We start from the raw sequence: 272,580 nt of genomic DNA, 5'->3' as shown, positions 1-272,580 counted from the left end.
ACTTAGGCAACGAACTTTTACAACTCGTTGCCTAAAAGTATGCAACACCTTTGCATACCACCATTTATGGCACAGGACTGACATGCAGGGAATTATTGCATCGCTCCACTCTTCCCATTTGTCTACAATCACAACTTGTGTACCCTGTACCCAAAAGCGTAGAAGGGTATTCTAGTTTAGTGTGCTTGTACAAGTATGATGAAGGAGAACTGGGACACCCCACAAAGTATACGAGTATGCAGTATATTTTGCGTATTATTTATTTTATTTATTTATTTATTTACCTTATCCTAGCGTTACAAGTATCAGGCTACTTTTAAATTATTACACTAGTCCTTACAGTTTTAATTATATCAAGTTTATTGTTAAGTTATTTTCATATTATTAATTTTAGTTGTAACATTGAACATTTTTATTATTCTTTATAATTGTATATATTTTTTAGGATTGTTTGATTAGTTTTATACTCAATCTATTTGGCCTACTGAACTAAGACGAACAGCGAAGTTAAAGAAACGCATTTCCGAGCTTGCTAATTTAAATTTTGTACAAACTATGTTAGTCGTTCTTCTTGATGTGGTGAAAGCAATTTTGTCGTGTAAATAATTCGGTTCCTTAAGTGTAATAAGAAGAAGATTAGGGTTCTAAGTTTAATTCATGCGTCAAGGACAGATTGTATATTTTGTTGGCGTACGTCGTTATTGAATCTCTTCTTTGAATGTTGAAAATATACTGTGCTATGCTATTAAAAGCTACTTTTATTTTGTTTTGGCTTACAGCATCGCAATTTCCGAAAATTTCTATTCCATAAAATAGCAAGGGTTTCAGGCATGTCTTGGCTATAAGGAGCTTTAGTTTTACAGGAACAAAATTATGCGTCGAAGGCAGACGCCTTAGTGCGCTATATAGTTTTCCAACTTGCTTATTGACATGGTCGCACCAAGATAATGATTGATTGATAGTTATTCCCAGGTTTATTGCCTGCTCTACGTACTCAATGCGCTCGTTGTTAGGGCGTACTTGCTCAAAATTGAGTGTGTTAATTTTGTTTATATACTTGTATTATTAAGCATTGCTACTTGCCGTTAATACTTGCCACTTTTGCTTACTTATATACTTATGTATATATTTTATTTTATTAAGTAAATTAAATTAATTTATATTTAGAAAAGGTCGTTAATATAAGACACGAATCCATGCAGCTATGCATGAATTATTATTACTTTGTTAAGTATCTGAAGGGGTGGACACAGGTATCTGTGTGTAGTAATGTGTGAATAATTATGTGTGTGGGGTAATGCTAAAAAATAATGTAGTGCTTGCTTACTTCTGTTGACACAAAGCGGGGAGAAAGTTTTCGGATAATGAGCTGTTGGTGCGGCTTTTTGTTTGCCTGTAATTTCTTCCTTTGGTTGCTGTTATTTATTCTTTAACTATTATTCGTAACTAGGCAGTAGGCCTTTATCTATTTAATTTCATGTTGAAGAAGGACATTTTTTTCACAGGGAATTGTCTAGATGTAACTATAATTCTCCAGTGAATTTTGGTTTGTTATTTTGGTTTATTAGACATCCTTTTTTCTGGTCGCAATTCTATCTTGTCAGTCTATATACAAGTGTCGAAATATATAAAGTAAATCAGCTAATTTTATATTTTTGGTTGTTCTTATGTGTAATAATACTCGATGCAAGGTCCTGTAGGTCAATATTTTATGTCATTTTCTTTTGGATCACAAACCATTGTTCGTAATTTCTCATACAGCTTAATGCGGTATTTATTATAATGATATCGGTGTTTTTAATGGATGCTTGGTAATATTCCGGATGGGCACGTAATCGTTTCGAGTCAATTGCTAGAATAACTTATATTCCCTGTACATAGGCAATGTGTACCAACTGATTGGCTTTATTTTTTACCTAAAAAAATAGGATTTCTAGATTGTTTTATATTATTCGTGAATTCTTTATTATTTGCTGGCTTCAGAGCTTAAGACATTGATCTGGAAATTAAAAGATTTGAAGCTTCTAGCGACCATAACCATAGCGGCCATAGCCACGGCCATATCCACCAAATCCGCGTCCGTAGCCACCAAATCCACGTCCGTAGCCGCCAAATCCACGTCCATAGCCACCAAATCCTCGTCCATAGCCGCCATAACCGCCATAGCCAAAACCACGAGCCTCGCGTTCTCCAACATTCTCGTGCTGTGAAGATGCTGCATCAGCCGCCAATAGGGCCTCTGCCTGGCCATTCTCTGCTTCTTCAGCGTTAGCTGCGTAGGCCAGGAGAATGCACGCGGCAATAATGAGGAAGCCACAGGTGAGTATACGCATCTTTGGAGTCGATTTTAAGGTAGTGAGTACTTGTACTTAGAATGCAAAGTTCCTACTGTGCCCATTTGAAGCAATGCCGGGCCTTTTTATAGGCACTAGCGTTGCCAAAATCACATTCATTGTTGTTCCACTCGTATAGAAAAGTAATTATACAATTAATTATACTGTTTTTGTTTTTTTCTTTTTAATTCGGTTTATGAGTTTGACGCTATGGGATAGATGGGAACAATTTCTCAAGAGAACATTGCATGTCATTCCCCTAAGCTTCAGTCCTAGCGGCTCTGATGTTTCTCATTTGTTTACTCTTTTGAGTTTATTGATTGAGTTAACCGCAAAGCCTTAAGTTCATTGCATAGCTATCAGAGACGGGAAGTCAACAAAAAATGACCATTGTTGCCCCATTCTGAATTTTTATTTGTTCTTTCAACGTCATCAACTTCAATTAAATTCGACTTAAATGTTAGATGTCGGTAATTGTTGAAAAGACAAAATCGATTTAGAGTAAAGTAAAATAAAAGGGAACTTTGACAAATATTTGCAACGTTGTAATAAAAATTTCCTTTCATGTAATAAACTAACTAAAGTCGTTGACGTCATTACCTGATACAGATACAATTTGTACAATCATTATTGACACGCTTTTTTTGTTGAAATGCATGCTAATTGATTGCATAAAGAAACGATTAATCATGCCGATGCTAATAGTACATATAGAAATATCAACGAGCGTACGTAATTTTAACAAATATTTTGTAATTTGCAATGGAAAGTGAAATTGTGAAATTGTTGAGAACGCTACAGTCGAGCAAGCCCGACAGTGTAATACCCTGTACCCATGTAAACTTCCGTCACTGAGTTATATTCGTCCATAGCAGCAGCAAAAAGAGGAAGAAGAAGAGCGAACTTGTTGCTGCAGTTTGGGAAGGTTGTACTGGCGAGAATTTGTTTTGCTAATAACCTTTCTTAGAATTGACCGAATTGAATAAAATTTTATGCAACAGTAGACAATTATATATAAATTATGTGTGCAAACTTTGGTTTAGGTAGCATTTGAAATGTGGCCGCTATTGACGAAATTCTGTAGCGGGGGAAAATTCCAAAAAATAAAATAAACTCGTCCTTACTCGGACCTAGGAGAATCTGGATGCCAACTTTGGTTATTCTAGCTTTTAAAGTTTCTGAGATCCTCGCGTTCATCCAGACGGACAGACGGACGGACAGACGGACGGACATGTCTAGATCGATTTCTCTGGTCATGCTGATCAAGAATATATACACTTTATGGGGTCGGAGATGCTTCCTTCTGTATGTTACATACTTTGCACAAACCTAATATACCCTTTTTACCCTACGGGTACAGGGTATAAAAAACTAATGAATATATATACGTGAATAGTATTTCGGATTGCGTTGCCCTGTCGCTAAAATAAGATATTTTACACATTATTTGACTTTTGCTTAATGCTAAAAATAGCCAGTTACGTTTTCCTGATCGGTCCTACATACACACACACACAAAACTACACTCGTTATACCCTGTACCCGTAGGGTAAAAAGGGTATATTAGGTTTGTGCAAAGTATGTAACATGCAGAAGGAAGCATCTTCGACCCCATAAAGTATATATATTCTGAATCAGCATGACGAGAGAAATCGATCTAGACATGTCCGTCCGTCCGTCCGTCTGGATGAACGCAAGGATCTCAGAAACTATACAAGCTAGAATAACCAAAGTTGGCATCCAGATTCTCCTAGGTCCGAGAAAGGACGAGTTTATTTTATTTTTTGGAATTTTCCCCCCTTCCCCCGCTACAGAATTTCGTCAATAGCGTCCACATTTCAAATGCTACCTAAACCAAACTTAATATATATATAATTTTCTACTGTTGTTCAACATTTTATTCAATTCGGTCAATTCTAAGAAAAGTTATTAGCTAAACAAATTCTCGTCAGTACAACCCCCCCAAACTGCAGCAACAAGTTCGCTCTTCTTCTTCCTCTTTTTGCTGCTGCTATGGGCGAATATAACTCAGTGACGGAAGTTTACCTGGGTACAGGGTATTACACTGTCGGGCTTGCCCGACTGTAGCGTTCTCTCTTGTTTTAATTAAAAAGTTGCGATAATACATATGTAGATGTCAAAATTCACACGTGTGCGTCAAATAACTGATGTTAATGACCAATTTTGATTTTTTTCCTATATGAAAAGGCGTGTTATCGCCCACTTTTTCCAAAAAATATGTAGTCAATTTTGCTTTCATCAATGAAAAACATTTTGTTCGTTACCGACAAATAATTCCTGGGTAATGAATAATAATGTATGGGGCGGAATACCGACCATTTCAGTGCCAAATTATTATTTCATAACAATATAAGCGATGCTAATACAATCACAAACATTTTAATAGTATACTCGTGTATATTAAATGTTTACAAATCTACAAATTTATTTTCAATGTAAATAAAGCTAGTTTCCAAGCGTGCTTTGCAATTATTATAAGTATTTATAGCATCTTGAGGAAATGGGTATAGTTAAACAGTCATTTGTGCCTTTGTGAAAAGTAAAGGATATGATAATCATATATGTATGTATATTTGGTAATTTTGTGTTTTTATTCAAGTACCTGATGGGTAAAAAGGGTGTTTTTTAAAAGTTGTTTGCGAAATACTTTTACTTCAGTAGTATTCCCCCAACTGCAGCACCGAAGGCTATTAATGCTAACAATATTTCAATTTCATGTACACCTAATTCCGTTTTTACACGGTCTTTTTTACATGGCTTTCAATTAACACGGTTTGAAAATTAAAAATTTTATATATGGTTACACGATTTTATTCCATTTATCACGATTCATTTTGCATAGGAAATTGATCGTCGTTTTTTACACGGTTTTTTAGGAACGAATCTACCGTGTACAATTAGAAATAGGCGTAAGTGCTATAAAAACTTTGATTAAAATCGGTGTACTTAATCATACAAAATATATTGGAATGATCTGTTGAAAAATCAGTTTTAGAACTAACAACGTTTTTTTGTTTATTACTACAAAAAATTTGATTAGTAATATATCACTATATATAATTTAATGTTCCATTGAAAATATCAAAAATTACATAATTTCAGTTACACCTTAGACGGATGGTTCGATTTTGCAGTGAAATCAGCAGTGGATATTTAAATGTCAGCTACAAAGAACCCTCCCTAAAATAAAATTACAGAAAAGGCACTCAAATTGCGATCATGCTAAACTTATTTAACACCTCTATAAAGAGACAATTCGATTGACGTATCGATCATTTCGATCGGTGCAGCCGAAAGCTGTAATACTTATTAGTGTAGTGTGCTGGTGATTTCGCCACTACATGGACTGCGGCTTATGGTGATATTTGCTCATGTACGAGTATTTTAAAAAATCAAAAATATGTTTGTTTTTTTTCTCTAAAATATTTAATAAATATACATAAATGTTTTTGGTACAATTCTTAAAGCTACACCTGTCTTTGTGTGTATGTGTGTGTACACATATATATCTTCTAATATATACAAAATATGTCTCTAATAGGGTGTCTATTTTCCATAGCTGTCAGTATAAGCCGCTCGTTCCCTATCTGCGCGTGCTATTCTCTCCTCGAGGGTACTGATTACGCCGGAGCGACGTACTTGCGGAAACTCGCCGGAGCGCCGGTGTTGGCCACCGCTGTTGTTGTTGCCATAGACTGCACTGCTGGGATAGCAAATGAAATAGTCGCCTTGGTAGTACTCCTGACTGGCACGTTTCTGGCGTAGTTGCTGACCAGTGATGTCTTTGTCAGATACGAATGCAAATCCCTGGTTCATCGGCGGAGTAGGCGCGGGGGCGGCATGGCAGAGAGTGAACGCGGTCAAGGCAATGGCGATGGCGATTGTGTACTGCATTTTGGTTTTTGGTTTGTGTATTTGTGTATTTTGGCGTTGAAACAATTAAAATTCAAGATATGGCTCGTTTTTGCGATTATTTAAAGTCCTTGTAGTTGTGGTGTAGATGCGTTGTCTTTGAAGCTTCTTTAAGTTCTGTGTCTCTGCTTGGAACTGTCATTGGTTTTATATGCTGTCTGGACCACAAAAAATTTCACACTGTACGTTAATTGTTACGACAGGCACACTGCTGATGATAATAATAGCAACAGCAACAACAACAACAACAACAACAGGAGTAGTGAGACACTAATTCAATTTGCCGTACATATTTCAGTTTGATTAGCGCCCAAACGCGCAATATTTCCGTCAATCGTTATCTGTTGGGTCGTAGCAGTCGATCTTTGTTTTTTGAGTATTATTTTGAATTTCGTATTTTTGTTTTTGGCATAATTTTTACTCTGACGTCAATGGCCTATGCCGCTAATGACTGATAGGGGGAGGGATTTGTGAATGTTTAATTTGTGGTTTTCTGTTGTGGTAGGTGCTGTGGCACGCATCCAATGAATCACAGCTCCAACTTTGGCTCCCGTCCAAAGTTTATTAACCAAGGCAAGCCACAAGTAACTGCTGTCATTGTGAAGCCGAGATGACAATTGACATTGCTCCACTTCACTGGAGCAGCTGATCGGAACTATTTCACAAGCGTGCCAAAGTGCTAAAATTGGCAAAGCAGCTCACATGGTTGGCATTGATCAAGCTTAGCTTAAATGGTTCATTATAGCTACTGAACTCACCTTAAAATGAACTCTACGATTTAAAAAATACAAATACAAAATACATACAAGTATACGATATTGAATGGGGGCTTGTTTTTCGTTTGCATTGAGAATCCATGCTAATTTTAGGTAAGTTTGTGCGCAGACAACGACTTCACTTTGTTTAGTTCGCTGACACGAGTATTTCGCAATATTTTGCATTTCACATCTATGAGTCGTCATGAAAATGCGAAGTCACTTTAAAACTTTCCTGGAAAATTTGTGACTAATCTAGAGGTTGCATTGTTTTTTCTGCTTGACCGAAATGTTGTAGTTATTGCTGTTGTTTCTGCTTTTTACGATGCGGCCAAGTTTTATAGAATTATTGAGATGTCAGACATGTCGAGTCAGATGTGCTAGACATTCCAACAACTAGTACTGCTCGTATATTGTTTTTGCTCAAAAGCATGCATTCGAGTACCTTGCATATCTCCATGGGCACTGACGTCACAAGATCAAAGAGGCTGGAACTGATGACTGCTGATGATTTGCAATTAGTGCCAATATGTGCACAAAAAATGAAAAAATGAGTAAATGGGTAAATTTATGAATCTATCACTGAGCCACTTCCACAATGAAACCGGTCCTATTGTTATATTTTTTTTGATAGCCTTTGCCCATTAAAATGTTACCTCCATATACTTTAATATAAAATTTTGTATTGTTGTTTGTGCTTTTATATATACTTGTAGATGTAAACAAAATGGTATATGAAATGAAATAATTGCCTGAAATTTCTAGAAAAATGAATCACTTGTAAAGCTATTTTCTGCGAAATGCATTGAATCACTAGTAAATGAAATCCATCATCAAATATGTATCTTTGAAAATACAAGTATAAACCAGAGAAAACACTACCTTTGCGAAGTTGATGAAAATTAAAGTACTTATTGTACTAATACCAATTTCAGCCGTGTCAGCATAGTGCCGATGAATATCAGCTTTACCACATTGGACTAAAAGGGGTTCCTAGCCAAATCAATAAATTAATTATTTAGACAATTGTCCTGTAGAGATATAACCTAAGGACACCAGACACGCATGATGCTGTAAAAGCTGATTTTGGCTTAACTGCTCCCGTTGACAACATTCAGAAAAAAACAAGAAAGGAATGCTCAAGTAGAGCGAGCTCAACTCTTAAATACCCTGTACCTCCCACCAAAAAGGAAAAAACCAAAAAAAAGTAATTATAAAATTATATTAATTAAATTATTTAATTAAATTAAATACAAATTATTCAATACATACAAGTATATACAAAAGTGGAGACATGTTCATGTACAGTTTCTACCACATACATTTACATCAGAATCGTGTCTCTGCGTGTTTATACGCGTGTATGTATGTAGCACAAAGATGAAAGCGGTGAATCAGAATAAAAAAAAAAACTTGACCTGTCTAGGGCTCAGGGGAACCTGGACACCAAGTTTGGTCATTCTAGCTCTTGTACCTTCTGCAATCCTTGCGCTCATACAGACGGGCGGACAGACGGACAAATGGACATGGCTATATCGGCTCGGCTTGTCACCCTGATCTCCAAATTAGTAGCATTATTAATACGACTCAGTGTTTCTAAAACTTTGTTGTCTCCCTATTTTTGGCATTATTTGGTGCGAATTACAAGCGGAATATTTTGGGTTCTAGAGATTCCATTCAATTTGTTTTCATATTATTATTGCTGTTTTTCAACGCTGAACAGCCCTAATTAATCGAAATCGTGCACAGCCACCTTGCTATTTATTTAACTTGATTAGCGTTGGGCTAATCTTTGATAAGAATGTTTGCCAATACTATACAAGTATAAGAACGTCTTCGTGGGCCAGATGCCTCTACTCCTAATTTTGTTGTTTGAGCACCAGTTCCATTAATTGATATGATTGGCGTGGAATATTATTATTAGCATGTGCGCCAGTCTGCCCCAAAGAAATGTTTTTTTTTTTCGTTTTTACTTTCATTTATTTTCTTCGAATCTATTTTCCGTAGCCAAATCCACCCGCTGATGCTGATGCGGAGGCCGATGCACTACTGTACCCGCCTCCAAATGATGGGGAGCCACCTCCAAAGCCTCCTGGATAGCCACCTCCAAAGCCTCCTGGGTAGCCGCCACCGTAACCACCGCCGTAACCGCCACGCCTGCCGCCAAAACCACCGAATCCTCCTCCACCGAATCCACCTCCACCGAATCCTCTTCCACCGTATCCTCCTCCACAACAGAAACCTCCACCACCAAAGCCGCGTGCTGCACGTGTCCCGGCGCCATCATCGCCTGAATTCAGACCACTGTCGACGTCCTCCAACGTCACACGCTGTTGCTCCAGCGGATGGCCATAGACCATGACCAAACTAATGAGAAGAGACGCCACTATGAGTTGTTTCATGCTGAAGACTTTGGCTGCTACTGGTTGAAGATTCTTAAAAGCGCTTTCAATTTATAGTTGAATTAATTGTAGAACATCCACAAAAAACTCAACAATAGACGCTGTGTGGCTATCCTGTGACCAGTTTTCGGGTACGTCGCACCATTAGATCCGCTATAAAGAGCCAAATATATTCATTAAACTTTTTTGGCTAATAATTCATTGTTTAATGCTTATAATTTACAAAAGCTTTGACTAATTTCATCATAGAGAACAAAGTAAGTATCGACGGAAATACCAGGTCCCCTCAAAAGCTAGCCAGACAACTTGTTGGCCAGTCCTGCCGTGCCGCACCGCCCCACCCCGCCAATGGAGATCGCTCCATACTCATTAGTCAATTTAACGTCTGACCAAAAACAGACTCAACAAGATTACTTGTATATCTTAAACATACGAGTATATGTATGTAGTACTTATGCACCAAGGTAAACAAAGCAAATAATAACATCTCATACTTTCTCAACACGAGCCTCTTCGCCACCCAGCTTTGTTGCGTCGGGGGTTCACATTTTGATGTGCTTTTGGGCATCATTAATTTGCATACCATTTTGGCCGTCTATAGGAGGTAGTAGCACGCAATTCAAAAATTGCAAAGTTCTGCTCAATGAACCCTCCAAGCTCTAAGTGATGGCGCTTTTGTGCTGATTTGTTATGAAGAGGCGTAAATAGGTATTGTGTTAGGCAGTAAACAGGCTGAAATTGGTTAAGTCATTAAGGTATGAGTAATCAGGGATGCAGAATCAACTGAAAAATCGTGCGAACTTGCGTGTACATTGAACCGGAAAAATATTTTTATACTCTGTACAAAAGTACAAGTACAAGAGTATAGTATATTAGGTTTGCGGGAGCTTAAAAAAGTAACAGGCAGAAGGAGGTGTGGCAGACCCCACAAAGTATATATATTCTTGATCAGCGTGACAAGACGAGTCGATCTAGCCCTGTCTGTCCGTCCGCATGGACACCTGGATCTTAGAGACTATAAGAGATAGAGACACCAAATTTTGCACAAAGATGCCTTATGTGTGTATTCTATACGAGTTTGTTTTATTTTTTGGATTTTCCCCACTTCCCCGCTATGGGGGTTTCACCCATTTTCCATTCGTATAATCGCCTATATATCGGAGACTATAGGACCACTAATTCCACCACCCGTAATTCTTGGAATTCAAATTTCAAATTATGTGTCCGTATGCCAAGTTTCACTATGATAGACGCAATTGCTTTGTATAAGTATAAGTGCAATTATACACCCTTTACCGCGAGAGGTCAAATAAATCCACATTTTTTAAATTTTCTTAATTTTTTTATCTTCTATAATTATTTTAAACATATGTACAGAGTATTTCAAAGTCGGGACACCCGACTTTAGCTTTTTTACTTGTTATACACTGTACTCAATGGGTACATCTTATTATTATTATTTTGATCAGTACAACGAGACAAGTCCATCACCATTTCTACGTCTGTATGGATCTCTGGAAGACTAAAAGCTAAAATACAATAAAATAATCAAACTCTGTAGGTCTCCTTAGTCTGTGAAAGGACAAGTTTTTGTTTTTGTTTTCGATACATTATTCACTTCCACATTATTAATAAATAAAGAGAGGCATATATTAAGTGCTTGTTACTAGATTTGTTTTATTAACCATAATCGAATTACTTTTAAATGTGATTTTGCGACCATCAATACTTTTACCAATTAGATTTATTAGGATAGCAATGCTACTAAAATATCTGGCAGATTTTACTAATAATAACAAAAATTATGTTAAAATATTGCTTGTTTACCAGAAGTTTAAGATAAATCGATTTTTCACCATGTATTTTTTAAAATAAAATAAAATAAATAAACTTCCCTTAATTTATGAATTAAAACATTTCAGTGACGTTTATTTGTTTTCTCATTATTTGTTTCTGTCTCATTAACAAAAAATCAGCGCCAGGATTAACAGGGAGTTCAACATCGTTGGTATAATTCAATTAAGTAGCTTTAAATTTGTTGTTAAATGAACAAGCTCTGGAAAATTTCCAAAACGTGTATCATATGTAAGCCTAATGGGAAGTTTTGTACGTTTTGTCAAAAAATGTTAAAATACAATAAATCATATCTAAAATGCATACACTCTATAGAACGGTGAATAGTGTTTCTGCTTACATTTTATAAAAAAAAGAAAATATATTTAATTTTAATTAATATTTCGTTTGGTTTAATTACACATAAACAATTTTCGCTATAGATTTTTGGTGCTACTGAGCTCATTAGAAAATCATTTAATTGAAAACATTACAGTTATTCAAATATTTAATTTATAAAAAATTTTTATAGCACAATGAGCTGCCAAGACGAGAATAATTTATTATCTTTATTAATGATCTGCGAATTTATTTTAAAGTCTCACCCCAAATTGGGATAATTTGAAACGAGTTTGACGGACTGCTATTATTTGGATACGTATTCCGTTGCAAGGTCGATTGTGTCCCAATACAGCGCTGCATTACAAATACATATACTCGTATGTAACATATATAGCAATGTAGTAATAGTTTAAAAAAACCGATGTGAATTGCTTATAGAAAAAATGATACGAGACTCAAATGATAGACGCTGTCACAACAGACCTTAAGTCATGTTAATAATCCAAACCGGTTCGGCTCGGTTTGGTGTTAGTCAACCGATTGCAACTGCGTTTTAATTACCCATTCGATAGAGGGGATCTTTAAACTTTATGGCTCAAAAGCACTAAGTGCAAATCAACGATGGATAAGCCTCTATAATTGGAGCTACGCTATATCAACGCGTAGTGTTTAATGATTTTAAAGCTACCATTTAATAATCAATTCAAGCCATTCAATTCTACAACGGTTGGCGGTAAATTTACGATTAAACTTTTGTTATTAATATAAATTTCCTAAATGATCTACAATTTGACAAATGAATCACAAATTTTCGTTAGTTTCAAGTCCTAAAAGTGAGCGGTGATGACAATGAAAAAGAATATACAAGTATCTGAAGAAGTTGTGTTGCACTATTCTAGTTTGCAAAAGCGTTATGTTACGTACTTATATCTATATATACAATGTAAAAGCTCACTATCCATTTTTCTTGAAAACTTTATATGTACAAGTATTTCCTTAAAATGTTTCTATTATATATACAAGTATATTATATATATTACAATAACAGATGTAATAACAGTTACTGTGCAGTCGGAAAGAAAATTGTTATTAGTGCAGACATATCCGTATATATGCAGATAACTTAACCACAATTAATTGGTACGGCTAGGTTTTTATACTCTGTACATGAAATGTACAAGAGTATATTAGGTTTGCGGGAGCTGAAAAATGTAACAGGCAGAAGGAGGCGTGGCAGACCCCACAAAGTATATATATTCTTGATCAGCATGACGAGACGAGTCGATCTAGCCCTGTCTGTCTGTCTGTCCGTCTGTCCGTCCGTATGAACACCTGGATCTCAGAGACTATAAGAGATAGAGACACCAAATTTTGCACGAAGATGCGTTATGTGTGTATTCTATACGAGTTTGTTTTATTTTTTTGATTTTCCCCCCCACTTCCCCCCTATGGGGGTTTTCCCGATTTTCCATTCGTATAATCGCCTATATCTCGGAGACTATAAGACCTAGGAACACCAAATTTTAGTCCCAGATGCCTTATGTGAATACGCAGAAAATGTATATTTTGGAATTCCCCTCCCTCCCCCCTCTACCCCGCAAATCGTAACTCCCGTAATTCTTGGAATTTCGAACTAAAATTTTGGAAATACCCCCAGTTAGTTATTATGTGTCCGTATGCCAAATTTCATTATGATAGACCGATTTAACAAGAAGTTATAGCCATAAATATATTTGCTGATGCAGCGCTGCTGCAGCGCTGCTCAAGCGCTGCCCGCGGCTGTTGTTGATGTTGCTGTTTGGTTGACTGCGAAAATGCTTACACAGACACGAATTGATGCGCATAGGCATACATACACTCACACAGACGCAATTGCTATGTAAATGTGCAATTATACACCCTTTACGTGAGTTCGAATACCGAGAGATGTAAAATCGATCAAATTTTTTTTTTTATTTTCTTAATTTTTTTTTATTTTCTATAATTATTGTAAACATATGTACAGAGTATTTCAAAGTCGGGACACCCGACTTTAGCTTTTTTACTTGTTTTAGATAGTGCCATTATCTTTCAATGACTTCAATTCATGATTGCACAAACATATTTAGACTTTTCAAAAAAGTAATTTAATTACCTATAATTTAATATCAAAATATATTTCACATAACAGCAATGCAAAACAATAAGACAACTTTTTTAATAAACGAAATATTTTTGACCAATATTAATTGATACGCCAATAATAATACATACTGTGAAAAGTAAAATAACAAGAAAACTTTTAAAACTAACTTTATATAAAAAACATATGCATTTGAGTTGTAATTTTAGATAAGTTTTCCAATTTTTGAGCAGGGTGGCACGTGGTAAGCCAGTTTGTGAGGAAGGTCCCCTTACAAACAATTTTTCCATATAAAGTCGACCACACATTCATTATTATGGCTCATTATTTTGCCTTAAAATGGAACTGAGCTGGATTTCTTGAAGTTTTTTATTGATCATATACATGAATTATTATTTAAACGCATCGTGCATTATTTAATCAAAATTTTAATTTTTTAGTCACCTGCTAAAAGCTGCGTAAGTCTTTGTATATAAATAATTAATAAATATGTAAACGTAATAATACAATTTCATGCATACGAGCAAGTATATTTTGGTGTTGAAGACCACGACAGTTTCGCGATCTCCAATTTCTTCAATTTCTTCTTTCTTGTCGGCTATCCACAGATGCTGCTCTAATTCGTGGACGCTGTCTCCCAAGTCGCATGTTCTTGTGCTCGTTTGTCTTAACTTTCACTCGACTAATATTAGAACGTCTTGTCGTGACATGTTCTAATAATTTATTCAATTACGAGTGCAACAGTGCTCATGGAGATTTTGGTTAATGCAGTACCATACAGCGAGAACATGTCCTGCAAAAACGCCTGGCATAGTGAAAATACTTGCATCAGAATCTCTAGCAGACCGATTGCATTCATTGCTCGATGGACGAGTACCAACGTCTCGGATAACAACACAACCTTTTTTCCATGTAAGAAAAAAATAATAATAAATACAAATAATGTATACGGCACACCAGGGGACTGCTAGTTTGCTATTAATATTAAACAACGATTCTATTCTGATAGCTGTGCTGTACAAAACGTGTATAATAAACGATAAAATAGAAGAAATCATTGTGCAAAAACACGAAGAACCATTTTTAATTTATCATTTTCTATATACACATATATTATATATCTTCTTTACTAAATGTTGCGGCGTCAAACAGACGGTAAACAAAATTCAAAACCTGCGCATCTGTAAATCGTCACGGGTCAACTACCTCGTAAACTCGAATTTGCTGCTTATTCTTAATAAATTTTGCCATTGAGATTTTATTAAAAGCAAACGTAAGCAATATTCAAACTAAATTAGCCTTTAAGCTAGCAAAGCCCCGATGACACAGTCAACAACGCCCCCAATACAAAAACAACTGCAAACACAAAACCAGCAACTATAAATGGTCATTCACAAATAAATAAAAAAAATCGGCGGAAGTAAAAAAAAAGCAAAAATAGTCTGCGGTGTGAAACTCAACTTGTTTTCTTTGTTTTTTATTGTTGTTGTTATCGCATATATTATAGCAAGATTTAATTGTGGCAAAATGTTGAGCAAGGTCAATGTCGTGGCTACGGCTTCGCAGACATCTGCAAAACTAAAGCGGCACAACTCGAAACGCGTGAAAGTCCGCAAACCAGTCCATGACGTTGTGGGGCGCGATCTGTGCGCGATTTGTGCGCGTTTTAGGCGCGATCTCAGAACGAACGACTCGGGGGCGATTGTGGCGCCAATGCAAAGGTATTCTGTATATTCGTTAGCGTGGCGGGGTCGTTACTACATTGGCGAAAATGCGTGAGTGTATGTGTGTTTCCGCACAGCAGTTTTCGGTCTTAGCGACTTAATGGGATTTGCGAAGACGTTGAAGGTCTGCAAGTTTGACAAAATTTTTGGAAATTTTCTGAAGAACTTCTATGCGGATTGGCTTGACTGGGTCTGTTCGTATATTTTTGCATGGGCATGGCTTGTCAGTTTGAATATAAAACATATTTTAATTTTTTGCACTGCCTTCAGTTGCGACCAACAGTTGTGTGTGATTAGTTCGTTATGAATCTTCTGGCAAGTTTTTGGGTGCTGATTTTGCTCATTTCATGGGCTGCCTGTCAGAGAAGCAAATCGAAAAGTGACAGCAGCTCTGGGAAGGCACAAGGACGGACCTTGGGACTATTGACGCCATTGCTGTTCGGCACTGGATCGCTCTTTGATGCGCCAGTGGATGGCTCGGGAAGCGGTGTGAGCAACGGCGTTCAGTCCGACTCATATAATGGAGTTGGCGGATATCCAAATTATGGAAACTACGGAAACTATGGCAACAGACCTTATTATGGTGGATCTGGCTACGCCGGCTTTGGTATTCCAGGCTACCTTGGCTTTGGAACCAACTATGGTGGCTACTATAGACCGTTCTACGGGTTTGGCTATCAGCGGCCGCAACCTGTAAACTATCCAGGCAACTATTTTGGCGGTTATAGACCCAATTATGGGGGTTATGCTGGTTACGCTCGTCCCTCCAATAACTACGCTAGTGCTGGAGCATCCCCTGCTGCAGCTCCTAGTCAAGGTCAGTCACCGGCACTTGGGGGCGGAAACTCCCAGCTCAGTACTGCGCAGGCGGCCCAACTGGCAGGGCTCCTGGGGCAAGCCCTCGGCAGCAGTCTGCGACCTTTGCTGGCCAATGGGGGTGCAAATGGTGGGGCGGCCGCTGGCGTGGGAGGGGCTGGTGGCAATGCACAGGCGCTGAGTGGTCTTCTGGGTCTGCTCGGCTAGACAGAAAGCGTCAGTATTATTATATTATATATATAAGTATTATATATATTAGTCATATCATGTGTAGTTTGTGCACAGTTTATTGTTGTTTATTTTATTTTTAATGCAAATCGATGTAAATAAGGCGGCTTTATGGACCAAGTTGAGCTAAGCCTACTGATGTGTTCATTATCACCAATGGCAAAAGGTAAATGCAAATTCCCCTTTTGAGAGTAAATACATACATACATATGTACATATGAGTACACACTTGTACATGCATCCAATTAGAAACTTGAAAAATGTGAGAGTGTGTTTTTGTGTGGAGTCTATAAAAGCACACGTGGGTGTGAAATAATCAACAGTTTAGCTTCAAGACATCAACCTTAACATGCAGATCTGCGCATTTCTTGCAATTGCCTTGTGCGCCTTCATCAGCTCGGCGAAGTCGCTTCCAGCCACCATGGACCGCGAGGAGATCCAGCAGCAGCCAAGCATGGAGACGACAGACAGCCAGAGTCTAATGGACTTGGCCGATCTGGGTGCAGAGCATGCGGATGAGAGTGCACGCAAAGCCCGTTGGCTGTGGGGCGGCGGTTGGGGCGGAGGCTGGGGAGGCGGCTGGGGTGGCGGCTTGGGAGGCACTTGGGGAGGCTTCGGATACGGCTATCGACCATTTGGCTATTATCGACCGTATGCCTATTACCGACCATGGGGCTATGGCTATCATCATCATTGGTGGTAAAAAAAATGTCAACCGAAGGGATTCACAGTCGTCGCGTTTAATACTTGTATATAACGGCCATCACAAAATTCAACTGATTGTGAAATATGCGCGAATAAAACCGAAAAAAATGTTATTGTAGAATTTAATAATTCTAAACTATGCATAAAATATTAGTGCATTAATTTAGCAATTTAATAAGAATTTAATCAGTTCCTGTTGCCTGGGACTAGGAGAGCATACATACCAAGTTTAGTCCATGGCGGTTCAGCCGACAGGCGTGTACGCAGACGGACCGCCACGACCGATCAATAATATTTATACTATATTTATACTATACTATGTATATACTTTATGGAGTCGGAGATTCTTCCGTTTGTTGCCTTTGTTTGCAGAAGCCTAATAATAAAAAAATTCTTTATAAAATGCTTCTATAGCTTTTGCTTATCTAAAGCCCAAGGATATTTTGACCCCCCAGGTAAAATATTATACTTGTATGTTCTTTAGAGTTACTGACCTAATCTGACCTAATCCCTTCTTCTATTTACTCACTGCAATTCACTGTGAAACTGGCTACTTGTATTTCACAATGAATTCACAAAATTAGTGCCCCGGCAAGGTTCGACTCATTTCCACCGAAGGTGCATAGCTGAGGGGACTACCTCGAAGCAAGGGCCTAATTGCTGCACTCAGGTGTTAATCAGTTCGCGTTTGTTTTCTTGCATGTCGACTACTAGCCTTGATATTCAATACACATAGTAAGTATTAAATAAATAAAAAACGATTTGGCGATGTTATAAACGATAGCTTATAGTAAAACTACAGCTCACAAAATTCCTGTTGTCAATTCCTGTCCGAAGCAATAAGACTGCCTGCCACCCACAAATTTATAAAATTTAAAAATGTTATATAAAATTGAAGCCTGTTTAGTTATATTAATATTAAAGCGGCTTCAAGCAGACTGGGAAACATGCAGTTATGTATTTCTTTATTTGTTTATGCCACAGTTCACAATGCTTAAGACATTAATAAGGCCGAAAGCGTGCGGGCCCGACTCTTCTAAGCAAACAAATAAATTATGACTTAATTTAAATTTAAATATACTTCACTAAAAAATGAAAGGGTATGTTGAATTTTGTGTGAAAGCTTGTAACACCCATAATAAATAGTCGCAGCCCACATGTTAACCACATGTATCATATCATTCCCGTTTCAGATCGAACTATTTCCAAATATTTGAATCGCCGAGGTTTGTTTTTGAAGGACACATAGATGATTATATACGAATGAAATTAAATAAATATAGCTTTTTTTTATAAAAAACCTTAGAACCAAACTCCATTTTGAGAATGTTTTTGTCATTCTTGTGACGCGAACGAAAGACCATTTGCAAAATATGTCAAACATGTTTTTTGATTAATGAAAAGATTCAGATACAGACAAAGATAAAGTTAGGATACAATTAAAATTATAGCATTATATATTTCGCGAAGTCTGTAGATTTCGCGCAGACACAGATACTTAGCTTGTTTTTAATAAAAAATAATTAAATGAATTTAAGAAAACAATAAAATGCTGAATATGTTTATATACATTTTAAACTTTGGGTTTTAATAGGGTTTGTTCTATATTAATGTGTCTAGTACGGATTTAAAGCAAATCAGGAAATGGACTATGACTATATGTTCTTTTAGAAGTGAACGATCATGATGAAACCTATCAGGAGGAAGCAAAAGCGCTTGCAAGATGTAAAATTTAGATACATGCGAGTTATATAAAATTTCTTATAGCAAGGAGTGGAGAGTGCATCAGAGAAAACACAAAATGGTCGTGCTGGGGCCTTGAATACTAAGATTGGTTATTCTAACCAGAGTTTGTGAAAAGTGCCCATAGCCTTAAAAGCATGCCTGCTATAAAAATCGTGGCTTATTCTATAATAATAGTTACGTATTCAGATTTTCTACTCATCAAATAATAACTTGGTGCCAAATTTAACACATGTTTCTAATGTCCAATTTTGATTTTAGGGCAAAGCCCTCTATTGCAAATAATATATAAATATTTCTATCATTCTCAGTTCTTTCATAATTGTTCACAAATTCCCAATTTATTCATGCTAATATAATGAGGGGTGTAGGGGTGTTAGGTTGGGTAGATGCGGTCCTGTCTTATTTAGGCCTTAAATTCCCTAATTGTGTATCCTCTTGGACTTTTCCACTTCCCGTTTGCCCACGGCTTACTGTGTGTCTACGCATATGTCGTTACCATCCAGATGCCTGGATGAACTTGAAAATGTTCCTCGGCTTCCTTTTGGATAGTACCGATAGGTTGAGGGTGTACAAGCGCCAGAAGTGACTAAGTTCCGACTTTCTCTTACATTGGCAACAGTTGCCAACTGCGTACGGTTGGGTATTAAATTTCTCAATCAAAAAAAGTATTCATGTCATCATATGTAAATTGAAAAGTTGTTCATAAATATGTATTCTTTTTACTTTCCATTATGGCTATGTGGTCTGCCTTGATCAGTTTGGATGAATTATGAAAGATTGCAGCAGCACTAAGTTAATTTTTACATTCTGAGCAAATGAATTAACAGTATTTTAGGTCCTCAATCAAAAAATGTTCTAAAAACAATTCTCTCTACAGATGAGCAAACCCGACAGCGCAATACCTTGTACCCCGACAAACTTCCGTCACTGAGTTATATGTGCCCCTAGTAGAAGCAAAAAGTAGAAGAAGAGCGAACTTGATGCTACAGCTTTTGGACGTAGTACTAGACTGAAATTATTTTGCAAATAACCTTTCTTGTAATATACCGATTTGGATGTAGCCTGTGGAGGGTAGGTAAAATCAAAAAATTAAAAAAAAGTGTAGCTTTGGGAATTGGAGATCAATTTTTTTCGTCATGCTGATTCAGAATATATGTAATTGTATACCTAATGGGGTCGGAGATGCTTTATGCTGCCTGTTACATACTTTGCCCAAACCTAATATACTCTTTATACCCTACGGGTACTGGGTATAAAAAGTGTAAAAACTGGTCCAAATTCATTGCATCTTCATTGACTCATGCTACATCTGAACGAGACCGGCCTTTTCATGTGCTAACTTGTTTTGGCTTATTCTATGTGTTCAATTCCAAATTTGACGTATGCAAATAAATAAATTGTATTACTTTTGGAGTAATGATAAATAAGGTAACACAAATTGCTCCTAAAACCAGGTTGGTGAAAACAACATCAGTCAAAACAATAATATACATACATATATTGTGTAAATATCGCAAGCTGCTATATTTTTTAAGGCTTTTGCGTATTCGTTCGGTGATTTTTGAATGGGCGGACAAATTTTCTGAACTTTCCAAATAAAAGGCCGTTCACTGGCTTAGACGACAGCAGTTGCGTGGAGAACTTCAAGCTTTGTACGAATATTCCAAACCCAGAACAAAAGCGACAACAAATAAAAATATTAAAATGCGATTTACACTTTGGGCGCTAATTGGCGTGCTCTGCCTTGCCTACAGCTACGCCGCTGCAGTGGATAAGAGCACGGACGATACTCCAGTTAGTTTGCTTGATGTAGATTCCGACAAGGACACGCCAACGAAGGATCTCGTGAAGCTCGCCAATGGGGAGGCTGGGGACCATATGGCGGTGGTTATGGCGGGGGTTGGGGCCGTGGATGGGGTGGTGGTTGGGGCGGAGGTTGGGGTGGAGGCTGGGGTCGTCGTTGGGGCGGTGGTTGGGGTGGTCCTTGGGGCTGGGGCCGCTAAGTTTCATACTTAATATTGCTTGATTGATATACTTGTATTGTGCGTTTTAATGATAATAAAGAACGTTAAAAAAAATTCCAAATGACTTTTTTCTCATGATATACATATGTATGTACATATGTATGTATGTAAGTATGTAGATAGAACATATAGTACTCCAACTTTGGCGCTAATAAGTGTGAAAAACGCAAATTATTTATAGCAATAATACGTTTATTAAGAACCACTTTTTATTAACTTTAATAAAGTTGTTGGTCAATTTTATAGAATAGCCGACCACACGTTCATTATTGGATTTGTTGAAGTTTTTTCATTGATCATATGCATAAGTTATTTTTTAAATGCATTGTACATTATTTAATCAAAATTTCAATTTTTTGGGCTGCCTACGCCCTTGTATGTACATACATATGTGGCGACAGATATTATAGACCTCACAAACTAATTAGAAAAATGAAGACGTAGAAAGTGGAAAAGAGAAAGGCGAATAGAGAAAGAGGGAAACCACCAACCCGGTGGGGAAAATTTGAGTGCCAGCCCGGCAAGCTATACCATAGACAAGCAAATATAAAATATAATATAATATAAAATATAGAATTTAACTCTCACGACAAATTTAATTATAAAATGTTATTATCAAATATACATATTTCGTTGTATTAATAAGTTAATTTATATATGCCGACAACAAGGAACAGCTGATTAGGCTTCAGACGATACGGCAGCATCGATAAATACTAAAGCTAAATGCGGTATTAATTTCAGGTGCGAAAAAGTCTTAAAATTGCCAAAAACCTACTGCGTATTTTTTTAATGAGCCAGCAACAAGTGCTCTGCTCCTTGTTAGTTTGTAGCCTAAATATTATACATATGTATATAATTACATAGTCTTTGGGCATAAAGAGAAAACAGCTGATTTATAGTTATGTAAAACTCACAGTACGCCATGAGCAATGCTCAAACGACATCAGCGACAATTTGAATTTTGTATGTAGAATTTGTTTTCGATGTACATACGTAAATCAGAATGTTTTCAAGTAGCAGCTTGCTAAATTTAGCAAGACATTGGGCTTGTTCTTATCGTTCTTTGCACATGAAACGTAGCGAGGTTTATCAGGTGAGTGTTTTACAAATAGATAGATAGATATCAACAAGCGAAATACATACTTGGCTCATTGCAGCACTGCTTTCGGATTCTCGGCGTTCACGAATCAGCAGATCAAGATACAGTTCGCCTTGCATACTTGGATTTGGTGAAACGTGTGCATCCAGATGCACGTACCCCGGAAGCCTCAAGCGAGCGTTTCAAAGAAGTGGACGAAGCGTTCAAGCTGCTGCAGGAGAAGTTTGCCAAAAATCGACGCAACATTCACGAAAATGACGAAGAGCCCATTGAGTTTGATATTAAACATACGGCTCCGCAGCATCGCCAGTACCTGTCCAACGAAGGCATAGGAACAGGCACACCCTACCAGCGTCAGAAACAATACCAACAGGTGCGAGCAATGAAAGCACAGGAACGTGTGCTTGAACATAGAATTGGAAAGACCGGCTACTTCAGCAAGCACGCGATTAAGACCAAGTACGGTATTGAGCGTATAGTTGAGGATCTGATTCAGGAAGCCATGTCTAAAGGCGACTTTAATAATTTGAGCGGTGCTGGCAAACCGCTATCTTCTGCACAGTCTCAGAATCCCTACCTAGACTTTACAACTCACAAACTTAACAAGATTATGATAGATAACGGCTTCACGCCCGAATGGATAACGCTAAGTCGGGACATACGCGACGCAATTACAAAACTAAAACAATCATTGCGCTCTGAGCGCATATACTATGGGGAATGGCCATTACAGCGGGCGGAACAGCAGGCTTGGCAACACTACGTTCAGAATGAGGAGCTGGAAAAGGAGGTGGTAAAGCTAAATCGCCTGATCGACAAGTATAACCTCATAGTTCCCATACTGGAGAATCAATTCTTTCGCATACATCTGGATAAGCTCGTCGAAAGCATATTCCGGGAGCCCGACTTGTCTAGAAATGTGGAGCGGAACCATAAGCCGTCTAAAGGAGCCGCTTCGGATAACAAATACAAAGTGAACCTGTTTTCCTTCATAGAAAGCTTTCTGTAAAAAACGAAAAAATCAATTCCTCTGAGACTTAGAACAATCAGTGATATTAGTTTATAGAGCTTTTTTTTTAAATATTGCAATAAACGATTGTATTAGACAAAAAGTGCTACCTGATTTATTTATAATTGTAATTTAAATTTATTTCAACCTTTTAAGGCCAACTGTCCCCATAATGTCCATTATGAGTACAAATATGCGAAATTCTCTTGTAGTCTTACAAACATCTGCCTGATAGGCATGCATTTATGTTTGCAGTTTCCAACTCTGTCGCAGCGTAACTAACAGATCAATAGCGGGGAAAGCACCAGCAAATGGTGTCGTTTGAAATTGTCGATATGGCAATCGGAATTAGGATTCAGATTTGACCATAACTTGTTGCAGAAACTGAGTACTTAATATTTACATAATGATAAACTTTATTTAAGAACGAACTGGTATCGTCTACATGTACATTACAAAGCGAATATTTGTGTTAAAATACAATTCTGCAAACAAGAGTCTGTTTGCGAAAATGCGGTGTTGCCAGACCGGCCTGTGGGACCGTTGAGACTGAGTCACCTCATCTACTCCTCCCCTCAGTGACGCCATCGGTAGGAAAAGGTAACGGAATATCACAAGAAGCGCACAGGGCGGCAGACATCATAGAGGTTCACTTCTCCAGTCCCGAATTGTTTACGTTAGTTGTTCTACAAGTAAGTTGTGCTTTTAAGATAGACGGTAAGCGGAAAAATCTGCGCAATTCCCTAATGGATTTGGGAAACTCGTTGGTTGCCTGGCTTCGGTCAAAATTATTAACTTGAGAAGTAACTGTGAAGTCTAAGAATTTAGCTTTACTTTTACCAAAATGGCATTTTTGTGTTTTTGCGTTGAACGGCAAATGTATTTGGGCAACTGGGACTACTTACGTAGTCGCTGGAGAGTGTCCTCACAGTGCGGAACAGGATAGCGATCTGAAATCTTTGGAAAGTTCAGTTTTGTACAACCACCTGTTGTAAGCCACCTGTGGTAAGGTTTTCTAGGAACTAGATGTATTCAACTAGGCCATTGGTTATTTAAACGTCGAATAACCCCAGATAGTATTATCAAATCAAAGTGGCGATGCTCTGTGTTCAGTTTTTCACTAGTAAATGTGGATTTGATTGTTGAAAAATTTTAAAGCTGTGGTAAATTAAGCCTTGGAGAGTTACAGTCTTTCTTTTTCCACAAAGTTTTTTTCTTGCCCAGAGGTTTTTTAAATTAATATATTTTTACTGTAGGCGAATATATGAAGGCATGTTCGTTTCTTTGTAGGAACTATGTATAACAAATAGGGCCAACTGGTTATCACTTATTTTGAAGTAAGTACATATTTTTATCCGAGTGTTCTCAACAAATTTAAACCTCATTAAACAACAAATTCAATTGGATTGTTGTTTTTAATAACAATAACACACAAATCGCAACTGGTTTTAAATTCAGCCCAAAAGGCACCTGTCAACTTGCAGGCCAACTTTCTAAGTAAATGCACCAATAATAATAAACAATTTTTAATTTAATTTAAATGACAAAAATTACACGATTAAATGCAACGAAATCAATACCCTAACCCTACTATGCTAATTTAATTAATAGGGTTCAAATGCTGAGATACATCAATAGAGATACTTCTTTATGAGGCACAGTGGTAAGCAACTTCTTAACTCATTTACTTGTCAATAATTATTTGCTGTTAGATTCTCTGATATAGTAAGCCAATTTAATGATTTTGAAGCTCTTATGTGTATATATGTATATGAAGTATTTATAATATTAACAATCGTCAAATTCAAATCAGCAGTAAATTTACAAATTATATTAATAGTGCATTATGTGGCCAAAAAACAAAGTCTACAAAAAAAAAAAAAAAAAAAAAGAAACGGACTTACGCAATTATATATCTTCTACAATAGTTTCTTTATTCTTAAAAATTAAAATTATCTCCTGAATGTATTCATTAAAACAAACTTTTATGTCTTACTCAAGCACCTAGTACAAGTAGTTTGATATTAATACTAATATATACATACATAATTGGAAATTCATTCCTGAATTTTTTTCCAACTTGTATAAATCCTGGGACTGTTTATAAATAATTTAAAGTAAAATTATTTCTTATTTCGTAACGAAAAATATAATTATTTTCCGTTCAACCTTTAGAATGTTGCCCATTATATTGCAATCATTAAAACTACAAGTAAAACAATTAATGATAGCTACAAACGAAAAAAAATTTATGATCAAAAGCTTATTTTCAGTTTCTAGTTTATGGGACCATCATTAAAAACAGAGAGTCAATAAATATTGAGTGCGCATTTTTGTTGTTCCTCTGTTTTACTTTCTTCACAATTTCAGTTTCTACTTAAAGCCACAACAAATAATATTGATTTAAAAATAATGCGGTTTTAACAACTGCTTATACGCAATTTAAGTATCTTAGTGTCACTTTCGTATCGACGGCTAACTTGTTTTTGAATGGTGAACGCCTTTTTCGAATGACAGATTTAAGCATTGAATTCCCAAATGCAATATCAGCAGTAGCCAATATTGAATGATCATATGTAAATTAAGATGTAATAATTCAATAAATTGAATCAAAATGTAGTATAATAGCTTAATTAAATTCTGTGTGTTAGGCATTGGGATGCTCTTTGCGATTATTAAAGCTAAGTAATTGTACGATGAAGAAGTATTATTTTATCAAATCAACCTGTCTGCAATATAACAAAATAGCGACCTTTTGAAATAATTAAACAATTAACAAGAAAACAATATTTCTTCTGCCGAGACGTTAAGTATGTGCTAAACTTAAAACCGTATAATTACGAATATAGTAAGGTACTGACACTCTATAGCGTTTCTGGGAGTAAAGGAAGATATAATTTAGTTGGATATTACATACATATAATATGTACATACATACATAATTGCATATAATAAATAAATAATAAATAATAATAATTCTCCCATATAAAAATACTTTGATTTATCTTAGTCGTATGCCTTCCCTTAAGCTAAGAATACTGCCTAAAGGATAAGCCACACTTTTCCAAGCTTTTAATTACAGGGTATACATTCCCCAAGACGAACAACTCTAACAACGTCAACAAAAAATAATATACTATACAATGCCGTTTAATGTGCAAATATAACAAGCTGTTAGAATTCGTATGAGAACTTGTCTGGGGATTTTTGATTTGGAGAGAATTATCGCAAATAAAAGGCCGCTGCAGTGCACAAGACGGCAGCAGTTGCACAAACAGTTCCGAGCTTTGCACAATTCACAGAATTTATTAATAACAACAAGGAGAAGATCAATAATTCGAAGATGCGTTTAACACTTTTGGCAATCATCGGCGTCCTCTGCCTGGCTTACAGCTATGCGACCCCTGTGGATGACAGCGTTGACAACGACTTCGTCGGATTGTTGGACGTTGACACCGATACTCAAGGACATGCAAATGAAGGACCTCGGGAGGCACGTCAATGGGGAGGTGGCTACGGAGGCGGCTGGGGCCGTGGAGGAGGCTGGGGTCGCGGCGGCGGCGGCTGGGGCCGTGGAGGAGGCTGGGGTCGCGGCGGCGGCGGCTGGGGCCGTGGAGGCGGTTGGGGCCGTGGAGGCGGTTGGTAAAACTCCAACAAGAACCTCCATTGCACGCTAGTCCATTTGTAAAGGTCCTCCTTTCAGTTGTTTGTAATTTATGTGCGCGTGTAAATAAAGAGCATTTTGTGAAAACTAATTCTGAGTCCTTTCATTAGCATGTTTTTCTCAGACTACCGCAATTACGCAGGTGTCAATGGAAATTGCTTTTCAATGTCGGCTGGTATTGATTATTATCGGCCGATATGTGTAGGCTTTACAATCAATCATCGTTCGTTGTCATTTTCATTTGTTATTCACAAAGGAGTGTGAAATTCTATATAATTTGGCGCCGACTCATTTGATGCTAAGCAGGTTAGCAAGGTGTCTATAAATGCACGAATCCACAATAAGAGACCCACAAGCTGATCAGCCATGCCAACGGACAATTTTCTGAAACTGCAGCGCCTCTACTTCAAGCTGCTAGGCTTTGATATTTTCGCATCACAACAAAGCTGGCAACAGCCATACAAAGTTGTCTGCAGCATGTTGGCGCTGGCCTTATTCATGCCGCTCACCATAGTCTTTGGCATACAGAATATGGACGATGTGGACAGGCTGACAGACATGTTGTGTTCACTATTTGTGGACATACTCGCCCTATACAAATTTGGTGTAATCATAAGAATGCGCGGAAAATTCGGGATGCTGATTGAAAAATTTAAACGAATTTTATCGAATGGTAAGCGGAGACATAAAATAAGTTCGTTAGCATTATAAATTGTTTTATATATATGAGTAGAAGTAAATTGAGAGATTTAAGATTTTATTTGGATTTGTATACGCTGTATATTGTATATTGTGCAAAGTATGGACCATTGCCCTCCCCCCCTTAAATCTTTAGAATCATTATTATGACTCACTATTTCGCCTCAAGATGGAACTGAGCTTAATTTTGTGAAGTTATTCTGTTGATCATATGCATAAATTATTATTCTAACGCACCGTACATTATTTATTTAAGCAACATTTTAAAACGCTGTGAGTGGCTATTACGGTGCTTTAACTTTACCTGACTGTTGGTTCTAATGATGAATATAGCTGGTATTGTTTCTGGGCAAGACGTAATACATCGCGATGCTTTAAGCAATAAATAAATACAATTAATTAATAATTATGCAAAACGATTTTGTTGAATTGGAAAAACTAATCATGGAAGAAAATACCTACAAGATTTTGAAAAAGGCGGAATTAGAAGAGTTAAGTTTGTTAAGTTGGATAAGTTTTCTAAAAACCCAAGAAGGTTAATAATTGAATTTCACATTTCTAAATGTACGTAGTACGTACATATACAAATTACTTAATAAATTGCAAAAAAAAAGTTGTATAGCAAAAGCTGCGTACGCCATATATTCTTAATAAGCATGACGAGACGAATCGATCTAAACATGTTTGTCCGTCTGGATGCACCAAACTTGGTAGGTAGACGCTTCTAGTCCCAAGGCAACACGTGCTTATTTTATTTTCTGATCACCCCCCTCCCTCTCTGCGCTTCAGAATTTATAATTATATTTATAAAATAATTTAATTTATTTATATACAATTATCTATTTTTGTTTCAAATTTCATCAAATCGGTTCATTTAAAAAAGCTAGCGAAACAATTTCACTCCAGTACTACGCCTACAAACTGCAGGAATAAGATCGCTTTTCTTCTTCTTTTCTATACTGCAAGTATATATCCAACAAAGCCAAAAATCAGAAAATGTAAAAAGAAGAAAAGTTATTACAACATCATAAACAAATATGAGAAAAAATTAGAATTAAAAGGCTATGGGAGATGGAATACTAATCTTATAATTGTAATTAATAACTTCAAAGATTTACTGAACAGTTCATAAATGTGCGAAATATTTCTAATTGAAAATTGGCTGACTGGTCGGCTATTAATTGGTCATTATTTTTCAGAGTGTTATGAAGGAGACGTCTATGCCACTATCATCGCTCAGGAAAATAGGCGCGAGCAACTCATTAGCCGATTGTATAGAAACTGTTTTCTCCTCGGCGGCTTTCTGGCCACACTCCTGCCTATCGTACATATGCTGAGCTCGTATTGGCAGTCGGAGAATGTGAAACGGGAGCTGCCTTTCCCCAGCGTGTAAGCTATAGATTATGTTTTAAGATACAGAATTTCAGCTGCAATTTCAGCTATCCTTGGGACAACGATTACATACACAACTACTTGTTGTCCTATTTCTGGAATATATGTGCCGCCCTGAGCGTCGTCGTCTCTTCGGTCTGTGTGGATACTCTCTTTTGTTCTCTAGCACACAATCTCTGCGCGCTTTACAAAATTGCGCAACATAAAATGCAGAATGGTAACCAAACACCTAATAAATCTCGAGCTGATCTTCGGAATGTGATTCGTCTATATCAGACCACACTGGATATGTCGCGTGAATTGAACGATTGCTTCAGACCGCTCATCTGTACCCAATTCTTTGTGGGTTCCCTTCATCTGGGAGTCTTAAGCTTTCAAATGTCCTCCAACTTAACAGAGCCGGAGCTTTTGTTCTTTGCCGCCTTTACAGCCTCTATACTGGTACAAGTATACATCTATTGCTACTGCGGCGAGTGCATCATGGAGCAGAGCAGACGCTTTAGCGAGACCATCTATGAGAGTCCCTGGCATCTGTACGCAATAGCATCCCCGAGCATTCGACGTTCGCTGATCATTTCCATGATGCGTTCGCAGAGAGGTATTGTTATTGACGGATACTTCTTCGAGGCTAACATGGCTACGTTTCTTTCGGTACGTAAACGTAAAGCTACGAATTGAGCTCTGCATGACTAAAATGATTATATTTAATGAAAATGATTATAAATGGGGCTGCTCTTCTAATAGAGAAAATAATAAATGGTGGCAGACGTTAAAGATGCAGATCTATCTGCGAGCTATATAGTAATCGGTAAACTGTACAAGTCAGATGCAAATTTTCTTTAATTTAAAATTCATGCAGAGCTCCTTTTTGCCCGTAACAACAACAACATTAATTTATCATTCTCCAGATTGTCCAGAAGGCCATGTCCTATATTGCGTTGCTACAATCCTTTTCTTAAACTTTCAACGTCCGGTGAACTTGTTTCGGGCAATATTCATTTTATTGCTGAGCTTGCGTGTCGTATGTTTAACAAACGATTGTATATTATTTACAAAACATATTTTACATAACTATTGTACAATACGCACTAAGTGAGTTAATGCTTTGTTTAAATGAGAAATGCACAAATACACACGAAAATGTTGCAAACAGTGGACAGGGGGTGTGTGGCTGATGACGGGAAACGAAAAGGAAAGGCAAAGAAAATAGTTGTCAGGTGCAAATGCATTTTGTAAATATAGTAATGATCTGTGTGATCAAGTGGACACAGCTGATCCTGTCTATCATGTCCCATTGCCGCAACCACAAGTTGTTGTTGTTGCTGTTGCTTTTGCTGCTCCCCTTGCTGCCCATCCTTCGGCAGCACACGAAACGATTGCCAACTTCGTCCTTATCATAAAATTAAAAATCAGTTAGCCTAAAACATAAACGTCACAGTGCAATTATGTGTATGGTCCATTTATTTGAAGAATCTTCCAGCGGGCGCGCGCACTGGAGGGGGTGTGGGTATGTGAGCACCTTCGGCGCGATATCCGTTCTCATCGGCGATGTACGTGATGGTGTAGATGACGCCATCGGGTCCGGTGTAGGAGTATGAACCTTGCATTACCTGAAAAGTGGACACAATTCCGATATACACATTAATAGTTCAAAAATAGGCATATGAATAGAGGACGATAAATAGAGCGGAGATATAAGCTGCTACCATCAGAGATTTACGCACATTCCGATTAATCCGCAAACAGAATGCTGGAGTCGAGCGGACCAAGCATTTACATGCTATTAGTAATATTATTTTGCTTTCAATTAAACTAACTAAAATAATAATTATGTATGGGTATGTCATTGCCAAATTTGGTGAAACAGATTCTGGGATTACGGAATATATGAAAAATCGCTAAGAGTGGAGGAGTGGAAGGGTAGAAAGGAAAAGAACACTTGTTCTGATTCGGTTTTGAAAGGAATATGAATAATAAGTTTGGTTATTCTAGCTATTTTACTTGAAAAGATCATTGCATTCATACTGCTTTATCGACGCGTATTATTATATTGATCGAGAATATAAAGTATGTATATATTCCTTTTATATATGTAACAGTTCGCAATAACTTAATCTCACATAGTTTTGGGTGTAATGCCAAATGATCCTGTGAACTGCTTGATAGTCTATCAAAAAAAAAAGTCCTGCAAAATGTTTCAAAAATACTAAACGTGTAGCTGAAACAATAAAACCCGCCATTGATGGATTTCCTTTGGTCGATTGGACAAACGTTTCCATTATTATTTTGTAAGCAAGGCAAGTGCTAATTAAAACCAATTTGAAGTGCAGTAAAACCTTCGAAAAGGTAGGGGGTTTTTTTTTTGAAGCTCCTGTATAATGCAATCTTTCAAACTTTCCTTATCAACAACAATAACAAAAAGCTGTGTATTTACGGGAATGTTTAGATGTTTGGATCTAATTTGTGGCCGCCCATAAGTCTGCTATAGAATTCGGGTAACATGTGATGATGGCGCACAAAGAAGCGCTACCATTTCTAACTCTGTTCACTCACCTGTGCCTCCACCTGTGTGCCTGGATTCTTCAAGTAGCCGGCTTCATCGGCACGAATGCCGTTGCTAGTCTCGTAGCTGCCGGGAAATTGGAATTTTAAAAATATTTTATCACCCAATATTTCCTAATTTCGCCTCATTTGCACACTCACTTGTACTGGTAGGAGCCATCCGGATTCAGATCGAAGTTCTGCTTTAGTATCACAGCATTCGCGTCGAACGAGCTGGAGCGAGGTGGGGGGAGGCCGCGCTGCGGCTGCGCAGTCACTGCGCTCAGACAGCAGAGCGCGATGGTGGCAGCGGCGTAGGTGAGCGTCTGCATGACCTTTTTGTTGGGCGCCACCGATGTGGAAAATGGATGGCCAGATAGGTGAGTAGAAGTATAACTTAAATGCTTGTACAAGTGGGCTTTAATGTGAGCTGAGGCTTGGCTATGCATAATTTATAAAGCGGCAAGGCGAACAAATATTGGATTTGTTGTTGCGGGAGCAGAATCGACTTTGTTGGCGCTGCCGACAACGCTTTAGTGTTTTTAATGTCAAACTCGTTCGATGTAATTAGTATTTGGCAGTTGCTTTGATTGCTTTCGAAGCTTATGCTTTTGAAAGTTGGCACAAGAGATTTATGCTGAGAAACAAATGGACTTTAAGATGAGAGTGCAGAATAAGTTCAAACATAAGCCATCGATAATAACCGTGTGAACGTATGTTGTCCTTAAGCTGTCGTAGTTTTTGTCTCTTTTCAGAATCGAAATTGTAACGCCTTAGCATCCATTTGGAGAAAGTGCAAGTAATTAGTCCTAAAACTTAAATGCATATCAGTATAACAAAACTTCTCAAAATCAGGTTTACAAATACTATCTATTTTTTTAGATATATATTTAAAAAAACTGTTTATTTCGATCCCCAACAATTAGAAAGTGGAAGCGATTGCTTGCTTTAAATTTAAATAGATTCCACTTAGAAATTAATTGAGGGTGAATTCATTTAGCCTCAAAAAAGTGAATGGAAACAAAGCAGGAATTTAAAATATTTGGTAGGAATTGTCTATAAATAAAGTATTTATCAACAGTTTGAGAAATTTAAATTTACTTTTTCGCACTTATTGCAAGCATTTAATAAATAATATTTGACCGTAATCCTTGCGTAGACAGACAAATACTTCGTAGTCCTTATGTAAACAGAGGATACTAAGGAGCACTTGGTAAATGTGCAGAACTACTCAAAACGTGCAGTTCTACGAAATTCAGCAATAAAAGCTACGTATTAAATTCTTTAGTTTGCTCCTTGCCGCAGGATATATATATACACACACACACACACACACACACTGCAGCATCAGCAACACTTGTAAGAACAACAAAACTCACTTCGCGTGTTTGAGGTTCAGAGGCACTTGGTACAATTGGTTGGAACAACAGCGCACGTCTATGCTTGCAAGGCTCGTCAAAAGTGTTTTGACTTGCATCCAGTTGGCTGGAACGCTTTTATACCAAAAATGCACCGTGAGCCACTGCTCTGCCCGCGACAGTGGCGTCTGCGCGGCCAGCGACGCCGACGAACGAGAACGACAGCATCCGCCACAAGAGCGTTGCAACAACAACAACAACAACAACAGCACTGTGGAGAAGCGGCAGCAAACTTTGTTTGTCTGTTTGACAGCAACAGAATCGGAAGAGCTTCAGTTGCTGTTTCTGCCGTTGATGTTGATGTTGTTGTTGTTGTTGCAGTCGTTGGCGTAGTATGCGGCGTATGCGCAACTTGTTTCAAATGCAAATGGGCGTTGCGCATACGCCGCGTGTACAAGCCAACTAAGCTGTCGCGTTCTGTGCATATGTGTGTCTGGGTCTGCGTCTGTGTGTCTCTATATTTATTTCCATTTATTGTATGTGTCTGCTTTGTGTATGTGTGTTTGCACGCCACGTTGTCTGCTATTAATTTATGTGAATTAGCAATACGAACTTCATTTGAATGGGAAGCCCATGACGAAGCCGCAGCCAGCACGTTGGCGTCTCTTGCTCCTTGTGTGTGTGTATGTGTGTGTGTGTTTGTGATAGTGCGATTCAATTTGCGGCGACCCATGCTGGGCTGTGTGCAATAATTTGTTAACTCAAATATTAATTAAAAGATTAATACCAGGCAGAGCTCATTGCAAATATTTTGCAATTCCACACACACGCACACATCAAACAGATAAATTTTGATGAATTGGACATTTGGCTGCAAGGCTTTAGCATTTTTATTGACATTTGAAAAGCGCAACCAGCCGCAGGCGACTGTTCAAGCAACAATGAAATGTTTACTGCCAATGGCCGTTCGAACTATTTTCCATGAAGTCATACATTTGGCGTGGTAAACACTTTATTAACAGTGTCATTCAGTCAAGTGGGTACAGGCATTGTAGCTGCGGGAGAAGAGCACATTACTTTTTGCAAAACAAAAGCAAAAATGTGTATTGATTTAAACAAGGCCTTCTAAACTAGGCTTGATACTCAACTGAGAACCTTTCACTGAAGAAATCCAAGGGACATTCAAAAGTCGTTCAAGATTTTATCGAATTGTGGCTTCATAAGCTGTATAGGAAGAAAGTGGAATTAGTCCAGTCCAGTCCGGTCTAAGATAGCATTCAGCAAATTATTTTTTAGTTCAACCTTTTGGGTACAGAGCATACAAAGATTATAAGATTATATTCCTTAACTATACACAATTTGTGACTGCAAACAAAATATTTGATTAAGATTATTATTTCCGAAGCAAGCAATTTATCAAAGCCAATTAGCTATGCCAGGACGCATTGATTGATCGATTTACTGAACTTTAATTTTATTATTAAGTTAGGAAATATTGTATGTCAGATTAATATTAATTTTTCAAACCATCCATATTTGAGATTAGTTTATGACAGATCATGACAAGAATTCCAGTCTAAAGTTGATTGCATATGGAACCGAACGAAATCCGCTTATCATACCAAGCTAATATTCTTTCAAGGCAATCAAGTTTTTTATTGCAGCTTTAGCTATGTATTTGGGGTTGTGGCTACAATTTTCTCTTAAAAAAAATAAATAAAAAAGTAGTTTACTTATTTAAAGACAAACAGGTGGCAATACTCTCAGCAATGAGGCTTCTAGTAGCTGTTGTTGGGTTTATTGTCAGCAATAAGGTCTGCATCAGAAAGCCCTTTATATTATAAAATTTAAATAGAAAGAATATGCGTATGTGCCTTTTAAAACTTCTTTTAAGAGTTAATTAGTTATAGAGAAGTTCTTCTGAACATTTACTTGTACTTTAATATTTGTACTACTTCCTAAGCTCATGCTCTGAAAATTCAGTAAAGTTCCCAAAGTTCTTTGATCCCTTACTTTTCAAGAATAACTGTTATGCCTATTTAAATGGGCGGCACTGTGTAAGGCTATATGTATATGTGATCGGACTGCATCAAGTCGTTAACTTTGATGCGCCATTGTTTGTGTTCGGAGTTGTCTGATGAATGATTCGCGGCCCATTTGGTTTTGGAAGATACATCGCTGCCGATTGCAACTGCTATGGGAGTATCGATATAGACATTACTAGTACAATGCATTGTGATGATGTTGCACCTACTGCTAAATAGTTTGCTGACCATAGTTGCACCACCACTCCTTGCACCAGTTCCCAGTAAATAAAGGTGAACCACAAGCCATGCGACGGGCGGCTGACGGGCGGTTCCAGTTTTCTGGAGCCGGCGTTAATACGACTGGCTGGCCAGCGCATAAAAATTGTAATTTTCGGCTTAAACTTTAAACTTTCGATGCCACAGCGCCAACGTGTAGGAAATGTCAGTTGCAATTCATAAAAATTACGGCAATAACTGCAGTGGCAACAACAACAAAGAGCACAGCACTTGATGATCGCGAGCATGATGAACATCGCGCGAGATTAACGCGCCACCGCCACCGCTAGCACCACCACCACAATCACCGTAACCTCCACCAACAACAAGAAAACCCAACGCCAACGTAATTTCTAGTTTATGTTGTTGTTATTGTTGTTTTCCATTTCTGTACGTTTTCTGTGTTACTTGGCCAATTCCGCGCTTGAAACGTTTGAGCGCGCGTACTGCCCGCGTTTCCATGGCCTTCGTCTTTTGCCACAAACAGCAACAACAGTTGGTGCAACAACAACAACAGCAGCCGCAACAAAAAGAGCAGCCGAAGCGGTCTCTTCCTAAGCATCTTTCGCTCTTGCCACAGCTTATTTAAGTGCATTTTTCACATTTGACATACAATTCGGATTGCCAGCCTGCCTCTTTTTTATGATTGACAATTTTGGGCTTGTACACTTACTGGCGAATGATGCACCCAAGCACTCGTACCCCTTATTGTTTATTGCCCATACTAGTATATTAACGTCTTCGCTTATGTGTTTATTAGTATTCACACCGATCATTGCGAGTTTCCCATGTGCCCTGCCCAGAGCTGAATCTCAACTTTGCTTTTGATGAATGAATTGCATGCCTCGGTCTGTGACTCAGATTGCAGTTCAGTCTTTTGATTCAATCTCCGCATATTAAGTGCAGCTAATATGCGGCTTAATTTATGCTGCTTTGTTTTGTCCAAAGTGAGTTTGAGTTGCAGTTGCTCGCTCAGCCCTGATTAATGAGGCAGCCACTCGAACTATTGGTGCAACAGTAGACGGAGCTTTTACTAATTTTCCGGCGAATAGACTCTTGTCTCTAACCATTCACATCTGATACAAGTAGTAAGATGCACCATTACACATTATTTAGGGCTAAAAGGGTGTACTTGTTTAGTACGAATGTGTGTAATACACGGAAGGATGCGTGGCATCTTCCCACAAAGTGAAGATACACTTTTGATCAGTAGGACGAAAAGAGTCAATAAAGCAATGTCCGTCGATCAGTATATATGGACACTAGAATATCATGAATTATTAGAAATACCAAACTTTTATATATATTTCGGATACATCTTCCACTCCTATATTATTTGTAGAAATTTGACATCCATGTAATATTGTTGGGATAAGTCCGTTGTATAAAAAGTATGCTATTAAGTACATACATTTGAACTTAGTGTATTTCTTAGATTTGTAAACATTTGGAGAAATCAACTATATGAATTGACTGTAGGTTCTTATTGCTATGAGAATAAATAGCTTGTAATGCCCCTCATCACAGCATTACCTCGGTTTGCAACTTCACCGATCCCTGTTCTTGTACGCAAAACCCGGATGGCTTCTCTTAAGTTGATGAATAAATCTTTCTACTTTTATTAAAAATTCAATTGGAGAACTGAGTCTTAAATAATGTTATTCTATGCCTTTCTGAAAGGTTGTACAAAACCTGTAAATAAAGTACTTATATACACGCGCACATTCCTCCCTACTATATACACCTGCAATCATACTATCGTACAAAATTCCTACATCACATATATCTATCACATACGAGTATAAGCGAACTAGTACTAGTACTGTGTGCATGCGCAAAAAAATTTGCAGAATGCGGGCCCGGACACAAACAAGACGTTAAATTTATGCAATTGAAAAATATACTGATAAATATTGATACAAATATGACCTGAAAATATGACCCCAAATTCGAGAAGACGTTTCAAAGAGGACGAATCTTTTTTAAGTTTGCAGCGCTGTTTTAAATTTAGCATCAATTTCTTTATTGCATATAAATTCATAATATATATTGTATGAGGGCTTGTGTTTTGTAAACATCTAATAGAGATTTCTTCGATTTTAGTTATGTCCGAAATTATTCAACAAAAAAGTTCGGTTAGGTTTTATATAAGGAATCAAATTTCTTCTGCCGAAACGTTAAGAATATTCAACGATTCTTCTAGCTTTGTCAAAAAAACAAGTTTATGAATGGCATAAAATGTTGAAGGAGTGTGGAAAACGCCCAAGCACAGCAAATCAGAATTGCTCCAGAATTGTCGATTGATAGCAGGAGACATTGCTTATGATGTTGCCATTCATAATAGACCATTTAACACGATTTTAAGGTAAGTGTTGTGCCTCGTAGAAGTCAAATGTCGTTATTCAAAAACATCGCATCCCTGCACCCGTTCTTCGTGGCAATTTTCGAAAAACCAGACTCATGTCGTTGCACAACCACCTCATTCGCCTGATTTACGTCCCTGAACTTCTGGCTAATAAATAATTTAAGAACCCACTCCAGGGATACCGTTTTGGCACTATTGTGAAGAGTCAAGCCTATTCGAAGAATGCACTGAAGGTTATTCCAGAAAAGCATGTTTGGACTACTTCAAAGAATGGAAAAAGCTCTGGCATATGTGCATTGCATCCGGAGGGGATTACTTTGAAGGAGATAAAATAGATTTTGTGTGATGAATAAATACAGATTTTGATTTTGAATTTATATAAATTTCCTTGCCATAAATGAGTGTATTTTATTTTTATTTGTAGTTATTTATTGAAATACAATTTTTAAATAATGTTTGCAGAGAGTACAGGTTTTTTAGAGTCGTGCTTGCATGACACTAGCATTCCAATATTGTTTATTCATTTGTTTTTGTTGCTGCGACTCTTCATGGCTCGGCATTCCCAAATTAAAGTGATTAAATGAACTTATATGTATTTCAGACGAAGCGCAGAGATTTCGAGCAGCACCGCTGTGTGAATTTTTGTTTTTGACAGAAGCAAACGAGTTTATGACGTAGATAAATAAAATAATAAATCAACATATTTAAGAAAAAAGAGCTAAAAAGGTGTCTTAGTCTGCAATGAAGCTAAATACGCTTTATTTTTGCTCATAAAATCACCTTGTTTATATGAAAGCTATGTATTTGACATATGGATCTGAAATAAAAGTGCTGTCATCTGCGCCTTTCAAAAAGAAGCTACAACTCGATATCTCACAAACTGTTGGAGGTATGATTATAATTCATGGAACGGACATACGGACATCGTGCTTTTGATTTAATTTGTTGGTATTGCAACCTATCTTAGCCGAACCTAATCTATTCTGGGTTAGGCCCACATTGCTGTGATATTTTAATGCAGCTGAAAATAATATACGCGTATTCACATAGAAATGGCCGATTGAGTAAGATGTGAGCATTTTATTTCTAGTTTACAAACTAAATAGTAAGTTACTTCAGTAAACAAGAGAGAACGCTACAGTCGAGCAAGCCCGACAGTGTAATACCCTGTACCCAGGTAAACTTCCGTCACTGAGTTATATGCGCCCATAGCAGCAGCAAAAAGAGGAAGAAGAAGAGCGAACTTGTTGCTGCAGTTTGTGGGGGTTGTACTGGCGAGAATTTGTTTTGCTAATAACTTTTCTTAGAATTGACCGAATTGAATAGTAGACAATTATATATAAATTATGTGTGCAAAGTTTGGTTTAGGTAGCATTTGAAATGTGGACGCTATTGACGAAATTCTGTAGCGGGGGAAGGGGGGGAAAATTAAAAAAAAAAAAATAAACTCGTCCTTACTCGGACCTAGGAAAATCTGGATGCCAACTTTGGTTATTCTAGCTTTTATAGTTTCTGAGATCCTCGCGTTCATCCAGACGGACGGACAGACGGACAGACGGACGGACATGTCTAGATCGATTTCTCTCGTCATGCTGATCAAGAATATATATACTTTATGGGGTCGGAGATGCTTCCTTCTGTATGTTACATACTTTGCACAAACCTAATATACCCTTTTTACCCTACGGGTACAGGGTATAACAAGAAACTGATTAATAACTATTATATACAGGAACAATTAGTGGTTATTTATTCGATTTGATAGAATACAATTGAAAAAATTGATAAAACTCTTGATAAAGCCAAAGCCATAAAATCTTACCTATATGCATATACACAAATGTGAACGGAAACATTAAATAAGTCTCGAGTTCATTCATATCCGCAAAATGTAATACACTCCTTTTATCTTTTGGGCACAGAGTATAACAATCAATGGCATAACAATCCATAGAGTCTGGCAGTTTCCAAACAAACTTAATATGCGATACCTGAGAGCTGAAGAGACTTACTTTAATGTGAATAACACTCTTTAATAGTTCTGCTATGCCTTTTAGCAACGTAAATAAATGGCGAATAAATCTCAGCTAAGTTTTTTCCAAACGCTGAATCATAAATATGCAAATGCTGTACGAATATTTTAGAGAAACGCATTTAATAAGTTTCTATAGAATTTCTTTGCTCTCTGCATTTTGTTTGGGTTTTGTTTTATATTCTGCGTATAATAACCCAAGTGATGCTAATTTGTGGTGGCTGCGCAGACAAAACTTCACTATAAAAGGCCCAGACGACTGTGTCGTGGCCAAGTGAGCTGACAACATCCATTGGGAACGCACGCAAAATGTTCAAATTCGTAAGTTATTAAATCAATTAATGCTGATCTAAGAGTTACTAAGCTACCGTTTGCCAACAGATCTGTCTATTGGCTTTTGCAACCGGCACTTATGCTGCCAGCATTGGAGCGGACGTCAAAGCGACCACGGAGAGACAGATTGTAGAGCTGCTGAGATACGAGGTGGATAAGCAGCCCGACGGCTCATACCACTACTCCTACGAGGGCGCAGACAAAAGCTTCCGTGAGGAGACAGGTGTGGCCAACAACGTTGGCACGGACGAGGAAGCCCTCGAAATTAGCGGATCGTACCGTTACATCGATGCTGATGGAGTGCTCATCGAGGTGCACTATACGGCCGGCAAGAATGGTTTTGTACCCGTGGGAACCAACATTCCCGGCGAAATCTCCGCTGCAGCAAAGGCAGCTGCTGAACTCCCCAATGTAGTCGATGAACAGGAGTACAGACGCAAGGCACGCTCCCAGGCTGAGGAGCCCACAGTCGCTGAATCGGAAAATGTGCCAGCCCAGGTGGTTGTGGACAAAACTGAGGTCAGCAGCGATGTCAAAAGCATTGCTGAGAAAAGCGCTGAATCGGAAAATGTGCCAGTCCAGGTGGTTGTGGAGAAAACTGAGGTCAGCAGCGATGTCAAGAGCGTTGCTGAGGAAAGCCACCAAGCCCCCGTCGTTCCTGAGACCACGTCCACGTGAGATTCCAGAGCAATAATTGTTTCGAGCTTGAGAATTTATTGGATAGTTGATTTAGGTATTATGATTAAAATGTAAGCTGCGTGTGTTCGAAATTTAAATTGTTAACTTCTGTTAGCGTCAATAAAGAATTCTTTATCTGAACGGCAACAAGTGCATCATGCTGTTTCGTTAAATTGTGAGCTTCCGAGTATATTTTATTTTCTTATGCGAAACACGCAGCAAAAGCTCAATTGTTGTTGAATATAAATTTGAGCGTTTTACATAGTTCTGCTTAAAAATGATGTCAAAAATACAGCTGAGCGAAGCTTGGCAAGAGAATGGAAGAATTGAAGGCAGAATATCGCTGAAGGCGGCAGCTTGAATCTTCCCAGATAAATAAATAAACTAAGATACGGGGTATAATTAGTGTTTCCGATTTATGTTTTGCATGGAAAAAAAAGCAAATGGAATTTTTTAAGCCATAAGCCACACAACTTTGTTTTTAAAACACCCATGGCATCATTAGTCAGTTTTATCTTTTTGTTATTCCCAAGTCTATTTCTGTATCAATTGCTAATTCTCTCAATGAAGAAATCAATCAACGTTCTCGAAGGAAGGGGCAAAGCAAACGGTTAAGCCCCCTTTACAGGCCGTCTTCATAACATATTCGGCAGTTAGAAGTCACTTAGCCATCTTCAAAGTGCGCTAAAAAGAAAATTTTTGCTGGATTTCTTTGGCAGAATTTAGAATTTATCTACGATTTTTATAAAGATATCAAAACTATGATTATGTAAAGTTTTAATTTGTTTATAAATGGATTAAGTATGCTACTTATCGCAAATGGCAAACATGGATGATAAAAAAACTCTGCATAAATAATAGCCATTGAGAAGAGTATTTAACTTTGGCGCTGACGAAGATAACTTCTTAGCTCGTTTAGTATAACAGAGTTCGTTTTTTATAATTTAATTTGTATTAATAACTTGGCTTATTGATTGTGATTGATTTTCTGATTCGAATTGATTGATGGTAATGATGCTTGGAATCTGAATTGACTTATGATAGTGATATTTCAGAGCAATAGAAAATAAGTTTGAACAGTGGACACAGACCGATAAATATTCAGTTTTATTGGCTTTTTAAAACAGCACAGAACTAGAACACAGATCCTTGTAGACCCTACATGCAATTTTTCCAAGAATCTACTTTTTGGTGTGTGCAAACGAATTAATTATTTGAAAGTAAAATAATTTGATGAGTGCAATAAAAATTGAGCAAATAACCAAAAACTTTGAGTAAAAATATGGGAACGGATGAGATATTCATATCCACGAACATCGCATATTTATCGTAAAATTTAATAATTTCCGGGGCCTCAAAAACCAATATCAGTTTAAGCCCATAATAACACAATTGCTTGAAAGATTATTTCACAAGTATTTAGTTCTTAGACAAAACGAGTTTTGGGTTTTCTTATCTGCAGTCCACTGTACACGTACATACAGTCTCGAATAGCTGAAGCATCGCTTAATCATGTCAAATTTCTATTGAGACACACCAAGATGTGGGCAAATGTGTTTTGGTGTTGGCTTTTCAAGGTCTTTTGGCTTGGCAATTTCTTTTTGTCTACAAATAACACGTCAATAGTCATAAGAAATGACGACCGAAGAAGAAAGAGTGGTGGACGAGCTTAGATCGTAGTAATGACTTACTCAACTATTAGTATCTGTTGGATTAAGGTGGCTTTATGTTGTTTTCTAAACTTTTATTACACGCTGGCTCTTGAATTAATATTGCATAACTATACACATACTTAGGATACTAGCTAAGATCACTAGTTGATAGGCTTAATGCGAAGGAACTTATGCACCCAACTGCACTTTCTCCTTGTCGTCTGTGTACTTGGGCAGATCCTTGGCTGCCTCGGCAACGGCCGTAATTTCGGGATTTATTATTGAACCATAGGGAACGAAGCCGTTTTTGCCCGCGGTGTAGAATACCTCGACCTCCTGGCCTTCGTCGTTAATGTACTTGTAGGAGCCCTTCACCTCGAGAGCCTGCTCATCGGTGCCGGCGTCAACCACGACAGCTTCCTCGTGGCGCATGGTTCCATCGCTGCCCTCGTAGGTTGTCTTGTAGGAGCCGTCGTCGTTCTTGTTGATCTCCGACCTTAGTATAGAGACGACCTCACGCTCGGCCTCGATGGGCAGTGCATTGGCATAGCTGGCGAGTGCGCAGGCGGCGGCGAGCAACGCGATCTGTAAAAATGAAGTGATGGCACTTCTACTTGTATACTAATTCTTGGAGGAACACTTCAGATCGGTGTCTTACGAATTTGAACATTTTGCTGCGATTTGTGCGAACTTGACCGTAGAAAGCGAAAGTTTGAACGCGTGTGAACATGAGATGTGTTCGCCCGACTGCCTTTTATAGTATACGCATACCCGACGAAATGCGTCGAAAATGCGACGAGGCGTGTGCCGAAATATCTCACTAAACCGTTTGCTTAAACATGCAAAACATGTTTGCATCCCATTCCCATCCAGTTTTATGGCTACGGGCACGAAATGCAAACGCCGATCAAATTACCTCACTCTAAATGTCAGGGTCGTCGGCGGGCTGCGGAGCGGCTAGTTGAAACGAATTGTGTCAACGAGTTGACCGGCAACCAGCATCTGTCTGCTTTCGTGAATCAAATTTCTCTGCCCTCCACATCTTGGCGCATCTTGGCGCTTAGTCACTGGAGATGCTGGGACACAATTAATTGCTCCGATCAACGGATGCGCCTCTGTCGCATTAGCAGCCTCGTTAGTGTCATGCCGAGTCTGTCTGCAAGTGTATAAATTACGAGTACCTGCCTTCACCTACTGCTCTACACCTGGTTGGTTGTACGAGCATGGCTGTGCTTTGTAGAATTCCGCGCTCGATTAATCGCACTGCCGACACCTTGAACAGCATTACGAGTGAAGCGCACCAAGCCTAGAAATGTTTTCATTTGTCGTGTAAAATGTCAGCGTTTTCTGTTATTGTGGCTGCAATTTATTAATTTGTATCTCTATAGCATGCTCGAGTGTGAATGTACTTGTATATATTCATATTCAGTACATCATACTTGTATATTTGCAAGGGTGTAGTTGAAATTAAGCAAGAATTGTGGCTCGTCTTTACAAAAATATTCGCCAGAGGCATTTCCATAAACTTCATATGGCCTACAATAGACTATTTATGAATTGAAGAATCATTAAATCTTAGACAATCCCAGAGGTTACTGGCTGTCTGCATTCGTTTTTAATAAAAACGATAAAGATAATCTTAAAATTATTTAAATACTTCTACATACATACAAGTATAACAAATTGTTTGAAGCATTTCGCGGTACGCCACTGTGTGGAAGCATCTTCGCTTATGGGCGAGTCTTTGGGTGATAAATGTTATAAATTAGAATTTTAATGCTGCGCGTTAATTATTGTAAGTGCTTGATGAACATTAAAATTATTGATTTAATTAGCAATAAATTGGGAATAAATAAGGTATGGTGAATGAATTGGAGAACCTACATAGCAATTTATTGTTAGTTGGCCGATTGTTCACAATAAATGGCAAATATATCGTCCATATTATCATTTCCTAATAAATCTCTTGATGGGTATTCTCATTACACCCTGAGGCCGAATAAAGAGCTGAATATCCTATATTTATTTATTTTTATCTTTAAGGTGAAAGAAAGAAAGGTGAAAGTTACAATTCATTTTTCAGTACCATCTCCATATTTGATAAATATTTGTATTTTATTTAAGACATAACATACACTCTGAATTCATTTCCTGATCCTTATAGTAGTAGTAGTTTTATACAAGTATATTAATTTTTTCATTTTATAAGCTAATCTTAAACATTGGTACATAATCAAGAGTAGCTGTTTGGGAGAAGTCATAAAAAAAGCTAAAAAAATGTACATGTTGTAAAAACTATGATATTATGACACTACCACTATTTGCGGAGAAATATCGTACTGTGTTTGGATATAAATATAGAAACAAAATTAAATATGAATTCATCAATTGTAGGTATATACTTTTATGCACAACAATATTATTATTTTTAATATTTTTGTATCCTATTCAAGTGGCCAAGGATCATCAATTACAATTAGAATATAATACAACAAATCAGCCAGATATGTTTCAAGAGTGTGCGATTTAAACATCAAATTTCCAATAAGAAGTGATATTCAGAAATTACGAAAGATTGCCAATTATAGTGGACCCTTTCATAGTTTTTTGGGGACAATGAAGGATCAGAAAGTAGGCAGGATTCAGACAAGTCGTGCTTGAAATATTGCCAAAATTCTTCTTCTTTTGAGGGTGCTTACATCTGTCAGTTGCTTACATGTCGCATTTGCAACAATCTATCGAAAAGTTTGTTTGTATAGTAATATCTTTAAAAACAAATTATTTTTTTTTTGTATTCTGCGAGCACTCTTTCTTTTCCAAAAGAAACGTGCCAAAGGCATTATTTATGAAAGAGATTCTACAATCGGCCTATAAAACGTGTTTTAAAGATGAAAGACGAGGGGGAATATGATTCAAGCCAAGCTCCATAGCTTACACTGAATGGAATAAAATGAATAACAATGAATAATCGAACCAATTTTGTTTTATTGATAAAATCCGGGTTAAGTAAGAATTAATAATTGTCGAGATTTTATACCTATTTCCAGTACACGAAAAGAGTGCGCTCTTTAACTATTAAGTGTCCATTTAATGGTCGCGATTAATTTAAATTAATTTAATGCCATCACTTAAGTGCCAACCCTTGTGCCCCAGCTCGACGACATTTGGCAAAGGGCAAAAAGGCCTAAACCCGTATCAGGAGCAAAGCCGGCCCAGAGGCATTTGAGAAGCCAGCACAAGAAAAGGCAACTGACGTGGCGGCTTCAACAACAGCAACTGACTAGGCAGCGACAAGAATGGCAATAAAAATTGCAACAATTTATAATTTTGACAGCTTAACTAATTTACAAAATCTCGCTTTGCGGCTGCTCAGTAAATTAAATATTTTTTAGTGAGCTGCTCATCCATTGGCAGCAGTCATTGGCAGAGAGGGTAACATCCTCCCCCGGGGAAAGAAGAATTTGTGGAAGGTGCTAGGTGTTGGAGATACCCGTACTAGCGGTTGCCAGTCACTGCCTTCTCTCTGTCCCGCACCCCAAGCCCGGCGGCTTATGCGTTGCCAGCATTTGCGGCGCTCCTTATTGGCATAGTTTTCCATTGAGTTGTCGAGTGAGCAGCGCGCAAAATTGGCCAGAATTTGATTTGAATTTATTTAAAAAAGTCTGCGGATTCGGTGTCGAGTTCGAATTGTTTATGCTGCTGCTCTTTGGTGTACAGGCCATTTGTTCCGATAATTGTTTGAGTAACATTTGAAAACGTAGCCATTGGCAATTGATAGTTGATAGTTGATGGAGATGATGGGCTATTTGGCTGTCTAGCAGGCTCTATTTTATTCATTGTTCATACTCAAACAACAAACAGTGCTGGATTATTATTTTGTGGTAGTATTTTGTACAGGACTACGTGCCGCCTCAGATATTTCCTTGGGTATGCTTGTGCCTTGTGGCACAAAGCCGTTCTTATCGGCCACATAGCTAACTTCTACCTTGTCACCATTGGCATCGTAGTAGTGATAGGTGCCCGATATTTCCAGCTCCTCATTTTCTGTGCCTGCATTTTTAATAATGCCCACCTCCTCGCGAAAGCTGCCATCGGCGCCCTCGTACGCAAAGAAGTAGGAACCGTCGCTTTTCTGTTCGCCCACAGACTTGACGATCGGCACGAACTGCTCCTGATCCGGCCTCTCCTCTCCTATGGGCTGCCTAGAAAGGCTAGCCCCAGCACAAAAGCCACAGAGAGCCACGCACAAAAGCTGAAAATTAACACGTTGGCACAGACATACTACATATATACGTATTCAGAAGAATGGATTGTGGTTGCTTACAAATTTGAGCATGTTGTTGTTTATGTTTATAAATTTATGCTAATACTGCGCCCGAACAATAGAGCTGTGCGCTTTTTATACCCGTATTAAGTATTCGCCAACTGCGCAGCATTTCTTCAGCCAAGCATAGTTCTTGGTCTCGGCTGTTATGCAATACCCGGCTTTGGGGTCAATAGAAAGTTGCTAGACCAGCCGAGAAATGGCCTGCCCTTGAACGCAAAGTTTGTTGAACTGGCAACGGTTTGTGCAGATTTGCAAGTTAAATGCCACTGAGCGGCTATTTACGGCTCTCTACCAAATATTCAACTTTATTATGTAACCTTAGCTAATGGTCTACTTGAGTTAATTATGCTGTTGCCCCTTCAACTGCCTCGTGGCCACATGTGGCGCTCTTTACAATGCAGCAGCCCATTAAATGAAGTCAATGTAGCAGCAGGCTCGTGCGCATACTTACTTCCCGCACTGTTATGCATGCGTGGGACGAGGCGCACCTTTGCCACATCAATTACTGTTAATAAAACATTTGTCGAAATGTTCAGTAAACAGCTTGTACATACAACATTCCTCCCGCGATGTGGGTGTTAAGTGGCGTTTAGACAGCTAATTTCGAGTACTCGAGTGCCAGATACTTAAATCATACTTATTTTTATATTTTATTATAATCGACAGTGCTTTCGGTTCGTGCCCTTTTTGTGAATAGCGAAGAGAAACATTTCGTAATTAATGAGCGAAACCTGAAAAATGTCAGCAAGAAATGATTTCTAAGACTTAATTGTGGATTTATTAATAATACCTCTTTTAATACGAAATAAAAATGTCCTACCTTTTCTCTTTAAACACGCTGAAAAGCTCGTTCATAAAAGATAGAAGTTGAAAATATTAGAAAAATATGCGAATTACTTTAACTAACTTTTGTTGTTGAAATATGCCCCAGTAATACAATTAAAACTAGCTAAATCGGAATGCTATAATACAAGTTCGCACTTTCAAAACATATTACTACAAGTATATCAGGCGCCCTATGCTCAGAATTTCGGATACAACTGAAACTGACTCCATCGATGTAATCAGTACTCGGAAGAAATTTCCTATTGCCTTGAATTGTTTATTTTCGCTCTAAAAGAGCTTAAGGAGAATACATTGAATGGATATTAGAAGAAATTATGACCAGCGGTTGCTCACAATTGCAAAACCCTTTATTTTCCAAGCAAGATTAAGATTAGATTAAAAGCCAATGCCACCAAAAGGTTCTTAAATTTTATAATAAGCTGCTTTAGCATTTTTGTACGCCTAAAAATAATTTCCTTTTTATTAAGATTAATCTGCTAATGATAAAAATTAAACAGTTGGAGTAACTTTTTGTTCATTTTATTAACAATTAAAATAAGTTAACTTTTTGTTAATTTAATTATAGCATTTTCGCATGTAGAACTTTACTTCATTGCAGTCGAGATAAGTCACAGCTATAATGTATGAATAAATTTAGACGTTTCTGGAAAGCACTTGCTCTTTCAATTTTAGTGTGTAGAGAAGACTCTGTATTTTGGTCAGGGCGGAAGTATTTCCTCAGTTTCTCTGCTCACTTTCTGTGCTGGCAGAATACAAAACTTTCTTTTATGTTTGGGACAGAGAAAAATATTCTCAAAATAGCAATGTCCAAATTTGTCAAATCGCGCACAATTGGTTATAACAAATAATGAAATTAGCTCGTTCATCGACAAACTATTCTTGCCACATCCCATGAGAGGCCCTATTACGGGATCCGTGTAAACCGGGCCTTGCCCAAATGAAAGGCGCAGAAAATGGCAACGACTGACTGACTGACAAAACTATCAGTTTCCACTTGGCTGGCAAACAAATTCCAAGCTATTGCCATGTTGGTGGTGTTTGTTTTCCCTCTCGGTTGTTCTGGTTTTCTTGTGTCTGCATTTTGCATATATTTCGGCCATTTGACTTTGCCACTTGTCGCGGTTGAAGCTGCCACTGCCGTGGCAGCTAGACTCGCTGTTGCAGTTACACTTGCCACCGACGTTGCCGTCGCTGCCAATGCTGCCATTGCTGCCACCGTTGTTTCAATTGTCTGTTACAGTGGGTGGGTACTGAGACGCGACTAACATTTATGGCCGAAGAATTTAATAATAATTTTAGCAATTTCGCAATAGCATTGCAGGCCGCGCTTCCCATTTTGTACTTGCTCGCATCGCTTGATTTTTGGCATTTACCTTGGCGGCTGTGCCATGGGCGTAACGCCCAGTTGCCAGTGCCTGGTGTTAATAAATTGATTCTAATGCCTGGTTTCATGTTCGCAATACTAAGTAAGTATTTCGCGAATGCAGCTTGCTGACTGACATTACAAAAATGTTGTCGTCGTTCGCAGGCAGTTTATGCGCCAACTGTTACATTTGTTAATGCAAAAACACATTAAAGTTGAGCAGCAATGCCAACGCGTGCATAACTTAAAGACGACACATTAACCTTTTCCAATCGGCAAAAAGCATGTAACCACTCTGCAACCGGAACAGAAGCTTGGGTACGCATATACAAGTATGTACGTATTGAATCAATTAGTGCGGCCAGATTGAACACTGCTCTGATATTGCTGGCGATGGCCTCTCGGCTCCGGTTACCTGCCATAATTTCAATCGGCAATGCAAATGCAATTGCAGATCTACCCATAATCCAAATGAATTATGTATTTCATTGCGCTAGGCGTGCGAAATGTCAAATGGGCACTTGCCGAGCCATGATTTCATTTCCATCACAAGTCGTGTCATCCATCAAAAAGGGTGTTGCAATGTTGGACGCACTTGCCACCCGCTTCGCGACTCTGTATTTGTACAATCGAGCGATTAATTAAAACCGCACCCGCATCTTCGTCTAAAAGTTGCCGGCGGGCATATGTTGTTTAGGTGCTGCTTTTTTTGAATTTTTTTCGCATTAATTTGCAATAGATTTTCATTTTTCACTGTTCTGGTCATAGGGGCTTCGCGAACAATTAAAATTGCAAATTGAATTCATTTTAATTTGAATTGCCAAAGTTGTAATTATTGGCTCAATCCCTATCAATTTGCAATGCATAATTTATAATCGCATCGAATACAATCATAGAGACTGCGGACAATAAAAATTGAAAACGGCAGTATATAGAAAAGGATCTAGGGGTGCAGAAAGTTGGTGACGTGCTAAATAAGCAGGCTGCTCAATACATGGAGCGCCTGCGAATGTATAAGCAAAGCGCCTGCTGAAACGGCGAAGAAAAGGAAGAAGAGTAGTAAGAAGGAGGCTGAAGAGGTCACATCCCGCTGATCTTGCCAATAGATTTATATAAATCATAAATAATTAAATAAGACTAAACTCCTAGTTTAAGCTGTATTTGTATTTTTCTATAAGTTTAATTTAAGTTATTGTAAGTAATAACAGTATAATTACAGTATTACATTTATAAACAAAAAAGACAATAAAAATACGTCATAAATTTATTAATTAACTCTAACCGGAACCTCTTGGTTTTTCTGCTTTCGCTAATGTGTATTTTTATTGTGGGAAGTCCACTTTCATACTTTTAGCACTATTTGCAAGTGTATTTAAAAGTCCATAGGATGCCACAATATTTTAAAACAAACAAAAGTTGCGTAAAGTTCTTCGTAGCACACTTTTAGGCTCGTTAGATAAATTCAAAGAACAAATTGAATTTAAATCTGGATCTGGATCTGGCAAAGATGTAATCGCCGGCAAAGATACTTACCGGTTTTATTTTTATTTCTGCGCGCCACTGGAATAAATACAGGTCAATGGAATTCAAGTACGGTTGCTCTAGTGTCTGGTGGCACAAAATGGGGTGGGGATGTCCCCTGACCACCTGGACAGCATTGTACATTATAGTTATATACTTTTTGGTGGTCAAAAACCATAAAAGGTTATATGATCTTCTATATTTAGATGCAAATCATATTCGTTATATGAGTATTTATTTAAGTTGCGATGCTTTTAAAAAGTGTAGGGGAAATATGAACAAACAAAAGAGATTGAAGATGGCATTTAATTATGTTAATGCAACACATGTGCCAATTACAAGTAATACTCATACACTCATCCTCAGAAATCAATCGAAGCTCTAAAGTTGGAATTGCCAAATGACTTATTGTCCTAGTTCATTCGGGAATGGAATAATAATGTTGCCATTGAGCCTGGTGAATTAAATATAACAATTCACGAAACGTTTATTTATTTTATTTATTTATTTATTATTATTATTATTTCCTAGTGCGACAAGATAAATTCTTATAAATTACTGCACTAGTCACAAAAACCAACAATTTTAATGGAGAAACATTTAAGACGATTTCATTAACCTACTTAACCTAATTTATTAAATTTAGGGATTATTTAATGTATGATTTATTATTACGAACATTTTATATTGTTGGTTACTTATTTTTTAAGAACAAATTTAATTTATCCTTGAATTGCGATGCACTACTAATTATACTCTGTACATGAAATGTACAGAAGTATATTAGGTTTGCGGGAGCTGAAAAATGTAACAGACCCCACAAAGTATATATATTCTTGATCAGCATGACGAAACGAGTCGATCTAACCCTGTCTGTCTGTCTGTCCGTCCGTATGAACACCTGGATCTCAGAGACTATAAGAGATAGAGACACCAAATTTTGCACAAAGATGCGTTATGTGTGTATTCTATACGAATTTGTTTTATTTTTTTGATTTTCCCCCCACTTCCCCCCTATGGGGGTTTTCCCGATTTTCCATTCGTATAATCGCCTATATCTCGGAGACTATAAAACCTAGGAACACCAAATTTTAGTCCCAGATGCCTTATGTGAATACGCAGAAAATGTATATTTTGGAATTTCCCTCCCTCCCCCTCTACCACGCAAATCGTAACTCCCGTAATTCTTGGAATTTCGAACTAAAATTATTATGTGTCCGTATGCCAAGTTTCACTATGATAGACCGATTTAACAAGAAGTTATTGCCCGCGGCTGTTGTTGATGTTGCTGTTTGGTTGACTGCGAAAATGCACACACACGAATAGATGCGCATAGGCATACATACACTCACACAGGCGCAATTGCTATGTAAATGTGCAATTATAAACCCTTTACGTGAGTTCGAATACCGAGAGAGGTAAAATCGATCAATTTTTTTTTTTTCTTAATTTTCTTTATTTTCTATAATTATTGTAAACATATATACAGAGTATTTTACTTGTTTTATTTTAATGTTGAGGTTGTTGATTCCACAGGCGAATAGCATTAATAAAGAATTGCCGCTCAGAACGGCCAAGCTGTTGTCGTATATTATTTATATTATTGGTTCTTGTGGAAGCACTAAAAAGTAGTTTTTCATATAGGTAGCACCGTTCTCTAGTATATGTATATATTTTATGCAACATAATTAAGATTCTTGAATTTACCCAGTAGATAAGAGAAATTTCAAAAATATACCATAAAATCGCTTATTTAAAGTGTCATTAAAAGACAAACGTTTTATAAATAACACAAAAGTAAGTCTGCAGATGTGAGAAATTCATTCATTCATCCAGAAAAGCGATCTTCTTGCAATTATAACGAAGACTGTACCAAATGGTTCTAGCTTTCATATCAAATATAGCGAAATTTTAACAACCTCTCCCAAAGTCTTCGAATTGAATTGAATCCCAATCGTTTACCTATTTCCATGGAACTTTGGAATAAAATGAGTTATATTTATTAAAACTAATAAATACCAAAGTCGGTTTATATTCTCTACCCAAAGGGTGAAAGGGTAAACTAGTTTAGTGCGAATATTTGTAACACACAGAAGTAGGCGTAGCAAATCAGCATGACAAGATGAGTCGATATGGCCGTGCCCGCCTGTCAATCGGTCTGGATGAACGCAAGCGTCTCAGCACGTACAAAAGCTAGAAAAAATTTTTTGTAAATACTAAACTATCCAAGAGGCTGAAAGTTATACTACTTAAGTGCGGATGTATAAAAAATGTCTGAATGATGCTTCAATATTTTCCGCCATCGATTTCAAATGTAACACAATTTGAACTAACATTAGCAGTTATGGTAATTGACATATTGAACGACTCCTCATTATCCATGATCTCATTTTTGAATCAAAAATGCTCGTCATATCATTAAATTTACATAAAAATTCAATTAAAGATCAAGCAGAGGATGAAATTAAAAAGTTATGTATTTATGTACTAATTATAGGAGCAACAGATGACAAATCTGAATAAAACCATTAACACAGGCATAAAATAGAGGCAATGCAATAAAAAATGACTTATTGCGAACATAAGGGGCACAGACAACGCCTTAGCATCGAGCATGAGCAACATGACGCATGACTAAGTTGCTCATAGCGAACAACAATGGAACAACAATGCCTTGCATCTACGGGTACACAGCAAAAAACTCACAAGACGTCTGAGAGTGGCAGCCCGTAGATAGGGGTGCCTTTGATAAATGAACCTACCCTGCTGTCATAAAAATACTTCTCAATCCGCTGCATAAAGCCTTGACCAAAACAAAATCATATTACGTATACGCTGAGCCTACCCATGAAACGAGAATTGGCGCACAACCCCAAAAATCAGAAAACCAGCAAAGCCATCAACACATAACTCTTACAAACACCTCAATAGAATAAAGACAAGAGCTGGAGCAAAAACGCTTGCTTATTTGCATGAAGCAGCCGGCAAGGTGTGCGTATCCAAGAGATACGATACACACCAATACACTCATAGGAGTCTGATGTGTGTCATAAATAAATTTGCGCATCGGGAAAACAGCGGAAAAGCGGAACAGAAGCATTGCAACCATGAAGATAACAATCTGCAACATGCCCAGCTAACAAATTTGTTTGTCCTTCTGTCAATGGCCAATAAAAAGCCAATAAAGCTGCCAGCCGCAAACTTGTTAACACGAATTGTAAGCTGAAAATAAATTACATGTCGGCAAGTGGCTCAAGTGCCAGCAGCCAGCAGCCAGTAGCCATCAGCCAGCAGTCGACAAGTAACGACCAATGCCCAAGCGCCGCCAACAAGATCAAAATCAAGATCGCAACTGCGACGAGGGCAGTGTAGTTTATCTAACAGATACGGCCATGCTAGTGAGCACAGGAAGTGGCAAAGCTGCAGCCTCTGCTATTGGTACTGGGCGGTAGTTCTTATGATTGAGCTGCGCTTTAGGGCCCCAACCCCAATGCCTCGCTTTTGTTGCATATTCTAGACGCCGTATAAATAGAACTCGCGTGCTACGCTGCAGCTGCAGTCTTCGTGCGGCTTTCGTAAGTGCAAGTGTTTAGTGGCATCTCAAAAAGCAGACAGGCAGGCAGGCAACTAGCTGGCACTTCCCACAATCTGACGCGAAAGTGAAACATCAAATTTATCGAGCGTGAAATTTGAGAAGTACAAGTATTTTTCATTCGGAAAACAATTTATGAGCACGTCAGATTAGCGGCCCATAAATGAGCAGAGTGCGGCAGATGCGGGTAAACATGATTCCGCCTAATTGAGTCGGACAGAACAATTGCCTAAAGTGTTTGTGTGTTTAGTTTATAGATCTTTGCGTGCTTTGGCTGACATTCTTGAGTATTTGCAATGGCCAGATTCCCAATACGCCCTTTCAACAGACGCCGTTTCAACGGCGCCAACAACAGCAGCAATTGCAGCCTCAGCTGCGCCAGCAACTGCAACAGGTGCAGCAGCAACCACAACTACGTCAGCAAGGACTCTTTCCCGCACAAGCTAACGTCTTGAATCCCCTTAGCCCGCTGTCGGCGCAAATTGCACCGGTTTCTCCGTTGGGAGCTGTGGTAACCGTCTCCGGCTGCCAGCCAGATTCTACGTACTATTGACCTCGATCTCTCTCTCTCTCTCTCTCTCTCTCTCTCTCTCTCTTGCAGAATCCTTATCGCTACAATCAGTACAACCAGCAGAACTATGTGCCCATCACCGCCTATCAGAATGAGCTCAACCTCGATGGCAGTTTCTCCTATGGGTATTCCACTGCCGATGGCACAACGGCACAGGCACAGGGCTATGTCAAGAATCTAGGCTATGGCGAGGCTGTAGAGGCTCAGGTCATACAGGGCTCGTACTCGTACACCTCGCCCGAGGGCACGCCCATCACAGTGCGCTACATTGCCGATGAAAATGGTTTGCATTTGTTATACTGGATCTGCTCATCCAACTCATATCTTCCCTTGCAGGCTTTCGAGCTGAGGGCACGCACATTCCAGCGACGCCACAGTACCCTTCAGGCAGCCAGCCTTATCAACAGGGCGTGCTGAATCCAAACTTGAATCCCTATCAGACACCCTACCGACAATTCCCTCCACCCAGTACAGCTTATCGGCCATTGCCAGGACAGCAACTGCAATTGACGCCCCAACAGCAGCAGCAGCAGCAGCGTAACTTCCAACAACAAAGTTCTGGACAATTTCAGCCTGAGCAGCCATTTAATACCCTTAACTCGGGAAATCTGCCGGCGCAGTATGCTGGCCAGTTTGGACAATTTGGTCAGATCGGCGCTTTCGGCAGCAACTTGTCGCCACAGCAAGGACAACAAAACCTAACACAACAACAACAGCAACAGCAGCAACAACAACAGCAGCAGCAGCAACAACAGCAACAGCAAAACGATCAACAAAAGGAGCAACAACAGGCGTTGATAACACAACAGTTACGAGGACGTCCCAATCAGCTAGTGGATCCGTTCGCTTACAACCAATACAGACGTTTTAAGAAGTCATCCAAGAAGTGAAAGCGAAAATTAATTTTAAGCTCGCATCAGAAATACAAGTACTGTCACGAATTGAGTTTCTAGTTACTGACGAGTTAGTCGTTATAGTTGTGTTCAAAGGCATGAAATACATGCGGAAGAAAATCCAATTGTGTGTTTTATCTGAAATTAAAAAGGGATTCAACTGATTATCTCTTAAGACCGAACCATACACACATTATTCGACAATCTATAGCAAAACCAAAAAAGAAGAGATAATGCGCGCAAAGCAGATGAAATCCGAAATCCGACGGTTCGACTATGTCCCGTCATACTTAATCAGGGTAAGAAAATGTGTGTACTTTATGAAGTCGGACATGCTAGCTTCTTCGTGTTACATACATATTAATTAATATACCGATTATACCCGTCGAGTTCAATATAAAATACTGTGTTAAACGTGTTGGGCGTCAAATAAAAATAATTCAATTTGCAGTGTTTTAAGAACTTCGAAACGGCATCCAAATCATTATATGGTTTGGTTGTGTAAAAATTAAATAAATACCGTCAAATTTCGTAAAGCATACTTTTAGGGCTGGCATAATTCAGTCGTAAAATCTTACCATGTGGTAGCAGAAATTTACTATTTACCCACCTCGCGCAGTGGGTCAGCAGACGGATTTATCACTTAACATTCAATATTTGGATTTTCTTCTACTTTATAAACTCTTTTGTTGCAATCAATGAATTAAATATCTGTATTATAGCCCACAGCTGTTGTTGCTCCTTTGGCTCAACTCTGCACTGCACACACAGACACCCAAGGAGGCATAAGCGATCACAAAAATTTTTTGTGTTAATAAAATTTCGACAATTATTTCAATTTTAAAAATTTTTATAATTATTCTATTATTTTAATGTCGAAGCACCCGACCTTAGCTTTTCTACTTATTATTCAATAGACATAAAAGTCTATTCGGTATTATTTTCTTCCTAAAAAAAATCGAATAGTACTACTTTCAAATCTTTTAAAGCTCCATACTCTCCTGAGGTAGACAGCATTCTTATTTGTGTACTCAAATAGTGTTCCAGTTCCTTATAATTCAATTGGTTAATTTGTTGCGTGATTCTGCAGACAAGATGTTGGACAGACATGTCTATAAAATTTGTCTCATCATGCTCATGGAATATGTTTGTAACTATAACATGGGGTCTTTTGCGGTTCCTTTGGCGCGTATGTATGTAACTGATGGCCCTTTCCAATCTTTAGGTCCAAGGTACAAAGAGAGCGAATGTTACAGTCCAAAAACCCCGATTGGGGGTAATCAAGAAAGAGGTGTGTTGCCAAGGAACTAGAAGAATCTATAGCTTGGCTGATGGAAGCCCGTCCAAAATCAGGACTTCATCCAAATAGACTGACATACTCGTATATAAATTTGTGATTTAAAAATAGATATAGTCTATGTGGTATGAGATGCTTTCATTTAAATGATATGGTCCGATTTAGTTATAATTATATACGGGAACAGAGACAAATTTGGCTATGTCAGCTGTTTGATATACTAGCTAATCCGATTGGAAAAGTAGATGTTTTTTTTTATATTAAGAGTTTATAAGAAATCGCCACAAACATTTGACTGGGATAGGTTTAAGTACAAAGAAGTTATTATAACACCGACCAATAGTATGTATGGCATCTATTGATATAGTGGACAGATGAAAGGACTGAAGTTAAGAAATATGAAGCGAAACGCAGTATCATCGTGATTGACATTGTAAAATCCATTTCTGCTATTATTTATATCTACGTTGTAAAATATTTAAATTAATAGCAAACACTGTAATTAATGCATTTATAAGCACATTTGCAAATGTATTTCTAAAAATTTGGCCACATATACATATCATCAGGTTTTGTTTACAAATTTAGACTCCGTACTAAACAATCACTAGCCGTTGCGAATTATACAATTTTTGTTGAAATTTCCTTTAAACTAATTCGTTCGAAAATACATAGCTGCAATTAATTTCAACGACTCAGAACATTATTACAAGCTATACATAAAATAAATATATGAAGTAATGCCGTTATGCATTACAGATCTACGAGTATTTTTCGGTATCAAAAAGCTTCACTAATAATGCCTAATAGCTGTATCCGGTTTGTGGGTCAAATTCACCGTTTCCACGTCTGCCGCCCGCTGGGGGAGGAATGTACTGCGATCCGGGACCTCCTGCGCCACCGGCAGGCGCGCCTCCACGTCCACCACCTCCAGGACCACCTCCAAAACCTTGTGCACCGCCGCCACCGCGACCTCCTGCTGCTCCTCCGCCTCCACCCCTGCCAGCTCCACCACCAAATCCTGGAGCACCTCCTCCAAACCCTGGTGCACCACTGCCTCCGTGGCCTCCTCCAGCTCCAGCGCCTCCACCACCTCCTGCGCCTCCGCCTCCGCCTCCTCCTCCTGCGCCTCCTCCTCGGCCCGACCCAGCGCCAAAACCTGAACTTCCACCGCTTCCATACCCTCCAGGTGCACCACTACCTTGTCCCCCGCCACCTCCACGTCCTGCACCACCACCTCCAAATCCTGGAGCTCCACCGCCACCATATCCTCCACCTGAAGCACCTCCTTGACCCGCTCCACCGCCTCGACCCGCTCCGCCGCCAAATCCAGGGGAACCAGCGCCTCCGCCTTGTCCAGCCCCACCACCAAAACCTGGAGCTCCTCCACCTCCGTAACCTCCACCTTGTCCGGCACCTCCACCTTGTCCTGCACCTCCACCTTGTCCTGCACCTCCACCTCGACCCGCGCCGCCACCAAATCCTGGTGCACCACCACCACCGTATCCTCCACCACCACCAGATCCACCTCCTTGTCCCGCCCCGCCACCAAATCCTGGAGCTCCACCACCTCCAAAGCCTCCAGCTGAAGCACCTCCTTGTCCCGCACCTCCACCTCGTCCCGCGCCTCCACCGAACCCTGCTGCTCCACCTCCAACTCCTGAAGCTCCACTTCCACCGTAACCTCCACCTTGTCCTGCACCCCCACCTCTTCCGCCACCGCCTCCAAATCCTGATGCACCACCGCCACCATATCCTGCGCCACTACCGGAACCAGTTCCTTGTCCTGCACCATATCCAGGCCCACCTCCACCAAATCCTGCAAACATAAGTTAAGCTATGTGCTACCAATTGTTACTTTAATATCTTACCTCCACCGGGTGCAGTACCTGGACCACCGCTATATCCACCACCCGGAAGCGGCGAAATTCCCTGAGCCGCCAAAGCCTTTGCAATAGCCTCCGGTATGGGGGGAGGTGTAGGCAGCGCGTCACCCGAAGGTTGGAAGCCATTTTCATCTGCCGTATATGAGATCTCAACCAACTCTCCTTCAGGGTTAGTATAGGAATACGATCCCATCACCGATGGTATTTCGTTTTCAGAGCCTTTGTTCTTGACTGTGCCTTCTTCCTGCGCCTTAATACCATTGCCCGTTTCATAGCTAAAGCGGTAGTTGCCATCACCGTCATTTTCATTCACAAACGACAATATTGGAATTACTGGACCAGCAGGTTGTGCCGGTGCGGATGGTGGTCTCGAAGGTGCACCTCCACTTGGTGCGAAGCCTCCGCCAGGTGGCCCAATAGGTCTGCTAGGGCCGCCACCACCAGAAAATCCTCCCAAACCATTATTGCCACCTCCAAACCCACCACCACCGCCACCGCCGCCGCCTCCACCGCTGCCACCTGGACCCTGCAGTCCAGGGCCTCCACCGGCGCTCGCCGCACTAGCCGGCGGTGGCAGATATTTGTTGTCCAGCCGTGCTGATTGCGTTAGCGTAACCAGCATCGCCATCTTCACACACAGTAGTACCTGAAACATATAAGGTTATTCAAGAAGCATTACTAATGTGTGCAGTGTGCTCAGCGGTGCGAGCAAAGAAGTCTATAAAGTGGGACACCTACTCATTGAATTGGTTTGAAAACAAACAATATACCAGCAGAGAGAAACGGGTGACAACAACAAAAATTATACAAAAATTAAATTTAAAAATAAATAAATATCCTGCAGTAAGAAACAACAACAGTTGGTGTTTTATGTTCGTTTGCCAACAATCATAAAATCAATTACAATCAAGTACAATTTCTAGTTAGGTGTAGTGTCAATTTATTTTTCTGGCTTTACTACGAGTAGATCATATAAATCATGATGCAGTCGCGCTTTTCAAATTTCAATGTTGATGAATGAAATAGTGAATATATACTAGTATGTATATATGTATGTATGTAGGTATATACTGCGATCATGGTATAGTATTAACATTTTTGCTCTACGATCACGTTTTTGCTTTCTGTTAAATTATGGTTTATTGTTTTTGTGTTGGGGCAACGTTTATTCAAATAATAAGAGGCACTCTAATAAGACTAGTATCTTCATCTTTACAATACGAGCGCTGGTGACTGCCGCTTGCAACGAACTCTGATATTTGGTGGCGACATGCTACGCCTGGGTGTTCGAATTGGTTGTGGCAGCAACATTTGCTTTGCCGCGCAGCAGTCTGGCGACTGGCTGGCAGCGTGTGAATCTTCAAAGAGTGACACGACGATGATTATGTCTTGCAACTGAGGTAGAAGGTTAAGTAAGCGTAAGCCACTCGCAGAAGACAGCCAAATAAAGCACTTGAGTGTCAAGTTTAAGTTTAAAGCGTTTACTCGTTTGGCCATAAGCCTAACAGCTTCATCGAAGAGTTAGAAGCTTGCCAGTTGCCATTGTTTATGAGCTTCAAATGATGGGCTATTGTATCATAAAGTACGAGTATACTCAATGTGCACAGTACACAATATTCTCAATTAATTCTCTGACATTTAAAGCCCCTTAACGGCCACTTTGAGTCATCACGGCATGTACAGAGCTCGTGCATGTGTGCTAGGAATGCGCGGGTACGAGTAAGTGGTAGCGACGACCAACGCCTGCGCCCAGAGGCAGTTTGTCTGCTTTAGTTGTGGCTGGGATGTTGGTTAGGATTGTTTTCGAACAATAGTTCAAAGCATCTGGCCAAAGATGCTACAGTCAGTTTAGTTCGTGACCATATTACTTGTTCGACAGCAACTGCAACAACAGTTGCTGGTTGTTGTTGTTGGGGCAACCTGCCAATTGTTGCTTGACTGTGCTGTGACTTCTTGCCGCCGCTTAAGCGCTTGCTGTTTACTATATTTCGCAAGCCACCCAGCGACTTGTCGACTGCCACAGTGCTTTAAATTGAAGTAATTTAAAGTGGGCTCCGAATTGGGTCGCTGCATAATTTCAAATATTGGGTGATGATGCACTTTGACTGATTTCGCTGGGGGCGTGCACCACGACATCCAGCGAAGAGTTCTTGAGCAACTTTGCGTGTTGCGGCCGAAGATGCTGTTCAGATTATTCGTCAATGAGCTCGTTCACTCACGCTGCCAGACTTAATTTATGCGTTTTGGGTAAGCTCTTCTTCTACCGCAGTATTTTTTTGCCATTGTTGTTTTCGCTTCTGAAGTCATGCTTTGGACTTTGCGGCAACTCTGCCGCCGATGTTGCTCTCATATGCAAGAATGTGTTGTTGCGTGTAATGCTTGTTTGGGTTTTGGTTTTGAAATAACGAAATTCACACCTGAACTTTGCAGCCAATTAAAAAATGTTAAGCAGCGCCACCAATATTCCCTATTCTCTTCAAGGGATGGAACATAATGGCATTGGCTAGCTTAGCAGTTTCGGAGGGGGGCCTGTCCTGAAAATACTACTTAGTATATTTTATATTATTTTATTTTAAAGAACGGGAAGCAGACTAATTAATTAAGTTATATTCACAATAATGGCACTGGTTTCTTTTCATTTTTCTGTTAATATTTTGTTATTTTAACAGTTTTTCAATTTTTGTGAAAAGTATCTCTCCTACAGGCTGGCTAATTCACTTGTTTTAAATCATCATTAAATTTAATTTCCATTTTTACCCGTAAACTCACCAAACTATAATTCATTTCTGATGTCTGATGTGAAATGCGATTAAGAGTCAGGAAAGTACAATATTTTCACACACGCACACAAACACAAACACGAGCCGCTTTTACAAATCCATGTGGCACTAATGATTAATCCTTCGCGATCCTTTGGGTCAAGCGCTGCCTGTTGTGTCTCGTCTATTGTCACAGAACCTATGTGCCGACCGCAGTTCAAGCTCTCCAGCTTTTATACAAAAATATTGTACAACGAGGTTGTTTGGCGCCAAATGCAATCAAATGGAATGGAATGAAAGAAAATGATGCCAAGTCGCTGTGCTGAGCGCAACCGGCTGCCACGCTGAGATTTTGATACTTTATGGCATTTATTGCCATTGTGTGCATTGTTGTTGCGACGCTTCTTTTCAAAAACACAAACATTTTCGTGCTCCAAAGGGTGGCGGTGGCGGTGGCGGATGCTGCTCTCGTCCATGGTAGAACAGACACGGCATGCGATTGCGATTGCGCAGCTCGGTTATTCGGTGTTCGTCTTTTGTGACGTCACAATAATCATTGCAGTGCAACTTTTTATTATTGGCACGCAGTTGGATTTAAAAATGTCACTATCTGGCGAATGCGTAGTGTGTAATTGTGAAAATTCTATTAATTAGCAAAAGATATTAGGCGGCCGCTTTTAGCTAAGCAGAATTTTGCTCCAGAGACAACAAGTTATCACAACCTCAATAGGGGGATCAGAGTTTTCATGACGTACTCAGCAGTGAGCGTAAAAAAGTTGCAGACTTTGATGGCATACCGTGTTTGATATATCAGGGCTCTCTCCTGTTCATTGCTAGCTCCATGCGTCTCACTAACATACGCTCTCTTCTACTACGGGGTCTCGTACTCTCTAGTACTCGTACTTAGTTAGTGCAGTCGCATTACCATGCCTCGGCACTCGTAAATTGCAGCTCTTTCGAACGCTCCAATGCTTCAATGCTTCAACGCTCAGCGGATGGCTCATCTTTGCAGTTTTGCGATTGCATGATTGGAAAACAATTTTAATGTGCTTCCAATACGTGAACAATCGGCAATAAGATTCATTCATGCAGGCGTCTGTGGATTTCACAGCTTCATCGTGAGACGGATGTCTATAAATTTGACGTGTGTTGCAAAAATGTATCAACACTAATTAAGTAATTTACGCCCAGACTAAGCTATCTGAGTGGCCAATGCAGACATGGTGGCTGGGGGTCCGCTTTGATGCAGGTAAAGAGTAACATTTCTGCTTTTCCCACACCGACTACCCTGCCCGCCACTCTAGTATTTCCTTGTCAAATTTGACCTTTAGCTCAGTCCGCGTCCAGTTGTGGCAACAACAAAATCGTAATAGTAATAAATACCACTAATATCGACACCAAGTGGCCGCGGGCACTCGACAAATTGCGCAATTAAATTGCGCTGCCTATTTCTTCTTCTTCTCCGAAATATAGCAAAAAGGGCAGTTGTACCAAGAAACTGTTCACCTAAACAAAAATTAGGTATGTCTCCTTTCTATGGCCAAGTGCAAAATGCTTAACTATTTACTTTCAAGCAAAAAACATTTTCCAAATACGAGTAGTATGGTACTGTATGTATGTATGTATGTATGTGTGTGTGTGTGTGTATGTATATGCGCTGTGTTTATGTATCTTGTTTGGAAAATGCACATTGACATTTAAAAAGCCGCCACAACCTTAGAAAAAAATACCAAAGCATATGGCCTGCGCATTTGGAAAGGCAAAATCCATCTAAGACGAGCGATTTGAACATGTCGTCACCACTTGAGAGTGCATCATTGTCATCTTTAGAAAACTCAAATATTTTATTAATAAATAGAATACAAGTATTTTGTTAAATTTTGTCGTTTTGCATTATTAAAGAACAGTCAGAAGAAGGATTTTATTCATAAAAGTTATATTTAGCTTTTAACTCTAACGGTCTCTTTTAACCCTCCATGAAAATCCCCTCATCCTTTAAATATACTTGTAATCGTACAAATTGTAAGTTGCGAAAAAGTTGAGTAACAACATATAGAAAGAAAGTTGAGTAACAATATATATACAGTAAAATAAAACAAATTTTGCGTTCTAAATCAGGCATTCAGAAATAATGCCAATAGTAATCCTCACTTGAGAAAGTTTCATTCCAAAAAATCTTTTTTTTTTTTTAATACCTAGTAAAAATTTGTATGAAAATATTACTGAATATCCTACAAAAATGTATTCCTAAATGAAGAGCATTTAGGGTTTTTGGGCTTTGCTTAAATATATCACTCTTTTCTCAGTCCACAAGAGGGCCAATATTGAGTAAGCTTGCAACTACTTTTTAAAGTTCGAAATTCTAAATTGAAAGAGGTTTTTAAAATTCTAAAATACTTAGCAAAAGCCCATTTACGAACATTTTATTTAATCTCATATTTTTGGAAACTCAAAATGCTTCCGGGTGTTCATTTTACCCATGATAATGAATGATAGATTAGATTTTAAAGGTAAATATATATTAAAATTTCAATCGGGGTATATAAAACAATAAACAAGGTGTTATTTATAAACATATTGAAACCAAATTGCTTATTAACAAAGTTACCTGCTTTACTTGTTGGTCCCAAAAGCCTTGGAATATATGAGTTAATATGTATATAATGTTTTTAATAGAATATTTGATAGGGTAGTACTTATATTTTGCGGCCTATATAGGAATATATTTTTTTGTTTTGAAGCGAGAAAAGTCTAAATTTTCAGTTGATTTACATTTTAGTTGAAATGTCAAATTTTGTACACATTTTCCAATAACTACAGGACTTATAAAAAAACTACCTAATTATATTTCTGGGTATTAAAGCTCTTATGCTGCTTGAGACCTGTGCCCTCATACAAACGGACTGATAGATGTACATGGTCTAATCATACTGATCAAGGATATGTGCATATACTTGATAGAGTCTGCCACAGCTTCTTCTGTGTGTTACATACATTCGCACTAACCCAGTCTACCCCATTACCTTTTGGGTACAGGACATACAAATTAATAAACTAGTTGGTTAACTTTTTGTTATCCTAACTACTGAACAACCTAACTTAAAACTCAAAAGACATTTGAGTTGACTTCAATAAAATGCATTTAAAACATAAATAGATTTTACCTGTCGTTTTCATTTGATTTAACATTCTGTCCATTCTGTCAGCGAATCAAATCGAACACAATGCGAGTATTTGCCAGACGCCAACTATGCGTCTCGACTCAACACGATTTGCGGCAATCATGGCCAGCCATTGCCAACGTTGGCGTCACTTTACAGCTGCGCACCAAAACGCCAGCGAAGTGGTAAAGAATTTTGAATGCACTCGCACATACATATTCGCATATTTATGTACATATGCATAGAACTAAGAGGCTGCCTGACAAATATGCAGTGGCATGACTGTTTGTCCAACATTCGGCGTGCACTTGTGCGTATGCGTGATATACTCGTACGAACAGATTAATCATACGCCACGTTGGGTTTGCTGACGTGCGCCAATGAGTCGCATAAAGCCCGAAAATGTACGCCCACTATTTAGAAAGATACGTATGGATATCGAAAAGCTCAATTAGAGTTTTAATTTATGGCTGCTGACGTTAATTAACTGCGACCCATGAGTCACAGCCACACTCTCGTACACACACTCTGAAATGTTTGCCGCATGCTTGTTTGTTGGGTTTTTCTACAAACACTTGCATGCGCTTTCAATGCAACGGATGCTCCGACAGCTCGTAGTTCCTGTTTGTGGTGATTGCTACTAACCCAGGCTTATTTTTAGCACATCTGCTGTTACTTAATGCCTTTGGTGAGCGTCACAATAATCTGTTACTTTGCTTATAGAGAAGCGGGAAGCGATTCTAAGAAAGTGGAACATCCATTTTGAGTTAGGCAGCTAAGTGTATGGGTTTCAGCTTAGCTTAACTTAATTAAATAATTCAAATGTTGCTTTTGAGTGTGTAGCGAATCTCTTTCTTTATTAAAAAGTATGTGGTTGGGTATTAAGCTGTTTTGTTAGAGTGCTGCCGCAACGTCTATTCACCAGTCATCATTTCCATGAATTCTGTTAGAAAAATAAAGCAACGAAAAACAAATTAGAGCAGCACGTTTAACGTTTAAAAATAGCCACAGACAATGGGCTGAGCATAAATATACTCGTACTTGTATAAGAACATGTGCATATACACGTATCGAGCTATTTCATTTCATTGCCATTTGGTAGCCCATGCTTACCATCAAAATCAACGGTGCCAGAACCATCGGAATCGATTTCCTCAATCATTATGTCCAATTCCTCATTGGTCAGCTGGTCGTCCAGTTCACGCAAAATTTCACGCAGGCATGAGGTAGGAATGTAGCCATTGCCCTGTTTATCATACAAACGGAATGCTTCACGCAGCTCCTTCTGCATGGCTTCATCATCCTCCTCCACAATGAATTTGGCAGCGAGCTGCACGAATTCCTCGAATTCCAGGCGGCCAGACTCTATTAAGTTAAAATGCCATTCAGACAGGATTCATATGATTTGAGCTGCAAGAATTGTGTTTAAGCATGACTCCAAAACTTACTGTCCTCATCAACTTCATCGATAAGTTCTTCCAGGATCTTCTTATCGAAGGGCTGGCCCATAAGACGCAGAATATCTGCGACCATTTCTGTTGGGATGCTGCCAGTTTTTTGGTGATCAAAGCTGTTGAACGCCTTCTGGAGCACGGCAATTTGCTCAGGTGTCAGATCATCGTCCTGCAAGATGTGCAATAAATCGCATTGTTAACGCTCCCGATGCAACAGGTAACCCATCCACTGGGCAAGTGTTAACTCACAATTACGTCCATGTTTACTTCGCCTGCGATTCGTTCTTCACCAGAGAGACCACCGTCAACGACTGCCGCCTCCAAGTGCGCTGCCCAATTCACTAGGTCCCCCAAGTGCTTCCTTACTCTTTGATAAGCTACATGAATGCCACAACACATGAAAAACACACACACACACACACAAAGCCACACACATAAACACACATACACTCACGTTATCAACACCCACATGCACGTATGGACCAATGCTACGTCGCCGAGGCGCTACATTCCAAAAGTAACAAGCTAATTTATGGCTTTCAGCAGCATTTCGAAAATAAAACCAAAACCAAATATACACACAACAAACAGGCAACAACTATAAGGCCACGAAAAATTCTAAAAATTTTATTTCACTTTTGAAAAACACTGTAAAGCCATTGAGCATTGCCTGCGTTTACTGTATCGGCCGCAAGAGTACCCGCAGCCAGCAAGATCGGTACGAATTTTTTGTAGTGGTTTGCTAAGCTTAACGTGAAGAAAATCTAATATTTTTATATGGCACTGCGAGAAATTAAATTCGGCAATGGATTTATATATATACCACAGTATGAAACTATTTTTACGTTAATAAACTCGTGGAGCGACAAATCGTGCACAACTAGATTGAAACAACTAGAGGTTTATTTGACAATCCCCAGACTAGAAATTCTCCTATAATTTATGAGGCTGACTGTCGGACGCCTATATTGACGAATCGCGGCACACCGATCAGGAAATTATTTACTTTAAGTGCTTGTGCTTTTAAATTTAAAAAAGACCCATTCGTGGAAATATGTATATTCTCCAAAGTTATATTAAGTATAGCAAGGCACAGAGGAGACTATTGACCAACATTTGTCGTAAAGTGTCTTTTAAACTAACAACAAAGAGAAACTTTCTTGCAGTGTATGTGGCACGCGTTTATATTCGTTTGCTGCTGGCACAAATCACTGCGCTGGTGGTCCAGAAATAAGTTGTGCAAATCAATCAGAAATTACAATTGATTTGATTTTACGGTCAATTAATATAAGCATAAATTAATATGCTTCGCCACACACAATCATCTAGAAACCACACACTGTCGCCAAGCTCCAAGCTCCCCAAGCAAAACGCCCACATTGCCATGGAAAATTTAAAGCAAGACAGCAAACATTTTATAAACGATTCGAATATTATTGTCTTTTGCGCTTCGCTTCCTTTACGTACGCAATCATACTATATATCTAGTTTGTATACTATATCTCTAAATGAATTCAGAATTTCTGTATAATTGTTTTATATTATGAGCAATCTGATCACTTTTGTATAAACATACTCGTAAGTGATTTATATTTGCCATTAGGTTTACTTAAGACTCTGAGTGTGTGAGTTCGTTTGTGTGTGTGTGGGTGTATGGAAATATACATAGGTATGTGCATTTTAGATTTATGAATTCAAATTTGTTGGGGTTGTTCGTTGGTCATGTTTTGCGAGCGTGTAGCCTTAAACAAAACAAAAAAAAAAGAATGATCAAAATAGATAATGCCAAAAGTTTTGACGTCACGTTGACACATTGTCCGACTGTTTGTTTTGTGTGTGCTACGAGAATAAATTGATTAGTTTCTGAAATATTATACTAATAGTGTTGTTTGTGTGTCATAAATGTATTAATTCTTGTCAGCAACTGAGTAATTTTGAATGTTTTATGAAAAATTAAGGAAATATTTCTTCCTCCCACTTCCCTTTTGTACACGTACTTGTAAAAATGTTAGTGGGTCGAGCGTAAAGTTTGCATTTTGTTTTTTTTTTTTTTAACTACTCTACAACTTTCTTGGGCATTTGGACATTTATTTTGTAGCAGGTATGGCACCGGCAGAGAAAACTTGTTTGATAGACAGCAATGACATCAGTTTGACATTTTGACATGACAGTGGAAATTAGCTTGCGTTTACATTTTGTCAATATTTTCATGTTGAGCTTTCAATGCAATTAGCCACTACGCATCTCAGAAAATCAGAACAAGCAAGACCGATCACAGAAACGACTATAAACTCAATGCTATTATGACATTTGGCAGAGACGCGTGGAAGGCGAGACACAGCCACGGCACGGCCGCCATGGACAGCAGAGACCGCTAATCAGGGAGGGCGCCGACACTAACCTTGGGCGCCAACATCTCAACATCTCAACCGATCAACTATCGCAGCCTAGACCACTTATATGTGTCGATGCTTCTCATCAGAAGCGGCGAGTGACTTGGCTTGGCTTCGCTTGGCGTGCTCGCATTTTTCATTGCGGCAATTGATGGCAAAATCGGCATTCACTTTGCAAGTGCCGCAAATTTGCCAGTCGTTATAATTGCAGTGGCATATGCTAAATATAAACCTCATCGCTGTCAAAGGCTATAAAAATTAACATTTACATTCGAAATTATAGTACGTGTATGAAGACAATAAAAAAGCCTGTACTATACTAAAGAGCTGAGACCTCAGACGAGGGATGAGAGGGACTTGGGGATGTTGATAGATGCTCTTAAAGATGAAGCCAAGCGCTGAGATCATGTGAATTGATATCAGGTAGTATGTACTGGTAAATGTCTCTGTCGCCTCCACCGATTGTGCGCTCTCCGAACCTGACAGTATCGTCTCAGATCTGTAGCATATCACGAGCAAATGGCAGAATTGCGATTTCCAACCAAGTGCGCACAAAATCAACATCTTCACAGCCTCTTACATAGCTCAAAGTTATAAATGATGCATTATGAATTGAAATCCCATTGCACTGACAACACGGACAAACTTGCATGCTTCAACGCCTATATGGGAAATAAAGAAAAATACTGTACCTTGTGAAGTACTTGTATGTGTTTTCGGGTGAGAAAAGTTTTTGTCTCAATTCGCTTCTGTCTTCAACAATCAATGCAAGGCACTTGTCATGAACATGCGACTTTTGTTCTTCAAGTCTGTGGATTGTTTAATCAGTTACCCAAATGATCAGAATTTGTATACCCTGTACCCCTGATGAGTGAAGTAAATAATAAAAAATAATTAGTGTAAATCTGTATAACAACAAAAACATGTAGACTTTTTTCTTATGTAGGTTTTCGGTGCGGTTTACGGCTCTAAATAAAATTAAAATCTAAATTTCTTTTTAAAATTATCTTTTAAGTATTTCTAAGCTTCTTCTCTCTGTTAAGCTGAAGGGCAAATAATATTCCCCAGGGTCGGAAGCGTTAATTAGATATGCTTAGGCGTTTCTAGCTTATAAGATGCTTTTTATAATTTTTATGTACTATTTCCTATGTCGACAGTCAATGTTTGTGGACATGAATATATAAATAAAATAAAATAAAAATCAATAGATGCTACATACCCTATAGCAGTATGAGCTAGACCACTATACCCATATCCGTCTGCCCGTTCATCATTCGTCATGTAAATGTAAGAGCTTGGTTGATCTCCCACTCCCCAGTTAGTGTTATTAATAAACCCTTCGTAACTCTACGAATTCACAAACTTTGACTATTAGAAACTGTTAGCACTTATAGGCCTCTTGAATTGAAACTTTATGGCACGAATCATTAATATGGCAGCAACATTATATGCATAGTTTACCTATTTTTAAGAAAAACATAACTATCAAATATCCTTAGCTACATAATATAGTGCAATCATTTTTTTTTAAACATCAGAATGGGTCACAAAAACTTATGATTTTTGCAGCAATCGGCCGTATGATAGCTATATAACACAATAAGGCGATCATACATGTCCGACAAAAAAACTTCCTGCATTCGGTCGCGAGGCACTACTTGAGTTATAGTTTTATGATTTTTCTTAAAGTCTCTTCGATTTTCCTTCATGTTCATAAATTGCAGTGGCAATTGATCTCTACACTAAAAAATATACTTTTTTTAGCGAGAAAATAAATAGATAATAATCAAATTGTACTTGTAAGTATTAGCCTAAAGACGAGAACTGAAATACATGTTAATACTTGTATATTTAATTACTAAGAATAGAACCAATACCCAACGTTGTTCTTAACCGTCAAGTATTGGCTTAAATTCATTCAAATTAAATTGTATTTGAAGTACTTGTATGTATTCGTATATGTATTTTTTATTAATTTGGCTTAAGTGTTGAAATGAATTGATAGATCTGCCTAAAAGTATGCTATGCTTATGTACTTATTTCATATGTAAGCAACAAACAGCGGAGTGGTCTGCATCATTTTGTATAAGTTGAAGTTGTTGTAAATAATAACAGTATATTTAAAGTTTTACATTTATAAAAAATAAAAAAAGGTCTCCATCAATTCGCCAAACGGTCAGATAATCATAACAAGAAATGACTTGATTTAGATTCTGTTTTGAAAAACTTTAACAGCAAAGGGCATGTGTAGTTATAGGCTTTTCTATAACTAATAATAGGCAAGAATTAATATTCAACGGTACAAAATTGTTCGAATTAAAAATGCTATTTATTTATAAGTGCTTGGTTGCGATTCAAATAGTACAAGTTCGTTATTAAGAGACGAAAAACAAACTTATGTAAATGTTAATTGCCGAAATGCAATTCAATTTATTAAACAATTGCCGAAGTGCATTTGTAATGTAAAAATTGGTCTAGTAGACGGAAACTAGGGTTTGCCGTACCCACACAAGCGAGCAACGAACGATGCGATTTGACAGTTGGTTAACAAGTAAAAGTAAGATTCGGCCGCTGCAGCAGTGCAGAGCCTTGGGCAAAAATTATAGCAAATTAAGAAAAATGCGTAAGGAAAAATAGGAATTTGAGCGACAAAGCAAACAATGAGTTAAGTTTACGTTAAATGGCTCAACTTGCTGCACAGAGCAAGATTACAAATTGAGTGATTTTGTGATCGAATTAAAAAAATGTATCTATGATGAATTGTTGCCTTTTGGCTGTGGCGACTGCATAACCAAACAGGGCACAAATTTAACCATAAAATCATCTTCACCAATTGATAAAATGTCTCTAATGGAAGATTATTTTATTTTCAGTTTTCGTGGTAAGCTCCACTAATGTTGTTGTTACTATTTTTGTTCCTCAGTCTCTCAATAGTTTTTTGGAATTGATAACATTTCACAAAAGCGATTCCTTTCATTTGATGGCAAGTTTACGTTGGGAAGGACCATAACTGTCCAATGTAATATAAAAATATCCATTATTTGTCGAGTTAATCGATATTTCTTTTGGGGTACATATTCAACATAACTGGAGCATCTCGGCCTTGAACTATTATTAAAATACATAAAAAATGTTTCACTTCGCATATGCAGCATAAACATAAAACAAAATTATATTAAAAAGTTGGAGACAACTACGTACACCTCGCGATTAGATGAATAACAATACATGAATAATCCTAGTCGTGGTATTCTTGGTGCCAAATAATTATAGCACACAATAACAGCAAACTCACTTGTAAATTATACTTATATGAGTATAAGAACAATAGTTTAGATTTTTGGCGGAAATGCGCACACAATTTTTCCTTAAGCCAGCAAAAGATTTTGCACCACCATTTTTAAAAATGTATTTAATCAATCGCCATCAATAAGAGCAAAAATGTATGCTTTGGCCGGTTTTCTAAATTTAAGAAAAGTGATGAAATTTATGAAAAATATTACATAATAGAATATGGTGTTAAAATGAATAAATATTTTCTAAAATCTAGATAATATGTATTTGTTTAGCTTAGCTCATATTAGTTAGAACTCAACCAAAAATATTAACATGTTTATTGAAAATTTGCCGTACTTACTTGTTATTTCTTGCGCTTTCCTAAACTGTTTTTTTTTTAGGTTCATCACTGAACAATATGTCGGTCTAACAACTAGTTTCTTTCGCAAAAGGTTAATGCCTTAACACCCATACTGATTTAACAACCAGCTGTCTAGTGGGAAGTACACCGTGCCTTTTTTCCGATAAAAAGGCAGTTTTTTAAGCTGTTGTGCTAAAATGTTAAATTACATAATTTCGCACCTATGTTTATGGGTAAGCATGTATGTATATTTGAGGCAATAATGAAGCTACAAACAAAACGAATTAATTATAACCTTATGCAAATATCAAAACAACAAGCATAGGTCCACAGCTGACCACAAACAAAAAGTACAAAATTTGAATTTTTAATTTGAAATCTAGACAAGTTGGTTTTGAGAAAAAGACAAGCTTCGCAGATCGTTCACAACAACAGTGCTTTCAAAATATATATAGTACAAGGTATACTCTAACATTCGCAAAATTAAGTTTTTATAATATCGCGAGTTTTCAAACTCATGCCAATGGTGGTTCAGAATTTAATTTTTATAATTCTACCTATACCATATATGTCCTCCGACTTCAATATTCAATAACATTCCATGTACAAAACCCACTCTTAATCAATTTAATTTTTAATAATTCAAAAAATTAGTAAGTAACACCCTTTCGAACAGTGATTGATAGGCGGTCCGACCTTCATTAACAGTTATATCGCATTAGATTTGGAACATCTTAAGTCGATGCAGCTCTACTGCAAGTCTCATTTTATTGGTTTGAGAATATACTTGGATGATTACTTTGATTGTACATATATATGATGTATATTTGGGCTCCAAACTGAACTACCAAAAACATAATACCCCTTAAGTTATAGGAGAGAGCATGCAAAAGCGTATGAAAACATAAAAGCAGTTGCCCGAAGAAAAGCAAGCGCTAAAATTCACTGAATTGTCAAAATATATGAATATGTATGCCTTATAATTAACAAGCTTCGGCCAATGTGAAAACCAAATCTTCATAGGAACAGTGAAGGCCATTTCGAGCTCTGATGAACTGTAATGAAATCGAAAATCAGGCCACTTTCGCTTTTAGCTTCGTCTCGGCCCAGAGTGCGCTCAAGTTCAATGCACCGTTAGTCGCGCCACAAAAGTCGGTCAACAAAAGCAAATAACCCAGTTATGGCCGAGCGGCAAAGCGCGATTTATTGTCAGCTGCACAGGTAACGCCGCCTGATTTACGTTATAACCTAAGGCGACGATAGAAACAGCAGTCGCAAATACAAGATCAACGTCGTCGGCATTTAAAAATGTATTTTCGGTGATTTGTATATAAATATGTGTATATCTTGAATTTTTGGGAGGTTTTTCGACTTCATTTGCATGGCTGCGCATAAATTGGCCCGAAACGAGTTTATTTATGCTCTCTGCCTCATTAATATGTTGTTATCCGTTGCTTTGAATTTAGTTGATTTGCATTAAGTTTGAGGGAACGAATATATTAATAATGCGAAAGAAACAAGTACCCGACAGAGAAAAATGGCATACAGTGGCGCACGCGGAAGATGAGCGTACGTTGTTCATATTTATTTATTTATTTATTTATTTATAATTATAATTGCAGATAAAAAGAAATATTTACCTAAGCGATGCCGGGAATTGGCGCTATGCGCGAATAAGGCATTACTATATTGAACTACTATATTTAATTAGTCTGTTTCATGCAAAAATATTACTTAAGCAATGGCCAGACAATCAAACAATTGCACAAAAATTTGCGTTTTTTAACGGGGAGTGCAATAAACATTTAAAGCAAAATCTACCTGCACCCGATTGGTAAAACGAAATACCACTTACGTGCAAATGTATGTAACTCACAAAAGGAGGCTTAACAGATGTCGCAGAGTATATATGTTCCTGATTAATGTGACGAAGTGGATCGACAAGCTATAGATCCGTCAGGACGGGTTGCCCGTTTCAGTAAAATATGCAACAACCTCAGAAAGTACTTATAATGGCTAAGCTGACGCGGTCAGTCATTTTCCACATTATCTGTTAAGATGCTATATTCCGATATTAAAAAAAATCAGAAAATATTTGTACGACTTGTGTTCCAAAATATAAACAAAATAAAATATGCCTGTAATCATTATAAACTTAATTATACAAATTTCAAAGTAATAATTATATTTAATTTTTTATTGGTTCGCTTAGAATATAATGATCAATATTCAGTTATAATTTACAACTCAACCGATAGTTATTATTTTCGTTCAAAAATAAAACATATTAAAAACTGTCCGTTCACTCATAAACTGTAAAAACACAAATTATATATAATTAAGTTGCTAAGGTTTTATAACCTGCAATCTTTATTATTAACAAATTATAGATACACATCAATTTTTGTGAATAAAGGAAATGAAATGAACCTGAGTTTTATTTGTCGCTTACAAATTAAATTCAAGTTGTAATTTTGTCTTTTTAATATGGAATAAGGGGAAAATTTATAGATATTCTTAGTCAGTGAGCCGTCAGGGTCCTTGATAATGTTATGCTCTAACAGATAATTTTATTGGTGGTATTAATTGCTCTTCAAAAGTTAATGTGATTGCTTGGTTTTTTTAAAGCAGAATTTTTAATAGTTTTGCCATCATAAAGTATATACTCGTAGATATTTAAGATAAATAACATTTACAAATAGAAATGCACTTTCTATATACGTAGATTTTGAAGAATCATCAAAATTGGTTTATATGTATCGACAGATATAACTAGATCGATAGGTTATGTATCATTGAATTCTTGTATGCTCTTCCTCAAAGGGTATACAAGTAACGGAAGCGCTATTGGGTGTAATCAAGCACCCATTGGCTAATGAACATGACTCGGCTAATTACTCCGACTATCAAAAAAAATTAAACACACAATACATGTACTACCTGAATTAGTGTTACTGGTTACGAAATTTGCAAACGTGTTGTATACGTAATAACTTTTGAACTTGATAATACGGCGTTATGTCACTGAACACGTGCTCATCACGTGAAAAACTGGAATGGGTGGGATGGATGGATGTGAGTTAGCTCCTAAAAGAACATTGATTTCTATGCCATGAGTATCGTGGCCCTGGCCAGAACAGGTAGCCGCACACACCATGACCACAACTAGATTTTTATTTAGTGATAATTTCAATTAAGTCTTTTGATACAGCAGACGAGAATATAAAATGGGTGATAAATTGTAGTGTACGACACTAATATACATTTTAATGTGTTTGGTGTTCGACTATATTTTGGCGAGAAAAGAATCAAGCCGCCGCTTTCATCATTCGAGTTTACATATAAGAGTATACATATACTATAGTAATTATGTAGTACATACATACATACTACATACTTAAGCATCTTATGCTATTGTTTGGAAATCAAAAATGGCATTAACTAAATACCAATGAAAGCAAAAGTAGAAAAAAACGAGCATAAATTTAATAACGAGCTTAGTTTAACTCCGGACTGAATCGAATACCTAATGGACATGAATAATTTTAAAAATGGAAATATGTTGTTTTTGAACTGGTTGCTTGAGTAGTGGTTCGATCATCTTCGCCATATCATTCTAAGGCGTTTAAACTAAAATTCGAGGGCGCTTGGCAAAACCGCTTGCGAAAAATGTATCAAATTTTGTATAAAAAGCCAGCCATTTGTCCACAGCAGCATTCAACGTTTAACAACGATCTTAAACACAACACAACAAAATTAGCAACATGAAATTCCTGGTAAGTAGATCTAAAAGAGCACGCAAATTGGATATAAACACCTAACATCCTTCTGTTTGCTGCAACAGATCGCTTTCGCTTGCCTTCTGGCTCTGGCCTGTGCCAATGAAGATGCCGGTGTACTGCGTAATGAAGCCGAGGTCAATGTGAATGACTTCAAGTATGCGTTGCAGCTGGACAACTCCGTGAACATTGAGCAACAGGGTGCACTAAGTGGTGAGGAATGGGTAGTGAAGGGTCAACATTCGTGGACTTCGCCGGAGGGCGAGCCTGTTTCCATCCAATACATCGCAAACGAGAACGGATACCAAGTTCTGTCCGCCAACCCACCACTGCCGACCCCACCACCAATTCCAGAGGCTATCCAAAGGGCGCTGGAATATATTCGTGCTCATCCCTCCCAGGACCAGCAGTAATGCAGATAATAACTTTTCAATTAAAGCCATCTAAGTCATTACAATAAAAACTGTAATAATACTCTGTACATAAAGTGTGCATATACGTTTGCGGGAAGTGAAAAATGTAGCAGGCAGAATGGGGCCACAAAGTATACAAGTATATGTACATACTATATATGTATTCCTGATCAGCATGACAAGACTAGTCGACCATGAACCGTATAAGCACCTGGATCTCAGAAACTATAAGAGATAAGGACACCAAAGTCCAAGATGCCTTACATGAATATGCAAAAAATGTGTATTTCATAATTTCCCAACATCCCCCTCCCCCGCAATTAGTGATTTTCCATAGCTCCCAAATTTCTTGAAATTTATTGATCAAATTCGTCACATTCCTCCTGTAAGTGATTATGTGTCCGAGTGCCAAGATTCATCTACGGGAGCTATGGAAAGTCACCAATTGCCGGCGAGTGGGGGGTGGCATCAGAAAATGTGTATTTTGGAATTTGCCTCCCTCCCCCCCTCTCCTCCGCAAATCGCGATTTTCTCTAACTCCCGTAATTCTTCTTAGTAATTATGTGTCCGTACGCCAAGTTTCATCATGATAGACCGATTTAACAAGAAGTTATAGTCATAAATATATTTGCTGCTCAAGAGCTACCCGCGGCTATTGTTGGTGTTGCTGTTTGGTTGACTGCTAACATGTTTACTCAGACACGAATATACGAGCATATACATACATACACTCACATAGACGCAATTGCTATGTAAATGTGCAATTATACACCCTTTACGTTAGTTCGAATACCAAAAAAGGTAAAATCGATCAAATTTTTTTTTTATTTCCTAATTTTTTTTATTTTCTATAATTATTGTAAACATATGTACAGAGTATTTCAAAGTCGGGACACCCGACTTTAGCTTTTTTACTTGTTGCTTACAGCACTCTTCTTAATCTTTGCTTTATTTACGTTATTTAGGTCATTCATCCATGTACTTGTATTTATTCTGCCCACAATGTTTTGCTGCAACAAGTCTTGCACAGTTAAAGATGCAATTGATTCTGATCAACTTCGGTTTGTTAACTGTTGGTTGTGCGAGAATTTTATGAATTTTAAATGTGCAGGATTAAGTGGGCGTGACCTCGACAAAGTTTACTCACCTAAAAAAGGCTGTGGTGGTTTGAGGTGGTCATGCCCTGTATGCATTGACATCCAATTTAATTTCTCACGTACATACATATGTATAATGACGTGCGAAATACATTTTTATACCATGTTCCCGTAGGGTAAAAAGGGTATATTAGGTTTGTGCAAAGTATGTAACATACAGAAGGAAGCATCTACGACCCCATAAAGTATATATATTCTTGATCAGCATGACGAGAGAAATCTATCTAGACATGTCCGTCCGTCTGTCCGTCCGTCCGTCCGTCTGGATGAACGCAAGGATCTCAGAAACTACAAAAGCTAGAATAACCAAAGTTGGCATCCAGATTCTCCTAGGTCCGAGAAAGGACGAGTTTATTTTATTTTTTTAATGTGTCTCCGGCCAATCGTAGGTTAGAGCCTCAAGTTCTAGAGGTACCGCCTTGCTCGGCGCCGTCAACCTCATTACGCCCAAGTTCTCCAGTAGAGCTTGATCTATCGCCAGCAATCTCGTTGTCTGCTTCCCCTAGAAATTTGTTTGAAATTTCCCCTGTGCCTTCTCCTGCTCAGGTCACCTTATCCCCGTTGATAGAATCTCCTGCAGTAAGTAAGACAGAGGTGGCCTCGAAAGCTTCTAAGAAAGCTTCCTCCATAAAATGTTCTGCAACTTCCCCTGCGGTCTCATCATGAGCTGCAGAATGTGCGTCAGTTGCTGCTCTACCTCAGCCCTCGGCTCTTACTGTTATAGCTCCCAGAAGACAAGTTTTTTATCAAGATTATCTTCCGATACCACTTGTGAATCTATAGCAGCCTATGAGCCCCGTGAAATAGCCTCGTTTAAAATAAGTGTTCCGCCTGAGGCTTTTACAATTATTTGTGACCCAAAATTTTGGCCTCCACATATAGTTTAGACGTAGATGATGTAGACCAACAAGGAATTATTTGCCGTTCATATTGGCAAGATGCAAAACTGATTACGCTTTGCACAATCGTTTTCGGGTTATGTGCAGACATTATAATGATCTTTCACATTTACTACTTTCGACAGGACTCTCTCTCTCTCTGTTCTATCAACACTATTCTTTATAATTATCTTCGGGGAAGTCTCTGACCACTTACTGCTGTGAGTTGGGGCATAGCTTGCCGGACTGGCATTTTAAATTTCCCCCACCGGGTTAGAGATTTCCCTCTTTTTCTTTTCGTCTCTCTTTCCACCTTTCTCTTTTTCTGTTTCTCTATCTCTCTTTCCTTCTATCATTTTCTCTTTCTCGTTCTACTTCGTACTTTTTCTAATTATTTTAATTTTTCACCTTTATCTACTTTTTTTAGGTATTTAATGTCTCTGACTACATATGGCTGTGAATCGGGGCATAGCTGGCCAATTGGCAAATAAAATTCCCCCAACGTGTCGGAGGCATTAATAGACGTCATGTACAGCTTTGTGTTAGGCTTTCATATCTTTTATTTTGTTTAGTTTCATTTGTTATATTAAGTTTTATAATATAATCGACAGTATTATTGTTGATATTATGAATATAAAAAAAAAAACTTGTATAGCCTTTTACCTTTTGGGTACTCGCTCTAAAAAATAAGTAAAATACAATTTTTTTAAAACTGTTGCATCATTGTCAGGCTAGAAACATTTCGTAATTTGTAATTCAAATACTAACTAATGTGTTGCAATATCGGCAGCTTTAAGGTGTCCGATACGAAACAGAGTCAAAAATAACTTGGAAGTACACAAGTATAGTGAAAAATCCAACAGAATTAATTACATAATTACATATTTGTATGTACACACGTAGTATACTCGCGTGTGCGGCATGAAGTTCAAATATCAATTCAAACCCAAGATGACAAAACGAGAATTGAGATGAGGTTGCCGTTTTGTTTTGTTTTGTTTTGCTTTATGGTTTTCGTCTTCGGAATAACTCATTTTTTTAATGTCTGCACACTTTGACATGTGTATTTTTCATCACCATCTGTTTGTTTGGCTCAAGCGAAAGAGTGATGAGCTTAGCTGAACAAAAATAATTAACAATTTTTGTATAAAAACGGCCGTTTGCCTGCCAAACTACAGTAGTAGTTTGCCGTTGAGTCGAAGCAGAAGTAAACAACCAACAATATGAAGATTATCGTAAGTTTCTGCGCCTGCACCATACTATTGGGATTTACAAAACAATATCTGTATCTGACGTGGGTCTTCTTCACCCAACCCGAATAGATCGCATTCGCCTGCCTTTTGGCCATCGTCCGTGCCAACGAGAACGCCAATGTGATACGCAATGAGGCTGAGGTCAATGTGAATGACTTCAAGTATGCGTTGGAGCTGGACAACTCCGTGAACATTCAGCAACAGGGTCAACTAAAACCCAGTGAACGCGAGCCCAACGAGCAGTGGGTAGTGGAGGGTCAACATTCGTGGACTTCGCCAGAGGGCGAGCCTGTTTCCATCCAATACATCGCAAACGAGAACGGATACCAAGTTCTGTCCGCCAACCCACCACTGCCGACCCCACCACCAATTCCAGAGGCTATCCAAAGAGCGCTGGATTATATTCGTGATCATCCCTCCCAGGACCAGCAGTAATGCAGATAATAACTTTTCAATTAAAGCCATCTAAGTCATTACAATAAAAACTGAGTTCTAATTAAAAATTTTAAAAACACGCACTCCAAGTGCAATTAATAATACTCTGTACATAAAGTGTGCATATACGTTTGCGGGAAGTGAAAAATGTAGCAGGCAGAATGAGGCATGGCAGACCCACAAAGTATGTATCTAAATATATGTATTCTTGATCAGCATGACAAGACTAGTCGATCATGAACCGTATAAGCACCTGGATCTCAGAAACTATAAGAGATAAGGGCACCAACTAATTTCCCAACTTCCCCCCTCCCCTGCAATTAGTGATTTTCCAAAACGCCCAAATTTCTTGAAATTTATTGATCAAATTCGTCACATTTCTCCTGTAAGTGATTATGTGTCCGAGTGCCAAGATTCATCTACGGGAGCTATGGAAAGTCACCAATTGCCGGCGAGTGGGGGGTGGCATCAGCGAAAAAAACACAAGCTCGTCCTTTCACAGGCTTAGGAGAATCTGGAAACCAAGTTTGTTTATTCTACAAGTAGCTCTTATACATTCTGAATTCCTTGCGTTCATACGGACGGACAGACAGACATACGGACATGGCTATATCGACTCGGGTTGTTACCCTGATCAAGGATATATATATATTTTGTGGAGTCTGCCACGCCTCCTTCTGCCTGTTCCGTTTGAACAGGTTTTAACCGGAATCTAGATTCACTACCAAGTCAAAACAATGGTTAACTATAAAGAGAGAAGAGCGTTTTGAGAATAGAATATTTAAACAAGAGAGAATGCAACAATCTAGTAAGCCCGACGGTGAAATACCCTGCACCACTCCCACAAAAGAGAAAAAAATTAATATTTTAAAAATTAATTTAAATTAAATTATTTAATGCATCCGAAAACGTTTGACATGTTGGGTTGTTGAAAATTTTGAAACAAGCAATTCAGGACAAACATTATGCGATTATTCTTTCAACAAAAATTCATCCTTCGTTTTTGGCTGACAATTTCGAATACTCAAAATATACGAGTATTGTCTATTAAAAAGCCAAAGGGTTGTTTTACTATTTCCTCAAGACAGTAAAGCGAAATCGGTTTAGCGGCTTCAGTTACAGTTGCAGCTTGAATTTTCGATTTTCGATTAATATTCGAACTAAATTCAATACAACCAGAATCCAGGGAAAATGAAAACTATTTTGTTTGTTCATAAAAAACATACAGCACCTGTAGGGAATGGAGTGTAAATGGGACACAAAAAGATAACTTTGGAAGATGCTTACCTTTTAGAAATATACTCTGTACATACTTGTATGTGTATAATAATTGTGCGTGCCTATGCGTGTGGCTTTAATTTTCGGCATAATTAACATATCGTAATGAAAGTTGGCATACGGATTCATAGGAAGTGTTTGCCAAATCTGATTACAAAATTCAAATACAAATACAAAAATTTACGGGAGTTATTGGAAAATCACGAATTGTGGGGTGTGTATAGAAAAAACAAAACTTGTTCTTTTTCAGATATACTTGTACAAGTAGTACCAAGCTCGAAAGCTAGTACATTTATTTTCCGAGGTCTTCGCGTACATACAGATAAACAGAAAAACCGACAAATGGACGTCGTGTCATACGAATCAATCTCTATACACATAAAACGGTTTGTCCTGACTGACTGATTGGCAATTAACGCACAGCCCAAACGGTAAGAGGTAGGAAGCTGAAATATGGACACAAGTTTCCTTTCGCAATGAAAGTGAGCACTAATAAAATTTTGGAAAATTCGAACTCCAAAGGGGGGAAAATCTACATTTTTTATCCTATTAACTTCAGTTTGTATACTCTCGGAGGAAATACAAAAATACTTGGTGTTTGCTGGGACCTGTATAATAGGATTTTCCCATGGGAAAATTGGGACACGAAAAGCTATGTGTAATCAACGCACAGCCCCAACGGTAAGGAAATCGCAAAGAAGGGCGGCCACAAAATATACTTTAATTTATCAGAAAAATCACAATTTAAATACAAAAATTTATTATTTAATTTTTTAGAAATTTCACAATTTAATTTTTTATTTGCTAGCGCTTAGGTCTTGGTATTAAAATCACAGAGGAAGGCTGGGCGCCTTTTAATTAAATTTTTCTGAAATTTCACTATTTAATTTCACAATATTATTATTTAATTTTTCAGAAACTTCACCGCAGAGAAGGACGCCCACAGTATTTTTATTTAATTAATCAGAAATTTCATCATAAATCCACAAATTTATTATTTCATTTTTTAGAACTTTCACTATTAATTTCACAATATTATTAATTGATTTTACAGAAATCTCACAATATAATTCTCGATTTGCAACCGCTAAGGTACTTCGTATGAGAATCGCAGAGAAGGGCGCCCACAATATTTTAATTTCCTTTTTTAGAAATTTCACTATTTAATTTCACAATATTATTATTTATTTTTCAAAAATTTCACACTTTTATTTTCGAATTGCCAGCGCTTAGGTACTTGGTATGGGAATCTACGATTGGCGCGCTCAATATTTTTATTAAATTTATCAGAAATTTCACAATTTAAATCCACAAATTTATTATTTAATTTTTTAGAAATTTCACAATTTAATTTCAAAATATTATTCTTTTTATTTTTCAGAAATTTCACACTTTAATTTGCCCACGCTTAGGTACTTGGTATGACAATCTACGATTGGCGCGCTCAATATTTTAATTTAATTTATCAGAAATTTCACAATTTAATTTCAAAATATCATAATTTTTATTTTTTAGAAATTTACATACATACAATATACATATGTATGCAAATACTAGTACGTCTATGGTCACATGGTATTCTACTATTTATTTTTTATAATTTAATTTTTACCAAATTTCACAGTTTAATTCTCGAATTGCCGACCTTTATGTACTTGGTGTGAGAATCGCAGAAGAGGTTGGCCACAAAATATACTTTGATTAATCAGAAATTTCACAATTTAAATCCACAAATTTATTTTTTCATTTTTTAGAAATTTCACAAATTAATTCTCGATTAGTTAGCGCTTTGATACTTGGTATGAGAATCGCAGAGGAGGGCGCCCTCAACATTTTTATTTAACTTTTCTCAAATTTCACAATTTAATTTCCAAATATTATCATTTTTATACCCTGTACCCGTAGGGTAAAAAGGGTATATTAGGTTTGTGCAAAGTATGTAACATGCGGAAGGAAGCATCTCCGACCCCATAAAGTATATATATTCTGAATCAGCATGACGAGAGAAATCGATCTAGACATGTCCGTCTGTCCGTCTGTCCGTCTGTCCGTCTGTCCGTCTGTCCGTCTGTCCGTCTGTCAGATTCAAACCAGCCACGAAAGAAAAGTTAAAACTAAGCAAACAAATCTTAAAGAAAGGTTAAAGTGTGTGTTCATTGAGAACAGATTCGATTTTCATCAACCATGCAGTTTATTTAAGCATCAATCAACTAAAAGGATTTCGCAAAAGGAATCGTCTTACTGGATAACGACGGGTTGGTAGCCTTTCTCGTCAGCAACATAGGTAACCTTAATGGGCTTGCCTTCCTTTGAAATATATTCGTAAGAGCCGTGGACAACCCATTCATCCTTATCCTTGAGAGCGCCTTCCTGGCTAGCCTTGATATGGTTGTCCAGCTCCAAATCGTATTTGAAACTATCCGGATTCACAACAGAATCGCTGCGGATGACAGCGGCTTCTTCGTTGGCATAGGCCAGGGCCAAAAGGCATGCGAGCACAATCTATAGGAATATACACACATATGTGTATATGTAAGTCCATAAGTCGTCTGCACTATTTGAATTCTGAGGGTGCATCCTCATATCACTTACCACGAATTTCATGGTGGTTTAATGTAGCTAAGTTGGCTGAATGCTAAGCAGAACTAATGAAAGTTAAATTTCGACTGCGTTTTTATAGTCATGTGCTGGCATTTCACAACTGGTAAAACCACTCGCTACAAATGGGGCATAAATTTCACTAATGACAACGAAAATGCAGTCGATATTTTGGTTATAACTGGATCTGAATTGAATGGGCTTTAATTAGACAAACTTATTCTATACGTTCAAGTCAATAATTTGCAAATTAATGCTGTGCATCGAAAGTCAAAGTTCAGTAAACATACAGTAGTTTATTCTAATATTTTATTTTATTGATAAAGAAATTAGGTTTTAGAAGCTAGCGGTAGCCGTTGGTGGAGGATGAGCGGCAATGTAGTCCAAGGCTCGCTGAATGGCCTCAGGAATTGGTGGTGGGGTTGGCAGTGGTGGGTTAGCGGACAGAACTTGGTAACCGTTTTCGTTTGCGAGGTATTGGATGGCAACAGGCTCGCCCTCCGGTGAAGTCCACGAATGTTGACCCTCCACTACCCACTGCTCGTTGGGCTCGCGTTCACTGGGTTTTAGTTGACCCTGTTGCTGAATGTTCACGGAGTTGTCCAGCTCCAACGCATACTTGAAGTCATTCACATTGACCTCAGCCTCATGGCGTAGTACATTGGCGTTCTCGTTGGCGTGAGCGAAAGCCAAAAGGCAGCAGGCAAAAACAAGCTGTGTACAAAAGGAAATGTTTTAGTCCTGGGATATCCTGAAAGGACGCGTACTGGCATCTTGAACTACTCACTGTGGACTTCATTTTGTGCGCTTGTAGACTTACAAAATCGACTGATAGCCGAAGAGCACGTTCCAATTCTTATATATGGTACCGCGTCAAAGAATTCAATGAATTTTCATTTTAATTAATCTTACGAAAAGCTCACGAAATTTGTATTTTGTTGTTTGTAGCACGTATATAACAATGCTTAAAGCGGAAGCTCATGGTTGTCCAGACAGCTAAAATCTGTCAAATTGTATACCCACATATGAATTTTAATAATAAACTAATAATTAATTGATATTTAATCCAACCTTTTTTTATAGACAAATCAATTTGCATATACATATGTATTTTTATAATAATATAATCATTTATTATATGGCCACCAAGCAGGTTTCAAGTTGTAAACGCTTCATACTTAGGGCACTAACCACACAACATATGTATGCTTAGGGTCAAGCAGAAATGCAGCAGAGAAGCCAGTTTTTCAAAATCCATGCCTCTATACTTGACCTCAGACCACTGCTACTTTGAATACCCAAAGTGTACAAATCAGAACAAATAACCTTGTTTATTCAAGCACTGTAAATTTTTATAAATTTTTTATTTATTATATTGATCTTAAACATTATATTTGTATATATAATATGCATTTATTTATTTACTAAAATGATTATTCCGCCCACGGGGCAAAGTATATTTATCGTCTGTAGTTTAATACACAAAGTAAAAACGTGCATAGAGACATTTACTATCTGGCTAAACATTGCCACTCATTAATTTTTGTACCGCTCGGTCAAATTTTCTGTAGAGTAAGAGTTCAAGTTAAATTACGAAGTCAATATACATATGTATGTACTTATAAGTATGAATAATGCTTACTTTGAATTCAGTTGCTCTCCTGGAATATAAAATGGATTGCAAACGGCATCATTCCATAATATGTGCAGATTTCGGAACATCTGTATAATAGGAGATTTACATTCACGGTATGTACGTACATAATTATTTGCCAAACCTACCGCACGAACTTCATTCTCACGTAGCGCAACGTTACTAGAGTCGATTACTATTATAAATTTAATTTTGGAATTTGTAACGAAGCCATAGCTGCAATTATAATAATTCTAAAATAAAATTTAACTTTTTAAATATCTCGTATGTGTACATTTTATGTGTTTCTGTTGAATATAACAGTCCAAGGTATAGTTCCTTCGTCTCCGGAGCGCCTTTGCCCAGGAGCTGACACTTCTCTTCCACGACATCTAGTGCGGCGTGAACTCGGTACTGAAGGTCCAACTCCTTTTCCACATCCGATGTAACCAAGTACAGTGGCGCATTCTGACAAAACAAGAGTGTTATTTGATAGAAGGTGTATAAATAATAAACTCACGTCCTTCCCAATAATTGCAATGCAGAATGCCATGTTGTTTACTGTTGATAAAACAGCTGGGCTAAATCAGTTCCAATTTGTGAGCTGCCAACTTTTCATATGGAAAAAAACTGCCAACTCTCTTGTGGAGTACCCTTATCAGCATTATCGATGGCACTATCGTATGTCTTTCATCTCTAGTTGCCAATGAATACATATTTTTACTTGGCGTTTGAACAAACAATTTGCAACAATTGATTTCCTGGCAATTGCTGATAGGCTAAGCGCGCTGCTTGAGATGTCGCTGCAGATTGCACGCAACAACCGCAATTGGCGTGATGGGCAACCACCGCAGCGCCCTTTACTGCCGCCAGAACTAGTCGAGGTCTTTGTGCTTTTTATAAATACAACCAATCGAACACTGGATCTATACTGGATATGTGAGCGTGAAAACGACAATATTTACTTGACGCTTAAACCGAATGAGGAAGTGCGTGTTAACACCTATAATACGCACAGCTGGTTTTTCCGCGACTACTATACTGGAGAGAGTATGCATGTGCGATCCAAGCGTTTGTTTTCACCAGTGCGTATACGGGTTCCGCATCCTCAGCGACCGGATCAAATGTGCGATGTACGAAGCCAAGTTCTCATTCACTTTCCTTTGCGAACACTGAAAGAGAACTGCTTGTGGCTGATTGTTAAGATGCTTGTTCGTAGCGGCGACTCACCAAGAGAAGCCATTGAGAGTTACTTCATACCAATGACGCTGAAGCAGCAACTGCTCGCCCTCTTGGGCTCCATCGAAACGTATCGCACCCAGGCGAACACCAGACGGCCGCGGTTTATGGTGCGGAGGTGAGGAGATCGTCGAAACCGTGAAATGCAAGCGAGAGAGGTACAGCCACCACCTGTGGATCGTTACGGGATTGCTCCGAACCGCCTGATGAAACTTATATCGGTAGTAATTAAGTATCAATAGATGTTGTAGCCGTTGTGGAAAGTAAAGCCAAGCTTGATTTCCAAATAATTTAATGAATTTTTGATCGTTTTATATTTATCTGTTACCTATTTATGTATGTATGTACAAATTGGCTTCCGTAGAGCATTTATTATTTCTACAATTGCATTGTTTTTTTTTAATCTGTAATTTTACGATGTAACATTATACTTATAGTTATACGTATATATATATATATATATATATATATATATATGTATAAATATTTATATATAATATATAGATGTAGGTACATATACACTACATATATGTTTATGTGAATCTAAGTAAACAACTGTGAATAACGCTGGCGCGTCTAATTTTACTTAGGCATATATGTATTGTACGGGCCAATCGCAACATGCTTTTTAAAAAATTGTTTATAAATGGTATGTGTGTGTGTGTATGTTGATATTTATGCATCGTTTTATGTTGCAAACTAGCTTCATCTAAGTCTGAACTAACTTTATTCCTCAACAACAACAAATTGTTTTTAAAAGTGTGACCATTTTCGGGACAAATGTTTGAATAAAAATAAATATCAAGGGTTAGTCCACAGGACAAAACATATACTACATACAAATACTTTCTCGCAACTTTGACGGGGTTTTTTTTTCAAAAACGAGGAATCACATGCACATTTGTGGAAAGCGACGCCATAAAATAGGTCATAGTACTCTGGGAGCAGCTCATGCTCAATACTTGCGGGTCACACGCTCCAAACTATCACCGATTGAACCTATAAGTACAACACTAATATTGAAAAGACGGCAACTGCACAGGCTTGGTGAAAACAACAGCATTATGTGAATGGTTGCGTATGTATGTTGTGGCCAGTATGTTATTGAGCAAGGATTTTGCTATTTACCATCATAATTAAAATTTTGCTTCGTTTTGTATTGAAACGTTAGATCAGTCGATTGCTTCCATATAAAGTGACGCACCGTACGCAAATCCATGTTGGGATCAACAACCTATGGACATACCAAACACATAAAATCTTGATTGCAATAAATTGTTGATATTCATTACCACATCATTGCACCAAAGTTCAATGCGCTCTTCGGCCGGTAGCTGCGATCCCTCGGAGTTTGCATCGCTTTGACTGTTTTGCAGTGAATTGTTTGCATTTCCCCCACTGGGAGTTGTCTCCGCATTCAGCACCTTCTCTAGCACATGCTCGCACACCTTTCGGCATTGTATAAACTCATTAGCCACCAAACGGTCCTAGAAATGCAATAAAGGAATCGATATAAATTGCCATTTTCTGGGCATTATTCTATACACATACCTTTTTAGGTCGTTCCGGCTTTGCCATCTGTGGATGGGGTTGTAGGAAGAATGGGATTTTTAGGAATTTTGGTATATTCTTCTCGATGACCACGTCTGTGACCCATTGTGGTGCTGTCTCATGCAGCAAGGTACTCTCACTATCACCTGCAGCATCGCGTACGAGCAACCGACAAACGGTGCGGCCGCCCACTTCGCTTTAAGATTGACAAACCTTTTACATAGGTCATGATATGCATAGAACTAGATTGATTTACCTAAATATAACCGGTGTGTGCTTGGGCACTTGGAAATATCCGTTGCCGCGTAGATCCGGCTCCATTTCATTTGGCGGGATGCTGTGTGGTGGCGTCCAGTATTCCAGCAGTGCCTCAAGCAATAGCTTACCATAGTTGATCTTTATTTCTGTCGTAGGATCAACACACTCTGGGAGGCCTGCCTCTATGGACACCCATGCCGAGAAACAATCGACTTCCTCCTGGCCCAGAACTATCGTTGGCATCTGTGAGAACATTTTTTAAATTTATATTTTTGGAAATCATATGTATTCGATACTCACGCCAGTTTTTAAATCAACTGTAAACCAATTTGGAATGTAGACTTGTTTGTTACGTTTCTTGACTTCCTCTTCGTAATCAACCTGGCCAAGCTCTTCTTTTTTTACCACACGCAGCACATCATAGACCACAACTTGGTCCTGGGAATCCTTCGTTATGATGTATCGCTTATCATTCAGCACTGTGCACTCTTTAATTGCAGCACCACCTTTGATGCACGCCAGCTCCGTGCCGCCTAAGGTCCACTGTGCATCCATACCGCCTGAGCTTAGCGTACATCTATCATACATGGGCAACTTCCAGCAACGTATATCAGAGTTCCATGTCGTAGCCCACACACCGGTTTTGTCAATGTTGTAGTCCAAACTTAATACCGGCGCTTTCTCCTCACACACCAGCATCTTGTTGCTCGGATTTCGCATTTCAGTCACTATGATGTTCCGATCCCTACTTCCCGAAATGATGTACTGGAAGTTCTCGCTCATTAGTAGTGACCACACACCCTCTTTATGTACATGTATAGTCTGTATGCATCGTTGCTGACCCAGATTCCATACTTTGATGGTACCATCTGAACTGCCGGAGACTACCTGGCTTCCGTCAGGAGAGACCACCAGACAGCGCACGTTCTCCGTATGTCCGCGTAACTTCATGCTACGCATACAAGTACGTGGATCCCATATGCGCAATATATTCTCCGTAGAGCCGCTTACAATTACCGTTCCAGAGGGATTCATGGCCAGACTGTATATCGAATCCTTCGAGCCGGTAAGACTAGAGGTTGTCACGGTGTTGTTGCTGGCAGTTAATGCTGTAAGTGTGTTTACATCCCACAAAAATATTGCTTTATCCAGACCAGCGCTGGCAACTTGTTCCCGATCCCTCGCATAAGCTAGCGCCTGCACATAATCGCGATGTGTGCGTAGTGTAGACATACAGAAGCCCTTATGTGCGTTCCAAACTTTTACGGTGGTATCACAGCTGGCACTAATGACTGATAATAAGCAGATTGATTGCTTTATTCAACAAAAAGCTAATAATTTGGGATACTCACGGTTTCTACCATTGCAGCAGAGCACTATGTCGTTAACCCAGTCGTTGTGATGCTCCATTGATTGTATATACATGGACTCCGAGCGCGTATTCCACACACGTATAATAGCATCACGCCCTGCCGAGTACAACTTCCCATTGTTTGCGTCTAACTGCAGCGCGTTGACACCATTTCGATGCTGTTTCTCCTCCGCGTCCCGTATCACAAAGGAAACCTGCAAAATCGTTTATTTGCGTCGTGTAATTTAATTAAAGCACCGGTATATGCTCATATATACATATGTACGTTTCCACCACCCACTTCTCGGAGAATTCGAGCAGGCGCTCCGCCCTTCGGCGCACTTAGCGGTTTTGTATTTTGAATCATCTTTTTTATTGAAACTCCTTTGGTGAGATTGTCTTACCTGCATTTTTTTACGTCCCTGACAAGTTTTGTGCGTCAACATGTCTTCCTTGGCCAGTGCTGGTCTCCGTAATCGCAAAGGCGCTTTTTACGCTTCGTGGTGTCTTCACGCGGTTGATGTTTATTGATGCACATTAAACACGTACATTAATTTAAACTTTATTCAATTTAAAATTATTTAGAACTGTGTACATTAACAACTTCAAAGGTTTATATCCAGCCACAAATTTTTCGTAAGAATTTTTCTGCTTTCTACTCTCCTGCTCTCACTCTTTCGGGCCGGTAAGTGTTGCCACTCGGTTTTAATGCCGGTTTTCAGTGCTTACCGAAGTCTTTACTATTACATATTATCAGTGTTGCCAATTTGGCTTTTTTCCCGTCAAATCTGGTTGTTTTCGAAATGAGATTGCGGGAAAATATTCCAAATTGCGGGAAGCGGGAATTCTGGATTTTTAAAAATACATTTAGTTTTTTTTTCCGCTTTTTGTAATTTTGCCAACATTTATGTAAAAAAATGGAAACGAAGCAGATTTATCATTATTTTTTATCAATATTTTCGTATGTGTGGTTAATGAGGGCAGATTATTGAGTTATTTTTATGCAAAAAGTGACTTACATTTACTAATTATGTATATAATGCCGCTCGTTCATGACAGTAGTGGCACTCGCTTGTGAAAGTAGGCCCTACGTATTGACAAAGAGACTGCTGTGGTTATACTACACATGACATCACTAATTTAAACCATTTTTATCTCAAAAATGCGCTTAATTTGTAAAGGTGGGAATGCCGAAAGAATGCAATAAAAAATGCCGTGATGTTTGGCTCACTTACAAAGAAACACAGACTCTCTATGGGTCAAACAAAATTAGTTTTGTAAAGCTACTGAAGAAAGAAGCAGCTCTGTACCTTTTTCTTGCTCAACATACAGCAATAGCGCAGATTGACCGCTTTTGAAATGTTCACCAAGATGATGAAAAAATGTATTTTCCAAGGTTTTTTTAAAGCATTTCTTGTAAAAATAAATTTAGCTTTTTATTACGCTTTTTTGCAATAATTTTTAGCTTTATTTCACTCTCCTTCCCGACAAAAACAGCTTTTTTCCATCTAAAAAGTTGGCAACACTGCATATTATTACACTTCACATAGGCTTAATGGGCAACGCCACGGCATATCATGGCTTATAGGGTCGAAAATACCGTTCCAACGTGATTAAAACTCAAGTTCAAATCAACGATCCACAATATCATGCCAGACACGCCAATTAATTCATTTATTTAAAGCCTTATCCTCGAAAATAACGGAAACACCTTTGTTACACCCGAAACTTTTCGAATCGAAACGTTGTGGAGTTGTTTGGGTTAAATTTGAATGTTCCAATAGGAATGTTTTGCATGAAATGATGGCATTGTTGCCACGAACATCATTTGAAAGAATATTTTTTGAGTAAACACGTGCCAAATGAGCAACGAATTATTGCTCCAATTCATTGAATACTTCTAAACTGAGCCTTTCTTGTGAAAAAATAACACTGAAAATTACAAAAATAAACATTTGCGCATGGGAAAATTTAATCATATTGTTGCTATACGCATATTTGAATTGCCATCAAGGTGAAAACCGTGTTTTCGTCCGCATCCACTTTAACGTGCGCACTAGCCAAAATTTGGTAGCAAATAATGTTCGCGAGCAATGTTCGCCAAATGTATCTGTGCTGCCGAACAAATTCAGGCAACAAATTCGCGTGTGGATGGCCTGTTTCAATCAGAATAGCCGTGATGTAGCCGTTCCACAACACTACCGTTGCTGTTGCAAATTCTTTTTGATTTCACCACCCTGTTGCTATTATAACCAGTGTTGCCAATTTGGCTTTTTCCCGTCAAATCTGGTTGTTTTTGAAATGAGATTGCGGGAAAATATTCGAAATTGCGGGAAGCGGGAACTCTGGTTTTTTAAAAATACATTTAGTTTTTTTTTCCGCTTTATGTAATTTTGCCAACATTTATCATATATCACATATGTGTGGTTAATGATGGTAGTTTATTGAGTTATTTTTATGCAAAAAGTGACTTACAATTACTAATTATGTATATAATGCCACTCTTTTATGACAGTAGTGGCGCTCGCTTGTGAAAGTAGACCCTACGTATTGACAAAGAGACTGCTGTGGTTATACTACACATTACTTAACCAGTTTAAACCATCTTTATCTCAAAAATCCGCTTAATTTGTAGAGGTGGGAATGCCGAAAGAATGCAATGAAAAATGTCGTGATGTTTGGCTCACTTACAAAGAAACACAGACTCTCTATGGGACAAACAAAATTAGTTTTGTAAAGCTACCGAAGAAAGAAGCAGCTCAGTGCCTTTTTCTTGCTCAGCATACAGCAATAGAGCAGATTGACCGCTTTTGAATTTTGACGAAATGCGTAAATATCATTTAAACTGTTCACCAAGATGATTTTTTTCCAAGGATTTTTTTAAGCATTTCTTGTAAAAATAAATTTAGCTTTTTATTACGCTATTTTGCAAAAGTTTTATGCTTTATTTCACTCGCCTTCCCGACAAAAACAGCTTTTTTTTCTTTAAAAAGTTGGCAGCACTGATTATAACTGTTTATATCTACAATATATTAACTTAGTTTTATAACAGTAAATACCTTCAAGAATATATATTTTTGAAATATATGTTTTACCTGTCTAACGTAAAGATATTTATGAAAATCACAAGATAGAATGTAAGGGCAGCCGGCAGAATTTTTCACACCCACACTATTTGGCAACACTTTATTTTACATAACAAAGAAGAAGCAGCGCCGTCGCCTTTTATTTCATTTGCATTAAGGTTAAAATTGTATTTATAATGGCTAACACCTCGAAGAACGACGCTTGCACAATTTGCGATAAGATTGGCCTAAAACCATTCACCAAGGATAATGTGTTTAATTACTACTTACCTTTGCATGGGCTGGTCAGCTATGGTGCGCTCTCAGTAAACGTTATGAATCCAAACATTGTGCCCAAGCTGCTCCCGAGAAAACAAGACCTTACAAATGTATTTCTGATCAGCACAGTGGTCGGAACATGGTTCTACATCTATGGAAGACCACATTTAAGTGACGTTCAGAGCAACAAACGTGGCCTGTATGCACTCCTTGGTTCTACGCTCTTTAGCATGGGATCTGTTCTCGCCTGGGCCCTGATCAAGTCGGCGCTGCCGGAGAACAATTCGCTGCTTGCCACTGTGGCGGGATTGGCGAGTGGTGCGATTATTGTGAAAGTGAGCACAGATTACATTCAGGAGGTGGACAACAAGCTGAAGAAGAACTAAAACAAAATGTCATTTTGCATTAGCCCGTAAAGTTATTCGGGTGCCTTAATCATTTTGCATGCCCTCGTAGTCTGCTTAAATTATAATGTAATCCAATTATCTTTTAAATACATACATATTTGAATAAATTTGTGCCGTTCAATTAATTAAACAAATACCCACTGCAGGAGCATTCAAATGCACATTAAAGGCATAAGAATTAAAACGTTCGTATATAACCAGTTATGGTTAAAAGGAAAATACCAGGAAGATTGGATCTTAGGCTTTAACCTTAGGATGTTCACCAATGGAAAAGGCCCTACCACGACAGAGCAATGAGGAAGTTAACGATTATACTTTTAGATTGAATAACGGAAATGAACCAGTTTTAAGATAATCAAGTTTTTTCGTTTATTTTAAATTAAATGTACCTTTAATTACCATCGCTTAACCGCTAATAATGCTTAACAATTGAATTGTTTTATATACATATGTGTATATATTTTCTTGTATTATTCAATATCTTTTATTATTATTATCTTTATATATTACCTTCATTATTATTGTAGTTATTTATTATCTATATGTATATTTAAAACCCTGCAATGAAAACTGCATTGCGTACGTTATCGATTTCAAAATAGGAAAATTCCTAAGCGCCAATATTTACAATAATATAATTCCGATTAAAATTTCTACAAATTGTCTTAGCGACTTCGAATTGACAACTACGTTTTTTTTTTTTTTTTGTAAATAATTTCATTTTGGAAATCCATACAAAACCATACGAATTTAACTTAATTTTACAAATACATACAAACTTTACAAACGACGGTTTGACTTAGCTACCATTTATGCGATTTGAAAAAAAAAATTAAGTAATCATCAGTTTAAATGTCCTTGAATGTTTAGTCAATGTGGCGAAAATTTAATGGTTTTCCGTTAAAATTCGAAAAAAGTCATTTATATTAATATTGCATTTACACAAAGGGCGAGTTCGCAGAGCGTAAATCCGTGCGTAGCTGCCCTGGATAATATGAATAATTAGCTGCTTAGTGGGTTTGGTTAAGGGAAGCAGTCGCACTTTTGGTGCGACGGTTGACTAAGTTGCTAAAAGTATTTAAATATGTTTGTATATTTTTATATACGTTCTAGAAACAAAATACGCATCATTGGAAGATGTAAGCGATTGTGAATACATTTTGCAATATTGCAGGTTCTACACTACAAACAACAAAAACGATCTGTTTTTTTTTTTGTAGAAGGATGCAACAATTTAAATTTCATTTAAACTGCCGCCTGAAAGAGCAGCAGCATTAGCCACCAAGGCGGCTCTGTAACAATAAAACCTGTCTACATTGTTTTCGCTGTAGCTGTTTGATGTGTGGCTGTTTGGTTGTGAGTGAGATGTTTAGTTCTAAAAATTAGTTGCGAATAATATTAATTGCTCCCACTGCTGTCTTTTTGCACTTTTAATTGCACCTTTAGCACTTCACGTAACTCATGTAGCTCCTGTGGTCCCTGCATTAGACGCTTAACCCCGCGTGGGAGTCCACGGCACGATGCCAAATTTATCGAGCTCATATTCACGCAATTGGTGAGTATTTCCTTGACTGCCTCCTCCGAGACGGAAGATCCACATAGATTTAGATGACTGCAAAAACCACATTGATTACCAATTATGAAAATTCAAATTTTAATATACAGTTATACTCACGCTAGAGGGGATTCGCTACCCTTTTCAGCCAAGGCGCGCAAAGCATTGTCTATCGTTTGTTGCACGTTAGCCCAGGCCAGATCTAACTCAATAAGGCTATGTGCCCATTTAGAAGCAATAAGCTCCAGCCCAGATCTATATGAATCGAAAGCGAAATTTGGATATATATATATATGTACTACTCCCTGCATATCAACGTTCATTTACCCAACATCGCGCGTCACCGAGCAACCCGACAAGAATAAATGCTTGATGTCCCAGGCCGGCAAACGAATAAGAGACTCATGCGTTAAACGCGTGCAGTTGCGCACATCTAGCAGCTTTAATTTAGAACTGCTTTTTAGGATGCGTTGTAAGTGGTCGTCGCCTATAATGCGCGACTCATCGGTCAGAGCTGCCACAGAGAGTTCTTCGAGATTAGGAAAGCCGGGTGAGTCTATCTGTAAGAATCAGCCAACAATTTAAATTCAATAATGTTAACCCCGATATCGTGATCAGCTAATGCGTTTACTTACGGTTTCCTGCAGACTTGCTGTACTGGGCGTTATGTGTGAGTTGGTGACACGCAGCACCTTAAGCTTTTGGCAGCCATTTTGCAGCTTCTCAATGTGCAGCACGCCATGGGATGTGGCCTGTGTGGTAACGTTTGAGAGATCCAAAAGCGCCAGATTTGGACAGTGTGTCTAAAAAGGGCGTTGGTCATTAGTACATAATTTTTGTATTTGTGTATATTGGCACCGTTGACTTACTGAAAGTATGCTAACAATTTGTGGTATGCCTGCCAATCGATTATGCGCTAAGTGAAGATGGGTCAACCGACTTCCCATTGTCTGAAGAGCATTGCACAGGGAATTGACACCAACAGCGCTCTTGCTAGCATTCATTTCCACCTACGGAAAAAGAAATAAAGAGTTTGTATACATATATATTCATAGACTAATCATCCGAATTCCGGTGTATAATTATGTACTATTATAGTTCTATAGTATTGCACTTATAGTAAGTTTGCGGGAAGTGAAAAATGGAACAGGCAGCATGATCTAGCCCTGCATGTCTGTTCGTCCTTATGAACCTGGATCTCACACACTATAAGAGATAGAGACACCAAATTGTACATATACATTATATGTGTACGCAGTACGTGTTTGTCGGTTTAGGTGTTTAGGTTTTCCACTTGTTTTTTATAAATGATATGTTTATTTTGATTACAATCTTTGCGAAAACTTACGTTGATTGAACTCAGATCCAGTCGTTCTAGCTTTTGCATATTATCCACTAAAAAAGTTAGATGGTCCGAAGTGAAACCTTTCCAGCCGGATAGCGTAATGCCTACTAGATTGGGGCAACCATTGGACAATTTTGCCAAGAAACAATTGATGTCAGTTATTTTCCAATTGGCTGCATAAACAACAATTATTATTGTATTCCAAATTCCCGCTAGAGGCTAAGCGAATAAGAATACTTACCAATATTCAATTCAGTGCAGGCACTGCAACGATTATCCACAAACCACTTCAGTTTAAGCTCTGTGCGATATTTTTCCTTAATCCAGGTAGTCAGATCCATTGTGCGCCACAAAGTAGGCCTAAGAGAAACCTGTCTCCAGAGCGAACAAACACGCCCTAATCGGAATAATGTGGGCAAGCAGCCCTCCTTATCGACAACAAGTTCGAAAATCTGCAAATACAAAGCTTATATGAAATTTAAAATTCACAGGATTTCAGGTATTTAGGCACATACACGAAATAGAACTTCTTCAGGTAATTTCTGGCCCCAGACGGTTTGCTCCACCGGTTCCCGCGACATCTCCGCTTGCTGAGTGCCACTAATAGAGGCCTTCTTCTGACGATCACCATTGTTGTTACCGCCTCCACCGCCTTTCTTTTTTCGTGGCTCATACTCACTCTCGTCGCTATCCTGTTTCTTGGGTTTGCGTACTCGCTTCCTAGCTGCTTTTGAAGTGGCCGGTGGCCGGTGTGGTGGCGCGATAACCGCCGCCGGCGGCGCTGCAACCGCTGGCTCTGCCGGGCTAATAGTATCAGATTTCTTTATGCACAGCTTTATTCCCACTTTGTTGTCACTGATCTCACTTTCGTACATGGGCAAGGCTTTAGGTTTGCGAGTACGCGATGCTCGCGGAGATGTAGATGCAAATGCCTTGCCCATTTTCTGGTTGAGTGCTGTCACTAGTGGTTTACCCGACTTTGGTATAGTGCCGTTTATGGCTGCGGGTACCTGCTCTTGCTTTTGGGTCACCGACTCCTTCTGAGCAGGCGGCTTATTCGTTACAGGCGTTACCGGGGACCTCTGCCCATCTGAAGCCGGAGAGCACGACGTCGATGTCGCTGTGTTTGTTTCATCTGTTTGTGTTTCCGACTTGGGTGGCGATAGTATGTTTTCCGGTATGGGTGCTCCTGATCCTACACCACTGGGAGTTCCCGTGGTTGTCGTCGTTTCGACTGCCAACAGCTGTGGTGGCGTCTGCGACGGTGTCGAAGGTGTCAGTGTGTTGATGTCCACAGTGGCGGCACTGTGCGTCTGTTTACCTACTGTTGAGCCCTGCTCTTCTTGTGCCAGCACATTGCCTGACTCCTCCGTTTCAATTTCCATGCGTTCTGGCTCTAGTTTTTTAAGTGTTGCACGGTCTTTTACTTCTTTATTATGGGTAGGAGCCTGTGCATCCTCAAGCTTTTTCGATTTATCTTTATCCTTACTGCCATCTACTTTTTCCTTCCCAGTTTTCTGCGAATCTGTCCCAGTTGACTCCTTTTCAACGTCCTGCACTTCACTCATTTCTCTTCGGTAAAGATTGCGCTGCAATTGGAAACGTTAAGACGTAAATACGCGTTTGTTATTCCGGCCGGAAAATCGATGCAAAATATTTTGGCGGTTTTTCACAATTCTCTATTCATTCCTATTCTTGCTCTCTTTTCTCTCCCAACATACTCAACACACCAACAGTAAATCTCATTTTGCTACAATTACATATATTTTTTTGTTTTTATTTTTATTCGTTTGTTCGCTTTTAATAAACAAGTCGGCTGATTGCGGCCGGGTCGCAACGACACGACATTCACCTTTGTAAGCGTCGTTAACCACTATCACCAAGTTTTTCGGAAATAAAGAACTCCCCACTTCATCAAATCGTATGGTGCACATCAACTTGATTATTTTTCATTCCATTGCTGTAATTTCAGATACATCTTCGATGCATCTAACACTCGGCGCCGACTGCGCTTATATGCCGAACTCCTGCATTGCGTGCAGGGTACAATAATCGGCATTCAACTCACCACTTGAAGAGAGGTAGGTACACAAATGTATGTTATCTGCGTGCTGTTATATAGCTCGCTTGCACGCACTGCGGTTCTGTATCAGCGTTACAGTGCGAAGAGTACGACACTATATATATGTTTGAATTGTTCAATTCCGAAGTGATTTTTTCGTAAGGCGTTCATGGAAATTTTTTAGTTTTTCACTGCCAAGACCGAAGGTTTTATAATTCCACAAAGCACTTTAGGCACTGAATATTAATTGGGCACTACATTGATAACAAGTTGTACACGATTGAACACAGAATTAAGCAAATGACCAACTGCAACGACGTAGAAGCAGAAGCACGACGAACAAGTGCTGTATAACGCCGCTTCAAGTACTTAAAAGGGAGCACAAAAAATAGTGTGACCGTCCTTCGATATTATAAAGATTCAAAATTGTGCGTCTTATTCCAATAACAGTTGCATACTTTAAAATAAAAGTATGTAAGTATGTATTTCTTTTGTTGGCTTTAATACTCGTAGTCAAGATTTGCAACTTCTGGGAGTACTTTGAGATTTCTGTGTATTTCCAGCCATCGCTTGGCATCGTACGTAGTTTTGCCGTATGTGCGTCCAAACTTATACAGTTCACCGGGCACATGACCCGCATAGGCCGGTATCATACCGATATTATCATGATATATTACAAAGTGTCCCACTGGTGGACAAGTTATACCCTGCCGACTTAAATCTTGGCCACAGCACCACTTATCCCGCTTGCGTTTATACATGTAATCGGAAAAGCTGCTAAGGGCACGGTTGGTGAGCACTTTGTTGCTTTCTCCGAAGCGCGCCACGGCCATGGGGATGTGAGCGGCGTAACCGTTCATGATGTACTTGTCCTCATCATCGTCCTCCAAGAAGTGTGGCGTAGTAAACTTACAGTATCGCAGCTTATCTGCCTTTGGAGGGCATTTCTCTTCCTTTATGCCCTTTGAACGACCTGCCACCGGAACGAGCGGTGCACGATAATACGTTTTTGGGAGCTTCAAAAAGATGGAGTTAATTTTTTTTTCAAAATGCAAAAGTAGTGTTTTCTTACAAGTCGTTCATGAAGTTTTTGCTCGAAGAGACCTTTACCACTCTCAAGTAGGTCTCGATGACGCAAAGTGCGATTCTCGCAGCGATAGAGCTCCATTAACCTTTCGTGCTGAGCAACTCCAGCGGCGGCTGCCGCCATATAACGTTTACCCATCTGTCGGTTTAAGTTAGGAACAAATCCGGCATATCCGGGAATTATTGGATGCCGGTAAACGGAATCTACAAAGTGCTCCCGGTCGTTCAGGAGTTTTATCTCTGGCTGGGTTGGATAGTCTTTCGATCCGAGCTTTGCGTGTATGGGGGAAACAATGAGCTCTGGTGCATGATAGATACACGGATCGATCAACAATTTGTGAGTCTGTTTCCCAAATGTTTTCCCCACACGCATCCGATTTTGAGTGCAATGCCCTGTATAGCTACATAAGTATGTTGGGTAAGATTTCGTGCCCGCTCCATTACTTATCCACAACTTACCCTGGCAAGAAATGTGGCTCTGGAGTTATGGAATCATTCATACTTGCGAATTTTACATGTACAGATAATTTTGAAGATAAATTATTCTTTTTAAAATGTAATTGAAATTTTTAAAAAATATACTCTTAACAAATTTGTAGTCAATAGAAGTAATGTCTAAACAAAAATAAAGTCTCCGAGTGCTTGGTAAATTTTAAAAATTTCAACCTTTTTGGTTTAAAACTCTTTCAAAAATACCAAATCAAAATTACCATAGCTGAAATTAAACTTATAGAAAAATACAAGTACAACTTAATCTAGGAGTTTAGTCTTATTTACATTTCATATTATATATAATTTATATGAGTCCCAAGGTCGATAGGGTGTTACCTCCTTCTCATATCAAATCGTCCTTTTATACAGCATTTCATCAGACGCCTTGCTAGAATTAGCTTGCTCAGTCAGGACATCACCAACTTTGTGTACTCGTAGGTCCTGCCGTTTTCAGTCCGTTTTTAGCCAGTTATTGGGCGAGGGGTTTTAGCGTGCTGGATACTTGTAGCTGTCGGATTTATTCAACAGGACAGCTCTTCTTGCGCTGTTCCAGCGCTTTGCCTACATTTTGAAGCTCTTCAAATACTGCTGCAAAATATCTGTGGCTTCATATAAAGGCAGTAGTGTTTGGCCAGGATGTTTGCGTCATCTGCCTTATGTCCAAGTAAGCCGCCATCATTTGTTTTCACTCTTTTAAAGAACAACACGTTCATCAGTAGACAGCACTCGAAGAGTTAGGGCGCGAGTCGGTCCTACACATCCTTACCTATTAAGTTGGCGTCTGCCAGCTATCAAAATATTGATATTATGCTCGAAATCCTAGGATCCTGGATCTCAGAGACTATGTGTGTACGCTGTGCCAGTTTGTTTTATTTTGCATTGCATTCCTTTAGTATGTATGTACATACATGTACATATGTATGTTAGGTATAATATCGAAATAAAACACAAACTTTTGTCCTTTTTGGTTGTTTGGTTATTCTAGCGTTTATACTTCCTAAAATCCTTGCGTTCCTACAGACAGGGTGATTTTAAAAATTGTAAGAGCTTTCACGATTGCTTACATACATTTTTTTTTATTGAATTCCGATTTTTATGCAACTAAATATTAACTATGATCAACAATGCTTCTTATACATATAAGTATTTATACAAATTTACATACTTATTGCAAGTATAGAAAACACTCCCAGAATTGAAACTACATAAATCTTACACGCCCGCAATGTTTAACATTTCCGGTACACTGACGATTTTCTCACGCGGCTTGTTGCTCTCCTTGCCGGCTTGGGTCTCGGCTTGATCGATACGCTGCCAACCTGCCCACGTAACGACGCGTTTGCCGCTAATATCCAGACCCGGCCTGGGGGCGGACGTGTCAATTGAATGGCTCAAGATATCATCGCAAATCGTTTTTGCTACCGTAAAAGCCCCATTCATAGTTGTCAATATGACACCTGTGGGCCCAGAGCCCAGCCATCCGGCAACATAAAGGCCAGAATCCACAATCTGTGACTTGGCATCCTTAAGAACGCGGCCTCGCTGATTGAACACCTGACCACGTTGGACATCAAAGCAAATACTAGAATCTACGCAGCTCGACTTGTAGCCAATACTTCGCAGCACGAGGTCCGCTGGTAATTGCTCTGTGGCATTTGTGGCCACTGCCACATTATTCTGTAGTTCTGTGATGGAAAACTCCATATTTCGATCGAAAATTGACTTTGGTGCGCGTAGAAACACAGGAAGAAATTGTTTTCTGCTTTCTGTTGCGCTTTTAGTACTCTGTTCGCCAAGACTTTTCAACATCAGCTCTGTCAACCGCTTACGTGGGCGTTGGAGCTTGGCGAAATCGGCGTCTATGCCTATAGAAAGGAAATCAAACATTTGAAAGGTACATTTTTAATACAAGTTGTTCTCTACCCTTAAAATCTCCAGCACGCCAAAGCGTTTGCACATTAGGCAATTTAAGCATTTCGCGCAGTTCTTTTATTGTAAATGCTGCCTGCAGCGGCCCTCGTCTGCCAACCAAGTAAACCCGCTCCACTTTACTTCGTGATAAAGCCTCCAGAGCATATTCCGTGGTATCCGTTGACTGTGGAGCACAATGAATTTAATACAGTTTTGGAATTAAAGGACAATGAATCTTACCTTTAGAGAATCCAGTGGATTTAGCAGCATTCGTGCCACATCAACGGCCACATTTCCTTGGCCCACAATACACACGTCTCTGCCACTCAAATCGGGCTGTAGATCCTCGGCCCCTGGAAGTCCATTGTACCAGGCAACAAATTTACGGGCTGAAACCACATGTGCCTTTTGCTCATTGGGCAGTTTTAACTCCTGATCTTGATCGGCGCCGTAAGTGAGTAGGACGGCATGATAGCGCTCGCGGAGCTCCTCTAGGCTCACATCTGTGCCTAGAGTGAGGTTACCGAAAAAACGTAATTGCGGATGTTCAGCTGTTTTTGTAAATGTGTTGATGACGTTTTTGACCTCTGGGTGATCGGGTGCAACACCAAAGCTGCAATTGCCGAATTTGCATAATGAGGCAATCCATTAGTATTGACTGATAAACATGTCAAGATGTTTGGCATGCAACTGTAAATGCAACTGCACTTAATTATATGTATATGTATGTATAAAACACCTGAGGCGTAGCAGTGACTTCGACACTTGCCTGATGAGCTGCTAAAGATGTGGAGGCGTTATCCTCTGTTTGCAAGTTTGCTAGCCTTGACTTTTTTGGCAGTGGCTACCGCAACTCCGCAGATTTGGAGTCTGGACCAAGTCGGCAGTAATTGCCGCATGTATCTTCTTTCCAAGCTTTTGTAAACATATTCTTTTATTTTCAGATTATTTTAATGGAATATTTCGCTCAATCTTCGGACCGTTCCTTGGAAACCTGAACAACGCGACAGCTGCCACCCCCGCACATCCTTAAAACTTAAAAAGTCCCAAGTGCACCCTTAATGCAAAAGTTTCTTGTTTTTACCGCACCAGTCCAAAAGGCACAGGAAGCTTCTCCACAATGTCTACTGCACAATCGCTCAGCTGTTTTAGCAAATACTGAGCTGCATAAAATCCAGCTGGACCGGCACCCACAATGCAAATACGTTTAATTGGTGCAGCATGTTGTACACTTTGCAACCGAACCGAATTTGTAATAAAAGCTTTGCTTCTTTTTATATTTAATAACTTACGAATCGAATAAAAGTTAAGAGAAAAACTCATGTTGACTTAAGCGCTTTCTAATCATGAATAGGCGAATATAGTTTGTGCGTGCGTGCTGGTCGGGGGCAGTAGTGTCTAAAGCAACACTGGTCTTATTTTTTGTAGGAGCGCGAGAATTAAACCTTATTTTTAGCATTAATTAAGAAGAATACGGACTATATTTAATTACATTATGTGCATTGCAACGATTGGTTTTTAGACTAGATATAACAATAAATTTTAATACTTGTTTGATACTTGGCCAACCATTTGATTAATGGGGTAACACTGGCGTAATCAGTGCGCGAAATTTAAATATTTTATAACCATGTTTATAGACTAGTCTCGGTGCAAGGCCAGCCAGCGTTTGGCATCAATTGTCGAACGTCCGTAGGTGCGGCCCACATCGAAAATCTCACCAGGTACATGGCCCCCATAGCGTGGGAGCATACCAATCACGCGAGGATAAATAACACCATTTGTGTTGGCAAACGACCGTCCGACCCCGGCTTTCTCCAAGGGCACCCATTCGGCGCTACGGCGAAAGTACAAGTCATCCTTGGGAGAGCACAAACTGCCATCCGGCAGATAGAAATCAAAGCCAAAACCTAAACCACGTTCAAATCAATTTCCGTGTGAATGGGTGAGTTGGGACCTTTTTACTTACGATTGGCGATTGACATTTTTATTTCAATTTCTTCCGACGATCTGATTCCTTCTGAATGTTTGAGGAAACTGATTTGGCTACTAAATATAGAAAACTGACAGAAAGGGCTTCGATAAAACGATATTTTGTCATGGCAACTGAAGACATTGGGACAGGGGCTAAAAAAAATGAAGATTGTTTTGTGCTTAATGCCAAAAGTTAAATTTTAAGCGCTTCCACGGTGCAACAACAAACGCAACAAGTCATCTGTTTTAAATTGAGTCACGATTTTGGTTTTATGGCAAATTATAATGATAATGTGTCTCCAAGGCAGTTTAAACTCACGATATTTAAAATTTTGGTATATATTGTATATTGATTAATGTGAATTAAGTAACATGGAATTTTGTAATTTACAAAGGCTTCATCTTGATTAACAGTTTTGTATATGGTTGGAGCCTTTTGAATTTACTGGAAGAATCTCTTGTGCGTCCTTGACGTCCAAACTATTGCAAATAACCGAAATCTTTACAAGCTAATTAGCGCCTCTCCACTTGCAGCTGCAGCCTTAGTTGGACTTTTTCGCCTTCTTTTGCTGTTTGCTCTTAAGTTTTTCCTGCTTCTTGATTTGCTTTTCTGTAAGCGATTTGTACAGCTTATACCCGAAGAGCGCTGAAAGACAAAATAGAAAACCGAATTATATTAAAGAGAACATTCAAAATGTACATGCTGATTAATAAAAGTTCAATTAACCGAATATTGAGACCACAATAAATATCACAGCTGCCACAATAGAGGTAGAATAGGTCTGCGCAAAGTTTGCGTGCTGCGTGAGGCGTCGGTCAATGCGAGCAATGGCCTCCTGAAAAGAGCCCTTCATCTCAGAAATAAATCTGTGTCGATCAGAATCGGTAAGGGATTCCATTTTCGACTGTAGCTCGCTAATCCTGCGAAGCAGATCTTGCGCAAACTTGCTATTGGGTCCGGTCTTATCCACAATGCTCTGCACGGATTGTTGCAGTTGCTCAATGATAGATTCATTATCGTCATCGCTGGAACTCATTTTTTAGAAGTAGTGGGATGACAAATGCCCCTGCTCGGCCGGGCCTGATATTTTGGAAGCGGTACGGATGAGTACTAACTACTGGCCGTCAGCTTGGGACTGAAACGTGCACCGTCCGTTTCTGGCAGAGCTTTTGCGGATCGTTTTGGCGCTTTTATTTAATTTTTATGGTGGTTTTGACTTATCTTATCGAAAATCGAACGCCTAAAAAACGAAGTCGACGTTCTATCAAATGTTTACATGTAAGGCCGACTGATTGGGGGCGGAGTTATGTATGTATTCCCCCTTATCCCTCCCTACCAACAACATTAGCCAAATCAAACAGCACCGATAAGAGTCTACCGTTGGTTTTATCATGCGAAGGGTTTTCTAAATAATTTCATTTTCTGCATAAACATGGACGTGTTTCAGTGGGCATGCGGGATTTTGATCTTCCTTGATAAATATTGTCTTGATATTACTTTTTGATAAGTCAATATTTGCCGGGCAGTTTTAATGTGCTTACCAAAGACGAGCACTATAAGCGCTATCATCACCATGAAGACGAGATACTCCCGCGAGCTGTGACCTGGTTGAGCAAGCTGTCTCATATAATCCTCCGCAGTCGGTGCTTTAGGATTAAATATGCTTTCACGCAACTCTTCGCGTTCGGCATCCGAGATGTCTTCCATTTGCTCGACTAACTTCCAGATATCTTCCGGGCTAGGCATTTGAAAGCCAGCGCCCCCCGATTCTTGACCCGGGGGCACTGCAAATCCATTCTCACCACCCGCTGCCGCCGCAGCGGCCACATCCTCGGCAAATGCTTGTTGGTTTAAGGGATCCTCAGCCATTTTTTTTTTTTAAATCAATGATGCAGCTCGCCTACCTGCGCGTGAGTAGTTTACCGAAAGTGCTTAACGGTTTAGGTCTGAATGGAAAGTTATGGCAAGTTAAAGTTGTGTTGATTGCAAGCAGAGAATTATTTTAAACAAAAATACCATTTGAGTTGGAGAGCATTTCAAAATTATTTTTAACTCAATCACTATTATAATGGTAGGCAACAACTAATCAAAACAATCATTTTATTCAACGTGGCAAATTAATATTAACATGAACAGTGGAAATTGATAAAGCAAGCGCAAACAACTTAGTGTTAAAAGTTATTATTTTGAGTAGCTTACTCATTAAATTAAACACTATTGCTGTTTTTAATTCTTCATTTATTTTTTTTTATACTTTCATTTGATCGATTCGTTTTCTGAAGGAGAAAATTAAATCTATTCAACATACGCTCCTGATGATTTAAATTGATTAATTTTTATTTATTTACTCTTCTCTCGACTACCGGAGCTGCGGACTTACTATAAGTAACTGAACTTTTCAGGTATGAAAGCGCGAACACCTCGACCGCCCAGAATACAAATGCACACTTATTTTTAATCAGTTTCTTATATTTCATACACACATATATATAAATATATATATATGTATATATACGTATATCATTGGTTTAGTATTTTAGACGAATTTTGATTCTGTTTTCTGGTGGCAGTGCAAACGTCAGCACTTTAAGCGACAGTCCCAAATAACTTGACGAAGGAAACCAATTCAAGTTGCGATCGTATGTACTTATGTACGTAGGTACTATGTGATTAGATTGTCGTAATTCCGTAATTCTGCGCTTATCAACAGAAAACAACAACCGGTGGAAGGGAAACAAGGTAACTTTACTAGGAGGGTATAACATGCAGTTGAATGACTTCTGAACAATTAACATATTTTAAATAATTTGCTACACAAAACCGTTTCCGTGAAAGACGCCAAACCGTGGGACTTCTGTCGAAATCTTGTTGTAAAATTCTAAAGGGTACTAAGAGGCAGTTGGCCATAGTATAAAAAGCTAAAATTTAGTTGAAATTCACTAGACCCATATATTTATCATATATTTTGAGTTAACTTTTAAAAAAGTATTTTTTAGTAAGCAATATATTTACTGCCTTAAAAACGAGCAATATTTTCAGTATACATTATCTGATTTGATTTGGTATTATATATTTTGCATATTTATGATATTTTCGTTAACACAAACTGGTGATTATTACTATTTTTGACCCAACTAACCCTTTTAACGGCCGCAATACACGTTTGCAAAAAACGTGTGGGTCGCATGAAAATAAAATGTATAGCTATACGGACATATGTACATACATGTGTATATTTATAGTATAATGTTTGTGCGACATCGCGTTTGACTTAACTTAATAATTGTCCATTTTGCATAAAATTGGTATGTTGTAAATATAAATAGTATTTCCTAACAGGGTTACGTTGCGTTTCAGCTTGATTTAGAAGAATCTGAGGAATCGTAAGAATCGAAACAAAGACAGATAATCTTTTCATCGGGACCACTAAAGTACTAACTTTGAAGGTGTGTCTACCCACCCACACTACGTAATTAAATGAAATAACTTGTGTGTACGAATTTGAAGCTAAAGATTAAGTTTCCAAATGACATTTCGATCTTTTAAATATTTGCTGTTCTTCAAAAGTTATGATATTTGCAACGGAAATCCCACTGTGCGTCTTTGGTCTGGATGTACTATCTAGGAGAATACTTTAGGTCACCAAACATGCGACCATCGTTGTGTTTCTTTGCTTCTTATCAGCTGCACTTATCAATAGTTTTGTTGCCTCATTGCTGCTAATAAATTAAACACGAAAAGTTGACTACGTATGCAGGAAAAAAAGAAACGGTCCGAAAGCACACGTATGTACAGTAAGTATGTATGTATGTATATATTATATTAGTTTATGGACAGATATGGGCTCTTTAAAATTTATAAAACCAACAGAAATACAAAAAAATAAATCAGAGTACTGCACGAGAGCATGCCAACAGAAAATAAGTTAACAACTTCTCGAGAGGTGGCAAGCTACCGCTATTTAGCGAAGTGGGGGAGTGGCACAGGGCAGGCATCTTGTTTTGTATGGTGAAAGTGGAGTTCTTTCATTCTGACCCAATTTGTGGTGTGGCTTTGATTTTAGTGTGGTTGGCTGGATTTTGTGTATGATAGGTGCATAGAATGGCGCCATAGTAATTTTTTTCTTGTGTTGAGGGTGTTATGAAAACATTCACACCTACTCACCTGCGAGTCCAAAAACAACAACAGCCGGCACATAAAATGCTAGATTAGGAATGGATTGTTGGAATGGCGAGCCGGCGTCAGTCAAATCAACCATTGTGTAATACGTGGAAAAACTAAATAATATGAAAAATAGAACAGATGTTTTTGTAACGCGTCAGTACGTCAACTTTATCTCACAAATCGACGGAACAAGAGACTGAAGTTCAGTTGGTGTCTTGAAGCTGGATGAGAAAGTGTCAGTGTTGAATAACGTCTGGGTATAAAAAACGATAGAGATATTTGTATGTGTACACACTTTAGTATATCATTTTTTCGTCATTCGTGCACACTTGAAACGTATACAGCTGACTTTTGTCGTGCAAAGAAGGAATTCTAGTACCAGGAAAATTTTTTGCTGAAAGCCTCAAAAATGAAGGTCATCTATAATACCCTTTTTAAGCGCACATCAACATACGCTGTAGCCATCATCGGAGCGACTTTCTTCTTCGAACGCGCCATCGATGTTTCCTCGAATGTAATCTTCGAATCCATCAACAAAGGCGTAAGTTTTGCCTAATAACCTAACTTATGTAATAACAACTCTTATTTCTTATACTCTTATCCTTTGCAGAAACTTTGGAAGGACATCAAAGGCAAATATGAATAAGTAAACGTTTAGGTGCTGCTAGTTTTACGTAAACAATGATTCGTTTTAATTAGCATAAAAATAAACGTTTATTTTAAACACCATAAAAAACAAATCTAATGTGTTTCCCTCTATTTCGTTGGTGGTAAGTCTACATTCTGCTCTGACACTTCCCAGGGCTTTTCGTGTCGATAGGCATCCCAGGGTTCTGGGTTCTTCCAACGTTCTGGTTCCTCGAACGATACACCGTTCTCCTGGACGGTTTTTATTAATTTGTCCAATTTACTGCCGGGCACAGACTGAACATTGCATGTCATTTCTGTAATGCCCGACTGCAGGCAACGTTGTGCTAAAACGCGACCTAGATTTACATACGCAGCGGTGTCGTTGGTTTTATACAATTGCTGCTTGATGGCCCACTCTGATGTGCTGGCGCTCAATATAGTACCATTCTCGAAGTGCTTTACACTTGCGGTCACGTAACGTGAACTCATGCCGATCTCTAACGTATGCCAGTAGGATCGACCGGGTTTCTCCAGATGATAACCTCTCGGCTTGTATGCAATCCGAAGGCGCTCTAGATTACGTGGATTGCGGTTGGTCGCGTAGCTGCCATCACTTTGAAGAGTCGTGAGTTCCTTAATTTTGTGAAAAACGCGAGCTGAGCTCAGGGGACGTGCAGCGCGCGACATTTTCGATGATAAACCTTCAGCTTATATTGTCACAGCTGTTATTTTGTTGATGTTGAGGTTATGCCCGCTGGCGTTGCCACATGGCAGCTGTAGGGAATGTCGGCAGCTGCACAGCTGATTTCGCCTTGTTTATTTGTGATTTTTTTTTAGAATTTTTAATTTTTTTTGGTCAAATCACTTTCTTTGCTTTCTTTTTGCCAAAAATTTTCCCAGACATGCGCGTTTTTGTCAAAGTGCGCATGCACAAAATCTCATTCCGTACAGCTGTTGGTGCGTTCGCGAGCTAAAACTGCAGCGGCTACGGTGTATGGAAAACGTGAAAAATTCCAGTGTAACATTCTTATTGGTCAATTGATGGTTATGTAAACCTGGTCTACAATCTTTTCAAAATTCAGCTGCATATCAAATACATACATATACATACGTAAATTAAAAGTGTGCATTATGTCGATGGTTGTGCTTACTGGTCTATGCCGCTTGCGGCCCGGGAATGTCACGCGATGTTTTCTAATGCGACAACAACTACATAGTCATATATATCGCCGGCACGTGCTCAGGATGGCGGTGGTGACAAGGGTGAGTTCGTAACTTCGGGAATCAATAACAAACAGCCTTGTTGCATTTCCCGCCCCCAATTGATTATTTCAACAGTCCCACATGAAATCCACAAACTGAATGCAGTTCAGGGTTGTCAACGGGCGGCAAATTTAAAATTTAAATGCACTATGTATTTGAACAAACGTACCGTCAAACGTACACAATTGTTATCTCGATGTAATTACTCAATGAGTAGTATCGATTCGGAAATTAAAACCTTTAACACTCTTTTAGCTGATAATGTAATTTACTTATAATTTGCACAGCGAGCATTTCATGTAACCTCTGTATGTGTTATCCCAGCTGTTACTCTCCTGACTGCAGATGTGCGCATATAACGGTGCTCTTGTACTCCAAGACAGAAATCAGTTACACTTAAATGTTCCCACCGTCTGGTTGTGTTTGTCTTCCGTCTGAAATACGTTCTCTGGGTTCTGAATGAAATGTTTATAAATGAAATGTACACAAAAAGAGAGAAGCATATCAAAACGAAGAACAAATGTTTCTAATTAACTAAAACTACTTTAGACAAGCCAATTACATTATTTTGAATACGTTTTCTGTAGCTCGCAATGCGTTTGGCGCGTAGGGTGAGTAATTGATATAATTTTTATTGCGTGCAAATATTCGAAATCTATTCACTCTCTTGCGCATATCAAATGCACTAAAACATGCAGTTTTTGTAAGCGCTCTCGCGCTCTTACTAATACCTCTCGCTTTGTTTGTATGTCGTTGCACGTGCAGGGACCTGTATTGCGCATGTTGTCCTTGCAGGTCCAGTATGTGCACTGCATTTATTAAAAAAAAAAAAAAATTCCACCCAAGTCCCCTGTAAAAGGTTGAATATTTGTCAATCATTTTTAAAGCGATATTTTGAATATGTGTAAATTTGTTACAGAAACCCAAGACCTACACATTAGAAAACTAGTTTTTGTTCCCCTTAGCCGATATAATTGTAACACTGAAGAATAATGGTGGTCAACGTATTGAATTTTAAATCGTACCGCTCATACAGTGCTCACATTTTGCGATTACCACCCACAGCACTACGTCCAAGCTCCTGAGGCGCGCACGCTGCCAGACGAGAGATCCTTGTCATCGCCTCCACAGAAGCAACAGCAGCAACAAAAGCAAGTGGAGGAACTGCTCTGCGAGCAAGTGACTTCACAAAGTCAGGGCGACCAACAGCAAAAACAGGAGACTCCTGAAAACTTGAGCAAGGACCCATCGTTAACAATGCCCTCTAGTGTCGATGTGCCATTCAACATTGACTGGATATTTCCTAAGCTACGGCAGCCCTCAAAGCTCTGGTATTTTATAAGCCAAATAGTCATCACTGCAGTTGGACTCTTTAGTAAATTTGTGCTTGGTAAGTCCACATGGCGTAGACGTAATGTGAAACAATTATACGCCCTGTGTCCATCACGTCTATGACCTTTCTCAACATGATGCGACGCCTTGTACAACTGGATAAATGAGCTAACAACTTGTGCAGGTTTTATAAATTATTGTTTGAGCTTAAGGCAATTCCCTTAGTTGCCATTTTTATCTATCATCTTCTATTCTGCCAATTGTCGGTCAGCGTTTGCTTTGCTTTATTTTGCAAATTCAATGTAATCGTTTCTCTATTTTTTTGCATTTACATTTCCATGGTCGTTTAATTTTCGTCACGGAAGCTTCCTAACGTCTCTGGTACACATATATACACTCATCTAAACAGTTTAGGAATAACGTAGAGAGAAAGAAATTAGAAAACACTTGTACCTTTGACTTTTCTTTTCACGAGTGTATGCATTTTATTTACATATTAACTAATTTATTCACAATTAAGGTTGAGGTGTCAATTTCAGCATTCAATTGTTTGATTGGTGGTTCCATTTCTATTAGCTCTTATCACAAACATATGTACGTACGAATATACTATGTATGTATAACTTTTGCCAATTTTTTCTAGCGCAATTACGCCTGTAATTATAAGAATATGGAAAACTAAACGACTTTGAAATTTTGAGGGTTTTTGTTTTGATAGGTTCAGCTTCTGCATTGGTAAGGTAGGCCATGAAAGCATAGACATCACGCGATATTCATATGCAAATTGCATAGCTCACGTGTTCAGGGGGGATACTTTTTTTTTTGCTTTTTGTTCATTATATTACAGTATATTACATGCATTAGTCGTATTTCGCTTTACTTTGCAGTCTTTATGAACAGAACGCGTGTTCATAACAAAGAAAGACTTGTGGGTCTAGTATCTAAGCGACCAAAGGGAGTGCCCTTAGTGACTGTCTCCAACCATCAATCGTGCTTTGATGACCCCGGTCTATGGGGTGTGCTTCCGGTCCGATATGTTTGCAATACACTCCGTATACGTTGGTCTATGGCAGCACACGATATTTGCTTTACCAACAAATATCACTCATGGTTCTTCATCTACGGTAAGTTGCACATTCCAATTACTTATTTTATGTAGTATTTTTCTATTTGGCACAGGAAAATGCATACCGGTTATTCGTGGCATTGGTGTTTATCAGGAAGCGATTAATTTGTGCATTGAGAAATGCGCGCTTGGCCATTGGGTGCACGTCTTTCCAGAAGGAAAAGTTAACATGACGAAGGAGGAAATGCGACTGAAGTGGGGTGTAGGGCGTATAATCTATGAATCGCCCAAAATACCAATCATTTTGCCAATGTGGCACGAGGGTATGGACGAGGTGCTGCCAAATGTGGAGCCCTACGTGCTCAAGTGGCGAAAAAGAGTTACTCTTAATATTGGGCAGCCGTTGGATCTAACCGACTTTGTGCAGGACCTTAAGAATCAACAAGTTCCCGAGCCGATGGCTCGAAAACTCATAACAGATAAAATACAGGATGCCTTTCGTGTACGTATCGAATTTCATAAATTTAACGCTTTTTTGTAAACCCTTAAATTAATTTCTTGCAGGAATTACGGGTGGAAACCGAAGAACTGCATAGACAGCAAAATAAGTGACTAGAAAGTTGACGGAAAGATCGACGAACTTACGTAGACCTTATTAATTAGTGTTAAGCATAAAATGAAGCATGGAAAACAGTTGTCTAGATCTTGTTATCTACATATGTATATTTTTCGTATTGGCGCTTGCTTCCGGATTTTAGCTTGAAAAGTTGCAATTTTGTACATTGGTTTTAAGAATTGATGCTATATAAAAATTACTTAAAGTATAAATGTGCATTATCAAAATAGTGTAAATATACATGAAAATGATATTTGGGTAGTGCATTTGAATTTCTTTCTTTCGCGCCAAATCTGCTTATATTCCAACAAATGTATCTGGCAACTCCGAAAAATTTTCAGATGTGCCATGAAGGCATGTACAAGCACCGTTACACAGCGCGCTTGCTAAAAATGTAAGAATTATCATTAACTGAACTCCGATATACGGGTAAATGGGAATGTAGACTCTCTTTCGTAGGTCATATTTAAAGGCCGCCATCAAGGAAAATGCTCTGGTGCTGACCACACCAAAGCGAAATGAGCTGCTCAAGGAAGGACCTCCATCTGAATCTAGGCGGCAGATTTTGGGACGTGGAGCCTTTGGCACAGTGTTTAAGGCAGTCTATCGAGGTGAGAATATACATATATACATTCATATACTGCTTTCATTTCACTATCTCCAATAACGAAAAGAACGCCCTGTTGCCGTCAAAATTATGCGGAATCAAAATCAGAGTCTGCACAATGAAACACACGTAATGCACTTGAAGCACAATAACATCGTAAGTCTTATCAAAGTAGAATCTACATCTGAATTTGCGTTGATTATTATGGAGCGTCCAATAGGACAGTGTCTGCAACGGGTGCTGGACACCCTCACACTTCCCCTGGCGCACAGGATATTGTGAGTGACTGAATCGTAAAGATGCTCCCCCGATAATAAAATACATCTTATAGCATAACCCTAGACATTTTAGCCGCACTGCGCTATTGCCACCATCAGAATTTGCTGCACCTTGATGTCAAGCCATCAAATATCTTGGTTGCTCTGGGAATAAATACGAACGATATTGAGCAGTGGTGCGAAAACTACAAACGCCGCTACACATGCAAGCTTTGCGACTTTGGATCATCTATCAGGCTGGGCAAGACATGTGCACGTCAGTGCAGTGCGAAGGTTAGCTTTGGTCGCAAACTACAATCCTTCAGCTCAATCCCTATTCTGTTGTTACCAGGGCACATTGCGATACATGTCGCCAGAAGCTTTGCGTTCTGCACCTTTAACGTGCGCCTCGGACATCTATTCCCTGGGCATCACCATGTGGCAGTTGCAATCTCGTCGATTGCCTTACCACACATTACAGTGCAACGAATCCATCGCCTATCAGGTGGTCAAGCATGATCTTCGACCAGATGATCAGGCACAACTTGAAGCATTAAAGCTGGGCTCCGTCTTTATAAATGCCAGTCCTCATACCAGTTGCTATTGTGCGGGACGTGCGATAGATTGGGATTCCAACACTATGGTTATACTGCGTAATTACATAAATGATAGTGAGTCCGACGACGTTCCAGTCCACAATCTGTATAAAAAGGTGGACGTGTTGGCGCGTCGTAATCTAAGCTTTGAATCGAAAAATGACCGTGCTTCCAAGCCGGCACTAGCACCAGGTTCAAATGCTGGCTGCCGTAAGCAGCGCAGGTTAACGCGTTTCTTTGATAACCCAATGTCGACGGGTTCCGTGCGCTTTGAAAACGAGTATATAGAGCTGTATAAAAGCTGCTGGACCAGCGAGCCGGATTTGCGCCTGAATTCATTGGAATTGCAGACTCGCCTGAAACATATTTTAGCCAAATGCGTTGCAACTGACTTGAATAGTGAGCCAATATGAGTAGTATTTTACTTTAAAATGTTCTTTGTAATGTTTAAATGTTAATGCCTCGTGTAGCTTTTCCATGTATAGTTTTATATTTTTAAGATATCGGATTGAAACCTTGTAGGTGTGGATCCGATAGATAGAAGAGAGATAGAGAAACTTTGTATATAAATAACTTAAAAGTCTATTTTTTAACTTCCAAATAAGATTTTTCGGTTGAAATAATTGCATTTTATACAAAGTTAGAAAAATGTGGTTTTTAATTATATTCGTTTAATAATTTATTTTTTTCTTCGTTTTTTGTTTTTGTTATTTTTAATTTTTTGTACTGTCTACTCTAAGAAAATACATTTATAATGTTCATACGAGCTTACTTATTACTTATTATTTCTCATGCCGGGCGTAGTGTTCTCTACATATGCCTTTATGTATGTATATAATTAGGATGTGAGTTTGGTGTGTGCCTTTATAATGATAGCATGTCAGTTGTCTTAAGATTCACATCGTAACTGCTTAAAGAGCTAACTACTGTAGATGAAGAGGTTCGTCATAATCATGTTCCAAGTTTTTGTTTAATGGATTTCATTTCTCCTTGTATATTTACAATTTATTGTTAATGTTAGAAACCATAATTTATGTTTTGTGTGTATGAGTTGCTATTTATAGTTACACACGTCTAAATATATTCTCATCTATGAAATATGCGAATGCCTAACCCTTTTTAGTATTTTTTCAAGTTTGTTTGTCTGTTTAACGTTAAATAATGTGTTTTCTATCAATTAACTATTGTTCTCTACAAACATAGATTACACTCCATTTGTGCGGAAGACTACTCTGTTATCTTTAATTTTCAATAGCTAATAGTGTGAAGTTGTTCTCTAATTAGACATTTTTTATGTTGTTTGGCTATTGTATGTGAATACGTTTGAAAAAAGAGGTTATAACGCCGAACTGTATGGATTTGAAAATGCATTTTCTGGAACAAGTCTCACCCATTGCGATGCTTCCACCGATGCTCTACAAAATTTGGTAGAGCGCGGCGAGCCTAAGTGTGCACTTTATAATTATTATTTTTATAATTATTTTATATTATTATTATTGTGTAGAGGCAGCTTTTGCAAATATCGTTACAAATGTTTCTTATAACTCTGCGTTTTCGTTACGTGTATAAATATTTAGTACAGTTACACAATTTCTTTGCTCTTCGTTTTCGGCTCTTCAGTATATATCACAATTTAGTCTTTTTAAATCTTTAAATATATATGTATGTATGTATGTATGTATGTGCATACGCCTACTAATAACATAACGTTTAATTAATATTTTCGTATTTTCGAACAAGTTTCTTTTTGAGATTTTGCAGTGCTGCTGTCAAATAACTAATTGCCTTAACTTGCATAGGAACGACGCACGGGAACTGGCGGTGGAATTTTGGATTTGCGTTGTTGCTGTTGATGCGGCGGCTGTTGCAGTTGCAGTCTCTGCTGGGATGCCTGCAGGGCACTGATGCACGTAGGAATGCGGGTCGGCGGTGCCTTTACCGACGGACAACTCTTTGGCAACTCAGTTGATTTTGTGTCCTGAAATACAAAGTCATACTACACTCATGATCGTATGAATTCCCATTGCAGCTTACCTTCTTTGGCGAAGCAAGCGATGAGGCCCCGGCCGTCTGCGATACCTGCGCCGTCTGCACCGGTGAGGTTACTCGTTTCCAGCCGTTGCTTCGGCGCCAGGAGTTGACCGGTTGTGTCTGTCGCTGTAGTATGCGCTCCTTCAGTTTGGACACCACTGCTGGTGGCGGGACCGGTGGCTGTTCCTTGCCCATTTGTGCCGCTATGGCGCTGCTGATACTGCCGCTGCGCACCACACTCGACTCGAGCTCGCGTCGCTGATTCTGACGCAGGATGCAGCTGGGCTCCTGCTCCTCCAGCACTGACTTGGACTTGACCAGCACATGGGGCGGTCGCCGCAGCTCGCTCTTGATGATCTGCGCTATGCACTGCTGTTCGTTGATCGGCTGTGGGGGCGTGGCATCGTTGCTGTGGGGGCTGCTACTGCTGCTCCCGCTGCCGCTGCTGTTGTTGGTATTTATCAGGGGCACATCTTCGATTTCTATATCGCTGACCCGGCGACGACATTCGTCTATGACTGCATAGTCATGCTCTTCCTCCTCCCCATGTTCGTGCTCATGCAACGGCGGATGTGAGCCGGAAAGTTCGTCCGTTTCACTGGAAGAGCAGCTGGTTAGTTGCGCACGGCCCGCCTCACTGGGCGTGGGACTAGGCGTTTTGTTTCCGGCGGCAAACGCCGTCGAGTTGCACGAGCCCAGCCGGACTTGGCTCTCCGACATGCTGGAGTCCTGATCTTCGTCATCACCCTCGTCTTCATCGTCTTCGTCGTCGGTTTCGCCCTCCAGGTAGGAATAGAGACTGCGCGATGAATTCGTGCGAATATTCACCAGTTTATAAAAGTCGTTAGTGAAGTCGGTGCAGGCTACCTCCTCGTCCTCGGAGTAAACAATCTGAAAGAGACATGCAGTAGTGAAATAATATATGTTACATCCATAAATTGCCAAACTTTTTCTAGATGTTAGGAAAAATTTTAAGTGTATTTTAACCTCTAACTTTAAATATTTATAACCCCATTCTGACTAGTCTTTGTCAAACTATTCCTTACTCTCTGTTTTAAAATAGAATATTGAATTAAATAATAATCAACTATTAAGGGAAACATATTTTTTTGATAACTAGGTACAAGTACAAGAAAGCACTAATTATTTATTTTGAGATTTAAGCTACGGACAAAAAAATTAGTTCTATTTTATTTAAGAAATGGGCTTTGGAAAGTAAACCGCAAGTATATTTTAATATAGAATTCCTAAAAGTTTAAATAGAATAAAGATTTGGCTTAGTTTGTGTTTGGGAAACATGAAATTTGGACTCATGTTATTTGATGCTTCCTACTTATAATTAAAGCTTTTATTCGATGTTTTTACATCTAATTCTATTTTTACACGGTTTGGATTTAACACGGTTTGAAAATTAAAAATATTATATATGGTTGGTATATGGTTCCATTTAGCACGATTTCAAAAAATATATGATCAATGTCTTTTACAGGACTTCTGGAACCAATCTATCGTGTAAAAACAGAATTAGGGGTACTTCCTTCGTTTCTACCTATTACAACTGAATTATGAACCTGGAACCTTGAGCCCGTAACTCTCCTATCTACTGATCGATGACATTAAAAATGAAAAAAAAAAAACCCCAATTGAGTGATTAATAAATCAACTAACAACCAAACAACTAGTAATACCACAAATCTAATTTCAAGAATAAATTATATTTAAAATCAAGAGAAAACAAGAAAGGAATGCTAAAGTCGAGCAGGCTCAACTCTTAAATACCCTGTACCACCCCACAAAAAAGTAATTAATTAATTTAATTAATTAACTAAATTAATTTAATTAATTAACTAAATTAATTTAATTAATTAACTAAATTAATTTAATTAATTAACTAAATTAATTTAATTAATTAACTAAATTAAATATAAAATATTCCATGCATGCATACATACATTTACATTTACATCAGAATCGTGCCTTATGCGTGTTTGTGTACTTGTACATATGTATGTATGTGTGCATTGGGCCTGGTTATATGGCTATAACTTTCTTTCCGATCATTCTATCATAATGAGACTTGGTATACGGTTATATAGTAACTAACCTAATGTGACTACCAAATTTTAGTTCAAAATTCCAAGAATTACGGGAGTTATAGAAAATCGTTAATAGAGGGGGAGTGGGGGGGGGTGGATCAGAAAAAATGAACAAACTCGTCCTTTCTCGGTCTCAGGAGAATCTGTATACCAAGTTTGGTTATTCTAGCTCTTATACTTTCGGAGATCCTTGCGTTCATACAGACAGACAGATGGACAGACAGACGGACAGACAGACGGACAGACAGACGGACAGACGGATATGGCTATTTCGACTCGGCTTGTCATGCTGATCAAGAATATATATACTTTGTGGGGTCTACCAAGCCTTCTGTGTGTTCCATGTGCACTCGCACAAAACTAATATACCCTTGTACCCTTTGGGTACAGGGTATAAAAACACCCAATTGACTTAATGGACTAATAATGTGGTTTTGGAAGGGTATACGAGTATGTAGTTCTTACCTTTTGCTGCAATAACTGAGCTATGCCATCGGCCACGGAGTCAGTCTCAACGGTTGTCGAATTGATGAAGTCGTTGGAGTGCCAGAGCCAGTCCCGTTCCCGCTTGCGCTGTTCCCGCTGGAGCAGTTGTTGTTGTTGGTGTTGTTGTTCGCGCTCGTCGTCGAAGGTTATCACAGCCAGCTCCTCCTGCGACATGCTCCAGTCCTCCATTTCCGTCGAGCACGGTTCCGCCGGTAGTAGCCACTGCTCAGGCTCCTCGGGCAAATCTTCGAGATGTCCATTTGAAGGCTGCGGCTGTCCACTGCTCATGGTGCAGTAGCCTTCGTCACGTCCTTTTACTGGGCTGGCGGACAATGCGGCGTTTTGGGCCTCCAGATCGCGCACGCGACTCTTTAGCATGGTCACCTCCTCCCGCAGATTATCCTCGGCGACAATGGCATCCACGACCTTGCGCATGACATCGTCCAGGCAATGCTCGTATTGACGAATGCGCGTCAGCAATGCTCGGTTCTCCTGCCGCATGGAATGCAGAAGGCTCTCCTGCCGGGCGAAGCGTGTCTGCAAAAGTGAGAGCTGGATTTAGATTAAATATTATCTATTTGGCCAAGTCAAAGAAGAATTAGCTGTGGAGCAATTTAGAAAAATCATGTCTTTGAAAAGCACTTTCGACTGCAGCTGGAAGTAAACGTTTTGATAAAATCCTTTGAAGAAGCTGCTGCTTGATGCCAGGGACTGGAGTATGCAGCTAATTTCGAGTACAAGTTCGCAAAAGGATGACTTTGAAAACCACCTTCTACTGAAGCTTGAAGTAAAAAGTAAAAAGCTTCAATCAAATCCTTCGAAGATGAAGGTGCCTGATTCCGGGGATTGGAGTATGCAACTAATTTCGAGTACAAGCTAGAAAAAGGATGTCTTTGAAAAGCACTTTCTACTGCAGCTGGAAGTAAAAGTTTTGATAAAATCGTTTGAAGCAGCTTTAGATTAAATATTATCTATTTGGCCAAGTCAAAGTAGAATTGGCTGTGAAGCAATTTAGAAAAAGGATGACTTTGAAAACCGTCTTCTACTGCTGCTTCAAGTAAAAGCTTCAATCAAATTCTTCAAAGAAGTTGCCCGATGTAGGGGATTGAAGTATGCAGCTGACTTAGAAAAGTTACTTCAACAAATTGTTACATTTGGAAGCATTTCTCAAGTTTTCATTGTGAGAAACACGACCTTCAGATGATTGCAACAGGGCCCCAGCAACAACACCAACCACAACAACCACAATACGAGTGCAAACCCTTTGACAGCTGCATTGGGTCTTTGACGAGGGTCGCCGGCGTCTGCGCTTGCCTCATCTATCAAGTTGTGTGTGGCATTCGTGGAGCGGCTCTTCGAGTGCCATCGAAACGTGTCAAAGAAAAGTGCTAAGTGAGCTTCAAGCTCCCCGCCCACCTCGATTCAAGGTAGACCCTGTCAGCGCCTGCATTTGCTTGAGTGTATCGCTGCACAAAACCCATGAATTAACCGTGCCATACCCCGGCCCATGCCCCATCTAATTGATTGGAAAACTAAACAATAAAGCGAACTTGTTAGCTGCCTCGAAGGTCAATGCACATGCGCAGCTGACGACGGCATTTGGAACGTTCGATGAATGCGCGACCGTATGGTCAACGCGAGGAACCTTGGCGCTCATTAAACGACTTTAGAAAATTATATTCACTTTATGCAGATAAAGCTAAAGAGTCGCCGCTCCGCTCAGTTGCCGATGCTCCCTAAGAAAATGTACTGAATGGAATTTTTACAAGCAACTTCGGTAATCCAATTTGAAAATCATAGCAAACCTTCGCCCTTGCGCCCACCAACTGCGCCCTCCCTGCAGAATCATTCCACGCGAAATGAGAAACATCGGAAAGGGTCTGTGTCCGCCCTCCGAATATTGTATGCCCTTTAATTGCAACTACAAGTAGGGACGCCATGAAAAGATGAATCTAGAGTTTTGTGCGCTAATAATTTGTAAAGTACACCTAATTCTGTTTTTATACGATTTTGATTTAACACGGTTTGAAAATAAAAATACATTTAGCACGCTTCAAAATAACACAAAATAAATAAAAACACAAGCAGCTAGAAACTATTCTTATAAGGGTCGTTATTCACATTATAGTACTTATATGTGATTTAATAAAATAAATAAAAAATCCTTGCGTTTACACTGTTTATAATAGGTTTTAGAGATAACGAACCAATCGCCTATTTTTACATATGTTCATTGCCTTTTTTTACAAGGTTTATTTACATGCCTTTTCCTGAAACCAATCTACCGTGTAAAAACAGAATTAGGTGTACTCCACAGCTCTTTAATTCTAGAATTTAGGCTACTTGCCTGTAAGAAGCGAGCTGGAAAATATATTTTTGTTCTGCTACAATGGAAGGGTTGCGTAGAAAAAAATAAAGGATTTTTATTCAAAAATTTGGTTCTTTATCGTCAGTCACTAACAAAGTTACTTCCAAAAAGAAAACAAGAATTGTTGTGTAAAAAGCTTATTTGATATAAGATATTTATGATATTTATGTATATAATTGTATTTTATTTTATAATATTTATTGATCACATCAGTGTCGTTTGTTCTGTTTATATATTCTTATAAATTATAAATTATCATGAAAAACAGAATGGGAACAATATTAATTTTATTTGTCCCGCCAGAAAATGATTTTGTTATTTTCCAGCCATTGAAGCTAAATTTATTTTTATGTTTCATAATTGAAATCGATATACCTATCTTCTTTCAATAAAAAAAACGCATTAAATATTGCTATTTTGAGGAATAAGACCAAAGCCGAACATGCTTCAAATTGAAAATCTTCTGACTATTATTAAATCAAGCCCAATCGAGATTGGTCCAGTAAACAACTATTAATACCAAAAATCTAATCTAATCTTGAAAAATAAATTCTATTTATAGATTTTGGATTTTGGTATTGATTCAGTAAACAACTATTAATAGCAAAAATCTAATCTAATCTTGAAAAATAAATTCTATTTATAGATTTTGGATTTTGGTATTGATCCAGTAAACAACTATTAATACCAACAATCTAATCTAATCTAGTCTTCAAACATAAATTTTATTTCAAATCAAGTCCAACTTATTAGAATTTTATTCCTAAATTAAGAGCAAGAAATTTACGATTACATTTTATAAAGTATAAGTATTTTGATGGTTATTTTCCTTATTGTTTGAAGATTTTTTTAAATAGGAAGACTTTCATCCGATTACCAAATGGCTGGCAATGTGGTGAGACTCCTTTCCTTCAAGCCATAGGGAAATCATGCAAAAGGGAAGCGCAAAAATGTTGGTGTCTGCAGGCAGCCGCTGTTCTGGCCCATTATAAGAGTGCTGGAATCTCAGTGGCAATGAAAAAATGCCGTCGTTACCCGGCGTGGTTGACTCTGCCACTGCCATTGCCACTGACACCACCACCACCACCACCACCATGGCGGCATGCAGTGGAGCATCTCTAATGCCGCCGCTCAATCAATTTTGGGAAAAAGAAATGTGCAAGAGAAACAATTCCAACGAAGATAAGCGACAATTTGTATGCGAGAAATGTGAGTAAAGGGAAACATTGTTCTTTAAAATGAATTTATGCGTTTATTTATGACTTTGTTGAGACTTTGCCGCCACTGAAACCACCGACACCGCCACCGCACCGCCACCGCCACCGCACCACCTACGCAGTGCAAATTGATTTTCGCATGCTGAGTGCTAGACATTCTCATATTTTTCTCCCCATCATTTAAATTCCTAATATATATACGCAAGTATATATACGTAGTATATATACTTGGAAATCTATTTACATACCTGTAGTGCCTTGTGATCCCGACATGTCTGCAGTTGTTTGCGTTCTTTGGATTTCATAATGCGATTCATGCTGTAAGCGGACGCGGAGCAAGCCAAAAGAAGAAGACGAGTAAATATCAAATACATAAATGAAAATCAAAATCAAAATGAGTTGCACAAACCGAACATTATGTGCGTGTGTGTGTGCATGTGTATGTACAGAAAAGAGTTTAAGTAAACATTGCAAGTTGAAATTAATAAGCAGAGTCTATTGTGCGAAGCCTTGGAAGATACAAATACATACTATGTACTTGTACTATCTACCATAAAGTTTAATTACGACTGTCTGACAATGAGTTCCTGTCTTATCCTACCAACAGGACAGAGATTTACAATTTTAGCAAAAAGCGGTCTACTTGAAGTTGCTTTACTTTTCATTTGCGTTATCGTCCCGTGAATTCACTTCCTCACCCAACCTCAGCTGAGAAAACGTGTGCCATGCTTTGTCGGGGAAAACAAATTCCATCTCCCCTTTGGATGTTTACTGAGCCCTGCTTCCCAACCCATTCCAGCAAAATGGTTTTCTGGCCAGAATCAATGAAGACAATAAAAATGACACACACAGCAATATTAAGCTTCATTCGAATATTTTATGTTTGAGTTTGGAAATGGTTGAGATGGTTTGAAAAAACTATTGCAAAAGTTTACATTTATTTTGATTGTTTTACTTCTTGTATCTTCTCTGTTGGATATTGGAATTTATATTTTTAATTTCAACAAATTTTAATTCAGTGGGAAACATTCTTACATTGAAGTTAATGTTTGAATTTATTTTGATTGTTTTACATTTTGAATCTTCTCTATGGGATATTGGAAATAAATTTTAATTTCAACAAATTTTAATTCAGTGGGAAATATTCTTAGATTGAAGTTAATGATAAACTAGCAAAGTATATATTAATTGGCAAAACAGTATAGTTTTGGCAATACAAACAGTTTCTTGTGGTAATTAAAACGATTCCGATCTGTAAACTTTCACACTCACAGAGTTCGCTTATTCCCCAAAACACTGGGCTATCTTTTAGTTTAGTAATTAACTTATTTGAGTTGGTCAGTAAAATTAAGAAACCTATGTGTTTGTAAAATATGTTTCCCGGTTGACATTGAAGTTCTTAGGATTCTCTTGTGAAAATATTTTGCTATCAAAGGTTCTGCTGGGGTTTTAATATAAATAGAGTGTTCTGTTCAGAATAATGTCTCCTCTCGGAAGACTCGCAAAAATACCGAATGCTTGGAAAAATATTAATGTGTTTATAGTGTATTGCTTAAGGCAATGCGGTTATATATGTTAGAGTGTAATAATATGTTATTACACTCTAACATATAGATGTTTCCTACAGACACAGGAATGGGAGGGCTACAAGTTAATAACCAGAGCTAACGACATGGTTACAGAGATTTCGCAACTCAGCCAGGACTTTGTATTTATGAGAACACCTATAAAAGGAAATTTGAATCTTAAACTTGCCACTTAATAGTTAATCGTTTGAGAAAGCAGTCAATTTAAAAACGATTAAATGATTTGAAACAGTCACAAAACAGAAGACTTTTGTAAAATATTACGAAAGGCAAGGGTGAGGAGCATTACTTAACGTTTTTCTTAGTGTTATACTTTCTCTGACCCTTTAAGAACTTGACTAGTCTGATTGATCAAGAGCAAGTATAGTACTATATGCCCTTTAGCATTTTAGAACCTAGACTGATCTGATAACGTGATCTAATAGTACGAGTAGTAGTTTAAAGTTCTTGGTCATATTTTTGTAAAGTAGCTTAAAAAGAGGAATTTTGGAAGTCCTTGTCTGTATGTACGAGTATGTCAGTATTACAAGTATATGTCCAAATTATGTGCAAATTGGCGCTTCGGTAATTACATTTTAGCTCTGGCTTCACTCGCACTATTGGCCCTATACCGTCTTGTCCCTAGCGGTGCGAGCCACAGCAGTGATTGATGGTTTTTTTCAGAGCGCTGGTTCCTAATGGAGACGCGGTCTGTCCATGTGTGTGGGTGTGAGTGTAAGTGTGTGTGTGTGTGTGTGTGCGTTTCGTGCTACACTATGCTGGGCGTTCCATTTCTTTTTCTCCATGGCTGCAAATAAATGTGTTCCTGCCGCCGCTGCTGCTGCTAACCAAGCCATGCTCGTTGCCACTTTTTGCTGCTCAACAATTTGGAAAATTGCATTCAGTGCCGTTAACTTGATGTTCTACCGCCATTGCCATCGCCATCGCCATCTACATCTTGACTCCGAGCCCGTCTACGAAGTCGATTGGGAGTTGGTGCGTAATGGCCAAGAAGGAAGTCGGAGGCGTTGCTAGTCACGAATTTGTATGAAATATTTACGTACAAATTGCCAAAAGCAGCGCGAAAACTATTCTTAAATTGCATAATTGTGCCACGGCGAGCTACAAACATACATATACTTGGGAGAGTAAGTGCAACTACAGACATTTTTACGCCGAAGGAGGCAAATTAAAAGCCTCGGCCGCCACACAGACTGCCATAAGGTTTGGTGAATTATTTACCATGAATGAATACGGTTTGGATGGAGGGCTTAAAATAATACGCAATGCATAAAACATAAGGAGCCTGCGGGAGGAGCAGCAGTGGAAATATTTAAATGCATTCAATGCAAGCAACCACTGACGCAGTCAGAAGCCAGAGGAGCATCATTTGCATAAGAAGATTTTGGTTAATATTTTGAAAAAATGTGTTGTTTGTTTTTCCCGTGCTTCGGATTATTTATGATCTTGTCGAGTAGTAGTGTAGCTGTGTGTCTTAAATATAAATGAGCTGCAGTGCCATGCCATTGCCTTTACGAGAAATTGTTAAACGTACATACACAAACACATTACACAAATATAATGAATATTACTATTTGATTCATAATTAACTTAAATGCCACTTACTTTTCAATTTGTTCGCGCAATTCCTTCTCGAACGTTGGTGACCCGCATTGGCTCTGTAAAAGGCACAGCGAAGAAATCGAGAAAAAACGAGGAGAAAAAATTGAATGAAATGTGAAGGAAATTAAACACAATAAATTAGTGCACTTCATGATTAAAAACGACAATTTAATTGCTTTATATCACAGTGACAATCAACCGACCGTTGATGGAGAGTGACAAAATGAGCGGCGGTTTTCGGGCCGGGGGTGAGGTTGGGGTGGGGTGGGGGTGGGGGTTGCTTTGTGTGCTTGCGACGCGGGCAATTCAGTCGTGGCTGCAAAACTGCATTAAATATTAAATTGATTGGACGAGCGTTTACAAAATCGGTCGCTTGGCTTAAGCCCCAGACGACAACTAAAAGAGAACTGTACTGGAAGAAATGAGTGTGTATTTATTTCACATATTATCTTTAAACCAGCAGGAATACCTAAAATATCTCTATATCCAGCCACGAATTTGTGTAATTTATAAAATATATTGTAATAGGGAATTAATTAATAGGCAAGGTTCTAAGTAGATTTATATTCTAACTAACTAGACAGGCGCCAACTAAACCAGAACTGTACTGGAAAAAATTCATGTGTATCTAATCATTAATCATTTTTATACCCTGTACCCGTAGGGTAAAAAGGGTATATTAGGTTTGTGCAAAGTATGTAACATACAGAAGGAAGCATCTCCGACCCCATAAAGTATATATATTCTTGATCAGCATGACGAGAGAAATCGATCTAGACATGTCCGTCCGTCTGTCCGTCCGTCTGGATGAACGCAAGGATCTCAGAAACTATAAAAGCTAGAATAACCAAAGTTGGCATCCAGATTCTCCTAGGTCCGAGTAAGGACGAGTTTATTTTATTTTTTTTAATTTTCCCCCCTTCCCCCGCTACAGAATTTCGTCAATAGCGTCCACATTTCAAATGCTACGTAAACCAAACTTTGCACACATAATTTTTATATAATTGTCTACTGTTGTTCGAAATTTTATTCAATTCGGTCAATTCTAAGAAAAGTTATTAGCAAAACAAATTCTCGCCAGTACAACCCCCCCAAACTGCAGCAACTTGTTCGCTCTTCTTCTTCTTCTTTTTGCTGTTGCTATGGGCGCATATAACTCAGCGACGGAAGTTTACCTGGGTACAGGGTATTACACTGTCGGGCTTGCTCGACTGTAGCGTTCTCTCTTGTTTTTTGTTTATTTTTAGCATGGTCTACTGTTTCCATTGCGCTCTTTTTCCATATGCAGCCTCCATGGCATAGAATAATTATCTGAACCTTTTGAAAAGTTTATTATGTATTATGTATGTATTATCTATTATTTATGGCAGAAGCTATTTGTCCAAAATGTATAACAGCATCGCTCAGTGCCCGTATCCGCACTCTTCATCCGACAATTCCGTTTCACGTGACATTTCTTAAATTAACTTATATTAATAAACTCTCGATTATCTTTAGCTTTACACAATCGCTTACTCATTTTTTTTCTAGTGTTGCACTTGGATAAAAAAAAAGTAAATTATTTGTTCACTTTAACGCGGACAGAAGGCAACTACATAAGTCGTTATATATATATAATTATGAAATTCTTGACTTCTATGGTTTATCTGTAATACCCGAAACACAAATGAGGTGGATGGAAAAATATTTCATGTAACAAGCCACTGCATACCGAAAAATAAAGTATTATTATTTTACAATGAGGTTTTGAGTTTTACAGATTTTGCACATATAATTCTTTTACAGGGGTATTTTATCTTAAAACCATCATGAAGACCTAAAAAATGTCTGCATACAGCCACAAATTATTTTTAATTAATAAAATAAATCTATGTTTTTAAAGAGGGTATAATATATCTTTCCTATTTAATTAATAGACAGCATTATGTACAGCTTTCTATTCTAACTAGATAACTGAAAATTTGGAAATATAATGTTCATTATATGTATAATTTGTTTTCCAAGAGTCTGCTATGTTGAAATGTATAGACCTTTACAAATGTGTATTAATTCAATAAATTAAAACTTTTTGTAAAATTGAAGATCCAGCCAATTCTACTGGGAGGCCAAAAAAGGGTTTCAAAGGGCATTTTATTTTAAAACCATAATAAAGACCTAAAAAAAAAGGTTATAATACCCTTTTTTCGGTCCTATTTAATTAATAGGCTCTAAGTAGATTTATATTCTAACTAGATAAAAATTTGGAAATATAATTTTCAAAATTTGTTTTCAAACTTTTGCTATGTTGAGCTCTTTACCAATGTTTATTAATTCAATAATTAAAACTATTTAAAAAAATTAAAGATCTAGCCAATTCCACTGGAGAGCCAAAAAAGAAGCGTAACTATACGATGAGTCTGAAATGAGGAATCTCTTTGGATACTTAAAGGGGAATTAACTTCATTTTTCGCAATATTGTTTGTACAGTGTATAAAAGATATATGTGTATTTGTGGGTGTGTGCGTGTCGTGGGGGTGGAGGATGCTGGTAAAAATTGCGACATAGAATGCGGAAAAGTAGCGGCAACAGCAAACAGAGAGTCTGAACATCGCGACGCCGACTGTTGCATGCAGCAATAAATCACGAGAGTCAACAACCGGCTAAAAAAAAAGAGCTCCAGTCCCAGCCCCAGCCTCAGCTTCAATTTTAGATTCAGCTTCAACAGTTGCGCTTTTGGCGTGAAATGTAATCGATAAAAAATTACAACACCACGTTCCCATCTGTGTGGCGAGACTATAGACAAAGCACACACACACACACAGTACACACATACACACACATGAGCACACACACGTAGTGGGTACTTGGTCAGAGAGCGGGTGTGTTCGGAACTTGAGTGGCCCAGACAAGCACTTGTAATAAATCGTTCAGTTTAGTGCAAATATAATGAATGACAACAGCTTTAAGAGCAGATGAAAGAGGGCAGCCAAGATTCGTCGGCGATGAGCGATAGATACTACGACGAAAATCGTCAGACAGATATGGTGGAGCAGTCATTTACAATTGTTATTATCACGTATTGTTGGTACAACCAAGAAGTTGTTATTTGATCGCAACATCGTTGTTTTATTTTACATTTTTTCTCCCTGTAAGGTAATGAAATATTTTCAAACATCCCTTGGGTATTCCCATAATGCCAAACACAAGATAAATGCACTTGAAATTAAAGAATTTGTGTTATTTGTGAATTTGTGTTACTTGAAGCGCTTTCCCCAAAACTTGTGCCCTTCCTTACTCGCCCACGCGGGGAGCTTTCATTTGGGAAGGCATGTTCTGGGACTTGTGCCCATTCTTGGAACTACAAGCATTTCTGTAGCATTAAAAATAGCCTAAAATACTTATATAAAATATTTTAAATACGCTTTCATCTGCTTATACGAGTACTGCTGGCTCAGGGCTCAGAGCTCAGGGCTGCAATAAAAGTTGATGAGAAACGCAGGGAACACTTGAGAGCCACAATAAAACACAGCAGCACGCGCGAAAAGAGACTAAAGGGGAAAGGGGAGAGGAAGGCCGTCCTCATACAATATTACAAATATGTAGATGCAATAATTTTTATTAATTCGCTGCGCGGCAACAAAATACATGTAATATTAAAAGGCTGCCGAAATATCCAAATTCACATTATGCATAATCAACAGCAGGCGGCAAAAGGCATGTGCCAGACATTCGAGCGGGATGTGGAGAGAGAGAAAATGGGGCTGTGCCATGATAAGGCAAAAATCGAGCGCCAAATGACTAACAAGGCTGCGGTAGACTGATTGCCGTCTGTGCTTGTGTGTTACACTCAAAGAAAAAGCCCAGATAGTTCTTAAACAAAGAAATGATTTGAGAGATTTACTTCTAACAAAAAACTGAGCTATGTTAGGAATGGAAAATTTGACAGTATTCAGTTTCAATTATTATAAAAAAATTGAAATTGAAATTGTTAACATTTTGCCCTTTTTAAAATACGAAAATAGATTTCAAATACAGATACGAGTAGCATATAATGTTGCAAAAAATAATTTGAAATATAGATTGTACTCCAATTCGACTCGTTAGTTCAGAAACGGAAAATGAAATTACACGATTTACTTTTTAAAAAGGCGTTATTAAAATATGTATATATTAATATTGTGGAAGTAAAAGAGTGTCTGGAACACAAATAAAACACGAACGGTATTACAGAATTGTAACAGGCGTCTTATTCAATTGATCGTAGACTTAAAACTAAATCCCGCTACACGCAGGCAGCTCTCATGCAGCCCGCAGGCTCACACTGCATACGAGAGAGTATTTACCGTTACAGTAGTAAGAGACTCGCCATGAGAGCCAACAGTGCTATGATATAGGAGAGGCCGCTGGCCTGCCACATTATTAGAAAGAAAAGTAAGGAAATCAAAAGCCTATTTAAAAGAATAATTTAAGATAAATTTACATTTAGTTTATTTCATTTTTACAAAATTCTCAATCGGTGAGAAGCAACATTTTGTTTGACAAGTAAATGCCAAACTTGTTTCTTTAAGGAAGACTTCAGCTAAATAACAATATTTTTCTTTCAGTGTATGAATGAGTGTGTGATTCTGCGAGCGTACAAGTGCAGACAGCAGACAACAAGGGGGCCGTCGTCGCCGTCAGAGTTTTGGCTGTTATTGTTGTTGTTGTTGCTGTTTTGCGCTTAAGGCGCCACTTGTGCCATTTGTGTGCTGGAATGATGAACGTGTTAATAAAATTAGATCCAAACATGGCGAGCTACTGGCTGCCGGGTAACACTTTGAATGGCCTGCCCAAGCCCCAAGAACAACGCTTGTGACGCTATTTCTGGCAACTGGCGCTGCTGCCGGCAGCTGTTAACAGTTGGCAGTGGATCTGCTCCAGCCATTGCAGCGGCACGCACACCCTATTCAGACCCCTGCCACCACCACCCAGCAAAAGCTTGCACGCATAAATATTCATTGTGAACGCTGCCCATAAAACGGGAGCGGGAGGCACAGAAAGGCAGGGCACCAAGTTGGGGCAACTTTGGGGCAAAGCTGGGGCAGAGCTGCGTGCCGAGTGACAGCCGAGTTTATTGATGAAGTTATAAAATCAAGCATGAATTTTTTATTAATTAATAAAGCCGCTGTGTTGCATAAAGTTGACGTTGTGGGGCAGCTGGCAAGATAGATTGCAACGCGTTGCGTATTCGCCGCATTGGTCAGCGTCACAAATCACGACACGCTTCATTTCTTTTTTCTGGCGTTGTGGATGGTTGTCCAAGTTCAAACAGAAATTTGCATAAATTTCAATTAGCACGTGGCATTGGTATTGGGGTGCGGCTTAAATGATTCAAGGCAGCACAGAAATTAACAAAACAAATCCTGGCAACATGTTGCACTGGCCCTGGCCCGAAAAAAAACATGACCAAGTTCAGGGGTTGCTGCTACATGAAGATCAAAAAACCATTTGCACCCGCAGCACTCACTTCCCATATTTCTTTTTACGATAGATGACGTGGTGGTGCTTTAGAGTGGTGTCACCAGCAACCACCCAGAACTCATATTTTGCAGGGGAGTTTATTAACATTGGACATCATACAGAAATGACAGACAAAATGTAGATTTCTTAAGCGATTAGAGATCAGCTGGGATGGTAAGCCTTACAATATAATCCCAACTATTGCAGCGGAAATTGAAAAGCTCAAAAGGTAAAGGCGCTGTTGTGAGGTTGAGTGAACACGATGATTATTAATTAATATGAAGCTTTAGCAGTGGGTGGTGCAGAGATTAAAATTTCATGTTGTCCAGGATTATAGAAGGTGGGCTGCTCTCAACCATCGTAGAAGGAAAATATGACTCGAAAATAAATTTATCGTTCTATGTAGAGAATGTTTAAATTTAAGGGTCCGTTCGACTTATTTAATAACTGAATCTATAACGTTGAAATACTTTTATTCTCATAACAGGGGCCATTTCTATTCCCCATCTATAATCAACAAAATGATTTCAAGTATAGAGAGGTCTTAAGCCAAGCAGACCAGATATCTATGCATGTATTTTCTAATTAGCTAAGCTTCGGATTTGCTCTCCCCCTTTGTAAAAACTAAAAAGTTTTAGCGAAATAATCTTTATACAAAGCAATGGACGTATTTGTTTGCCAGTTCCTTCCAGACTTCAAAGTAATAGCATAACTTAAGCTTTAATTGCCTTAGGACGCTTAAGAATCGAAAGTTATAAAAGAGTGGGTAATAAATAAAATTAATTAATGCTTACCATCGCTATAGCTCGTCTAGATTTGCATGACACTCTTATTGTTTTTGCGCTTGTTGCTTAAAGTCGTGCAAGCATAAAACTTTCAGACCACAAATGCGTAAAAATAACAACCGACCAGAGCTGGATAACAATAGCAAGAACCGGCAACAGAAAAGTTCATTGAAAGCAAAAAACGAAGACTGCACAAACACACACACACATACACACACAGACGCAAAGGGCTGCACTAACTTCTCACAAATGGGCTGGAGCCGGCGTTGTGGACAACACCCTGGCGACGGCAAATGTTTGTGTCTGGGCAATAGAGCCCGTGTAGTCGCCAGCGAAAAGTAGGAGTTGCATAAATTTGGGGGCTACAGCACAAAAAGTTCGAGCGTAACTCAAATTAGAAGGCGAGATATAATTCTACGAAAAAGTAATGTAGACGGTGTACAAAAAGACTGGAAAAATATGCCCGCGACCGATATAAGCTTCCGGCGCAACGATGGCAGCGAACCCAAAGCCGGCGGAACACTGAAAACGGCAAAACCACCCTTGGCGTTGAATAGCATTCGCAAATGCCGGCAGCCATCGGCACGGCGAAAGGATGAGTACAAAAGCAACAGCGTGAATTCGCCGCTGTGAGAACGACTGATAGAAACAAAGTAAGAGAGAAGGCAAGAAAAACAAAACAAGGCAGACCAGGGGTGCTGTGTCTCCCAAACGCTGCCGATCAGCTGTGAGGGCCAGTAGCGCGACTCGTACTCATCCTGCAGCTGCTAAAACGATGGCTTTTTGAAGCATTACTTGGCCTCAGTGGGAGACGAATTGGCTGTTTTTAATTTAATGAACCGCGACTGCGACATGAAACGAGACATTCAGTCGGAGTTAGAGAGATACATATATTCATATAGACAGGAGGACAGGAGTGTCCTGGCAACGGTCGCGCGCTTTGTATTTTATCAACAACAGGAAAAAAGTAAACATTTTGGCAGATGTGCCAAGGGGTTGACTCAGGGACTGCCTGTCAAGGGTAGAACGCAACTCCCTCCACAATATCCAAGGACTTCGCACACACTAAAGGTCATTTCATGGCTGACAAGGAAGTGAGCTCAGTTCGCGAAATTTTCAAATTTCGTACATAAGCGCAAAATTAATTGCATTGCACTTTTTGTCAAGAGGTTTTCATTTATATGCCAACCTTGGGGTTCGGCTAATACTTTATATATGCATGTACATACGAGTATAGTCGTATAGTGGTGGTAGTTTTGACATTCATATCCTTTGTGAGTGGAGCGAGTGGGTGGCGTATGAATCACCGCCTTAAAAAACTGCGAGATATGCGTTTTAATGCTGGAATAGAAGGGTCAATATGGGGTGGATTTATAAAACGTAAATAGGCATTAATAAATATGAAACAATTTTGCAAATGTAACTAGACCCCTATGTCTGTCAACGGTTTAAGTACTTGAGCCAACATTTTTGTCAAGCTTCAAATATTTGTGTCCATGTACATAAAATATTAGATATCAAAGGAATGTAGGACCTATCCTAATCAGAAATGAATCAAGCCTTAAAGAGCTTTGTTTTATATTTCTGCTGAACTATTTTCCCTGATAAAGTTCGTTCTGACTTTAGAGTACTAGAAATGTTGGCGGCTTTTAAATTTCAATTATAAATAAATAAATAAATATGTTATCAGTAATTTAATACTTTTTAACAAGTTTCTAAATAAAATGTCATCTGAATGCTATTTTATAATTTATATCGATAATTTTGAATAAAGTATTACAAATACTTATTTCTTCTTCTAAATAATTTTTACTTAAAATTTTTAGTATTTAGAGAGACCGAAAACTGGTACGAAAAATGGCTATTCGCCGTCGAATTAACATTAATTTAGATAATATTTCATTTTAATTATGTAAATACGAGTACATTTTTATCTCCGAACATTAAACCATATTTGAGATGGGTGTGATCTGATCATAGAGGAAATAACTTGGTGTTAAAGAAGACTCTGAAGGGTAAAAGTTCAAAAAAAAAAAAATAAATAAAAAAAAAATAAAAAAATAAATTAAGTCTCGAACTGGTAAGCGATATTTACCGACGTGGAATGCAATTCTTGGCTGCTAAGAACTGAAGAGCCTTCTCCTGAGAGGTCTCCCGAAGAGGGGACTTTTCGTTTCAATATAAAAATAACTTGATTCACTCTACTTCAGTTTTTCAAGCTCTGCTAATTTGTTCTTGCTTGCAACAGATCGAATAAAATTGATTTATTTAAGAGCTTTCCCCTCGGCTCCGACGACGTTAACAAATTGTGTTTCAAGTGCCTTCTGAGATCATTATGTTTTGTTTCGTTTTTCTTTGTGAATGAGATGTAACCCTCAAGGTTGCCCTTGCATGAACCAAGAAAATCTTTAATTAAGCGAAGGTCGCTCCGTAAGCGAAACAAGTTGCCGGCTCAGTGTCGGACCCAGCTCTGAACAGCTGCACCATTCAATCAAGTGGCGCACTCCGGGGCACTCTAGTGGCAGCGACGCTGACGGCGCCTTCATTTCCGAGTGAGTAAACCGTCAAACGTTTGTGACAAAATTATTAGCAATTCAAGTTGGGAGCAGAGCCAAAGAACTCCATGCAGCCAGAGAGTAATGATGATGAAGATGGCGATGCTGCTGATGAGGAATGGATCAAGGGGAGGGAGAGGGAGACGCTGAAGCTCATAATAAAAGCGCGCATGTTGCGACTTCATCGCTGACTTTCAGGCTGGTTGAATGGGTGGCTGGTTTGCTGGCTGAGCTCTTGAAACAGGCAAAGTGCCACTTGAGGCAGCGCCGATGCTGCCGCACCGAAGTGGAGGATGAGGCGTGGAGGAGGCCAGCGGCCAAGTCAACGTCAACCAGAATTGTCGCCTTGACAGTGACAGTTTTTATTCTTTTCAATTTCTCCGCTGCTCTCCATTTTTTTATGTTGTCTTTTATGTTGAATGCAGCTGAGCTTATTAAAGCGCAGATTTTTATGGGGCGTTCTTGGAATTAAAAATTGAGCACGTGCTCATTGGCGATGAAGATGTTGGTGTGGAAATTTCTGCATTGTTGTTATTGTTGCGTCAAACTCGACTGTGACGCTTCTCAAGCAGTCAACAGGACGAAGGGCGCAAATGGGGGCGTGGCATGCAACTGAATTCAGGCTTGGTTTGACAGGCGCGTGTCGCAGCATGAAATCTTAGTCTAAGTACCAACAATCATTGTTGTTGTTGTCCCTAATATTGCTGCTGCAATTCGACTCCCAATTGGGGAAACTGTCAAATAGTACGCTGTGAGGGTTGGCTGCCAATAAATAAAGCCAAAGCGTATTTGAAATGTTTCTTTTTTCAGCTTCATTAGCAAATGGCTTAGCCCAGCTGGGAATTGGAAGCCACTCAGTGTTCTGCACTCATCCACTCCTCGCTGCAGTCTGCAATCAGGAGTGGCAAACTTATTGACTTCGCCTGAGATTCATTTGAGTAACACTTGTGTATTTTGGAACACTTTTGAAATTTTGCATTTCCGAAAATATGCAGCATTTGCACTTCTCTCTGCCGGCGTGTTGATTTATCACTGATTAAAAGCACACAAACAAATGCCACAGTTTGCTGTCATTTTTTAACACTTGCTCTTGCTCTTGCCTCGTTCGTTCATTCATTCATTCAGTGATTCATTTATTTGTTTGCTTGTCCGTTTTTTGTTGCTGTTGGTTTGTTTGTTTGTGCCTGGGCAGGCATTTCTAATTTCATGTATAAATATTTGAGAATTTTTCATGTCGCTGGGCTTTAGGCGGACACAGCTGTCTGTCAGTGGAAAAAAGATCCAAATTAACAAAACCAACCTCATGGTGCTTGGATAAAGCAAAAGGATTAAATGTCACATCAGGCGGAGAGGTGAGGGAGTCCAGTCGGAGTTCCCATTGGCAGCCCACTTCGGCTCGGCTGCTGCAACAAAATAGCCAAACAGCAACAGCTGTCAGCAATTTGAGCAGGGTTAAGAGCCCGGCCTTCAAGTGCTTACCACTTTCGAGAAAACTGAGGTTGGGAAAGGAGACGGGAAGTCGCTGGTGGAAATGTTTAGCTTTGCAGCACGCAGACAATGCCTTTCATGGCGGCTAAGGCAGCTCTGCATAGAATTGTAAGTTTCTTTGATATGACAGAGACTGTAGAGAATGGCGAAGCGGAGAGCTCTCTAATAAGCTTAAACAGTAAGAATGTGTAAGAAGATTGTAAGCTTACCAAAATAGTAGTTTTTTATTATTTTTTTTTTTTAAATCTGTTAGAATATTTGAATTAGCTTTAGTTAGTTTTAGTTTCTCAAAGATCGATGGCAATCTTCTTTCTAGAATGTGAGTGAAAAAAAACAGGAGAGAAATTAATAATTCCGACTGTTCGGACATGAAATACTCTGCACCCCTTGGCCCAAAAAAACTGCGCATAGCAGAAGCAAAAATAGAAAAAATAGGAACCCGCTGCTGTAGTTTGCGGGCGTAAACAAATCATTCTCTAATAGCTTTTCTTAGGATGAACAGATTTGGATGAAAGAGAAGTTAAGAATTCAATTAAAATTAGGTGTAAAAGGTAAGTTTATGTACTTTTGGGAATTGTGGAGAATATTGACGAAATTCTGTAGCTGGGGAATGGGAATTTCAAACGTATATCTACCAAGTTTTCTTAATAATAATTGTTCAACCGTTTCTGAAATCCCAGACAGACGGAAGAAAATGTCTAAACTGTTTTGTCTTGCTGTTTTTGAAAAGTTTCTTCTCAGTCTTGTTATATACTTAATTTTATATACTATTTATTATTCTGCATATATTTTAATGATTACCATGTATATGCTTGAGAAGTTAATGATTTCACGATTATTGCACCACTTCTGGCTATTGATATGGATCGAGATAAAACCTACCCTAGAAAGTAAAGTAAAATGGCACATGATTCAGGAAGTGCATGCGAGTATAAACTTGATAGCACCCATACTATAATCTGATTAAAGTGTAGTCTAAGCATCTTCCTCTCTCTGTTCGATTTGCTAACCAATCTTCGAATCCATTTCCTTGGCGCAAAGTCTAGCCAACTTTCCACTAATTAAATGACAGTCAATCTATTTGTTTACAAACATTTGCTTTGCGGTCCCGACTTGTGGTTGGCTGGCTCACCCAGCGGTAGACTGACAATTTGCTAAGCTGGTTGACTGACTGTCAGTTCTAGCGCGAAGAGCTTTGCATAAAATAACAATCCCTATCCCCATTTACGAGTGGCTGTGGTTATGAGCTGAAATCCGATGCTCGGGCCGATGAAAATGGCGAATCAATTACAGTTGATTACAAAAAACTTGACGGTCGTCAGTCGGTCTATATAACGCCAATGTTCGGTGTGGGGCTCATTATTTGTGGCTGTCGTATAATTCACTCAAGCATGGCCATTTGCTAAAATGCTCTGCTCATAGCCAGCTCCTGCTCCCATTCCCACTCCCACTGCCACTGCTGCTGCTGCTGCTGCTTCTGTTCCTGTTCCTTGAGCTGTAACTTTGCCAAATTAGAAACAGATGATAAGAGCATGGCGAAGCAGAAGATAGATATTCATTGAATCGTGCCATTTATTGCATGCCACATGGCAGCCAGAGAGCCAGAGGCACTCACCCACTCACCCACTTTTGCAACATTCACACTTTTGGCTGACTTGTCATTGTTGATGTTGTTGTAGCTGTTGTTGTTGTTGCTGTTGCTGGATTGCTGACAAGCAAAAGCACAAACACAAATACTCGTACAAGCCGAAAACTCGACGAGCTACTGATATGCCAATAACAATAAAGCACACACACCCACCGGGCGTGGCAAGGATGGGGCGGAGGCAGCGCCATTTGGGGGAGAGGGGGCGCGAGACATAGACTAAGTGAATACGAAGGACAACAGCCGCAGTGGGCGGCAACGGTGACTGCGGCAGCAACATAGTTAATCGTTATTTACAGACAGATAAAGTGCACAAATATTGTCGAAGGGCGGACGCAAAGGATACGTTAGCTTGTAGCTCATGCAACCACCAGAAATGTCGAACGAGGAGCAAGTGGGAAAAAGAAAAATTCGCATACTGCCCGAGCAGGGCCACATCGCGTAATCGGATTCCCATGCATGAGGCTTGGCAATGGTGCGACAGTGTTGCCTTTTCTGGAGTGATAAGGAGCAGTCCTGGCCCTGCCCTGGCCCTGGCCGTGTCATAAATTTGCGCCTTTGCCTGCCGCAAACGTTGCCGCTTCCGTCTGGCCTGCTGCGCTTCACAGGCACCGCATTGACAACTCAACGAGGAGGACGGAATGGCGACAACGTCGCAGAAGAAAAGAAAATAAAATCAGACTTTGCCCAAAAATGAATGTACTTTGTACTTTGTGCCTTACGCCTTCCATGTTTTTGTCTTCGCTGTTTCCTGTGAGGGATGGGGGCGGCGGTCGTCAGCAATTCCGTTGCGGAAATCATCGGCCATATAAGCACTAGAGCATCAGTCGTAGACATTGGGCCAGCTATTTAGAAAGATTCGCCTGCTGTGCCTTTTCACACCATAAACTCGACGCGTTTAACTCGTTGCCCATTTATTTTTGGGCCAGAACAGGGTGTTGTCTTCAATTCTGGTGTGCTCTTGTTATCAAATTCAATTACCTAAAGCCGGAAATGCGTATGCTGGGAGCAGACTTCCGGCCGTTAAACTTGGGTTAACTAGAAGCTCAGCTTGACGATTATGTATCTTAGATGGCAGTTTAGATTTACTTCTAGATTTGATGGACACATACGAGTATAAGGTAAGGAGTAAAGGCAACTCCACTTTGGAGGGTCAGCGGCAGACATTAAATAGGTGGAATGAAAGCAAATTAACTTGGGGCTATGTGTTCGCATGGCTTATAAATTCATCAACGAATATCTCTCCAAAATCATTTCCTAAGAATGCTCAACAGATACTTGTAGTATGAAAGAATCATTGAAGTTATAACTGTCGTAAATACAGATTCTAATTATATACATACTTGCAAGTATTCTTGTAATTTTATAGGGTTTATAGGGTCTCTACTTTTTTTTAACGTTTGTTACCTCAGCACACGACTAAGTGGACTGATTTGAATGATTCTTTCTCCATTTGAAAGCTGGTGCTTCCCGAAGGATCCAATTTCAATTTGGTTAAGTTTTGATAATGGCATCCATGAGAAAACTACTTTAAACATACTTCATTTAATCCAAATAGCTGAAAATTCTATTCCTAAGCAGGATGATCTTTCTTCAAAATCATTCTCGAAACATTAACACTCTAAAGACAAAAAAAAAGCATTCACTGCACTAGACCTGAACTCACTTTTTTTTGTGTGAAAATTGTATATTTTTTAGGGTTTTGTTTACTTTTTAATTTATTATTCGTCGATAAATAGATAAATAAATTAAATACATTCGAGCTTGGTTTTCTGCAAGATTTGCTTAAGTTCTAGCTTGTTCTTCTAAATATTCTTTTGAAGAATCTTGAGATTTTCTGAAATTCTAGCTTGTTCTGCTAAAAATTCTTTTGAAGAATCTTGAGATTTTCTGAAATTCTAGAGTGTTTCTTCCACAATCTTCTTTTGAAGAATCTTGAGATTTGCTTAAATTCTAGCGTGCTTCTTCCAAAATCTTCCTCTGCTCTGGTACTAATAAGTAATAACTTTCAATAACAACGATATTTAAAACCTAGCTACCATTTTGTTTTAGACTTCGCTTTAATATTCGTTGGCTTCAATTAAATAAAGCAAGTATTTGGATATTTCTAATGCATGTTTTCTATATCAAATGATTGAAATAGTTATATATTAATCGGATTTAAAATATTTGAAGCATTAGAAATAAATTGTCATTTCATATGCTGGAAAGCTTGGTACCTCCCAGCAAATTGTGGTCGGACTCTGTAGGCATGGCTTTTGAGCTTGTTTTGAAAATTTCATTTTCGGACTCCCGTGTGTATTGGTGTGTAATTTAAACTTGTAACTTTTAATTACCGACCTGGCGACCTTGCTTGTAACATTTGTGGCCATTCGCTTGCTGTGTCGGGTCCCACGATATGCAAAGCCTGGAAACTCAGCTCAGCTCAGCTCAACTCAACTGTTTGTGTAGTGCTTATGTGTGAGTGTTTGTCGTTATAGCCGACCACATAAACCACAGAGCGCAAATGGCTGTAAGCGAAATGCCAACGGCACGATTAATGGCCCAAAGCAACGCCTACAGCGCGTCCAGCAGAACTGGACGCAATGCCAAATGGGCAGCCGCAGCAGCAACAGCAGTTGCAAGGGCAGCCCAGGCGGGTAGACATGTGAAGCAAGTTGAACTTAATACCCCAAAAAGCACAAACACATACATATATACACGCACGCACACACACACACACACACATCCTCAGAATAACCGCAGTGTCCGTCACAGGAAATTAAAATGCTTGCCATAATGGACTCGAATGTGGAGCAAAGAATTTTGCTTGCTGGATAAGTTTTGGTGCCAATATCCGGCGTGCATGCCATAACGTTTCAATTGCCGTCTACTGCTTGAGGCAAACATACTCGTACTCTCTATATGGATACTAATAAATGTATCTTGTGGATACTCACTTTATGGAACTGCTCCTGCAAACGCAGCAGCGCGCCTTCAACTTCGATCAAGCGCTTTTCCAAAACATCCTGCAAAAACAACAAAATCAAACTGAAGCAAAACAACAAATATACATACTTCTAGTATATAGGGTTCTAAGAAGCGGGCCGGTTGCCGGGAAAATTATTGTGCAAGGGCGTGTGTGTGTGCGAGTGTGTGTGCGAGTGTGTGTGTGTGAGATATGGAACAATGCGGCGTATGCGTGATATGTGTGCGCAAACGTTTTGTACAAAAAGCGAATGTTAGCAATAAACAATTAAACGTATTAGAACAATATACAACCAAGTATTAAGCATAAATACATAGCTAGGAATAAAGTCACAAGCGTGTTTAGCGAAAGCAATTCTACTTAATTTATTACCATGTAATTGTTTGAATCGCTTTGAGGCGTAAATAAAAAAGTCAAATCATTGAACTTTTCGCAGACATTGTTGATATTGAAGTCGGCTCCGCAAGAGTCCACACGCGACTCATGGGAAGGTCTGTGGCAGGTGGGCGAGCGCATTGCCTGCAGTTGTTGCAGGTGTGCACAGCCGATAATTCACTAAGCTTGGCGTGCTACAAAATGTAGCACGAACAGTTGAGAGTGCCATAAAAAAATAGAGCCAAAAACCAAAACGAAATCACACGACAAGGCAGCATTAAACCATCATATAGTAGAAGAAAAGCGATTAAAACGCATGCGGGGATCTCTTTAAGACGATTTCTGGCAGTCACAATGGAAATGCATTCGACGGCCACGTGTGGGCGTTGCAAGCTAAGCAGGAAATCGACTTTTTATAATTAGACAATGTGGCATTGTGGCATATGCATTTTATGGCCAGTTGTCGCCAAGTCTGGCGTGCAAGTTCAAAAGTTGCTGCGGTTCAAGAAAGTCTGACAAATGTTAGTGACATCGTAAAAATACAGACATAAAAGGTTGCTAAAAGGTTGTTGTACGAAGAAGTACAACAAAGGCAAGAAACAACAACAACGACAACAAACAACAATAGCAGCAGCAAGTGCGTCGAGCAGGCTCGTAAAAAATATAGCTTAGCTTAGCTTAATATTAAAAATTAGTTGTGGAAGTTGTAAAAATCATCTTTATGCCTACAAAGTTTGTTGAATAATAAAAATACAAAATTTATTTATATTTCTTTTTCTATCGCTGCTTAGCTTCATTTCCTATTATTTACAGTGACACATGGCTTTTGGTTTAAGTAATTAATAAGCACCAACTATTTTGTTTGCTGTAGGCTTAAAGTCACGATCGGAAAAATAAAGTCTCCCCTTAAGTTGCTGGAGGAACGCTCTTACATGCTAAAGATCTGTTCTTGCTATCATAAAAATGTGTTCACGTAATTTAATTGCGTCAGTATTTGTGCAATATGGAATGATGATGGAGAGCTGGTGCTTTAAAAATGTTCTATCAGAGAAAGCAAAATGTTCCTCAATAATAAGGCGACTTGACGGGGTAAACTTTCATTAAGTCTCTCGAATATGTTCTTAATTTAACAAACTAAAACGCGACTGCAGAAGGGCTATTCAATTAAAAAGCTAGGTTATTCTCAATACCTCGTATGTGTGGTTTTAACCTTTAACTTCATGTTTGTTGTGAGTGCTATCCTTGTCCTGTTTTATAGTACAGTGAAAACTCTCTTGGCCCAAAAAGAGTGTCCACTTAAGGGGATACTTAAATACTTTATTCACCGATGGAATGTTTTAGAAAAAGTGTCCGCCGAACAGAGTGTCTGGATAACAGAGGAGTCCATTAAGGGAGATTTCAAGTACGTTATGAGTTGCATTAATTCTATTGTGAAGAAACCAAACTCAAAACTCATTACTTAATTTCTAAGTACTGAAGTACCTTAACATTATAAGTAGAACTTGTATAATATTCTACGGCGTAATAACGCGAAATAATTTATATTTTTATTCCAATAAAATAATGAATTCAGTTATAACGAGCCAGTTAAACCACAGACATTTGTTCAGAATGTAATGAATTTAAGTTTAAAATATTCTTTGTTCAAGTTGTTTTTTATTTTTATTTTTCCCAGAACACTTTTTCGCAAGCCCGAAAGTGAAATGTCCTTTTCCCAAAAACCACCCTGTTGTATATCTTCTGTTATATTTTTTTATTGGATTAGCAATCAGAATTGTGCCGTTTATAACTCTTTCTAGCTCTCTTTTCTTAGAATTAAATAATTTAAATTATATTTAAAACATATTATTGACGGAAATCCGTAGTGGGAGAAGGATAAATAAGCTCCTGCTAATAGAGTCTACACACCAAGTTTGGTCAATCCCTTCCCATATGTAGACGCATGATTCTTTTAATTTAATGTTTAATATTCAATAAAATATGGTCAGTATTCCAGTTTTCCTTTCTCCTTTTTGATCGTAGCTAACCAAGCCTGCTGCATATAAATACATACACGTACATACGTACATACTTACACCTATATATGTATGTACTATATGTAGTATTTACGTTTATATTCAACTATGTACGACTGGCAAGTGAGCTACGACAATGCTATGATTTGTGGCAGGAAATTACGCGGCTCTCCATGCAAATACAGTCAATTACTCGTAGATACATACTTTATGCATATATTTCACAGTACAGGTCACCATCATAGGGACGGAAAAGGATTCTGTGACACCTTATCGCCTTATTAGGGAATTAATTTATGAAATTATAAATTTATAAAATCTGATAGATTCTAATTTATAAGTGTGTGCTTTTCCTACTAAAGAAATAGAAGACGAAAAAGTGCGAAGTCGAAGTTGCAGTTTATCGGCACAGTACTGAAGTAACATTTATTGCTAATATTTTTTTTAGAAAAACCCGAATTTAATGGTTTTTAGAAAACAAAGTCGATAATTATTTAATACTTATGAGGTAAGGAGATTAGGAGAGTCTTCTTAGCAAGTTTGGTAAATGTAGATACTTTGTAAGATACTTTGCACAAACCTAATATACCCATTTTGCTCTTTGGGTACAGGGTATAAAAATATAATACATAACGAAGTTTACAAATATACAAATTTAGTCTCTAATTTGTATCTGAACTATCACCAATATACGTTTGTGCATACTGATATCCTCTCAATCAAAGATTGACGGTGCAGCTCTGAATCTATATATTATATATTATTTAATATATATCTATATAGTATATATATATTATATTAGTTGATAACTTGTAATATATATCTATATCTATCTGTAATATACATCTACATAGTATATATATATTATATTAGTTGATAACCTTAGAGAACGTGTATTCTTATATAAAACAGAATTGTAAACAGATAGAAGTATATTCTTTACCTCACATTATTTATAACACTACTTATAATTAGCAGTGCTAAACTGAATATATTGGCGTGATCATTTGTGTACTTGCTGCACGCCTTATGCTAATCTGGGCAAGTTCTATAAAAATATTGCTGCTCACACAAACAATGACAGATACATAAATACATGTACATGCATGCATAGATACAATAGCGCAACAAAAGGCAGCCGTAGCTGCGGCACTAGATCCGACTTCTGTCGACTTCTGTATGGACTGTATGGAGTCGTGTTCGTAGAAACGGCAACGGGACAACAAACAACTGCGCGCATGTGCATTAGCTGGGTGAGAATGCAACACCAAATGCGGGGCAATGTGAGGCGAGAGAGCAAATAAATAAACAAACAAGCAAGCGAACAAACATGCAGACATGCAGACGTGCAGACAGTCGAACAAACGTACAAACGAACAGACGAACAACAACAAATGCTGCAAATAAATTGTACAACGTTCAATGAACTTTTTCAATCACGTCGCGAAACGGCGACGACGATTGCTAAGATGGCGACATAAGTGGCATCCACGCAACGAACGAAGCAAACGTGACTGGGTTCTGATGATTGTGCTGGATGCAGTGCAGCAGCATCGGCAACCGAGGCAGGTCTATTGTGTGATTGTGGCGACAAAGGCCTCGATGATTGCAGCCAGGGCTGCACCTCGTCTTGGTGCAATAACCGGGAGGCTATTTAGCAAATTTGTAGACTGGCTGACGCAGACGCTGAGAGGCCTTAAACAGCCAAAGCCAGATACGAGTATGTGGCCAGCTGTGATCTGTGAGTGGGTGTTCGTGCACCAGCGGCAGCTCAAAGCCATTTTTGTACCCATGATACCACGATGCACTGTTGAAGCTAAGCTCGTGTGTGGCAGGCCCAGGCACTGTTGCGTTTTCTTTAAACGCTGGCCGGAAAAGTTCTAAAGTTGGCGCTCATTAGCTTTGGTAATCGATACACGCAGTGGCTTTTCCTATGTGGTCGGCCAAACCGTCGGCCGTGATTCGCACACATTAAGTTGGCAAGTGCGCATGAGTAAGCATGGCAGCCTGCTGGGGCTGCCTCACCATGCGGCACAATGAGGCAAACGATCAGATTTCCTGACCACTTTACTGATATAAGCCGTTCTTTCTGATCGAGAATAATAGTCGCTAAGAGAAAAGAATACAATTTAAGCTTCAAATTGTTTTTGTATCTCCCATATCTCATAAGACCCCCATACTTCTACTTGTATACAAATACATATTATAAAGTGGAAAGATTTCCTAAGAGAGAAGAATACAATTTAAGCTTCAAATTGTTATTGTATCTCCGATATCTTAAAAGACCCCCACAATTCTATTTGTATACAAAATTATAAAGAGGAAAGATTTGATAACAGAAAATAATACAATTTAAGCTTCAAATTGTTTTTGTATCTTATAAGACCCCCATACTTCTATTTGCATACTAATATTATAAAGTGGAAAGATTTGTTAAGATAAAATAATAGAAATTAAGCTTCAAATTGTTCTTGTATCTCCCATATCTTACCCCCATACTTCTATTTGCATACTAATATTACAAAGAGGAATGATTTTCTAAGAGAGAATACAACTAGAGCTTCAAATTGTTTTTGTATCTCCAATCTCTCATACTCATAAGACCCCCATATGTACTATTTGTATTTAGAAACTCTAGTAGTTATTAAAGAAGGAAAATATTTTAACAAAACTGAGAAACTTCTATATACATACTTGTATACTAATATTATAAAGAGAAAAGATTTCCCTGTTTGTTTATTGGAATTGAATAGGCTTCGACTACTAAGCCGACTTAAGGGATTCTTTCACTGTTGGGAAGTTACACTATCCTCGGTTAACATAGGCTAGCAAAAAAGATAGGGATGCTTACTGAAACGCCAATAATGTAAGCCAAGGTGTAAAAAAATTACCTAAAAAATTCCTGAATCCTGTGCTGTTAGTTCAGAATCATCCTCGAAACATTATTATCACTTTAATATTAATATAATATTAAGGCAATATTATTCAATAGTCCTAAGCGAAATGAAAAATTACAAATCGATCGACACCGTGAATAATGTGGAAGACACAGTTCATTACCCACAGGAATTTTTAAAATTCACTAAACCCTTCTGGACAGCCGCCACATGAATCGAAGCTAAAAATCAGAAGTCCAATCATGCTTTTGAGAAATTTAAGCCCAAGGATACCGATGATCTCATTTGATCATTGATCAATTTGATCATCCCATTTATTTTCCGGTAAAAACCACTTTCGCGTTAACTAAGTATTAACAAGTCCCAAGGCCAAGCCTGCGAATTAGTAGGGATCGACTTAGGAAAGGAATGTCTCACTCATGGACTGTATGTTGACCTGAAAATCAATTTATTTTGCTGCAACAAAATAGAACAACATCAAATATCGTTTACAGAGATGCTGAGACGCAGTACAGAATAACGAAAATGGTTTAAAATTGATCATTTCTGACATTTTAGTAATATACTCATGCGAAGCAGTACTTGTATAAGAAGAAGAGAAACAAATAGTTTTCGAATCGCAGATATCTGTTATAATCTGGTACGGCCGTTCTTTCGTCTTGCCGTCTTTTAAAAATTCTAGAAGGTGTACTCTGATGATATATTTGATTCTTCCAATAGTTTCGAACACCAAAAACTGCCCATATGATGGGGCTCCTGGGATAAGATTTGACATGAAAACAATACTCGTAAATGGGAGTAACAGGCAGTTGCTCAGTTTTTGACCAAGAAACGTGTTCCATTGTACAATTGTTCCACCAATTGCCATGTATATAGAGATATGTACATGCTGGCTGGCAGCTGCTTCCAAGCTTCCAAGCTTGACAGCAGCAACCAACAGCTGGGCAGTGCTCGCTTCCACTTCGCCAGATGAGCTTCAATTAGCGTGTGTCTAGATGCCAAGCGAGCGTGGCCAGAAAGAAGCAGAGCCCGCATTTAGCTGAGTGCTGGCTCTGGGACTGCAATTGGCGATGTTGTTGTTGCTGTTGATGACGATGGCATTGCGTGCCGCCCAGACAACAAACAGCGCCACTGATTGCCAGTCTCTGCCTCTGTCACTGCCTGGTTGATTACCTTATGCGTTAGCCAAGGTTCAAAGAGAGTTCTGGGAAATGTTACAACGTCAACCGGCGACTGCAATTTACATAGATTTTCCCAGTGCTGCACTGAGGCAAGCTGCTCGCACGACCCGCTCCGCTCATTTGCAGCTGCTTATGGGCCATGGCAGAGTGGACGTGTTTGTAACTACCATAAATCAAGTGCTCAGGAGCGCGCATGCGCCATACTTAGCGCTATTAAAACGTCACGGAAGTCGGAGCGTGATCAGTGAACGGCAACCAGAATGGCCTGGGCTGGCAGCATGGGAACGCTTCAGCAGTGCATTTAATGTGAGGGCGCTACCTGGAAAGGAGAGCACTCAAGCATCCCAGCACTACTCGGCTATAGCTGCAGTTTCCACACTTCCTCCAAACTCCACAGCAGCGGTTCTACTCGTACTTATAAACATAGTACTAATTACAAGCTATTATTCTGTTCACTTCAACAATAGGCCCGTCTTCAACCTGGCTTGAATGCCATAAAACAAAATGTAGTTGCATATGGACCTTCTTGCTTAAATTGTTCATAGTTATATATTTATGGACCTCCTTGCTTAAATTATCCATAGCTATTCTTAACCATATATTTACTGATACCTATATATTCGAATATTTCCTCGATCGTATACTTATTAGGCACATGTTTGAGTTAGAAATAAAAAGTTAATTACTTTTAAAAACTAAATTAAAAAAGTCTCTTAATATGTATATATATTTTTTTCAAAGGCATATAAGGGAAGGAGATCTTTCTTAATGTTGATGAAAAGGAGTCCCACTATGCGAGTTCGTTCCTGACTATATGACTGGGTTCCCATCACGGCGCCTATCATTATCGCATAAAGTATGATTTCAAAATTACTTGCAGTTAAAAAATTCTGTAAGAGTGATGTCTTATTTAAAAAATCTCAAACTCTGCAGCATAAAAAAAAAATTTTTTTTAATAAAAAAAATAAACACACTGAGAAAGCCACTTCAGAGAGCGCATAGGAAATGTAGAAGTACATAGGATATGCAGAGCGCCATGAGGGCAGTGAGAAGAGGACTCTACTTCATCGTTTCGAAATCGTCTGCAAGAACTTAGTCCTGCCTTTGATGCAGTGGAAATCCCTACAAAGCTTGTGCCTTTAGAAGATTATATATTGGTGCTAGAAATCATCGCCAGTTGCTTGCTAAAAATCTATATTTCAGTCTCAATGAGAGAATGCGTAGATCTTTTGCGTATTTTTAAATATTTTGCTTTCAGATTCATAAATTAGTTGATCTCTCATTTTTTTTTTTTTTTGGTAAATTTTAATGTTGTAATACTTATACATATTTACCTTCTATTTTTAGCTTCTACAAGTATTTATTTGGTGAATGATTTTAAATAACTTTTAAAAAAACTTCAAATTTGAAACGAAAGCTGTGAGGTAAGTTTTGGTGCAGGCTTGCTTAAAGTCAGATTATAGAAGATATTGCTATATGATGTGTAAAAGATTTATTACAGATGCTTTTCTTGACATGTATGAATGATGCCTGATTGCATATTAAATAATATTTATAAGTTAATTCAGGGTTAAACGAGTCATGTATTGGAATAACCTTGGTGTATGGCTCGACTCAATTGCGGATTGAAATTTTAATGGAAAACCGATTGAAGAAATGTATAGACACTATTCGGGAAGTATAGTGAAATGTTGAAGCATTCGGCGCGTTCAGCAGGTCGTAGCGATTTGCGATTTGTGATTTTGGATTTTCGATTGTTGATTTGCCTCTGCGGACCGCTTGTGATGACTGTTTTAATAAAACATTCTGATTTGAGTATTTTTGGTCAAAAAGTCACAGCAAAGGTCTCGACAAAATTCTGACTATGTACTGTCAAAATCGAAAAATCGAAATCTAGTAATCATAATATTTTTCCGATTTGTGTTTTGTGTTTTCGATTTGAAGTTTTACTTATCCGAATCACAAATCGCAGCGGTCAGCAGGGGAAATCAATAATGATCGATCACAAATGGCAAATATAACAAAGTTGTTGGAAAATAAATATGTTGGTTCATTCTTAGTTTTACATTCAAAGCGTGATATTTAAATTTAATTTACTTTCGGTCTATAATGCTAAATTTGCATTAATAAGGACCATTTACGCTTGTTAGTTTAACTTGTCAAAAATTCAATCGTAAAAGCTGAACTATCTGAGTTAAACCGACGCTCTACCTAGCAGCGACCTTAAATTGAATCATAATGCTGTGGACCTCTTGCCTGCCCCTTGTGGCATACATAAGGCTTCTACTGGCCCAAGTTCGTTTCATGCTAGAAACTTGGCTGGCTACGTAGCTGGAATTCATCTGCGAGTCGCATTGTAATTTAAACTACTGGATTGGCCCGAGAGCAGTTAATAAATTTATTTGCAGCAAATGCCTGTGGCTTGTGTAAACTATTAGGCAGTGTGTATATTTCTTATAGGGCTCTTTGCTGTCTTTTTATAGCCTGTACCCAAAGGGTGAAAGGCTATACTAGTTTTGTGCGCATGTATGTACACACAGAAGGAGGCGTGGCAGACCCCACAAAGTATATATATTCTTAATCAGGATGAGAAGACGAGTCGATATAGCCATGTCCGTCTGTCCGTATGAGCGCAAGGATCTCAGTAAGTACAAGAGCTAGGATAACCAAAATTGGTATCAAGGTTCCTATAAGCCCTAGGCAGAACGAGTTTGTTTATTTTTTCTTATACACCCCCCCACTCCCCCGCAATTCGTATTTTTTCTTATAACTTCCGTAATTCTCGGAATTTAAAAATCAGGTAGGTACATACAGTTAGTACTAATGTGTCCGTGTGCTAAATTTCATAATGATAGGTCAATTCTGAAGAAAGTTATAGCCATAAGTAAAATCGCTGCTCATGCGCTGCCTCTGTCGGCAGCGCTGCCCGCAGCTGTTGTTGTTGTTGCTGCTTTGGTTTAACTTTGTGCTGCATACATACACGCATAGGTACGTGATGTAAATGTATGCTGTTTAAACTGAACATAAACATGTATTCTAATTTAATTTAATTAATTATTTTAATAAATTAATTCATTAATTTTTTTAAATTTTTTTTAAATTTTTTTTTATTTTTTTTATAGCCTGTACCCAAAGGGTGAAAGGCTATACTAGTTTTGTGCGCATGTATGTAACACACAGAAGGAGGCGTGGCAGACCCCACAAAGTATATATATTCTTGATCAGGATGAGAAGACGAGTCGATATAGCCATGTCCGTCTGTCCGTCTGACCGTCTGTCCGTCTGTCCGTCTGTCCGTCTGTCTGTATGAGCGCAAGGATCTCAGTAAGTACAAGAGCTAGGATAACCAAAATTGGTATCAAGGTTCCTATAAGCCCTAGGCAGAACGAGTTTGTTTATTTTTTCTGATACACCCCCCCACTCCCCCGCAATTCGTATTTTTTCTTATAACTTCCGTAATTCTCGGAATTTAAAAATCAATTTTGGTAGGTACATCCAGTTAGTACTAATGTGTCCGTGTGCCAAATTTCATCATGATAGGTCAATTCTGAAGAAAGTTATAGCCATAAGTAAAATCGCTGCTCATGCGCTGCCTGCAGCTCTGTCGGCAGCGCTGCCCGCAGCTGTTGTTGTCGCTGCTTTTGTTCAACTTTGTGCTGCATACATACACGCATATAAACACGCATAGGTACGTGATGTAAATGTGTGCTGTTAAAACTGAACATAAACATGTATTCTAATTTAATTTAATTAATTATTTTAATTAATTAATTCATTCATTTTTTTTAATAATTTATTTTTTTTAAATTTTTTTTTTTTTTAATTTTTCCTTTTTGTGGAGAGTACAGGCTATTTTACTGTCGGGCTTGCTCGACTGTAGCGTTCTATCTTGTTTATTTTTCCTTTTTGTGGAGAGTACAGGCTATTTTACTGTCGGGCTTGCTCGACTGTAGCGTTCTATTTTGTTTTAATTATACAACTATAGCCAGTCGGCGAACATTTGAGCAATTCTCAATCATAATCTAGTCAAGTTTAAAAGTTTAAAGTGAGCTGCGATACAAAGCTTTCAATAACAACAAAGGCACACTTTCAAAATCTCGCACTTGAGCAGATATTGGTGTGGAGTTGGAGGCTATCGTGACCCTTCTGCATGTCAAGAAATCATAATTCCCATGCATTTCTCGTTCATCAATCGCTGTGGGGCGCCTTGACGTTGTGCCGGCACGTAAGCCGGGGTTCAAAGGTGTTCGTCCAAAGTTTCCAGAGTTTGCATGGCATGGCGGCAATTTTACACACGCCACTCACAAATTTGGCTAGAACGGTGGTGGTGCTGCACTTTTTGCACCTTCTCCACTACACACACGAACTGGGTTAACAAATAACATAGACTGGGCCTTCGAATTTTCCGGCCCGCAGCAGGTTAGTTGCATTTTGTGAGATTTGACAATGATTTGACAATGATGGTGATGAAGATGATGATGATGGTTACATGGACGTGGTTCTACACTGGCTGATTGTCTGTAGTGGACGGGCAGTCTATGTGGTTACCCAGGAGCTTACAATTAGCTAAATGGGAGTGGCTAGATACGGGCATGTGTGTCAATGACTACGATCGTGTTTGTAAGCAGGACCAACACCACAGGGCATCTAAACCGACTACAGCCATCAGGGCCAAACGAGGATGTCAATTATTGACTGCACTTACCTTATCGCTGCGCTCCAGACTCAAAGTCCCACCACTGCTGCCGGTGTCCTGCTCCAGCGAGCGCGTCTGATGCACCAACTGTATCTTGCCCTGCGATATTTGTATGTAATTGGCCGGCGGCATAATGTCATGGACATCATCCTTGTCGTCATCGTCGCAATCCTTCTCATTTTTACTGCAATGACACGGAGTCGGAGAGGGAAGATAGAGATAGAGATAAAGATTAGCGCCATCAAAAAATAAACACATGGTCGTGGTTGCTTATGCTAATTTGTGGTTGCCGCCGGCACCGCCGCCACCGCGTCTAGCACAAAAAGTTGCACGACCAGCTTGCGTCAATGACAACGTTAACAGACGTTGATGGGAAAGACGCACATAAAAGCGATGCAATGGAGAAGTAAAAATGTATTTATATTATGGCCCGAATAGTGCGACTGACAGAGACGTCAGAGACGTTTCAAAACAACGATGTTGGCCAAACAGCTGGACGGCCAAGCCCACTAAACTCTGAAGCTGCTAATCTGGCGCTCAACTCGAATCAAATTCCACTCAATGGCAGTGTTGCAACATGCTTAGCAACAACAACAACAACAACAGCAGTCAGTACACACACTCACACACACATACACACACCTTTTCTTAAGCATTTGCTCTGCAAGTGCCACAATAAGCACAGCTCCATACATTGTAATCCAATAACAAGACAACGGCTGCGATCTTGGCCCGGCCCGCAGCTCCCAAAGACTGCCCGCTGCTGGCTGGCCTGTTTGCCACGGCAGACACATTCACTCGTACTTATGTGCATTAATGGGTTTTTCCATTTTCCGAGTCTAGTGCTGCCACCTTGCGGCCATATTGACACGACCCAATAAAGTCGACAAAGATATCAATTGAGTTTTTGCGTTTCAGTGAGAGCGATTGTATGTTTGTACTTTACTTTGTACTGCGAATGGTTTTTTTTTTCCAACTTCTATGGGTCTTACATATTGTTAGTTTTAATTTGAAATGCGCCCTACAATAAGCAGATAATTGATTGGTAAAATTTTGTATTTTCGTTAATTTTCACATACAGCCCTAAAAACCGCCCGGAACGTGCGAAATAGTAGCTTTGGAAAACAGTGGTAAGCTGTATTCAGATAGCTTTCACACAAATTAACAAGTTCGACATTATATTGTTTGTCTTAATTAACGTTCAGAACAATTGGTGGTTGCACGGAGTTTGTGTTATTAAGATTACGATTTTTATTTATTATTGCGTGTGGTATCTAAAAAAGAGCGCTTAAAGAATGGAATGCTCCGTAACCTCTTTAATACTCCGTAACCAATCATAAGAACAAATATTGCACAAACTTGATCTACCTAGAACAATATACTTAGGCAATGTGAATAACAGGTCTCGTTATTATACCTCCTATACTTTTCTTGCGTTCACATAGACGGATGGACAGACCTAAATATATGGATTTGTCTTGCATTACTGATTAGGAATAAGATCTACTTGTATTATATGAATATAACAGTATAATATCCGAAATCATTTGGATGACATTAATATTTGTACGCGCAGTATTTCTATGAAGGCACGATTTATTTATAGGCCATCATTTAAATGAACTTTCGGACTTAAATTGTATGATATTTTAGTTTAAATATTATACCTCTTCACCCTCATGAATATTACAGTATAATATCCGAAATTTATTTGGATGACATTAATATTTGTGCGCGCAGTATTTCTGCGAAGGAACGATTTATTTATAAGCCATCTTTCGGGCTTAAGTTTTATGAAATCCTAATTGAAATACAGCTAATTCTGTTTCTACACGGTAGATTGGTTACTGAAAAACCGTGTAAAAAAGTACATTGATCATATGCAAAATTAGGGGACTGGTTCCTAATCTCTAAAACCTATTAAAATAAGTGAAAAAACCTGGATTTATCTTTATTTTATTAAATCACATATACAAGTAGTATAGTATAATGAGCATAACGACCCTTATAAGAATGGTTTCAAGCTGTTTGTGTTTTAATTAATTGATTTTGTGTTATTTTAAATCGTGCTAATGGAATAAAGTCGTATAACAATATATACAATTTAAAATTTTCTAACCGTGTTAAATCAAAACCGCCTATAAAAAGAACGTGTAAAAACAGAATTGGGTGAATAGTTTATATATTGTCCTAGTAAGTGAATTTAACTGTGTTTTTTATTCGGTCAAGTGCTAATATACAAGGTGTGTTCCAAAGTAAACAGCACCTTTTGAATCTAGCATATTATGTATTGTATATTAGCATTAAATGCACTACTCTATGTTTTTGATTTGAATATGACGTTGGGGTAGCGTGTTTATATTTCCACATTAGCCAAATATCTGAAGCACAAACAGCAACACACACACACACATAAAAAGCTCGCTCGTTATTTCAAATTGAATTTGCGAGTTAAGTGCAAATAATTCGATAAAATTGGCACTTGGAGGCATTCGAGTGGGCAAACACCGAAGACAACGACAACGACAACAACACCGACTCCGACTCCGAGCCCGTCGCGTTGGCCAAATGCATTCGTGCGTCCATTCAACTGCTGGCTGTCGCTCGGGCCAGTCTATCTGTTCATCTGTCCAGCAATTGGCAATCCAGTTTATCAAACACTAACTCTTTTCTCGCGCACTGTGCCGCAACTGCAAATCGAGTTACAAAACTCCGGCCGACCAGCAAAAAACTAAACAATCTTACAAGCTAATCGCACAAAATGTTTCGTTTCGTGTTTGATGCTGTCGCTGGAGTTGAAGTTGACACCAAGTGGGTAGCAGTTCGGGTTGTTGCGGTTTCCATCTACTTCTCGCATCTACTATTGCGCATATTTCTACTATATACTTGTAGTACTTGTACGGATTCTTGTCAGCCCACGTTACAGAATTTGCAAATGTCCGAGCGTGTCGTGCGTTGCTTCCAAAAACCTCTGATTTATAGGCATCGTATAAAGCAATCAAAATCAATTTAACTGTTATCAGAGCTCGCAAATGGTAATTAAAAGTGCGCCTCATGTTGCGTGCCTTCCGCGTTCTGCAGCCAGCAGCCAGCAGCCACCAGCCTGCAGCTTGCAGCTATGAGTAGCCGATTCGGGGTCGGACTCCGACTCGGACTCGGTCTGGGGGGCACTTTGCACACCCATGACATATGATTCAGTGGGCCTGGTGCTCCCGACTGCCTAGATGCAAACTTAATTAGCGCGACGTCGCTCATTGCCGTCGATAGCAAGTCAAAAGGCCAACTAATGACATTACAGGGCTTTAATTAACACGCACACCCAGAGACAAACATACACTCAGAGAAAAAGGTATATACAACAAGAAATGCTTCTCAAACCGGATCGCAACAGATTAAGGCAGTATTTGCGCAGTGCTGAAGCTGGGATTTTCCAAAAGTTATGAATACATTTTTGCTTTCTTTGCAATTTATTGTCAATTATCTGAGCATAAATATCCTTGCAGAATTAATGCAGTTCGTCATAATAGCCTATATCTCTTATAATGATAGACACATGCCGATCCCTAGTATTTAAAATGTAAAGTAGCTGAATTAATGATTAATGAACAAAGTACAAAAGCTAGCAATTTTAATTTTGACCTACTTATTTGCTTTTCTACAACACAAGTGTAGAATTTGTTTTTTAAAATTTGACTTCCAAGTGAGTGAAAACTGCATTAAAAAATCGAAAATCGAGTACAACAACTATTGTTAACTTCATAATATAAACACAATAGGATTGATAATGAGTATATTTGAAAAAAGTGAAATTTGTGAGAAATTCGTAAAGAAATTAGATGAAGAAAAGGAAGTAACAAGTTACTGACTCACTATAAAGAGAGCGGGGCTTGCGGAAGTTCTAGAAATACATATGTTTATGAATTGTTTTGGTAGATAGTAGTTATTAGTTATTATGTTATGAGGTTTTTCAATTTGTCTTTTGTACTTATAGATACGCGCAAAGAAACAATGATAACAAATCACTTGTAATTGACTCATAATTGTTTCCTTCATACTTATTGTATCAAATTGTTATTATCAAAATTATTCATGCTAAGGCCCCTGGAATTCAGTTATTTTTGTTACAGCTTGATATGAAAGTAATACTTTGATATTTTTAAGCCAAATTACATATTTTTCGTTATCAAATAGATAGGCTTTGAAGTCATATCATCAAATACATACGCAACGCGTTTTAAAATGGTGGAATGTTTATACCCTGCAGCCGTAGGGTACAAAGGTTACACACGATTTTTGCAAAGTGTATAACAGGGAGAAGGCAGCATCTGCGACCCCATAAAGTACTTATATATAGACGTATATTCTTAATTAGCATGAGCAGACGAAACGATATAGCCATGCTTAATTAAATTAAATTTTAAAATTATTTAAAAGCACAAATTAATTATTATTATTAGTTGTAGCAGTTCATTTAGTTAAATTTATATAGGCTGGTCAATAATAAAAGAGATGCGAAGGGGAAAAATACTGGCACTTTTGAAAAAGGCAGTAACGGCTTTACCGTTCTCAGCCTACCCCAAGGTTTCTCTGAGTGTACATTCTCAGTGATGGAGCAAGCCATTATATTTTCCAATTCAATCAATTGACACAAAAGGGGGGAAAGGGGGCGCCGGTGGCAGCTACAAATGGCAACAAGCGGCAAGGTGCAAAGTGCAGACATTGCACTTTAGAAGCATGCAACAATCTAATTTAGCGCTGTGACTCACTCAAGTGATCGCCGGCGCCTAGGACTGAGCAGTGACTGGCACTGGCTTTCGATTCAAGGTGCGTGCGCTTCGTTCTCCAGTTGCGATTGCCACTTCGATGAACTCGTATTTGCATGGCTATGGCGATGGCAATGTTTCTGTTGTCAATTTCCCTCAACTTTGCTTCCGTTGGCACATAAAGCATACTTGTACAAATAAAGGCATATATGAGCATGTATATTATATAGTATGTGGACATGTCTGATAGCGCCAAGCGACATTAAATGTTGCACATTCGTCAAGCGAGCTATCATGCCTTCCGTCCCCCGCTCCCTCGCTTCCTCGCCCCCTTGGCCATTCACTTAATCCCTACGCATTCGTTTACTGATTATGCGTTTTATGTGACGACCATAAATATTCGCTGTCGTTGTTGTTGTATTTGTATTTGTTGTTGTCACCCCTGTCCGCTGCCCACTGGCCACTGTCCACTCCATGGCGACTGGGCCACTGGGCTGACTGGCCGGCTGGCTGGCTTATCATTGTGCATTGCATTGCAGTTGGCATAAAAATAAATATTGCACGAAATAAGTTGAAGCTGGTGGTCGTTGGGAGCACTTTGGCTTGCATTTAATGGCCATTTTTTATTTGAGTGTGAGCTACAAATAAGCCACATAAGGCGCTTTACTCCAAGGCTGACCCTTGAAAGCGCTTTACGTAACATAATTACGAGTCTCCGTCCATTGACGTGGCAGCGGCGTTTAATTGGTGGGAGGGGCGTTGGGCCGGGTTGCTGGCCAGTTGGGCTAAGCTCTGCAATTATCTTTGTTTGGAGCTGTGCTTGAAATCGTTCATTAGCTTCGAAAATTGAAAGACTGCACGTTAAGTTGAGCACATTGTTGAAGTATGTCTTGTTTGGATTTTTGTTATAACATTTTATAAATTGGGGCACATAACTCTCTTCCCTTTTATAAAAGAATTTAAGTAAAGTCTGTAGACCAATAGAGTGTTTAAAATTTTAGAATAAGATTACAATGTCAATGGTTTCTATCTTGTGTATGTTTATAGATGGATGATAATTATTAATTAATTAATAATACGAAAATAACCTAATAATAAGCTCGATATAATTCAATTTGTAATGACTAGCGTAACAATTTAAAAGTAACCCGATACTTGTAATAAACTTCATAAAAATAAATAAATGAATAAAGAAAATGCGATAGCTTATATAGGTCATAATTAACAAATATAAGAGAGAGATAAATAAATCTGAAGTGATGAAAAACAGAAAATATAAAGCTCATATATTGTGGAACTATTTGAGACTGACACAAAAAATATACGAGTACGGGCTGTGGCTAATAATCAGAACTATTTTGAAATAATGGAGCTCACTGTAGGTTTACTTTAAGTGAAAAAATAAATGACAAAGCTTTCTCATTGTACAAGTAAACCAAAAGAAATGCTAAACATTGCTTTTAAATATTTGCTAGACATTATTAGAAAATCGTGCATTTAGCAATGTTTGAAATGTTTTTCTTTAATACTTATTCACACGCTTTAATAACTGAACTTTACTGAGCAGCACTTAAGTTAGAACTATACTTAACAAAACAAAATTCCGTTAGGTGTGGCTTAAAGTGGGCTTAACAGTTCTCAAGCTTGCTGTTCGCAATACACAAAAGCAGCGTTTCAATAGCAGTCGACTTTAATATTTGGTTTTACACGAAAAAATCATTCACTTATTGAGTTTTATTTTTATTTTTTTTATCGAAAATAAAACTCAAGTTGTAATTTTGCCTGAAAATATTTTTTAAGGATTTTTTTAGTCCAAAACTGTACTATAAGGGTTCGTCTTGACTTACTGTTTAACGAAATATATAAAGGTTCTCCTTATTCCCTATGAAAAAGGCAGGGACAAATACAACTTGAGTTTTACTTTTGATCAAAAAAATAAAACGAAAAGAATAATCTCCTTTTAAAGGTTTTTTTTTTTTTGTTGTAAGTTGTAAAGTAAAATTAAAAATTATTCATAATATTGTGAGCGAATGAATAAAATTATAAAATAATGATTATTTTGTAGTTCTTAAAATATCACAGTCCTTGATTTAATTGGTACACCTGCTGCTTTCTTTAAACACTTTAAGGCCTTCGCCACACACCTAGTACTGCCATTCACACACTCCCACACATACATACATACAAGTACAGTCGGTAGATATGTACACGAATCGCTCAATTTGCATAAAACTCACAATATTATTTCAGCTGCTTAACATAAATTTAAAACTGAAACGCCCATGCAGGTCGCGAAAGGAGGTCGCGAATGCAAATAATTTACAGCTCTCTGCAATAATTGTAATATTTTTCGACGGCCATTCATCGCCCCGTCTGCCTCCGCTGCCTCCACTGCCTTCACCGCCCCCGCACCAGACTGCCAAGCAAATGCATTGAAAGTTATCGAATCTAGCCCGCCCAACTATTCAACTGTCCAAGTGTCAGCGAAGTTGAAGCGGAGCCCCTCTGGCTCCCCTGTCCATCAAAATGTGGGTGCCATGGGACCAACTGACTAACTGACTCCGACTCTGACTCTCTGAGCAACTGACGGGCGTGGGCTGTGGAGCTGACCACACGCAAGCGCGGCCTTACAGCATCCTCGGGCACAGATATAGACGTATTCGTGTGTTTCCAAGAAATTGCAATACGCGAGTGCTGAGTGCTGAATGCTGAATGCAGGCAGCATGCAATGAGGCGTGCGCTACTGTCTGGCGGATTGAAATCTCATTTTTATTTAAATTGCATAATTTATGGGCCCGATGATCGATTAATGCGCACTGGCGGCGTGCTGGTCTGGTCTGCCTTTTATGGCAATTGATAAAGAGCTTTTGTTTTACTAAATGCTGTGTCTGTTCACACACACAAACACACACACACACACAAATGACAAATACGTGTATGTGTGTATGTACATTTATAAATTTGTTTGCTGACTATGTCGAACAGGCATTGTTTATTTATTCATGAGTGAGTGAGCGAGCGGGTTAAGCTTCCGTTATAAAGCCGCGCTTAGCATGCTCCGTTAAACAATTTCTATCTCTGAGATACATATGTATGAGTGTGTGTGTGTGTATGTGTGTGTTTGCCAAAGGGCCTCGTTTGCTTTAACCCATTTTACTATTTTACCAAAGAACACACGAAGACCAACACAAGCGAAACGGCAGCAACATAGCCGTAATAGAGAAATGGGTTCCACATGTGCCTTCTGTGCCCCAATGGGGTCGCCTTAGTTGGCCCTTTGTGCGAAAAGTGTTAAACAAAGTCAAACAAACAGTCGACTAAAGGCGTCAACTGTTCCTGCCAACGCGCTCTGGATGGATGAGTGAGCCTGCATCTAGGCAGCCATGTTGCTGGTCTGTCCGTCCATTAGATGCACTCAAGGCCCCCGCCAGCTCATTCGCTCTCTCCCTCTCGCTCTCTCTATCCCTTACACTCACAAAAAAATTGCATAGTGAAAATAAATATTTTCAAATTCAATTCAATGTTCTTATATTTTGTATTTAAATTTACTTACATTTAACTAAAAACATACTCAATTACTAATTTAAATGTGAATAATATTTAAAACAAAGTGCAAATCTTTCATTTTTTTCATTAAAGAACCAGATTTAATATTAATATGCGTCAACTTCAAATAACAAAAAGTTAAATTTACTATAATCCATGGTAAATTTTAGTTTTTTTTTCAACTTTATTTAAATTACATAATTGTAGTTGATTGAAATATATTGAAATATTAGTTGTTGATGGAAATAAACAAGAAATATATTAAATATTAATATTTTTAATAGATAATTCGAATATTTTTAAATTAGAGGCAAACATTGACTAAAATTCCTAAGTCGGGTTTTTAGCAGTTGTGGAGTATAAATCAAAAGTTAATATATAAATTAAGTATATGTCAAGTAGGTGTATTCAATCAGTTATTTCCCAATTTTAATATGATATCAATATTAATTGAACTAAGCTAAGTATAAATAGAGAGCAACTACAATATTTTTTAAAATAATAAAAAAAAATACACTGGAAATGGTTTTGTAATATAAATATGGTGCTTGTTCTATTAAAATAAATATGCATGAAATATCGTATTAAAAATGATTAAATACAGAAGAGTAGACAGAAAAAATGGAAAAAATAATTTTATAATTACAAGTATAAACAAAAAGACACTATTGGCGTGAATCAAACCCACGTCCACAACATCAATATTATTAAAGATATTGTGCTTTATTCTTACTGCGCATTAAGCAGTTCACAGCTTTAGGGATGATCGCTCAAGCGATGGAAGATTAACAAACTGATCGATATTTCCAAGACTAAACATATTCGCGACTTTAACAATTATCACTTATGATTAAATACCCGCCACACTTTAAATTTAATAGTTTAATCTTAAGCTCGAAGTTGAAGTATGGACACTTTAAATCTACTTAAACACAATGGTGTAAATATTTAATATTAACACGTTGTAAATATTAAAATGTACGTGTGTTTTTTATCAGTGTAATGTTGTCTTTTGTTTTTTTGTACTTAGTATATATACTATACTCATACATATGCAGACATATCAAATGCTCCGACGCGTCCGCACTGCTGTGGGTGTGATTAATGTAATGAGAAATGTGTCTAGTTGTTGTTATTATTGCTGTTGTTGGCGTCGTGCATCTTGCATCTTTCAGATGCGTGCATCTTATTTCAACACTCCTTTGGCACTGACAATGTGCTGAAGTCTGTTGTGTTTGTTGTTGCTATTGCTGGTGCAACTGCCGCTGGCACATCGAACTGATATCAATGACCCAAATCTGGCAGGCATTCTGTTGAGCTGCGACATACTCGTATCTCTGGCCTGCTCATAACTGATTTCAGATTTCTGATTTGATGCCCACACTCGCAGCACTCGCCGGAAAATTTGCATAATTTGACGACAAAGCGCGACTTGAAAGTCTCGCTGAGAGGCCAAAGTCAATGAAAATTTTAGAGATTTCTTATGGGCATATGCTGTTGCATATACAAGTATATGGGCACATGGGCATATGGGCACATGGGCAGAAAAGAAAAGAGTTAACTGATAAACATCATATAATTGTCTTGTGCTGATTGAGTTGAACAGGAAATTGCGGCGACATAATTGGGTGCGATCGTTTTTTTACCCTTCCCAAAAAGGGCATTATACGTTTGTCATGAAGATGGCATCGCCCAACTGATCAAAGCTGATTAAAGCAATTGAAGAGATGTACACACAGTCTATATATAGATATACATATATCTATTTGCCTATCGGCCTTTTTTGGAGCTACTCTATTTGAAAGCTATTCAGCAAAGCTATAATATATATTTTTTCATTAAAGTTACATTTAAAGGAATTATTTTTTAATTATAAGTACAGAGCGATTGTTTTTATACTCCTTCCCATGTCGCTTTATCCCCATGTAAAGAATAAATATTTTCCAACAAGTCTATAAAACTATATCATTGTGCGAGCAAACTCCTTGTAAGACCGCAAGGATCTTGAAATATTTAGCGTATTGAAAGCTATTGAGCAAAGCTAAAGCTCTTTAAAGTTACATTTAAATGAATTATTTTTTAAGGAAGGAATATTTTTCAACAAGTCTATAAATCTACATCATTGCGCGAGCAGACTCCGCGTCAGACCACAAGGATCTTGAAAAATTTAACATATGTATACGTATGACCCCATAAATTATATTATTAATTTATTTAAATCAGGACGATGAGACAAATCGATCAGGAAATGTTCGACTGTTCGTTTAATCGATTGACCAAAATTTGTAGTCATCACGATTTTGCTTTATTTTTACTTTTAGTTAATTCATTAATAAAATTTTTCGGGTGACCCTTTCACCCACCTATCCAGTACTAACTCTGATTAAGGAATAACAATTGTAAGTTGTATTATTAGGAAAAAGTGATTAATATTTGATTTATATTTTGAACCAAAGCTCAAACAAAAAATGTGACAATCCATTATGCCCAATCTCTGTATTTAAGTGGCGTTTATAATGACATGTTTAGATAAACGATTTAAACACGTAACAAGTAGCATGAAAAAGTAAATAAATACATTAAAAATGGTAGGAATTAAATTTATTTTGTTCACTGCAATGGTTTAAAGGTCAATCCATTTGTTTGTTTGCTGTAAATTACATTTTGCGCTTCAACTAAATTGAAGTTATATGAACTGCAATAGTGTTGTACTCTTCCCGTTTTCCATAAATATTCGTAAATATACGTAGGTTTTTATCCCCCTTTATTAATCATTCACTTGATTTGGCAATTGTACATATTTGCTTAGCTCTGAAAATCCACTACAAATATTTGCAATTTGGAATTTCGTGCTTGAATCAGTTCTGTATTTAAAATCGTTCACAGCGGGGAATTGGCAAGCCGCGCTGAAATACTTGTACCCTGCAATATGCAAATATCAATGACACTTTAAAGTGCATCATGCATCTGCCCCAACATCGGCAGCCATGCCCCAATGCGGCGCCCAGTCAATTGGCACTCAATGAGGCGGCGGCAGAGCCAATGCTTTTCGTGTATTTTGGGCGAATACATAGCGCTATTGGGGAAGGAGGGGGGCGGCGGCTGTTGCATGTGTAAATATTTATGCACCCGTATGCACAACAAGGGGCAGCAATGTAAATACTCGTAACCCTAGAAATGCCAATGCAAATACAATAGATAAAAACCGCAGAAACTATTGCAAGCAGCAGGCTGATGGAGGGCGAAGGGTGGAGAACGACTAATACTGCATGCTGACATATATGCCAGCCACATGTCACGTTTACGGCTTCGATTCCGGGAATCGAGGCGCATGATGAACCACACACACACACATACACATACACACAGCTGAAGAAATCACAAAACGGAAGTCAAGTGGACACTTTGTGCTTACCTGACCAAACACTTCAAAGCCAACGGATTAAGGAGGGGCAGACGGATATCTGCAGGTTGAATGACGCGCCATACCTACGCACACTAGTCAGGATATATTAACTGACAACTCAGGCTTAAATACAAAAGTATGATTGACTTTATTGGCAACAAAATAAACATCTAAAGCTGCCTTCACCTTTCAAGCAATCACAAGATATCAATAACTTGATTAAAATATTCTAAAAACTGAGAAAGATGTCAATCATATCACATACATGTATATCCTATATTCTATTAACCCATTATGCCACAAGTCAAAACCCATTATCTTTTGAGAGGTGAAATGAGACTTATGAGATGAAGATAAGTATATAAAAACGATGCCTACATATGATCAATTACTGAGGAATACAAATATATATTTGCATTTCCGTACATTCCAATAAGAGGTACTCTAGCTCATCATTATTTTTAAATAATTTAAGTAGAGTATTTTAACTTTGCATTTGGTGGGATTATCATCTCTATTCTTAGAGAACAATTATATATATACAGTTTTTTTTGTTGATATAAAACATGTAAGCAGTCGAGCTCATCTTTTGATTATTCTAAATCAAATCTTCTCCTTCTAATGTCAATTACTAATAAAATTCTCACAGTTTCCTAAACAATTATATAATTGCCTTAACTTAAAACCTAAGACTTTTCGCTGTCCTTTCCATTTTTTCTCGGGAGCTAAAAAGCTTGAGATTCTTCTGCTACTGACTTGTTGGTCAATTTCTTTCAGCGAACTTATTCTTTTGTTTTCTTTAGTATTACTTTTTATTCTTATAGTATTTCCTTTCTACTTACGCTCTCATAATTACTTTCTGCTTTTAAATCTGCATAATATGAAATAGTTTTTACTCAACTAGTGCTATATATCTTTAGTTCAACCAATCTGTCGCTTGCTTTTGCAGTTTTTCAAGTTCTTGAGGAACATTATTATATTATTTCTTTACATAAAATGGGCCTGACATTTCGAAATGCAGAGATATTGCAAAGTTGTCTGCTATTCCGAAATCAAAAGAGCATCACTTTTATTTGTCCGATTACAACTGCCAATCACTGTACTGTCCACCTATTTGCATATTGCTTTCTGATTGTCTCCCTCTGCCAACCATTCTCCTCTTAGGTGTGTGTGTGTTGGAGCCGACGCAAAGGAAGCCGTCAAGGTGCAGCCATCAGTTTAGAAAGTTAGTTGCGTTGCACAATGCGCTGCCGACGTGCTTTTGTGCTCGATCATGGTTTAACATGCAGTTGGTGGCCGCTTGGCATTTGGCCAACTTGATGGAAATCCGGTGAACGCGCCTCAAGGACATTGCTATGTTAATGAGAGTTGGGCCACAGGAACTCGGGTGCCAGCAAAATTATGTCAAATATTTGCCAACGAGGCCAACGAGGGCCGCCTTAATGAGCCATTAACTGGCTCAATATGCTGTATCCGTTGCCAGATAACGCGCTCCCACCACTCTCAGCTGGCCACCTGCCACATTTACATATGTACACACTCGTATGTACATACATATACATACACATACACATACACATATACATGGGTAAATACTATTTATCAACAAACATTTTCGCTTGTATTCCAACAACAATAGTTGGCGCCCGACGCCGAGCGGCTGTAAAACGCGCCCCAAAAAATAAGGAAAACAAAAAACAAAATAAAATAAAACAGAGCAGGGTTGGGCTATTCTCTTTTTTGTTGTTGTTGTTGTTGTTGTTCTGACCGCACGGCTAATAAACAAGTTTGCGTTTAAAGCAAACGTTAAGGGACAACTTTTAATTAGAAAACAAGTGCGGTACAGTAGAGAGCTGCTCAGAAAAGTGAATGAAAAATAGCACAAGTGCCATGAAAATGTTGGAAAAACATTTTATGCTCAGAATTTGGCTGCGCGCCTCGCATGACAAGCGTCAATAAAAACGCAAAAAAAATAAAATAAAATGGGGAAAAACTACTGAATAACTATTTGGGTAGGTTAGGGTCACAAACCGCATATACAAGTACATAGCATACATACTATACGTCTAAGTGGTTGAATTTAAATAGTTAGACTCCCTTGGTTAAATGCCAGACTGCCTGTCTTTAGTTAACGCTCGATAATAAATCGCTGGCATTCGCCTCAGCAATCCCGAAAGTGACATCCAATTCATATTCATGTGTCAGCTGCTCATTAAAAAGGTATTCATCATCATGGCGACATGGTTTTGAGGGGACGGGTGCGGGAACTTGGCTGCAATTGTCACACGCCCCAGCCAAATGAATCGAATCCGTGCTCTTGTATCTGCAGCTCTGCAGCTCTGCAGCTCTCTCCACCATCTTGCAGTTGCAGTTGCCGCCAACGCTGCCAGTACGGTGGATTGGATTGGAATGGATTGGGAGACAACATGCAGCGTGTTTGCTGTCAAAACGGGAACGCTTCGCATCTGAGAAATTGTTCAATCATTTTTCTCTTACTTATTTATCTTTTCGAAAGCGTTATGCGATACTATGCGCAGCACTTTGGCTTATGATTGAATTGACACTTCAGTTGCTGCGACAGACGGTGCGACGGACGATGAACAACGTGCGAAGCGCAAACGGGGCCACGATTGCTCAGACCGCAGGAAATACACTCAAACAAAACAAAAACAAAATCGAAATTGGTGCGTATATCTCTGTTCAGACATAATACGGACCTGTTCCCATTTTACAAACGCGAATTGTTGCAGCTTTGGCGAATTAAAATACTTATTCCCTTTCGCTTTAGATTTGAGAAATGTATGTCGCAGAGTGTTTGAAATTTTCTCAAGAGGTTAACTCTTTTCTCAGGTAGAACCAATTATAAAATTGCATTGCAAGTGCCCAGCTCCAGCAACCCGATAGTGTTCTTCTCTCCTTAAAGAATGAAATTATAATCATTTTTCCAACTCAATACTTACAATTCTACTTAATTAAATTATAAACAAAAACTCCTGTAATACTTAATGAAAGTTTGTGATGGCTGTTTCAATCACTTCTCCTCTTGCAGTTTTAGAGCTATAGCACTGATTTTTGATCGGATTTGTTTATAATATAGCAGCTAATTATTAGCTGTTTTTATACAAGCTTGATTCCTAAGTCTAGATAAAGTTTCACTTTGTAAAAAGTAAGAAACACACAGGAACACTATTTAAACGCTGCATTGTCGAAACACAGATCGACCTAGACGCTGAAGAATAAAGCCTTACGACTTATCAATTGGTACATGCGCGGTTCCACTTTGCACCATCATTTAAAACGTTAGACCATGGTTACAGTGAACGGATGAGAAATCACCGCAGCAGACTGGCCAGGATGGGAGGTTCCTGGCCGACGTTATAAGTCAAGCTACAAATGGTAGTAGCTACAAATGTAGTCTTTCTCCTTATGTACATAATACAAGTAGCTACTCCTTTTCGACTCTAAACTCATTTAAGTGAAGCCAAAATGAGAGGTCGCCTCACAAAATAATAAAAAACATAAAAGAATAACTCATTAAGTGAAACATTTTGGCCTATAATTAAAACTAGTTTAGTGATTAGTTTCCTAAAGAGAATATTATCTTTACCCGAGAATAAAAACCAATATCAATTATAGATTAAAAGTCTTCTATTTCTCTAAGTGTAAGCACATAGATAGCTGGCGACGCACTTGAAATGCATGAAATGCCATTTCTTTTGTGTGCAATGACGGGGGAGGGTCTAAATAGGGGGAGGGGCGGGAGATGGGCGACAGGCATTTGGGTGCGCTAAGTGAAGTTGAAAAATGCGTTGTTAGTTTGTATGTAATGGCGTATTTATGACAAAGAAACTCTTTACAAAAGCCACTGCAACCGAAGCAGCAGCTCCGGAATAAGTTCTTTTATGCCTGGCACGCCCCTTTGCCTCCAGCCACCCCTACTATATGATATGTGTGCCATATCTGTGCATCTGTAGCTGATGGGCCTGCTCTCAAACGATGTTTTCCACCATAAAGTTCAGTCCCTGGCGGCTTAGCAAATACGAGCAAAGAGCATTGTGCGCCATTTCTTTATTATAATGTGAGTTTCACGACCTTAATGGCTCAATATTTGTCATCGAGGCATATTGCTCAGGTCGCTCAAAAGCGCACATAGAGCTAGTGCTTTGTAAAATATCTTCCGAGTTTTATTTAGTTGAAGTTTGAAAGTCTATTGCATTAACTTTTTGTAGTTTTTAGATGGACGGCTTTGTTTGTCGATGAAATAACTAAATGAAATAAATAAAATATATCAAATAATTAAAATAAATAAATAAAAGAAACAAAATAAATTTGTTTGTCGATGAAATAACTAAATGAATAAAGAAACAAAATAAATAAAATAAAATAAAGGAAATAAATAAAAAATAAATAAAAAAATGAAATAATGAAAATAAACAAAATAAATAAATAAAATCAATTAAAATAAATAAAATATTAAAATATATAAAATAAATAACATAATTGAAATAAATAAATAAATAAATAAATAAATAAAATAAGTAAAATAAATAAATAAAATAAACAAATAAATAAATAAGTACATATTAAGGCAATTTTCTGTTTGCACTCCTTTCAATGAATTCTCAATAATTGACCAGCTTGAAAACATATATTTAGAAGCTACCAATTAAAGCTAGTTATTCCTTGAGACATTCTAACAAAATGTAAATAAGCTTCCTTTAATGCCAATTTACAATCTGAAACAGGTATAATATATATTCTGACATATGTATGCTCTCTAAACATATTTGTTTCTGTTTCGTGACTGTTCAAGCAACTAATTTTTGAAATTTTGCATTTATTTAATTTAATATAAAAACTTCTGTATTAAACGAGGTTGGCATTGGTCCAAATTAAATATGTAGACAAGTTGGCCTAATCTCCAACTAATTGCATGCTCAAAGAAAGTTTAAAATTTTGTATCTAATGACTTATGCTAGGACATACATATATTTCCCTAAACTTGACTATTAAGAATTGTGCAGCTGCAGTAGTTTCGTATTTTGAAGGAACATTGCAAAATGTTGACAGGCAGATAAACTAACAAAAAACAAAAGAGAAGCATGCAAGAAATGCGAGCCAACTTTAACGAAAACTTAACAAAAATAACTTTCAAAGTCGACAGAAATCCATGCTATATAGCTATTGAGTGAGCTCCGCCTCTCTGCCTTCACTGATTGTTAATTTTATCAAAAGTGGAGTGCAGTGTGCGGGAGAGCGCTCGATATTGCTCGCTACTATCAAATGGCATTGCGGCACCCTAGGGCTGTAAGAAATGTTGCAACAGTTGCAGAGCTCATATCAAGAGTCGCCTATTTCCGCTAATGGCAGGCAGCCGCAATCGCGTAGAATTTCATGTGGTTATAGCCGTACTACTCGTACTATAAGTATAATACCCATTTCGGCTACTGTAATCTAAGCTCGAAATTGGCGCGAGGTTATTAACTGCCTGCCACACACTAGTTCATGCCTTGGGTTAACTGTAAGCGCGTATGTTCGAGTACGTGTGGCCCTCATGTTTGGTTGCATCACATTTCCTTTAACCCATAAAGAAAAACTATGTAAGTGGCACATGTTCGGCGGCAAACGTCGTGCAATGCTGGAAATGTTTTGTGTAGCTACTACTATTATTGCTGTAGTTGTTGTTGTTGTTGTACCGCTTTTATGTAAAAGATACATTTGATAAGTTCACAACAATCGCAGAACAATGAGCTGGAGCTGGAGCTGGCGCTGCGGAAAAGCGGAAAATGAGAACAATACGTATGTACTTATAAAACAGCCGCTGGGCGTTTCTGTAGCGGCAGCAAAACCAAAAACAGAATACAGAAAACAAAAGCGTCATGATCTAGACTTCCAAGTACAAGTAGATGTGGAATGTGGCAGAAAGTGTGTGCATGTGCATCAATCATAATTAAGCGTGCAATAAATGAGTGTATCTGTATGTGTTTGGATACATTTTATACATACATATATCAGATACGTTTAGGCGTGTAATTATAGTACATGACGCAGATACAATGTGAAGTTGAAGGCAAACTTTCAACTGCAGTAACAGCAACAGTAACAGCAAGAGCATGAATTGAGCTTTTCACTGCCACGCCCCCCTCTGTTTGTAGTCAAGCAACCAGCGTCCATAAATCTATTTGGCTTCAATTTTTATGTGCGTGAGAATTCATCATATTTTGGTTGCCGAAATGGTTGTTTGCTTCCATGAATTCGGAACGCTCACACAATTGGGATTGTCGGTGGCTGGAACGGCTCGAAGGCCTCCACGTTCTGTGCCACATGCACTTGGCGTTTCCATTCTTGTTTTTTTATTCTTTCATACATTTTTTATGTTTAATAAAGTGTGCTATGCTTTTATGCGTATGAGTAATTATTTTTAGCTTTAGTCGCGCTTGATTGCCACATATTGCGTGAGTGTGTGTGTGTGTGTTTTCAATTGTTGCTGTTAATTCAGTTCTTGAAAAGTTGAGTGTGTGGGCCGCATTGTTTAGGTCTTTGGCCACAATGCAACATCATGTAGTATTAGAAATGTGTTTGCTGCTCGCTTGAAAACTGAGCAGCTCGACAGAAAAGTTTTTGGTTTCTATTTGCACAGGTGTGTTTAGCACCTGAGCCTAAAATGTTTCGGCCATTATTTATCATGTCGGAGTCTAAGTCAGCTGCTGGCTCCCCACTGGGACAGGGCGGGGCGTGGCATCAACGTTAAGTGCTAAAAGGCATTTTGGCTGCACTGCTCACTAATAATTAGCACATCATGACTTGTGAACAACAACAACAAAAAGAATGTTCGCCCCCTCCCCGGCTACGTGTCAAACGGCGACGATGACAGTGAAAACTCATGTTTGTCATTTTTCCACATAAAACCAACTTTCAACTGGCAACTGCGGGCCAAAAGACTTTGTGCGATGAAAGCACCAGGTACTCGTGTCTGAATAATGGTTGTGGGCTATGGGAGGCAAAGCAACAGTGGACTAAGACATCTAAGTCGCTGGCATAAGCCACAAACATGAATTATGTTTTACTTGTATTCCGAAAGTATGGCACAGGGATGGGGGACAGGAGGCACGATTTCAAGCACTTATTATAAGCTTTTGCTTTTAAAGAACGCGTACCATCACATTTAAAAACTTTAATCACTATTTGTTTAACCCAAAAATGTGGGATCAAAGTTCGGAAAATCAAAAGCAATTAAATAAAATTAAGATAATTTCAACTGCCTTCGAACTTAAATATATTATTTATTTAATTGGTATTTTTATAGGAAGTCGAATATTTTTATCAATGTGATATGTTTTAAATTGGAGTCACGGAATTAATTTTCAATACACCTTTACAAATACTTATATGTAGTTTTTCGGTTTCTTGTATTACAATACCACAGAATTCTTACTCTTTTGTCTACTTGTTTTGGGGCATTCATTTTATTATATTTTAAAATTCTTTTTTATATTTTCAATGGCTTTTAAAAGCATTTCCGAACCGTTCAGAGGTTTCCAAATATATTGTATTTATTTTATTTATTCTTCCTTTGGTTCAGAGTAGAAGCATAGCTAGCAACGTAGCAGATACAATTTTCTTGTCAAATATAAACTAGAAATAAGTGGATGTACACATACAACTTTTAACTGGGCATAACTATATACATACAACAACATTATAATATTGAACTCGGCAGAAGATAAGTAGAATAAATCCATATCTGCTGACGAAACTAATCTAAATTAATGCTAAATATTGTTGGACTATGGGCATGCAAATGAGAAAGTCTGTCCCCATAGCTTTTCCCCGCTAGAATACATACTATTTTGTTGTTAAAATTTCAAATTCCGCATTATTTTTAGACGCCAATCATTACATTTGTTTTTTCTGTGGTCCATTCCTAAAGATATGCAACGTATTATACCGGTATGTCAAAAAATCCATGTTTGTGGAATAGAATACTTGTATATAGAAAGACTCTATAATTAAATCAAGCTGTAAAAGAAAAACATCACAACTTTCTAACCAAGATTCGAGCTCACATTTTCTGCATGGTGGGCTACTCTTGCGCGTACCTTTCATAATTTCCCACGAAAATATTAGGTTGTGTACACCAGAGTCCAGCCATAATCATTTGGCAGATGAGGTTTTGATTGCCGTAAGTTAGTTTTCCCCTCAAAAGAGGTCGGCAACAACTTAAGTTTGAGCATTTTGCCGCTGGTTAGGCTCAAGAGCCATGGGCAGTTGAAGCCAAAAACGTTTTGGTTGCAGAAATTTGTGGTATAATTCAATTTTGTTTATGAATGTAAGAAACCGGTTTGTGGTCAGCTAATAATAAAGATTTTAAGCTAATTGGCTCATTTGAGAAATGAAAAATTACTATAATCATAATGATGATGACGCTGACGATGATGAATGAATATAAGCTCTGTGTCTTGCGGCTGCAGAAACGTGCAAAATTTCTCAAATCAGCGAATTCATTTGCCCCAATGTCAAATGGCTTTTGAATGGAATGGGGTTTGACATTCGAAGAGACTTAAGCGGGCTGAGCTTAGCAACGAATTTAATTAAACAAAAGCTTCTTGGATTGTATTTTTGCTGCGCTCTGATTTTTCCCCTTCGTGTGCAATTGAAGAACAGTGGCCGGGGGAGTGGATAGGTGGCCATCGGGGCTCAGCCTAAGTCCCCATTGACCTTTATCGCGCAAGTCATTAACGAAAGTTAAGAGCGTGATGCGCTGGCGAGTAAAAAGGCAACGTTGATAAAGAATTACAAAAAAAGAAGAGAAGAACAGAAAAAGTACGAGTATTCATATAAAGCGCTGGCCAAGGCAGTTGACAACAAGTTGTGGAATTGGGGCAAGTGACAGTGGTAGAGGAGATGGTGTATAAAGTATAGGGGATACACTTACTTGCGTGCCAGGCGTTTTCTTATGCCTGCGAACATTTTGATGCGTTTTCCTCGCTGCCTCGCTTCCTTTTTATGTCTTATGCCGAACAGCTCCTTGGCCCGGGGCCGAGTTGTATTGTAAATTAAATTGCTGATTTCCGGCTAGTCAGCCCAAAAGCACCGAAAAAAGGGCGCGCAATTACAACAACAGCAGCGACGGCAACGACAAAGAGGAAGGTTAAACCAAAAAAAAAAAACGTAGAAGCAAAACGACACTTAAAATTAATTAAAAAACGCGCGCGCGCGCTAACGACAAAAAACGCGCACGAAACGCACGCAGTTAGTGAGCGGCACTTGCCCTTGTTGTTGCTGTTTTTTCGTATTTTCTTGCAAGTCAAATGCGTTGCTAATAGTTGTTGTTGTTGTTGCTCTCGTCGTTATTGTTGTTTTTGTCGCATTATATACACGGACAGCTTTTGAACGGCTCATTGCATTGGTATTCGTGCAAAACAGCAACAAAAATCAATTAGCTTGAGTAGCCGCTTTGCATCTGTTGTTGTTGTTGTTTGTTGTTGTTGCTGGTACTGGTTGCTGGTTGTGGGGCTGCTGCTTCTTGTTTATTATTTTTTTGACACTTTGACGTTCGTTTGAGTTATACAATTGTTGTGTATTTCTTAATTAAATAACATTTATCAATAAGCCGATGTATTTTTGCTTCAATCAAAACGCATCAAGCGTTGCCACTTGCGCAATATTTCATTTCACTTTATTTGCTGGCTACTTCAAAGGCCTCTCAGCAATCAGCTGTGATTTTTCCACACCCCACAAGTTTTTTCAATGAATTTTTTCAACGCGCACAAATATTTACTTTTCGCGTATTTCATCGGCTCCTCATACAATAAGCTACAAGGGGAAGGGGAGCTTATAAAAACTCATGTGTGTATCGTTCACTTGCCCGTCGTTGACAATTTGTCTTGGACTAGCCTTGTCGCTTTCCCGGAGGGGCCGGTTCGGTCTTTGTGTTGATGCTGAAACGAGCCAAAAGAAATTTACACATTATTTTAAAATTTATTTGCTGCATTTTATCAACAAGCTCGAAGCGAGAGAAAACAACCAAAACCGAATAGTTCTGCTCGGGTTGCTTTCGGTGGGAAAGTTGTGGCAGCAGTGGCGGCTTTGCTGCTCTCCACATGAAAGATACAAAACGATTTATGTACACACTACTTATATATAATGACGTGTGGAGTGACAAATTAAAAACAGTCGGCGCGAATGAATTCAAATTTATTGACTTACAATTTGAGTCGCGTTTCAAGCCTATCCAATACTTTTCAGGAGTCTAGATATAATTTATAATTTTAAAAATGATTTTTAAAATAAAAGGGTGTTATTTCACAACCATCTTAATTTTTATATACTGTTCAGATATGTATACGTACACGTATATAATTGACTGAATAGCTTTTGATAACCACATTCGGAGTATTTTCAGGAAAGGCTCTCTCTTTTATTTTCCCTTTTGAACATTAAGTCCCAATGCAGAAAAGCAATGCATGATTTTGGCTTATTTTAAATGTATAAATAAAGCTTATACATAGGATGGAGAATGTATATCCCTCTTCTACTTATTCTGTTTTATTCTGCCATACGACCATATTATCACAATTTAGTCGCGCATTAGATCAGCACTCTACCCTAATATAACACTTATAGTTCCGCTTTTGATTGGCTGTAGTAAGGTCTATATTAATAGTAATAGGAATAGTTCTTTCGATACACCATTCATATCAGATATATCGCCAGTTGCAGTATTACCCTCGCCACTAAGTTTCTTATCTTATATTGATAATACGCCGACAGAAGTTTTATTTGTTTTGGGATTTCAGTGTCGGGCTTGCTCGACTGGAACTGGGATTTTCTTTTGTTTTGTTTGGCGATTTCCAAATGACGAAAAAGCATTCTTGGTTGGATTTGGACAAAGTAGTATTACTACACTTTTTTGGTATCGTTCCATTTTGTTGAATATTTTTCTGTGCTTGCCACACACAAAAGGCACATCACATTAAATAAGTTGCACAAGTTGCAATCACAAAGAGCACTGCAACACCAATCAGTGCCTCCGTTGGCGCCCGAAAAAAGAGCTTTTCAGCATTACGAAATGCACATTTGTAACACACAGGCCCTCCACACAGATGCCTACAACGATATGGAGAGAAAAGTAATTATTGCCAGTTCGCCCTAATGGCGTATTTGGTTACCAACAAAATTCTGAGCGAGTAGTGTGCGGCAGAGTTTGGGAATTAGCGCACCGTAAATGGGCCAAGAGGCAGAGAGAGGTGGCATGGGTCAGGCAGTGCCTGTGCACCACTGTGCACTTGGCTCAGAAACACAGATACAGATAGCAGTACAAATACATAATGCCCGGGATGGCAAGAGCGGACTTTGAGGCAGGGGCAGGGGCAGATCCAACAGTGGCAACAACCATGACAAAGAACATGTTTACATGAGAGTGGCCAGTACCGGTGCAAGAAGCGTGAAAGAAGGAACGCACAGACGAACGCACACACATGCTACTCCATACTAGCAATCTATTGCATCCATAGATACAGCCGAACCTCACTATAAACAATTTTTTTTACCATTACTTACTATTTCAAATGCTCAAAAAGAGAGGAAGCTGTATAAATCAAATTTTCATTATCAAAGCAAAATAACTTAGAATGTATATTAATGTTTAATGTTTAAATGTATTGATTCTCTTTTTTTTGCCGATTTAAATCCATTATAAGTAAACATAAATATCACTTCAAAGTCAAAAGTGAAAGTATGTTCAAGTATATACCTATTATTTTGATTGTATTTGAATATATTAAAAAATCGTAGGACAAATTTCTTTTTTTAAAGGGAGTAAGATATCTGCATTTTGAAAAATCATTTTCAATTCCTTAATATCTTTAGACAATTTTTTAGACATAACCTGTAATTTTCTAAATGAACTCGAAATTCTTTACATTCAAACAAATTTAAATAAAAGCATTTCTAAATTTAAGTTCAAATAGTTTTAAATCGTGCATTTCTAAATTTGTAATATATTTTGTAGCGAGGAGGAATTGATGGATATTATCCATAATATGTTAAGATCTATTTTATATTTTAAGAATATACGCGTATAACGGTATTTTACGTGGTCTGCTTCCAAGTATTGAAGCGGGTAAAAACAGTGTCGAGAATCAAAAATTAAAAAAAGTAGATCCTTTGAATTTCCTCTCCAAATATAATTCCTCTCCAAATATAGTTCACTGTAGTCGAGTATCTGTGTAATGTATTGCTGGGTGCCTTTTTGTATCTATTGGATAGCAACACGTACATTTCGTGTGCATACGAAGCTGTCGCGAACAAAATTGACGGGACTGCCTATGGAACTGTTGCTGCTTCTGCTGCACGGGAATGGGAATGAGAATGAGAATGGGAATGGAAACGGGAACGGGAATAGGCAACTGGCACTTCCATGTTATGGCTCATGTTCCGCATTTGGTTTCGCCGCTATTTTAGGTCGTTTCTCCCGTTTTGAACGGAAACCTGCAACATACGATACGCTTCAGCGCGCGTGCAATTACCACCGCAAAACATCGCATTGAAATGTAAAGGGGTGCAGGGGCAAGGGGCAAGGGGCAAAGTTGAACAACTAAAAGATGCATAGTAGTGCTGCCGCCGCCACTGCCACTGCCGTTGCGGTTTTTCACAGTCGCCTCAAATTGAAAAAGCACAGCAGCTGCGCGACCGCGACGACGCGACGATGGCAGCAAAGTGAAATTGAAGAGGCCACAAAATAGATGAATATTATTATTAACTGAACTCCGGCAGAGTTCGCAACGGCCCCATCTGCATATCAAATCATAATTTATGACCCATTGTAGCTGCTAGATACAGATGCATGAGCCTAATTACCGCCCGGCATTAAATTTGTGGACTTACAAGTGGCCGTCCATTCCATTTCGCATCTTTTGATGCAACTTTGTTCTGATTTCATTTGATTATTTTGCACTTTTGAACGCAAGTTCTCCATGGCAGCTAGTAATTCAAAACCCTGCCCACCCACACCAATAGATTGGATGACAAAGAGCCACTACTTGGATGCATCTCCACAGTTGATCGTATCTCGACGCCCACAACGCCTGCTCTGAGTTCGTTTTCTGCTGACAATAGAATTGCGCAACGACAGGCGCAATATAGTATATAGTACGTGTATGCTCCCAGTTGCGATATTGTTACTGCTGCTCCTAAAATTGTTATTATTATTGTTGCTATTGTTGTTTTTGTAGGCAATACACAACTGGCGCATCTAAAGTTAGAACACAATTCGCTCGAATGCCATGGAATGTTTTGTACGCCCAGAAGTGGCTGCTCAGGAAGGCGCAAGTGGCTTCAGTGTGGCATAATTTTAAGTATTTATGACAGAATAATACAGATTTCTATACAAAAGCAACAGCCGGAGAACCAAAATGGCAGTTTGCATCACCGAGACATACTTGTAATGAAATCTTTGGCTTCCCTAACGAAATTTTTGCAAGAATTGACTCGAATTTTTAATCGGGTTTCAAAAGTTATATTAGAATCGAAAGGCCTCCGTACCTTAATAGATACTGCAAGTATACATAAAATGCATAAAATATAATCTTCACGCATATAAAAAAAAGTAAAAAAGAACTTACACGTAAAGTAAGTCACTTTTTACTTTTTATAACCTATATTCAAAAGCTATAAGTATTAGGTTTGTGCAAAGTCTGCAGACAGAAGGAACTATCTCCGACCCTGTAAAATATGTATATACTTGTATAGTACAATATTTTAAATCCGCATGATGAGAGAAGTCCACTTAGACATGTCCGCCTTTATGGTTCAACGCTTGGATTTCGGAAACGACAGACCAAACTTGGTGTGCAGGTTCTTCTAGTCCCTAAGCAACACGAAACTATTTTATTTTCAACAAACTGAACTTTCCATACGTAAATAATAAATAATTATCCATGTTGAATTAACAGTTTGCCCACATCGGGTAATTCGAAAAAAAGTTATTATTATTTCCTCTCAACGGGCCTGGTACTTAGTCATATATGTACATACTTCCTTTTATTTATATCCAAGATTTTCTCCTCTTGCTAACAACCTTTGCGCTTCATAGTGCACCTGCATTCATTTGTATGTATGTATGTATATATAAATGTATATATGTGCATAAGTATATGGGTACACCCATACTTGTACATATCTATTTATGAATCTATGCTCTTCTAATTGGACACATCATAAAATTCAAAACTGTTCACAAAATACTCGGGGAAATTAACCCAAATGCTCCTAAAATAAAGCGTTGACAACTTTTGCGGTTTTTATGATGCATTTGGAAAACAACGCACATGCATCAATATGTTTACAAACACACTACACACTCGTACATACATACATACATACATCGCATAATGATGCAAATGGGCAACATCTTTTGGGTGGTCGTGGTCACGTACGGGCGCACAGCAACCGCGAATGCAAACACACACACAGATACGTGTTGTATTTGTGTATGTATTTCTCAGATTTATGATTTGTTTATTTTGTGTTCTCATTTTCGATTTTGCCGCAATCGCTTTGCATGTGCCCCTGCCACAAATCCAAGTGGGCAATGATGGTGGCAACAACAACAACAGCAGCTACAACAACATCATCGTCAGCGGCGTTTTGTTTACAGGAGGCGCGCGTCTTGGCGACACATTCGAAACGACAAGCGACGGCAGCAGCACCAGCAGCCGAGTGGGCATAAAAAGAAAATGTGTACATACATACATACATGTAGGTATGTATGTACACACATGCAAACTAACATAATCGCGCATACAGTTATGTGTGTGTGTGTGTATATGCATAAAAAGCGCTGTCAGCGATCGCACAACTGCATTGGCAGCTGGCTGATGCAGCGACTGCGAGTGCAACAGCGACTGAGGGGCTTTTAATAACTGCATGCAGTGCGATTTTTTCTTCTTGTTTTGCTTTCAACTTATTGGCAAATTCATAAATGGGCTACAGTGCGTGAGTGTGCGTGCGCGTGTGCATTAATGTATGTACATACACACATATGTATGTATTTATGTATGTTTAATTATAAGCCGATGGCAGTGGCAGACAAACAAGACATCAGGGCAGGGGCGGCGGCTGTGTTCGAGTTCAAACTGCCAAACTTTGCTGCAGCTGTTGACGCTGACGCGATGACGATTACAACAACAGTTCGTTTACGAGCAGCCAGCCAGCCAGCCAGCCATCCAGGCAGTCTGTTACTCCATCAGCAGCCCCCAGTCAGTCACTCAGGCATCAGCACGAATGCCAGACAGCGTCATCGCCATCAACGCCAGCATAGCCTCCGCCAGCGGCGGGAGAGCTGGCAACTCTCAACCCGACATCATCAGCTGGTCATGCCCGTGCCTGTGCGTGTGCGTGTCCCGCCCTGGTCTGCAGTTTTCGTCCGACGCGTCGCCGGTCGGTTTTGCCCAAATTGCATTTGCATTCGAGTTATGTGCGCTAATTTCACGTTATGAAATTTTTATTTCGCACATTTGCTCGGCATTTGCATGCATCTATGTATGTATGTATGTATGAGTTTCATCTACATACATACATACATATGTATGTATGTACTATATGTGTGCATGTATGAAAATATAATTTTTGTTGGCTCATTTTTAATTTCTGTGCACATTTCGCTGTGTTTGCTTTGGGCCGCTTGCGCTTTTCTCGCTTATCTCTGGGATTTTTCTGCGGGCTGCCAAATGACTTTGTAATTAAAAGCAAACCAGAGGACTGGGCATACGGAAACTGGGAAGTTGGGGGCTACTCGAGTTGTAATTAAATTATGCGCCGCAGTAGCATTAAATCGGATTTAATGATGGCTTTTCTCTCGGCTTAGTGTAAGTGAAGAGCAAAGCAGGCGGGGGAAGTAGGTGTGGGTGGAGGGGGCGGACTGCTGTAACCAAATACATCAGCATACATACATACATAAATACATTATTTGCCTTGAAATGGCAAGGCATGTAGTAGAATGAACTTGAATAGAAGAATGTGAAATCAAACCACAACTACGACTACTGGGGTGCTATGCACAGAAATTTATGGATTAAATCGGTATAAGACGGCACAGTGCAACGGAATATTAGAAAATAATCTATATATGTACATTCATACATACTACATATGATTTGTAACAAAAAAGCGATAAAGAGTGGACAAAGAATTTATGCTACGATAAACTTTTCCTGTTTTACCCAAAATATTAAATACTGAATAAGTATTGGCTTTACCTTCCCTCTATTATGGATGTAAAACTGTACTATAGGGGTTCATCTTGGCCTATTGTTTAAGAATATTTATAGATTTTGTCCTTATTCGCTATAAAAAAGGCAGAGACAATTACAGCTTGAAGTTTTGTATTTGATAAAAAAAAAACTTAAAGAATAATCATTATTAAATGATTTTGATTTTTTTGCTCCAAAGAAAATGCTAATAATCATTTTTTAAGTTGAAAAGTAAAACTCAAAATGAATCATTATATTTTGAGCAAATGAACAATTAACAATGATTACAGTCCCTCGAAAAAATTAGTCTATTGATATTCCTTTGGATGTTAAGAATGTTTTGGGCTATTGAAAAGTGGTTGTAAAAATCGGCACACATTTTGTAACTTAGTCAATATTTGTTTATTCAACATTTGGGCTACAAAGAAAAGAATGGAATTGCTAATAAATCACTCAAAGATAGGCTGCACTTGGACTGCTTTCATCTCAAACGTTTTCAGATGAGCAGCAATCAATAAAATCGAATCTATTTCGCGATTCAGAAGAACACAAACAAACAATAACTAGTTACAAGGGTTGGCTGTGAAGAACGAACGAACAGTCTTAAATGATATTGAGAATGTGTGGTCTATTGTAAAACGTAAAAGCGTAGATGCGTTTTCGAATAAAACCAAAGAAAAGACTATTTCCGAAGTCACTTCTCTTTGGAACGAGATACCTTTAGAGGTTCTTTCAAATTTAGTGGACTCAGTTGCAAGACATCTTCAAAAAATTATTGAAGCCAAAGGAGGGTATACATTTTATTAATCTGCAAACAATTTCTTGTGTTTTGTAGTATTAAGCTTTGTTTTTTTTTTTTTAATATCGATTGTCAAAATACTTAGCTCTTATAAAAATATCTCCTCTAAATTATTTTTACGTTTGTAATACCAATATGTAATTGACCGACAAGTGTATAAATTATCATTTTTAACACACCGTGCACTATTTAATAAACATTTTAATTTTTTTTGGCGCCTCCTCGATGCAATTATGTTCTTGTTAAACGATTTAAAATAAAACAAATTTTGGTAAATCTTACTTATGTATATATAAGACCAATTGAAGTATAATAGTAAGCTAAATTCAATACTTTAAACTTTTAAGTGCTCATATTTGTATTATTATTTAGCGTACGTTCCCATTATTTCTGTTAATATATGAAGTTTGCCTGTAAAGAAACTTTCGTAATATAAAATACTAATAATGTTTGCCACTTATTTTAAAAACCGAGTTATGTACTTATTTTCTTAAAGTTCTATGTCAGTAGTTTGCTGTACACGCCTTTAGGGCGCTTGAGTCTCCAAGCCCAATCCCCCTGTTCGTCAAGCACATATGTATTTGTTTTTAAACTTCCATCGAGTTAATCGACGTGGCCAATCGATACATCGCATAACTTATTTAAACACGCTTCAAAACATTTTAAGTGCCGCCATAAAAATTTACATGTTTCGCACACACACACACATGCACAGAACACCCACTAAAAAATTGCTGCCCAAATAACAACGAAACTTTCTGGCAACTACCAATAACCCCAACAACAACACCAAATACTCGCACGACCAGAACAACAACAACAACAACAGCGGTAACAACAACAACAACAACAGCGGAATCGAGCCACCATAAAGTGCACATAATAACTGCCAATAAAATGGCGTGCTAAACTAAAAGTAAAACTCATGGAGCAAGTGTAAGCGCAATTTAAACTTTATGATGGCAAATTTCAATATACTAGTAGTTGGCATCAGCAGAAGCCTCAGCAGGAGCGGCAACGTCCACAGCCACATCGACATCGGCGGCAATCCACTCATCGGAGCAGGTGTCGTCGACTGCCATGCTGTGAAGGTGGGCGGGGGGTGGTTGGGGGGTGGGGTGCAGGTGTGAGGTTGCAGTTGCAGTTGCGGGCTGTCTCGACCGTAAGTCTCGCCCGGCAGCTTGCCGCTATGTTTGAAGTCGCCTGGCTATGACGGCTTCTGCTGCCACCGTCTCTATCGTCTCTACCGATGATATATCACTTGTGCCAAACTGATTTCTGCACAACGAGCCAAGTTAATTGACTGATTTTAATCGCACGCCATCTCGCTCTGGCCTGCCAAGCTTGTTGAGCTACCTTTCCTGCAGCTCGGCATTATTAACAGACAGTGTGCTATTTAAGAAATCTAGCAAGACAAATTTTGATTATACTTTCTAGTTCTCTAAGTAGTATGGGGGAAATGCTTTATATATTCAACAACTGATCCTAGCATATTTAAAGGATTTACTCCGATTAGGAAATGAATTAATTAATTATTAATAAGCAAGTAAGTAATTAGTATTAATAAGTAGTATACCTCTGATTTGCTATAGATTTTGTTGAACAGTTCTTCAGTTCTTCTCCATTACACTTGATTGGTTATTTGAAAATTGAGACAATTTTTTAACTATCCGCACTTTATTGGTATTCCTACAACTGTTTTAGATTTTTAATAGATTTAAATCTTATATAAGTTGCCTTACATTTGTGAATAAGCTGGCTTCCTTTGCTGCAGAATATCATCTACAAGTATAATTTAAATTGTTCCGTCAACTGGTTTGGATTTGAAGTTTAATACAAGTGAGTAAATTAAAAAGATAATTTACTACAAATCACACTTGTCTTTTTCCAATGAATAGAAGTTTGTTTTGCTGAAAGTCTGGCATCGCCATCTTGAATAAAATATATTGAATATTGAAATAAACTGCGCTATAAGGGATGCCCTTCCAAGAGTGAAGATGGAAACACAAATCCGGAATCTTTATCACAATCAAATACATACATATGTGCTTATTAAAATTCATGAAAGCCCTTATCGCAATTCTAGAATTTTAATTTAGTATTTAAATATTTCTTTACTTTAAATTGTGGAAATTATTGTGATCAGTTAATAATTTGTTGCTCAGTTATGAATTATAAAATAAGTATTCAATGATATGTATATCAAATTTGGGGAAAGGATCTCCATTTCGATTGTAATAATACTGACTGATTTCATAAATGAAAGTTCGCAAAAATATTTAATTTTCAAAAAATTTAAGCTAGTTTAAATTATATTACTTGGCTGGATGGGAAAAAAAATCACAAATTGAAATGCCACTTCCTTTGTGTGTGATATAACGGAAGGATTCAAGCATGGAAGTATAGTATTTTAACTGTTGAATCGAAATAGTAATCTGCACAAATATGAGCTGCACTATTTATTATAACTTTCAAAATCTTTATTTATTCATTTAAATCTTGTTGAACGCCGCCAACGTCATCCGTTCGGGATACCAACACTTTTTCCAGCGTAAAAATGCTTTTCTGGAATGGAAAATTAGGTACTGAAACCTTCTCAATCGTGCCAAACCGGGGTCCCTGGGGGTGTTCTTTTTAATTTATTTAATCGCTAAGGCTTGTGGGCGGAATACTAGAGTGAAATTGTTTCGCTGATAACTTTTCTTAGAATTGACCGATTTAAGTGAAATTTAAAAGTAGATAATTATAGTATATACAGATTACAGTATTACAGATTGACAAAATTCTTTAGCGGGTAGAGGGAGAAGAAAATCAAAAAAAATAAAGTAAACTCGTGTAGCCTAGGGAATAGGAGCGTCTGCATACCAAGTTTGGTTAATGTACGCATAGCCATTTCCGAAATCCAGGCGTTCATCCAGACGCACAGACGGACGGACATATCTAGATCGATTTCTCTCGTCATGCTGATTAAGATATATATACATATATACTTTTTGGGGTCGGAGATGCTTCCTTCTGCCTGGTACATACTACTTTGCACAAGCCTCATATACCCTTTTTACTCTACGGGTACAGGGTATAATAAAAAGGAGACACAGTAGTAATGCAAGCCGTCATGTGTCTCTGAACTAGCAGTTGTTACTACTCTAGTGTTATTTACATACTTCTTATAGTCATAGTCTCGTTCACTTGAGTTGGAAAAATATTACACGGTGCAGCGCTTTCAAAGCATAAAAGTTGATTGAAAATGATTGAGTTTTCAGCTTAATTGATAAGCCACACAGACATACACACATACACGTACATAAATATGGTATATACATAGACAAACTATTCAGTCTCTGAAGCACTTAAGTGTAAGTTTTGCCACCGATTTGGATTTGGCCAAAAGCAACTGCATTTGGCGTGTTTGGTGGTTGGCCGTTCGGGACTGGCTTATGAGCATATAGTAGTAATAGAAATGTAAATATATGCCAAGCACACACACACGAACACACAGCACACCCATTGTTATAAATCAGTCTGGCTTTATCTTAAGTAAATGGCTTTTTATTTTGGCGATAAAGTGCCAGTCAGCTGAACTATGCCAAGGCAGTCGTGCGGGGGTTGCGGAGGGGCTGAGTTTTCACAATATCTGCGCATAAACGAAAGCTAAGCACGAAATTTGTTGGCCAACAGTCGGGAGGGGCGCGCCAATGGGCTCAGAGGCGGGGGCGTGCCAAGTACATGCAGCAGATAAAACGCCAGTTGCCAGTTGCCGCCTGAAGTGCTCCAGCTAGGGCTACAGCCATAGCTGCTCTATGTTATGAGAGCTTAACATTGAAATCCGTATTTATTTGGCGGCCATAAAATTCAGCTGCTGCGTACGCTTAGTAGTGGAGGCAGCAGCTATTTGTTTGAGTAATTAGCGTTAATACAAAAACCATAAACTGGGCCTCCTCTCTGCTCGCCTTAACTGACAATTGTTGGTTCTTTATAGCGTGCTGTGTGAAGTGTTTGTCTGCCCTCCACGCCGCCTGATTGATAGACACACTTGAATTATGTAGAAAAACAAAAACAACGTCATACGCTTGGCAATGAATAATTGTATTATTAGCAGTGCTGTTAAATAATAATCTGATGGCATTTGGAAGGCAGGAAGTACTTTCGAAATTATGCTGCAGACGTAGGCATTTGATTAGATTATACAATCGTCATAAGTCTATTAAATGGGAACCGGTCTGGTCTGGCGCGGCAGCTGTGGGAAAAATTCTTGACACTATTCCCCTAATTTATATTTTATAGGCTTGTTAAATATGACCAATATTTTACCAAATTGAAGGATTAGGGAAGACAAGGGAAAAAAAAAATAAATAAAAAATACATAGATTGCAAGTTAAATGTTCTTTTGCTAAGAGTTAGAGCTTCCTTACATTCATTTTGAATCAAAAATATTGTTAATTGAAAGCGAAATGGTAAAACATAATTTGTTAAAATAAATCAGCTAAAAAAAGGTTTATAAAACCCAGAAGATAATAATAAATTAACTTTTCAAATGTCGTGTGCATATTTTCTGAATACCGAATAATACATCAGGCCTATAACACCAAATGAATGTATTAGAAAGGTCGTTAAAACGAAAAAAAAATTAGATGCGAGTATATAGTATTGTGCGAAAAGTGTCAATCTTATAAGTCTACTATATATAGCTTCTGTCAAAGTTGACATTCATCCTAACTTGTTGTCAAACTAGATTTAGTTGGAAAATAAATAAATTGAAATGATTACATCAACGAATTAGAAAGTTAATCTCTCGAGTATTCATTTCTCTGATCAGGTTTTTTTTTACCCGATCCCCAAATCTTTAATAGCACTCCCATAATCGTATGCTAAACTAGAAAACCATTTTAAAACTTAGTAGATGGTGGAATTGGTTCCAATTCGGACAGTTCGTTGTAGCTGCTATTTATCTGGAAAATTCGTCAAGCTAATACAAAATTAAGCTCAAATTAGGGGCAATTGTGGCAACTTTTGCGTGAGACATCCGAGACATCTTCCCGATGGTTGATGTTAATATAATTATCCATCGCTGTCACATTAATGTGCATGCTGGCACTCATTAACTAATTGAATAAACTAATCGGATGTCTCTGTGAAGAATCCAGTACCACTAATTACGACATAAGAGCTTGTCTCTTGCCTCCACTTTTCTTAGTCCATCTGAGGTGGTAAGCTCTATAAATAGGCCTGTGATCTTAAAGTAGCTCACGGAAGTTGTTGCCAAATGACAACCGAAAAAAAGCAAACCAAAAACAACTAAAAATCAAGAATTGTCGCAGCAAAGCCTTTCATTGTATCATTGGCCAAATCGGCAAGCCATACAATCGAGCCAAAGTAGCAAGAAATAAATAAATAATATATAGCAGAAGAGAAGCAACAACAACAACATTCTGGCTTGTTGGCTAGCGACAAATGTTCTGAGACGAAAAGAAACAATTTCATAAAAATGAATATATACTCCGATATAACAGCAAACATGGCATCGTAGCGTGGTGTATTTTATTATGAATTTGGTTTTGGAAACCAGTTCGGCAAGACGTCTTATTTATTTGCTAAATGCACACACACTCATAAATACAAATGCGTATATATATTCAATATATATATATGCATATGTGCAGGTAGGTATCTTTATCTCAAAGTTGTTGCTTTTTTGTAGCTGAGCAAACAAAGAAGTGTTGATTTCAATTGCGGCGCGTAAAACAAGCGCGAAATTGCGGCTCGACTTAGTTCATTGAAAACCGAATCGGGCGACATACATACACATACTTGTATGTATATACGAGTATAGTACGAGACCAGTACTACGAGTAGTAGACGTGAGCACAAAGAGGTGTCAAAATAACCTTGCGGTTCGCCGACTTTTCAGAGTTTGCTGAGTTTGCTGATGGTCGATGGGGCACTGATGGGGACTGTCGACAGACGCATTTAAATGTTTTAGTTTAAATTTAAACATGCGCATTAAAATAAATTACCATAAAATGTGGAAACGTGCCCGCTGGAGACCTGACTATGGCTTTCAATAGCAAAGTTAGTGCGTGTCTCCAAATGGTTTTGGGGCCCCAGTCGGTCCGACAGAGATATGCGCGGAAAAGATGAAATTATGACATTGCTGATGACAACAAAGTACAAAACAACAACAACAACAACGACAACGGAATATCCTGGCAAGTTGTAAAGCGTGCTCCCAACTGAATAGGCAGGCAGGCCTGAGAATGGGTTTGCGACCGGGCCAGGCAAAAAATCAGGAAAACGGGCCGCCCCAAAAAATTTACGAGCCCGTGACGCATCAAGGTCTATGAGATATGGTTATGGTTAATGTGTTTATGTTGTCAACCGAAACTGAAACAGAAACAGAAACTGAAACCGAAACTGAAAACTCCCGAACAACTGAATGACTGACAGACTGACTGACAGACTGAATGAATGACAGACTGACTGGTGAGATGGCTTATTGTTGGCCTAGGATGGTTGACAGTCAGATATACATAAGTACTATATACGAAGTAAACGGATAATCAGCGCATGTGGAGCCTACAGCTCATTACACACACACACACAGAAACGCACACACACACACACACACACACACACGCACACACGAACGCGAAAGGACATGCTGGATATGCAAATAGAACAGTGCCTTCCCATATGACAGTTTTATGTTAAGGAAACAATCATAAAGCAGCCCTAGCTGTGACTTTATTTATTTGCCAGCGACACGAGGAGTGCTTGCCACAGCTACTCCCGTTGTTGTTGTTGTTGCTCTTGTTGTTGGGGGGTTTTATTTGTTGTTGTTGTTGCTGCTGTCACTGCTCCGACAGTCATTTCATCAGAGCTCATTCATATTTTTGCGGCTCATGTGCTGATTTGCAGTCTAGATTAAAACTGTAGCCCCCTTGTCAGCTATCGCTGTGAATTTTAAAGCTGCGTTTCGGAAAATGAAGTTTTCACTTTCTCGTGACTCTCTCGTGAGTCGTGCCTTGTCTGGTAATTGCCTGAAAAACGCCGGACGTGCGCTTAATTTGGTTTCGCATTTTCAGCTACTTCTTGAATTTGGTTTATGCTAAAGTTTTTCTATTTTTTTTTTTTTTGTTTTTGTACATTTGTTGCTGTCTGTTCAGCAAATGTCTTAATTTATTATGCAAATTTAATAATAACATTTTAATGTGTGCTTTTTATAGCACGCACGCACAGACTGGGGCAGGGACAGAGGCAGGGGCAGGGGCAGCGGTAGCCGCACCTTTCTTCCGGCCACAGTTGGCTGGCATTTTGGCTTTGACAATTGGTCATACCTACACACATACATACATACATACATATAGTACATGTTCGTCTGTCTGTTTGTTTGTATGCGCCACGCATTTGGCTTTTTCTCTGCTAATGCCTTATGGCAGGCAGCGTTGTCGCAGCACGTGCGTTAAAAATTATAATGTCGTCTGTCGGGCCTATGGTGTATGGTCTAGGGCCAAACATGATTGTTGTGGCAACCATAATTAAACGCCAAATATGTTGCATGTTAATTCCTGCTGAAAGCTACAAATGGTTAGACCTATTGTTGCCATTGTTTTCGTTGTTGTTTTCTGTGGCCCGAGCTTAGTCCAACTTGTCGATACGAGTATTGGCGCTAAGATTGTATAATTGTCCCTCCACTTTTGGGCCGTGACATTTTTGGTGCTTCGTCTCTTAACGATGGAAAGTGTAAGTGGGCAGCAGAAACGTACCAAAGCCATAAACTATAGGGTATGTAGTGCAAAGGTTTGAACAAAGCCCTCGGCCATGCTTAACGTGGCCTACAAGTATTAGGTTGGCACACGCCTAACTGCCCAGGCATTGAGATGGCAGATTGCAAGTAGTTTTTATACAGCCGCTAGCCAAATAAAAGCAGATAATTCCTCAATTGCTGTTCGTAATGGCAGCCCTAGCAGAAGTCCATGCCCCTGCAAGAGGAATACCTTTAATATTCACAAAAGTTCAAGCAGTAATTGCCTTCATTTAGGTATAATTCATTTTAATCGCGATTTTCATTAAGAGAAACTCACACTAACCTATTGTGTGCTGAGCCTTTGCAGACTACAAACAGGAATAAATTCACATTAACATAAATAAGGTGGTCCAAATAGTGGTTTCTCTTTAAAAAATTCAAATGTAAAAATCAACAATTTTTCGGTATATACTATGTATTATTGGTTTGTTCGAAAGAGTATTATTTATGGAACACAATTTCATTCATGTAACCCAGTTTTCCAATATCTTGTTGATGGTTTCTGGTTCTATCTCACAAAGAGCTTGCTTACTGTTGGTCTTAAGGGTTTGAATCATTAATGCATTTTTCGCATGACATAGGTCCTTCACAGAAACATTACCGAAAGGCTCGCCATTCTGCTGAAACGAAGATAGCCTAAGCCCTCTATCTAGCGGGAAGGAGCTGTCACACCAAAATACTTCTAACCTTTTTATTTGTCAAAAACAAACTAAACATAGCATATATGTATGTACCTGAAACATTGAACATATGTATGTTCGGGCCATGTGTACGAACACAACAACAACAAAAAATGTTTGATCGAATGAAAGCAAAATTGAAAAGTCACCTTACTTTTTGAACACACCACGTATACCCATCTAATATCCCAAGCGGTTGGCAGGTGTTGTGATAGGGGAAGGATCTTTTAATTGGTTTTTTCTTATGTTTTAAATATATACACATAAATCAAATATTGCTCTATTATTCTTCTTTTTGCTAGAAATGAAAATGTACAAATCTTTATTTAATTTAATAGCTGGAAATAACTTTTTGTAGATTTCAAATCTCTACTCCTATTTTCGCTCTATTTTTGTTTCGAGTTATATGCAATATTCTTTAATTTAATTCATTCTTAAATTTAAATCAGTCAGCAGGCATAAATAAAATGTAGAATAAAGACGATGTTCAGAGTATGCTCATAGGCGATTAATTTTTAAATGATATTTAGATTTAATGAGCCTTAAGCACATCAATGCGTAATTTTCAGACTTTCGAATTTTTATTTTGGTTTTTCAAAACATTGCCACATTACATCTATTTGACTTCCATAAACAAATAGAATTGCATTTTTTCGCACCCAGATATATGTTATATTTAGATATATTAAGCACAACAATGCGTATTTTTCTTACTTCCGCTTTTTTTTGCATCTACGACTCACACACACATTTCAGCTCCTCCTTAAATATTTAAACCGTTTGCACACCTGTTCCTACAAGTATTTCCCAATAATGTGTGGTAGTTCTGCGAAGTATGGGTATTTAGTTCCCTATTGTTTAGGTCTTTCCCGCAGCTGTTATGAACCAACGGATTATCGTTTTCATTGCCTCGAAGGCTGTAAAGGCAGAGGTTTTTGCCATAATTGTATGGCACTGTTTTAATTGTTTATACAGCTCGCGAGTCGAGTCATTATTTCGGTAATGGTCTGCACAGGAAACGCTTGACACTGATATACGAGTAGTGCAGAAATCGAATTCGAATTTTCCACTCCAAAAGATCTTGACGAAGTTCAATTGAATTTTAATGTGTGCACTGGCAGGGCTGGCCACAATTTCTCTTGCTTCACACGAATTCATTAATAATTTCCGCAGAGCCCAACGGTCACTTAATCTTATCAAATGGCGCCTACTATATAGTATACTATATATGTATGTATGTAGTATTTATGTGTGTTGGATTGTTTCAATTACTCATGCTATTGCGAAATGGAAATGGGATATACGAGTATACGAGCAGTACTAAACAATAGTTATTGCTATTGATTCAAGCAATAACCCCGAGAAATTCCATGTTGCTGGGGAAATACTTTCATTCGGCTATCAGTATATGGCATTTGAGCAATTCGAGCATAGGATTGCTCAATACTATACTACTTGTATATACACCGAACAAATGAAAACAAACAATTGCAGAGCAGAGCTCTATTAATAAGTGCGTGTGTGGCCAAAGGGCGACAAAATCGATTTGTTTGCAATACGAATGTAGAGACAAAGCATTAGATAATGTCGGTTTGAAGCTGATAAGGGCGGTGAGTGTGATTGTGCCCAGTCGATGGCATTATCAGCAGTTGATATCGGAAGCGCGACTACATCGATGCAATGGCGTTGACAACTGCGACATGTTCAGATAGCATCGACTATATAACACATACTCTCAGTATATTCACTGACAGGGAGCGCGTATTTTTGGCGCCTCAGGGTGCACAACAACAATAACAACAACAAGAATAACAACAGCAGCAGCAGCAACAGCAATCATTGAGCAATTGACAAGTTCATTTAGAAAGGCTGCCCATGCATATACGAGTGTATATAGTGTAGAACAAGAGATACATTGGTGAGCTTCCCCTTGAATTTGAATTTAAATTTGTTTGTTGTTATTGTTGTTGTCTGCTGCTCTCCCACCGATAATATTGTCAAATTAACATACAAGTATTAGCAGCAAAGAGTGAGCACATAATTATATGTAAATGAGCTCGTCGCCTGTGCTTGCCCGCCCATTTGTCTCCGTTTCTCTTATCAAAGTCAGACTGGCTGGCAAAGGGTAAAGCCATTAAGACACGCGTCTGTTATACATACATACATATATGTAAGTATTTATGTACACACATATGTGTGTGTCGTTGAACCTGCAGGGAACTTACATTTTTATTAGGCAATGCCTTTAGGCGTCCGATCTGTAAACACCGTGGTCGACAGTAGCCGCAAACATTCACACAACTCAGAACTTCTTACAACACTCTTCTTTCTTGCTATCTTCTTCTTGCACTTTTTTCACAATTTTCAACTTCCAGTTCGAATTGCAACTGAACTGAAGAAGACGACGCTGACGCTGGCGCTGGCGCTTCGATCGCCGCGGCGACTGCGAAAGCGACGGCAGCAGGTGTGTTTGTGTCTCGCTATTTTGTTTATTTGTGTGCCTTCTGCGGCAACGGACGGCAGCTGTCAGCGCGATGCGGACGCTGACGCGGACGCGGCATTTGCAGGAGATGCAACAACAGGCAGCTAAATTATAATTGCCAGCCAGCTAGTGTATATTTATTTGTGTGTGCAAAAATTGTTGTTGCACTCACATACTATTACACACATTAACATTAGCACTCACTCACGCACGCACGCACAGGAAGAAAGAATAACCTGCGATAAGTTCCTACTCCGCTTGAACAACCGCACGCAGCGAAAACTCTTTAGATACTGACAAACAGACTGAATGCATGATACTTTCGTGCTTACAGCGCTCTAACAGCGCATTAACAGCGGCCTAACAGGGCTATGCGCGGCGAATACGAACAGCTGTTGTTTGTGAATCGAAATTGAATTGAAAGTTGAAGCTGTTGCCGGCTTTTTGCTGGTTGAATGCACGAGTCAGCGTCAGCGTGAAAACTGGTGGCGGTGGTTGATGGTGGCCGCCGTATAAGAGTCATTGACGTGCATATAAGACGGCGCTTACTCTACACTCGAGTATAAGTTGTAAATCGCTTGTGTTGGCCCCCTTGGGCAGTTAAAAATCGCATAGTTTTAGCATTTTCGTAAAGATTTCATGTTTCAATGGTGAGGGCTTCGGACTGGCCGATTGTCCATAAAATAAGTTACAATTCCGCGATTGTCTTCATTAAATATATAGGCGCCCTTTTATTGCTCTTAAAAATTTTGTTATTGCTCTTTGGAACATACATAAAAAAGCTATGAGTCCAGATAGTTTTACAAAACTCAGATTTATATTAGTTTAATTACGATTTGTGCTGAGGGCTTAGTTGTTGTTAAGCACAATCAAAACATTAATAGTTTGTGAGAGGTTTATGGATTTAATTAGTTATTCAGGATTTAAACATAATTATAAAATAAAAATCTATATAAAATACAATACAATTGGAAATTGGCTTCAAATAATTTAAGAATAAAACAAAAAATATGTATTTAAATAAATATGTATTTTAACTCCTGGTGTGTAAAAAAAATATAGCAACATTAGAAACAGTATAAAGGATTAGTTGAAAATATAAAAATGCCCATAATGTGATTGAATCTTTTGAAAATACCGTTTTTTAGAATAATCGGAAGACCTGCTTAAATGTTTGTATATTGCTAATTAATTATAAACTTAAGATGCGTACATTTCTAAAATAATTAAAAAGTATTTTTGAACCTACCCAAGGATTTATTATCGCGCTCTTGATTTTAATAAAGTAAAGGACAATTTGAATTTTCTGTTGGCGACGGCGATAAAAATTGACATTATGTTTGTGACGTATGTGGGCAAAAAATATAAACATCGAAGAACAAAAAAAAATTATTTTTTGAGTTTGAAAAATATACAAAATTTGTGATTTTTAAAGATGCATGAATTTACAAAGAAAATTGGCATAAATCTTCTGTGAAATTAATTGATATGGAATTAAAGATCTCGAAAACATTTTAAATGATTATTTGGAATAAAAGATCTCAAAAACTTTAATTCATCGCATTTAATTCTGACAATTCAGCCTAGTTCTTCCTTAGTTTCTCACAAGTTAACCGAGAACCAAAATTTGGGCTCATCAATCGACACTTGTGAATGATTTTTTGAAAAAAAAAATAAGAAGCAAGCTAACAAAAAACCCACCATATATACGTTTTCAGAAAAATGCTTTTCCAATGGAAGAAAAGCGTTATGTCGGCTGAAGGCCATTCCGGCCATCGAGCTTGTTGGATAGATAGACATGCTTTAAACCGTGTAATTACTTTATGGGGTCCGGAATATTTTGAATGAAATAATTTTAAATTTTGGTTTATTTTTCTTATTCTTAAAACTGACTGCACTAATCCACTCTAAAATCGTTTATAATTTACGAAAACTTTGTTCTCCAGAGAAGAGCGATTTTCAAGTTTGTAGGTCCAGTGTGTCATTTCTGCAGAAAATCATTCTAATATTTAATCTCTGTAAAGGAAGAAATCATGTCATATGTAAGTGTTCTAAGAATTATTTTTAATGGGTCTGTAATTCAACATACACACCTGGACAGAATAATGGATCTGAGCAAATTATTTTTTCAAAAAAGCTTGCCTTTCATATATATTTGATTTTTTCTTAAAAAATATGTTAGTTTTCAACATAAACATACTTTAACATCAAAACAAATAAAAACGCTTTACAAACTATTAAAAATTACTTAGCGTTTAGTTAATTTTTAAAAAACAAATATTTTCGGCTGGACAGAATAATAGCGGTGCCAAACAAAATGTATAGAAAAAAATGGAAATTTTGTTATTTATGGTACCGTATTCTACTGAACTGATTAGAGCGCACGTAATGCCCTGAATATCCGCCAATATTTTTAATGATCTATTCTAGCTTTAGATACCAATTTCTAACAAATCTTTACGGGAATATTATACCAAACTTTTTGAATACCAAATTGAATTGAATAACACCTACAAATTCAAATAAAAGTTTCGCAAATTTCAAACCAGACACACACCTATTAGTCAAGGGCGTACGCAGCTTTTAACAAAAGAAGGGGGCCAAAAATGTTAAATTTTGATTAAATAAAGCACGATGCATTTAAATAATAATTTATGAATGTGATCAATGAAAAAAGTTCAACAAATCCAACTCAGTTCCATTTTAAGGGTAAATAGTGCATCATTAATAATTAACGAGTGTTTGGCTTTATATGCCCCCCCCCCCCCCCCACCTTTCTAACGCCCTTGCTATTATGCTTCCCAGGTATATACATATGTACATGTTTCAGGGGTAAAAATATATGGTCTTTGCTAAGAGACGTGAGGTTCCTGAACAATGGTGTTTACATAAATTTTAAACTTTCCTTCCAGTAGTTAGGTTTTGTAATAATTACTTATATGAGATTAAAGCGAACTGTAAATATTCATAACTTCATTTATTTCAAATATTTCTCTATCGAGCAGCCTCCTTCCTCCTCTCATCTGCTGCTCCTGCTGTCCGTAATCAAATCATGTTTAGCCGAAACTTGTTTAAATTTCACAAAAACTCCACGCTCAAATGCACATCATCGGTTGTTAAAAAACGACAACAACGCCGCCGGAGTGCTGGAGAGGCTTTTGCATTGTTGTAAACAATCCATCATTATCGCATGGACTTCCGCCCGAAGGAAACGCAGCGCCAAAAGGAAGCGAGGGAGTGCCAACATTGCATTACAATTTGTGGTGTCTGGGCTGTTGGTCTGGGACCGCGTCTGGGCTTTGGTCATATGCCGGCGCTCATTTTTCCTCACACACACACACACACACACACACACACACACACACACACACACACACACACACACACACACACTCACACACACACGCGCACAAGGACACAAATCGCTACGTGGCGCACGTGTCTGGCTCCGTTTGTTGGGGATTACGGCCCGACACTGCGGGCCGCGGCGAAACCGAAAGTGAGTCGCGTGAGTGTGTAAGGATACACAAGCAGTCAGACAGGACGACAGGACGAGAGGAGGACAGGACGACAGGCCGACTGGGGCTGACTGGCAGCCAGCAAGGCACTCAGTCAGTTGGTCGTTGGGAAAAGCATTTTACCCATGAAAGTTGCATTCGCCAGCAGTTTCCCCGTTTCACTTTATTTTGGGGTTGCAATGGGCCGGACGGACAGCCCCCCAGTTTAACTTTTCGCTATGGCGGTTTTGTGGTCTATGCAAATTAGCAAAGTTAACATTTACGAAATTGTTGCTGCCTCTATTTGTGCTTAAATATTTGTTTGCCCAATCTTGTCTGCGCCAGGCCCAAGCAGCCCCAACATCGCAGTAATCGGGAAGCTGTTAAGGGAATATGGGAAATACATATTATAAGGGATCAGGCATATTAGATGACGAGAAACCAGCTCAAATCTAACGCACTTCGCTTTTGAATACATACAACAAGAAATTCGGGTGAATTGAAATTATTTCATACAAGTTTTTGAATTCTTATTGGTCCTTAATATTTGAACAAACAAAAACTGGATTTGGTTTCTAATTAGAACACAGTATCTGAAGATTTCAGAATTTTCAATAATATATTATCTCTTAATTTAATGTTATTCAAATGTTGATTCATTTAAGACCTGGTTCCATAATATTTTAACAAACAACAACTGCATTTGGTTTCAAATTAGAAGACAATATCTGAAGATATTAGTATTTTCAATAATATATTATCTCTTAATTTAATTTTATTCAAATGTTGATTCATTTAAGACCTGGTTCCATAATATTTTAACAAACACAAACTGCATTTGGTTTCAAATTAGAAGACAATATCTGAAGATTTCAATATTTTCAATAATATATTATCTCTTAATTTAATTTTATTCAAATGTTGATTCATTTAAGACCTGGTTCCATAATATTTTAACAAACAAAAACTGCATTTGGTTTCAAATTAGAAAAAAATATCTGAGGATTTCAGTATTTTCAATAATATATTATCTCTTAATTTAATTTTATTCAAATGTTGATTCATTTAAGACCTGGTTCCATAATATTTTAACAAACAAAAACTGCATTTGGTTTAAAATTAGAAGACAATATCTGAAGATTACAGAATTTTCAATAATATATTATCTCTTAATTTAATTTTATTCAAATGTTGATTCATTTAAGACCTGGTTCCATAATATTTTAACAAACAAAAACTGCATTTGGTTTCTAATTAGAACACCGTATCTGAAGATTTCAGAATTTTCAATAATATATTATCTCTTAATTTAATTTTATTCAAATGTTGATTCATCTTAGACTTGGTGTTGTTTAGACTTGGTTCCATACTATATTAACAAACACAAACTGCATTTGGTTTAAAATTAGAAGACAATATCTGAAGATTTCAGAATTTTCAATAATATATTATCTCTTAATTTAATTTTATTCAAATGTTGATTCATTTAATATTTTAACAAACAAAAACTGCATTTGGTTTCAAATTAGAAAACAATATCTGAAGATTTCAGAATTTTCAATAATATATTATCTCTTAATTTAATTTTATTCAAATGTTGATTCATTTAAGACCTGGTTCCATAATATTTTAACAAACAAAAACTGCATTTGGTTTCAAATTAGAAGACAATATCTGAAGATTTCAGAATTTTCAATAACTATTTATTTACAATTATTTCGTCTACTAATTTAATTTTATTCAAATGTTGATTCATTTAAGACTTGTCCTAAAAGCACAATTTTTAAATCAGTTTATAAGCCTTGAGTAGTGGCATCTTACAAAGGGCAAGATTATATGATTTTTTTTTAATTTTACATGCAGCTTAGAAATTTGTAATTTTATTTGTAATGTCTATTTTAGCGTTACTACTTGTAAGGTTACTTTTAAGTTAGTACGCTAGTCACTAAATATTTAAATCAATATACCTTAACAATACTTAACATATAATTATATCTAAATACATTTAATTTAATCTTATTCTTATTTGTTCCATTTACTAATTTATAAAACAATATTTAAAAGTTTCATTTGTATTTATATGGAAATTTAAATTTAACGTTTTTTTTTTGGTCGTTTTTTTATTGTTATTAAGTGTTGTATTTTCATTTAGTTGTTCTCTCGAAAGTGTGCTTGAGTACTGATTCTAAAATGCGTATTTGTTGTGGATTAACAATAATAAAAATAAGGGAGATTGGGTTAATTACAATCTATTTATGAGGAAGTCCCGACTGAAATTGTTTTTGAGGACCCCATCAGTTTCAAGTGGGAAAATTTTCAATTATTACTCAAGTACGCAGTTCTCAGTATTTTCCAGGATCCCCGAAATGTTTCATCACGGTACAAAGCCAAAAAAAGGATGCCAGTTGATGTATTTCTTGTAAAGACAAAGCCTCGACGATAGAAAATAGAATTAAAAGATTTGTGTATTTTTTTAAAACCAAATAAAAATTAAGCAACGGTAGCGATAGAATTATATTCTTTCTTGCTGTTGTGGAATGTTGAAATGGAAATACGTGGTCTGTTCAAAAGAACAGGTGAATTTTTTGTGAATTTGGAATTTTTTTTAAAGTATTTTTTTGTCCATCAATATCATCTATTTTATCCCCTTCAAAGCACTTCTGAAATGCGCTTTTTGGGATCGCCATCAGCTCGTTCTTTTTGATTTTCGATTTTGATTTTATTTCTCTCTATTGGTCTCTTTTATTTTATTTAATAAACCAACAAATAGTGCTGTCGATGCATATACAAAAACTATGATTTATATTACAATGTATAGTAATATTATAAAATGAAATAATGATATTCAATAATACAACGTTATAATTTCAACTTAAAAGATAAGAAAGCCTAAGAAAAACTATACAATAACTATATTCTATAAATGCCTCCGCCTCGTTGGGGGAATTTTATTTGCCATATGTGGTCTTCAGTTTTGGGAAAAGGAAAAAGTCGCAAGGAGCTGTAAGTGTCATGGGATAAGTGCATTATAACTGAGGGGGATTGCTTTGAAGGGGACAACAGGATGGATATTGATGAATAAATGAATGCTTTTCAAAGGAATTCAAAAATCACCTTTACTTTTGAACAGACCTTGTATATATGTATGTAACTTCCTTGTAGTATTCCTTATGAATTGTACGACGCATTGTCATCCAAGAAAACAGTCAGAAAACCTACACCTTTTCTTTTGCAGCCGACGTATATTCTATAACTGATCTAGAAGTGGGAGTCTGTAACGGAACAATCGATCCAAATTTCGTGATTTCGGTTCCTTACCTTCCCGTTCTCTCCATTATACTGATTATGTAACTTGGCAGCCGTCGCAGGAAATGCGCCAAGTGGCACACGCGGAAGTCGACGGTCTCTAGAGTACGAGTATTTGTTGCACTCGACTTGAAAGTGCGAAATCAAAGCGAATGCGCTTCTTTTTGATCAGCAATGTGTTAAGAGACGCGGAGCCAGCACCGCACCGCACAGCACATTCTCCCCTGCACACTCTTTCGGGGCCAAGACACCTTTGGCTTTTCTATCCCTGTGTCTTTATTAAGCGGATTTGAAGTGACACCCACAGTGACAAACTGCACCTGCACCAGATCTAGATGCTGGCTGGCTGGCAGGCTGGCTGGCAGGCTGGCTGGCTGAGGCTGAGTGCGAGGGAAAGTGCGACTGTGCCACTCTATCTATCATAATTGGATTTAATTTTGAACTAATGTGCTGAGATGTGCTGAAATGTGGTCGAGGATGGGGAAATGCGTGCGCATAAATTAAATTGAACTAACTGTGAAATGCCAAAGTCGGCAGCTGGCGAGCCAAATAGAGCGCCTAATAGGATTTTCTTTAATTTCCGCCCGGGGACTTAATGAGTTTTTTAACCTGCACATACCGCTGTGGCACTGAACCAAATGCCAAGTGTGGCAGGCAGCGCAGAGTGCGCAAATTATTTACTAAAAATATTTGCACGTCGTTGGCGACAGCGATACGAGTGTGCCACAGACAGAGGCGGAGGCGGAGACGCAGGAGGGGGCAGTATGTATAAAGAAAAGAAGTCAAAGGCGAGCTAGCGAAAAAGTATGCGTGAAATGAAGATGCGAGAGAACGCATGGAAGGAACACGACTAAGCGGCCATTCGACCAACCAACCTTTGTGGCTCCGGCAACAAAGTCGGTAAGATGGGGCGTATGCGCAACGCAGCGTCTAATCACTCTCAAGTGAGCTGTTAAAGGTGCAAAACTTAAAATGGAATATTTGATTAGACACGGCAAGTGCTTGCTCAAATATGTGAGGCATAATAAAATGTCAAATAAGACGCAACAAGGACTCCATCGGGTTGAAGTAACTAAGAGTCGCATTAACACTAACGACTACATAGGAGGACTGACGGGCGGGGGGGCAGGAAGACAGTCTGTGTGTCAAGACAATAAAGGATGGGTCGGGAGGTATGCCATGCATATGATAAACAGCGGAAAGGATGCACAGGATAGCAAATACTTTCGTTTATGCGAGCCGAGAGTGTGAGTCTGGGGACGCATTGTTATTATTGTGGTTCAGTTTGGTTTTCCGAGTTTAGCGAACTCCGAGCGCAGACGCTTGTCTAGCTGGCCAACAGTCTGACTGCTCCTTTTGTTCCTTTGTGTCTGAAAGGAAGTCGAGCGAGCAGAACGATGGAAAAAATTAAACACTGCACACGCTATATGCGAGTCTAAGCCATGTCCGATTTACGCATTTGGCCAAAATGCATAGCCATGGCGCATTAATGAAGATTTAGGAATTTCTTTTGTGGCTTGTCGCACTTAAGCCAATGCTGCTGCGCTCTGCAATTTATGTTGCATTTGGCTAATTTGATGCTTATGTGAATTTTACAAATTTATGACCTCGCCACAGCTGTTGCTCCACTCCACTCCACTCCACTCGTCCTCGTATATCCTCGGGCTACGCAGCTGCATTTCAATTACCGTTAAGGAGTCGTTGCGAACATTTTCCTGGTGGCATTTCGCTCTTTGAAACTAAAATAACAACTAAACAAGACGTGGAGGGAAATTTGCATAAATATCTGCATTCTCATTGCAGCACAAGTACATTAACATACAATGCCGGCTACATAATCACCAATGTGAAGCACTCTGAATTAACGGTAATTATAGTACAGACATATTTACAATTATGTATGCCTGTTTGTACTTCTTAGGTAATTAAATGCTGATGTGCAGCAATGATTAACTGCGCACTGTTGGCAAAATAACTGTCAGCTCTATGCATACAAACGAGTATACATATGTACATATGTACATACATACATACATATGCTCGTATGTAAGTATATACATTTGTAAACTTTATTCACATTAAATACGCTTCCACACACAAACATGCAAGTTGGCACTTAAACACCCACGAACACTAACTCCAATATTGTTGTTACAGACACTAAGACGAACTCAGGTCTAGGGCTGGATTATCTTTCGGGAAACCCCACCATTTTTTTGCAGTGAAAATTCGGCAAAGGAAACGGTACGATGAAAAAGTTTCTCAGCTTTGATTTTTATCGCACTTTTCGTTCGTCTTTAGAAATTAAGGATATATATAAATTTGGTCATTATTCCCTATGAAAAAGGCAGGGACAAGGCAGGGTTCGTCTTTAGAAATTAAGGATATATATATATAAATTTTGTCATTATTCCCTATGGAAAAGGCAGGGGCAATTAAAAACAAGTAAAGTTAATCAGTAAATTTTGAGAGAAGGTATAACAATTAAAATTTATAAATCACGATGAAAAGGCATAGATAATCCTATAAAGAGGATATTGGTAAATTTCTCGCTTTCACAAAGGTAATATAAGTGAATGATTTGTTCATTAAAAAAAACAACAACAAAAATCATTATATGTATGTATATGCAAACAAGTCCAATCAAATGAAGAACTCTCTGGTGATGACATGAATGTGATAGTCGTTTGGAGTAATTTGTTTATTGTAGAATTTGTTTGAGAAATATTTCAGAAATAAAAAGGTGTTCCGAATTTTAAATGTTGTTTGATGTCTTTGAAAACGATTCTTTGAAACCTTAACTTAAAAGAGTTTAAAACGTGAATATTCACCAATAATGTTGAGAATGCATATTTTGAGGAGACGGCGTTGCAGTTCCAAATCTGCAGCCCTGGCGGCCACAGAGCAGTCTCAATTGAAAAGCATTTCTAATAATGTGTTTGGTGTTTTAAATGTTGTTCGATATCTTTGAAACGTTAACTTAAAAGAGTTTAAGCCGTTAATATTCACCAATAATGTTGAGAATGCATATTTTGAGGAGCGGACGGCGTTGCAGTTCCAAGTCTGCAGCCCTGGCGGCCACATAGCAGTCTCAATTGATGTGCAGCGCAAGACAATTAATTGTCTATGGCAAGCAGTCTAACGCAGCATGAATGCAAGTAGACACATACATACGTAATACGTATATACACACATACATATGTATGAATGTGTGTGTACACATATTTACATGAATAAAAGTACATGAGTGCATTCAATTTTGTTAGCTGTAGCAACGTGAGAGAAAGTTGCAGTAAATTGCCACTCATGTGGCCATTCCTCACACGATGCTTTCCAACACGTGAGAACAACACTGCGTCCCAGGGACTTCCATGCCGACGCCAAAGCCGACGCCAACGCCGACGATATGTACTTAGCAAGTTACTGCGCACTTGATGGAAAGCACGCACTTAAATAAATGAAATCCTTTCACAAGACATTGCGACATAACAATACATATTTTGAATATTTAGCGCGCGGCCCCCAACTATGCCCAGAATTATGAATTCATTTATAATAATTTAGTTTGAGGTACATTGAAACACACTCAAGCACAAATCCCATAATGAGCATATTCTATTAGACTCATGCAGAAGTTACCCTCCGGCCAAGGTTGGTGGCGCATACATACATACATACATATGTACATATTTGGGGGTTGTTATCGGCCGTGCTGGAAATTAACAAAACAAATCCCGGACACATGTTGCATTCAAATGACAGCGCCGGCACGGCATGGGTAATGCCCTGTTTTGACAAACCCCAAATCACCAAAACTGATGATGAAAAATTCGTTTGAAGATGATAAACATTTGCACCCGCAACCACCGGCCGACAACTCCGGCGACAACGATGACGAAGCCATCTGAGCACCGTCGACCGACGGCTGACTGAATGACTGACTGACTGACTGGCTGGCTGACTGCATTTACCTAAACAAGCAACCACCCAAGAACCATTGCGCAAAGGGGTTTGCGGAGGTGGTGAGAGAAGGAAGTTGTAAACGGGTATCAAGAGCTTTAGGCGCGGGGCGAAGGCAACCCTAACATAACGGCATGTACGTATTTGTGTTCCAATGTACGATAGACAGCCTGCATTTTTGGGGATTGATAAACGACACGCAAAAGCAGAGCTCACGAAACCAGACTAGACCGAGACGGCGTATATTTATTTAGCATAATGGATTCCATCATTTTGGAGTTGCGGTTTCATACTCGAACTCGTATAATTGAAAATCGAATCAAATCGCGTGAAATTTAATCAACTTAGCAACACTTCTGCTGAAAAACGAGCAGCTGGCCAACAGCCGAAACCGAAACCCAAACCCACAACACCCAACCACCCGAAGCAGCTGAAACTCCCCAGTGATTTGACTCTATTTTGGAATCCGGCACTGATATCAGGAAATGGAAAATTAGCGCAAATCCCAGTGATAAACTTGCGACTACACATATTTGCGTTGAATTGAGTTACTAATGGGATAAAGACAAAGGAAGAAGGCAGGACGCTTCTGTCGGTGTTATCCGACTATCGGATACCCTGTAAAGTTTCCGGACGATTAAATTGAGACAATTTTTTTGTTCAATATACTTACCAGTTATCTTCATTCAGCACCCTAGTTTTTATTTAGGTGTAATGTAGAGAGATTGAGCTCTTACGTCCTTCTTGTGCATGGGCACCTTCTCAGGAAAATCAAGCATAAGTTTCTTATTCGGCTTAGTTACTAATTATATAATTTCTATAACTGAATTTGATTCAATATTTTTTCAAAAGTGTTCCTAAAGGTAAATAATTTAACGTTTTTTGGAATTGAGCGCAATAAACATTTTAGATTCCGAAAAATGTGATCGAATTGAGAAACCGAAACCGACTTGAGGTTTCTTATGTGCTTGTATTGTTTATTCTACCTTGAAATGTGGTTGACTCTTTCGGTAACATGTGAGCATTTAAAATTGTACCATTATTACAAACTTCATTATTTTGTGATTATATAAAAATTAAAATTATGAATTCTGCAAATTCGCGTTGCGAAAAAAGTACGACACTACAAGTTAGGATAGAACTAGCTTACAAGTAGAGGGTATACAATGTCGGATAGAGTAATTGCGGGCTGTAAGAAAAGAGCTGTTTGTCTCTGGCTACTTAGCGAATACCGACATACAGGAAGACACACAACACACACACACACACACAAAATAAACTCGCATGTGTATGTGCTCTTTAATGCAGGTTTAATGCGTCGCTGGACTTGGTTTGACACCCACCCACCCGTGCAGACGGAGGGACTACGCGATGCCCATTTCCCATTAGTTGTGCATTTGCGTGTTTGGCGAGCAAATAAGTGCGAGACTTTGGAGGGGGTGGGGACGGAAGTGTTGTGTGCGCTGCAGCCGGACCTAGAGCTGCGTCGGCCCAGCCAGAAGTTGTCCATGTTTATGACCATTTTCAGGAAATTAAGCACGCTTGAGCACTGTAAGCGGCTTTTGTAGGGCTTGACGTTGGCTGTCCACATGCCAGGCAGCTACTTACTAAACTCTCTGGAGTTATTCTGTATTCGCAATGCTTTCATTGATGGCCATTTATTTGATATCATGTGTAATGTACATACATATGTATATGGGTATGTATAATGGACATAGGGTCTGCCCTCTGTAATCAGCTAAGCAGATTTGCATGACAGCCATCTGGCAGGCTTTGACATTTAATAGTCAGCGCTCACTTAGTAGAACGACGTCGGTTGTTGGAGAACATCCGCAGGTATTTGGTGCGGGATAACTCGCGGGCCTCGCGCTGACTGAGCTCGTAGAGCTGTGTCTCCAGATCCTCTATGTAGGCGATAAGAGCAGGCGGTGGCAGACGACTTAGCTCTGGAGAAAGACGTGGGTTAAGCTGCCGATTGGTCTGACTTACTTGTAGAGCGCTGCGGGCAGACACTTACCCAACATCTTTTCCTCGTCCTCTTCGCTGAGTTCGCAAATTTTCTGGCTACTCTCAGTTTCCATGCTTTCTCCTTCGTCACCATTTGAGGAGGCGACAGCTGCATTTTTGCTAGTTGTAGGACCTTCATCCTTTTCGTCGCTATCCTCATTCGATGTTGAATAAACCTCAACCTTTTTAATTACATTTTTGGCTTTACGGCTCATATTAATTGTACGAAGACGACCAAATATGAAGGAACACTCGGAAAAAGATTGACACATAACAGTGACAGTTAAAAACAGAGCTGATTTTATGTTTGCAGCGTTGCCACCTGTCAAGTTTTAAAATTTAATGTCGGCCCATTATTTCATTACTTCACAAAACTTACTCGCAAATACCTACTCAAGAAAATTCCACTAAGATCTATTATAGTTCAACATTTGGTTGGTAAAATGCCAATTCATCTAAAAATCATCACACCTCGCATTAATTTTCCACTTCTAACTAACTCTTCGCTGAGGTCAATTCTTCAAAAATAAAATAATTTCTTAAACTTATGTCTTAATTAAAGAGAGCTCATAAATATACACAAACCATCCTGAAGGCTTTAGTTGCTCTGGCTATAAACTAGCATTGTAATTTGGTATCAATTCTATGAAACAATAATGTAAAAAAATAAATAAATTTTAAAACTTTTTAAAATTTTCGATTATATTATATAACTAGCGTATCCGATTTGCGTTGCTGCACCACTGAATTATAGTTATTTTTAAGCTTTCCCACGTCGCTTTTTATGGCTTCTATTAGATCCTTGATTATAATTGGGCTCCCACCGTCGTCCAACTTTCTTCGTCTGTACGAAGGATATCCATAGTTTCTTGGATCAGATGTGGATGCCCTTTCGCGCATTTACCGAAGCCGCGAGTCCAATTTTTGTTCCTGATTCTATGGCTCTAGACGTAGATGCCCTTTGCAAACGAAATTCGGGTTCATAGGCATTTTCAGCTTTTCTTTTTTCGCTCTTCTTTTTTGATTTTCTGATTTTTTTTTGGTAAGGTTGTTTTTTATTTACGGATGAAACACTGAAAAACTGTCAAACAAATGAAAATGAGCAGAAATAAGCCAGAAAATTGTGGTTGATCACTTTGAACACGAAACTTCACAGATACACCCATTGGCCTATTTTGAATATTGCCACAAAATTTGATCAAAATCGGTTTAGCTGTTTCGGAGTCTATAGGGAATATACATATATACAGATAGATTTTGCTTTAAATTTTATTTGTGTTTTTCAATACATAATCAGATTATTTTGTCTTATTGTAAGAAAATGTGGTTAAGAGTCCTAGAAGTCCTTCTTAAAATAATCGATTGAATTTATTTACATTTTTAGCAGTTAAGCGATAGAATATTTGGTTTTAAGGAAACCTTCTTGATCAGACAGTCATACACTATGAGTTTGATTGACTTTGTTGTCAACGCCTTTTTCAGAGTTATGAATACATATAGCATATACAACAAGCATAATTAAAGAGACACTAAGACACAAGCAGCTAATCTGAGAACTCAGACATCTTCGTAGTTAACATTCTTCAAAATATTATGTTTCCCTTTACTAAAACTAAATTTGAAAGAGTTATCCCACTTTTTCTTTCTGGCTGTTGCCTTTTCGGTTCGATTTCCTTTTGCTAACATTAACTAAAATTAACCTTTAAAGCCTTCCAAGTTGAATTGCATGGCCAATTCATATCAAAACCTGTCACTGCCTTAATGACGCAACTCAACTGGCAATTCGAGAGTTTCATTACAAATATGATAAATTCGCAAGTGAACTTTATCAGACCTCCGACCTCAGCCAATGGCACTAAACACCCTTTTGGCGGAAAGGACATTAGCTATCTGGTGAGGCTGTTAGCTTTTATAAACCTAGCAAACCCCAATCAAACCCCAAACCATTAACTCCAATTTGTTGGCACATAAAGCCAAAGTGTACCCATTTATATTTTCAAACAAAAACAGTTTTAACGCGGCACATGGCGAACAGCGCAGTCCGCACCCAAATGTCCTCAGCTTCCTGCATCCGAGCCAGCCGTGCGCCACAAATTTTGCTTAATGAGCTGTACAAAATTAATTGTCGCAATGAAATCACGCGCCCAAAAGACCCAAAGCTCCCTTCGTACTTGTGTCCGTGTCCGGGCTAAACAGACGCCCCGGCACGGCAGAGCAATGGGGCCGGAAGCGTCATATTGGAATTGGCGGGTTGATTTAAAAACGCAGTTTAGTTTGTTATGCAAATTTGGAGCGCAAAATAACTTGAGTGCAGTCATTCCAGGTTGATATAAAGGAGTACACTGAGAGAAAAACGGGACGACTATAAAAAGTTAATGAAGGTAAAAATTATGCAAATTTGGAGCGCAAAATAACTTGAGTGCAGTCATTCCAGGTTGATATAAAGGAGTACACTGAGAGAAAAACGGGACGACTATAAAAAGTTAATGAAGGTAAAAATTATGCAAATTTGGAGCGCAAAATAACTTGAGTGCAGTCATTCCAGGTTGATATAAAGGAGTACACTGAGAGAAAAATGGGACGACTATAAAAAGTTAATGAAGGTAAAAATTATGCAAATTTGGAGCGCAAAATAACTTGAGTGCAGTCATTCCAGGTTGATATAAAGGAGTACACTGAGAGAAAAACGGGACGACTATAAAAAGTTAATGAAGGTAAAATTCCGAATAAAGATCATGGACCGCATCCGTAATATTTAATTTTTTGAGCACTCTTACAGAATTTAAGACTGCAAGTCATTTTAAATCATAATTATGCGATGATGGTAGCGCCGTGATTCGAACTCTGCTAATGGGATTTCTGCTTGCTCGTTGAGCTATACCAGGCCCGACTTATTTAATGAATTACTTTACTGCATTTTTTAGATTGATTGCATTTTAGACTGAGATTTCAAAGCTTATTTTTATTTATGATTGCCGTTTGTTGATTTGTCTCTGCTGACCGCTTGTGATGACTATTTGATAAAAATCTAGTGTTTTAATATTTTTTGGCAGAGTAAACAATGCACAACATTAATTTCTTCAACCAACATTCTCGTTTTTATTTGTCAACTACTAATTTTTTTTTTGTGATTGCGATTGCCATTTTTTCTAATCGCAATCACAAATCAGAGCATTCAGCAGAATACATCAGTAATCATCAATCACAAAACGCTACAACCTGCAAAATAGATGCAATTGAAAAGAAATGCTTCACTTTACATTATTTTTTTTTACTGTGTAGCAAGCGTTATGAGCCCGTGGGATTATGTGCTGAAAAGGCGCCGCTTTGGCCGCAGTTAAGAAGCCGTGCAAAACAACTTTCAGCAACTATTACCAACCGTTTTCGAAGGACTCAAATTCTTGTAAACAATCCATCATTAACATGTGCACACATATAACTCGACTATGGCACATACTCATAGGTGTGTATGGATGTATATAAAGCCACCCTACACTGTGATTCGGGGGAGTCGAACACGCGGCACGTGGGTGATTCCTCTGGCCAGGCCGATGCGCACGTGTCTGTCTTCATACGCGGCGGCTTATTGCCATTGCCAGGCGACGATGGGGAGCGACGTCGCACAGTGGGGCCTTATGACTTTTTTCGTTGCAAAAATCATATCTCCTGAACGGATGAAGCAATTTTCGTCAAACAAATTTTACTTAAAAGAAAAATTCTTATTCTTCTTTTTCTTGAAAGTTTATACAATTAAAGAAATATGTATATGTATTAGGAATATATTTTGAAAATATCGGAGAGAGAGGTACTAAACGGTCCTTTTTTTTATTTTCCACCAGAAAATACCGTAAGAATAGGTAGTTTGCAAAATATCTTTTTCTAGAGAGCTTCAAATTCATAAGACATATTTTTATTTAAATAATGTATAAAACTAATACACAGAGCGAGGTAAATCAAAACATCAATGATTTGTCATATAATTTGGCAAATATAATACCAGAAAGATCCTGTATTTGCATTAAATTAAGTACATCGTTCCGGACTAAAAAAAAGCGGTCAACTTTGAGTGCACATACATCTCCTAAACAGTGCTGCCTTTTCAGCTTTTTTCCCGCCAGATCTGGATTTTTATACTCTGTACATGAAATGTACAGAAGTATATTAGGTTTGCGGGAGCTGAAAAATGTAACAGGCAGAAGGAGGCGTGGCAGACCCCACAAAGTGTATATATTCTTGATCAGCATGACGAGACGAGTCGATCTAGCCCTGTCAGTCTGTCTGTCTGTCTGTCTGTCTGTCTGTCTGTCTGTCTGTCTGTCTGTCTGTCTGTCCGTCTGTCCGTCTGTCCGTCCGTATGAACACCTGGATCTCAGAGACTAAAAGAGATAGAGACACCAAATTTTGCACAAAGATGCGTTATGTGTGTATTCTATACGAGTTTGTTTTATTTTTTGATTTTCTATAATTATTGTAAACATATGTACAAAGTATTTCAAAGTCGGGACACCCGACTTTAGCTTTTTTACTTGTTACTTTTACTTTATTTTTCACCACATATTTTTTTATCTTTATCAAATCTCAAAATCATAAATATTAGTACCGATAAACGACTTTCGATAATCAAATCACCTCGAGGATCGAGCAGCAGCTGTTTCTTTTATAAGTTTATCTTCGCCGCTTTAAGAAATGTCTTTATTTTCTATTATTATTTTTACAGAAATCTCATATTCTTATTCTAAATCATGAAATAAGAATTTAAAATGAATAGGAATACATTAAAACAGATATTTCCTTAAATTTAACCAAAACAATCGTGTTTTTAAAACCAGCTTTTTTGAAGCTTATTTTGCCTGGATTTAGCTTTTTTTACCTTTATTTTTTTGACAATCTAGCTTGTTTTGCTCAAAAAATTATGGCAGCACTGCTCCCAAACTATTATAGTTTCGATTTCTTTGAGAGTAAGACTTTTTTAATCACTGTGAAATGTATTATACGTTTAACCATAATCACCGAAACGTTCATGAAATTTTTGATTTTGGCAAGCTGTTTCGGCTTAAGGCTCCACAGTGCGCCGAGTGTATGCCGACCACACAAAGGACGCTTGTTTATTTCATTGTTCGCATGTGTTTTTCCTGCTATACTATATACAAGTATGTATGTGTATTACTATATACATGTATTTATATATATGTATGTGTTTATGTTTTGCTTTTACGGCCAAAGTTCGACAAAGTATCGCTTCTTTTTGCTTGTGGTTCATGTAAATTAGACAAGTTAAAAATTGAAATCGAGGCACGCCCCCCGCCCGCCGCCTAGATACATCAATGAATGTGTGTGTGTGTGTGTGTCTGTGTGTGTGCTGCTTGTGTTTTATGTTATCCTGTTTGCCAAAAATGCTCCCCGGGGATCGGGCCTTACATTATTGTACATTACATTGCAGTTTATTTGCAAAGATTTGTGTTGTGTATTTTATTATCTCGGCGAGCGACACGTGCCACTTACATGCAAGCTGCTGGCTGTCTTTGATTTGTACAAATGTGAAGGAGCAATGGGAACCGGATTATAAATGGATGTTTGCATGACCCGACCAAAAGCTGCCTCAGTCAATAATTTAGCGAGCGCACGCCAGCAGTTCTTCTGTGGAGGGCCACAACAGAAGTTGCAAGTCTGCCCGCTCTGCAAGTGGCACAGTTTTCTTTGCTTGCCCCCACTACCATTCTTCTTTTTTTCAGCCTATTCCATCTTAGTCAGTCTCTACTGCACACATACACATATACAGACCCATACGGACAGCCAGAGTACTCCGATGGGTTCAACAAACGAAAAACAACTTGGCAAACAAACAGGCGAACAAACCGTCAAAACAAACGCGAGTCGCGTACGAACCTCGCAGTCCAGGACATTGTCCTAAATTCTGCGTCGCTGCAAAGGCTTCCTTGGCTGAAGACGCAGTAACGGCATCGGAGGCAGCTGCGCCATTTGCTGACTGCAACGTCAGCGGAGGCGCCGCCATCGCAATCAAGTGCTTAGCAAATGAACTGCATTCATGCGTACTCCTGCAGGAGGTCGAATTTTCAAGAGCTCGGCGCAGTTTGCTGTTATTTAGTGGGCCGCTCTAGAACTCTGTATACAATACAGGTATACGTATTATAAATGTAGGCGTAGGATTGAATTTTATGTTCACCTATCTATAATCTATTGAACTGAACAACAAATTGAAGAATATGACAAACTTTTGTTGACATTACGTTTTTCTTTTGAATTTGTCGCGAAGAACTTTTTCAGTATGATTTTTGTTTATTAGCGTTCAGGTGCAAAAATTGCATCAATTTGAACGAAATTAGAAGATCGCGTGCTTAAGTAATAATTACAATTTAACAGTCCTTTCGTTATCCATGAAAATGTGTTCTTGTTTTGGTAGAATATAACGACTTCGTCATGTAATAACATTTTCTAAAATAATAATGTTATTCGCAGAACTGAAAATGGTTTTAACAAGGTTTGAAAATTAAAAATTGTATACATATATTCACGATTCATCATGAAATCGGATTTTTTTATGAGCGCGAGTGTACTTGTATTTTATAGAAAATATTATTATTTAGTATGCACAGAAAAAACATGTTTTTTTTTAAACTACTTTATTAATATTCTAAGGCTTAATAGTTGCTCAATTTCAATAACCTATATTTTGGATATATTTATACTCTATCCCTACAGGTAAGAGCTAGAGATACAAAATTTTTCACACACATATCTTATACATACATATGTGTATGCTTTGCAAGTTTATTTTATTTTTGAAGCCTCCGCTCAGATCTCAGAGAGATCACCTATAAAAGCTAGAGACACCAAAATATTATAAACTGATTACTTACTTGTATATAGATAGGTAGACAGTACAAGAGTATTTCAAAATGGTTCTCCTTTTTAGTGATTTTCCATAACTCCCGTAATTCATAGAATTTTACTAAAATTTTACAATAAGAATCTGTTAAGGCTTATGAGTCCATATAGGCAAATTTTTAAGAAAGTTAAAGCCCCAAATCTCCGCCCAAGCTTGTTTTTTTTTTTTTATTTAACTCACACATACTCACACAGACACGCATAAGCACGCTTAGATACAATTCCAAGAATATGTGCAGTATTTTTTTAAATTTATATACATATCTATTTATTCTACATACTTATAGGTAGAGAGTATTTCAAAGTATTGTGTTTTAATTCAAAGTTCGAAAAAGAATTAAATTTAGGGTAACATCAATTTACATTTACACTAATAATACAACTAAAGATAGTTTTTTCAACGTACAGTACCATAAAAATTCGTCACTTCTCAAGTAATTCACCGATTTTTGGAATTTTAAAAGAAATTTTTTTTTGAAATCTGTCAACTTCTAAATTTAGTAGAAAACTTGAAATATATTGAAATTTTGGACTTATGCTGTTTTTATTTATTATATTGTTCGACTATAATCCTCCCGATGACATCACAAATATTTGTTAGATGATATTAATATATCGATACAGGCTAATAACCTTCACCCTAAAGGGTCGGTGATTTTCCACCTTTAGCTTCAAATTAAATTTTAGATTTTATTTTTTTAATATTTTAATTTGTTGTTTTAATGCAGTATGACTGCATTCATCTTCATCTTTATTTTTATTGCTAATTCTTCATTTTCATTTCTTTTTTGTTACGTCTAACCTGGCAGCTTGGCAATTAAAATTCCCCCACTGAGTCGGATGCGTTACTAGATATTTGTATAATTTCTTCTCTTTTATTCTTTAGTTTTATTTAGTTTAACATTAATTGATATTTTACATCGCTAAAATATATGAATAAATTTATAAAATAAATAAATAACTTTATTTATTTCCTGGTCGTCAGTCAGTTGCTCGGACTTTGAACTTTTGCGTTGGCATTAATTTAATTTGCCTGCACCGTTTTAATTAACCATATTTAATTAAGAATATTTGTATTTGCCTGCTGCTGCTGCGCTGTAGATTGCAAATTATTCGTTTAATTGCATCAACGCACACTTCCGTCGTCGCGACGGTGCAACATTTTTTGTCCAATTTATCAATTTTCAGGGCAAAACTCGTGCCGTTTGTGTTTTATTTATGTGCGCCTTAATTATGTTGAAAATGTGTTCATGGGACCGCCGTTGCCGCTGCCGCTGCCGAGTCGCATTGGAAGTGTGCCATGGATGCCACAGGAATATAGCCATGGATGTCCGCCTCGTTGCAGTTGCAAGTCAGCGATCGTGCCTCGACATACTTCAAATAGTATAAGTATGTATCTACATCGGGGCAGTCTCCCTTTTACCCGTAGTGTGCCAACTGTCGATTGTAATTGATACCTTTTGACTGCTTCGATTGTCTGTCTGTGTATCTGTATCTGTATCTGATTTTTGTAATGCACGAGCGTGGTGTGTAAAGAAAAGTTTACAGCTCACTAATTTTCGAGTGGCAGTTGCAGAAAGCTGATTGAAGCGAGCCGATAACAAGAGTGAAAGTATCTTGGCTGCCAATGTACTATACAAGTTTTGAAAATTGTGTATTGTTGCAGCATAATTAGCTTCAACAATTGTAGGGGCGAGCCATAGAAAAATTGATAATCTGAGCATGAAAAGAAACAAACTGTGGCAGACTGTGTGTGAAATTTTTGATGCATTGGGGAAGCAATCAATACTCTCTCATACTCTCATACCCCGAATAGTCACGTAAGCTGCTTCCAAAGCACAACAACAGACAGATTTTCACAATATTTTTGACATCAATCTGCCAATCAGTAATCTATTGCATATTTCATATCCGAAATTAAATGTGCCAAGCTGAAATTTAAATAAACATAAGCCAACGCAGAGCATCCCAATGCGAATTTGAACATTTGGCATTGGAACATTGGAATTGGAACATTGGCAGCAATTTTCTATTTGTATATAAACACAAGCATCAAATATATTGTACATACAAGTATATACATACATATTGTATTGTGGATTCGGGCGTGTAAGTGTAGTTTTTGTTCGGCTCCACATTCATGTTAATCCGACGCCTGGGGAATTGGGTTACTTTTGAAGTGTAGCCAGAGAATAAAAGAAATACTTGCTTACACGTACATATATACATACTATATATGTTGTATACAGATACATATGTATGCTGATATGTGTTTGTGCTCAATATTGTGGCAAGTTTTCCAACCTGCCGCAAATCATTTACACACACTCGAATGAACGACGAACAAAATTTCGCTACGCCAGGTAAAAACTTGTCATATCTAAGTTTTTGAGCTTTGCTTTTTATTCGTTTATGCAAATATTTTATTTATAATTTGTCAGATCTAATCTAAGCTAAGAAATGTGTGCTATTTCAGTTTTAACCGACCTATATCTGAATGCACTTGTATCTATCTTGGCGAATCGAAATCGCACGTGACTCTCTATTTTTTTTGGAAGTTCTACATTTGCCATTCTATCAGTGTTTCGTTCCCCTATGCTCAAGCCGATAATATTTTCATACTTTTTATTCCACAAATGAAGCATATATCTTCATATTTTTCACTATCGTAGAGTTCTCTGGAATTATCATTGAGTTGATTAAAAGCAATAATATTAATTGGATAGGTTTAGCGACCTAAAGAAAACAACGAAACTATTAACACTTGAATACCCTGTATTGGTCACTCTCTCCATAACAATCCTATAACTAACTGGAAGCTATATGTTATAGTGCATCGGTTGATGAAACAACTACTAAGGCCTTAGATATCGCACATTTGCTTAAGATATCTTTATAACCCAATAACTTACTTTGCTAACGTCTTGGGAACGTTGATTGAACAGAAGCTATATCAATTAATAAAGCTATATGCTTGAAATATGTATAGACTTGGACTGTTTATATGGAAGAATTTAGAGACATATCTTAATTCGTCTCTTAATGATAATCATATATAGTATGTGAAGACACTCCTTCTTCCAGTTACATACATTCAGACTTTTGGTTACCCATTTCAACTGGAAAGAATGCCTCTGTCTACATTTTAAATATATTTCCAATAAATATAGTAGTTAACTCTATAAATATAATTATATAAATGCAATTAATGTGAGCTTCAATATATAATTTGATGCAGTAAATGTCAAATACTTCAATACATATGAATGTACTTGTATTGTTTTTGAAAATCCTTTAATTGAAAAAGACAGAGTAGAAAAGATGAAAAAAGTTAAAAGACAGAAAGTTGACTTAACACTGCCATTAAAATATCTCTATTTTTGGCAGCTAGCTTCATTATCTCTCCACTAGGTTTTTCAATTTTCTGTGAATGATACTTGAGAGAGTGGGCGCTTTAATTTGAATTTTTGATCAGCTTCAGTTCAGTTTCAATGCTGTAGCTTTGCATTAGAGGAAGTGCGTGTCTCCAGCTCGACAGGGCCCCCCAGTTCAACATAAATACAAGTATGCCGGCAATTTGAATGGAAAGCCAAACAGCTCCGGGCTCTTCAGCTGCTAGAGTTCTCGGCAGCTCTTTGAAAGTGCAAGTTGATTGACAAGCCATGCAATTTGTTTTCCAGTGTGCATTTGAAAGCTAAAAATATACATACACTTATATAGTACATACATACGAGTGTACAAGTAGGTGTAGTAAGTTTAACTTACAACTTGGCCGGCCCTCCAATAACACCAGCCACATGGCCTCCACTGTGGCCCATAATTTGACTTTGGCTCGCCGGCCATGTCTGGCGACATTTCTGTTCGTCGAGCAAACCTTCGAATGTACAAGTAAATGCCCCTAATCCGGCAGTCTCTGCTGTAAGGGGTTGCTAGTCCTAGTCACCAGTTAGCTAGACACTAGTTTTGCACCAGCGACTTTATGTCAACTTAGAAAATTTACTGGCGCATTTTTGTTTTATTAATAGCCCTATCGCACGAAAGCAGCTGAGTGAGCAACGTCCTGGCAGGACGAGGGCTAGGTTCGTTCCCTCTTCGCGTTTTATGCCTGTCGTCGCAAAATGCATAACATAAAAGGCATAAATGTTAAAAGCCTAATTAATTTTGCCCGTTCGCTCAGTTACATTTATTATAATACGCTGCCAATAATTGCACGAACGCGCAGCAGGTGTGAAATACTCACGAAAATTTATGTCTGGGTGCACGTCCTCCGCCGGACCAGAGACTAGGACTTGTTTTACAGCTGGCTGGTTGTGGCATTTGTCATATTATATTTATCCCATACTTGTATATACGAGTATAGGCAAAGCTTGAATATGTAAAATAATTTACAAGCACAGCAAAATTGTCGCCAAAAACTGGAAACGATGGTTTTGTTTTGCAGCTGCTTCGGGCCTGCCGACTGGCAATTAGTGCTTTAGTCCTGCAGTCCTGCAGTCCTGCTTGTCAAGGACTTGGGTTGTGACAATCAATTTCAGGCTGCAGCCTCCACGTCAAATGCATTGCGATAAGGACGAGTTTAGATTAGTGGGCGGAGATTGAGGAGAGTACCGGCCAGAAGCCGTGACCAGACAACAGCTCCATGTTCGTTCCCATTACTGTGAATGAGCAATGACGCGTGGTCTGGCGTAATCTCGTTTGCACTCAGAGAAAAAACGTGTTCGAAGTCAAGTTTATTTCTATATACACTTACCCTTCGTAGCACTAAAAAAATAAATATATTTATATCAGTGTTATCAACATTTTTAAGATAGCATTATTACACCACTATTCGGACAGAAAGTAGTTGTTTTTGAAATATTTACCATTTTTTTAGAGCAGATCTTTCCCATGCAGTTTACCTCTGTTCTCAGTTTTTTCTCACTTGTGGGTCGAATTTATAAACAGTCCTTACTTTTTGCTTTATGTCGCAGCAAATGAATGGTTTTAAAAATATATTGCTTACTCATTAAATTCAGTTCTAAAGGGAGTTAAGTCCGTAAAATATAAAATAGTACAATCTTTTTTATACCAGACCTTTCCCATGCAGTTTACCTCTGTTCTCAGTTTTTTCAGTTTAATTTATAAACAGTCCGTTTCTTTTACTTCATACAAGTATAATAATGTTGCAGCAAAGGAACACTTTTAAGAATAATTTATCTACTCATTAAATTCAACAACATCAGTTCCCTTAATTTATTTAAGTCCGTTAAATATAAAACAGGCCTTCTTTTCAAGAGTTTAATACTTAAAGAAATTTGAAAGAACAAGTAAAAAAGCTAAAGTCGGGTTATAACAATATAATATTTATAATTATAAAAATTGAAAGATAAAATTGAAATAGAAAAAAAATGACAATTGGAAAAAAACAAGTAGTAGCGCCTTTTGGTGTCTTTAGCACTTATACGAATGGTCTATGATATCTAGGTGATTAAATGAAAGGCGTTTTGAAAATTCCGTAAATTGTAAACTTGTACAGGATACACATACTTATAAAGTATCTGTGTGCAAAATTTGGTGTCTGTAGCTCTTATAGTCTTTGAAATGTAGGTGTTCATACGGACAGACATGGCTAAATCGACTCGTCTTCTCATGCTGATTAAAGCCTACCTATTATACTCTTGTAACTTTCAGATATAGAGTATAATTGGATAATATGAAGTTACACATCATTGCTAACACAATTGGTCTTCTCACCAAATTAATTAGTTTTAGTCTAGTGTTAAGATTTTCTTTGAGTGTGTCCGCGCCGGAATGATTGATGACGACTCTAGCTGTACTGTTGAAAAATGCATATTCACGTCGCATCCCATGTGCCTTAATTGAAGTGTGGCACGCAATTTGCTGCCTTAGTAGCCTTCGTAGTACATTCTTCCAACTCAGCAATGTCATGGGGTCATTTGTAAGTTTAGCAACTAGATTAGCTGCGGACTAGTGGCGGTTGACGCTGGGCACAAGTGCAGTTTCCTTAGCGAGCTCATATGACAGTAAAAGTAATTTTCTCAAATTTCATGGCACGCCACTTTCTGTGTTCAATAAATGGCCAACTTGTTGATGACAGCCGATGGCAAGCTATCAATGCAATTTTGCCGGCAGCCAATATTGCTGCTGCACTTTTGTTTTCATGTTGAAGTGGCAGTGGCAACAACAAAGGCAGACGCCAGCGCTGCAGGTGCACCAAGAGTCGCTCACTTGCAACACACATAGTATAAGCACATACATACATACATATGTACATATGTATGTGCGTGTATGTACATAAATATGTTATAGGTATAGCATCGGCCTATCTCCTTGTCTGGCGGATGCCATAAGCCATTCACCGTTTTTATGAAGCTTCAATTGCCGTTGCCGATGTTGCTGCCTCTTGCCTCTTGCCACTTGCCACTTGCAGTTGCCAGTTGCCGCTGGTGTTGTTATCGATATTGATGGATAACAAGTTTGCCATTATAATGCCGACTTTACACTTGGAAAGTAGGTGAGCTGCTGCGATCGAATGCGCGCTTGATTTTTAGTTCAACGCATTTGAAAAGCTCGTTGATACCCAGTTGTGATTGGCATGAGTAATGGGAAGAGTCTTTGCGACTCTCGCATTTCTTTCATCTACTTGTGTTGAATATTTCAATTCAAATAAACGTACATATTCATTAAAATTAAAAAATCGTCAGCACAATCTACCACAAAGAAAAAGTATTTAAAATTGAAATAGGCAAGCTATTTAAACAACTCTTAAATGGACATTGATTTGCATTCGTTTTCAAAATCCAAAAATTAAATTTTAAATTTACAATTAAAATTATTTGTTATAATAGTTTTAAAAAAAGTACTGTTAAAAGAAAGTTATTGTAAGCAAAAGAAGAACATCCTTTGAACAATCAATTTGTTTGCATTAAATACTAAGAAATAGTTTAAAATAAAATTGGATTATTACGCGGGTCAGTAGCCAGGGCTATTTCATACTAAACTAGGTTAAAAAATTAATTTGTAATCTTGTTATACAAATAAATAAATAAATATTGGAAAATTAGCTAGTTTTGTAAAAATACAATCAATTAGCTTACTCTCATGAACATTATTAAACAGGAATGTAATTGTGGAAATTTCCTGGCTTAGAGCCCAGCACTACAGGTGTGCAACATTTTAGAGCTAAGGTCAATTAGTATGTTCGAAAAAATATTAATTTAATTTTAAAAAAGTTTCTTCTTAAGGAAATTCCTCAAAAATGTATATACTGAATTTAAACTGTACTTTTAAAAAGTTTAAAGAAAAATGACCAACATTTTAAAATATCAAAGATTTTTGTAGCAATTAAGAAAAATATGATGAGAAATCCTATTTATTCGCTCTTTAGAAACCTGTAGCAACATGACCGCAAATACATAGCTAGTAGAACTATTAACTCATCAGGCCTGCTCCAGAGCACATCCGCTTTAACGGTAAATTCGCGCGCTCGCTTGTTATTTGACAAAATCCAATGGCTTGGATATGGATGCTCCCCCAGTTGTGCATTTTCGTTGAGTGCGGAAAATTCTTCTTAAAGTAACAGTAAATCTGTCGGCACTTTGAAGTGAAAATTAAGTTGTTGTGACAAACTGAACAGTCTATGACTTCTTAAACAGCTATTTATGGATGCCAACAATCCTTCTTCCCCACACTCAGACACGCACGGTCGCAGAGATACTTATTTCCTTTGATAATGAAACTGCAATGAAAGTGCAACTAAAAATCACTTAGTGTGCGGCAAATTGAACCAAATGGTTGCAAGTTGCAATCACAATCACAATCGCAGTGTTCGCTCAGCCTTGGGGTTTCACGATTCTGCAGAATCGCCAAGCAGCATCGAGGCATCATAATCATTAGCACACAGGATGTTGGGAATAAGGGAAAAACAAAACTATTTTATTGCCCATTAACTTTCATTTTGTTGGGCAAAGCGATAAATGTGTGTATACTGCTAGTATGTGTGCGACAAATTGTTTTCAGCGCCAATCGACTTTTGACCCACATCCCCTTGATAGAGATGGTGACTGTTTTTTCCATCTGATTGTTGCTCACTCTTTTAGCTACCTCCGCGATAGCAAGCCGCAGACGGACTCCAGCGCTCATCATCAATGCCACATGCGTGGAGCATGGGACGGCGCTTCGAAGACGTCTTCACGTTGTCGCCACTGTGTCTGACCCAGTTCGGGTTATGGCAGACAAATTGTCTGCGCGATATGCTCGCCCCACAGATTGTTTATGATGCTTTTGAACTTTTCTTTAAAGCCCAAAAAAATAAGTCGCAATGACTGCTCGCAGAAACGCTAAGACGTCATCGCAGCGATTGTGCCGCAAAATCGTGAAATTAAACTTTTCGCAATACAGTAAACCATCCAACTAACTAACGCCCATGATGATTAACTAATAAAGGTAAATTCAAAGAAAATAAAGAAACGAATTGAATTGAGCTCCTAATATTGAATAATAATAATAATATATATATAGTATAATAATTAATAATAATATTAACAAGAAACAGCATATATATTGAATAATAATAATAATATGTATATACAAGTAGTATAATAATTAATAATAATATTAACAAGACAGCAATACATCTTGCATGCACTTGAACAAATTATCGATGCCCCTTGGGACCGTTTATGAGTGTCGAAAAACACTGCCCTCGGAATTTATTTGTGATGCCGAAAACTCCTCTTGTGTGAGATGAGAGTTGTGTGAGAATTTGCATTTTCTGTGTGGAGGTTGTTTTTTCACATTTTTCGAAAACTCCTGCAATTGAGAATCGAAACGGGACAAGGGAGAACGCTACAGTCGAGCAAGCCCGACACTGAAATACCCTGTACCCAGACAAACTTCCGTCACTGAGTTGATGCTGCAGTTTGTGGCCGTAGTACTGGAGTGAAACTGTTTCGCTAATTACTTGTCTTAGAATTGACCGATTTCAATGAAATTTAAATAAAAGTAGATATGTAATTGTGTATATATTTCGTTTGCAGAGTTTGGTTTATGTAGCTTTCAAAATGTGAACAGTCTCGACGAAAGTCTGTAGCGGGGAAAGGCAATGGAAAATCGAAAAAATTAAATAAACTCGAGTAGCCTAGGGACTAGGAGCGTCCACATACCAATTTTGGTTAATGTGCGCTCAACCGTTTCTGAAATCTAGGCGTTCATCCAGACGGACGGACATGTCTAGATCGATTTCTCTTGTCGTGCTGATTCAGAATATATACTTTATGGGGTCGGAGATGGTTTCTTCTGCCTGTTACATACTTTGCACAAACCTAATAACCCTTTTTATAAAAATTCCCTTTTTATTGAATCCTATTGCCCAAATTTAAATTATATGCTTCAACAGATCTCATGGTTCTTGTCGAACTTTTAAAAACATGTATGTTTTTATATTCTATTCTATATTGTTCCTACAATTCAATTCTTTATAATTGAAATAGGTATAAGGGCTATTGAAATGTGGTTGTGCAAATTGTCGGAATTGAAGCAGAGAGGAGCGATAAATTCCAAGGTAATTTGATAACGAATTGTCAAAAATACAAAAGACAAAATCAAGGACGTATGAGTAATAATAAAATCAAATAAAATGAATTCTGTAATTAAACAAAAAATATAAAAATAAACAATAATTTATAATTGAAGATTGGAAATTCTCTAAAATTAATTAGCTGTTTGGGCGTGACGTTACTTGAATGAGGCCTTAACCAGTTGTGAATTTGGAAGAATAGAATAAAAACATTTTCAGAGAAGTACGCAATAGTTTTTGCATCCCCCTTTAACACCCAGTTGTATGTCAATACCCTTTTCACTACTTACTGGGTAAGTATCTGCTGGATAGTTGCCGTACTAGTCAATAGTGCCTGAAGGATAGTGGAACAGTTATATTACTCATTTGATAAGGCTGAACAAATCTAGTATGACTGGCTTACCAATAATCATACATCGCATCTGTTCGCGTGAGAGGAGAGCGCACTGTCCGTCGGTCGTCGGCCGTCAAGCCTGAATTCCCCATACCAGCGACCGCCTAGGAGAGGCCTAGATTAAGTTTAGTTTTTAGCCTCTCTTTGTAACTGCTAATACCGAGTCTGGCCATGTAATTTTATGAAGTAATTCTTAAATTAATTATCTACCATTAAAAACTATACCAAATCCACACGACTCCACTTCTTCCACCCCTCTTCATTTTAGCATCTAAATTTAATATTGAGGACAATAAAGCTCGAAGATCTTAACGTAAGTTTTGATTCCAAATTCAGATTTAAATTCAAATCTGTGCTACCGAATTTAAGACTATGGATGGACTTGAATATTTCTTAGTTACCAGCCCTAAGAGCTAGTGTGGTGTCCTTTATGCCAACTAGGAGCTACATACATATTAGCATTCTATTTACTATTCTCTAGATGTATGTACAATAGCTATGGGATCTGTGTTTTGATTACAATGATCTTTCTCATTTAATTTCAACACAACTCTCTCTTTATAAACAAGTATATATATATATAAATCTCCCTCTTTCTCTATCTAGTATTTTAAGCGTATTTTTGAAACCATATTCTGATATTCAGATATCACTTAACACATTGATAATCAATTGTTTCCTCCCAATTAAGTCTCCTTCTCCTATTAACTTTTTATTATGGAGGTGCAAGATAGGCCTATTCGATATTTATTTAATTTGATTGAATAATCTTTTAGGCTTTTTATTTCAAAGTTGTTGGTTTTTTATGATAATGGTGCTAATAAATTAATATGGAATAGGCAAGCATTGACAGTTTCGTGTTCAGTCAAAATTGAAAGGAAATATTTTTTAGTCTTCTGCTAATGTTAAATCCACTGTACCACAAATATGTATGTGCATGTCTCAGAAACTTTGGGGCCAGGTCAGGGTAGTTATTCAATTATCGGGATAGTGGTAGCACGAGAATTTGACAACACCTGAGTGAAGTGAAAATGTTGCTATCCACTGCATTAAGCCACATTCGTGACGACAACCCGAACTCCCTAAATGTTGGCTCTAAATGTAACTGTCGGTAAATTCTTTAGTTTTGGGCTTACGTCACGACAAATTTAAACTTTTTGCCATTTTTGGAAGAAACTTCTGACCCATCCAGCAGAGTTCACTGACAAAGTGAGACACATGCAAAGTTTTGAGTCGCGTTTGAAAAACTGCAAGCCTCCAACTGCCTCCGTCTGCTTCCCCAGTTGCATAACTCACGGCTAGTGCCTGAGATTTATGCGGCTTTGTGGCTTTTATTTGAGACGTCAACATGCAAAACTTGTTAGCCGCATCGTAATTATGACAGAATTAAGTTTTATATGCGTATGACTGCGGCTGTGACTGCGACTCGTCGAGTGAGAGTCAGAGTCGGAGTCGGAGTCGGCGTTGGACTGCACAGAAACAAACTTGCTGTCATTCGCAGTGCGGCCAAATGTCAAAAAATGCAACTGAAGTGACCACCGGAGTGCCAAGAGGGGTCCGGGACCACCACAGCACCACGGCACCGACAATCCCACCAACCACAACGTTTGTCATGTCAGCAGCTATGCGAGTTTCCTTCTAATCCCCATAACATGCCCACAGAAAACAAAGCAGCAGCATCGGGCATCGGGCGAAGCCCTTGTTGCCTCCCATAAAACTGTCAAAGTTGCGTGTGCGGAATATATTCGGATTCTTTTAGTTTATGTAGCTTACAGTGCATGAAAAATGTAATGAATAAACAAGAATTTATATACAAATACTCGTATATATTACAGCATGCCATTGAATTCATAGTTTAAATTCATCACCCCACCAAAAAAAAAAAAGGAGACATAAAGGTGTAAGAAATTGTGCACCGTTGACTAACCCTTTGATAAGCAAATATATTCCTCAATACCCTACTGTGCTTATATTCCTAAAAACTATGCATTTGGTGACCCTGTGACCATGGACATTGGTGAAAAAAAAAAATCTAAAAAGTTATCTTTGTCTGGCTCTAAACTATAGTATTTATAAAAAAATAAAAAATAAAACAAAAATAATATAAATAAACTATACACTCTGCTTTGTTTCCAATATACTATACTATAGCCTACTGTGCTTATATTCTTAAAAATGTTGCATTTGGTCATCCATGGCCAGAAAATTCTGGAGAAAAACGATCTAAAAAGTTATATTTGTCTGGCTCTAAGCTATTTACCCGTCACTGTAGCTTAATATAGAAATATTAATCAGGTATGGCCATGGGTCAGAAACTACACACCCTACTTTTGTTTGCAATGATTCTGGTTTCCAAATCTTGTATACCCTTTTCTTCTCAATAAGGACTAAACGAAAATCATCTTATTATAAAAAGATAGTCAAGGTTCATGTTATGAAAGGTCAGTCGCGTTCACGTTTATCACAGTAGTACTTATATATTTCATATTATACATATATTTATATATAAAAATTATACGCGATTTTTAATCAGAAAAATTAGACTTGAAAGTAAAGCTATATCCATCTGAATATTCAAAAGTAAGTGGAAAAAAAACCATGTCCAAATTTATTATTCTTTTTTATTCGGAATTCTAAAACCTGCAGAGCTGGCAAGTTGTTTTATTTTTGAACCACTATAGAAATTTGATTTGGAGAATGCAGATGAAAATAAATGAAAATCGTCTCAAAGGTGGCTAGAAAGTATGAATAATGTAATGAAGCCGCAGACGAAGATATTATTTATTGAAGTGTATTTACAACAGTTTATAATTTGCAGGCACTGTTGTCATTCGAAATTTGAAATATGCGATTCGAGTTGCTCGTCATTTGCGTAGCATTGCGTAGAATATCATATCTGTCTTCAAACATTTAGGAGACTGCTTCTGCATCTGAATCCGTGAACGGGGAAACCGGCCACATGTCAACGGAAAGTTCTACAAATCATGCAGACAATATGCATTGCATTTATTAGATATTACGGCCCGGATTTTCGTGCAAGTTGTGCCATTGACTTTGCAACTTTGTAGACGAACGACGAGCGAGCGAAACTCCAGCTCTGCAGGCAGCTGAGTTTCTGGCCCAGACTCTGATTCTGATTCTGACTCAGGCCAAAACCCATTCCCAGACCCATACCCTAAATTCTATTTGCTGTGCCCATAAAACAAACAAAGAAGTTTGTCGCATGTGCATATATTTACACTTCAGCATCAGTTACGAGTGCTCACTCGGTCTGTATATTGACAGCCCCCCATATCTCCACACATCACACTACCGGAAGTGCAACTCAAACAGCACGCATTGAAAGCTGCTGCTAAAACATAAAACTTTTTCAGTTTTGGTTGCTGCCATTGCCAATGCCACTGCCACTGCCACTCGGAAAAGTGGCACTTGTCTCTGAGACTCTGATGGTGGGCTCACTCTTCCAATGCAGCCTCAGCTTCAGTGCCGTTATCAGTGCAATCATATTTTCTTTTGTCTAGAAAGTTTTTCTTTTATTAAACGCTGTTTGCAGCAGCAGCCTTGAACGAACGAAGCAGGATACATACATAATGGCTTAAAGCTGTCCATACTTGCGCTTCGGTCTCTTTAATTTGATTCATTAAGCTGCTAAAGATCGATAGAAGCCCTGTTGCTAGCTTACGTGCAGTGCACAGTCATTTACTTTACTGTTATTTAGTGAATGTACGTGGCTGATGGAAGGCGATAGATAAAGACAGAGCGGGGCAATGCCGTCGACTAGACACTGTAATTATGGCTGTCGAGCGTTGTTTAGTTTTTCTTTCATTTTCACACAATGAAGCGCAATAATTGCTGCGATTAATGCAAATTTTTCTAGCACGTTTCAAAGGCAACGAGCACATAAAATTTTACTGCACAAAAGGCGGCACAGGACCAGACCACGCCCACGTCTACGCCCGGCAACCGCCAACCCCTTCACAGCGCGTGCCGTCGCCATGGCGCGTCATTTTAACGCTGGCAATGTGTATGCAAATGAGTTTCCAATGACTTTGCCCCAAAACAAAACTGAGCGCGCACCCCCAAGGATGTTGTCTGCTGCACTTGAACTTGGCTGCCGATGTGCATTATCCGTCCGGAGTTGTGTGTACATGTGTGTGCATGTACATCTAAAATAATACAAGGCAGCAAAAGTATTTTATGCTAAATTCGCACTTTTACTACAGCTTGGAACTACGGAAATACTAGTACTAGTACATAGTAGATTGTATGCATGCTTGCATTTGTGAGTGTGTGTGAGAAATTAAACCACATCATTGACGTACTGAGAGGAGAAGATGCTTGGTCTTGCGGTTGACTCGAATTGACCTTACTGCAAATACATATTCAAGCATGTTTCGAATTATTTCGATTAAGTTTGAAGCTTAAAGTTTCTGCAAGGCCAACTGATAAAGCGGCGGTATTTCATGGATTGGACATTTCCCTCCCAGCGTCCTACTTAACAATTAGCGGGCTTTATTTTTGCATTCCTTAAACTTTTGTTTCTTGCTTTCACATATGATGCGCTTGTAAAACTTTAAATGCTCGGTTCAGAAATGATCAAATCATTTATTGTTCTTAAATGTAAAGAGCTATCGCACCTCTGCACTATTTTTTTTATTGATTGCCTCGGCAATGTGCCGTTAGTTTACACAGTTTCCAAGATTCTAAGAAATTTAAACATAATTGTGGTTGAATTGGCGCACTTTTCAAATCTCTAAACAGTGCTAAGCAACGCTGAACGTCAACAAGCTGGCAACACTCACAAAATATTGGGTCTTTCCACTGATTGCATTACAGTGGGTTGGCAGCTCTAGTGACATATTTACGTAAACAGACGCAATAAAATCGCGAAATTTGATAATAATTAACACCGCAGCCTGCAAATGTCAAAGCATACATTAATAGGTAAGATGAATACATTGAGAGCGCTTTAAACTCATTAAAATGCATTTCCAATCTCCCCCTCCAGGCGGTGGCACTGGCTATATTGGTAGACACCTTGGCAAACATTTGTCCCAGCAAGGCTATGAAGTAACAGTAATTTCTCGCATGCCGGGCATAAAACGCATTACCTGGCATGAACTAGAAAAGAACGGCATACCCAGTTCCGTAAGCTCTGTTGTCAATTTGACCGGCCAGAATGTGTTAGATCCGACAAGGAGGTGGACGCCGGGGTTTAAACAGAATGTCTGGAACTCCCGCGTTAATTCGACGAAGGCACTCTGCAAGGCCATCAGTGAAGCCCCTCATGTCTGCTCCTTTGTTAGTATGTGTGGCGTCAGCCACTACCCGCCCTCGCCTGTGAAGGTGTACACGGAAGAGGATAAGGTGGAGAGCTACGACTTTATGTCGCGTCTGTGCATCGCTTGGGAGGAGGCAGCCAATCTAAACAATAACACACCTAAGGCCAAGTGTGTAAGTGAAAATCGCGAGGGAGCATGATCTGGACATATTACCTTTAACTAATGCTTTAGACCATAGTGCGCACGGGTGTGGTTGTGGGCGAGCCTGATGGAGGCATGATCAAATCGATTTGGCTGCCTTTTAAATTGGGACTAGGCGGTCCCATGGGCAGCGGTGCTGAGATTTTACCTTGGATACATATGGAGGATCTGTGTCGCCTGATACAGCACATAATAGAAAAGGGTGAAGCCGGGGTGATGAATGCAGTCGCACCAGAAATTGTAACCACCAAGGGCTTCTCTCAGGTAGCAATATAAATTCTAGACTATTGCATCGAGTGTATCCCAAAACTCACATACTATCTGTGTTTTTGCAGGACTTTGCCAAGGCGCTTAACCGGCCTTGCTTGTTCAACATACCGGAGTTCGTGGTCGACATGATCTTTGGCAAGGAGCGTGCTGCGCTCCTTTTAAATGGTGCTAGGATTCAGCCAAAAAATGCGTTGAAGTCAGGCTTTGAGTTTAAATATCCCACCGTTAAGGATGCCGTTACGGAGATCGCACAAAAGTAAACTGAATAATCAGGCTCACAAGCATACAATATATGTGAAAGGGATTGTAAAAATGATTGACACTGAGTTTTATAGTGATTAGGATATTTATGTTGTAGATAATTTGTAACTTTTAGCAAAATAAAATCAAGGCCCTGATACTCATAACAAAAATCTATTGTCTTGGAAAAGTATCTCATTATATAAGTGGGTCTAATTCAATGATTTATTGATATCGTACTGACCTCTGATTCAATGTAGTACCGGTTGAGAGAGATTGCTGGACAAATTAAAGTAATTTTTTAAATTGCACGTTTTAATTTGTTTACCTATTAGTAATGGGGGCTCAATTATGTCTATTTTTAGCAACTCATGTTTGCATATTTAATTAAAGGTGACACAAAAACGTGTTATTAATTTAAATGCTGTATTTTATGCCCATGGTTAAGGTGTAAAGGTATGGCTTCAGACTTGCGTTGAAAGTATAGCGTTTTCGGAAGCGGAATACCATTGAATTCGCTGGCAAGAGGCAGTGTGTAGGCACCCATATTGGGAAAAGCAATTAAGTCGCCCGGATTCAAATGGGGCAAATATAGGTTATCCGATATCTATAAAAAATGTGTATTTTGGAGCTTAATATTTGATATCCCTCTTACCTTATCCAAGGAATCACAGGTTGGTCCCCATATCGTACTTTTGAATTTGGGCAGATCGGAGTCATTATCCTAAAACTCATGAACAATAAGCCCAAAAACTTTAAGTTCAATTTTAAACTTACCAAAAAGTGAACCACCTTTATCGGATCGTGCTCCATAAGTACATAGATAAAGGAACCGTAAACGCCATCGTTTATATAGTACATAATAGTGTCTAGCTTTCCTGCAGCGTCACGCACTTCCCGCTTTGCTTGAATTTTGCACACGAGAGTGAAAGCCTGCTCCACTAAGTAACGTCCAGGCTCTGCTATTATTTCGACTGGATCATCCATAAAATATTCGTCTATCGCATTGTTGATTACGTTTGCAATCTGTGATGTGTACACTTTTGTTATTACCACTGTTACTTTTATTATTAAAACTAAGGCAGTCCAACCTACCTCTTTAAACTGCACATCATTGCTGCCAGGATATCCGCCGCCTATATCCAGCAACGACATGTCGTAGCCTAAAAGCTTTCCAAAATCATAAATACTCCTGGCTTTTAGTATTGCGCGATCGTAAGCTTCAGGCTCCTTGCATTCGCAACCTACATGGAAACTCGAGCCGTCAACCTGTTAATAAGAAAATAGACCGAAGAAGCTTACGAATTTTGGACACACCCACATCCCATCTCAGCATTTACAGTCTACAATAATACCTTCAGAGAAGTATTCAAAAGTGTAGCCATCATATACATATTTATATCTCAGGTATTGAAAGGTCTCTGCGTTCATTGTTGTTGCACAAATCAGTGCTTTAAGTCCCTATTAAATAGATTTAACCAATAAAAACGAAAAAAAAAAAAAAAATTTGCCCAAACTACATCATCGTCGGTTGATGGAAAAAGATATTCTATTATATTTTTTTCCACTTTAATTCTACTGTTTTTTAATAACAAATAAAACTTAAACTAGGAGTTTAGTCTTAATTACAATTTTATATTTATACTTTATATAAATCTGTTAGCAAGGTTATTTGATCTCTCCCAAAGGGTGGTGGGCGAAAGAGTGTGAAATTTTTTTCTAAAGATTTAGGGAACACAACGGCTCTCTCCCTAACCCTCTCCCCCCTGCTTAACAATGGCATCATTGTTCTGAGAGTTAACATAAATTCCATTTTTGAAATGTTGAACTGTCATAAAAGTTCACACGTATCTGCATCTGGCTACGAAAACTCAGTTGGACTTATTCGAGTTTGTTATGAAAGATTTGATATACACCATTTGGGTGCTGTTGGCTTATAGTTACAAATAAAGATAGAGAAGATAAACAACAATTTAAACAAAAAAAGAAACCGATTTCAAACTATTAACAGGCACTAAAAAGAACAAAATAATTGCGTATTCTTCTACAACTTAATATTCAATATATAATGTAGATACAATTATTGTTCTTTTTGGAGTCGGTGTCAGCGGTCGCGCGCTGCGCCAGTCAAGAGAAAGAGGCACTTCATTACGAACCATTTCAGATTCTTTTCTCTTTCTATATCTACTACGTCATTCTTACGGTAATTCCTCGTGTTTAATGTTGACTATATTTTCGTATCAGCATTTCCTTGATTACCCGTATGTCTCAGCATAGTGTCGTATTAAAATTTGGCTTATTGTTGTTTCAAGGTAGCAGATATTGTCAAAGTAGTTATACTTGTATTGTCCTATAAAAGTTAATTTGAAATTGGGTTTAATTAGGTATTGGTAATCTGTCACAGTATATTGTCGTTCGTATAAAAGTTAATTTGTAAAAAAAGTATTTCCTAAAGTATTCTCATATTATTACTGGTAGATTGATTGATTGATTGATATATTGTAGTATTTCCTTGGCTGACACCGACTCCAAAAATAACAATAATTGTATCTACATAATATATTGAATATTAAGTTGTAGAAGAATACGCAATTATTTTTTACTTTTTAGTGCCTGTTAATAGTTTTAAATCGGTTTCTTTTTTTGTTTAAATTATTGTTTATTTTTGGATTTTTAGTGAATGTGAAGTACACTAACTAATCTGTATGAATATGGGTAGACCTAATAAACGTGTTTCTCAACAGAGGAGTCTTGCGAACTTTTCATGTTCAAAGACTGAATCGAGCACTCTTTTTCTCAATATATTTTGTCGAAAACGTTCATCACACTGTCTGTCTGTCGTCTGCGAATATCTACTGTTCTGATTTGTTGATTTGCGGCTCTTGTTGCAGTTTGTTCTTCTGACTTTTGAGCTTTTCGAACGCTGGGGTCGTGTATTTTTGCTACACGCATTGTTACGGTTAGATTTTTTCGACGGCATTATACTGAAATTGAAATTCTATTTCACATGATATCTCATTTAAATTTGACACTCATCTACCGGGTGCCTTCGAATGATATCTAAAGTCAGAATTTGACCAAATTGAAATGGGACCACATGGGAATCGTCAGCTTTCAAATACAAAAGGAATCATTTAAATCGGTTTACACTGTCTAAAGTTCTGAGGTAACAATGAACAATACAGTCGAATTGAGAACGTCCTCGTTTGCAGAACCTAACCAAACTCTCATCAAAGTACCCTTAAAGTACATCCTTTCCAATAAAAAAAGAATCATCGAAATAGGTTATCGTGATATAAAGTTATTCGTTAATTTGTCTTGCACGTACTTAATACAAATTTAAGACTTATGCTATTTTCTCATGGATGCCACTGTCAGAACTGGACTAAATTTATATGGGACCATTCTGGAAGCACCAGCTTTCAAATGGTATAAGAACCATTAAAAACAGTTCACCCAGTCGAGTGTACCGAGGTAACAAACATTAAAAAAAAAAAAATTAAAAAAAAATTAAAAAAATACAGACGAATTGATAACCTCCTCTTTTTTGAAATCGGTTAAAAAGAGAATAATGGAAAACAAAATGCAACACAATATTAAAGACCCTTTAGTATTTATTAATTCCCACTGCTATACCATATTAAAAAGCTATCTTACCTCCAAATTCAAGCTCCTTGATAGCAACAGAAGAGCCGTTGCGTCCGATTTTGGATCACAGCCGAACTTCCTGCCAAGCGGCCACACAGCGTCCTTGGCCTCACTGCGGAATCTCACGATCACCCTATAGAATTGCAATTATCATATTTTCATTCATAATCGGAAAATATATATGTATAATGTATGTGCATCGGCAATATAGTACTGATAACGAACCGCGTCTTTGGACTGTGTTTGCTGAGCTTAATAATCTCAAACTCATTGTCAGCGGTGGTTCTTAATACATTATGTTCCTGGGCGTATTTCAAATCCGGCAATGGCTTGCACGGATGTGCAAATATTATGCGCTCTGGGGTAGCACCAGCCTTCATAACCTGTGCAAAAAATATATGTATGTACTCAGAGCAGGTACATACATAGAGCAGGTACATAGGTAATACATACCATTTCAATTTCCCTTTTGGAGGCGCAATCGAAGCCGGTGCCCAAGTTGGCCAAAGTTTCGACGACCAATGGATCATTGTTGCATTTTACAGCTATTTAAATACAAGTAGACACAAATTCAATTTTTGTACTCTGTACATGAAATGTAGGTTTGCGGGAGGTGAAATATGTAACAAGCAAAAGGAGGCGTGGCAGACCCCACAAAGTATATATACTTGTATTATACTTGACAAGACGAGTCGATCTAGCCCTGTCTGTTTGTATGAGCACCTGGCTCTCAGAGACTGAACGACCTAGAGATAAGATGCCTTATGTGAATATGCAGAAAATGTGTATTTTAGAATTTCCCACCCTCCATCCTCTCTCCCGAAATTCGTAATTCTCTACAACTCCCTATTCCTTGGAATTTTTCATTGATGATATTTGTTAACTTTACCCAAGCACTGCCCGCAGCTGTTGTTGTTGTTACTGCTTTGCATAGGCAATCGAGACATACACAGACACACACAAACACGCATAGACACGCATAACGTAAAGATTACACCGAATTCTGCTTTTAAGCGGTTTTGATTTAACACGATTTGAAAATTTAAAATTTTATATTTCCATTTAGCACGATTCAACATAACATATGATCAATAGCTTTTTTTACACCGATTTTTTTACACGACTTTTCCTGGAACCAATCTGCCGTGTAAAAACAGAATTAGGTGCATTTCAAAGTCGGGACGCCCGACATTAGCTTCTCAACTTGCTTATAGCATCATTACTTTTCTACATATTTGTAAGCTGTATACATAATTCAATTCATGGTTGTCCAAATCGTATAACTCTTAACTTACCGTAATACGGCTGGATGCGTGGTAGAAGCTCCTTCCACAACTGTAATTTTCTAGCCACGGTTGATAGATCGCAGATATAAAACGCCTCTTCCAGTGTCTTTAAGTTCCCCAGGAGTACCACCTGCTTAAGATCGAGCTCGTGCTCGTAGTAATTCACTTCATTGAATGAGAACATTATTTCAACGTTCTCCTCGAACTTGCTGATTAAAACTGAGCTGTTATTCTGCAATACCATTCAAATCATTTCTAAAGCTCTTATCTCAATTGTTTATATTATTATATACATACATATGTACATACATTCCGCCGTTCACCGGGCGATGCGAATCTACATTTTTCGCATCTATTTGCAATTAAGTGGGATAAGAGAGTCAAATGGGTCAGCATAATTTAAGGTTAAGCTTGCATATATAATCTTCTATTTTTTCCCCTTATTTTTAAATATACATGCATATTGGTTATAATACCGATCTCTCAAAGCGATGTAGTTGACCTGAACGTTGCTCTGACAGCTATACATTTGTATGATATAGATATCCTAATACTTTAAATTAATTTAAAATATATAATTCAATTTAAAAAGCTTATAAATAAACTTTATTCCTATCCACCGTTGATCCGCCTGGGTCCGAAACAAGAAAGGAATGATAGGCGAGCTCAACTCTTAATTACCCTGTACTTCCCACAAAAATGAAAAAACTAAAAAAAATGTAAAAAAAAATTAAGTTTATTAAATTATATAATTAAGTTTTAAAAAAATACTATACACACATAAATGGAGACATATGTTTACGTACAGTTCCAACAGTCCACATTTCTAGCACAATCGTGTCTATACGTGTTTATATTATATTTATGGCTAAAACTTTCTTTCTAATTGACCTATCATAATGATACTTAAAATACGGACAACAATTCTGTAACTGGGTGTGATTACCAGATTTGATTTCTAAATTCCAAGAATTAGGTAAATTATAGAAAATTCTCGGGACTAGGAGAGTCTGTATACCAAGTTTGGTTATTTTAGCTCTTATACTTTCTGAGATCCTTGCATTTATAAAGACAGACAGACGGACATGGCTATATCGACTCGGGTTCGTAATTAGATATACAAGGTGCGTTCCAAAGTAAACAGGACTTATGAATCTAGCGCCCCCTGGTGGCGCTATCTATATGTCGACTCGTGCGTTATCTATATGTCGACTGGTGCGTTAGAATCTGCTATCTTTATCGATTGTCCAGTGAGCATTTCATGACATTTCATCGATTGGAAGTGAAGTTATTGCGTTTTAAGTGCACGAGTGGTTTCAACGTTTTCAAAGTGGTCGTGAGGACATAAATAACGATCAACATGTGGGCCAATCAAAATTCGTGATCCCCGAAAATTTCATCAAAAATCAGCCGAAATCATCATTGAAATTGATGAAAATGGAATTGAACATCTCCAAAACATCGATTTATCGCATTTTCACCGAACATTTGGGCTTACGAGAGGTGTGTGCACGGTTTGTTCCGCACAAATTGACTGACGACCAAAAATTGCTCAGAATCGATCGAAGCTTGTGACCGATTATTTGACCAAAAATCACATTTTAACCATTAACCACTCGCCGTATTCACCTGATATAGCACCGTGCGACTTCTACCTTTTCGGAAAAATGCATTTGCCCATGAAAGGAAAGCGTTATGCAGACGTAGAGGCCATTCAAAAGGCTTACACCGGCATACTGGCGGCCATACCGGCCAACGAGCTAAAACACTCGTTCGACATGCTTTTGGATCGTGCAAAAAGCTGTATTGAAGCAGGAGGAGACTATTTTGAATAAAATAAATTGATTTTGCCGAAAAAACCATTTCTTCTGTTTTTTTTTTTAAAGTCCTGTTTACTTTGGAACACACCTTGTAGACATTTCAACAGAAAAGTCCACCAGGAATTAAAAATTAAAAGTAAACTAACAGTTTTTCTTGACTTGTTATATTAAACAGAAATGTTTAAATTTTACTAAATTAGAGAGTTCAAAGCTCTGCCGAGTTGCAATGGCGAAATATAGACCTCCAAAGTTCAAGATCAGGTCTAGGTCAGCTTTGTGTATCTTAACAGCATTTTATCTTTACAATTTACGATTAATTTACGAGCAAACCAATATCAATTAGCGGTAAAACTTTTGATTTGCTTTTACCCATCTTCGAATGTAACGTAACATCAGAAACATATCGTTTATTCTCATTATCTCTACACTGATGATCGCAAGTGCGTGAAAAATTGAAAGTTTAATAAGGTCTACTAATTGTATAAAAATATCAGTAATTTAGCAAAAAGGTATTTTTATTTTGATTTTCAAAAGTGCTTAACGTCACGTCAGATTGTAAATAATTTCATTGTTTATTTTCAATTGAATCATCAAATAAAGGTAAAATTATTTAAATATAAGTTCATTGTAAGAAGTTTTCCTAACTCGAATTATTTTTCAACTTTTCATGGCAAAAGTGCGTTCAAATGGGTAAAACTCATTATGTTATAATTAAATTTGCGTTTTTCAAACAATCCTAACTACAAATTTTCCAAAGAAAATAATGTAACGTCACGTCAGATAACGTCATGTCAGATAACGTCACGTCAGACAGCAATTCAAATGTAAATACAGATTTTTTAATTATATAATTTGAATAATAAACTTATATTTTTTTAACCTACTGAAAAAGATAGAAGCAAAAAGTTTCACAACTCTTTTGTAATTCAAGTCAAAACCGACTTCCTTTTTTTGTAACGTCACGACAGGGTCTATTTTGGCTTATTCCTTATAAACTTGAAGGTCGAATGCTATAATTTTTTACCGTATATAGTTCTATTAAAATACTACTCAACTACTTATTCATTTATTTATTTAATATTTTTTCTACGAATGTCACATCACGTCAGATTGGAAATGCCCATATTTCTAATTTTTAAAGCATTTTTTATTTATTTAGTTTTACTTAGCTTAAGTTCTCTATTGTATTGATTTCTTTTTCTTTTTTTTACATCGACAGCATTGCTTGTCGATGAAATAAATAAATAAAAGTAAATAATTAAGAATAAATAAATAAATGGATGTTTTGGCGCTGCGCGTAATTACCTGCGAGTTTGCTTGTAATTGCTTCTAATTATTTAAATGAGTCAGAAAAAGTGAGTAACCGACTTTGAAAAGTACTCAGCAATTAGTTGTTCACCTTTTAAAATTGTATAAATCGAGCCCAGATTGCGCGAGAAGATTAAAGCTCCTAGTGAGGGTCGTGAATATGAAATCGGGGTCGATGTATAAATTCTGGGCCGGGACTATTAACGAAACCGGCCATATATGTAGTCCGCGAGATTCTCTCCTTCACCCCTTCTCGGAAATATATACACTTTTCGGACAAACAAATTGTAAATTAAAAATGCTTAATAAAACTAAAAGTGAAAGCGAGTATAAAGCGTGACAGGCACCACAAAGTACACATAATATATACATTAATAAACAGTTTGATTAAATGAGCCCATGCACATGTCCATGTCCGTTTGTTTATCTGTCCGAATGTATGAAGGTCGAAGAGTTAGATTAACAAAGAGTAATAGAATCCGGCGCGCATATCTCTAGGATTTCACTGTTGCTGCCATTTTTCACTCTTATTCGGCAGATACTAGTCATATTAATAGCACAGGAGAATAACACCAGTTCAATTTGAATAACTACTACAAGTATATAACACATACATTGAGAATATCTGAATACCGCTTTAGACAGAAGGAATCTAACTATCCCTAGTAATGAAAAATAACATCTTTTTACACATACGCGTACTCGTATATATGTAGTACTTGATATGTTTGGGTCAGGACCTGCCGATCTCATCATGGAAAAGTCGGCGTGTATTTGTACACTGGACAGCAAATATCACTTAGTAATAATACTTACAGGTATGTACGCAGCAAATGGTGTTCCCCTTTCGAGGCTGATTTTGACAGATTTGAAATTGGCTGAGAACTTTAGAACAAATGCAAAAGTACACAAACAAATGTGAATAACAAACTCTTTGATTGTAGATTTGAAATAATTACATCAAAAAACAATTTAAAAGCTGGCAAAAACAGCTAATTTATCTACACACGCCGATGAACATGTGTCCAATCACAGATCCACACAAAAAATGAATCTATTTGTTAAGCTTCACAGAGTAATTTCTCTGCACGACTATAAAACCTGCTGTCGTTCGAGCTATTCGGCAGTCAAAGCTCCGCTAGAACCGAGTCGAAACGCTATCCAAAAATGTTATCAAAATCGCAACTCTTGCTGCTCGTTGTTGGGCTGTGCCTGGTAAGTAGTACACACGACTGTATGTACTCTGTCGAGAATTAGGTAATGAAATATCTACTATTGTTACGAAATAGAGCGTAGCCAGCGCCGATGTGGATTGCAGCAAGCGTCCCAAGCGCATGGACCCCAAGAAGTGCTGTGCCATACCCGAGTTTGTCACCGACGAATTGAAGGAGAAATGCAAGGAGTACAATACCACCTCCTCGGTCGAAAAGACAGACGACTCCAGCAGCTCCATCGAGAATAAGCATCACCGGCATCACCACCACCATCATCACTTGCCGCCCGTAAGTGTTGTGGGATCAGCTAACGAGTGAACTTTTGTCTCATAAGTGAACGGACGATCCTTTTCAGTGCTTCTACTCGTGCGTCTTCAATGAGACTGGAATTTTCGTGGACAACAAACTGAATGACGAAAAGCTGCAGGGCTACCTGAAAACTGTGTTTGCCAGCTCCACTGAACTGCAAACCACTGTTTCCGAATCCTTTACCACTTGTGCCGCCAAAAATGCCGAATTCATGGCCAAGATGGGTGATCGCACACGTCCCTCGCCACCACCAGGTGCTCCCATCTGCCCCCACAATGCTGGCCACTTGATGGGTTGCGTCTTTAAGACCACGTTCAAGAACTGCCCCGCCTCCATTTGGAGTGATACAGAGCCGTGCAACGAGTTGCGTGATCACTTCAATAATTGTAAGCGTCCGAATGGTCCGGGGCCATCAAACGAGGAAGCCTAAAATTGTTCCACCATTATTACACGCTTCCAACAATTGAAAACACAATTTATAAAATAGCACGGTAGAGCGTAAAAACAAATATACGATTTTTACGAATTATAACCTACAGCAATAAAACCATTTTTTATTCAAGTCATTAATTTGATTACCAGTAATTAAGGAGAATTAACTACTGCGAAATGAGTCCAATCAAGGTGATTGGTATATCTGGTCCAAAACTCGCATTTAACTATTTCGATATGTACAAATGGGTTCTATATTAAAAAGGAGTATGAGCATATGGATAAATTAACGCAAGATTTCTTATGACGGAGTTTAAAAAACAACAGCATGGCATCTGAATGTTACTAATAACACAGAGAAAAAAGAAACTAAAATTTCGACTGTCTCAATTGGAAAAATAATCATCATAATACAAACCTAAGTACATACCTCCCAAGCCCAGAGAAAATCCCACTAAACATATGGATATGGACGTAGAGAAGCGGAAACCAGCTTCTGAACTGAACAAAAATAAGTATGGACATGAAATTATATACATATACTATGTATATTAACATTTATATTGGCGTTGTCTTTACTCTTACTTCTTCAATTGTTAAAGGGTATTTCCTATTCGTCATTCTCATTTTTTAGTGGACACAAAAAATATTAAAACAAGTTCAATGAGTTATTTCTCTCTTCTGTTTAGCTTTGATATACTCTTTTAAAAAATCTAATCTTGAATAACAATCAGGAATCCCTTAAATACATAAGTATGTGGATGTCGTAAAAAATCATTTAAAAGCGTTTTTAGTTTGAAAAACTGTGTTGCTTATAAACATACTTACAGCTCTTTCCCTTCTATGCTTGGCTAAGTATTTTTGCTTACAATTATTTAATAATAGAGAAATAGTATATCATAAATGTACTATTTCTCTACAAGTTTAATTTACAAGATTAAAAATGTTTATTTTATAGCTTTGCACGTTTGACCTATATTCGAATTTAGGACATTGTTTTAAAGTTATTTTTCGCACTTTTTACACTAAATTGATACTGTATACATATTATTGATTTTAGTAGAGTTAGAATTGATGTGAATATGAATGGATCGATCGGATCAATGCAAGAGTTTTGTGAATTCAGAGAATAAGCGATTTTCTTTTGAATGTGGTTTGCAAAGCAATAATAATTAAAAACAGAGTTCACAAATATACATTTTCAATACAATCTTTTAACCCGTATGGAGTACGAATTTCAAACAAGCTTCTAAATTTGAGACTCCATGTTGATTTCAATACACAATCAGCCATCCAGTAGGATTAATAAACAATAAGTACTAATGCTGAATGACATGTTGTTATGCAAAATGTGAATTTATTTTATACATTAATTGTTATACTTGTAAGTACATTGTAATAATTTAAAAATGGATATGATAGAGCCGAGCAAGTCCAACTTGAAATACTCACTACCACAAAAAAAATTAATATATAAATATAAAGCTCTAGGTATGTGGAATTTAAATCCATGTTTGAAATCGACCGGACAAAATATAAGTATGTATAATAAAAACTTGGTATTTGAAAAAATTCTTAGAAATGTTAAGTTCCTAATAATTCAGGTCAAAATAAAATTTTAAAAACCTACAATGGAATTTATTTTGGATTCTTATTCGTTTCGGCTTCCTGGTGATCGTCAATCAGTCAATCAAGACTTTATTTTTTACGAGTATATACATATTAAATATAATTTAGTTTTAAATTTAGTATTGAAAATGTTGTAATAACTGATTATAGAACGCGACCCATTACCAAGGAAAAATAAAGGTGTTGTTAAGACATTGAAGTGTATATATCTTCGGTGCATACGAATGAAATATTACAGATAGGGTTTGCCAATATATACTTCCAAGATATTCTAAGATCTGAAAAGAGGAGAGTCCAAATTCCTAAATTCCGTTAAAGAACTTGGCAAGTTAAGTCAGTCAGTTAAGTCCAGCAACTTTAGTAGCAGCTTTCACTTTTTTGTTAATCAGTCTGTGCCATTCCCTACTTTTTTAAGCACTGCATTCTGCCATAACCCCATCCACCTAATACTCGTAATACATTCTTATCTCAGCATTGCACGTCTGGGTACGCAGCGAATTAGAAAATTAGATTTCCTCTTGTAAATTGTCTATCAGCCCCCTCCAGGCGCATGAGCAGACCACATGCTCAGCGTTTAACCCGATAACGTCAACTACTGTCGCTGCTTTTCTGTTCTGGCCACATTCATTCGGTGGTTAGCAAGCAGCTAACAAAGACAGTCTTATAATGAAGGCGCTCGAGAGCGAGTTGGAGACATTTTTTGAACAGTGCCGTCAGGAGCAGTTTAGTGCCCAGGAAATGAGCCACATATGCCAGCCCCTGCTGTGGCGCCTTGGTCTGGTCAAGATTAGGCGATGGGTGCTCTGTGCACTGCCCCTGCTACTGATCTACTTGCTCTGGCAGTACAGCGAAAGTTTCGCCTGGAGTGTCAGCGCTGTAGGCAGGATGCTTCTAATCCAGATCTTACCCTATTGGGACTGGACTCCATACTACAGTAGCAAGTGTCTAATTGAACGCAATGAGGATATAAGGAAGCGGGTTGAGGCACCCCGAATATTGGACAAGTATGAAACCCATTGGGAAAACTGCGCACTCTGCGAATCCCTGGGTGAGTAGGACACTCACAATTTGTAGGAAAGGACTAGCAGTCTCTGCGTTTTTCTCCCTTCCGTAGAAAACATTCCCACGCTTTCGAATGTCAGCTACTCCATAGTGGAATCGCAGTTCTTGGAACGAGGTCTACCCGTCATTATCACCGATGCTCAGGTGCAATCAAGTCTTGACGATGTTCTGGAACTCATACAGCATAAGGCACCAGCATTGCTTGCCAGTAAACCATGCGATGTGTCCACCAATCTCTTGTTGCAGAAGCTCTTTAATATTGACGCGGCTATACAGAAGATACGAACGCTCCACGAACCGAAAGCTTGGCATTTGCAGTTCCGAAACTGCGAGTTCAAGGCTGTAAAGGCTTCACGTCTCTATGTCCATCGACCGTACTACTATCCTGTACATCTGGAGCCTTACTACTCCAGTTGGCTGCTGATGGCGCACAAGAGCGAACGCCCACAATCGAATATATACCTGCGTGGCCTGATATTTGTGCAACAGCTCAGTGGCCATTTCGACGTGCGGTTGCGACCCAAGCATCCTTGTGACGACAACGTCTGCCCCACTCTAAGGATCCGTTTGCATTCAGGCGAATGCATTGTCTTCTCCACCGATCTGTGGCGCTTTAGCTATGGACTGCAAAAGCCCGATCCGAGCAATACCTCCATAGCCACAATCCTCGAAGTTGACTGGAATCTGTAGTCACAGAGTTTGTCTAGATTTTACACAGACTTCTTATACTAAGTACTATATCCATATACTACTTATTCAGAGTATGCATAATAAATCAGTTTATTCCAATTGAATGTTTAATTGCGAAGAGTTGTTAAAATATGTAATTTTGTTTTTCAGAAAATGTACTTAGCAGTTCTAACAATCTAACAATTAAATTAATATCATACTTTCTTCAAATGCCATTTAGAACTTTCGAGAGACTCTCTTTTTTCTTAAGAACATTTAATTGAATTTTATTCTTCTTGCTTTTTATGGAAAAGTTCGTACTTTGAATTTTTTTCTTTTCTTGTTTTTGTGAATATATCTACAATTTTTAGGACTCGATGTCACGGATTTCGATCTCCTTTTAAGTCTAAGTAGTTAAGCACATTAAATACACAGGATATGGTTTCAACTCATTGTTAGTCTAAGGAAAGATTCGGTTTTTTTGGACTTAGGCTCGTCTGCACTTGGCCTCGACTAGTTTCTGTAACGTGGCTGTCAGACTGTTGATGGCATCGATTTTCATTCTTTCGATTCGCTCCTGCTGCACCAAGGACATCTTCTGAATTTGAACTTGCTCCCGTTGCAGACTACGCTGTAGCTCCATTTTCTCCCGCTCGACCTCGAGCTTCCGCTCAAAGTAGTCCTTCCACCAGCCGTTGTCCTCGAGCTGCTCATACATTTTCCCGTTCGCCGCCATCTGGTGGCTGTCGCTAGGATCCTGCATTGTGCTACCCGTGTGGTCAGCATCGTACTCCAACTTTGGCTGCCGTACCTCCGAAATATTGCTGTTACTGTCCTCGTCGAATTCATCATTGGACTTGGTGTCCAGTTGGACCTGCGGTTGCAGCAACACCTGATCCACAGGCGTTATATAGGGATGTACATGTCCCTCCTTGAGCTGCGATGGCGGAGTTTGAAGTTGCAGTTTTAAGATAGGCTGCGGAGTTTCAGGATTTTTCTGGTATGCCGCGGCCAGGCTCAGCTCCTGGGTTGGTGGCAATTGCAATGGCGGCGGTTGTTGCTGAAGCTGCTGCTGAGGCTGAGGCTGCGTCTGCTGCTGTTGTTGTTGCTGTTGCGACTGCTGCTGCTGCTGCTGCTGTGCCGGCTGTTGTTGCAGCTGCATATCGAAGTCCGCCTTTTTCCCTTGCAAATACTTAAACATCTCCTCGAAGAACTCCCAGTGCACGTAGCCAGAAACATATTTCTTGCTCAAATTCTTATTATAGGTGATTAGGATGTTGTGCCATTTCTTTTGCACCTTGGCGGCACTATATCGAAACCCCAGCCTTTGGAGCTGACGGGTGCAGTGTAACCAGAGGGCAGTCCGCTTTTGTCTGCCCTCCGTAAAGCTGCCCTCCATCGGTCCACGTATGTGAATGAGAGCACGTGTAGCCTCTGTGGTCCATGCACGTTCATAGGGTCCACGACCCAAGGTAATGCCTCCTGGTAGGTCGGTCTCCTCTAGCAGGCATTCATCGTCCAAGTCGTCAAGGTCATCGTCACTAATTTGATAAGCTTTAAATGCACAAAGAGTAAGAAGAAATAAGATTAATACTATGGATTTGTACCGCTCAAGTTATTTCTCACTTGTTGCGCTCTAATTCCTTGAACTGCCTAGCATTTTCATTCGCTCAGTCCTCAACTTTCCACGCCACTCTCTTTCACTCATTTTCTCTCTCTTCATATGGCACTCTCTTGCTTGCGACCTCTCAGACTTTGCGGCTTACCACCCACACCCAGCAGCCACCCATATCCTAGCCAACCGCCTGCCGCAGCAAGGATGCTAGCGCTGCTGCTACTGACGCACAGATACAGCCGCAGCCGCAGCCTCCGCACATACTTTTGCAACTTGCAGATACACATTTTCTCGAGCTTAGAGGAATTTCGCTTTACTATGCACTACGCATTGAAAAGTGCATATGTATATTTTTACTTACGTTCGTTTTCCTCGATATTGTTGTTGTTGTTGGTGTTGTTGCTGGCCATGCTCGCTCCGTTTGTTACAGTTTGTGCCATTTTATTATTCGTAAATTAAAATACCTTTTCGCTCGACTGTCATTCAACGGCAGAGTCAACGCCACACTTAGACCTGCTTGCTGTCAATAGTTTTCTGTTACTAACGAGGACATTTTTCTGGCTGCAGCTTCCAGTCAAATGGCAAACTTTGTGCGCCTACACTCTCAAACTGCTATGTGCACACTCTCACGATGGCTCTCCGAACTCAGACCTATTGGATGCTGGGGGCAACTAGTCAATAGTAATGAAGTATCTAGCGCCGCAACAGAATTGAGGCTGCCATAGTATATAAATCGGGGGTGTTTGGCAGCTGCGCATTAATCGAATGTTTGTAAGGTCTGTAAGCCACCCTTGTATTACAGTTGCAATACTAACATACTATAAGACTTAATCAGAACATCGAAATTAAGTAGTATAACTTAAAGTGTTTACTAAGTGTTATTTGAAATTTGAATAAGTTCTCTTATATTCATCCAAACAAATAAAAATTAACTGTAATAAATGCAAAACAAGTATAATTTGTTGAACTAAATTTCATGCAACTCATAAATTTATTTGAAAATTGAAGCGCTGTTTGAAATCTGAAATACGGTACTTTTTATTATTTATGACTGAGGTAGTGGCACCGTCGGCACACGTCGGTTAGCGCTGCCAGACTGTTTAGCTCTTGCCGGTAGGACAATAATCAGTTGGCAGCGCGAAAAACCGCGAAACTGCGCGTGGAGTGCAAGATTTTGTTATATATTATAATAAATTAGGTTTTTAAGTAGAAACAAATAAAATGCCTGCGGTGGAAAAGTGCACAATGTAAGTGACCTGCTACTTATATTAAAATTCATTGACCAATGTTGCTAAACTTGCTATTTCAGCAATGACTGGAAACGCCTCTGGCAAATGGTCTCTGGCATTCATTTTGAGACGCCGGAGAACACAGTGAGTGAAGAACTGTTGAATGTGAAGTCTGAGCTATTGGCCGGACTGCTGCATTTTAAGCCAAAGAGCGCCTCAAATGTGCAGCTGTCCACGTTGCTCAAGGAGAAAAAGCAGGAAAAGTTACTGCCCTTCACAGAGCGCCTACAGGATTTACTGAATCTAGAATCGGCTCAATGCTGGGAAATACTTTGCTACTATCTAACGAATGAATATCGTGGATCTGCGAGCCTGCTGACACAGCTTATCTCAACAGAGACAAATATGATTAAGCTATTGGAGGATATAAGGCACTATTACTCTTTGGAGCGCATGATTGTGCTGAAGATCGTAAAGAATTTGCTCCTCTTTTACAATGTCCGAAATCATCCGTACCACAACGAGTATCGTATGGTGGTTGACAAATTAACGCTGCCGGGCTTGCGCGATTCCTATTTGAATCAGGTGGAGAGCTTGATTAACGAGATACCGCCTGGTAAACTTCTAGCTGCTGATTGTTTTCACCCCAGGGAAAGACTTACTGCTTGGTCGGAGCGAAATGCGCGCGAAACAACCGAGGTGGTGCATATTTTGCTGCTCCTGAGCGAGCATTTGCCCATGGGCCTGGAGCAGATTAGGCGACTCTTCGCAGCCTTTAAACAGCACTCCTTTGGACGCATACATAACTACTTGGACGATGCTAATCCATACCACAAGGAACTAAAAAATAATCTGTGTTACTCTGAGTCTGCGCTGCTTCTAAAATGTCTTGACTTTGAAAATCCTGAGAAGGATGCCCAACTCATTGAGCAGGTAGTTGATGAACTACGGGTTCAATTATCGGGCCTGCATCATCGCTTAGAGCATGGGCCCCTTCTCCTTGTATGGATGCTCCTACGCTTACGCGGCACCAATGATGCCGAGGATGCATCCAGTTTGCTGCACTGTCGACATCTGGGCCAGCGCGCTGTCGCACTTAAATGTTTCAGCCAGCTACAGGATATTGTTAATCACATCATGTTCGCTGATGACAGTTTGCTTTCGCGGATTGTACGTAAGACCATTTACAATCAGCTCTGCTACTTTTGTGATCTCTTCGATAGCGATGGCAGCTGTGCTCAATACGAAGGCATTTTTGAGCTGATGTGCGAGCTTTTGTCCTGGCCACAGCTAGCAAAGGAGTTCTGCAGCCAAGACGGTGAGTTTTTGGGTACATTTTTCGTGTTTCTTAATGATGGTTTACATTTTCCCCTATCAGATGGGGGTGTTCGTTCACTGTACAAAACATTGCTGGAGAACTTTCCTCTGCGGTTCAAGAATTTGGCGCATTTAGCCCAGGCGCTAACCAAAGCCGGCCAAGGCAATTATGTATATTACATTTAACGATCACAAGTCACCTCAGCTACTGATATTTTTCCTTAATACTTAGATAAAAGACCAACTCCAAAATCTTCCAATACTCGCACTTTTGTACGACGAAAGGGAGCACAAATTAAACGAGTTGGGTCCAGATGAATACGAACTGACTGCGCCAGTACGGCCATTTCCGCACATCGACTTCACAATGCCCGCTGGCACCGACGGTATAGTCATTAAACATGCCGCTGGCTGTTACGTGCATTTTCGCACAAGCGTCAATTTCTTCAATGCCCTCCATTATGAGATCAACTGCCTACTGTGCGAAACGGCTGAGCTACATGGCGAATATGAGTCAAACGAACGCATACAGAACGTCGAGGCGGGACTAAAATATCTGGAGGTTGTTCTACAGCGCACTAAATCCATTGACTGTATTAGCAGTGAAATGGTGCATCCCACCGAAATGTGCATTGATTTGCTTAATAAGTTCAAGAGCGTACAATATCCACCGACTGGCCTTATCTCTATATGTCTAAACGTGTGCTCGGCGCTGCTTCCACTCGTTGATGAGGAAATTTTCATGCGCATCAGCAATCTTGACATATTGCCTACCTTCAGCAATGGATCCTTGCAAAACTACAAGCAGTATGCCACTTCTCTGTGCTTCGAGTCGCGCTTCCTTGGTTCTGTTATTGATAACGTGGAAAAGAAGCAGGAACGCTATGACTTTCTCCTTTCGTATCTTGGCTTTCTGCGTACCTACACGAAGCTGAAACGGAATCGTTATATGCAGGTTGAAATTCCTGGATTGATCTTTCTGCTGCGTGACGTCTTCCCTCATTTGCACACCTGGCACTTCAAGTCGAAGTTTGAAAAGAACAAGATCTACTTTGAGGTATTGAGCTTCATTTGCGATATTCTAGACATCATAGGCACGAGCCATTCAGATAACAGTGCAACGTCTACACATCGCGAGCAGCAGGAACTGTTACGCAACATATGTGTTTATTCACTACTTAATTTGGAGAACGGACTGATCTTATTGCGGTGAGAATACTTTAAATTAAATTTTTGCATTGGATTCAATCATTCATTCATCATCCGCAGTTTTGAAATAGACTCTTATTGGAATATGGGATTTAACATTTTAACATTTTTTGAATCGGATTTAATAACAAACATGGAATTGCTTATACTCCCTACAGATTCGTGGGCGTAGGCAATGCTTTTGTTCAATACTCTATGGAACTGGAGACCAATTGGATGCAACACCAGCCGCATGGTCTAATGATGCTGGTACGCCTCTCCATGCGCATACTGATGCAGCTTCTTAGACTGAAACGTCATGTTTATGGCGACAACACACTTTCGCCAATGGAAGCACTTATTTACACGCAGCCCAAACAGCGCGACTCGCTGCGTATCATTCCGATCGTGTGCAGTTACATGAGTAACATATTCGATCGATGGCTACCAATCCTCTCGTGCCGTTTGCTCAAGCGGATTGCAACGGAATTCAACATGTCTTTGTTAGCCTGCCTGGATATGGAGGCAGATCAAATTAGGCTAACATTCATGCAAAAGCTTCCCGATGAACTGGAGAGCGATTCAATAAAGATTGCTATACTGGAGCTGGTAGATGCCTGTATTGCCAAGCAACCTGGAGTTACGGAGGCCTTCTTCAAGGTGAACTACGTCCACGACAAGCGGTCTTTCTTCGGCAAGGAGTGCACGCCTAATATTGGTGATAGTATTGTGACCTACATGCAGGAGTTCCTGGATGCGCTCAAAGCAGAGCCACTTACCATACAACAGTTGCTGCCCTGCAAGATCATGAGCATCTTTCATTCGCTTTGGAAGCACAACTTACAGATGCTTGTAAAAAAGTTGCTGGAGCAACCAGACTTTTGGCCGAAACTTTGCACGCCACTTTTCAGTGAACTGCAGCCCAACATGCGAGTCTACACGCAGCTTTTGAACATTGTCTCCATTGAGGTCTACTGCACGGGGAAAAGAGAGAAGGTACCTCTACAAAAAGTTATGCAGAAGTGGTTCGAACGTGAGTACTTCGAGAAGTGGCTGGACTATGTCTTCGACCTGCCCCAAGAGCCCAAGCGTGAAGGGAACGACAGAGATGAATTGCCCGACTGGATATGCCGTCTGCAATCTTTCAAGGACCTAATCGTCATTCTGTTGAAGAAGCAGCCCAAATTTATAGAAATACCCGAAGCTCAGTTCAAACTGCTAGCCCAGAAGTGTCTCACGGTGCTAGTTGCTCGCGCCAATTATCTGGAAGACATGCGTCCATTCATAATGCTGTCCGAGCTCTACATTTTTATATTGCTCAACTACAAGCACTCGTATACAAAAGATGCAAATGAAGAGAATGAACTAATGGAGCAGCTCTTACAGCTAATGAGTCGCATTTGCTCCTGCTACGAGGATTTGCATGTACGTTCTAAGGAGGCCTGCCTGGCCATCATCACCAAGTGCGCGCAACTTTATACGAATTTGCTCATATCGGACTCGTCTGTATCCCTCCGTTTTCTCAATTCGGTGGTCAGCATTATTTGCACCGAGCTACAGAGCATGGAGAACTCAGTCAATCTCGACCAACAACAGCAAGGACAGTCGCCGAAGCAGAAGAATAATTTGGACTGCAATGTGTCCACCAACTCCTTAATCTTATGCCTAAATTTATTGAAAGCAGTTGCCACAATTTTCCAAAACGATGGTCCAGCCAACTGGGACCTGCCGTTTGTGTCTGTGCGTCTGTTTCAGCGACTGTTACGCTGCATTTCGTACACGCTCCAACTGCACAGCAAACAAGCTCTAACCATCCAGCTATTGGATGTACTTATTGTGTTTGCCAAGAGCCACTGCTCGGCCGAGTTCTTGCACTGTGATGTGGGCGATAATTTGTGGCTCAATTTGTTGCCACCGCGTGAACTGCTACAGTCCCAATACGAGTTTAGTAAACCAAATGAAGATATATGGACCGTGGAGAAGTGGTGGCCCATTTATGCACGTGGCATTGAGTTGGTCACCATCATCTTTAATAAGCACAAGAAATGCTTTTTGCAAGAGGTCTTGCAATTCGTAGGCATCCATGAAGTGTATTTAATAGACTCGCTGCTGCTTGGCAAGCAATCTTTAGAACCGGATGCAATGCAACTTATCAAGGCGGCCATTTCGCTGGTTACCAGCCTTACGAAGTATGACAAGGAGTGGCGCGAAGATCACGCGTCATCTCTGCAAAACATAATGGTGAGTCCCCGAATTGTATCTATTCAAGATGAATACATATATTTACTGCCAATTTTTATTTGTATTATGTAGCGCGCTGTGCAAGGTCTGCTCTGCCATGCGATGTCCATGTTCCATCAACAGCGCCACTTGAAAAGTCTAATGGCGCGACGTCGTTCTCAGCTTGAAATACTGCGTAGCACCGAAACGATTATTGTTGACGACGACATCATTGCGGCCTGTAATAAGTAAGTAACTACCTACTATTCATTTAAATTGTATCTTATTTTAAGGGCACTATTTCTTGTACACATACTTAACATATCATATTTTCCATATATGTATGTATAGAACAATTTTTAAATTGTATTAGATTACTTGAAATACCAGGTAGAAATACATACATACAAGTATGTAGTTGGTAGTTAGAAAAATAATAGTTTACACAAGAGAATAAAGTGGGCAATAAATTGGTTTCATTTGTGTTCCCAAGTATTGCTGATGAATTTCAAACTTTCTGAACACCTATTTATAATGGAATTTAAAATATTTTAATCCAACAGCCTTACAGAAGTCATCATCTGCTGCGTGAAGGCATTGCAAACGTTCAGTCCAGATCTATTGGACCTCGTGTGCTCGGGTGTTTACGAGCCCTACAAATGGGAGCCCGTGCTGGATGTGATGTTCGGAGCACCAAAACTAAGTGAGGACAATGTATCGCTCACACTTAATATGGTTTTGAATATGGTGGTCATTTATGTGAAGGCGCTTAATATGGTGAGTAAATAGTCCACCTATTGCGACTTATCGCTTATTGAACTTTCCCACTATTTGCAGCAAAATCATGGATTCAACGAGGTGCCTTTGAATACGCTGCCTGCGATAGAGACCACCGACTTGACTGACAACACAGGCGGTCCACAGGTCCACAAAGCATCCTATGGCCGACATAGTTGCTCAAAGACGTTGACAAGCAGCTCGATTTCAACGATCACCTGCCCTTCTAACGAACTTCTTTCCAACTTGGACGGACCACTGTGCCTCGTCGCTTTGGAGCATCTACTGATGCTAGTGGCCTCCCAAAGTATCTATATGGTGCGGTCGCCAGATCTTGACCCACGCTGGAAACAAATTGTGCGTCGCGACATCTGTAGCGAGCTGCTAAGCTTTCACGAATTCGTAAAGCGGAAGGTGATTGTCGACTACAGGGACACGCGCTGTCCTTGGGTTCGGCGAAAGCATGGGCTCCGGAAACTAAAGCCTTTGGACCCGGCACGCGGCGTCCCCACACTTACGACACGGCCGACCAGCGAAGTTTGTCGAAGCAGCAGCACAGCAAACGAACTGCGTGTGAATGTGGTGCGGCGTCTTCATCTGCAGCAGCAGCATCAGCGCAGTTCGCAGAACTTTGAGATGACCCATGTGCTGAGTCCAATTGGCGCGCCTCAAAGCCAGGCAACAGGATCAGCAGCAGCGATCTCTTCAACGCCGAATCTGTCCCGACCTCCTATACAACATATCGCAGATGAATCTGCTGACAGAGCGTCGTCTGCGGATGGGCCATCAACTTCACGCACGCTAAGCCTGGCACGCCCTGCTGGTAGTGTGATCTATGAGGAGACGCCACGCGCCCAATCTGGAGCAACAGCACGTACGCTCAGTTTTCAGGAGCCTCCGCCCAGCACATCACAGTTGCCCATCGAGCAGGCGTCAGATCAGCCGGAACGAAAACGCTTGTATATTGAGCAGCAGGAAGGTGATGGAACTGGCGAGATAATCACTGATATACAGTACTACGAGCCTCCCACGGAGCCAGGCTTCTGCGAATTATCGCAAGTACAGCTGGTTGAGGAGGATTATCTTCAGCTCATGTCCGCGCTCTTTACTGTAATACCACAGAACGAATGAGCACTCTACACTTTTGTGATTTTCAATATCCACAACTCGAAAATCATTATTAATACACCCCGCACAGACAAAACTAATAATTATTGTTAAACCTGTAATAAAAACTCATTCTTTTATACAAATCCGAAACAGTCAAGCATTGGCATGACGTTATTGAATGAACGTGAAAATATTATAAAGCGAAATGAGTTTCTGACGTCAGGAGACGCAACTGACGAGCCTCCAAAAATGTCAAAAGTCCAAGGCGCTTTATGGAGCGCACGGGCAACCACCACGCTCTTGCCACGCACAAAGAGAGCGAGAGAGAGAGAACAAATGAGAGTAGATGAGAGAGTGAGCACGCGCCTGTTCGCTGGAACTTCACCCACGTTGGCTCATATCGTCTGTGCAATCTGTCTCAAGGCGCTATGCTCCAAAACCTTATCGAAATCCAGCAGCAAGTTCAAGAGTAGGGCGCTCTCCCACAACGAGAATCTTTCGGATTGCTGTTGCCGGCCGCGTTGCTTGCTCACACCAGTGTATGTATGTATGTGTATGTACGTGTGTATGTTTGAGGCTCTGAAACAAAATGCAAAAATAAAAGAAGTAACAGCCAACCATCTCCAAGCTGATTATATGCTTTGGCAGTACCTTGGTCAGCGTCAAAGAGAACGCATGTGCGGAAAAGCGAACACGGATAGCATTCGAAACGTACTAACCGAATAAAACAGAGTCGAGCCAAGTTAATAAAGTGCTAGCCAAGCTCCACCAACAGAGTTCAGAAACTGTCTGCGTTAGCCCAAACCAATTAGCCAAGTTTTTCCGTTGCGTGTGATAATGTTCAAAGGTGTGCCAACGCTTGCGAATCTGCGTTTGTTAAAGAGCCAGCGGGAGGCCTATACAATAGTTAATGGCCTGGTGCTGACGCGACGCTCGAAAGCTACGGCATTGCCCCTGGAGCTGACGGACGCAGTTAGCCGGCGCAATGTATTGAATGGGGACTACAAACAGGAGTTTTTGGATCGCGCCAAGTACGGACATACTGGCAAACAGTTGCAGCAAAAAATTGCTTCAGAGGTGAGCTCGAGATGGAGAGATTGAGTTCGCCACAAATTTAAAGTGGAACAGCTGATGTGGGCTCAGTGTGGGATGCAATAACGTCAGGCCCAAATGCGTGGGTGGTGTCGCGTTTTTGGTGGGTTTCCTCATCATCATATTGGGCCACAAAATTTGCATAGCATTTCTATTTAGTATCGATTTTTACATGAGTTTGCTCGATTTTAATATGAAAAAAAGCCGCACAATAAAGTGCATGACGTGCGTGTTCTTACTCCTTAGATATACCCGAATACGTACATAAATAGATACATATAATTCGGCCGGCAGTTGTTGTAGATGCGCAAACGCAATTATTACATTTCTAAAAATAAGGCTACAAATGATAGAATCTAAGCACATTATTTACATACTCGCATGCCTGTATTTTAGTGCGCAACTTAACTTTAATTTTCACATATTGCGCCTGGCAGCCACCATCCTACATACATACATACATACACACTCGTATGTCTGTATGTATGACGCACCGCTTTGGTTTAATTAGATAGCCATGAAGCAAATGATTTGGCTTGAGTTGTGACAAGCCAGTATAAGCGAACCCACTCACATTGTTACATGCACATTACGTGCCCAAACAAAATGCTTATCACGTGGCTGGGTATCTTCCTTATCTTATCTAATCTAATCGGATCCAGGTTGTTTCTAGTCTAGTCACTGAAGAGCTACTGGAAAATTATTAAAGAATTATGTGTCATGACGAAATGGGTGAGACGATAATAAATCTGTAAATAAAATCGCCTAGCCCTAATTGCCATTCAGTTTTATTACACACGTTGTCAAAACTCTCGACACCCACCAGCGCGATCTGTGACACGTGTTAATAAACTCTGCATAGTTCCGAAAGCTATGTAAACAAGTCCATTAAAATGTCTGTAATCTCTGCTAGACGGCCAGACGTTTGAGGTTGCCGTTGACAACCGCTCACAACATTGACCGAGACATTGAAACTTGTTGGAGATATGTATGTATGCGGGTGTTGTTGCTAGCACCGTCGCGTTTCTGGAACCTTCAGTGCATCGATAAATGAGCTTATATCATGGATAATGCGCATTCTTTGGTTTTAACTTGACAACGGTTTCCTGTCATCACATTTTTCATTTTGTCCATTCAGTTTTTTCCAAGTCACGCGAAAAAGCCAGCCAAAAATAGTCGAAACCAACGTCAACATAGCAACGAACATGTAGATAGGTGTTTGAAAAACCATGTGTAGATATTTACATATATACATACGAGAATACATACATATATATTTGTATGGAATGTATTATTCATTCGAACATGTTGCGGTGTGCTCTCATTTATGAAAGATTTTAGCGCGCGATACGAATACGCTGCAATTCTCAAATTGAAAAAGAAAATAACTGATGCTGATAGACCAAGAGATGTATGTTTAATACCCAAAAATGCTCTCGGTATCGCTCCCGAGTACCAGAGATATCACTAGTTGACAACGGGAGTCTTTCAAATGTGCAGAGAGTCTTCGTCATTGTTGCCAATAGGAAGAAGCAAAAACAAATTTCTATACAATCTGTAGAAACGTGTTATATGAAATATGGAATAGCTGCGAAAAAAGAAGGCAAACAAGCCCCCACACGCACATGCTATTATATATTATGTATTTCCAAGCATGTGAAAGCATTCCCGTTTTGTGTTGTGTGTTTGTGTTAAGTGAGAAATTCAAAAACATTTTCAATTTGTAGCAACAACACAAATGAGATTATATAGTTTTGCAAAAAGTATTATAACTTTAAGATTGAGTTAGCAACACATCGAAAGCCTCTTATTACAGATGAACAAGAAATTAGGACGTTCCTCTTCATAAGTATGTATCTCTATATAGAGGAAGTTCCTCTACATACACACAAAGATTGTACTAAACAGGTTTTTGTGAAACTTATGATGTAATGATCGATTAACATTGGTGTCTTCAATAGTACCATCATATTAATAACAAATTTAATTATTTTATTAAGATAATTTCTTTAAATAAATATTTTAATTTTTAAATAGGTCTTATATCACAGAACCGATATTAAATATTTGTATTCGTTCAGCTGTGCAAGAATTGATAAGAAAAAGGGGACGGCCTATCTTACAAAATAGCTTTCGTACGTATAATGTTAAAAGAGTATTTCCGCCTCGTCATAATGAAGGGGAATTATTTATTTTTTATTTCGTATTTTATTTAAAACTGTCCATCATGGACAATCATTAAATTGGATAAAGATAAACTTCACAGTTTATTATTTCATTTAGTATGTGGTTGTAGGAATTATAACTTAAAGATTATGTCGGAAGCCTATTACTTAAATTAAATAGAAATTATAACGTTCCTCTACATCCAAAAATTGTACTAAACAGATTTTTGTGAAACTTAGATGAAACTAAATCTAATGATCGATTTACATTTACGTGTGTTCGATAGTACCAAATTAAATTACTTTATTAAGTATAATATATATTTTCATTTTTAAATATGTATCCCATATCACAGAAACGTGGGCGGCCTATCTTACAAAATAGCTTTGGTAGAAATAATTTGAAAAGAGTATTTCCGCCTCGTCATAATGAAGATATCTTTCATTCTGGGAATGTATGTGTGTTATTACTAATCTCGTTCACCTATAGCTTTTGAAATATTATTCATACTTGTGCCGGTTCATCAGTTGCCCGTCAGACTTTTGAGTGATTTTAAATTTGTTCTTTGCATTATTTTTGACATTAGCCGCCGGAGACAGCGCAAATGATCTTATGACCAAATAATCATATTTAAGTTAAATTATAACTCGTGATTTTGACTAAAAACAATTAACATGTTTCGTTTCACTTTCGCTTTCAGCTCTGCAATTCCAATTGTTTTCGCAACCCAACTGCTTGGTGTATTTTTATCAAAGCCCGTTGTCGCAGCTGCTGTTGTCTTTATCCACATGATTTTACTTACATCAGGCCCTGATTGTTGCTTTTAATATTGTTTTTGCCAATATTAATATGCAAACTCCACCTGTGTAATATATTTACGAAAATACTTAACCAACTAACTTATAAACTAAATATTCGTCGCCATTTTGTCGTCAACTACGCCTCCAAGCTTATTGAATTTACTTTAATTTAATTAGCAACTATCTGCCCGAAGCTAGTAGAACCTAAAGGTATCTGCGCGGTGATGTCATGACCCATTCATTATACAGGTTGTTTAATCGCCCTGGCCTTGGCTCTAATCCGATAGTCAATTATTGTAAATGTCCATTAAGTCCTGCCGTTGATGTGCACTTTGATTAACAAGTTGTCGCCAAAGGCATCCAGTATGACGAAATTACTCGATTTAGACATGTGCGTCTGTATGAGCAGGGGTTTGAACAGCCAGGTCCTAAATACTCAGTATTCCATTCTTGTTTTCTAAGAAAATCCGGGTTACATTTAAATTTAAGTCAACATTTGTTGAAATTGAAAAAAAATGCTTTCGTTTCAACCAATTAAATGAACTCGAAATTTGGGCCGTTATTAGCTATGTTCTTCCATAATTTTGTAATTTTTTGAAAACGCGTCTGCTGATTAAAATTTCATGGTCTACTTATTCTCGAAGATGTTCTACAGCCTGTTTAAGCACTTCGTCGTTGAGGTAAAGCGGAAAGAATTTAATTCTGTTGCAGCATTTTAGGGATATTTAAAGTACTTTCAATGTAAATTTCCATTGTCGATCGAATTCGTTGAAGTTATTTATAAAAACACTGACAACCATGCCAAATTCGTTAGTCGCTTATTGTTCTTATAATGTTAAGCACAGCATTTAAAACGTCAACGGACTTAAAAGGAAAAGTACGTGACTTGAAAACTGTTTTGTAAAATGTAGTTTTTATTTATTTTCAATTCTATCGAACGCATTCAACTACGTGCTTCCTTTGCATTCTAGTCTGCCAGTGGAGGAATTGAAACTTATTTATAAATATTTGTTTTTGAATTTCAGAAAAAAATGCGAGCCCCACCGCTGCTGAATCTGGTGTTTGCCAATCGGAAATTATCCTTCTACGACACAAGTAGCGGACCCAAGCCCAGCGAGGACCATGGAAAGGGGTAAGTTCTAGAAAAGATCGCACTGAACTCAGCGCGATTGTATTCACTAAAAACTAAGAAAACAACAAATATTTACACATTCATTTACACTTCGCACTGCTCCTTTCACAACCCAACACACATACATATTTAAAAAAAAACGTGTTACACTTGAAGAAAAGGGCTTCTTAGAAGTCGATGTAAAGGTTTTGTCTTAGAAAGATTTTCTGAAGAAACGCATTTTTGTAATGCATTCAAAATGTACATATGTACAAGGATTTTAACTAAAAAAGTAGATAAATTGTTTTTCTTTAAGAGATGTAGGCTTGAGCGTAGGAATTCTGTACGTCTAGAAACATAAAAGATATTTTTACCCTTTTGTCATTCATATCTAAGTTGACTTTATTTGACTTTGATGTCTCGCTAGTTTCTCTTTTAAAAAAATAGGAATGTAACGCGATTAAACGATTTTAAACTGTATTGAATGCAAAAGAGAGCTCCCTAAAGCTGATGGCTCAGAAAAGAGGAGAAATTTAATGCTAGTAATGTGCTTTCTTGACCCGACTTTATTACTTTTCTACCCACCTCGGCATCCACATGCTATAGATGCTTTCAATTTGGAGGAATTCGGCACTTTTTCGACTGCTTTTGCTAAGTGTATGTTTAGATTTACAAAAGTAACTCTCATCTATTTATAGCACTCAAGTTGTAGACACTGCTATAAATAAACGCTGCTTACATTGTTTCCCCAACAAGTGATGACATATTCTAACGATATCTTGTTAAGTTTATTGGGGCAATTAGCGCGTTTCAACGGCCGAAGACAAAGCCAATAATGCCATAATACTGCTCAGAATCGCTTTTTAACATTTTGCATTGTGCAAACAAATTTTGCGAAAATATTTACCCTGCACTTGAGTAAATATTATTGAGCATTTTTCGGCGTGTACAAATCACATTATAGCGAGTTAATAGCGCGTGGCGTTTCGGATGAAAGCTCTGCAATTTGAATGTCCAAAATATCGAAATATGTTGCACACAATTCTATCCTTGTGGTCTGCTTTGCAGCTGCGCATTGTTTCTGGGTGTGTTCCCGGACCGTTTCCTTCAGCTATAGTGCATAGACGCTAATTGCGAACAATTCTGCGAGCCCAAAAATAAATTAACACATTTATTAAATGAAGATAAAAATCTGAATTCGCTCAATTTCGGTGACTGCCGCGAACTATAAAATCGTGGGGATAGCGCGTGAGGCTCTCTATTTGGCAGTTGTCGATTCAGTGTGTCTCTGTTGCTCCACGAGTTTGGGTTCCATTCGGATTTTAGTACGCAATTAGCCATGCCGCTGGGTGATCGTAGCTTGAGTTTGTTGCAATATGCGACCGAGAAGGCGCCCCTGCCACTAGATGCCTACACGGTGGAAGAGGCTGCCGAGTACAAGGAGAAGATACGTGAGAAAATTGTGAATGACCTGAAGTCGATGAGCAGTGAGGAACTTATAAAGTTGGTCCGAGAAAATGCCGCACGACAGGCACAAGAGGGGGAGTCGCCGAAGAGCGAGGCCGAGGTCGTGGAAAATGATGCCGATCTGATTGATGCAAACATTATAGCCGAAATGGTGTCGGGCCTGTGCACAAAGAGTCAGAAGGAGACGTTCATCAAAGTGATAACCAAATATATCAGGTAATTAGCGCTGAGTCAGCGAAGACGCGCCCCTTAACTGCTTTCCGATAAGCCTGACCACATCCAAAAATGGGTTGGACCCCCGACATGACGTTCTTAACAATTTCGGCCTATCAGGCGTACCGCTGGTGAAAGGAATTGGTGCGATTAGGGGTTTGGCCATGAAAGCATATACTCGTAACATTAGCATATAACTACGGGCTATAGTTGTACATATGTGTTGATAGGTAGGGCAGCTATACTTTTGTATACCCCGAACGCGAGTCTAAATACTCGTATTTGTCCAGCCAAAATTCATATGTACCTGTCCATTTGGACGTCTGGGATGTTGGCTGCTAGTGTATGGGGGCGCGTGTGTGCCAAAAATCGCACCTGTGGGCCCCTTTGGCACCGGTAGACAATGCGACCTGAACGCTATTAGAATACTATAACAAATACGATAAATACCAACTAAATGTGCATTCAAACTAATATACAATGGATGAAAAGCAGTTAAATTATTTATTTTATTGGCAATAGCATGATTTAGAAATTAACACCTTTTCGCCTTTTACCTGTCCGTCTGCCCATTTGCCAGCTTCTCCTTCTCGTCCCCTCTCCCAGAGTGCCTGCACCCTGACTGATACCAAAACAAAAACAAAAAATGCCAGCAATAAAAAGTCACACATTTCGCTCTATAAAAAAGATGGAGCGTTCGGCGTTGTTTTCATTAAGTCCGCAGCAGTTCAACGTTAAGCATTCGAAAGCAAAGCAGTAAAGGCGAGTTATAGAAATTATTGCGTATACGCCATGGTGTTGACAGAGGAAATCGAAGCACTAAAACGCCAAAGCCAAGATGATCAGGCCAAGGTGCGCGAGGAAACCTATAAGCGGGACAAAGAGCAGGACACAAATGAAACGGCTGCTATCATTGAGGAAATCATCGAGGGCATCTCTTTGCAGAGCCGTCGGGGCACAATTGTGCGAACCATTTCCGCAATTATCAGGTAAAGCTAAAGCGGAATGTTTGCTATAAATGGGAGATACCGATATGATAGCAGATGGTAGATAGAATCCAGATTTCAATAATTATTAATCGATGCAGTAATAAATTCATGAAACTATACAAACACACTCACACACCCCTAATGCACTCAGATAATACCAATTGGAGCTAATTTATCTCTCGAATATAATAAATTAAACAAATACAGCGATACTCTTTGATAGCTTGAACTAATTGAAATATTATCGAAAACGATTTTTGTGATTTCGACTTTGATTGTTTCGAAAACAAAATTTTAGAATACTCGATTTAAAAATTGAACTTGTCATCTTTTGCACACAATAGATCAAAAAGTATCGTTATATGTATATATTCCTAGTTCATAAAATGTTTTTCAATACTTTTAGAACTCAGAGACGCAACTATTCAATGCGACCGTGAGTAGCTTTTCTTACTCGTGTTCGTAGTGCTAGTGTTGCAGTTTCCCATTGCTTCCGATTTTGATTTTTTATTGAATTTGTCCCAATTAAGTAATATTCCTGCTTGCCTTAGACTGATTTTATTTTATTGCAAACTTTCAATTTATGAAGACACACTATAATTGAAGCCAATTGAGAATCCGCAAAAACCATCAACCATTTCAACTTTGATTCACAAGCTAGAATAAGTAATTGGTCGACATTGAAAATGTCATAATTTGGTCACCCAAAGCATTAGACGGATCTCTACATTTCAGTGTTCAGCAAAAATGTTGATCAATCCATCAATATTTAAGATAGCACGGTTTTTAATGGTGCCGAACTTCCAAATTCGCTCTACAAATACTAATATTTCGTGACTGCGACTTTACAAAATTTGACACATCGGGCCATTCCGATTGAGTCACAGATCAAGTTCGTAATTTTTGTTTATTTCGAAAAAGTCCATGCCGGTTGCCAGCCCATATATACTTGTAGTATAAAATTTATGGTGCTTGTATATGGGCTAATTAGAGCTCGATCTTCCAATACACGATTATTTAGCTGAAAACCACTTTTTTCCAAAGCCAGTTGGAAATCTGCCGGTGTTCGGTGTTTATTTGCTTGAAATTCAACTTTGCCTTCCACACACGCATGCTAAAAGGCAAAGAGTCGAGAAGAGGTCCACTCAGCATGTGTAGAATCTTTCGTTTAATTAGCGTTTCGCTAAATCTTTCACTTCATCGACGGAAGTATTTTGCTAATTGCATACTTAAAAATTGTTACTTCACACAGTCATCGGGAACAGGAGCAGCGCAATGCCGAGGATGTGCTCTTCGACATGTTCGCTAACGACGAGACTGGCCTTATATCTATGGGAAAGTTCCTGGCCGGGCTAAAGACCACAGGCATACGACGCAATGATCCCCGAGTGCGTGAGCTCATGGATAATCTGAAGAAGGTACACAAGCTAAACAACTACGAAACCGGTTCATCGGCGGAGACGCAGCATCTTAACCGCGAAACGTTCAAGGCGTAAGTATGGAATAGGATCTAACCTATCTAGTGCTTTTGCAATACTCCTTAATCGGGTTTCCATCCTATTCTAGTGTTGTCTCGCCGAACATTGTGCTAATAGCCAAAGCATTCCGTCAACAATTCATCATCCCAGACTTCTCGAGCTTTGTGAAAGATATCGAAGACATCTACTGGCGCTGTAAGAGCAACACCCTCGGCAAATTGGCCGACTACATTCCCCAATTAGCGCGCTATAGTCCCGATTTCTGGGGCGTTAGTATCTGCACAGTGGATGGACAACGTTTCTCTATTGGAGATGTCGAGGAGCCATTCACACTTCAGAGTTGCAGCAAACCTCTAACTTATGCCATTGCCCTGGAGAAGCTGGGCCCCAAAGTGGTTCATTCGTTCGTTGGCCAGGAGCCGAGCGGCCGCAACTTTAATGAGCTGGTCCTTGATCAGAATAGTAAGATTCGTTCAAGTTCGAGTAATAAGACATCTGTCTAAGCCTATCGTATTCGAATCTTACAGAGAAACCGCACAACCCGATGATCAATGCGGGCGCTATTCTCACTTGTTCCCTGATGAATGCCCTAGTCAAGCCGGATATGACCTCCGCAGAAATCTTCGACTACACCATGTCGTGGTTCAAGCGCTTATCGGGTGGCGAGTACATTGGCTTTAACAACGCTGTCTTTCTGTCGGAACGGGAGGCGGCCGATCGCAACTACGCTCTAGGCTTTTATATGCGTGAGAACAAATGTTTCCCCAAGCGCACGAATCTCAAAGAGGTCATGGATTACTACTTCCAGGTGGGTAATTCCGATTCAACCTGTGTACATTATTGCTAATGATTGTTGTCGTGCAGTGCTGTTCCATGGAAACTAACTGCGAGGCCATGTCCGTGATTGCGGCCAGCATGGCCAATGGTGGCATCTGTCCCACCACTGAGGAGAAGGTCTTCCGTCCGGAAGTTATTCGAGATGTGCTCTCAATAATGCACTCATGCGGCACCTACGACTATTCCGGTCAGTTTGCCTTCAAGGTAGGGTTGCCAGCCAAATCGGGAGTCAGCGGCGGCATGATGCTGGTCATACCTAACGTTATGGGCATTTTCGCTTGGTCCCCACCCCTGGATCACTTAGGTAACACCGTTCGCGGTCTCCAGTTCTGTGAAGAACTGGTCAACACTTTCAACTTCCACCGCTACGACAACTTGAAGCATCTATCGAACAAGAAGGACCCCCGCAAGCATCGATATGAAACGAAGGGTCTGTCCATTGTGAATCTGCTTTTCTCGGCTGCTAGTGGCGATGTCACGGCACTACGCCGCCATCGTCTCTCGGGTATGGACATAACACTGGCCGATTACGATGGACGCACAGCTCTACATTTGGCCGCTTCGGAGGGCCACTTAGAGTGCGTGAAGTTCCTTCTGGAGCAATGCCACGTGCCCCACAATCCCAAAGATCGGTGGGGTAACTTGCCCGCAGATGAGGCAGAAAACTTCGGCCATGCCGAGGTGGTTGCCTTTTTGAAAGCGTGGGCCGAAAAGGCTCCACAAGCCGAAGAGGAGTACAAGAACGAGGCGGTAACAACAACCACCCAAGCAAATGAGGTCAGTTCAATATGCGATGCCGAAAATCAAGATAAGCAAAACTGAATCAAGATGGTTTCAAACATTTCAGGAGATTGATAGCACCAGCGATCTGGATCGTAGCAACAATACCAGCCCCGTGCCGTCGGAGGCGGCCAGTACAGCGAGCGTAGCCAGTGCCACCAGTGATGACAAAACCAAGCCAGGATTATAGGATCTCCAGCGCTAGACCCACCTTCACCCGACCTTCTTTTGGAATCTCTCGTTTCTGCTTAAATTATTCACGAGACGATCCAGCTAGTACACAGTTTTAGTTAATTTAGTTCCTAATAAATCTAGATTTCTGTTCGATATACTTGTACATCTCTGCTGATTTGATCAACTCGAAAGTTCCCAAATGTACTATGTATATTTAGTCTTTAGTTATCAGGTTAATCTAGAAGATTCCTTTTTAGTTTATTCAGTTCTCGTTTTGCGCGAGTGTCCAACTATTCTCAACAATGACAATAATATTGATAATACCTATACAAAATAAGGTCAATGAGTCGCATCGCACATTAGCAGATTTTGCTTTTTATTTTCTGTGATTTATCAATATACATGTATATTACATTAGATAAGATGTCATTGACCTATATTTATGCACACCTACCTACATACGGGTACACACATATTATATCCACCTTCACGCGTATTACAAGTAATCAAAAAAGCGAAGTGGAAAACTATCATTTTGTGTACCCCTAGCTATTTGTAGTTTTACCAAATTTACCTGTTTATTGACACATACGGTTTGTATTTACTTAACTATACTATATGTATGTATTAACGAACAATAGCTATTGAGATATAAATATTTATGAGAACGTTTGAAGCACCCACAATAAATGTTTTTTCTTCAAGCGCTAACTGCTGTTTCCGGTAATCCTTTAACTGGGGGTTTCCTACCCTTCTATTAATGCAAGAGATCGAAATTTAATTGGGGCACCAAAAAGAATAATGCTGATTATAAAGAAAATTGATTCCAAGAAGTTTGTAATTCCTGCAAATGGCTTTGCAAATATTACAAGATCGTTGATTCTAATTTTGAGAAGTCTGTGGTTCGTGCCAATGGCTCTGCAAATATTGCGTCAGAAAATACTTTTTTTTTGATTATAAAGAAAATTGATTTCAATTTTGAGAAGTTTGTTGTTCGTGCCAATGGTTTTGCAAATATTGCATCAGAATTTTTGATTATAAAGATCGTTGATTCTATTTTGAAAAGTATGCTGTTCGTGCCAATGGTTTTGCAAATATTGCGTCAGAAAATAAAAAGTATTTTTATTTATTTATTTTTTTGATTATAAAGAAAATTGATTCCAATTTGGAGATGTTTGTAATTCCTGCAAATGGTTTTGTAAATATTGCATTAGAATTTTTGATTATGAAGATCGTTGAGTCTAATTTTGAAAAGTCTGTTGTTCGTTTCAATGGTTTTGCAAATATTGCGTCAGATGGAAAAGGTTTGTATTTGAGTAATATTTAAATATATATGGAGTATACATACAAGTATAAGCTAATGAGACTTTTTCAAAGCTCATTCAGAGATAGTTAAGAATGTTAGGTTTGCTTCACTTCACACGTGATTAACAAATAACTGAACTGAACAAATTGGATCACTTAAATGAAATCTTTTTTGTGTACCATAAACTAACAATTAGGAATAGCTTAGCCAACCAAATGACTTTGAGAGAAAGTTTTGCATGCGGAATTTTTACAAATGTTATGCGCACTTTTATCTAATAAGTATGAATCATATGAAAGTCATCTGTGCGCATGATATGGTATATCGCCATTCTCAATATTATGGGGAGTACACCCAGTACTAATTTGAATTTAAGCTGGGCCTGCTTGTGTACAAAACTAACACAGAAATGGAAAGAAAAATTAATTTTTAATTTAAATTCCTGAACAAATATTGGTTTTTTGGCAAATAATATGTATGTAGCCACATTTACATAAATTAAATGAGCTACATTTTCAAATTTCAAAATGCGGATTTAATTAAAATATATGTATATTCTTATACTAAATTTATAATGTGATACATATATACAAGTATATTTCAACTATGTATGAATTTATGCTCAACAGGTATGAAGGTGTTAAGAGCCCGCACTAAACTTTTAAACTTCCGAAACAATGTAACGAATATATTTTTTGATGAAAGCTATCACTTAAAGCTTTTTAAAGCTTTAGTGTTGAAAAGCTGTTCGCAACTACCGCCTATCAACGTCTCCTCCGCTGTGGAAGTATGCTGAATTAAAAATTCGGCATTCATAAAACTATACGAACACTAAATCAGTTGAAATAGTAATGTGCTTTACAAATTGCATAAATTATATTTGCTTATATTTTAAATTTTATTTTAAATTGAACAAAAAGTATTGAATATATTTCCCCGTACTCCATGGCATGCTAACCACTGTGCTTTGAGCTGCCGCTGCCTGGCTGTGGGACCCGACCGGACGCGGCTACCGAAACCGACACGAAAGTGGAAAACCCACACAACACACTATTCGCGTTTGCCGAGCAATGAGCGTCGGTTCTTGCTCCCCATTCGCCGTTCAGTTCGGGTCTGGCAGTCGTGGAGCGCGTTTCTTTGGAACTACGGGTCGGTTGTTGCACATTTTTGGATTTTGAGTGCAGCGGTCGAATTCTCCCATGCATCCGTGTGCATTTAATTAAATTATAAATCAAATTTCGTTCGCAACATAAAATGTCAATCAGATTTGGCATTTACGAGATTTGCGGTTTTTAATAAATTGGCGAAAACAAAAATCGAGCAACCGCAAATAAACAAAACGTCCCAGCAAGGCGCACAGCATTAAGGCTTGGGGTAGGTTCTGTATTTTCGTAGTGCCAACTAGAAAACAACAACAACAACAGCAGCAACAAGAACAAAAACAACAGCAGGCGCTTTGACAGCAGCCGCAGATACTGCAGCATCAGGCACTCAATACTCATATCCGGTTCCGACAAACACCAAAACCGTTAGAGAATGTGTCTGTGTGTGTGTGTGTATGTGTGTGAGCGGTTGTTTGTTTGTGTCTCTACGTGCGTTGAGCTGCAAAAGCTGTGCTGAAGTTGCTGGCTGGTGATGAAGTAAAAAGCAGCTTATAAAAAAAGAAGCAAATTCAACAACCGCTAAACGGATTATATAGTTTGTCTGTGCCAGGATATAGCCCATAAGCTGCAGTCAACTTCTCTCTGTGTATATATGTACGTGTATATGTGTGTGTGTGTATGTGGGTGGACTTTAAACAGCCAGCTTCCGTGTCAGTTCCGTGAGCGTCTACTCCTGCTTGAGAGTGTGTGAAGTGGAAAACTAATTGCTGCTCCAGCATCACTTCATTAACTTGGCAGCTGCCGCCCTTTTGCCAGAACCCGGACGCCCACTCGGCATTACTGAGCAAATGTGCAGGTACTGGGCGAGAGGTATGCTCTAAACATCATTTGCCTGCACACTTCAATGTTTTCTCAATTATTCCTCAGCGAATTAAAAAATTGCAGTCGCTCTTTCATTCACTGAAAGAAAAGGCACAGCACATCCGGCAATCTACGATTCGGATGACGCCATTGTTGCTCTTTTGTAAGTAAATTAAAATTTCGGATATTTATTTTGTCATACTCCGAGAAATACTTCGAGATATGCGTGCGGATGTGTGTTTCGGCTGCCACATTGCATAATGTGCCGCTTCCTCCCTGAGCGCGCCTAATTAGGTTGACATTTATCGGTGGGTTTCATAATATTGTTGCACTCACAGTCGTAGTATGTTGATAATGGAGAAGGCGGCGCATCGTCGTTCTGACACAATTGTCCACTGACTATGAGTTGCCTTCCCCGAATTAGGAGATACAGTCAGTGTTTTCTTTTATCTCCTCATTCACATCTTTCAGAATCTCTCTTGAACAAATGCTTTTTAACTGCTGGGTTTTAAACAAGAAATTCGAAACAAGACATTTTTCAATTTTAATTAGAGAACCCCAATTCCTTTCATAAATAAAAATGGCATTTGTCTAGGGATTTTATCAGGACTGGATAAAAATAAATAACGATTGCATTGTCAAATTTCCTCAAGCTACTCACATAGATCCATACAACAATCGCTTTATCAATTGCGTCGTCGTCTCCATCAAATGCCTAATCAATTTGGGAGGAAAATGAGAGCAAGATCGCTTGGAACGCAACATCAAAGCGGCTCGAGATTGACAAGCGATCTATGAAGTGTGATTAATTCCGCTCGCGTGTTTATTGCCGTTGGAAATTGGACTTCAGTTGTTGAGGCTGCGATGTCAGGTACAAGCTTCTGTCACCCAACACTTGGGTGGCACATTGCTGCCACAACATTCCAAAGGCCACAGCCGCCATGTGACAAAGCGCACAAGTCAATGTACAATAAACAAATACAAATAGTTAAACAATTGCATAGCAAACAAACACACCAATTTCACATAAATACCACAGATATCCACCCCAATACATTCCGCGTTTATACGAGATCTTCAAAGTTTCGATTTATCGCCCACTTATGCCCTAAATATCATTTATCACAATTTTGGAACTGTCGTGATGAAACATTGTTTGAAGGCTACTTTTTTGGACGCACACAGACAATATGACGAGACCGACCATGTCAGATGCGATATCATATTACTAGCATAAACACGATATCATTTAATAATAGCTTCTGTATGCAGAACTTGTTTAAGAGAATGTTGCAGTCATAGCTAAAGGATTTAGAGCACCCCTGGGTCTCCAATGTTGACCAAATACAAAAAAAAAAGTAAATGCTTTCTAATGAAGGATAAGATAGTACTAAAAAAGCATTAGCTTCGGTAGTATATGACCTGGTACTCATCTTTTAACTTATCTGGGTTATTTATTTGTTGCTTACTTTGCAAACACGCGTTGTATATTAGCTTCAAATTAACTAAACAATTTGAACAATTTTATCTAAAACAAAATCACATGAAAGCTGTTATATATACGAACAGTTTTTGACATTTTTAGATTATCACGTGGCTAGAAGGGCAAATATTTTTTGGAAGGCTAACAATCTAACTTATCTAATGGAAATGCTAATAAATATACTCGTATATAGTATGTTCCGTGATTGTGCTCTGTGCCTCCTTCATTCAGATTTCATTAACTTTAAACAAGGTGTTTTTTATAGCATGCTTTTTCTCAACACTAAAATGCGACTTTATTTATAATCTCTCATCACTTCTCTGTAAGTACATTTACGTACTTTACGAAAAATGTATGCTTAATAATTCAACTTCTGTCCTTAGTAGACACTCGGCTTGAATCACGCCGGAACCATCATGTCAGAGAAGCATGATAACAAAAATTTCAAAGTTATCATAAAATCTTAAATAAAGATTAAAGATTTACAAAAATATTAATAATGTTAACTTTGAATATCGTGCATATTTTACAATATTCGATATTATTTACGATTTCATCGCGTCGTGTGAACATTGCGAGCTCGACAACCAAGGCATACCCACAACACAACTCTTATGGTGGGGCATAATCAGGTATTCTAAGCGATCAACAAATATGCAAGAAAGTGCCTGGCACAAGAGGCGAAGTAAACAAACCAATAAACAGGAAGTCAGTACACGAAGTTTTGCTGGACACATGTTCAGCGTTCCCCAACGCCCCCACCTGTGCGTTCGCCAGCGATTGAGCTCTAAGTATGGATGTCAGTCGCTGGTCAGGCGTGAGAACTGGACATTTGTTGTTGCTCGTAACGCCACTGAGCTGCTACACACCACGATGTGGGGGAGGAACCCCCATATGCGCATTCGACTGTCCATCATGTGTCGAACTAAGAGAGGCCAATGAACTGTTGTAATTGTCCCAAGAAGTTGACTGTGCATGGGAGGGGTACTGATAATTATGGTGTACATACATATGTACGAGTATATGTGCGTCCTAGACGTCTCTAAATTGGCGCACTCACCAGCGTAGTTACAATACAGTCTCGGTCCCGGTCCCGGTCCCAGGCACCGTTCCAGTGACCATCACCAAAGGCAATTGATTGAGCAGCGACAACGGAAATTGGTTCACTGCAGAACGCATCCAGACGTATGATGGCCAATTCCACAGAACGCTCCGAGCACGTCGAAAGGCGCACGTCGCAGGTTGCGGATCGGGAAGAGAAAGAAATAAAGAGAATCAAAAAAAACAAAAACAAAAGCAGCCCAAGTGCAATGCACTTTGGCAGCAAAGTCGACGCTGCATTTTTGCCGCTCGGTTACGTGTATTTGTGCATGTGCTGCAGCCTCAGCTTTCCGAAAATAAAAGTCAATTTCCATTTTAAGCATAAATACACATTTATAGACACACACACACACACATACTCACTCACTCACACACGTACAACAAATAGGCAAGGCGAATAAGAGACAAAATTGGAACACAAATCGGCGTTCACCGCAAAACTCATTTGCGTATGTACATTTACAATAGGGATGTAAAAAAACGTCGATGTATCGAGCATCGACGATGTTTTTACCACGATGCATCGATGTCTTCCGATGTTTTTTTTTTTTGTTAACGATGCATCGTCGATCCTTCGATGTTTGTCCAAACATGTTCATGTTTTGTTTGGCGGTCACATTTCTTTGTGTGGTTTAATGTGTATTTTATAATATACATATATCGTTACGTATTTGATCTTCTTATTTTCGTCTGTAATGTCATACTTAATATGCCTAAGAGGTGTAGCTGCAACGCGTCGTTGTTTTGAAAACTGTATTTTTTTTGAGTAAGCCATACAAGTTCATCAAAAGTCAATATTACGAGTACTATTTTGATTAACAACATTAAGTAAAATGCTATGACAGTCTCTCTTGATATGTAAACATTTTTTATTTCAAGCATCTACGATGATTAGCTCACTAATAATAGCTTTTTTTCTATGGAAAGTTAATATTTTAAAACATCAATGCATCGATGTTTTTTTTTGCGATGCATCGACCATGCATCGATTTTTTATAAAGAGACATCGATGTTTTCCCTTCGATGTACATCCCTAATTTATACTTAATCATGTACGTATGTAATATTTGTACACTTAGAGAACAGATTTCTACTCTGATTGGGAATTCAATTCAAGTCTAGTACTGTTTTAGTATTTCCAAACCAAAATCCATTGGCTCTCATTTCTATATCCTGTACCTGAGGGGTAAAAAGGGTATATGCATTATGTTTCTGAAAAGGGATATAGAAGCATTTCCCCCATACAAATATTCTTAATGAGCATGACAAGAGAAATAGAGCTACAAAACCAAACATTTTAAGAAAAGTTTTTAATTAAACTATTATAGTTCAATACTATACCCACAAAATTTAGAAATAGTTTCGTCTTATTCTTCTTTTTGCTTTTGCAGCACTCTCTTGCTTATGTTTTTCAAAAATTCCAAGGAATAAAATTATATCATAACTATAGCTGCCTAAATTAAATTTTATGCATACATTTCCCTAACTTTTTAAAATTTGCATCTAATGATATGATACTTTTAAAGTAGCAGGCTTACAGGTTTACAGACACTTTTCCCGCACTTGTGACGTAAAGACACTAAATAAATATTAGATTACAAGCTAATTCATCAATACTAATTCACTCGTAATTAGTATATTTTTATGATTAAAATGACCAAAGCCATGAAAAAATCGTTCATTATTTCTTTTTTTAAGCTTTTATATTACTGAACCTGTTCAGTTGAGCCAATATAATGGGGTATTTTATGCTATGTTTTTTTTTTTTTTAAATTAAAAAAAAAGTTTTTTAATGTTGTTGATGCCCCAAACTGTGGTGTTCCATTAAAAATAAAATTTTATTTCATCTAAATCGACGATTTGCTTCACAAGATATAACTGTTTTAACTTTCGAGAATCATTGAACCTATTCAGTTGAGCGGCAGTGTATAAGAGCGACAATTTTTGGGACTGAAAATTTTGAGAATTATACGATATAAATATGATATAGCTTTTCTTTTTGATGCACATATGTACATAGTCGTATATAGATATACGATTCGATTTATACGAACACAAAAAGTGGGTAGCACTAAATTACTTGTATATTTAAAATACAAGAGATTTAAGATTATTGTAAATCATATACGAGTTTTGAAAAATAAGACGGCAATTAAAATATACATTTTGAGTGGAAAAATGAATTCCTTTTAATTCTATTGCTATGAAACTAGCATTAAATATAAACAAATATATTTTAATATTTTAGTCCAAATATTCACAATGACTTTATAGGAGCATTATGAAAGAGAGAGGTTTTTTCTATTCTATAGTATAAAATAGCTCCAATATTGAAATCAGTTACAAGAAAACATTAGTTTTTTGGTAATTTAAAATTGCTGCAACCAGATGTTTTTTCGAGTGTATGTGAATATGAGGAGCGAGTGGTGCGCACGAGATTTGAATGACTGCCAAATGCATGCAGATGTAGCGCTCTTTTCTCGGGTTGGGGATGGGTTGGACTGGCTCTGTACAGGAATATATATGTTATTGTATGCATAGCAGCCACGCCGTAATGAAAACAGGCATATAACGGCGCCGCTATTCATCAACAGTCCGTCAAAAGCCATCAGGCTGGCTGGCAGGTCGCTTGCGCCTGGGCGCTGAGATTTAAGACCGCGCACCCACATTGCCAGATTCCCAGATACCCGGACTACCACTTCCTGCTGACAGCAACAGTTCACCACTTCAGACATCATTTTCGCTCAAAAATTAGTTGCTCTTGCCATTATGAAAAAAGAAAATACAGTTTTATGTGCTCCAACCAACAAGGGAGTTGTAATTGGCTGTGAATTGTGTGTTGGTGTTGAGAGAGATCCACCAAGTAGGGTAAAATAATCGCATCAAGATGTTGGACATGTTTATATACTCGTAGTATCACGGTCCTCAGTCTGTATATTCTCAATTTGCTTGGCTGCGTCTTCGTGCACTTCAACATTTCCCCAATAAATTTACATACTCGCTTGTCCGTAAGGAATAGATATAAGATTCTTTCCTACTCCACATCGGTTTCCAAAAGAGCTCTTAAATCGACTACTATTAGCTCTGTCTCTTATTTCAAACCGATTATGTGCCGCACCCCTGGCGAAGGGCACATTCTTGATCCAAATGGGTTTGTGCCTAAATCGAAATTTTCAACTAACTCTTATCACTTACATATATACCGTGCACATGTACTTATAATATAATTTTCATTCATAGTTTTCTTCCTTTTTTCATAAACTTGAATTCTATATACCATTTTATTTTGATAGGCAAAAGTACATACTTAGGGAACGAACACTTTTGCCTGCCAGCCTGATTTTTGTACTGTGTACTATAAGTTGAATAGCTAGATATATAAGTAGTATTCAGAAGAAAATTAAAGGAGAGTTTAAAAAAAAATATCATTTCATACGACAAAAATATAATCAAATGAACTGGTGATGTTTTTGGGAGGTATTTTATGCATTGGATGTGGAAGTTTGGTTCCCATGGAGCATAGAATCAAATCCCAGATATGTTGCTGGCAGTTATTGATGAGAGTAGGAGTGTTAATATATATTAATAATATTAATTAGGTAAAAAAATAAAATCATAAAAAATCATTAATTAAGAAGAAGAAACTTAAGTTAAAGTTTTGTGTAAATACTTTTGACAACTGATAAGCATCATTTGCTTCTATTTTTAACTTATGAACGGAAATCCTTTTCGATTCTTCTTTCATTCGCTTTTGTTCTTCTATTTTTTTTACAACTGTCTTCCAACAACAACGACGAAAGGCTTCTTAAAATACTTTTAAATACCTTTGTAAATTATTTCTGTTGATGGAATATTTGCTTGATTTAAAAACTTATGAGGCTGTTAGTAGTGTACAAGGAATAAATATGTTTGTCTTTAAAAACGTTTGCTTTTGTGTTTTTTGAATGACAGGGAGCTTTCATATTGTTTAATTAATGGGCTGCGAACTACACACAAGTACGAGTACAGTGAAACCTCTCTTGGCCGGACCCTCACCGTCGACCAACTTTTGTCTGGCCAAGCACTCCCCTTGACTCCGGTTAAGAGGATACATAGACATTTCTTAGTTTTTATATTTAGGCGATTACAATAAACTGACTTTATTCAATATAAACTTTCACCCTTTGGGTACAGGGTTTAAAAATACGTTAGGATTTATGTAAATATGTACATACTTACGATAACAATCGATTTAAAAAATTAAGATCCAAATTCATTTAATAGTTTTACCTTTATATACATAAACACACAACTATATTTTGAATATTGTTGTACGTTTTTTCCTTAAAAACCAATTTTTTATTAAATGCGCGCCTTTCAGAAGTGCAGTGCTTGGCTTCAGCCATAGCAGAAAATGTGAGATATTCCCTACTACAAATTATTATAAAATTAAAGTATTTTCCTTTTGCAACCATTCCTGAGCTAAATAACAACACATTTAATTTAATTTGCAAAATTTGTTCAAGAACTACTTTTATTATTGTTATATATCTTGCAGAACTGAGCAAACCTGCGAAATAATTAAATAATAACAATATATGTGTATATGTGGAAGTGGAAGCGGAAGTTACGATATTTTATAAAAATCTTTTAGTAGATCACATGGGTGTACGTAGAAGGAAATAGAAACAATATGAAAGATACGAAACTATTTTGCATGCATTTGAAACGTACATTACCAAAAGGTACGCGTCCGGCCAGAGAGGTTTTCTTTCAAATTTCATGTGTTTATGCATGTCAGCGTCCAGCCAAGAGAGGCTTTAGTTCGAATTTTTTGAAACGAATGTTCTAGAAAAAGTGTCCGGACACCCCTCTTGTTCGGTTAAAATAGGTGTCCGTTAAGGGAGTTTTCACTCTATATATAGTACATATATCCAACTGTTTTCTTTCTATTAGGCACTTTATATTTTAGAAAAAAGGGATTTTGGCAACTATTTGGAATTTGGTTATTGAATCATGCAGTTATTATTATAGATATTTTATGTATCGGGCTCTGATCAAAGAGAAAACTCTGTAACAAACAAACTATATGCATCGCAAACTAACACAAATCGAAATGAATAAAATATATAAACAAGAGAGAACGCTACAGTCGAGCAAGCCCGACAGTGTAATACCCTGTACCCAGTTAAACTTCCGTCACTGAGTTATATGAGCCCATAGCAGCAGCAGAAAGAGGAAGAAGAATAACTTTTCTTAGAATTGACCGAATAAAATGTAAAACAGCAGTAGATAATTATATATAAATTATGTGTGCAAAGTTTGATTTAGGTAGCATTTGAAATGTGGACGCTATTGACGAAATTCTGTAGCGGGGGAAGGGGGGGAAAATTAAAAAAAATAAAATAAACTCGTCCTTTCTCGGACCTAGGAGAATCTGGATGCCAACTTTGGTTATTCTAGCTTTTATAGTTTCCGAGATCCTTGCGTTCATCCAGACGGACGGACATGTCTAGATCGATTTATCTCGTCCTGCTGATTCAGAATATATACACTTTATGGGGTCGGAGATGCTTCCTTCTGCATGTTACATACTTTGCACAAACCTAATATACCCTTTTTACCCTACGGGTACAGGGTATA

The 272,580-nt window shown here is 38.4% G+C and overlaps 41 protein-coding genes across 58 annotated transcripts; 20 read left to right on the top strand and 21 right to left on the bottom strand.

Moving 5' to 3' along the window:
* Positions 1–5,767: 5,767 nt before the first annotated feature.
* LOC115634316 lies at positions 5,768–6,342 on the bottom strand. Its single transcript, XM_030531976.1, has one exon. It carries the CDS (start codon positions 6,246–6,248, stop codon positions 5,901–5,903), a length of 348 nt encoding a protein of 115 aa, XP_030387836.1. The 5' UTR covers positions 6,249–6,342; the 3' UTR covers positions 5,768–5,900.
* A 2,673-nt stretch (positions 6,343–9,015) lies between these two features.
* Positions 9,016–9,423, bottom strand: LOC115633820 (glycine-rich RNA-binding protein 2). The gene has a single exon (XM_030531310.1). The coding sequence runs from the start codon at positions 9,421–9,423 to the stop codon at positions 9,016–9,018; it is 408 nt and encodes a 135-aa protein (XP_030387170.1).
* A 6,324-nt stretch (positions 9,424–15,747) lies between these two features.
* LOC115633811 (heterogeneous nuclear ribonucleoprotein A3 homolog 2) lies at positions 15,748–16,467 on the top strand. The gene has a single exon (XM_030531299.1). The coding sequence runs from the start codon at positions 15,748–15,750 to the stop codon at positions 16,465–16,467; it is 720 nt and encodes a 239-aa protein (XP_030387159.1).
* A 364-nt stretch (positions 16,468–16,831) lies between these two features.
* On the top strand, positions 16,832–17,191 carry LOC115633801 (uncharacterized protein F12A10.7-like). Its single transcript, XM_030531287.1, has one exon. The coding sequence runs from the start codon at positions 16,838–16,840 to the stop codon at positions 17,189–17,191; it is 354 nt and encodes a 117-aa protein (XP_030387147.1). The 5' UTR covers positions 16,832–16,837.
* Positions 17,192–20,643: 3,452 nt separating this feature from the next.
* On the top strand, positions 20,644–20,942 carry LOC115634598 (major prion protein-like). The gene is given in 2 exon segments (XM_030532447.1): positions 20,644–20,758; positions 20,761–20,942. Coding segments are annotated over 2 exon segments (297 nt in total).
* Positions 20,943–21,850: 908 nt separating this feature from the next.
* On the top strand, positions 21,851–23,177 carry LOC115632533 (dnaJ homolog subfamily C member 28). Its single transcript, XM_030529741.1, has 2 exons — positions 21,851–22,059; positions 22,124–23,177. The coding sequence occupies exons 1-2, from the start codon at positions 21,970–21,972 to the stop codon at positions 23,072–23,074; spliced, it is 1,041 nt and encodes a 346-aa protein (XP_030385601.1). The 5' UTR covers positions 21,851–21,969; the 3' UTR covers positions 23,075–23,177.
* A 3,175-nt stretch (positions 23,178–26,352) lies between these two features.
* On the top strand, positions 26,353–26,829 carry LOC115634386 (major prion protein 1-like). Its single transcript, XM_030532071.1, has one exon. The coding sequence runs from the start codon at positions 26,418–26,420 to the stop codon at positions 26,718–26,720; it is 303 nt and encodes a 100-aa protein (XP_030387931.1). The 5' UTR covers positions 26,353–26,417; the 3' UTR covers positions 26,721–26,829.
* A 275-nt stretch (positions 26,830–27,104) lies between these two features.
* Positions 27,105–29,788, top strand: LOC115633793 (putative odorant receptor 98b). The gene is made up of 4 exons (XM_030531275.1): positions 27,105–27,411; positions 28,637–28,826; positions 28,877–29,480; positions 29,738–29,788. The coding sequence occupies exons 1-4, from the start codon at positions 27,105–27,107 to the stop codon at positions 29,786–29,788; spliced, it is 1,152 nt and encodes a 383-aa protein (XP_030387135.1).
* A 20-nt stretch (positions 29,789–29,808) lies between these two features.
* On the bottom strand, positions 29,809–32,811 carry LOC115630510 (cuticle protein CP14.6). Its single transcript, XM_030527112.1, has 4 exons — positions 32,750–32,811; positions 31,533–31,705; positions 31,383–31,458; positions 29,809–30,439 (listed from the first exon to the last, which is right to left on the bottom strand). The coding sequence occupies exons 2-4, from the start codon at positions 31,700–31,702 to the stop codon at positions 30,290–30,292; spliced, it is 396 nt and encodes a 131-aa protein (XP_030382972.1). The 5' UTR covers positions 31,703–31,705; positions 32,750–32,811; the 3' UTR covers positions 29,809–30,289.
* Positions 32,812–39,737: 6,926 nt separating this feature from the next.
* On the top strand, positions 39,738–40,439 carry LOC115633784. The gene is made up of 2 exons (XM_030531263.1): positions 39,738–39,749; positions 39,810–40,439. The coding sequence occupies exons 1-2, from the start codon at positions 39,738–39,740 to the stop codon at positions 40,437–40,439; spliced, it is 642 nt and encodes a 213-aa protein (XP_030387123.1).
* Positions 40,440–42,276: 1,837 nt separating this feature from the next.
* LOC115633774 (endocuticle structural protein SgAbd-6) lies at positions 42,277–42,761 on the bottom strand. The gene is made up of 2 exons (XM_030531253.1): positions 42,750–42,761; positions 42,277–42,676 (listed from the first exon to the last, which is right to left on the bottom strand). Exons 1-2 carry the CDS (start codon positions 42,759–42,761, stop codon positions 42,281–42,283), a joined length of 408 nt encoding a protein of 135 aa, XP_030387113.1. The 3' UTR covers positions 42,277–42,280.
* Positions 42,762–45,962: 3,201 nt separating this feature from the next.
* LOC115633763 (endocuticle structural protein SgAbd-6-like) lies at positions 45,963–48,654 on the bottom strand. Its single transcript, XM_030531241.1, has 2 exons — positions 48,638–48,654; positions 45,963–46,293 (listed from the first exon to the last, which is right to left on the bottom strand). Exons 1-2 carry the CDS (start codon positions 48,652–48,654, stop codon positions 45,963–45,965), a joined length of 348 nt encoding a protein of 115 aa, XP_030387101.1.
* A 5,128-nt stretch (positions 48,655–53,782) lies between these two features.
* LOC115633991 (putative mediator of RNA polymerase II transcription subunit 26) lies at positions 53,783–55,219 on the top strand. Its single transcript, XM_030531514.1, has 4 exons — positions 53,783–53,927; positions 53,991–54,251; positions 54,342–54,594; positions 54,648–55,219. The coding sequence occupies exons 1-4, from the start codon at positions 53,904–53,906 to the stop codon at positions 55,199–55,201; spliced, it is 1,092 nt and encodes a 363-aa protein (XP_030387374.1). The 5' UTR covers positions 53,783–53,903; the 3' UTR covers positions 55,202–55,219.
* A 1,784-nt stretch (positions 55,220–57,003) lies between these two features.
* Positions 57,004–61,340, bottom strand: LOC115628565 (glycine-rich cell wall structural protein). Its single transcript, XM_030524732.1, has 3 exons — positions 61,157–61,340; positions 58,373–59,033; positions 57,004–58,320 (listed from the first exon to the last, which is right to left on the bottom strand). The coding sequence occupies exons 1-3, from the start codon at positions 61,169–61,171 to the stop codon at positions 57,305–57,307; spliced, it is 1,692 nt and encodes a 563-aa protein (XP_030380592.1). The 5' UTR covers positions 61,172–61,340; the 3' UTR covers positions 57,004–57,304.
* Positions 61,341–65,136: 3,796 nt separating this feature from the next.
* On the bottom strand, positions 65,137–66,082 carry LOC115626215 (troponin C). The gene is made up of 4 exons (XM_030521514.1): positions 66,011–66,082; positions 65,756–65,930; positions 65,421–65,672; positions 65,137–65,250 (listed from the first exon to the last, which is right to left on the bottom strand). The coding sequence occupies exons 1-4, from the start codon at positions 66,020–66,022 to the stop codon at positions 65,222–65,224; spliced, it is 468 nt and encodes a 155-aa protein (XP_030377374.1). The 5' UTR covers positions 66,023–66,082; the 3' UTR covers positions 65,137–65,221.
* Positions 66,083–75,555: 9,473 nt separating this feature from the next.
* LOC115633752 (cuticular protein 47Eg-like) lies at positions 75,556–75,983 on the top strand. Its single transcript, XM_030531230.1, has 2 exons — positions 75,556–75,567; positions 75,636–75,983. The coding sequence occupies exons 1-2, from the start codon at positions 75,556–75,558 to the stop codon at positions 75,981–75,983; spliced, it is 360 nt and encodes a 119-aa protein (XP_030387090.1).
* A 3,236-nt stretch (positions 75,984–79,219) lies between these two features.
* Positions 79,220–79,785, top strand: LOC115634259 (cuticular protein 47Eg-like). Its single transcript, XM_030531852.1, has 2 exons — positions 79,220–79,253; positions 79,341–79,785. Exons 1-2 carry the CDS (start codon positions 79,242–79,244, stop codon positions 79,704–79,706), a joined length of 378 nt encoding a protein of 125 aa, XP_030387712.1. The 5' UTR covers positions 79,220–79,241; the 3' UTR covers positions 79,707–79,785.
* Positions 79,786–83,222: 3,437 nt separating this feature from the next.
* LOC115634479 (larval cuticle protein 9) lies at positions 83,223–83,588 on the bottom strand. The gene is made up of 2 exons (XM_030532210.1): positions 83,577–83,588; positions 83,223–83,486 (listed from the first exon to the last, which is right to left on the bottom strand). The coding sequence occupies exons 1-2, from the start codon at positions 83,586–83,588 to the stop codon at positions 83,223–83,225; spliced, it is 276 nt and encodes a 91-aa protein (XP_030388070.1).
* Positions 83,589–83,918: 330 nt separating this feature from the next.
* On the bottom strand, positions 83,919–84,381 carry LOC115633744 (cuticular protein 47Eg). The gene is made up of 2 exons (XM_030531220.1): positions 84,370–84,381; positions 83,919–84,296 (listed from the first exon to the last, which is right to left on the bottom strand). The coding sequence occupies exons 1-2, from the start codon at positions 84,379–84,381 to the stop codon at positions 83,919–83,921; spliced, it is 390 nt and encodes a 129-aa protein (XP_030387080.1).
* Positions 84,382–84,909: 528 nt separating this feature from the next.
* Positions 84,910–85,896, bottom strand: LOC115630495 (trafficking protein particle complex subunit 2-like protein). Its single transcript, XM_030527087.1, has 5 exons — positions 85,736–85,896; positions 85,511–85,683; positions 85,365–85,452; positions 85,225–85,304; positions 84,910–85,147 (listed from the first exon to the last, which is right to left on the bottom strand). Exons 1-5 carry the CDS (start codon positions 85,766–85,768, stop codon positions 85,102–85,104), a joined length of 420 nt encoding a protein of 139 aa, XP_030382947.1. The 5' UTR covers positions 85,769–85,896; the 3' UTR covers positions 84,910–85,101.
* A 41-nt stretch (positions 85,897–85,937) lies between these two features.
* On the top strand, positions 85,938–86,753 carry LOC115630487 (protein Vhl). The gene has a single exon (XM_030527075.1). It carries the CDS (start codon positions 86,013–86,015, stop codon positions 86,574–86,576), a length of 564 nt encoding a protein of 187 aa, XP_030382935.1. The 5' UTR covers positions 85,938–86,012; the 3' UTR covers positions 86,577–86,753.
* A 55-nt stretch (positions 86,754–86,808) lies between these two features.
* Positions 86,809–90,259, bottom strand: LOC115630475 (WD repeat-containing protein 48 homolog). Of its 2 annotated transcripts, none has more exons than XM_030527062.1 (8): positions 90,019–90,259; positions 89,616–89,829; positions 88,564–89,555; positions 88,262–88,506; positions 88,006–88,201; positions 87,747–87,941; positions 87,583–87,688; positions 86,809–86,858 (listed from the first exon to the last, which is right to left on the bottom strand). In XM_030527062.1, the coding sequence occupies exons 1-8, from the start codon at positions 90,058–90,060 to the stop codon at positions 86,854–86,856; spliced, it is 1,995 nt and encodes a 664-aa protein (XP_030382922.1). In that variant the 5' UTR covers positions 90,061–90,259; the 3' UTR covers positions 86,809–86,853. The 2 variants fall into 2 exon arrangements, with proteins under 2 accessions (XP_030382922.1, XP_030382913.1); XM_030527053.1 differs by lacking the exon at positions 86,809–86,858 and adding an exon at positions 86,949–87,453.
* A 2,497-nt stretch (positions 90,260–92,756) lies between these two features.
* Positions 92,757–93,472, top strand: LOC115633775. The gene has a single exon (XM_030531249.1). The coding sequence runs from the start codon at positions 92,877–92,879 to the stop codon at positions 93,342–93,344; it is 468 nt and encodes a 155-aa protein (XP_030387109.1). The 5' UTR covers positions 92,757–92,876; the 3' UTR covers positions 93,345–93,472.
* Positions 93,473–94,060: 588 nt separating this feature from the next.
* Positions 94,061–98,472, bottom strand: LOC115633350 (F-box/LRR-repeat protein 6). Its single transcript, XM_030530788.1, has 9 exons — positions 98,334–98,472; positions 96,781–97,854; positions 96,507–96,717; positions 96,269–96,438; positions 95,790–95,930; positions 95,556–95,723; positions 95,248–95,480; positions 95,041–95,175; positions 94,061–94,977 (listed from the first exon to the last, which is right to left on the bottom strand). The coding sequence occupies exons 2-9, from the start codon at positions 97,831–97,833 to the stop codon at positions 94,764–94,766; spliced, it is 2,325 nt and encodes a 774-aa protein (XP_030386648.1). The 5' UTR covers positions 97,834–97,854; positions 98,334–98,472; the 3' UTR covers positions 94,061–94,763.
* On the bottom strand, positions 98,017–100,037 carry LOC115633357 (UPF0605 protein GA14893). Its single transcript, XM_030530801.1, has 3 exons — positions 99,873–100,037; positions 99,400–99,814; positions 98,017–99,343 (listed from the first exon to the last, which is right to left on the bottom strand). The coding sequence occupies exons 1-3, from the start codon at positions 99,911–99,913 to the stop codon at positions 98,828–98,830; spliced, it is 972 nt and encodes a 323-aa protein (XP_030386661.1). The 5' UTR covers positions 99,914–100,037; the 3' UTR covers positions 98,017–98,827.
* A 924-nt stretch (positions 100,038–100,961) lies between these two features.
* LOC115627011 (NADPH:adrenodoxin oxidoreductase, mitochondrial) lies at positions 100,962–103,166 on the bottom strand. Its single transcript, XM_030522535.1, has 4 exons — positions 102,901–103,166; positions 102,057–102,429; positions 101,829–102,000; positions 100,962–101,770 (listed from the first exon to the last, which is right to left on the bottom strand). Exons 1-4 carry the CDS (start codon positions 103,137–103,139, stop codon positions 101,118–101,120), a joined length of 1,437 nt encoding a protein of 478 aa, XP_030378395.1. The 5' UTR covers positions 103,140–103,166; the 3' UTR covers positions 100,962–101,117.
* Positions 103,167–103,278: 112 nt separating this feature from the next.
* Positions 103,279–103,829, bottom strand: LOC115627019 (UPF0605 protein GA14893). The gene is made up of 2 exons (XM_030522548.1): positions 103,786–103,829; positions 103,279–103,726 (listed from the first exon to the last, which is right to left on the bottom strand). The coding sequence occupies exons 1-2, from the start codon at positions 103,799–103,801 to the stop codon at positions 103,458–103,460; spliced, it is 285 nt and encodes a 94-aa protein (XP_030378408.1). The 5' UTR covers positions 103,802–103,829; the 3' UTR covers positions 103,279–103,457.
* A 284-nt stretch (positions 103,830–104,113) lies between these two features.
* On the bottom strand, positions 104,114–108,152 carry LOC115625491. 7 transcript variants are annotated; one of them, XM_030520593.1, is made up of 3 exons: positions 108,133–108,150; positions 107,956–108,068; positions 104,114–104,436 (listed from the first exon to the last, which is right to left on the bottom strand). In XM_030520593.1, exons 2-3 carry the CDS (start codon positions 108,047–108,049, stop codon positions 104,333–104,335), a joined length of 198 nt encoding a protein of 65 aa, XP_030376453.1. In that variant the 5' UTR covers positions 108,050–108,068; positions 108,133–108,150; the 3' UTR covers positions 104,114–104,332. The 7 variants fall into 7 exon arrangements, with proteins under 7 accessions (XP_030376453.1, XP_030376405.1, XP_030376415.1 ...); XM_030520545.1 differs by lacking the exon at positions 108,133–108,150 and adding an exon at positions 105,333–105,737 and having other exon boundaries at positions 107,956–108,041; XM_030520555.1 differs by lacking the exons at positions 107,956–108,068; positions 108,133–108,150 and adding exons at positions 105,333–105,737; positions 106,100–106,123.
* A 147-nt stretch (positions 108,153–108,299) lies between these two features.
* Positions 108,300–108,695, top strand: LOC115625528 (cytochrome b-c1 complex subunit 9). Its single transcript, XM_030520606.1, has 2 exons — positions 108,300–108,496; positions 108,566–108,695. Exons 1-2 carry the CDS (start codon positions 108,365–108,367, stop codon positions 108,599–108,601), a joined length of 168 nt encoding a protein of 55 aa, XP_030376466.1. The 5' UTR covers positions 108,300–108,364; the 3' UTR covers positions 108,602–108,695.
* Positions 108,621–109,431, bottom strand: LOC115625481 (39S ribosomal protein L18, mitochondrial). The gene has a single exon (XM_030520533.1). It carries the CDS (start codon positions 109,270–109,272, stop codon positions 108,712–108,714), a length of 561 nt encoding a protein of 186 aa, XP_030376393.1. The 5' UTR covers positions 109,273–109,431; the 3' UTR covers positions 108,621–108,711.
* A 93-nt stretch (positions 109,432–109,524) lies between these two features.
* Positions 109,525–113,074, top strand: LOC115625458 (tafazzin homolog). Of its 3 annotated transcripts, none has more exons than XM_030520509.1 (5): positions 109,525–109,848; positions 110,914–111,238; positions 112,068–112,304; positions 112,360–112,748; positions 112,811–113,074. In XM_030520509.1, exons 1-5 carry the CDS (start codon positions 109,717–109,719, stop codon positions 112,856–112,858), a joined length of 1,131 nt encoding a protein of 376 aa, XP_030376369.1. In that variant the 5' UTR covers positions 109,525–109,716; the 3' UTR covers positions 112,859–113,074. The 3 variants fall into 3 exon arrangements, with proteins under 3 accessions (XP_030376369.1, XP_030376375.1, XP_030376383.1); XM_030520515.1 differs by lacking the exon at positions 109,525–109,848 and adding an exon at positions 110,326–110,459; XM_030520523.1 differs by lacking the exon at positions 109,525–109,848 and adding an exon at positions 110,763–110,852.
* Positions 113,075–113,224: 150 nt separating this feature from the next.
* Positions 113,225–115,017, top strand: LOC115633799 (dual specificity protein kinase shkE). Its single transcript, XM_030531282.1, has 5 exons — positions 113,225–113,256; positions 113,322–113,473; positions 113,537–113,747; positions 113,801–114,020; positions 114,079–115,017. Coding segments are annotated over exons 1-5 (1,242 nt in total). The 5' UTR covers positions 113,225–113,254; the 3' UTR covers positions 114,736–115,017.
* A 155-nt stretch (positions 115,018–115,172) lies between these two features.
* LOC115633798 (ubiquitin carboxyl-terminal hydrolase 36) lies at positions 115,173–191,391 on the bottom strand. 3 transcript variants are annotated; one of them, XM_030531279.1, is made up of 9 exons: positions 191,268–191,391; positions 172,442–173,447; positions 151,801–151,975; positions 140,599–140,667; positions 125,712–125,764; positions 122,769–122,838; positions 118,915–119,487; positions 116,357–117,244; positions 115,173–116,300 (listed from the first exon to the last, which is right to left on the bottom strand). In XM_030531279.1, exons 2-9 carry the CDS (start codon positions 172,474–172,476, stop codon positions 116,109–116,111), a joined length of 2,055 nt encoding a protein of 684 aa, XP_030387139.1. In that variant the 5' UTR covers positions 172,477–173,447; positions 191,268–191,391; the 3' UTR covers positions 115,173–116,108. The 3 variants fall into 3 exon arrangements, with proteins under 3 accessions (XP_030387139.1, XP_030387140.1, XP_030387141.1); XM_030531280.1 differs by having other exon boundaries at positions 118,915–119,472; XM_030531281.1 differs by lacking the exon at positions 140,599–140,667.
* Positions 191,392–203,912: 12,521 nt separating this feature from the next.
* Positions 203,913–204,509, bottom strand: LOC115633734. Its single transcript, XM_030531210.1, has 2 exons — positions 204,305–204,509; positions 203,913–204,233 (listed from the first exon to the last, which is right to left on the bottom strand). Exons 1-2 carry the CDS (start codon positions 204,507–204,509, stop codon positions 204,082–204,084), a joined length of 357 nt encoding a protein of 118 aa, XP_030387070.1. The 3' UTR covers positions 203,913–204,081.
* A 21,509-nt stretch (positions 204,510–226,018) lies between these two features.
* Positions 226,019–227,331, top strand: LOC115633807 (epimerase family protein SDR39U1). 2 transcript variants are annotated; one of them, XM_030531291.1, is made up of 4 exons: positions 226,019–226,115; positions 226,180–226,625; positions 226,685–226,918; positions 226,990–227,331. In XM_030531291.1, exons 1-4 carry the CDS (start codon positions 226,094–226,096, stop codon positions 227,182–227,184), a joined length of 897 nt encoding a protein of 298 aa, XP_030387151.1. In that variant the 5' UTR covers positions 226,019–226,093; the 3' UTR covers positions 227,185–227,331. The 2 variants fall into 2 exon arrangements, with proteins under 2 accessions (XP_030387151.1, XP_030387152.1); XM_030531292.1 differs by lacking the exon at positions 226,990–227,331 and having other exon boundaries at positions 226,692–226,771.
* A 127-nt stretch (positions 227,332–227,458) lies between these two features.
* LOC115633815 (ornithine decarboxylase 1-like) lies at positions 227,459–236,094 on the bottom strand. 2 transcript variants are annotated; one of them, XM_030531300.1, is made up of 10 exons: positions 235,224–235,250; positions 232,396–232,450; positions 232,108–232,330; positions 231,266–231,357; positions 231,038–231,195; positions 230,822–230,945; positions 228,260–228,433; positions 227,942–228,190; positions 227,820–227,888; positions 227,459–227,771 (listed from the first exon to the last, which is right to left on the bottom strand). In XM_030531300.1, the coding sequence occupies exons 3-10, from the start codon at positions 232,280–232,282 to the stop codon at positions 227,577–227,579; spliced, it is 1,236 nt and encodes a 411-aa protein (XP_030387160.1). In that variant the 5' UTR covers positions 232,283–232,330; positions 232,396–232,450; positions 235,224–235,250; the 3' UTR covers positions 227,459–227,576. The 2 variants fall into 2 exon arrangements, with proteins under 2 accessions (XP_030387160.1, XP_030387161.1); XM_030531301.1 differs by lacking the exons at positions 232,396–232,450; positions 235,224–235,250 and adding an exon at positions 236,043–236,094.
* Positions 236,095–236,359: 265 nt separating this feature from the next.
* LOC115633979 (general odorant-binding protein 67) lies at positions 236,360–237,299 on the top strand. Its single transcript, XM_030531500.1, has 3 exons — positions 236,360–236,441; positions 236,516–236,728; positions 236,796–237,299. The coding sequence occupies exons 1-3, from the start codon at positions 236,394–236,396 to the stop codon at positions 237,177–237,179; spliced, it is 645 nt and encodes a 214-aa protein (XP_030387360.1). The 5' UTR covers positions 236,360–236,393; the 3' UTR covers positions 237,180–237,299.
* A 2,177-nt stretch (positions 237,300–239,476) lies between these two features.
* On the top strand, positions 239,477–240,562 carry LOC115633727. The gene is made up of 2 exons (XM_030531199.1): positions 239,477–239,858; positions 239,925–240,562. The coding sequence occupies exons 1-2, from the start codon at positions 239,477–239,479 to the stop codon at positions 240,560–240,562; spliced, it is 1,020 nt and encodes a 339-aa protein (XP_030387059.1).
* A 283-nt stretch (positions 240,563–240,845) lies between these two features.
* LOC115634050 (putative uncharacterized protein DDB_G0294196) lies at positions 240,846–242,702 on the bottom strand. 2 transcript variants are annotated; one of them, XM_030531594.1, is made up of 2 exons: positions 242,518–242,702; positions 240,846–242,095 (listed from the first exon to the last, which is right to left on the bottom strand). In XM_030531594.1, exons 1-2 carry the CDS (start codon positions 242,594–242,596, stop codon positions 241,029–241,031), a joined length of 1,146 nt encoding a protein of 381 aa, XP_030387454.1. In that variant the 5' UTR covers positions 242,597–242,702; the 3' UTR covers positions 240,846–241,028. The 2 variants fall into 2 exon arrangements, with proteins under 2 accessions (XP_030387454.1, XP_030387455.1); XM_030531595.1 differs by lacking the exon at positions 242,518–242,702 and adding an exon at positions 242,168–242,449.
* A 599-nt stretch (positions 242,703–243,301) lies between these two features.
* LOC115628236 (nucleoporin NUP188 homolog) lies at positions 243,302–250,147 on the top strand. The gene is made up of 8 exons (XM_030524253.1): positions 243,302–243,403; positions 243,466–244,703; positions 244,764–244,873; positions 244,935–245,911; positions 246,070–248,131; positions 248,204–248,358; positions 248,674–248,887; positions 248,948–250,147. Exons 1-8 carry the CDS (start codon positions 243,378–243,380, stop codon positions 250,016–250,018), a joined length of 5,853 nt encoding a protein of 1,950 aa, XP_030380113.1. The 5' UTR covers positions 243,302–243,377; the 3' UTR covers positions 250,019–250,147.
* Positions 250,148–250,665: 518 nt separating this feature from the next.
* Positions 250,666–261,261, top strand: LOC115632048 (glutaminase kidney isoform, mitochondrial). Of its 4 annotated transcripts, XM_030529025.1 has the most exons (8): positions 250,666–251,074; positions 255,081–255,187; positions 258,242–258,271; positions 259,088–259,327; positions 259,402–259,775; positions 259,841–260,121; positions 260,178–260,927; positions 260,998–261,261. In XM_030529025.1, exons 1-8 carry the CDS (start codon positions 250,835–250,837, stop codon positions 261,118–261,120), a joined length of 2,145 nt encoding a protein of 714 aa, XP_030384885.1. In that variant the 5' UTR covers positions 250,666–250,834; the 3' UTR covers positions 261,121–261,261. The 4 variants fall into 4 exon arrangements, with proteins under 4 accessions (XP_030384885.1, XP_030384893.1, XP_030384898.1 ...); XM_030529033.1 differs by lacking the exon at positions 258,242–258,271; XM_030529038.1 differs by lacking the exons at positions 250,666–251,074; positions 258,242–258,271 and adding an exon at positions 254,709–254,735.
* The last annotated feature ends 11,319 nt before the right edge of the window (positions 261,262–272,580 follow it).

This window comes from Scaptodrosophila lebanonensis, unplaced genomic scaffold (assembly GCF_003285725.1).
Source record: "Scaptodrosophila lebanonensis strain 11010-0011.00,11010-0021.00 unplaced genomic scaffold, SlebRS2 tig00000001-arrow-pilon, whole genome shotgun sequence".
NCBI lineage: Eukaryota > Metazoa > Arthropoda > Insecta > Diptera > Drosophilidae > Scaptodrosophila > Scaptodrosophila lebanonensis.
This window is presented reverse-complemented; position numbering and strand designations above follow the sequence as displayed.

What these genes read in the sequence shown, in the direction of transcription:
- LOC115634316 (XM_030531976.1), bottom strand. Translation starts at nt 6,248, where the DNA reads ATGCAGTACACAATCGCCATCGCCATTGCCTTGACCGCGTTCACTCTC.
- LOC115633820 (XM_030531310.1), bottom strand. Translation starts at nt 9,423, where the DNA reads ATGAAACAACTCATAGTGGCGTCTCTTCTCATTAGTTTGGTCATGGTC.
- LOC115633811 (XM_030531299.1), top strand. Translation starts at nt 15,748, where the DNA reads ATGAATCTTCTGGCAAGTTTTTGGGTGCTGATTTTGCTCATTTCATGG.
- LOC115633801 (XM_030531287.1), top strand. Translation starts at nt 16,838, where the DNA reads ATGCAGATCTGCGCATTTCTTGCAATTGCCTTGTGCGCCTTCATCAGC.
- LOC115632533 (XM_030529741.1), top strand. Translation starts at nt 21,970, where the DNA reads ATGTTTTCAAGTAGCAGCTTGCTAAATTTAGCAAGACATTGGGCTTGT. An exon ending in AACGTAGCGAGGTTTATCAG is followed by an intron (nt 22,060 to 22,123) that starts GTGAGTGTTTTA and finishes GGCTCATTGCAG; the next exon opens with CACTGCTTTCGGATTCTCGG.
- LOC115634386 (XM_030532071.1), top strand. Translation starts at nt 26,418, where the DNA reads ATGCGTTTAACACTTTTGGCAATCATCGGCGTCCTCTGCCTGGCTTAC.
- LOC115633793 (XM_030531275.1), top strand. Translation starts at nt 27,105, where the DNA reads ATGCCAACGGACAATTTTCTGAAACTGCAGCGCCTCTACTTCAAGCTG. An exon ending in TAAACGAATTTTATCGAATG is followed by an intron (nt 27,412 to 28,636) that starts GTAAGCGGAGAC and finishes ATTATTTTTCAG; the next exon opens with AGTGTTATGAAGGAGACGTC. An exon ending in ACATGGCTACGTTTCTTTCG is followed by an intron (nt 29,481 to 29,737) that starts GTACGTAAACGT and finishes ATCATTCTCCAG; the next exon opens with ATTGTCCAGAAGGCCATGTC.
- LOC115630510 (XM_030527112.1), bottom strand. Translation starts at nt 31,702, where the DNA reads ATGCAGACGCTCACCTACGCCGCTGCCACCATCGCGCTCTGCTGTCTG. An exon ending in GATGGCTCCTACCAGTACAA is followed by an intron (nt 31,459 to 31,532) that starts GTGAGTGTGCAA and finishes ATTTCCCGGCAG; the next exon opens with CTACGAGACTAGCAACGGCA. An exon ending in GCACACAGGTGGAGGCACAG is followed by an intron (nt 30,440 to 31,382) that starts GTGAGTGAACAG and finishes TCCACTTTTCAG; the next exon opens with GTAATGCAAGGTTCATACTC.
- LOC115633991 (XM_030531514.1), top strand. Translation starts at nt 53,904, where the DNA reads ATGAGCAGAGTGCGGCAGATGCGG. An exon ending in GCAGAGTGCGGCAGATGCGG is followed by an intron (nt 53,928 to 53,990) that starts GTAAACATGATT and finishes TTGTGTGTTTAG; the next exon opens with TTTATAGATCTTTGCGTGCT. An exon ending in TTTCTCCGTTGGGAGCTGTG is followed by an intron (nt 54,252 to 54,341) that starts GTAACCGTCTCC and finishes TCTCTCTTGCAG; the next exon opens with AATCCTTATCGCTACAATCA.
- LOC115628565 (XM_030524732.1), bottom strand. An exon ending in AGGTACTGCACCCGGTGGAG is followed by an intron (nt 58,321 to 58,372) that starts GTAAGATATTAA and finishes TTATGTTTGCAG; the next exon opens with GATTTGGTGGAGGTGGGCCT.
- LOC115626215 (XM_030521514.1), bottom strand. An exon ending in CGATGAAGTTGATGAGGACA is followed by an intron (nt 65,673 to 65,755) that starts GTAAGTTTTGGA and finishes TTAACTTAATAG; the next exon opens with AGTCTGGCCGCCTGGAATTC. An exon ending in TGGCACCGTTGATTTTGATG is followed by an intron (nt 65,251 to 65,420) that starts GTAAGCATGGGC and finishes TTTTTCTAACAG; the next exon opens with AATTCATGGAAATGATGACT.
- LOC115630495 (XM_030527087.1), bottom strand. Translation starts at nt 85,768, where the DNA reads ATGGCATTCTGCATTGCAATTATTGGGAAGGAC. An exon ending in TTGCAATTATTGGGAAGGAC is followed by an intron (nt 85,684 to 85,735) that starts GTGAGTTTATTA and finishes TTGTTTTGTCAG; the next exon opens with AATGCGCCACTGTACTTGGT. An exon ending in GGAGAGCAACTGAATTCAAA is followed by an intron (nt 85,148 to 85,224) that starts GTAAGCATTATT and finishes CTTACTCTACAG; the next exon opens with AAAATTTGACCGAGCGGTAC.
- LOC115630487 (XM_030527075.1), top strand. Translation starts at nt 86,013, where the DNA reads ATGTCGCTGCAGATTGCACGCAACAACCGCAATTGGCGTGATGGGCAA.
- LOC115630475 (XM_030527053.1), bottom strand. Translation starts at nt 90,060, where the DNA reads ATGTTGACGCACAAAACTTGTCAGGGACGTAAAAAAATGCAG. An exon ending in AGCCGGAACGACCTAAAAAG is followed by an intron (nt 87,942 to 88,005) that starts GTATGTGTATAG and finishes TTGCATTTCTAG; the next exon opens with GACCGTTTGGTGGCTAATGA. An exon ending in AACTTTGGTGCAATGATGTG is followed by an intron (nt 87,689 to 87,746) that starts GTAATGAATATC and finishes GTATGTCCATAG; the next exon opens with GTTGTTGATCCCAACATGGA.
- LOC115633775 (XM_030531249.1), top strand. Translation starts at nt 92,877, where the DNA reads ATGGCTAACACCTCGAAGAACGACGCTTGCACAATTTGCGATAAGATT.
- LOC115633350 (XM_030530788.1), bottom strand. Translation starts at nt 97,833, where the DNA reads ATGAGTGAAGTGCAGGACGTTGAAAAGGAGTCAACTGGGACAGATTCG. An exon ending in TGGATCTGAGTTCAATCAAC is followed by an intron (nt 95,931 to 96,268) that starts GTAAGTTTTCGC and finishes CTTTTTCCGTAG; the next exon opens with GTGGAAATGAATGCTAGCAA. An exon ending in GGTAGCGAATCCCCTCTAGC is followed by an intron (nt 94,978 to 95,040) that starts GTGAGTATAACT and finishes TGGTTTTTGCAG; the next exon opens with TCATCTAAATCTATGTGGAT.
- LOC115633357 (XM_030530801.1), bottom strand. Translation starts at nt 99,913, where the DNA reads ATGAATGATTCCATAACTCCAGAGCCACATTTCTTGCCAGG. An exon ending in GAGCCACATTTCTTGCCAGG is followed by an intron (nt 99,815 to 99,872) that starts GTAAGTTGTGGA and finishes ATACTTATGTAG; the next exon opens with CTATACAGGGCATTGCACTC. An exon ending in AAAAACTTCATGAACGACTT is followed by an intron (nt 99,344 to 99,399) that starts GTAAGAAAACAC and finishes ATCTTTTTGAAG; the next exon opens with CTCCCAAAAACGTATTATCG.
- LOC115627011 (XM_030522535.1), bottom strand. Translation starts at nt 103,139, where the DNA reads ATGAGTTTTTCTCTTAACTTTTATTCGATTCGTAAGTTATTAAATATA. An exon ending in GTGCCTTTTGGACTGGTGCG is followed by an intron (nt 102,430 to 102,900) that starts GTAAAAACAAGA and finishes CGGCAATTGCAG; the next exon opens with CTTTGGTGTTGCACCCGATC. An exon ending in GCGTGCTGGAGATTTTAAGG is followed by an intron (nt 101,771 to 101,828) that starts GTAGAGAACAAC and finishes TCCTTTCTATAG; the next exon opens with GCATAGACGCCGATTTCGCC.
- LOC115625491 (XM_030520545.1), bottom strand. Translation starts at nt 105,660, where the DNA reads ATGGCTGAGGATCCCTTAAACCAACAAGCATTTGCCGAGGATGTGGCC. An exon ending in GCTTATAGTGCTCGTCTTTG is followed by an intron (nt 104,437 to 105,332) that starts GTAAGCACATTA and finishes TTTGTCTTTCAG; the next exon opens with CGCTCTTCGGGTATAAGCTG.
- LOC115625528 (XM_030520606.1), top strand. Translation starts at nt 108,365, where the DNA reads ATGAAGGTCATCTATAATACCCTTTTTAAGCGCACATCAACATACGCT. An exon ending in TCGAATCCATCAACAAAGGC is followed by an intron (nt 108,497 to 108,565) that starts GTAAGTTTTGCC and finishes TATCCTTTGCAG; the next exon opens with AAACTTTGGAAGGACATCAA.
- LOC115625481 (XM_030520533.1), bottom strand. Translation starts at nt 109,272, where the DNA reads ATGTCGCGCGCTGCACGTCCCCTGAGCTCAGCTCGCGTTTTTCACAAA.
- LOC115625458 (XM_030520509.1), top strand. Translation starts at nt 109,717, where the DNA reads ATGTCGATGGTTGTGCTTACTGGTCTATGCCGCTTGCGGCCCGGGAAT. An exon ending in GGATGGCGGTGGTGACAAGG is followed by an intron (nt 109,849 to 110,913) that starts GTGAGTTCGTAA and finishes TACCACCCACAG; the next exon opens with CACTACGTCCAAGCTCCTGA. An exon ending in CTCATGGTTCTTCATCTACG is followed by an intron (nt 112,305 to 112,359) that starts GTAAGTTGCACA and finishes TATTTGGCACAG; the next exon opens with GAAAATGCATACCGGTTATT.
- LOC115633799 (XM_030531282.1), top strand. An exon ending in GTTTAAGGCAGTCTATCGAG is followed by an intron (nt 113,474 to 113,536) that starts GTGAGAATATAC and finishes AATAACGAAAAG; the next exon opens with AACGCCCTGTTGCCGTCAAA. An exon ending in CACGTCAGTGCAGTGCGAAG is followed by an intron (nt 114,021 to 114,078) that starts GTTAGCTTTGGT and finishes TGTTGTTACCAG; the next exon opens with GGCACATTGCGATACATGTC.
- LOC115633798 (XM_030531279.1), bottom strand. Translation starts at nt 172,476, where the DNA reads ATGTTCGCAGGCATAAGAAAACGCCTGGCACGCAA. An exon ending in TTGCGCGAACAAATTGAAAA is followed by an intron (nt 122,839 to 125,711) that starts GTAAGTGGCATT and finishes GTCCGCTTACAG; the next exon opens with CATGAATCGCATTATGAAAT. An exon ending in CGCTTGCTTCGCCAAAGAAG is followed by an intron (nt 116,301 to 116,356) that starts GTAAGCTGCAAT and finishes TTTGTATTTCAG; the next exon opens with GACACAAAATCAACTGAGTT.
- LOC115633734 (XM_030531210.1), bottom strand. Translation starts at nt 204,509, where the DNA reads ATGAGCCGTAAAGCCAAAAATGTAATTAAAAAGGTTGAGGTTTATTCA. An exon ending in GGACGAGGAAAAGATGTTGG is followed by an intron (nt 204,234 to 204,304) that starts GTAAGTGTCTGC and finishes GTCTTTCTCCAG; the next exon opens with AGCTAAGTCGTCTGCCACCG.
- LOC115633807 (XM_030531291.1), top strand. Translation starts at nt 226,094, where the DNA reads ATGTCAAAGCATACATTAATAG. An exon ending in GTCAAAGCATACATTAATAG is followed by an intron (nt 226,116 to 226,179) that starts GTAAGATGAATA and finishes CTCCCCCTCCAG; the next exon opens with GCGGTGGCACTGGCTATATT. An exon ending in CCACCAAGGGCTTCTCTCAG is followed by an intron (nt 226,919 to 226,989) that starts GTAGCAATATAA and finishes GTGTTTTTGCAG; the next exon opens with GACTTTGCCAAGGCGCTTAA.
- LOC115633815 (XM_030531301.1), bottom strand. Translation starts at nt 232,282, where the DNA reads ATGTTCTCATTCAATGAAGTGAATTACTACGAGCACGAGCTCGATCTT. An exon ending in ATGATGTGCAGTTTAAAGAG is followed by an intron (nt 228,191 to 228,259) that starts GTAGGTTGGACT and finishes TACACATCACAG; the next exon opens with ATTGCAAACGTAATCAACAA. An exon ending in TAAAGGTGGTTCACTTTTTG is followed by an intron (nt 227,889 to 227,941) that starts GTAAGTTTAAAA and finishes CATGAGTTTTAG; the next exon opens with GATAATGACTCCGATCTGCC.
- LOC115633979 (XM_030531500.1), top strand. Translation starts at nt 236,394, where the DNA reads ATGTTATCAAAATCGCAACTCTTGCTGCTCGTTGTTGGGCTGTGCCTG. An exon ending in TCGTTGTTGGGCTGTGCCTG is followed by an intron (nt 236,442 to 236,515) that starts GTAAGTAGTACA and finishes GTTACGAAATAG; the next exon opens with AGCGTAGCCAGCGCCGATGT. An exon ending in ACCATCATCACTTGCCGCCC is followed by an intron (nt 236,729 to 236,795) that starts GTAAGTGTTGTG and finishes GATCCTTTTCAG; the next exon opens with TGCTTCTACTCGTGCGTCTT.
- LOC115633727 (XM_030531199.1), top strand. Translation starts at nt 239,477, where the DNA reads ATGAAGGCGCTCGAGAGCGAGTTGGAGACATTTTTTGAACAGTGCCGT. An exon ending in CGCACTCTGCGAATCCCTGG is followed by an intron (nt 239,859 to 239,924) that starts GTGAGTAGGACA and finishes TCCCTTCCGTAG; the next exon opens with AAAACATTCCCACGCTTTCG.
- LOC115634050 (XM_030531594.1), bottom strand. Translation starts at nt 242,596, where the DNA reads ATGGCACAAACTGTAACAAACGGAGCGAGCATGGCCAGCAACAACACC. An exon ending in CAATATCGAGGAAAACGAAC is followed by an intron (nt 242,096 to 242,517) that starts GTAAGTAAAAAT and finishes GTGCATTTAAAG; the next exon opens with CTTATCAAATTAGTGACGAT.
- LOC115628236 (XM_030524253.1), top strand. Translation starts at nt 243,378, where the DNA reads ATGCCTGCGGTGGAAAAGTGCACAAT. An exon ending in AACGGACTGATCTTATTGCG is followed by an intron (nt 245,912 to 246,069) that starts GTGAGAATACTT and finishes TACTCCCTACAG; the next exon opens with ATTCGTGGGCGTAGGCAATG. An exon ending in ATGTGAAGGCGCTTAATATG is followed by an intron (nt 248,888 to 248,947) that starts GTGAGTAAATAG and finishes CACTATTTGCAG; the next exon opens with CAAAATCATGGATTCAACGA.
- LOC115632048 (XM_030529025.1), top strand. Translation starts at nt 250,835, where the DNA reads ATGTTCAAAGGTGTGCCAACGCTTGCGAATCTGCGTTTGTTAAAGAGC. An exon ending in AGCAAAAAATTGCTTCAGAG is followed by an intron (nt 251,075 to 255,080) that starts GTGAGCTCGAGA and finishes TTTGAATTTCAG; the next exon opens with AAAAAAATGCGAGCCCCACC. An exon ending in GCTGGTCCTTGATCAGAATA is followed by an intron (nt 259,776 to 259,840) that starts GTAAGATTCGTT and finishes CGAATCTTACAG; the next exon opens with AGAAACCGCACAACCCGATG.